This window comes from Scyliorhinus canicula, chromosome 9, assembly GCF_902713615.1.
Source record: "Scyliorhinus canicula chromosome 9, sScyCan1.1, whole genome shotgun sequence".
In the NCBI taxonomy this organism is placed as follows: Eukaryota; Metazoa; Chordata; class Chondrichthyes; order Carcharhiniformes; family Scyliorhinidae; genus Scyliorhinus; species Scyliorhinus canicula.
This window is the reverse complement of record NC_052154.1, coordinates 188,672,106-188,960,463: the sequence shown is the minus strand read 5'-3', so window position 1 is coordinate 188,960,463 and position 288,358 is coordinate 188,672,106. Positions and strand designations below refer to the sequence as shown.

General features: G+C 46.6%; 3 protein-coding genes across 7 annotated transcripts; 1 reads left to right on the top strand and 2 right to left on the bottom strand.

Moving 5' to 3' along the window:
* Nucleotides 1–49,052: 49,052 nt before the first annotated feature.
* Nucleotides 49,053–51,381, bottom strand: fancf (FA complementation group F). The gene has a single exon (XM_038808330.1). The coding sequence runs from the start codon at nucleotides 51,194–51,196 to the stop codon at nucleotides 50,093–50,095; it is 1,104 nt and encodes a 367-aa protein (XP_038664258.1). The 5' UTR covers nucleotides 51,197–51,381; the 3' UTR covers nucleotides 49,053–50,092.
* A 367-nt stretch (nucleotides 51,382–51,748) lies between these two features.
* Nucleotides 51,749–233,306, top strand: LOC119971962 (growth arrest-specific protein 2). Of its 5 annotated transcripts, XM_038808331.1 has the most exons (10): nucleotides 51,749–51,897; nucleotides 57,828–57,902; nucleotides 80,848–81,073; nucleotides 82,310–82,474; nucleotides 114,637–114,758; nucleotides 129,491–129,632; nucleotides 133,516–133,579; nucleotides 159,388–159,526; nucleotides 176,838–176,945; nucleotides 231,170–233,306. In XM_038808331.1, the coding sequence occupies exons 4-10, from the start codon at nucleotides 82,333–82,335 to the stop codon at nucleotides 231,416–231,418; spliced, it is 966 nt and encodes a 321-aa protein (XP_038664259.1). In that variant the 5' UTR covers nucleotides 51,749–51,897; nucleotides 57,828–57,902; nucleotides 80,848–81,073; nucleotides 82,310–82,332; the 3' UTR covers nucleotides 231,419–233,306. The 5 variants fall into 5 exon arrangements, with proteins under 5 accessions (XP_038664259.1, XP_038664261.1, XP_038664260.1 ...); XM_038808333.1 differs by lacking the exons at nucleotides 51,749–51,897; nucleotides 57,828–57,902 and adding an exon at nucleotides 70,534–70,559; XM_038808332.1 differs by lacking the exons at nucleotides 51,749–51,897; nucleotides 57,828–57,902 and having other exon boundaries at nucleotides 80,772–81,073.
* Nucleotides 233,307–241,941: 8,635 nt separating this feature from the next.
* Nucleotides 241,942–262,415, bottom strand: LOC119971960 (small VCP interacting protein). The gene is made up of 4 exons (XM_038808329.1): nucleotides 262,243–262,415; nucleotides 247,709–247,759; nucleotides 246,215–246,328; nucleotides 241,942–242,788 (listed from the first exon to the last, which is right to left on the bottom strand). The coding sequence occupies exons 1-4, from the start codon at nucleotides 262,330–262,332 to the stop codon at nucleotides 242,774–242,776; spliced, it is 270 nt and encodes an 89-aa protein (XP_038664257.1). The 5' UTR covers nucleotides 262,333–262,415; the 3' UTR covers nucleotides 241,942–242,773.
* Nucleotides 262,416–288,358: the final 25,943 nt, after the last annotated feature.

The following is a 288,358-nucleotide window of genomic DNA, read 5'->3' as shown; positions in this document are numbered from 1 at the left end:
TCAGTAACTATCTACATAACTGTGCACAGGCAGATCACCACACTGGTCAGAAAGAAAAGATGAAAATGAGAGAAGAGGGTAGCACGCCCATGGTTTATCCTGCATTACTTTCTCTTTTAATTGTTGGAAGGAAAATTAGACAAGTTCCATGTGGAATCCATCCTGTCTATTTTCCTCTCTGCACTCAGCATAAAAGTGGAAAACCTATCCGAACATGTGAACAGTAAATCAGCCCATGTGGTTACACCACTAACATTTACCAGGACAATGCCATTTTTTTCAGAGAGCAATGAGAAACAATGCAAACAATTCACTACAGTTTTTGTCGTTGACTTGGAAGTGCGTCTGGACTCCTTTCTGGGGACGAAATTCACCGAAGACCTTCGTGACACCCTTGACCGGCGGGCAAAAACGGCGCTGGTGACTCCGGCGTCGGGGCCCATTTATCAGCCCGAAATCTCCCGTCCCGAAAGGGCCAGCAGGGGAGTGACGCTGTACGCGTCAGTTTCACCCGCTGCGGAAGTGGCGCGTCGGTTGACATCGGGCGACATCATCAACGCCCCCCGGCGTTGGAGGGGGGTAGGGTGGGGGGAGGGGGGGGACGGGTGGGGGGGAGGGGGGTAGGGGTGGGGTGGAGGGGGGTGGGGGGAGGGGTAGGGGTGGGGGGGTGGGGGGTGGTGGGGGAGGGGGGTAGGGGTGGGGAGGAGGGTGGTAGTGGTGGGAGTGTGGGGGGAGGGGGGAGGGGTGGGTGGGAGGGGGGTAGGGGTGGGGGAGGGGGTAGGGGTGGGAGGGAGGTGGGTGGGGGGAGGGGGTAGGGGTGGGGGAGGGGTGGGGGTGTAGGGGTGGGGGGGAGGGGGAAGGGGTGGGGGGAGGGAGGTAGAACCCTTTCTGCGCTGTGAATTATAAAGGCAGAACCCAGAAACGTTGCCAAAAGTTTTTCCCTCTCTCTCCGCGCGTTTTTCCTGTTGTTGTGAAACTGACCTGAAATCGCAGAGGCTAAAGCTGAAATAGAGAAATCCAGACACATCTCCCACCCCGGGATCCCAGCATTTCCCTCTGCATTCTAACCAGGCAATATTCCTGGGTTTAGGCAGATTGCAATATACTCACCAAAGCCCTGCTCTCAGCCAGAGGATGGACGGGACTCCCTCTCTCTGTCTCTCTCTCTCTGTCTGTCCCCACAATCTCCCTCTCTCTCTCTCTCTCTCTCAAACAAAGACAAGGCAGCTGGGAGGAAGGGGAGCCTTGAGGAAGATCTGCTGATGCCCCCATCCAATGGATGCCCAGGGCCAACGCACCGTCGCCCCCCCCTGCACGCCGCTGCCCCCTACCCCATCCCCCTACTCCTACCCCCCCACCCCTACCCCCACCCCTCTACCTCTGCCCCCACCCCCCTACCTCTGCCCCCACCCCTACCCCCACCCCCCTACCTCTACCCCCACCCCTACCCCCACCCCCCCACCCCTACCCCTACCCCCTACCCCACCCCCCTACCTCTACCCCCACCCCTACCCCCACCCCCCCCCACCCCTACCCCCCTACCCCCCACCCCCCCCCCCCCCCCCTACCCCCCCCCACCCGTACCCCCCCACACTCGATGTAGGTAACTGAACGGCGTCAACCATAATCAATGGTTGACGCCGTTATAAACCTACTTTGATTTTCGCCGACGTGACCCGTGGCCACGTCGGCGGGACTTCGGCCCATCCGGGCCGGTGAATAAAAAAGCTTAAAAAAACAATGGCATCCCGCCGGCGCCAGCCGTTATCCGAGGCGGCCAGCGGGATTTGAAGAACGCTGTTTTATGGCGGGTGGGTGAATCTTTAACATGGCGGGAGCGGCAATATCGGCGCCGCCGGCCGATTCTCCGACCCTGCGTGGGGTTGGAGAATTTCGCCCCAGGAGCGGGATTTAATGCCCTCTCTCGCGGAGTGATTGGTGGACATTTTATCGAAAGGGAGGACCATGGGCGGGGACTCCTCTGCCTTCTCCCCCCCGCCCCCTACCCAAACTAAGCCTGTGGCGGGAACACCCTTGGATGGTCCACTGCCAACTGAGGCCCTTAAATGGTCAATTAATTGTGGAATCCATTAAGTAGAAATTACCCAGATGCATTTCATGGTTTCTTAAGTCCAGCAGAGAGAAGTGGCTTTCGTGGGTTACATTCAACCCCTGTTCCCCCAAATTAAGGGGCATTGTAGTAATTGACTTCACTACCTATTGCCCAGAAACAACTGTTATTTCTATGAGCTGTCAATAAATATGGAACAATATTTTAATTTTATGTGCTTCAATTGAATTAGTGCAAGACACATAAAAACTTTATATTGAGCTTGTTGAAACAATGTAAGTTCATGAAAGCAAATAAATGGTATTCAGCCATATAGATTGCAATTTGAAAATATTGATTTACTTAATGTATCAGTGGCTACATAAATGTGTTTGTGAAGATTTCCCCTGTTTTATGTTCCTAAGAAATCGTAAACATGTGTTAAAAAGAATGTTATGTGCCTATGATTTCACTACAAATAGTGGCCAGGGAAAACCTTCAGATGATACTTACAATGATGTTAGTGAAAACAACACATTGAAGGACCTGTGTGGAATTTTGTGCAACTGAAAAGGTATGAAATAGCTTTTATTTTCAAATATTTATGCAGAATTATGACATGATAGAATTCTGATGTGCTCTTTAATTGTTGACTTCACCAGGATCCATGTCCGACAGGAAAAAAGGGCATTTCACAAAGAGCAAAATTACAAAGATTGAGATGGAGCTTTTCAGTGAGTGCTGGATGAAGCATTTGTTTCCTGACATGCCGGTTAAGCTACTTTATTATTCTGATATCCCTTCAGGGCAGGCAGCACCATTCAGTTTGGTGGAGCGCAATATTGTGCTGTTAATTCCCCAGCTCCTGCAGCACATCAGGAGTAAACATTTCACTGCACTGAAAGTCCATTTCAGAGGCTGCCTGAAGAGTAATTAATGACAGATTGCTGTATTTTATATTGAAGGATCAGGACTTGATTAAAACTCAAGGAGCTGCTGTGACGAAGGCTCGCTTGTGAAAAGGGTACATGGCAGCCACGTAGCATTATTAGAAAATAAGCAGAATGTGCAGTTGTGGCCAATCGTATTTCTTTCAGCCATGAATTATGCAGCAGAAGCACACTGATACTGAGAAAAGCACCAGCTTTCTGTTAGGTAAATGTCTGGGCTAAAATGGATTCTGTGCAAGGACAGAAACCTTTGTGTATGATACCTGGGTGCAGTCATTGACACTGCCTCAATCACGTCTTTGTCTCAATAGATTGCAGACACCAAGGTTAAATATTGTTGCTGAAAGAAGGATCTCAAAGCAAAACAAAATAGCCATATTTGATTCATCCAGTGAAAGATCTTACATTGTGAATTCAATGTAGTTGGATGGATTTGTTTTAGTTTAACAATGACCTATTGAATGAATATGTGTGGAAGGATGTCGCTGGGAACGCATTACAAGGTTTCAACCAAATCAAAGAGTACAGTGATGCCAGAGTACATGAGAGCAGGCTTTTGTAATACCCAATTTATAACAATCCAAGATATTTCACTGCCTATTTCGCCTTTTGAAACACCAAACGTTGCGACTTTTGATCATAGTGTAGCTGCTGCCATAGGCTGCTACGATGGAGACAGGGCGTAAACATTTTATTTGCATGTTGGTGTTTATATAACAGAACAGTACTATCTCTGATGCACTGTGCTATCAGGCTTAACTTCTGATGTACGCCTCTATGTTTTATTCCTTGTTTACTCCACTGTGTTTACTATTGTACAGCACCTGGGTTTCTTGGTTTCTCATGTTTATCCAAGAAATTGCCTCCCAGGAATTGTGTCCCAAGGCGGGAAAATGAAAGCCCATACCCAACTGAAGGACAGGAGTTAAACTGAAGCTCCCGCTCCATTAGATTAGAATGTTAAAGGAGACAGCATTTTCCAGCTGCTCCACACAATAATAACATTTAGCTCTATCAACACTGCCTAAATAAACAAATGCTTTCTGAACTTAACGAGCCCAGAGAAGTATAAATTGAACAAAAGTAAATAGCTTCCTAAAATCTAGTCGCATTCAGATCACTGCGTGTTTCAGATCATTGTAAGATATGCTGTCGCACATTGGGAATAAATGCTGTAAGACTCGAACATTGGGAATACACGCTGGGCAGCACGGTAGCACCATGGGTTAGCACTGTTGCTTCACAGCAGGGACCCGGGCTCGATTCCCGCCTTGGGTCACTGTCTGTGCGGAGTCTGCGCGTTCTCCCCGTGTCTGCGTGGGTTTCCTCCGGGTGCTCCGGTTTCCTTCCACAAGTCATGAACGACTTAGGTAATTTAGACATTCTGAATTCCCGCTCAGTGTACCCAAACAGACGCTGGACGGTGTGGCGATGAGGGGCTTTTCACAGTAACTTCATTGCAGTGTTAATGTAAGCCTACTTGTGACAATAACGATTATTATAAAATTATTATTATTATAAAAATAATAATTATTATTATAAGACTCTCGGTGATAGCCATTGTGAGATCTCCAATCCTGTGTTTTATTCCTGATCATTGCCTCTCATTTCTTGGCTTCCTCCGAGCTTTGTTACGAGGATGGCAGAATATCTTTCTTGTTGGCGCTTTGCTTCCATCTTTAATCAAGGATCCTGGACCTTACCAGAAGCATTAATCATTGTGATAAAATGGCTCCCATCCACATGAGACCAATTTGCACATTTACTGCTTGGTGTACAAATGTGTCACTGCCTCTCTTCAAGGTATGAGTTGCTCATAGCTGCTGTTGCTATGGTGATGCATGATGCCTCCATCTGTCTGCTGACTAGGAGAATGATTCCTGTAGATTCTAATTGATCTTGTTGATCATGAATAATTAATTTCAGGGTTCAATTAGCACATAATGGGCCAGATTTAAGGTGTTTGTGCAGCAGTGTTACTGTGCCTTGGCACGAACAATGAAAAAAATGTGTTTTGCTTTGGGGCATCATTGTATACTGTTTGTTTTTAATATTGTTTTTCCAGCCAGTGTGGATGCTATGTGTTGCCCATGCAGATGCCACCTAATCATAATCATTTTCCTCAGAGGAGGGAGAGAGGGGGAGATTTGTTTGGGGCAAACCGCCACAGGAGCCATTTTAAAATGTCAACATACAAAGCAGCTTTATGGCTCGCGGAACACGCAAGCACAGCATTCCTGTCCTTGTTGGAACTAATACCTTGGTGCATCCATCAACTGGTGCACAGCGGTTATGCTTGTTTGGCAGATTCAGATTTTAAGTTTGTTTAACGAAAACTTACAAGAATGGACACATTTTCTCGATCAGACTTGTATCTTTCTTTGTATTTGAGCTTGGTAATCTCTTCCTTAAAGCTTATCTCCTGTAATCAGGTAAACAGTAGACGTCACCTCGCACGCTTCCCGCTTCTACCTGAGCAGGAAGTGGCAGGAGGAAACATTCACAAGTCACGCAGGTTGGTAAATTCTGAATGCAATACCTCAGGGGCAAAATACCAGGGGTACTTGTTGCCATGGTAAAATGTTGTTGTTTAATGCAATGCGTGCACGGTATTCGGGCCCTTTGACTGAAAAAAAACACACAACTGGCTGTGTGTGTGTTCAACATTGTACATGGCTCAGAGAATATGGGATGTATTAGTGTAAAAGACAGAAGGTTATATACTTGCTTTCCCTCCATAAATCAACTAGAAATAGAATATTCTGGCGTTCTATTTAATATCTTGCACAGAACTAAAACAATTATTCATCGAATACATCTGTTACGGACTTTTACTCAGCGAAAGGGCAAAGAAAACCTCCTCTTTTACTGGTCACAAGGAGAAGAGAGAGACTGGAAAATGTACACCCTGCGGGGAAGTGGGCCCCAGTCAGGTCCTCTTCCTGGGGTCAGTGCCGAATGATCTCCTGCTGTAGGGATTCAATGATTCCATGAACATCAGCAAGTGGATGGTAGTCCTAGCCCCTTTTTTGTGGACTTGCTTGATCAGCTGTAGTCCTCGGATGATTACCCGCATGCACAGTTGAGAAAGATAGGCCTGACAGATACCTAAATGGGTCGGAAGAACTGATCCAAGTCTTCAAAAAGGAAAATGGCCAACAGAGAATATTACCATCCTCCAGATAGCCTTCAAACACGTTTTAGCCAGCTAATAACAAATTGCATATTATGAGGCTCCATGTACCTCTTCACAACAATGTACCTCTTCACAACAATGTAGATCTCCTCAACAATGTACCTCTCCTCAACATGCCCTCTCCTCAACAATGTACCTCTCCTCAAAAATGTACCTCTCCTCAAAAATGTACCTCTTCGCAACAATGTACCTCTTCGCAACAATGTACCTCTTCACAACAATGTATCTCTCCTCAACAATATACCTTTTCACAACAATGTACCTCTCTTCAACACGCCCTCTCCTCAACAATATACCTTTTCACAACAATGTACCTCTTCACAACAATGTTCCTCTTCACAACAATGTACCTCTTCGCAACAATGTGCCTCTTCACACCAATGTACCTCTTCAGAAATTAAATGAAAATCACTTATTGTCACGAGTAGGCTTCAAATGAAGGTACTGTGAAAAGCCTCTAGTCGCCACATTCCGGCGCCTATTTGGGGAGGCTGGTACGGGAATTGAACCGTGCTGCTGGCCTGCCTTGGTCTGCTTTCAAAGCCAGCTATTTAGCCCTGGGCTAAACCAGCCCCATTACAACAATGTCCCTCTTCACAACAATGTACCTCTTCACAACTAAGTACCTGTAAACAACAATGTACTTCTTTAAAATAATGTACCTCTTCACAACAACGTACCTCTCCACTGAACTGTTTTTGCAGATGGGGTCCTGAGTTTGGAGGCAGAAGACCATGTCAGACAATGGCCGGGGTTTTGCACCCCACCCTCCCCCGCCCTCAGCGTGGCGGGGTTCCTGGAGGGGGAGGCAGCGGGAGGCAGCTCCCCATTGGCTACTGGTGGGATTTTCCGGTCCCACTGAAGTCAATGGCTGTTTGCCTTGCTCATCAGCCGCGTCGCCGGGGAACCCATGATGGCTCAGGAAGGTCCTAACAGCGGGAAGGGGATAATCCTGACTAATACATTTTCTAAATTATGTGACTGTTTATTGAGGGAACAAACATGCAATTCACTTTTGATGGTAATCGCAACATTGATAGTTCTAAAGAAAGTAAGTATAATCTTGTTTCTATTAGAGAATGCAAGGCCGCAATTTGACGGCCACAGTGTGCCTGCCGACAGTTTGTGTGGGCCGATTAGATCATGGGAATGGACAAATCAGGAACCGCTCCGTGCACTGAGCCGCTTGCGATGCAACCGACCCGCTCCCATTGGCTGGATCCGGATCCTGCCCAAACGTGGTGAGAAACCAATAATTACCAATTAAGGGCAATCTCCATCTCATTAACGAGATGGATGCCCTATCCAACGGCCTCCCGGGATCAAACCGGCTCCCCAGCGAGAGGTCACATGGGTGCCCTTTAGCGCACCTATTTAAAAACAGGAAGTTAGCACAATAGCGGCTGAAGGGTTGGGAGGAGGTGAGTAGCCATCCTTCTTTCCAGGCATGTAGCCCAGGGGTGTTGGAGCTGCTGCCCAGTCCTCGGGTGGGGGGGTGGGGGGGGTGGGGGGGGGGGGGGACCCCAGGGGATGGGCCCCAGGGGATGGGCCTGGTTGGGGAGCTGGGAGGGTAAGAGGTTCAGCGTCTGCAGGCCCTACAGGCCAACCACCAATTTGTGGATACCCATAACAGCAGAAAACTACAGCCGCTGCCTGTCTGTCCCACAAAACACTTCCAGGACTGAGCCCTGTTCGTACTAATATGTGCAGGTGACTTCAACTCCCTCTGACTGGGAGCAGCCACTGGCTGCACAGCTGAAGTCTATTGTTAATAAGGGATTGGCATTGCTAGTTATGAGTACTGCACAGCTCTTACGTTGCTTCTCATGGGTACACGTGCCATGTCTCAGACAAGGGTTATTGCCCAGCATTCCAATCAAACTGTGAGGCCTGGAGACCTAGCCTGAATCCAGGAGGCGTCAGCACCACAGAGGCAGCAACCAACAGTTAAACACGCAAGAGCTGGGCCTCACCACAGGGGATTACCCCACATGCCGAACAATAATAGGGCAGCACAGTAGCACAGTGGTTAGCCAGGGTCCCAGGTTTGATTCCCAGCTTGGGTCACTGTCTGTGCAGAGTCTGCACATTCTCCCCGTGGCTGCGTGTTTCCTCCGGGTGCTCCGGTTTCCTCCCACAAGTCTCAAAAAATGTGGTGTTAGGTAATTGGGACATTCTGAATTCTCCCTCAGTGTACCCGAACAGGCGCCAAAATGTGGCAACTAGGGGCTTTTTCACAGTAACTTCATTGCAGTGTTAATGTAAGCCTAATTGTAAGCCTACAATAAAGATTATTTTTTAAAAATTTATATTAAGTCAGTGGCGGGCAAATTAGTGGAATCAATCCTGAGAGATGGGATTAAATGTCGAATAGAAAGGCATGGCCCAGTCAGGGGTAGTCAGCATGGACTTGTTAAAGGAAGGTCTTGCCTCATAAATTTGATTGAATTATCTGAGGAAGTGACCGGAAATGTTGATGAAGGTAGTGCAGTGGATGTGGTGTACATGGATTTTCGCAAGGCGTTCGACAAAGTCCCACATTGGCAGATTGGTCAAGAAAGTGAAAGCCCATGGGATACAGGCCAATGTGGCAAACTGGATAAAAGGTTGGCTCAGTAACAGGGAACAAAGGGCAATGGTCGATGGCTGCCTTTGCAATTGGAAAGTTGTTTCAAGTGATGTTCCCCAGGGCATGGTGTTGGAACCCTTACTGTTTGTGTTATATATGTCAGGGCAGTACGGTAGCACAGTGGCTAGTACTGTAGCATCACAGCGCCAGTGTTTCAGGTTCGATTCCCCACTGGGTCACTGTCTATGCAGAGTGTACACGTTCTCCCCGTGTCTGCGTGGGTTTCCTCCGGGTGCTCCAGTTTCCTCCCACAGTCCAAAGACGTGCAGGTTAGGTGGATTGGCCATGTTAAATTGCCCTTATTTCCCAAAAGAAGGTTAGGAGGGGTTATTGGGTTACAGGGATAGTGAGGGCTTAAGTGGACTGGTGCAGAGTCAATGGGCCGATTGGCCTCCTTCTGCTTGTTGTGTCTGTGAAGAATTGGAGATGGAGGGAGACTGCCAATCAGTTATGGCTTCCACCCTGAGACCCTCAACTCTCCTATGCATTGCTAGTTATGTCAGCACTGCACAGCTCTCAAGTTGCTTCTTGCCATGAAGTTCTATATCAACGGGTTGGACATGAATGTGGGAGGCGCGATTGGGAAATTTGCAGATGACACAAAAAATTGGTTGACTGGTGGGCAGTGAAGAGGACAGCTATATAATCATAGAATCATTGAATTTAGAGTGCAGAAGGAGGCCAATCGACCCATTGTGTCTGCACCAGCCCTTGGAAAGAGCATCCTACATAAGCCCATGCCTCCACCCTATCCCTGTAACCCAGTAACCCCACCTAACCTTTTGGATACCAAGGGGCAATTTAGCATGGCCAATCCACCTAATTTACACATCTTTGGGATGTGGGAGGGTACAGGATCAACCGGAGGAAACCCACGCAGACACAGGGAGAAAGTGCAGACTGCCCACAGACAGTCACCTGAGGCCGGAATTGAACCCAGGACCCTGGAGCTGTGAGGCAGAACTGCCAACCACTGTGCCACTGTGCTGCCCAATCTCCAAAATGAGATAGGTGGGTTGGTGGAGTGTGCGGTAAAGTGGCAGATGGAATTTAACACAGAGAAGTGTGAGGTTATGCATTTAGGGACGTTAAACAGTTAGAGGGAGTACGCAATAAATGGGAATATACTAAAAGGGGTAGATGAAATGAGAAATCTAAGCCAACAAGTGCACAGATCCCTAAATGCAGCAGTTCAAGTCGATCAAGTTTGTAAATAAAGCATATGGAATGCTCTCGTTCATTGGCAGAGATATAGAATATAAAAGTAAGGATATAATGTTGGAATCGTACAAAACACTGGTGAGGCCACAACTGGAGTATTGTGTGGAGTTCTGGGTGCCATATTACAGTGAGGACGTTACTGCTCCGGAAAGAGTGCAGAGGAGGTTTACAAGAATGTAGCCAGGGCTAGTAAAAAGTAGATGCGAGGAGATATTGGATAGATTGGGGTTATTTTCCTTGGAACAACCAAGGCTGAGGGGTGACTGGATCTGCACTTTAAGTGCTGTAAGATACAGGGCTATGGACTGGGTGCAGGAAGGTGGGATTAGAAAGGGCACCTGGGTATTCTTGGGCCGAATGGCCTCCTTCTGAGCTGTAACTTTTCAATGGTTCTTCCATGGGTCTAACAGAGGGGAGTGTGTGATTGATTGGAGGGGGGAAAGAGTAACTGAGATTGGTCTCCCTAATGTTCCCGGCAGGGGTCTGTGTTCCAGGGGCTTCTAGAACACAGACCAGTTCTGTGGCCGGGGGTTGAATGTGAAGAACGGGCTCCCCCAGCACACTGGCACTCTGAGAGAAGCCAGGAAACGTAAGGGCGGGGAGGCATGGGAGAGTTGAGGGTCTCAGGGTGTAAGCCATAACTGATTGGCAGTCTCCCTCCATCTCCAATTCTTCACAGACATAACAAACTGGTGTTGTCGACCCAGCAACAGCAGCCCTCATGGTGCTGGGGGCAGCCCAGCGGGCCAGACGCTGGAGAAAGTGGCAGTAGCATCGATGCAGAGGGGAGGTGCCACCCCATGACCCCACCGCCTATCAGGCCGGAGAAAGGCCCAGAGGGGGAGACCAGCGATGGCTCAAAGTGTACAGGGGCAAAATTCTCCCCTACCCGGTGGGGCGGGGGGGTCCCGGCGTAGTGGAGTGGCGCCAACCACTCCAGCGTCGGGCCTCCCCAAAGGTGCAGAGTTCACCGCATCTTTAGGGGCTAGGCCCGTGCTGGAGTGGCTCCCGCTCCGCCGACAGGCGTCAAAACCGGCGCCAACGGCCTTTGGTGCTGCGCCGATCGGCGTCGGGGCTGGCCTAAAGGCCTTCGCCGGTCGGCGTGAGTCCGCCATGCGCCGGATCGTCAGCAGCCGCTGACGTCACCACCGGTGCATGCACAGTGGAGGGGGTCTGTTACGCCTCCACTATGGTGGAGGCCGTGGCGGCGACGGAAGAAGAAAAAGAGTGCCCCCACGGCACTGGCCCGCCCACCGGCCGGTGGGCCTCGATCGCGGGCCAGGCCACCGTGGGGGCAACCCCCGGGGTCCGATCGCCACGCGCCCCCCCCCCCAGGACCCCGGGGGCCCGCTTGCGCCACCAATCCCACCGTCACAGAGGTGGTTTAAACCATGTTGGTGGGAGAGGCCTGACAGCGGTGGGACTTCAGCCCATCGCGGGCCGGAGAATCGCCGTGGGGGGCACGCCGATCGGCGGGGGGCGATTCCCGCTCCCGCCGACTCCCAGGTGGCGGAGAATTCCGGCCACGGTAGGGGCGGGATTTACACTGGCCCCGGGCGATTCCCCGACCCTGTGGGGGGGGTCGGACAATTCCGCCTCAGGTGTCGATCGTTTGAGGAGATGACGGACAGCGTGTGCCGCAGTAGACTTTGTTTCAGCAAGGAGATGGTGCGGCAGCTGTACATCGCGGACTTGACACCCACAGAGGAGGAGGGTACGTGTTCTCGGTGGCTGTTAAGGTCTTGAAAAAAGAAACTTAACTTGCACCAGATAAGTATAAAGATGATTTCTTGAGTATGGTTTTGTCAATTGTGGCAATGCAAATATGGAGGCAAAGACCATGGGCCTCTTCGGTCCGCCAGCTGTGTGTTCCTCGACGGCGGGCCCTCGCCGGCAGCGGGATTCACTACTCCCACACGGTGCTGGGAAATCCACAGGCGGAAGGAGAATCCGCCGGCAGAGAATCCCACCTCATGTGTGTTACTTGCCCATCCATAATTGACCTTGAACTGAGTGGCTCGCTCGGCCATTCCACGGGTCATTTGAGAGTCCACCACATTGACGGAGCCTGAGTGCTAAGCTGCAATTTCAGGATTTCTACGCATGCTGAACGTCATCAAGTTGTGACGTCTCGCCGTCGAACCCCACCAGCCCCGCTGCCGCAGAATCCAGACCCACATGTTTAAGATCATTCTTTCAAAAGCGACAGTGGCAGAACCCAAGATTAAAGAGCGGATATTTTAACTGCAACCGGCCATGTGTTTCACAAGAGGGTCAGCGCACCAGTTAATACAGAATTCAGCCGAGTGTAAATATCAGAGCTGGTTGACAGACAAATCACAGAATGTGTTCATTTTCACCAATTAGCACTTGAAATTTTGTCGCAATGGCATTTCATGGGTTGGAACAAGGAGTACAATAAGATGTATCTTTCCTGACATTAAGCTGCTGATAGATGACCTTGGTGCTGCACAGCACGTTCTATGATTGATCACACACTGTTAGTCCTTGACAGTAATCAGTCGTTCCAATCTAACTCATCGACATACATTGCTAAAATAATAATTAAAAACAGATTCTGGATACACCCAGCTGCATGATGGAGAATGTCGCTCAGCATTACATGAAGCGTTAATGCCGAGTGAACGTATATATATGTTACATTTTTCTGATGACTTTAGATTTTTGATGTTGCCTTTGTCTTTGAATCAATGCCATAGGCTGGATTTAGTGGTCAGTGACAAAGCAATGACATTCACCGCTACCCACGAAGTAGGGGACTGGCAAAGAGCCAACGATATTTCTGACTCTGTTTTCCTCTTCGCCGGCGGGCGATTAAATTCGGCGCCAATTTAAGGAGATCGCCTGGGATGCAGCATCAGTGACGCCAACAAGTAAGTTTTTGGCACACGTGGCTAGCACTGTGGCTTCACAGCGCCAGGGTCCCAGGTTCGATTCCCCGCTGGGTCTCTGTCTGCGCCGAGTCTGCACGTTCTGCTTGTGTGTGCGTGGGTTTCCTCCGGGTGGTCCCGTTTCCTCCCACAGTCCAAAGACGTGCAGGTTAGGTGGATTGGCCATGCTACAAAAATTGCCCTTGGTGTCCATAAAAAAAGGTTAGAAGGGGTTATTGGGTTATGGGGACAGGGTGGAAGTGAGGGTTTAAGTGGATTGGTGCAGATTTGATGGGCCGAATGGCCTCCTTCTGCACTGTTCCATGTTCTAAGTGATCTGCCAATCATATTGGAACCGGGAAGTCAAAAGTATTAGGTATTCTTCACCCGTAATTTAAATATTCAGATAGCAATACAGTCAGGATTAGAGTTGGATAGAGACTAAAATGAAGATAAACAAACTTCTAAAAAATTAAAATGTGGAATTGTTTTCTTATTATGGAGAAATTTGATGCTCTCCAAATATAAAATTAGCCTCTCATAGAGGGAGTTTCACAGTAATTATGATGTCAGTGTCCTGTTAAAAGCCCAGGGGGTTTTAGTGTGGGTTTAACAATGTAAGAGTGGAATTTCTCATTATTCCATTATGGGAGGGCAGTGGGGTGACGGGTGGGCTGCAGGGGTCTGGCCTCGACAGAGTTCCCTCTGGAAATGTGTGGAATCACTGACAGAAACTTCTGGGTTTCTGTGTTATTCTGTGCATGTGCGGTCTCCAGGGGCTAGATTCTCCTGTCGCCAACACCGAAACCGTGTTCGGCGGTCGGCCGGAGAATCACCGTTTCCGACCAAATTGGGGGCGTCGCTGCTTTCGTGATGCTCCGCCCCCTCCAAAGCGGCGTACTCGCAGAGTATGTCGCGCGATGTATCGATGGCCTCAGGATATTGCCTGAGGCCCACCCCCCCCGATGCCCCGCCCCCGACTGGGCGAGTTCCCGACGGTGTCGGGCGCGTGTGGTCTCATCTGTTGGGAGCTCGGTGTGGGGGGCTGCGGACTCAGTCCAGCGGCGCAACAGTCGGGGGAGGGCCGATCCGCGGGCAGGGGAGACTTCATCAGGGGCTGGGGCGCTGTGGGGGAGTGGTCCGGGGCGCACAAGGCGTCCAAAAGGGGCGACTATTTCGCGGCATGCAGCACGGCGCAGCTGCTGCAGCCACCGCCATGCGCACGCACGGCCATGAATCCGGAGGTTCCCCGGTCCGTATCGGCAGCTAGAGACGGCACGGTAGCCCCCAGCCAAATGGAGGATCGGTGGCCATTTTAGGCCACTTTTTATGTCATAAAATGCCACCATTCCCATGCCGGCATGGGGACATAACTTCAAAATGGGTGAATCCAGCCCCTGGGCCGGGATTCAACCTTCCACATTCTACGTGCTCTCTCTAGTGGAGAATCAGGATTGGGTCCCGCTGGTGCCTTGAGCATCGTTGGGAGGGATTCTCATGGCTTGACGATGCAAAAATATGCACAGTACCAAACAAGCCAATTTCCCTGCAGTTCCTGGGGTGTGGCTACTATTTTGAACGGGTGTCCCAATCCCAGCATCCAGCCTCCTTCCCCACCATAACACTAATGTTGACCGCCTGACGACAAGAACACCCCCAACCCCACATCAAGGAGGGGCATCCTTCCCGCACCACAGGAATAAAGGCCCCACTCCCCATATCAAGCACGCATGAAGATGGCCCGCATGCCCACACGACCCCCAGACCCCCTCAAGTGGGAAGGTGGTGGCATAGTGGTATTGTCGCTGGATGAGTAAACCAGAGACCCAGGATAATGATCTGGGGACCCGGGTTCGATTCCCACCACGGCAGGTGATGGAATTCAAACTCAATAAAATACCTGGAATCAAAAGTCTAATTATGACCATTGTCGACTGCCGTTAAAAACCATCTGGTTTACTAATGCCCTTTACAAAAGGAAATCTGCCGTCCTTATCCGGTCTGGCCTACATATGATTCAAGACCCACAGCAATGTGGTTGACTCTTAACTGCCCCCTCAAGGGCACTTAGGGGTGGAAATAAATGCTGGCACAGCCTGCAACACCCATTTCCCTTGAATAAATCTTTAAAAATGCATCCCCTTCCCACCCAAACCCCCACTCAGACTCCTTCACTTGCTCCCCTTTAGCCACCCAGAGCCCAGCTCAATGTTTCTGGACATTCTTGTTTTGATTGATTGTTGATGACCACATCAACAATGCTTTCTGCATTTAGAAAAGAGGTAGTGAAACCACTCGGCTGCTTTGAATTGGTCAACACCTGTCAATCATAACAAGAATGTTTTGAAAACTTGCCGTGAGGATACTTCAGATGCATTCAAGCATGAAGGGAAAGATAACTAAACAAACCTCCTGGCAGCTGTGTTTAAACCATTAAGCTGTCAATCAAAGGCAAGTTAAAGATGCTGCACTGTGAAATTGAATAAATGCTCAGCATTTCAAAAGGTCGAAAGTGATTTCAAGTGTTGTTTGCTTTCTAAGAAACAGTAGCTTCAAAAGCATAGGGCTGAAGGAGCAGATGTGAGGAAAGTGAAAGTGTTCCTGGCTTAATTCTTCCCTGAAGAGTCTGATTTGTTCATCAGCTGTCAGGCAAAACAGTTCAGAATGAGAAATTCACTTCAGCGTTTAAACAGGTCAGACCAGGATGAAGATCTTGAACAGAGGGCTGTCTGAGATCATCATGCCAAGAGTGACCTTCAGCATACGCAGAGCTGGAAGGGGAAGTCCAGACATGGGACCCCCATTCCGGGAGAGGGTCTCGGTGTCAGCCCCTTGCCCACGACCCGAGACCCGCCAACCTCCAGGACCCTTGGGTGACCCTCCCTCTGCAGACTGGCAATGGGTTGACCTCCCCCCACCTTTGGGGCCTATTGCAACAGGAATACACTTGGCAATACTTACACCAAAGGCCCGCCCAATGGACTTTCCACTGTGGGAGTTGGAGCATAATTGCGGTGGGGGGGAAGGAGGGGTCGGGGGGAATGGAAGAGATTCAGGCTTCCAGCACATTCAAATTGCAGTCAAATCAATGCAAATCAGCGTTTGCATGATCCCGCAAGCACAGGAGGGTATCCCGCTACAGCCGACTGGAGGGGAGTGGCGACCTTGGGGACGGGTCTGCCGCTCGGTGCTGATCCCGTTTATGGCCCGATACAGGATCGTCCGCTCAATTGGGAGTGCCGATCTTAGTGGCAGGAACGGAGAGTCCAGCCCATCCATGTGACCTTAGTCCTTCGTTATATTTCTAGGTTGTCAACATATAATGGGGACCGGGATTCTCCATTCCCTCTGCTATGACTGGATGATGAGTGGAGTGTTGGCCAAAAAACAGGTTTGGCGCCGGGTGGCAGACCCGTCCCCAGTTTCCGCTCTCGCACCGCTGGCCACTGTGGGATACCTGCCCCGCACTGGCGGGAACATGCAAACAGCTGATTGGCAAACATTTCAATGTGACGATCGGGCTGGAAACTCAATTCTCCACCTCTCCCCATTATGCTCCACCCCTCACAGCCGGGAGTCACATGGGCATAAGTTGGTGGGAGTATTTACAAGCTGGGCCCAGGCACAATGGTTTTTGAGAGGGAGCAAGGAGGTAAGAAAACTGTTTACATTGATCAGGCTTGCTGGGGATGCAAGCCTGGAGCTTTGGGACTAGTGGGTACCGACTCAGTGGGAAAGATGTGGACTCGGAGGGGGTGTGGACTCGGGGTGTCCCCCTCAGGTTCAAGTTGGCGTGGTTGAACCTCCCAATGCAGCTGTAAAAGTATTGCGACCCACTCCATAGGTGTAACTTATAGGCTCTTGACTGTTGAGACTGTTCACGGCTGCCAGTATCCGCTCAGAGGTCTCCTGATCATGGAGAAACCCATCCAGCCACCCACTGGAGACCCTCATGTCTCAGCAGTACAATCAAGGGAATGGACATGGCCATGAACAATCATTGGATCACTAGGTGTTGGAATTCTTCATTACATTCCTGAGATGCACAGCTCCTCAGCAGAAGGAACAGGGAATAACAGAGCCAAAACCCCACACAAAGGACACATACACCACTGCTGCTGGAACCCACCCGGGCACACAAACCCTCTCAGAGTAACAGTCTCACTCGTGAGACTATCGGCTTACCCACTCCTGAGGATCAAGCGATGTCTCCACGCCCCGCAGGTCAAACGTGCCCCATTGGTATCACACGGTATGAGTCAATGCATCCCAGACCCACACAGGAAACCTGACTAGCCCCTTGTAATAACATCAAGGTACCGGAACAGGCGCCGGAGTGTGACAACTGGGGCTGGATTCTCCCCTACCCGGCGTGGCGGAGGGTCCCGGAGTAGGGGAGTGGCGCCAACCACTCCGGGGTTGGGCCTCCCCAAAGGTGGGGAATTCTCCCCACCTTTGGGGGCCAGCCCCACGCCGGAGCGGTTGGCACCAGAAGACTGGCGCAAAAAACCGGCACCCCCGGCAGCGGAGCTGGCCGAAAGGCTTTCACCGGTCAGCGCATGCGCCGATGGTGATGTCAGCGGCCAGCTGCCGCTGATGTCACCACCGGCGCATGCGCGAAGTGGGTTTCTCTTCCGCTTCCGCCATGGCGGAGGCCGTGGCGGCCGCGGAAGAGAAATAGTGCACCCAGGGCACTGGCCCGGAGTCTGAGCGGGGGGCCCCGATCGCGGGCCAGGCCACCGTGGGGGCACCCCCCAGGGTCCGATCACCCCGCGCCCCCCCCCAGGACCCCGGGGCCCGCTCGCGCCGCCGAGCCCGCCGCCACCAGAGGTGGTTCAAACCTCGGCGGCGGGAGAGGCCTCCCAGCGGCGGGACTTCGGCCCATTGTGGGCCGGAGAATCGCCGCAGGGGCCTCTCCGATCGGAGTGGCGTGATTCCTGCCGCCGCCAGGCGATTCTCCAACCCTGCTGGGGTCGGAGGATTTCGCCCCAGGTGATTTTCACAGTAACTTCATTGCAGTGTTATTGGAAGCCTACTTAGGACACTAATAAAAGATTATCATTAACTTCTGTATAAAACCCAGACTCCACATCACACTGCAGCCAAGCTCCCAGAAAAGGCTCACATCCCTTGGTTTCCCCTCATCTTTGGGAGCTGCCCCTTCACCAGTCTCATTGCATAGAGCCGCACGCCTGCACAGTATGAATGTCTCCACCACACAACCAGCTGATACCGTTCTGGTGGGAAGGCACAAGGTTCACTCAATGAGGACGCCGAAGTAGACTCCATATGGGAGAACCAGGACAGGCGCCACAGAACTCATCGCTAACAGCCACCGGTACCCCAGTTGGCAGGGATGAGAGAGTGGCACTAAGTGAATTACTCATTCGAAGAGCTAGGGCAAAATCCTCCGACCCCCAGTAGGGTCGGAGAATTGCCTGGGGCCGCCGAAAATCCGGCCCCTGCCGTGGCAGAGATTCTCCGCCACCCAGGAAGTGGCGGCGGTGGGAATCACGCCACTCCGATCGGCGAGGCCCCTGCGGCGATTCTCCGGCCCGCAATGGGCCGAAGTCCCGCCGCTGGGAGGCCTCTCCCGCCGCCGAGGTTTGAACCACCTCTGGTGGCGGCAGGATCGGCGGCGCGAGCGGGGTCCTGGGGGGGGCACGGGGCGATCGGACCCTGCGGGGTGCCCCCACGGTGGTCTGGCCCGCGATCGGGGCCCCCCGCTCAGACTCCGGGCCAGTGCCCTGGGTGCACTCTTTCTCTTCCGCGGAAGAGAAAACGACATCGCGCATGCGCCGGTTGTGACGTCAGCGGCAGCCTCTGCACAGACTGCTGCCCGCTGACGTCACCGCCGGCGCATGCGCCAACCGGCGAAAGCCTTTCGGCCAGCCCCGCTGCCGGGCGGCGGGCCTGAAAGGCCGCTGGTGCCGGTTTTTTGCGGCAGTCTTCTGGTGCCAACCGCTCGGGCGCGGAGCTAGCCCCCAAAGGTGCGGAGAATTCCCCACCTTTGGGGAGGCCCGACCCCGGAGTGGTTGGCGCCACTCCCCTACGCCGGGACCCCCCGTCACGCCGGGTAGGGGAGAATCCCGCCCCTGGTGTAAACATGATGGGCCAAACGGCATCCTTTTGTGCTTTATCAATTCTCCGATTCTGTGAAGGGGAGAATCCTGTGCTTCCAGTGGAGATATTTCTTCCCTTCTCTCCCACTCTCCGACAGTGGCTGGTACTGTGAGCAGTGGGCAGCACGGTAGCACAAGTGGATAGCACTGTGGCTTCACAGCGCCAGGATCCCAGGTTCGATTCCCGGCTGGGTCACTGTCTGTGCAGAGTTTGCACTTTCTCCCCGTGTCCGTGTGAGTTTCCTCCGGGAGCTCCAGTTTCCTCCCACAGTCCAAAGACGTGCAGGTTAGGTGAATTGGCCATGATAAATTTCCCTTCGTGACCAAAATGGTTAGGAGGGGTTATTGGGTTACGGGGAAAGGGTGGAAGTGAGGGCTTAAGTGGGTGGGTGCAGACTCGATGGGTCGAATGGCCTCCTTTTGCACTGTATGTTCTATGTACTACTCTGCCTGACCTTGTTAATTCCACCCATTCCTTGTTCAGAACAAAACCCCCATGACCGGGCATGTTGGCTCCAGGAAGGTATTACAATAAGATAGAGTGGCAGAGCACGAATGCTTTTCATCTGAATCTCCCTCACAGAATTTAGAGAATACATTTTGCAAGAATGTTGGTGACGAGTCATCAAAGTCGCCCAAAAGCCTTTTGTGGGTTTCAGAGGTATTCTTCAAAGTTCCTCCAGGAAGTGAAATGAAAAGTGAATATTCCTTTAAGTGGTGCTTGAAATCTACATCAAAGCTCTGTGTTTCCTGCTCATCAGATGGTCACTGCTAGGGAGGGTGACTTGCACTAAATGAGGGGTAGTTCATGGGGGCACAGTGGTCAGCTCTGCTGCCTCATAGCTCCAGGGTCCCAAGTTCAATATCGGCCTCAAGTGACTGTGTGGAGTTTTCACTTTCTTCCCGTGTCTGCATGGGTTTCCTCCGGATGCTCCGGTTTCCTCCCAAAGTCCAAAGATCAGCAGGTTAGGGGGATTGGCCATGATAAATTGCCTCTTAGTTTTCCCAAAGGTTTGGTGGGTTTACTGGGTTATGGGGATAGGGTGGATGGGTAGGGTGCTCTCTCCAAGGGCCGGTGCAGACCCGATGGGCCAAATGGCCTCCTTCTGCACTGTAAATTCTATCATTCTATGATCCCCAGCGTGGTCACTTTTGAGGATAATTATTGCCTCAATGTGCTGCCAGAAATCACCCCCATAATAATTTAACAAGCTTCAAATCTCCTGATTGTATATTCTGTTAACATTGTTAAAAGTCAATCGATTCAAAGGGACTTAAAACCGTGTTGTTATCTGGTTCAGAGACTTGCACGCCAATTTACCAGGTTCGGGGACTTCTGAACATCTTTGTACCTTTCATTCTAACCTGACATAAAAGCAAAGGACAACATTTCCAAATGTCCTTGTGCTGCAATGAAGTTATTAGTGAGCAGCATGACTCAGTGTCGTTCCATGGAATAATGTTTTCAGCGGGAGTATTCACTGGCAGGAACTCCCCTCGCTTTCAAGACTCTTTGATGTGGCAGCTGAATTTGTGTGCTCAGCTGTTGAATTTAGGTGGCTTGTTCTTAAATTATAAAAATGAAATCTGAAAGAGAATCGCAGTTTTAAGCAGCATCTCTGCTTCACCCAAGAATAAATTTAGATAGATTGCTCAGAACTTGCTACTCTTCTTTCTCCTACAACTAGCTTTTCAACTAGTTTTGGATAAAATATATGCTAAACAGAGTAATGTATCGTCTCTATCTATCATCGGCCTTTGTCTTGATTTATAACATTGCTCAAGATACTGAGTGAAATCCAAGCAAACAAAAACATTGGACAGCAATAGAGTGGCTGCTTCATCTATCTTATTCTGCAAAGCAGTGGTGTTTGATGCACCACATCAAGAGCCTACATAATGCCTTGGCACCATGCTTGGATCCTGGAGCGATGAGGCAGCAGGGCTGACCACTGTGCCCCCAAGGTGAAAAAAGATCATGCTTGGCACTTGAAACTAGTTCAGAAGACCACAACATTGCTCAAGCCTAACTTGGTCTCTACCGTGTGGATGACATGATATCCATCCTGGCTACATAGCCAATATAAAACACATCACCAACTGAGTGGCAGTCTGCGAGCCTTTTTTACATGATGCTGAGGGGTGTGTTAATTCCGGTAAGAATTGCATCCCAATTATTGTTCAGAAAAATGCAAGGTGGTTTCGATGGTACATGGGGACGTGAGCCTAGGTAGGGTGCCCAGTGAGGATCAGTGCATGTTCTGTTATAATATGTCCTCACACACATGAGGTAAAGACAGGCAGTAATAGACACCCAGGTTAGCCGATCAACACACAGGACAGAACACAACCAATCACTAGACAGAACACTAGAGGGGGGCTTCCTACTATAAAACACATGAGGCATCAGCACTCCGCCTCTTTCCACTGGTGACAACTGTAGTGACAGTCAGTGTGTATATATTAGTTTGCACCTACTACACGCGGCTCAGGACTAGCCTGGTCAAGTTAGTTAGAGTTAGCATACTTAGAGTAGTAGAGTGTCAACCCACAGCAAGCTGTGTGCCTTGTTACAGAAGTTCAATAAATCGTATTGAACCAACGTCTAAGTTTGGTGTCTTCTTTCCAGTCTTGCTGCATCCAGTTGCATTCCGTGTTACCCCAGGGTCAATAACACGACATACCTCCGAATGGCCTCCTTCTGCATTGTAGGGAATCTATGTGATCCTTGTACATTAACGGACAAAATTTTACTTTGACATTCAACTGGGCACTTTGAAAATATAATCAATACAAAGCCAACTGGATTTCAAAAAGAAATTCATAATAGAGCAGAGGAAACTCTTGATCTAATCACATAACTTTGTTGACTTCCTGCAGTCTCAACCAATATCTCCGGCCTGAATGCCTCCAATTCCACCACCTGCTCCACAACCAGATGAACTCTATGTCATAATATACACCAGTATATCATGGTGCAGACACACACACTGATGGACACACAGTAGGACCAATCAACAACACCGCAGCCAATCACCAGTTAGAGCACACTCACTATAAAACAGAGGGCATCAGTTTTCCCGCTCATTCGGGATGCAGCCTCTCAGAAGTACAGAGCTTACAGCTGACAGCACAGATCCTCACCATGTGCTGAGTGATTAGACTGGTTAGGATAGGCACAGGTCTTTAGTTAATCTAACATCGTGTTAACCCACAGTAAGAGTATGTTCAACAGTTTATAGTTTAATAAAATAGTGTTGTACTATTTTAAGTGTTGGTGGCCTGTATGTGTTCCATGGCTCCAGAGCACCCAACACATCACTCTACACTGTATCCAACTCCCCCATACTAAGTCCTGCTCACCCACTAACCTACCTTTGCTGATATCCAGTGGCTGCCTATTCTCCAACTCATTACTTTCAAAATCTCCATCCGTGTTTTCAAATCTCTCTGTTACAATCATGCGAGCCCGGGTCCCCTTAGGCAGCACTTGCCAAACTTACAGGATACAGAGAGGCCTAGGTAGAGTGGACATGAAGAGGATTTTTTATATGTAGGAAAAACTAGAACCTGAGGGCATAGCCTCAGACAGAAGGGACGATCCTGAAGGGGCGGAACGGTAGCACAGTGGTTATCACTGTTGCTTCACAGCATCATGTTCCCAAGTTCGATTCCCAGCTTGGGTCACTGCCTGTGCGGAGTCTGCATGTTCTCCCCGTGTCTGCGTGGGTTTTCTCCGGGTGCTCCGGTTTCCTCCCACAAGTCCCGAAAGATGGGCTGTTTGGTGAATTGAACATTCTGAATTCTCCCTCTGAGAAATGAAATGAAAATTGCTTATTGTCACAAATAGGCTTCAAATTAAGTTACTGTTAAACCCCCTAGTCGCCACATTCCGGCGCCTGTTCAGGGAGGCTGGTACGGGAATTGAACCATGCTGCTGGCCTGCCTCGGTCTGCTTTAAAAGCCAGCTCTTTAGCCCTGTGCTAAACCAGCCCCTGCGTACCCGAACAGGTGCTGGAGTGTGGCAACTAGAGGATTTTCACAGTAACTTCATTGCAGTGTTAGTGTAAGCCTACTTGTGACAATAATAAAGATTATTATTATTTTTAAAACTGAGATGTGGAGGAATTTCTCCAGCCAGAGGGTGGTGAATCTGTGGAACTCTTTGCTGCAGAAGGCTGTGGGGAACAAATCACTGAGTGTCTTTAAGACAGGGATAGATAGGTTCTTGATTAATAGGGCAATCAGAGTTTATGGGGAGAATGGGGGATGAGAAACATATCAGCCATGATTGAAAGGCTGAGAAGACCTGATGAACTAAATGACCTAATTCTGCTCCTATGTCTTGAGGTCTCATGATCTAACTCACGACCATTACCATCTATAAGGACAAGGGCAGCAGATACATGGGAACCCCACCACTTGGACGTACCCTTCCAAGTCACTCGCCGTCCTGACTTGGAAATGTATCGCCGTTCCTTCACTGTCGTTGGGTCAAAACCCTGGAAATCCCTTCATAACAGCACTGTGGGTGGACCTAACTACATGGACTGCAGTGGTTCAAGAAGGCAGCTCATCACCATCTTCTTGGGGGCAATTAGGGATGGGCAACAAATGTTGGCCTCGCCAGCGATGCCCGCATCCCGTAAAAATGAATTTTCAAAAAGCTCTGTTCTTTATTCTCTGCTCGTCCAGTTACATTTGATATTGTCCATCCATTCTTCCTCCGATGGTGACAAAGCTTGTAACCCATCACAATTATTTCCCTTTATCTTGATCAGTATCATTGTGATCGACATCCCCAAGACCTTCCCTACTCCCCCCCTCCCCACTTGGTGAAGTTATTGCGGGGCATTTCCTGTCTCAGGCAAGCCATACATTCCGATATTTCTTGCCTGTGGGGGATGGCGGACGAGTTCCAGTTTGATAGAGCTGTGACAATTCATGTGCGAGGGGCATTGTGTGGCATTGAATCGCAGCTTCATTCAGTCCACACATTGAGTTATTGATCAGCCATATGGACACAAAGAGACAGCTTGCCAGGTCCGGGCACCTCTGTGCAAGATGAAGAAGGAAGATGAGAGGTCAAAGATACTTGTGACTGCATTCGCACAACACCCATTGGCTGATTGCAGAACGACATGCAATTTGCCTGGGAGCCATTTGACAGGGGCTGTGCCCAATGTGTGAAACTAATAGATTCCTATTCTGCCTGAACTTTGGAGAATGCCGTAGCTGGACTCATTTTTTTTCTATTTTGTCCTGTTCAGCGGTATTATATGATTTTGTAAGAGAAAAAATGGTGAGGATTAAAGGCTGTTAGGTTGTATGTCAATCAATATTCCAAATTTCCAATCAAGTTAGCGTTATCTGATTGACGTAGCCTTCAGCACACAGTATCCCATCCTGTGCACGATATTCTGGGGCTTGGAAATTTGAACATTGCTTCCTGGTACGCTCATTCATTTAGGGTGAGATATTCCAGTCGCACCTGCCCTGAGACCGGAAATTCCCACCCCAGGACATTTAAACGGGCCGTCAGATTATCTGTCCCACCTGCGACGATTCCGGTGGGGGAACGGGACTGGAACATTTACCCCTCACTGTCAAAAGGCCTCCACTGTGTCTGAGGGCATGCTTGGCCACGTGATAATTGCAAGGGAGTATGGTGGCACAGTGGTAATGTCACATGGTCCCAGGCTTATACACCCGCCACAGCAGCTGGTTAAATTTAAATTCAATTCATCAATAAATCTGAATTTGAAAACTAGTCTCAGTGATGATGACCATGAAACTATCACCAGTTGTCCTTTCGGGGAGAAAATCTGCATGTCCTCACCTGGCGTAACCTAAATGCGACTCCTCAGCAAGGTGGTTGATTGCCTTGTGACATGGCCTAGAAAGCCGTTCAGTTCAAGGGCAATTAGGGATGGGCAACAGTTGTTGACCAAATCCACAGCACTAGCATTCTATGAAAGAATAAATAAAAAATGTAAATAATACCATCATATCATGATCTTTAGGGTTGCATGCTTCACAGCTCCAGGGTCCCAGTTCGATTCCCGGCTTGGGTCACTGTCTGCGTGGACTCTGCACATTCTCCCCATGTCTGCGTGGGTTTCCTTGGGCGCACCGGTTTCCTCCCACAAGTCCCGAAAGACGTGCTGTTAGGCGAATTGCACATTCTGAATTCTCCCTCTCTGTATCTGAACAGGCGCCGGAGTGTGGCGACTCGGGGCTTTTCACAGTAACTTCACTGCAGTGTTAATGTAAGCCTACTTGTGACACTAATAAAGATTATTATGATTACATGAGGACTCTCTCAAATATGCTCATGGGGATCCCCCACAATGGAGTTCCCCAGAGACACTACCCAGCACTGCCACCTGCCAGTGGGTGCAGTGCCAGAGGGAAGTGCCAATGCAGTGCCAAGGGGCAGTGCCAGGATACTGCCCATGTCCCCCCCCCCCTCCACCCAGTAGCCATGCTTACCTGTGCGCCCCTGGTAGTTTCCCTTCACCTGGTTTCCATTTTTAAAAAGTAGCTGACAAACTCGCTGACATGAAGTCACATCAATAAGGTGCAAGTTCCCCAGTCTGAGGAGGGCAGTATGGAGGGAGGGTTGCTGATTATATTCGAATGTATTGAAATAAGGTTCCTGACATTTCTGGGTGAGAACCTCGTTCTGTCACCAGTGGGGGGTTGGGGAGAAACGGAAGATTCACGTTTTCTAAGTCTTGCGATATTTTGGCACAAATAGTGACCCAAGCGGGAATCGAACCCGGGACCCTGGCGCTGTGAAGCAACAGTGCTAACCACTGTGCTACCCGTGCCGACCCAGTTGTGTCTCTGTCTATGTATGCTGTGATTGTGAACCTGCCTCCACTTCACCCAACGAAGGAGCAGCGCTCCGAAAGCTTCCGATTTCAAACAAACCTGTTGGACTTTAACCTGGTTTTGCGAGACTTCTTACCGCGCTTTGGCCAAGGTTTTGGTCACCTGTTTGAATGTCTTCTCCTCTGGGCTCACAATCGGATTTTGTTTGATAATGCTCCTGTGACCTGCCTTGGGATGTTTTACCTAAATTCAATCTCCACTGTGTAAACGCAAGTTATTGTTGTTGTTAACCGATCGTCTGCATGTTCATCCCTTTCATTGTGATTGGGCTGAGGTACAGGTGGGCAGCCAATCTGCTATTATCTGGTTACCGCCCCCCAGCCAAAAATTAACAATCCATCCCACTGGGTAAGATGCTGCTTTGCACAAACTGGGGAGGTAAAGCATCAGATTAATCAGCTGTTTAAATTGACTGGAATCACTGAGCAACACGACAAATGGGAATTGGCTGCGAAAATCAGGTCAGTTATCATGGTCATTTGGGCTGGTGGCCAAATCAATCACGATAATTGGATTCTTGTGTATTTATGCACACAGGAATATTTGTTTTAAATGGTTTTCCAAGTGCTGCAGTGCAGTACAGCAGTCAGTTTGTTGCACACTGCAGTTCTCCAATGCCATTTAAACATACATTATCAATGAAGGGCATGACTGATTTAAATGTAAAAAAAAATAAATGAAATCACTGTTTGTTTCAATTATTAAAAATGCAGAATCTTCTTAATGAATGTTTAAATGGAAGATATTATCCATGCAATCTCTCATTATAAAGAGAATTTTAATTCATTACCATTTCATGTGTGACACTTGTGGAGCTTTTTCTTTTAGTTAATTGTCGTTCTCCTTCAGAATATTCCAGAAGGACTGGAAGGCAAAGTTCATCACAGGGCCATATGAAATAGGAGCAGAAGTAGGCCATTCGGCCCCTCGAGCCTTCTCCGCAACTCAATAAGACCACGGCTGCTCTTACTTGGTGTTTCTTAGTTTGTATTTCACTTTCCCATCTGCTCCCGGTGACCTTGCCGAACAAGAATCTATGCACCTCCCATCTTAAAAATATTCAATGACCCCCCCCCCCCACCCATCGCCTCCTGAGGCAGAGAGTTCCAAAGTCACAGAACGCTCTGAGTGAAAGAATTTCTCCTCTTCTCTGTCACAGAGGAAACATTCTTTCTATTTCCACTTGTCGAGACTATTCAGGATCTTATAGACTCCGATCAAATCGCCCTGCACTCTTCCAAACTCTAGGCGAAACAAGCCCAGTCTGTCATAGGACAACCCGTTCATTCCAGGTGTTAACTTTCTCTGAATTGCCTCCAATACATTTGCACATGTGACTCAATGTTCCAAAATTATGTTTAAACAATACTTTATTTATTATTATAATATTGCATCAATATATATTTATATGACTTCAATTGTCACCTGGTATATTTCAATCCAAAGTTGTTACATTTGCATTTTAATTATTAATAATAAATTAAGTGTTTTCCAATTATTTTTCAGAAACAAAGACTAAAAAGTATTCACGTTTGACTTCCTCTATCCATTCACTCCTTTATAAAACTCCTCAAAACAAACCTCTTTGATCTCCTCTTCTGTCAACTCTCGTCTCTCTTGCTGAGCATTGTGGAAAGTGTTGTGACATTAACATTTCTGTGTAAGTGTAGAACAAAGAACAAAGAAAATTACAGCACAGGAACAGGCCCTTCGGCCCTCCCAGCCTGCGCCGATCCAGATCCTTTATCTAAACCTGTCGCCTATTTTCCAAGGATCTACTTCCCTCTGTTCCCCGCCCGTTCATATATCTGTCCAGATGCATCTTAAATGATGCTATCGTGCCTGCCTCTACCACCTCCGCTGGCAAAGCGATCCAGGCACCCACCACCCTCTGCGTAAAAAACTTTCCAAGCACATCTCCCTTAAACTTTCCCCCTCTCACCTTGAAATCATGACCCCTTGTAATTGACACCCCCACTCTTGGAAAAAGCTTGTTGCTATCCACCCTGTCCATACCTCTCAGAATTTTGTAGACCTCAATCAGGTCCCCCCTCAACCTCCGTCTTTCCAATGAAAACAATCCTAATCTACTCAACCTTTCTTCATAGCTAGCACCCTCCATACCAGGCAACATCCTGGTGAAGCTCCTCTGCACCCTCTCTAAAGCATCCACATCCTTCTGGTAATGTGACGACCAGAACTGCACGCAGTATTCCAAATGTGGCCGAACCAAAGTCCTATACAACTGTAACATGACCTGCCGACTCTTGTACTCAATACCCCGTCCGATCAAGGCAAGCATGCTGTATGCCTTCTTGACCACTCTATCGACCTGCGTTGCCATCTTCAGGGTACAATGGCCCTGAACTCCCAGATCTCTCTGTATATCAATTTTTCCCAGAACTCTTCCATTGACCATATAGTCCGCTCTTGAATTAGATCTTCCAAAATGCATCACCTCGCATTTGCCTGGATTGAACTCCATCTGCCATTTCTCTGCCCAACTCTCCAATCTATCTATATTTTGCTGTATTCTCTGACAGTCCTCCTCGCTATCTGCAACTCCACCAATCTTAGTATCATCTGCAACCTTGCTCATCAGACCACATATACCTATGTCCAGATCATTTATGCAGATCACAAACAGCAGTGGTCCGAGCACGGATCTCTCTGGAACACCACTAGTCACCTTTCTCCATTTTGAGACAATCCCTTCCACCACTACTCTCTGTCTCCTGTTGCCCAGCCAGTTCTTTATCCATCTAGCTAGTACACCCTGAACCCCATACGACTTCACTTTTTCCATCAACCTGCCAAGGGAAACTTTATCAAACGCCTTACTGAAGCCCATGTATATGACATCTACAGCCCTTCCCTCATCAATTAACTTTGTCACTTCCGCAAAGAATTCTATTAGGTTTGTAAGACATGACCAGGGGTTTCTGTTATCAACTGAAAGAAGCTGAATTTAGTAGACAGCAGCTTCCATTTCATCAAATAAAGTGGTCTACCATTGTGAAGCCTGGCCAAGTACTATATGGATAGTGCAGACGGGGTAACTTGGAATTTGCTCAATTATGTAATATGGGGGGACATTGAAACAGTCACCTGGTATGCACCTGTCCAGATTTTCATCTCCATGGATGTCAATGGACTTTAGTCGGTATCAATAGACTTCAATGGAAATTAAAATCGGGGGTTTTGGTGAAGTCAGCCTGCCCGCATTACTGTTGTTTTGAATTAAATGAAGCCTTGGCACAGGTCGAGATGAACCAGGGTCCTGTTGTGGCACAAGGTGACACTTCTTGCAGAGCACATCAAAGGGCTGCATTTGCCTCGTCTACCATCTTTTATTACTACTTTTAGCAACGTTTCCATAATTAAGGTTTGGTCTCCTTACTTGAGAAAGGACGTACTGGTGCTGGAGGGTGTGCAGAGGAGATTCACTAGGTTAATCCCAGAGCTGAAGGGGTTGGATTATGAGGAGAGGTTGAGTAGACTGGGACTGTACTCGTTGGAATTTAGAAGGATGAGGGGGGATCTTATAGAAACATTTAAAATTATGAAGGGAATAGATAGGATAGATGCGGGCAGGTTGTTTCCACTGGCGGGTGACAGCAGAACTGGGGGGCATAGCCTCAAAATAAGGGGAAGTAGATTTAGGACTGAGTTTAGGAGGAACTTCTTCACCCAAAGGGTTGTGAATCTATGGAATTCCTTGCCCAGTGAAGCAGTTGAGGCTCCTTCATTACATGTTTTTAAGGTAAAGATAGATAGTTTTTTGAAGAATAAAGGGATTAAGGGTTATGGTGTTCGGGCCGGAAAGTGGAGCTGAGTCCACAAAAGATCAGCCATGATCTCATTGAATGGCGGAGCAGGCTCGAGGGGCCAGATGGCCTACTCCTGCTCCTAGTTCTTATGTTCTTATGTTCTAAAGTCAAATTGGGAACAATATGATTAATCAGTGAGAAATAATGCTGAGAAACTTTACACTTCTCAAGTTTTTTCTTTACAGGGAGGTGTGACATTGTGATTCCCATGACATTCTTGGATTCCTATAACATTTTGGGCGCAATTTAACGGGAACAAATCAGAGTGCCGTTTTGGGTGCTTTCAGCTGATTGTTTCTCGACGCCTGCGGTACTGAGACCACCCCACTGTCAAGCGGGACTCGGCAAGGAATGCCCCATCGAGGCCGCACTTAGCTTCATTTCCTGCACTGATGAGTTCAGCTTGTCGGTGCAGGAAAGGATTGGGGTGCCATTTCTAAATGTCGCCCTGATCTCTGGACCCCCCCCCCCCCCCCCCCCCCATTAGAGACCGCAAAGAGTTGGTCCGTGCACCATTGGAAAACGTCACTGTCGGTGGCAATCCCACAGGGTATGCAAAGAAACCATATCTGCCCATCGGAAACATGAATGTGGTTCGTTTTCAGGATTCCTCAGCTGGCACGTTCTGCCAATGCCCACATTTTGCATGGAGAATGCCGATCACCTCAGCATTTGGCATGACTGGCGTCACCTGTTACACTGTCTTCATTGAGTGGTGTGGTCTGAGCAGTGTTTTGTTCAAGTGCACTGGGTCGGTACATTAGTTGACCGTGCCGTCTTTCTGTACTGCGGCCACCATTGCGGAAACACATTCCGAGGCCTCGTGTATATTACGACACCTAGTACTGTCATCCGATGTAGCTCATGAACGACTTTCTGCTTCATGGCTATTGGTACTCTTCTCGGAGCACAAACTATTGGTGGTATTGGATCATCTACTCTGTGGTATACAACTGGTAGCTTACCAATGATTTGACAGTTGAAGAGGTTTCTATATGCTGTCTTCTCTGGGGTGTGGAGTTGCAGAGTATGCACTTCTGGGCCAAGTTGAATGAGTCCCAATGCAATGCTGTCCCAAAGATCTAGTAGTGGCTTTACGGTCTGGTCAACTATACGGAACTTTAAATTTGCCTCTGTGCAGTGGAGGGTTGCTGCACACTCGATGTGGATTGTCTGTCCACCATAAAAAAAACGAGGCATCTGGATGCTGGGGTCTGTTGCTGCATATGGGTCTCTTTCCCATAACCTTTGACTGGATAGTACATTATCCTTCGCTCCAGTGACAATCTTGACTTAAAGTCCTTCACAACTGCTAATCATGTTGAGGGTGGTGAAGGTCTTACATTTTCCTGTGACGTTGTCAACACTTCACAACAGTGTTGTTGGACTCCCTGTAGCTTCACGACTTTGGGTGAACTCCAATCCGTTCACCTTACTGACGCTCCAACCCCTGGAGGATTAAACAGCTGCAATGTTGCTGAAGGCAGAGGAGAGCTGTTCCTGTCTGGATCTGCAGCATTTACCAAAGTGATTCTATTTAACACATTTGTTGCATCTTTTACCATATGTAAAACAAATTGTTTTGTTCGGGGAGTATTAGCCATTGCAGTTGGAGCAGGGTTACAAATATTTTGGTATCCCTCCTGAAATCTCTGCTTCCTTCCTCTGATTGTTTATTTAACATGCAGATATTGATGCCTGCTTATGGACTAAATAGCTTTATATTCCACAAACTACTCGATCCCTGATAAAGTCTTCAGTGAGAGTTCCAAACGCACATTTCTTTGCCAATATGTTTAGCGTGGCAGTGTAGGATTGTATTGATTCATCTGCTCTTGGGTCCTTTGAATTGAACGCATATCGATCAAGGATTATGGTTTTTTACCAGGAGACAGAAGTTCTCAAATTGTTTCAGCATAATCCCCGGTGTCTGCTTTTTCCTCCTCTACCTGGAAAACTAATGTCTTGAATTTTCGACGGCCTCAGTGTTACAATCCCAGTTCATGGTGTAACTGGATGGGAAGATCCCAGAATGGAACCAAAGATTGTGGGCGGAGTTCACCGTCCTGCCAGCGTCGTTTTCCTGCGCGCGCGCCCTCGCCGATAGCGAGATTCTTCATTCCCGCAGCCGGTCAATGGGGTTTCCCATTGTGGCTACACCACACCGTCGGGAAACACGCGGGCATGGGTGCGCTGCCGGCGAAGCTGATGATCCTGCCGATGGAGGATCCGCTGCGTAACTTCTACTTTTTAAAATAAAAATGTGCAGGGCTTCCAATTATTTTAGCAACAATGAAAAAACATTTGTTCGGCATGATAAATTGGATTATGATACAATACTCCCTTACTTACTCACCCTTAGTTTAACAATTACACGCAGATTTTTAGGTTAACATGGATTAGAAAGTACATCTTAATCGGCAATGCTCTCATTAAAACAAAGTCCCTTTTAAGCACACAAGATGGCTGTGGGCAAATACACTCTCTACTCTGAACCTCAAGTGACTGTTTGTGGATGTCTCCTTAGAATCATCCTAGATGATTGCCACGTGAGAGTTTCCAAACTCCACTCCCAAAAGCACGCTTTAAAATCTTCTCTCATAACTGTGCTTTCCCTAAACAGTTTTCATTCTCAACTCCAGACCATATTTTCCAAACGACACTCATAAACAAAGTTTCCACTCAATTTTTAGTAGCAAATCCAGTCCACGATGTCACACCAACCCCTTGAGGATTTCTTTGTCTTGAAAAACTGCAAACTGCTCATAATTGCTATAACTCGTTTCCAGGGTCCCAGGTTCAATTCCTGGCTTGGGTCACAGTCCGTGTGGAGTCTGCACTTTCCCCCTGTGTCTGTGTGGGTTTCCTCTGGTTTCTTCCCACAAGTCCCAAAAGATGTTCTGTTAGGTAATTTGGGCATTCTGAATTCTCCCTCAGTGTGCCCGAACAGGCGCCGGAATGTTGCGACGAGGGGCTTGTCACAGTAACTTCATTGCAGTGTTACTGTCAGCCTACTTGTGACAATAAAGATTATTATTATTATGTTAAAATGGCATCATACCTGAAGGCTGCTGTCCCACTTTAACTCTGGTTACTGCAATTGTATCTTTATCTCGGAACACTTTGTTTACTCTTCTTTGAATTCTTCTGAACATAAACTTGGTTTCTGCTCGCTTAACACCTGACTTCTTGGACACTTCTCTTAATTTCTCTAGTTTCCTCAACAAGCTGGACTTTAGGCTTCTGGCATCTGCTTTCTTAACAATTAGTCCATAGTATGGCTTTTCTTCTCGCAAGGCTGAGAGACCTCTCTAGTCTTCTAAACCAACTGCTTTTATCAGAGCTGTGAGAGCTGTGTTCTCTCAATACCTATCTCCAACTGGTCATAAATTCAGCTAAAACTAAAGATTTATTTTTAAAATATTTTTTATTCCTCCTTTTTCACATTTTCTCCCAAATTTACACCCAACAATAAACAATAATTAGTAGCGAATGCAATGCCAATCCCCATAGCAATAACAACGATCCCATCCTCCCACCAAACCCCAGACATTAGCCCGCATGTTAACATAAATAAATGACAAAGGAATCAGGAATCACCTATAGTCACCATTAACACATACAGTCCCTCTCCCCCCAACCCTCCCAGCTGCCCCAATAATATTTGATGTGATCAAATTCTCGAAAGTGCATAATGAATAACGCCCGTGAATTGTAGAACCCCCTCCATTCTTCCCCTCAGTTCAAATTTGACCTTTTCAAGCGTCAAGAATTCCAGCAGGTCCCCCCACCATGCCAGGGCACAGGGTGCAGAGGTTGATCTCCACCCTAACAGGATCCGCCTTCGGGCCATCAACGAGGCGAAGGCTACAACATCTGCCTCCATGCCCATTTCCAACCCCAGCTGGTCCAACACCCCAAAAATGGCCTCCTGCGGGCCTGGGTCCAGTTTTACGTGCATCACTTATAAAAACCTCCTTCCAGTAATCCTCCAGCTTTGGACAGGACCAAAACATATGAACGCAGTTTGCGCCCCCCCCCCCCCCCCCCCCCGCAACGTTCACACACATCTACACTTCTAGCCCCTCAGAGAGCCGGCTGATCCATGCCCTTGTAAGGTGTGGTCTGTACACCACCTTCAGCTGCATCAGCCCCAACCTTGCACACGAGGTGGAGATGTTCACCTTCTGGAGCACCTCACAGCAGAACCCCTCCTCCATACTCTTTCCCAACTCTTCCTCTCACCTTGCCTTGATCCCTTCCAGCGGCGTCTTCTCCTCCTGCCAAATAGCCCTGTAAACCGCTGATACTACCCCCTTCTCCAGTCCCCCTGTTGTCAGCACCTCCTCCAGCAATGTGGAAGCCGGCTCTACTGGGAAGTTCTGTATCTCCTTTCTGGCAAAGTCTCGAACCTGCATCGATCTAAATATTTCTCCCTGCTCCAGCCCATACTTCGCTCCCAGCTCCTTCAATCCCGCAAAATGACCCCCAAGAAACAAATCTTTTTGTGTCCTAATTCCTTTCTCCTCCCATCTCCGAAAATTTCCATCCCACTTCCCTGGCCCAAATCTATGGTTCCCCCAAATCGTCATTTCTCTTGAACCTGCCCCCAACCCAAAGTGCTGTCGAAACTGCCTCCAAATTCTCAACAAAGCTATTACTACCGGACACCCTGAGTAGCTTCCCGGGGTCGTCGGGAGTGGCGCGGTTGCTAGCGCCTTCAATCCTGACCCCGTACCCAAACTCTCCTCCATTCTGACCCATTGGGAGTCAACCCCTCTGACCCAGCTCCGTACCTTCTCCACATTCGCCACCCAGTAATAAATCATCAGGGTCGGGATTCTCCGCTATCCGGCGGGGCGGGCCGTATCAGCGCCGAGGAGTGGCATGAACCATTCCGGCGTCAGGCCGGCCGGAAGGTGTGGAATCCTCTGTACCTTCAGGGGCGAGGCTGGTGCCGGCGTGGTTGGTACCGTGCCAACCGGCGCTGAAGGAAAGAGCGCCTCCACAGCACAGGCCCGCCCGCAGATCGGTGGGCCCCGATCGCGGGCCAGGCCACCGTGGAGGCCCATCCGGGGCCAGATCCCCCCGCGCACCCCCGAGGACTCCGCAGGCGCCTGCAGAGCCAGGTCCAGCCGCTAAGGACCTTGTTTGATTTACGCCGGCAGGACTGGCCGAAAACGGGCAGCCACTCGGCCCATCACGGAGCAGAGAATCGCCAGGGGGACCACTGCCAACGGTCTCCGACCGGCGCGACATGATTCCCGCCCCCACCGAAAACCCGGCGCCGGAGTATCCGGCAGCCGGCGTTGGGGCGGCAGGGCACGATTCACGCCGTCCCCTGCCGATTCTCCGGCCTGGTGGGGGGTCGGAGAATCCCGCCCCAGGTTCGGAAGACCCAAACCCTCTGCCTGTCTTCCTCTCTGCAGTAAACCTTTTTAATTCTGGCCACCTTCCCTCCCCATATGAATAACGTAATCATCACTTCAATCTCTCTAAAACATGCCCTTGTCAGGAAAATCGGCAGGCATTGAAAAGTAAACAGGAATCGTGGCAGCACATTCATTTTAACCACCTGTACCCGACCCGCCAGTGACAGAGGGAGACCATCCCACCTTGCCAGATCAGCTTTCACCCTCCCCACCAAACTAGAAATGTTGTACCGACGGAGCCCCCCCCCCCAATCTCAAGCAACCTGCACTTCCAGGTATATAAAGTGAGTCCCTGCCTTACGGAATGGCAGCCCCCCCACCTCTGGCTGAGACACCACTAAATACTCACACTTGTCTAGACTTAGTTTGTACCCCGAGAAAGACCCAAACACCTGAAGCAGCTCCAGTATTCCCCCTATCGACACACTCGGTTCTTACACGTATAACAAGTCACCGGCATATAAGGACACCCTATGCCCTATACCCCCGCACTATCCCTTTCCATACCCCCGAACTTCGTAATGTGATGGCCAATGGCTCAATCACGACTCCAAATAGCAGGGGGGACATAGGACATCCGTGCCTAGTCCCACTGTGGAGAGAAAAGTATTCTGAGCTGATGGTGTTTGTGCGGACACTGGCCCTCGGCTCCTTACGTAGCAGCTTTACCCAGTCCATAAATCTGGGTCCAATTTCAAACCGTTCGAGTACTCCCATTCTACCCCGTCAAACGCTTTCTCGGCGTCCAATGCCACTACCACCTCTGTTTCCTTCCCCTCCGAAGGTGCATAACCACCCTCCTAATGTTCAAAAAGAGCTGCCTCCCTCTCACAAACCCTGATCTTCACCTATCACCTTCGGGAGGCACTCCTCCAGCCTACTTGCCCGTACTTTCACGAATATCTTTGCGTCCACGGTTAAAAGTGATATGGGCCTGTACGACCCACACTCCGTCGGATAATTATCTTTCTTAAGTAACAGGGAAATCGATGCCTGCCCCAAGGTTTGTGGTAACACCCACTTCCCTATCACCTCCTCAAACATCCCCACCACCAGCGGTACAAGCTTATTTTATTTTCTATAATATTCCAGTGGAAACCCATCCGGCCCTGCCACCTTCCCCGACTGCACCCTCCCAATCGCATCTTTTATCTCCTGCTCCACTATCACCCCCTCTAATGTAGCCCTGTCCCCCTCCCCTAACCTCGGGTACTCCAACCCATCTTGAAATTCCGGCATCTCCTGGCCTCCCCCAGGCGGCTCTGACCTGTACAACCTCTCATAGAATTTCTTAAAGACCCTGTTAATCTGATCTGGAGCTATCACCAACTTCCCTGCCCTGTCCCGCACCTGAACAATTCCCCTTGCCGCAGCATCCCTACAGAGCTGACCCGTCAACATACGTCCTTCTCTCCATGCTCGTAAACTGCCTCCCTTGCTCGCCTCAATTGACGTACCGCCTTCCTGATAGTCAAAGCTCGCCTGGAGTTTCTTCCTCTTTTCCAACTGCGCTGGGTGCCTATCTTCTGCATACCTCCTTTCTACCTCCAGCATGTCACCTATTACCCTCTGACATTTCAACCTCTCCTCTTTGTCTAGCCTAGCCTTGAACGAGATCACCTCACCCCTCACCACCACCTTTAAAGCCTCCCAGGCAACCGCCTTCAACACCTCACCCGTGCAGTTAAAACCTACATATTCCTCGATTACTTTTACAATTTTGTCACAGAACCTTCGGTCCCCCAACAGTTCCACATCTAACTTCCACCCTGGTCTCTGTACCATCCCCTTCTCCAGAGTTAAAACTAAAACTTGAAAGATTCTCTATCTTCAAAGGTCCCAGTTGCTTAGCATACATTGCAGGTTTATTAATTCTTCATGTTGTAGCCCTTTCTAAGCACAATAGAAACACAGTTGGAACTTAACCAACCCCCACACATGCAAACAGCTTTGTCCAGCATGAATCTAACTATAGGTTTTACCCCTCCAGGCACAGAAACATTAAATAAATCCCACATAAAACTATATACTATTTCTAACATTTACCAGTATATAAATCCTTTAAAACCACCTTTGCCTTCCTAACACGTGGGGCCAATGAAGTTTAATAGGGTATAAGCCTACACGTTTTTCGATTTGCCAGTGCAGTGTAAATATGCCACTGCTTCTGGATCTTTTCCCAACTATCCGCAATATTTTCATCAAAGTTAAGCGATTCAATACAGCAAAGTCCTTGTGCCGTTTATTCCTGAGCTCAAGAGCTATACACACTTGTGCTCTGCCTGTGCCCCTGGGAATAACTCCCGCATTCCCGCCACATGACCTCTTTTGTAACCATGTCATCACACTCTCATGCGACCACTCTGTCTACAATAATGATGTTCCCAATGTTGAATGATGGGAAACATGGCCTACAACTGAGGGGGGTGGGAATTATCATGGTAAGAACATAGAACATAGAAAATACAGTGCAGAAGGAGGCCATTCGGCCCATCGAGTCTGCACCGACCCACTTAAGCCCTCACTTCCACCCTATCCCCGTAACCCAATAACCCCTCCTAACCTTTTTGGTCACTAAGGGCAATTTATCACGGCCAATCCACCTAACCCGCACGTCTTTGAACTGTGTGAGGAAACTGGAACACCCGGAAGAAACCCACACAGACACGGGGTGAACGTGCAGACTCCGCACAGACAGTGCCCCAGTGAGGAACCAAACCTGGGACCCTGGCACTGTGAAGCCACAGTGCTATCCACTTGTGCTACCGTGCTGCCCCGTTGAAGTTTTCGCGTCGACGTAAAACACAACTTGACCTTCTCTCATCATTTCTGCTCTCGTCGCCAACCGCGCGATGCTCACAGGAGCGGGATATCGCAGCCTCTGTCTGAGAACATTGCTGGCGAATACCACACTGACCTTAGGTCAAGCTCACGTGCCTTCTAGCATTACTGTGTGAACAATATTGTACTCAGTCCCGCATTAACCCTGTATATACTTGACACTCCTACACCCGCCAACCAGAATCAACCCGAGGTCCATTTGCTTATTCATAGCATAAAAGATCCACACCATTATATGAAAAAGAGCAAAGTGAGTATGCTGCCCAACATTTAGCTCCCCACTAACACAGTAAGACAAATTAATTAGCCATATATCACATTGTTGGCTGGGGGAATCTTCAAAAGTAATTAATTGACTGCAAAGTACTTTTGGTCCCAAGAAGGTGGAAGGTGCTATATAAGGTGGCATAGTGGTTCGCACTGCTGCCTCACGGCACCAGGGTCCCAGGTTCAATTCCCGGCCTCGGGTGACTGTCCTTGTGGAGTTTGCACTTTGTCCCCGAGTCTGCGTGGGTTCCTCAGTGTGCTCCGGTTTCCTCCCACGGTCCAAAGATGTGCTGATTAGGTGGATCGGTCAGCTAAATTGCCTCTTAAGTGTCTAGGGATGTGTAAATTAGGTGGGGTTACGGGTTTGAGGGGATAGCATTGGGGACTGGGTCTCGGCAGGGTGCTCTTTCAGAGGGTCATTGCAGACATGATGGGCTGAATGGCCTCCTTCTTCACCATAGGGATTCTATGAAATGCTCATCTTTCTTTCCTTTAGGAAGTCGACTGAATTAGTTTAGGTGCAAAGGGCTTGATGGGCTCAACAGCCTTTCTTTTGCATGTTTCCAATGTTCTCTTCCAGCAGTCGTATTTCATGTTTCTGAACCATTTTAGTTTAGTTTGTTGTACTTGTCGCGTGACAATCAACAAAAGCACTGGTCGAAAACCAAACCTGCAAATAATGCTTTTTCTAATCTGAGATGGGCCACTTGGGGGAGACATTGAGCAAATGCACCTCACTGGGAACAGGGGACAATTGGAAGGCCACACAATCCTATTCTGAAGCGGCAAGATTTTGGCCGAGCAGTTTTTACTGCTGTTTATCGGCAGAATTACAACCCCCAGTTGCTGTCCCTTTCAGATTTTAAGAATGATTGAGGGTGTGAGGAATCTTAAATAGGTACAATTATTTTTCTTTTCCTTTTTGCGAAGAGCTATCGGGCCTAGAGTTTGCTGATAAAATCTTAAAGCCACGGTGTCACCACGACACACAGTACTCCGAGTGTGGAGAATTAACCAGCATCGCCTTGCAAGGAAGAGCAATGCGGTGAATTACAGATCGGCACAGTTGTGGGCTCACTTGCACCGCCCTGCTGTTACTTTCAAGCAACTGTCATCTCATGCTCCAACTTATGTTTCTCATGAGGTTGTCGCGTTTGCATATTCATTTCCCATTAAATTCTCCACAATTGATTAGGCTGCGTATTTAATAATGTCCCTATCCTTTTGACACGATAATTGTTAATGACTATCACAGAAAGTAAACAATTTTAAGTGCCGAGTCCCAGAGGGCAGTTAAGAATCAACCACATGGCACAGTGGTTAGCACTGATGCTTCACAGCACCAGGGTCCCAGGTTCAATTCCCGCGTGGGTCACTGTCTGTGCAGAGTCTGCACGTTCTCCCTGTGTCTGCGTGAGTTTCCTCCGGGTGCTCTGGTTTCCTCCCACAGGTCCCATAAGACGTGCTTGTTAGGTCATTTGGATATTCTGAATTCTCTCACAGTGTATCCGAACAAGCGCCGGAGTGTGGCAACCAGGGGATTTTCGCAGTAACTTAATGCAGTGTTAATGTAAGCCTACTTGTGACAATAATAAAGATTATTATTATAATTATAACATTGCTGTGGATTTTCAGTGATGCGTAGGCCAGACCACGTAGAGATGGCAGATTTCCTTCCCTGAAGTACATTAGTAAACCAGATGGGTTTTCCCAACAATCAATGATGGTTGCCATGGTCACTATTATTAAGACTAACTTTATATTCCATATTTTATTATTTTCATTTTAAATCCACAGCATTGTGGGTTTGCAGGGGCTGCAACGGTTCATGAAGCAGCTGGTGCCCTGCACAAGGGCATTTAGGGATTGGCAATAATGGCCAGCCTTGTCAGCCACACCCTATCCCTTAAAATAATATTTTTTTAAAAATTAGCCTGGCCTCTGGATTATGACTTAACATAGAACATAGAACAGCACAGCACAGAACAGGCCCTTCGGCCCTCGATGTTGTGCCGAGCAATGATCACCCTACTCAAACCCACGCATCCACCCTATACCCGTAACCCAACAACACCCCCCTTAACCTTACTTTTTAGTACACTACGGGCAATTTAGCATGGCCAATCCACCTAACCCGCACATCAATGGACTATGGGAGGAAACCGGTGCGCCCGGAGGAAACCCACACACACACGGAGAGGACGTGCAGACTCCACACAGACAGTGACCCAGCCGGGAATCGAACCTGGGACCCTGGAGCTGTGAAGCATTTATGCTAACCACCATGCTACCGTGCTGCCCAATTGAGTGACAGTAATGCTACACAACTATCTCTCCAGATGCACTGTTCCAGAGGGTGTTCCAGGATTTTGTTGCATCAAAAGTGAAGGATCAGCGAGCAGTTAGCGTGATGTGTGACTTGCAAGGAACCTGCTGGTGGTGGTCCTTGCATCTGCTGCCCTTCTGGGTGGGAAAGATCAGGGACTGGATTCTCCGCACCCCGACACCAAAATCACGGTCAGCGCTGGGGCGGAAAATCCAATTTGGCGCTCGAAATTGGGACCGGCGCCGGTTCCGATTCTCGGCGCCCCAAAAAGTGGTGTACTCCGAATGTACGCCATGCCACAAAGCACCTACTCGCGGCCATTAATGGACGCCTGCCCCGCCATTCTCTGCCCCGATGGCGTGGATCTAATATGGTCCTGCTGGCCGGGATGATACCATGGCGGCTGCGGACTCAGTCCGTGGCTGCCCTGGTCAGCGATGGGCCGATTAGAGGGCAGGGGGCGGGGTCTTGGTCGCAGCTGGGCAATGTTTGGGCGGGTGATCAAGGTCGGGCACGCGGCCGATTGGGTGGACTATTTTTAATTTCCAGCTCCGCGGTCCGAGTCTGCCAGGGAGCACGCCACAGCCGCTGGAGGGCGCCGCCGTGCACCCTCCGATCTGGATGTGAGGGGGCCGGTATCTGCAGCAAAAGCTGCTAGTTTTACGCCAGGTCCTTGCTAGCCCCCTGCAGGGCTCGGAATATGTGGCCCCTTCATGCCAGTTTTTCTGGTGTGAAAGTTCACAGTTTTTACCACAGCATGAGTACATATTCCCAAAAAGAGAGAATCCAGCCCCAGGCGTTTGGAAAGTGCTGTCAAAGGAGCCATGGCAAGTTGCTGCAGCTCATCCCTCTCTTAATCCAGTTTCTCTTTCCCTCCTTTAATTTCTCTTTCTTCACCTGATCTGACATTGAATTCACCAACTCTAACCACCTCGTCAGCCCTTCATCTGATTATTTTTCAATTTTAATTCTCATTGATTGCCATTGGTTGACTGTCCGGCAGCTTGGACCTTGGTGAACAATAGGACAATCTTAAATCTCAATAGTATTAAAAACTTGAGCTCCAGAACTTGCTGCACCGCTAGCCAAGCTGTTCCAGTTCAGCTACAACACTGGCATCCACCCTGCAAGGTGTCCTCGGTCCAATTATTTTCAGATGCTTCATCAATGCCCTTCCTTCTATCATAAGGTCAGAAGTGGGGAGGTTTGCTGATGACTTCCCAGTGTTCAGAACCATTCACGATGTCTCAGATACTGAAGGGGATCAGGGGTTATGGGGAGAAGGCAGGAGAATGGGGATGAGAAAATATCAGCCATGATTGAATGGTGAAGCAGACTCGATGGGCCGAGTGGCCTAATTCTGCTCCGATGTCTTATAGTCTTATGGAAGCAGTTCAAATCCAAATGCAGCAAGAGATGGACAATATCCAGGCCTGACAAGTGGCAAGTAATATTCATGTCACACAAGTGGCAGGCAAGGACCATCTCAAACAAGAGAGAATTTAACCAGCGCCAATGGCATTACCATCGCTGAATCCCCGCTAACCTGGCGGTTACCATTGACCAGAAACTGAACTGGGCTAATCATATAAATACCGTGACTACCAGAGCAGGTCAAAGGCAAGTAAATCACCTCCTGAGTCCCCAAAGCCTGTCCACCATCTACAAGGCACAAGTCAAGTGTGCGATGGAATACTCTCCACTTGCCTGGATGAGTGCAGCTCCAACAACACTCAAAAAGCTCGACACCATCCAGGACAAAGCAGCCCGCTTGATTGGCACCCCTTCCACAAACATTCAATTCCTCCACCACCGACGAACAGTAGCAGCCTTGTGTACCATCTACACGATGCACTGAAGGAGCGCACCAAGGTTCCGTAGACAGCACCTTCCAAACACATGACCACTACCATTTAGAAGGACAAGTGCAGCAGATACCTGGGAATCCCACCACTTGGAGATTCCCCTCCCAGTCACCACCAGCCTGACTTGGAAATATATTGTGTTCCTTCACTGTCGCTGGGTCAAAATCCTGTAACTCCCTCCCTACACCACGGCGGTTCAAGACGTCAGCTCACAACCACCTTTTCAAGGGCAACGAGGAATGGGAAATAAATGCTCACCTAGCCAGCGATGCCCAGTTTCCAGAATGAATTTTTAAACAGTGCCGTTTCTCTCAATGCACTGTGATCAACTTACACTTTGAGAAACTTTCTATGTCAAGGATTTTAAACGCTAAGCATAGACGAAGAACAAATATTATGTCCAGCAATTGCATATCATCATCTTCAGTGATCCCTCGTTAACGAGTGTGATTGTCCACCTATGAAACTCTGTGTTACTGGTCATGGGTTCTGTGGGTTCTTGCATGACTGAAGAGCCCGATCCTAGAGTTACAACTCGGACGGCACACTTGGCAGGTGGTACCAGGAGCTGGGATTGGTGCTTGGACCCGGGATCACGGGTATTCCTTTCTCAGGCTCCTTTTCCGGGTCTCCTCTCGCCGGCGGATATTTGGAAGAATTGTGCGCCTTCAATTAGGAGGTTCCTCCAAGTAGGTCTCTCCTGAGCAAGGGTCTCCCAGGTATTGACGTTTATGTTGCATTTATTGAGGTCAGCCTTCAGGGTGTCTTTGAAGAGCTTCCTTTGTCCTCCTCTTGTTCAGAAGCCTTTCTTGAGCTGGGTGAAGAATATTTGCTTTGGCAGTTGGGACTCTGACATCCTGAGCACATGGCCGGCCCAGTGGAGTTGGTTTTGGATGATCGTGGCCTTGATGCTGGTGCTCTTGGTTCCTTCAAGGACGCTGATGCCAGCATGCCTTTCCTCTCAGCTGATGCGGAGAATTCAGCTCCGACAGCATTGATGGCATCTCTCCAGGACCTTGCGATAACTTCGGTACAAAATGCAAGTTTCTGAGCCAGAAGAGTTGGGATGACAATTGCCTTGTAGACGAGGAACTTGATATCAGTACAGGCATCACGGTTTTCAAAGACTCATCCTTCAGCGTTCAAAGGCGACTTTCATGGATTGGATTTGATGTTGGATCTCCCATCAATGCCAGTCTTAGGTAAGAGTTGGCTCCCCAGGTAGAGAAAATGTTTCACATTTGGGAGGGTTTCTCCATTGATCTTACTGCCCTGCGATAGGTTATTAAAGGACTTGAATCTTCTTGAAGTTGAGGCTGAGACCAATTCTTCAGCATGCTCCCGAGAAGGTGTCACCGCAGGTCTTGTTTGCGTGGTGGGGCTGTTGGTTTTCTCCTCGGTAGTGGCTTGTGTGGGATATCTTTTAATGTGGGTACGCTGTTGCACATCGGCAGACACAAGGTCCTTGACAGAAGGTAGGTCTAGTTCCAGTGGCAAGGGTATCTTGATGACTGAGGATCTCCCTACTGCCGCAGCCTTCATCTGCCATCCCAGCCGTTGACATTGCACGTGTTTCTTCTGCTTGATCCGCTGTTGAGGACTTGTTTTGTATGCCCTTTGTCTGGTTTCTCCCGTCTCGCCTTACCACCATACGTGATCCTGCCAAGAGTTTAAGACTCCTGACGTTATCATTCTCAGGATCAACAAAACGCTCAAGCCTCTCCATCATGGCAATGTCACAATCCACAGAAGGAAAGGCATGAAATACTCGTAAATTTAAATATGGACTATGTTCCTACAGAAATTTCTAGAACTGTCTTTTATTTAAAATGGATACTGATGGACTACGAAGATGATGGCCAAGAGTCAGGTGTCCTTTGTAACTTTGTAACACTGACAACCTGAAGCTTCCGGAAAGTTCCTAATTTCATCACCTTAGTTGAGGGCCTTCCTCTGCAAGGGACATAGCAAGACGAATCTCAACTGTGGAATTCACACTTGCTATTGTTGGCCAAAACACGAGCCCAGTCTAAATGTTTCCAAGTGGGAATCCTACCAATGAGGACTGGGAAGACACCAATTCATTATGTGTAATTGTGAATAACTCATCCATTATTTCTGTTGAATAGTAATGGCTGGAATTCAGACATTTTTATCTGAAGACACAGAATGACCTGGAAAGGAATACTGCAGAAAAGGCTGCATCATCTTTGCCTTTGAAAATCTGGGAGACTGTAAAGTCTTTCGAAGCCTTCCAAACTCCAAATCCATGTGTAAAGTGATTCTACCTCCTGATACAATAACCACAAGTGCCCAGCTTGGCAACATGTTAGATATTCATCTATTCCAGGGAACCCAGGAACAATCTGGATACCTGACCAGCCATTTGAAACCATCTGAACTTCAATCCAACCGTTTTCTACCAATTGACAAGGACTGATCTTCTAAAACAAGCCTAACATTTGAACAGTTAACTTTTTTTGGTTTAATGTTTGTGCACTATCTTCTTTAATTGTATCTTTCTTGAGCGTGTGATGCGTGACTAATGTGGCATTTAGATTTTTAGGATGATTTTGTGACTGAATAATCCTTTGTTTAAACTCACGAAAGTCTGCTGCTTGTTATGAAACTGACCACATGAGAAAGGAGGTTTAGAAACACACACATCTACCATTATAAAAATAAATCACACTGATTATGGATAGCAAAAGGAGGGGTTTGGGGGGCTTCAGTTTATTTCTCCTCCTCCATCCCAAACGCAAGATGTACTGTAAACTATCGCTGCAGCTAAATCTGACCCTTTTCATGTTTGTAAAGTTAATAAGGCACTAACTTTCATGTAGAGGTCTTTATAGTGCCACAAATTATTTGCTGCCATCACTTAAAACTTGCAGTATTTATTCTTCATACAAGTATAATCCAAATGAACTCCGCAAAAGAACAGAAATAATTAAAATTGAAACCACTCCACAAGTCAGCCTTTTTGGCAATTAAAGTAAAAATGGAACACTGAGTTTTGGATTACATTAATGGTTAATTTTTAGATGATGGGAGGAGGGGGGCAGCAACCGCTGTTTGTCAGTCTAAAACACACTCCCAATTCCTTACAGATATTGAACAGTATGGACGGTTTTGGACTGGCAGAGTGTTGCTGCTGGGCAGCCAGACGCTGGAGATGGTGGCAGCAGAAGTCCCGGGGGGGGGGGGGGGGGGGGATGGCCCAGGGTGTACAGGCATCACTGGTGTGGCACCTATGTCAAGTCCTCGTGGACTTGGCACCACATGGAGGAGGACACCCGCTCTTTGTGTCCATCAAGGTCACTGCAGCTCTGATCTTTTAAGCCTGGAGATCATTCCAGGACTCGGAAGTGGTGACATGTGTGGTTCTCGCCGGGCCGCAGCCCATTGGGGCATCTGACAGGTTACAGACACCCTGTTTGCCCGGGTGGAGAACTATATGAACTTTGACAAGGACCAAACCCAACAAAATGCCCAGACAGCAGGATTCTCTGCCATCCCATGAATGGCCCACGTCCAGGGACTGATGAGACTGCACGCATGTTGCCTTGTGCTCGCCGGGCTGTCTGGGTTGCACATTAACAGGAAGGGCTTCCACTCCCTGAACATTCAGCCCATGTGTGACCACCACATGAGGAACATGCACATGTATACACGCTTCCCAGGGAGTGTGCATGACAGCTACATACCGAGGCAGTCAGACATCCCTGGCCTCCTTGAGGGCCAGCCCAGGATGGGCGGCTGGCTCTTGGGGAATAAGGGGTACCCGCTGACGGCCTGGCTAATGAGACCGGAGACCAAAGCGGCGACCCAATACGAGGCACATGCGGCCACTCGGGCAGTCTTTGAGCGGCGCATCGATCTGCTCAAAAGGCTCAATACCTCGACTGCTCCTGTGGTGCCCTGCAGGAAACAATACAAAAGAAACTGTCAAATATTAAACTACAATGCAAAAACCGTTAACAGTCAACTCATTGTTTTAAGAAGTATGCTCTGATGGAATGATGTAGCAAATTTAGTTGTTGTAATCTTCTGGAACTTGCTGTATCAGCAAAGCATATTATCCCACAATATATTGAAATATCTTATCCCCAGGCAGGAAATGAAAGAGAACCCTTTGTCTGCTTAGATAACGGAATTCAGAAGGTTTCATGAAAACTAATATATGTTACTTCCAATATACTGATGGCAGAGACCCGTTACCCACAACCATCTGGAATGTGCCTTTGCAAAGAGGATCTGAAAAGAGACACAGTAAGGTTTCTGAGCAGCTCCATAAACAGGACTCTGCTGCAAGGGCAGTTCTCACACGGATATAAACATCAATTTCTGCTGGAGAACCACCAACTCAGCAAAAGATTCTCTTTGGTCTACCCAAAACTTGCGGGTCGTTCAGTGCAAAGAAAGAGCGTTGCAGGATGAAACATTCCAAGGACCAAATCCCGTACAATAAAGTTGTGCAATAAATCTGAGTGCCTCAAACTTTATTGAAAGAAATTGATCTGTTTTGAACATTATGTAATGTTAAATTTGAACCGTTATGCAACGTACCTTTACAAATTTTATGAATAAAGTATATTTTTGGAAAAAAAGATGTGTGCAGTTGCTTGCTACAATTGCTCTCCCAAGCATAGGCATTGCTCTTCAAAAAGCAATAAATCTGTTGTGAAGATCTTTGAAATATTCTGAGGACATGTCGGAGTATGATATAAATGCAAGTTATTCGTTCTTATGGATATCACATGGCAAATGAACACATGAAATAGCTGAGAATGAGATAACCTGTTCAAAACACTAAAATTATGTTTCTAAAAATAATAGCATCGTAGAAACAGGCAACTATACAAACTATTTTCAAAATTGAGAGGTGGAAATATAATGAGGCTTTGGTCCTTATCTTTACTGGTCAAGTTTAAATTCAATTTGGCCAAATGTAAGTTAAAGCAAAAATGTATTCCATGATCGTATAGAATTTTCCAAAGCGGTGCTTGGAGACCCGAGAAGTGGTATTTGGTCTTTCAGTTAAATTACCTAGAGTGAGACGGTAATAAATGGATTATGGCTGTATTTTCATCTGAGGGGGTAGCGGGAATCAGGAAAATTAGGAATCAGGTTAAAGAGGTGTGAATTGTCTCAAACCAGCACAGTTAGATTATTTGTGGAATTCTACCAACTGTCCTGGCTTGAGACAATTCACACCTTTTTAACCTGTGATTATCCCTCTCTCCAATCGCACCATTTGGACTTAATTACCTGCAAAGACTCGCATTCAAAGTATCATCTTGCACCTTTGTCTACATATGCTGTGTTTGTGCAACCTCCCTCTTCACTCATCTGATGAAGGAGCTCAGCTCCGAAAGCTAGTGATTCCAAATAAACCTGTTGGACATTAACCTGGTGTTGTAAGACTTCTTACTGTGCCCACTGTTAAAACACAGAAAACACATTGGCAGTTCAGGCACTGCTGTCAATTTTACAAATGTGTATTTACACACTAGCTGGTTTCAAGATGTGTGGCTTTTGGGAGTGATACTTTAAAGGGTCAGGATGATTGACACTTTAATTACCTTCTGACTGAAATAACTTTCTTCTCCAAATAGTAAGAAGTTATGAATGAATTACTTTTTAACACATACTGTCACCACTGACCCATTGTATACTGTATGGAACCAATGAGCATAAGTGCCAAAGCTTGGCATGAGGCATGATGGGGGTCAGTGCAAGGGCAGAGCTTGGCACTAGAGGTAAGAGTAGCCCTGGGGGGGGGGGGGGGGGGGGGGGGCATGTGGCATACGCTTAAAGCATACGCTTTAACTTGACTCTTACAAAAAAAGGTTCCTTTATGCAGACCAGGGTTCACAACTCTGTTGGGGTTAGAAATCTTAAAAACCTGGGCTAACTGCATTAAAAATTGGAATAGGACTTGCCCACCATTGCAATGTCAGGCTAGGAGTGCCGGAGGTGCGTTTGTAACAGGAACAACTTTAAAGGCACTCTCAAAAATCAGATAACCCTGGATTGGGTTCAGAAATCCTGGGAATCAGGACCTGTCCACCATTTCCAAGAGCCCCAGAGTATTTCTGACTCTGAAAATCCAGGCCTTTGCCTCCAATCCCAAATTGAAATCCCTATAGGTAACAACACCTAAGTCTTGAACTTGGATCTAGTCAATGTGACAGAATGGATCCATTCAGTACCCAAACATATTGTAGACAAAAGCACTAAGCACAATCCCTTACATCTAACAAATAACTATTTTAGCAGGTAGATCTCTGCAGCCTTAAAATTTGAAAAGGCCTCAGATAGGTTAAAGTAATCATACGTTCACATACATATTTAAGGTTTTAGTAGGGAAAGATGACAGTATTTACATTATAGAAAGGTGTGATCAAATATTAACAGTATGAATTCTGTTCTGAACGAGCCAATCAAATTAGCTGTAAGATCTTCATTCAAACTTATTGTGTATATAATAACAATTAATGTTTTGAATAAACCCATGAGGAAAGACGAGGAGTTAAGAAAATAAAATAGACTTTATTTACATGGCACTTTTGTTGCTCTGACTCATAGCAACATCCAACAGCTGAAGCTTAATAGCTGTTTCAATATGACACCACTAAACATTAGTCTAACTATAATCAAATGAACAAACTGACTTTCAAATCACAAGTATGGATCTTTAAGTCACTAATGTTTTCTCTGCAAGTACAAATATTGCATAAACTCATACAGTTTTGTCAGAAACATTCCATACTGTATTGTACAACGCAAGGACAAGAACATCTTGAAATAATTGCCATGTACATGTAACTGACATGTACTTCAACATATTTTCGTATTTGTAAAGTACAGAATTGGTCTGTTTTTCTAGCGAGCCATTTGAAACCATTACATCTGTCAAACACTGAAGATTGAAGATCTTGAATGTTTTTGTCAGAACATTTCAGTTATATGGACATTACATGTAAAATTAACTTAGGAAATGGCTTTTTAAAGATGTAATGACGAAATCCAAGTACAAGATGAAGCACATCAGTTGAACAAAACTATATGCAACGGATTCAGGACGCTGAGCAAATAAATGTGGACAAGCACTTGTTGATGAACACTGGCACTGGAGCCTGCAAGGATAAACAAGACTGTTTCTCGTGGCATGTTTTTTGCAGAATAGTCATTTGGACAATAGTCATTGGCATCGCTTAGCAGCTGAATGGTGCACACCCCATTTCAGAATTGGAAGAACTTGCCACTCTTCATGTTCAAAATGAGTACATCTTGGCCAGTTTATAACTTAAATAAGGCAGCGTCGCCTTCTTTGCCAGCATGTTTCTGGAACCAAAGTAACTTGGCCAATGCCCGCAGTCAATGGTGGGTTCACTGAGGCGAAAATGAGAGAAGAAATTGCAGGAGGCAACCTAGGTTTCCTGGGCTGTTTTAACCTCAAATAAGTTGGACCTTGAATGGCTTCCAACTGGAAGGTACAGCATCCACCAAATTAATGTCGTCCTGTGTGAAAATGTGCCCCTGGGAGTGCCCAGGGTTGCAGGAGCAGTGCTACATCTTCAATGCCAGCAGCAGGTCTGTCCAGACGCTGATGCCCCACACCTCGAAATCGCCATCCCGCCTTTTCCAAGAGCGCAGCGCCCGCTCCGCCAGCTCCCTGGCCGGCGGGGGTCCTTGCAAGAGGGCGGTGAAGTGCTCCAAAAGCCGCTGCCAGCTCGGCCGGGGCACCCAGACCGCCCCGCTGGCATCGTAACGTAGGCCCCGGCCCCAGTCGCGCAGGCGGCCCAGGTGGCGGCGCCCGTAGGCCGGGTGGCGGGCGGCCAGGAGGGAGCGGAGCGGCGCGCGGGCCTGGTCCCCTAGCAACCGATCCCGGGCCGGCTGCGCGCGGGCCTCGTCTCCTAGCAACCCGTCCCGGGCCGGCGGCGCGCGGGCCTCGTCTCCCAGCAACCCGTCCCGGGCCGGCGGCGCGCGAGCCTCATCTCCCAGCAACCGGTCCCGGGCCTGCGGCGCGCGGGCCTCGTCCCCTAGCAACCAGCTCCGGACCAGCGGCTCCGCTTCACCGCCTCCCCCAGGGGCCGCCAACAACAACCCAGCCACGGCCTCCTCGCCGCCGTCGGAGACAGCACGATCCAGCAGCTGCTCGCAGGCCGCCCGCCGCTCCGGTAACTGCCCCGGTCCCCTCAGCCTCTCCTCCAGCCGCTGACGCAGGATCTGGGCTCCCGCCTCCCACTCGCCGCTTCCGCCGCCCGACAGCCGCAGCAGCCCGGCGGCCGCCTTGGCCCTGACCGCCAGCCCCAGCGCCGCCGGCCAGGCCGCACCCTCACCTCCTGCTCCCGCCGCCCGGCGCCAGGCGGCGGCCCGGTGGAAGGCGGCGGCCGAGGCGGCCGGGTTGCAGAGCAGGGCCTCGCTCAGGGCCTGGCCGCCCAGCTCCTCCAGCCGCCCGAGCGGCGGCCCGGGCCCCAGGCTCCGCAGGTGCCGCCCGAGGGCCTGGCGGGCGCCCGGCGCCCCCTCCAGCCGCTGGTTCAGCCGCTCCAGGTAGCCGGCCCACTGGAAGGCCCGCCCGGCCTCCGCCTCGCCCCAGCCGCCGGCCCACGGGCTCCGCGCCACCGCCAGCACCTCGGCGAAGCGGGACAGGTTGTCGAGGAGGGTCTCCATCTGCCGCTGCCGCCGCCCGCCCGCGAGGGCGCCACCCAGTGGGGGAGGACCGGGATCCTACTACCGGGGGCCACCGGGGGACTGGGCGACCATCACAAGCTGTCCATCCAAAATATTCTCCTTCAATCCCTGCCAGCAAAATCACCCAGTCAACCAGCAATTGGGCCCATGGAGACTGGTGGAGCAACCTGTCCTGGAGGGGGGGGGGGGGGGTGGGGGGGGGGTGGAGCAGGCTGACCTGGAGGAGGGGGGGTGGGGGTGGAGCAGGCTGTCCTGGAGGGGGGGTGGAGCAGGCTGTCGTGGGGGGGGGGGGGGGGGTGGAGCAGACTGTCCTGGAGGGGGGGTGGAGCAGGCTGTGGGGGGGGGGGGTGGAGCAGACTGTCCTGGAGGGGGGGTGGAGCAGGCTGTGGGGGGGGGGGGGGGGGGTGGAGCAGACTGTCCTGGAGGGGGGGTGGAGCAGGCTGTCCTGGAGGGGGGGTGGAGCAGGCTGACCTGGAGGGGGGGTGGAGCAGGCTGTCCTGGAGGGGGATGGAGCAGGCAGTGATTTAGCCCAGTGTGCTAAACCAGCCATTGCGTAGTGACTGGTGCATGTATGTAGAATCCCATGAGGTCATTTCACTATGTCAACACTTAATGCCTGCCACTACAACACAAGCAAAACTAAGAAAAGCAATCAAACTAAAATGTCAAAGTAGAAAGAGGTAATTTTAAAAATATCCATTCATACTGTTAAATGCAGGTTACTCATAATTGCAATAGATTGTCTAATTAATTATAAATACAGGTTTGTTAAGTGTTAACAATCAAAACAGAAAGTGATGCAAAAACGCAGCAGGTCCGGCAGTATCTTGTGGAAAGAGAAGCAGAATTAACGTTTCAAGTCCGATATGACTCTTCGGAATTTGAAATGTTAATTATGATTTTCTTACAGGCGCTGCTTGACCTACAGGCTCAAACTGCTGGCATCATGGCTGTGGATACCCGTGCACGCAGGTTGTCACTGGAACCGAGCAATCTGTGTCACAGCAGATTATTAGAATTACTAAGGCACTGCCTGATTGGCAATCGTCCACGGTATACGCGCCATCCTGACTTGGAACGATAATGCCATTGCTTCACTATCCCTGGGAAAATTCCCGAACTCATTAACATTACATGGGCTCCATGAAGGCGACTCATTACCGCCTTCTCAAGGGCAATTAGGAATGAGAAACAAAAGATGACGCTGCCAGTGATGCTCACATCCCATGAAAGAATGAAAACAAACTGTTTAGTGTTCGTGCTCACATCACTGCCACTCTGCGAGAACTCTAGTTGTTGCTTTTCAGTCAGCATGCGATAGGGGTGCAGTCCGAATCCAGGCCCTTCAAGGTTCAAAGCTGCTCAAATGTTTAAGGTAGCACTCCAAAAGAGTTCGAGAGCAGACAAAGCATCACAAGTCAGGTGCTAAGAGAAGGTAGAGCATGAATAGTTCACCGAAATAAAACAAAAATACTAATTATATGGGTGAATAGTTCAGTTTTTAATGCATTCCATGGAATTCCCACAGTACAGGAGGCCACCCGTCTCATCGAGTCTGCACCGACCCATTGAAAGCTCCCGACCTGACTCTCCCGCCCTATCCCCGTAACACCTTGACCCCACCAAACCTGAACATTCCTGTATATTAATGGGCTGTTTGACCATGGCCAATCCACCTAACTGCATATATTTGGACTATGAGAGGAAACACACAGACATGGGGAGAAAGTGCAAACTCCACACAGTCACTCAAGGCCAGAATTGAACCCGGGTCCCTGGCGCTGTAAGGCGGCAGTGCTAAGCACTGTGCCACATTATTGGAATGTTCTTGAATAAAGTTGTTATGGACTGGTTCTTTAATTGTGTCTTTTATTTCAGGATTATGGCCAAGAGAATGTTGTGATGGTCTGTAACAGAGGCACTATAAGGAGGGCATTGCAGAGCAGCAGTGATGTGGAAATGAAAATTCAGGGGAACCAGAGTCTTGAGTGGGCAGTAAGGAACAGCCCTCCAAATTCTCCTCATCCCTTCCTCTGGCCTCATGGTAAGGGCTGTACTTTCAGAAGAGTGAGGCTGTGCAGAATGCTGAAAACCACCACAAATTTGTAGAAATGCTACAGCGATATTGGAAGACCTCCTGCAAATGGTCCGGGCACCAATCTTAGCTCTCATTGTAGCCCATTGTCCACACATGAGAATCTTGAATTAGGTGTAGAGTGGGCACCCCTTGTCATTAAGCAGGCAGCCTCTGGATCATCTTGGTGGCATGATGGAGGAGGGTCTGGCTGAATGGTGCAGGATAGAAGGTTGCACTTGCTGACAGGATAGCAGACATTCACTTGCATGATATCCATTGTGTAGTCGCACATCGACTGTAGGTGCATGGAATGTTAGCCCATGAGGTTCCCTTCAGAATCCCTGAAAGTGTTTCTGATATACACAGAAAACTTTGAGATGTCCCTGATGTTGCTGGCCCCAGCCTGAAAGGACCCTGAACCATAGAAACTGAGGGGTTCAGTGATCTCGACAACTGCACGCAGTGCTACTCCCTCCTGTGCAGCAGTGCAGTTCTGGTTGTTCGAGGTGTCATAGCTACGTTGTCATCTCCTTGGTGAAACATCAGATACTGCTTCTGGATGAAATGGAGGTAGGAAAAGTGTCCTTTGAAGAGCTTGGTAGGTACGGCCTATTAAGAGTCTTATTCCTCTGAGCTGTCTTATTTGGGCAGCACGGTAGCACAGTGGCTAGCCTTGTGGCTTCACAGCGCCAGCTTCCCAGTTTCGATTCCCCGCTGAGTCACTGTGTGGAGTCTGCGCATTCTCCCCATGTCTGCGTGGATTTCCTCCGGGTGCTCCGGTTTCCTCCCACAGTCCAAAGATGTGCAGTTTAGGTGGATTGGCTATGCTAAATTGCCCTTAGTGTCCAAAAAGGTTAGGAAGGGTTACGGGGATAGGGTGGAAGTGAGGGCTTGAGTGGGTCGGCGCAGACTCGATGGGCCGAATGGCCTCCTGCACTGGATGTTCTATGCTCTATAAGTTCTATGTACTCTGCTCGTAGCTCACTTCTCCTGCTAATTCCACCTCCAAGTCCTGCTGCAGCTCAAGTAGTTGCAAGGTATAGTCCCCGTTACGGAAGCAGACTTTTTTCCTACTATGCCTTCCAACTCCTCCTTGGCAGAGTCTAGCACTGCTCCCTTGTTAATTCAAAAATGTTCCTAGCGCTGTCAATTGTTTCAATAGCGCTCAACACTAATTCCATAAACTCTACAGCAGCAAACAAAAGTCAAAAAGGAGCTCACCTGTAAGTCTTATGGTGATCCCTTGTAATAGTGCCAGTATGGGGTCCCTTAATCAGCTGGATACATGTTCAGCATAGAGCAGAGCTTCCTAAACCTTTCAAGCTGCGGAACCTCTAGTGAATTCCCTAGAGTATTGGGGAACCCCAAATATTTTCAGAATGTTGATGCTGCTTTTCTGCAGTGCAATAGTTGCAAACATAGAAATCAAATGTAAATAAGTCTTTTCTAGCTGTACCTTTGTATATTGGGAAGAGGCATACTATCGCAAATACATTCACCAGCTACATGGCACTCATGTTAACCCCTGGCCAAACCACCCTCCCATGGCCCCTTAGCATTAACTCCTGGAAGTAGTATTCACTTTAGGAGTGGCTTATCTAAGAATTAAAAACATTCTCCTTCCCCCTAAAAAATGCTTAACTCTTACCCTTTGTGATTTTTAATGTGAGGAATGATGGTGGAAAGCAAATTCTCATATCTGATACATGCACTTGTATCCTTCCCCCCCACTCCACCCCACCACACACACACACACTCTCAGTCACCTTTCCCTGAGGCCCAAACACTCCTGCTCCTTTCCTGAGGCTCCGCTGTCACCTGTAGGCCATGCCGAGGTCTCTCCTTGCCACTGCCGCCTCTGTTCTTCTTCTCGTCTCTCTTCTCTGCTTCGAGCCAAGTCATGTCCTGCTGGCTCCTGCCTTACCGTTGATCTTTGCTCTTGGGTGCGGGCCTTTCTGCTCGGCAACAGAGATTGAATAAATCAAATGGACTAATCAACATGGCTCTCGGAGCACTGTTCGAATTGGTGTTTGATTGTCATATACAATAATAATCTTTATTGTCACAAGTAGGCTTATATTAACACTGCAATGAAGTTACTGTGAAAAGCCCCTCGATGCCACATTCCGGCGCCTTTTCGGGGACACAGAGGGAGAATTCAGAATGTCCAATTCACCTAACAGCACATCTTTCGGGACGTGTAGGAGGAAACCGGTGCACCCGGAGGAAATCCACGCAGCCAGTGACCCAAGCCGGGTATCAAACCTGGGACCTGGTGCTGTGAAGCAACAGTGCTAACCACTATGCTGCCCATGTGACCGCAGCCAGCTTTGCGGGCTCCTGGAAACCTGACCTTGAGTGATTACAAAATGCCGTTAACATGACTTACAAGGTGCAAAGTTGGAGGTCGTACAACAAATTGGAATTAGACGCTATTTAAAAACACAATTTTCCTCCCTACATTCTTTTGACATACACGTGGCAAGCCCTTGCTCCTGTCCTTACAGTCGGTGTGCACCGTTGGCTGGAAATGGCCAGAAGTCTGGCAAACGGTTTTGAAGTTCCTGGTTTCTGAAGCACTGCCATCAGCAGCGCCACAGAGCAGAATCGTGGCTTGTGACCCTTGGGCAGAAATCCTATGACCATATGAAACAGAAACAAAGACTGCCTGTTATACCACTGGAATTCTAACCTGGGAGGGGCTGTATTTATAATCTGGTGACATGGTTTCAAATTCACCATGGCAATTGGCAAATTCAGTTAATTAAGTAAGTCTAGAATAAAAAGCTAACAGTAATGGTGACCAAGAAACTGCTAGATTGTCATTTACAAACTGACTGGTTCACTAATAGATTTTAGGCTAGAAAATCTGTTGTCCTTAGCCAGTTTAGCCTATCTGTGAGTCTAGGTGACAGAAAATGATTGATTCTTAACTATCTTCTGAAATGGCCCAGCAAGCCACTCCGTTCTATCATAAAAATTATAATCCATATGGACTGCAATGGTTCTGGAAGTCACCTCACCACCACCCTTTTAAGGTCGCTTAGAAATGGACAAGAAATACTGACCCTTGCCAGCTACATCTACATTCCATTGATGAATCATGAAATCTGGCTAAGCCTGACAGTTAGAATGCAAAATTATCCATCCAATGTCACACACATGTAAATAAAGCTGTAATTCATAGTGGTAGAATATTACGATACAGTTATAAGACTGGAAACACACAATAATGTGATTTATTTGCAGCAGTTATAATGCAATAACAGTATGTGATTGGCAATTGCACAACGTGGTACACAGCCAATAACAGTTAAGGTGTAACACAGCTCTAAATCACAACTCTGTGGTTCTCCTGTTCCAAGGCGATAAATATTTCTCGTTTTGATGTGTGGTCTGAACCGCCTGTCATTTCAAAAAATTAAAGAGATTATGCTTATCTTTATAAAGTTTGAGGAGTCCCAATAGACTGTTGAGGTGAATCTTTAATCTGGTCTGACACAATAACAAGTACTTTCAAGCCCAGTGATATGAGACTGCCTTGCTAAGGGTCTTACACTGTTGGGTGCACATTGGACCCAACTTATAGTGCCAGTTTTACATTGCTGTGTGTTTCATATCACTTTGGAATAACTTAAAGCTGGCCATGTAACTCCACTCATTAATAACCTATTAGTAGTGACCTAAATAGTCATAGTGACAAGATTTGGATTGGTAGGAGTTGAGAACAAAGAAAATTTTGTAGGCAAAGCATTTTGTTATCGGAATCATCATAAAGGGTCTTAAAATTGGATACAGTAATATTGAAATAATTTCTTTGCATTATTTCCATTAAAATCAATGAAATTGGGTTCAAAATCAAATTAATAACCATTTATCCAGTTTTTAAAATCTGCAAAGTAAAGATTTTTGCTCTTGCTCTAATTGTATTCACCTGATTTGCTTGGTGTAGTCAGTGCCATTGAAATGGAAAAAAATGAAAATGAAAATCGCTTATTGTCACGAGTAGGCTTCAAATGACGTTACGGTGAAAAGCCCCTAGTCGCCACATTCCAGCGCCTGTTCGGGGAGGCTGGTATGGGAATTGAACCGTGCTGCTGGCCTGCCCTGGTCTGCTTTAAAAGCCAGCTCTTTAGCCCTGTGCTAAACCAGCCCCTAATAATACTCGCTTATTGTCACAAGTAGGCTTCAATTAAGTTACTGCGAAAAGCCCCGAGTCGCCACGTTCCAGCGCCTGTTCGGGAGGCCGGTACGGGAATTGAACCATGCTGCTGGCCTTGTTCTGCATTACAAGCCAGCTATTTAGCCCAGTGTGCTAAACCAGCCCCTAATAATTGTATAATTTAATTGAAAAAAAAATCAGTTCATGCCCAATTGGTTCAGGATGCAATATCTTGTACATTTTGAATCCTTTCTCTCTGTCACATGCACAGATGCCCAAGTACAATGGCACTATATTGTACAGAATACAAAAGGAGTGATGCATTGTTTAGACATCAACAATTTGCACTTTTGCTTGTGCCTTTCATATAGGAAACTATTTCAGGATGGAATTTACAAAGGATACCGAGCTGGAAGTTAGAGAAAGAATGAAGGAAATAACCAAAGGTATGGTGAAAGAGAAGGCTTTTGAAGATAAATCTAGAAAAGTAGATTCACAAAGTTTTAGTAGAAAATTGAATCATATTTAATAACAATGCCATGTGGATGATGATATAGTTCATAGAATTATATACATTTACAGTATAGAGAAAGGCCATTTGGCTTGTTGAGTCCGTAAACACTTTGAATGTAGTTATGCATAGTCCCTTCCCCTCCCCGCAGTCCCCTTCCCAATCCCCATACTTTTGGACTGTAACCTTGTAACTTTCTCATTAATTTTTTTGTAACTTCCTCATTCTTAACTACCCGTCCAACTTTTAAAAATATTCATGCAAGGAGCTTCCAGCATCTTTTCAGAAGAAGAATTCTGAATCCCAACAACTCTCTCATTGAAAGCAATTTCTCACCACCTCCCCTTTTTGACCTTTGATTATTGACAAAAGGTCATAGAGCAAGTCATTGAGTTGCTGGAGATGTGGTTCAGGTGACTGGACAGATCTGGGGATACCATACCGTACCATTGCAGAGCGGAACGGAACTGCAGGAGGAGGAAAATAGCGATTATGCTACATTATCGGAGGAGGAGGAGGATGAACAACAACAGGAAGAGCAGGATGAAGAGAAACCTGATGTGGCCAGAACCCCTGCAGCATTCATTTAGCTGCCCAAGGAGCTCACAGTAGAGGCACAGGTCAGATAACGGGAATGTAATAAGCCACATGGTACATTAATGATGAACCTACTTCCCCTCTCATGGCAAATAATTATCACTGTCAAGGACCCTTCCATCTCTTTGACAAAGTTGAATTGTCTTCTTTCATTGTTATAATATTTTCCTCAACTCTGATTTCACGAGGCTTCCAGTGGCGGCTATGTAATGAGCAGCCGCACACGTGGTGGCTCCCGCCAGAGTACTTCGATTTTGGCTCTGTTTGCTGGGATTATGTGCGATGATATAGGGGATGTTTGATGGGATAGGATCCTCTCATAAAAATTGTGTCCAGTGAGTGCAATACAAGGCAGAAGTCGGGCAAGGGATCGTCGCCAGACTCAGTACTTACTCGGCCTCAGTGGGGGGGAACATGCCAGAGGCTTCAGCTGTGTCGTTGGCCTCTCCGTGGTCAACCAAGATGTTGGCAAGTTTCTTGACGGATAAATTTAAGAAGCAGCGGCAAGTGGTCACTGAGGATCTGGAGAAGGCAATGGAGGGGGCTTTGGCCCCTATTCAAATGACCTTGGGGAAGATGGACTGGTTGATAGAGGTGCAAGGTGCAGTGATACAGGAGGCTTTCAGACCATAGTGATTGGATTGGATGTGCAGGTTAGGTGGATTGGCCGTGATAATTGCCCTTAGTGTCCAAAATTGCCCTTAGTGTTGGGTGGGGTTACTGGGTTATGGGGATAGGGTGGAGGTGTTGACCGCGGTTAGGGTGCTCTTTCCAAGAGCCAGTGCAGACTTGATGGGCCGAGTGGCCTCCTTCTGCACTGTAAATTCTATGAAATGAAATTGTCTCACTGGAGGCAGAGATGGTGTTGCTGGCTGAAGAGCATTAAGCTTTCAAGGTCACAGTGAACGATCTGGACAACTGCTCCAGATGGCAAAATTTGAAAATCTTTGGGCTACCGAAGGCTTTGGAGGGCTCAAACTCTATGCACTATGGGCACGATCTACTGGCCGCATTACGCCCGAAAGGCAGTGCAGTCTGGCTGGCAGATGCCGGGAGATCCCTCTTCCCGAATCTACCCAGCTCGCCACACCTCGGAAGCTCTAACACGATCTTGCACGATTTCACGAGGTGAATGCTGGCCATTGCGGGTGAATCACTTTTTGGCAACTCTGCATATTAGAGTGGGACATCTAGTCTCACTCTAATATATACTCCCACGATCCATCCAAGGTGATGGGATATAACCCCCTTGCCTCGGGGACTTTGGGCGAGCGGCGTTCAGTGCTGGTCTCCACAAATGGAACAGGACTTGAGGGGGTCACCCAGGGATCGGAGGCCCCCAGGTGCTTGCCCTTTGGGCAGGGTGGCACTCTGGTACTACTGGTGCCACCTTGACTGATGGGCGGAGCTCCTCAGTGCAGAAAACGGGACCAAGTGCAGCCTCATTGGGTGTTTCCTGCTGAGACCCGTATCTACAATAGGGTCTTTTCTCAGGAAAAATTTGGCTGAAAGCACTCGCGACTGGACTCTGTTTCCATTCGGGTAGATTGTGCCTAATATGTCTAAGAAGTATGGAAAGTTGGTTGGGGAGGGGGATTTCCCGGCCCCTTTTGAATTTGACCGGGTCCATTGGTCGCTGAGGCAGAAGCCTAGATCTGGGGAACAATCAAGGGCGATCATCGCCAGGTTTCACAGATGCCAGGACTAGGAACAGGTCCCGAGGTAGGTGAAAGGCCTTTTATCTCGTTTTTCAGGGAACTGGTTACCATCAGCTGTCGGGGGTGGGATTTGTCTTTTTGTTCAGGTTTTGTTTTCTTTGTGGGCGGCTGAGGGGGGAGGGGGTTCGACTGGGATTTGGGTGGGTGTATTTTGTATTGTTTTGGGATTTGCTGTATTGTTCTTATTTTGTCATGAATAAAAATATTTTTTTTAAACTGATGCCATTGGGCAGGTGAATGGCAACAATGAAGATGACTGGAAAGTGAAGACTTGAAATAAAAGTTTATGCTTCATAAACATCTTGAAAAATATGAATACTGTGAAATTCCTATAAACACTTACACTTACAAGCACCCATGAAGCCTTGCAAAACTAAACCGTTTCTCTCTTCCGCTTCCTGTTATTTCTATGTGGTGCTACCCCTGTGACTTCAGCAGAAATGGAGGCAGGCTGACTAGTCCCCTGCTCCTGCAACTGAGATGCTTCTGGTAGATGCCCTTTAGGCTTTGGGACTCATGAGAATCCCATCCACTGCTCCTGCTGTGGCAGACCCAGTCAGTGGAGAAGTAAGAAGCGTGCAGAACTCTGCCTTGGGTTGGGGTGGGTTGGGTGTGGCAGGGGATGAAACATGGGAACTCCTTGCGCAGAATTCTCTCAACTCCCGGTGCCCCTTCATCTTTCCTTGCTTGGCCCATCCACATTTTGCTGCTTGCCCAAGGGCAGGAGTGCACTTTGCTGCCTGTTGACGAGATGTTGAATGGCCAAGGCTTTTCTCCATCTTATTTAAAGTGGTAAACTGAGTGTGCAGACATTTAGTAAGAGCAAACTTTCCCTCTTATTGCCTTCCACAATGAATGCTCCATGCAGGAACCCACTCATTCATGGAGATGGGTATCTGCAGTGTGATTTCTAATTCTGTCAGCAGGTCTGGGAGAACCCCATCTCCATGTTGTCAATGGCCAGGCGCTGTGCCTTTCTGCCAATCTTCATGTTCTCTTTGGGTGGATACTACAGGAGGACGATTCCGAGTTCTCTGCTTCCCTGGAGTATGGCGCTCTTTCCTCCAGAGAGGAATCATGAGTGTAAGAAATGGATTGTCTGGAGAGAATGAAAGGATGATGTTTGTGGAGGGGGACAGTGAGGGCTCTATAAATAGGGACATGGAGTACAAAACAATTATGTTCAACCTGTATAAAATATGGGTTCAGCCCTAACTGGAGTATCAAATCTAGTTCTGGTCATTATGCTTTAGGAAGGATATAAAGTTCACTAGGCTGGTTAACTTTACAGAATTATTCTAACTTGATTGTTTTTCCAGCGTTTGTTCATATATTATCCAGTATTATATTAAAGTATTAGTATCCACCTTTTAAATTGTAATGCTCTGTAATGAGTTTTGATTTGCATGCTTTCTAGATCGAGCAAGCCCAAAATATTCTAATCTGCTACCATTGGTTGGTTGTGTTTCTCCTCAAAACTTATTTGCAGCGTATATGGTAGTATCTATTTTCCCTTCTTATGTTAAAAAAATGCCCCAAGGTACAATTTTATGTTGACATTGAAAATTATGCAATTTATGCCAACCTAAAATTCTGTAACAGTTGATATGTATGGAAAATGCAGGACATTAAAAGATCTTGGGTTAGAAATGACGTGTTCGTTGTTATGTGCCAAACTGTCATGATTTCTTCAGATCTATGAACAGAAACACTGGGTCTGGTATTGATGTTTGTTTTCCGAAGGGGGGGCGAAAGAGCATGAATCAAAGTTTGAAACTGTTTGTTTAATTTAAGCTTGTGCCTATTTCAGTATCCAGCAGAATAGGTGAGGTAGAGGCTACCATGCACATTCAGCTCTTCATTATGCACCCCATAGGTTGCAACGGAATTGCTAATATTACCAGCAGAGATCTTCAGCACTATCGACCTCTGCAGAAGAAATTAAGCCAGCAGGTTTTATATGGAGCGGTGTAGAGCAGCGGATTGAGATTATGAACTCCAGTCGTAGCTGGTAGCCGTATGAGAGGAAGTAAATATGGAAGTGAGATTTTGAGAAAGAGAGAGCTAGGGGATATTTAAAGGAGGTGCTTTTTTATTTCCCACAATTTATTTTCTCATCTCTTAAAACATTGAAAGGTTGAAGAATTTGGTACGCCGCAGATACTTTAAAACAACATTGGAAAGCTTGCAAAGGTAGATCTGGTTTAAGTAGCAAATAGCTGAGCCATGTGGATTAAGAAGGTCCCAATAGCAGCAGGTACACTTCAATTATTCAGTGGCTCCTGACAAACACTCAGACTCCCTCTCCCCTCACATTCTGTCTCTTCACACTTTCTCCCCCTCACAGCCTTACTCACCCCTCACACTAGCTCTTTCCCCCACACTGTCCCCCTCCCACACTCTCTCTTTCCGCCCACACTAATTTAACGTTCACTCTCACACCCATCCTCTCATGCCCCCTCACAGTCTCTCCTCTTTCACTCTCTCCCCCCTTCATACTATCTTGCCCCAATCACACTCCCTCACATTTTTCTCCCCTCGCGCTTTCTACCCCCTCCAGTACTCCCCACCCCTCTCACAAACTTTACTCCTTTACTCTTTTCCCCCTTCACACTCTCTACTCTCCGCTCATATTCTCTACCCCCTTACACATTCTACACGTCCTCACATTCCTTTCCTCACTCTCACACTCTCTTCCCTTGCCCTCCCCACACTCTTTCGCTCATACAGTCTCCAGTGGGCCCCACTCTGTCTGTGTCGTGCTCTGCTCCAGCTTGCCTGAGCCTGGCTCTGAATGCCTGGGCCCACTTCCCCGCTCCTTAGCTCCCTGGCTCTCGGCTCCTCAGCCATTGTCTCCCCAGGCCCCAATCTCACCGCCACTGGTGTTCGCCGCTCCTCCAATCACAGGTTATTTATTTTCCACATTTGCTGCTTATGTGCTCATTCGTGTCTTTGTTTATATCTATAGATGGCCCCTCATCAATTTTAGAGTTATTGGCCAATTACCTCTGGCTTGAAAAATGTTAACATATGCGAGAATGCAATGGTGAGAAGGAGATTTCTTAATGATTGTTGAGGAACAAGTTAATTAGAATACATCAAAAGGTTCAAAAACCTATCCAACGTCCGATGTAAAGAGAGCTATTATTTTATGTTCTGTCCACTCATGAACTATAAATAATTAAAAACATATTGGCCCAGTCTGTTCAGAGAAGACCCTCAGCTTGTTTATAAAAACGTAGTGAGAAAATGCTCCTGATCTGAACTGTGAATAACAGCTTGCATTACGTATAATTATTACAGCTTTTCTATTACTTAAGCAACATAACCTCCTCCCCCCCCCCCCCCCCCCCCCCCCCCCCCCCACCCCTCCACCCCATCAGGTCTCTTTTCTGGGGGGGGGGGGAGACTTCCTTTAGGGAGGGGGTCTCTGTGGGGAAACCCCCTATTACAGGGGTTCTGTGGGGGGGGGGTCTCCTTATTACAGGGATCCCTGTGGGGGGGATCCCCTGATTAGAGGGGTCCCTGTGGGGTCCCCCCTATTATAGGGTTCCGTATGGAGGGTCTCCCTATTACAGGGGTCCCTGTGGGGAGTCTCCCTATTACAGGGGTCCAGACGCTTGATTCTCCGTTCCATCGGGGAACAAGATCCAGGTGACCCGGGACGGAGAGTCCCACTTGTGGTGACCCTCGGGTCTTAAAGTGGAGAGCAACCCATTGTCCTCTGGGATTGTGGCGGCATTTACACTTATATCTTGCCAATATATAGTTGAGGAAGAAAGTAATTGTTTGTCGATAAAAAAGGTTCACCCATCTATTTTGCTGACAAGAGTTATATTTCAGATCATAGGAGGCATAAGCCTGTGCTAAGAAATTGCTTTGTTGTCTTGAGCAAACCATGCTGGGAGAGGATCTAAATCGCTATCATAATATGAATACATTTCATTTTATGTAATGTTAGACGTTTAGCTGCTGTTGTATAAAGAGTCAAAGGTGCTGCTCCTTTTCACAAACACCTTTATTTTACTTTAACAAACTCTGCACAGAACTCTATCATCACATCACCTGACACAAAGGCCACCTGAAGCCCTTTTACATATCAGTTTCAATTATTGGATACTTAACATAAATGAGACAACTAATTAGAATGTCTCTTAACCCATTACTTAACAGTCTCCCCTTCTTTGGAGAAAAAAAAATAATTAGGTGGAAACAAAATTACAAGAAACTCAAAAAATACACATGCAATTTCCCCCCCTTTTTTTTTATTTTTGGAAGAAAAAAGTCATAGAAACAGGTGCCCTTAATTAACAATATCCAAAAGTTTCTGTGAACTAGCCCCTCTTTTTGTAAAACAGTCTGACAATTGATAGCTACTGTCGACCCATTTAAGTTTTGCTATTTCCCCTCTGTCCAACATCTGCTTCAAACTTGCGATGTCTATCCTTAACCTTTTTTCATTGACACTTTTTTGTAGAGTGCACATTTTCTCACAGAGATTTATTGTCAATGTGGCATTCGATAGATATATTACCCAAGTCCCCTAATCCCAAAAGTTCGGTCAATATCTGAGATATATAAAAGGCCATATCCACTGCCTCTACAAGGCTCAATGTCTCAGCAGCCAAGTTTGACCACTCTCCTTATTTTCTTTGTTTCCCACACAAGAGGGCAACATTTACCATTGTTCCCCGAAAGGAAAATTACAAAACCTCCTGCGCTTGAAACCCCATCACATAAATTTGTATAGGACGCATCACTGTAAACTATGAGTTTCAAGTGCCTACGGTCGCCTAAAACCAGGAACCTCAAAACACACTCCTGCATTTTTAGTTTGACTAATGCTTTATTTGCTCTTATTATGCTTTCCACTTTAGGATCATTCTTTTTTGTACTCAACTCTTAAGACATCAAAACTCATGTCCGGTCTAGTCTGTCTACCTAACCAATTCAGTTGCCCAATTAAACTTTGCAGTTGCTCTTTTTCCATCTTTGAAACCATTGCATCATTTTGTGAAACCTGGCCATGACTAATTGCCATTAGGCTGATTCTTTCCAGGGGCTAACTTACCCCTAACTTAGTCTGTCCGATTTCCAGTCCAATATATCTAAATGCACCATGAGCCTGACTTCCAACCCTGAATTCTTTCCTCAAACCAGATAGCTTCAAAATCACTAGTCCAACCCCACAAAAAATCATCGACATGCATCGGAAAGATGTCAGAAAGATTTCCTTTATGGTGCCAGTAAAACATTGCCGGATCTGCTTTCAACTGGCAACAGCCTAACTTTAACAAAACTGACCTTACCGAACAATACCAGACTTTAGACGCATCATTTAATCCATATACACATTTGTTCAACTTCCAGAGTACCCCTTCTGTGTTAGCTGCCTCTTTAGGAGGACAGAGAAAAATGTCTCTCTGGAGCTGATGCCCCTGCAAGAAGGCAGCTTTTATATCTATAGATTTGCATTCCCATGCCTTTGTGGCTAATAGAGCCACGAAGATCTTTAAAAAACCTTTCCTGCCGTAGGTAAATCTACCCATAAATCCTGATCTTCTAAGTTTTCTTCAAATCCCCTTGCCACAAGCCTGGCCTTTACCTTATAAGTTCCCTCTGGAAGAACCTTTTCCGTGCAAATCCATCTGTGGGATAGAGCTGTTTGTCCCCTATCCGGTACTTCCGTGTATACCCCAAATTCACTCCAACTATGAAGCTCTTGCTGCTTGGCATCTTTGATAACTTTTTCATCTAATTTATTGGAAGCCACCAAAATCTCACTACTCCTATTAGTATTCGTAATCTTACTGATGTTCCGAGATCTTGATAAACTGCGTCCCTTCTCCCGCCTGGTATCTAGTTCTGTACTGCTACTGCTTGATCTTTCCCTTCTGCTGTGGGATGTCCTTTCAATAGTTCTCGACCTTTTCCTGCAGATGTGTTAACTATCCGATGTACTATCTGAACTGGCACTGCGTTTCTGTGCCCTCCATTTTTGAATTTCATGTTCCCAATCCATTGTCTTGACTCCCTCGCTTGAATGCTGTACACTCAACCAATGTTTATACTTTCCAGTGGCCTTCCCTACTCTACTAATAACAGTTGTATCCTTCTGTTGACTAGACCCTTCAGGCAAGTATGTCACTTTTGTACCAACTTGTGGCAGTTGTCCTTTTGGAAAAATGACCTGTTCTAATTCATCAGAAGTGTTGTGTTCCTTTACAGAAACCCTGTCTAAATCAGTTAACTGGGCCTCATAGTTCTGTCACATGTGCGTATCAGATGACCCTGGTTCCTCGTCATGTCTGTCTGCTCTGTCTAAATTTGAAAATTTGTAATCTGTACCCATTATCCTTGATGAATGTACCCTAATAGTTTGATTGCCATGTTGCAAAATAATTGTTTTACCATCTATGCCTATGATCTTCCCTGGGCCTTTCCATTCATTAAAATTGTCTCTCTTATAGTATACTATGTCCCCTTGCTGAAAAACGGCATTTGATGGCTGTGCATTATGCCTTAAAGCTCTGCGAATTCTTTCAGAGAATTCTGCTTTCAAAAAAGCTTTTCTACTGCTATGTAATGCATTTAAATGCTCAGCAAAGGCAGAGCTAATTGTAGTCCCTTCCCAAGCTGGAGGCTAGTCATCCAAAATGGACGGAATTTTACGATTTCTACCAAACACTAATTTATAGGGACTATAGCCCCCAACCATCTGTAATAAATTATTTGCATGTACTGCCTACGTTAAAGCTGAATTTAGCTTGCAGTTTGGTCTATCTGCCAAAATTTTCCGGAGCATGTCATCTATTACCGCATGGTTTCCTTCACACACACCGTTACAAAATCGGCTTTCTGCAGCCGTATTCATAACTGTGGTATTCACATTTTCACACATATCCCTAAACTCATCATTAGCAAATTCTCCCCCATTTTCCGAAAGGAATTTTGCCAGTGGGCCCATTCCTGTTCCTATCCATTTTTCCACGATTTGATCCAGAATTACTCGCTTTTCTTTACTTCGTACAATCGTTGATTGACTAAATCTGGTTGCTAAATCTACAAAATGCAAAATAAATATATTATTGGCTTTATCCCAGATCTTAAGGGCCATGGCCACAATGTCGTTAAAATCCCTGGCCAAAGGTAGGGTTACTATCGGTCGTGCTGATGTCCTTCTGTACTTCCTACAAACTTCATAGCGATCACTAACCTGTTCTATCAGCTTAGTATAGTCTTCATCCCTTTAGAAATTTTTCAGCCTATGAGGAGACGGATACACAAATTGCCTATGTAGTTTTAATACAAGCTTTTTATCAGCTAAAGTTCCATTTTCAACTGCCATTAACACATCCTTAACAACTGTGTGCAAATTGTAAATCCACCGTCTTTCCAAAAACTGTTGCCTTATCCTGTTCCATATCCAGTTTCATGTGTGCTTTCTTCATTAACGGTCTGCTCAGAAGCAAAGGTATCTTACTTGATACAACATCCGTGCTGATGAAATGGTTAACTCCTGCAATGTTGCAAGGGATCACCACTCTTTTCAGCGACTTCAGAGTATTCAGGGGCCGCACGGTAGCATGGTGGTTAGCATAAATGCTTCACAGCTCCAGGGTCCCAGGTTCGATTCCCGGCTGGGTCACTGTCTGTGCGGAGTCTGCACGTCCTCCCCGTGTGTGCGTGGGTTTCCTCCGGGTGCTCCGGTTTCCTCCCACAGTCCAAAGATGTGCGGGTTAGGTGGATTGGCCATGCTAAATTGCCCGTAGTGTCTTAAAAAGTAAGGTTAGGGGGGGGGGGGGGTTGTTGGGTTACGGGTATAGAGTGGATACGTGGGTTTGAGTAGGGTGATCATGGCTCGGCACAACATCGAGGGCCGAAGGGCCTGTTCTGTGCTGTACTGTTCTATGTTCTATGTTCTATTATCATCTACAAACCTGAAACTTGTGGAACGTTCAGATTCCTTAACCTTGTTACGATTTTCAGCATTCAAGGGGTCCAGGTAACATTTTAACCAGTCAATTCCACACACAGTAGATGTGCAGCCACTGTCCAATACAGCACAATTGAAGAATTCTGCAACCAACACCCTCATTACCGGCGTAAAACTGCTTGTTAATAGGACAATGCCTTCTTTCTGGTCACTATCTTTTCGCGTCATGTGTCGCTTCAAACACTCTATTATAACATGTTGGACAGTTGAAAACATAATGGTATTGAGAGTCACATCGAAAACATCAATTTATCATACCCCGTGCATTTCTGGGGTTCATCTTCCTATTGTAGGTTCTAACTGGGTTTCTGTCTTCATACTTTCCGGGTCCCAATCTCCTTCTATAGTCTTGGAACCTGTTCGTGGCCGTACAATTTCACCATCCTGTTAGTAGTGTATCTTCCATATTCTGTTTCATTGCAAACTGACTTAGTTGGGTCATCAGAGCAATCGGAATCGAATGTTTCTCCAGAAACTTTTTTAAAGCTTCTGTCATATGATCGAATAAGGTATCCTTATCCACAAACTGAACTCCTGTCAAAACCAGGAGTCTATCCATGTTGCTCACTCTAGCACATTCAAGTAATTTAAAGGCCAACACAGATTGTGGAAATTCCAGGTTGTGTTTCTGCAGCCTTTTATATAGTCTGCCAAATTCCATTAGTGCCTTCAGTGGAGAAATCCTCTATTTTCCGGAACCTATCAAAATCCGACCATGCTTCATACGCACTTAACAAGTCATCATTTTTATAAATCTTATCCATATAACAATAGAGTCTCCAGACCTTCTTCTGAGTCTAACTCTTGCAATTCCAGCTCAGAGATCTCTTTGCTTCAGATTTTACTGTCATAAGGTAGAGAAAGAGCCAATGCCAAAACTTGTTTTCTCTTTCCCAAGGCAGTTACCTTAGTCCACATAACTACTGCACTTCTCCATTGGTTGTACAATCCCCTTTCAGAAAATAAGGGGGGTAGTCATATCCGGCCATCTTTATCCTAGGTTCAGCCGTATATATATTTTTTCTTCTCACTCACTCCTTGGTGTGGTCTGGAAAAGTTGTACCTTTCAACCCTTCAAATTTGCATAGCAAACATCCTCTGCTACCATTTGTTAGACGTTTAGCTGCTGTTGTATAAAGAGTCAAAGGTTCTGCTCCTTTTCACAAACATCTTTATTTTACTTTAACAAACTCTGCACAGAACTCTATCATCATATCACCTGACATCATGCTGGTCCCGGCAGCGTAGATCAAACCACCTATCTTACTGGCGGGAGCAGGCGGCGTGGGTGGGCTCCGGGGTCCTGGGGGGGGGGGAGCGCTGGGGGATCTGGCCCCGGGGGGTGCCCCCAACGGTGGCCTGGCCGGTGATCGGGGCCCACCGATCGGTGGGCGGGCCTGTGCCGTGGGGGCACTCTTTTCCTTCTGCCTTCACCATGGTATTCACCATGGCGGAAGTGGAAGTGACCCCCTCCCCAGCGCATGAGCGGGGATGAGGTCAGCAGCCGCTGACGCTCCGGCGCATGCGCGGACTTCTGCCAGCCGGCGAAGTCCCTTCGGCCCTGGCTGGCGTGGCGCCAAAGGCCTTCCACGCCAGCTGGCGGAGCGCCAACCACTCCGGCGCAGGCCTAGCCCCTCAATGTTAGGGCTTGGCCCCTAAAGGTGCGGAGGCTTCCGCACCTTTGGGACGGCCCGACGCCGGGGTGGTTTACACCACTCCAACATGCTGGGACCCCCCGCCCCACCAGGTAGGGGAGAATCCCGGCCACGATCTGATAATGATCTTCAGCTCAAAACCAGCAACATACTCTGATTGGCAGGATGTGACAAATGGTGTTCTTCAGGCATCTGTCCTCAATGTCAACTTTTTGCCATATTTAAATTGTTAATAACTAGGAAGAAAGAATTGATAGTTGGATATTAAAATTTGCTGCTGACCGTAAGGAGGCATAGTAAGTAATAATCAATAATAATAATCTTTATTATTGTCAGAAGTAGGCTTACATTAACAATGCAATGAAGTTACTGTGGAAAGTCCTTAGTCGCCACACTCCAGTTCCTTTTTGGGTACACAGCGGGAGAATGCAGAAGTGTCTAATACACCTAACAAGCACGTCTTTCAGAACTTGTGGGAGGAAACCGGAGCACCAGGAGGAAACCCACGCAGACGGGGAGAACGTGCAGACTCCACACAGTGACCCCAGCGGGAACTGAACCTGGGACCCTGATGCTGTGAAGCAACAGTGCTAACTACGATGCTACCGTGCCGCCTACCATGCTGTGTAAGTACTACAGATGGAAGTAGGAAGTTTCAAAGGAACATAGACAGTGTGCAAAATTCTATGGCGTTTTGAATTTGATGTGGGCAGTTATGGGGCCATGCACTTCGGATTTGAGAATGGCAGATAAGAATATTTCCTCAATGGCGAGGAACAAGGAGCTGTGGGCGAGCTGAGAGATTGAACAATTTATATCCACAAATCACGTACGGCTAGTGCACAGGTACAAAAATTAACCACAAAGGTGAATAGATTGTTGGCCTTTACCTTAAAGAGTTATAATTAAAAAGTGAGGTAGTTATGCATCAGTGGTAAAGATGTGGGGGCTTTCAGAGGGAGAGGCAAGCAGGGAGGTCTAGCGCTGTCAAAACTTGCTGTACTTTTACTGGGTGGCCAACGCGGAGAAGGTGTTGGGGTAGCGCGGGGATCCGGGGCTCTCTGGGTTCAGATGGAGTCTGGGTCATGTAGAGGGACAAGCTTGGGGACATTGGCAATGACGCCACTTCTGGCAAGGTCCTCGGCAAACCCACTGGTGGTGTCCACAATAAAAATATGGGGCAACTCTACCAACATTTTATGTTGGGGCAGCCTCAAGCCTGGCTTCCATTTTTGTGAATCACTTGTTAGAGCTGACAAGGCTGGATGCCACATTTAAGGCATGGAAAGAGAACGGGATGGAGAGTGTGAGGAATTTGTTCCTGGAGGGACGGTTTGCCAGCTTGGAGGAGTTAAAGGAGAAATTTGGGTTGTCAGGTGCGGACATGTTTAGGTACGGAGCTCTGTTAAGGGACTGTTCTCGAATTTCCAGGTGGTACCACCATCATCCTAATTGGAGAGAATTCTTGGGGCAGCAGGGTAGCATGGTGGTTAGCATAAATGCTTCACAGCTCCAGGGTCCCAGGTTCGATTCCCGGCTGGGTCACTGTCTGTGTGGAGTCTGCACGTCCTCCCCCTGTGTGCGTGGGTTTCCTCCGGGTGCTCCGGTTTCCTCCCACAGTCCAAAGATGTGCGGGTTAGGTGGATTGGTCATGCTAAATTGCCCGTAGTGTGCTAATAAAAGTAAGATTAATGGGGGGGTTGTTGGGTTACGGGTATAGGGTGGATACGTGGGTTTGAGTAGGGTAATCATGGCTCGGCACAACATTGAGGGCCGAAGGGCCTGTTCTGTGCTGTACTGTTCTATGTTCTATGTTCTCCTGTTCGGGACCGGAGGAGGGTAGTACGTCCAGCACGTATGAACAGATCGTGGGGGGAGAGTTGAGTTCGGTGGAAAGGTTAAAGGCGAAATAGGTGGAGGAATTGATGCCAATATTGAAGGAAGAGGAGGTATGGCGTGAGGCTCTCCGGAGGGTGAACACCACATTGCCGTGTACAAGACAGTCTGATCCAGATAAAGGTAGTGTTTTGAGTGCACGTCACTAACGCTAGGATGAGTCGTTTTTTTGAGGTGTGAAGGATAGTGTGACCGCTGATTGAGACTGTAAGACATAGGAGCAGAATTAGGCCACTGGGCCCTTTGAGTCTGCTCCACCATTCAATCATGGCCGATTTTTTCTCATCCCCATTCTCCTGCCTTCTCCCCATAACTCCTGATCCTCTTATTAATCAAGAACCTATCTACCTCTGTCTTAAAGACACTCAGTGAATTGGCCTCCACAGCCTTCCACGGCAAAGAGTTCCACAGATTCACCACCCTTTGGCTGAAGAAATTCCTCCTCATCTCTGTTTTAAAGGATCGTCCCTTTAGTCTGAGATTATGCCCTCTGGTTCTAGTCTTTCCTACTCGTGGAAACATCCTCTCCTCTCCACTCTACTCAGACCTCGCAGTAACCTGTAAGTTTCAATAAGATCCCCCCTCATCCTTTTAAACTCCCAACGAGTAGAGATCCAGAGTTCGCAATCATTCCAGGGATCATTTGTGTCAACCTCCTCTGGACCCTTTCCAAGGCCAGCACATCTTTCCTTAGATACGGGGCCCAAAACTGCTCACAATACTCCAAATGGGGTCTGACCAGAGCCTTATACAGCCTCACAAGTACATCCCTGGTCTTGTATTCTAGCCTTCTCGACATGAATGTTAACATTGCATTTGCCTTACTAATGCCGACCGAACCTGCAGGTTAACCTTAAGAAGCCCGCACAGGCTGATGACCCGGGTTGGAATCCCGACCCTGAGTCACTGTCCGTGTGAAGTTTGCACATTCTCCCCATGTTTCACCCCACAACCCAAAGATGTGTAGGTCAGGTGGATTGGCCACACTAAAATTGTCCCTTAATTTGAAAAACAAAAATAATTGGGTACTCTAAATTTATTTTTTAAAAAGAAGCCCACACAGCACATACACATGTTCTGGCCCTGTTCCAAACTAGTGGACTTTTGGAGGTCCCTATTTAGCAGCTCACTATCCCCTTCTTGTGCGCAATTAGGGATCGGTAATAAATGCAGGTCTAGATAGCCCACATGGTGTAAATGAATAAAAAATGTTGCAGCTTTCAAGATTGAGACAGGCAGATTTTTGTTACGCAAGGATACCATGAATATGAAGCAAAGGTGAGTACATGTAATCGAGCTATATCTATTTGAATGGAGAAGCTGGCTGGAGGGGTTCAATGTCCTAATCCTGATGCTGTGATCTTATGACTCGAATTGCTCTTTTTTCCTTTCTTCTACACTTTTCCTCTACACATGCACGCTTCAGACTGGCCCAATGATTTGAAAAGAAAGGCTGTTAAATAGATTAGAAATAGAATGGCAGACTGAGAATGTAAATAGCTGTCTGTTCAGAAGAAACTGCCAAATACATATTTGAACAGCTCACATGGAATGTATCTATCTGAATTAAGTGGGCTTAGCCCCACCTGACTGTTTTCCCTTCAGACAAACCATCTAATTGTTGCAAATTGCCATACCAAAATTGAGTGGATATTCCTGTTAAGCAAAGCTGTGTTTAACCCCTTACAAACCATAACAATAAATCCTGGATAAAAATGGTTGTATAATCATATGTTGTGCAGAATTTTGTGAAACTCTATTGGACCTTTAAAACCAGAAAATTATTATTTCTGTATTCATTCATGGGGTGAGGAGCTGCTGCTTCCAGGTCTTGGCACTCTGACAGTTTAATAGGGAGTGATTTGTAAAATGGCTCTTTCAGAGGCTGAGTTTTGAAGAAATTATTGAAGAAGTAATCCTGGTGGTTTACAAAAGGTGTGTAAAACAAAACTTATGCAATTGGTGGACAGGTTACGGTTGAATTTACCTGCAGAGGTGAGGACGGGAGAGGTAATTAAAGCGAGAACTCAGCATGTAAATTTTGAAAAGATGCCAGATACACAGCCAGAGTTGTAGCAAGAATCATTGGAATTAACTAAGATCTAGTTGCAAATTAAACAATTACAACATGCTAAAGAAATGAGAAAGCTTGAATTAGAAGCAAAAACCAAAGAGAGATGATGGCAGAAGGAAAAGAAAACGAGAGGGCAGAGAGAGAAAAGACGAGGGAGGCAATGGCAAGAGAAAGGAGTAAAGGGAGAGAATTTTAACTTCATGAAATAGGAGAGAAAGGTGGAAAGCCGTAGATAATATCAACTTAAAAGCTTGGAGTTAAAGGCAGAAGATGAGGGAGGTCTAGAGGGAGGAGTAACTTCTGTGCTTAACATCCCAGGCCCAAAATACAGATTCCAGGTTAAGGAGCGTTTCACTTGCTCCTCGTCCAATTTGGTCTATTGCATTCACTGCTCCCAATGTGATCTCCTCTATATCGGAGAGACCAAACGCAGACTGGGTGATTGCTTTGCTGAGCACTTTCAGTCTGTGTGCAATCAGGACCCTGACCTTCCTGTTGCTTGCCATTTTAACACAAGACCCTCCTCCCATGCCCACATATCTGTCCTTGGCCTGCTACAATGTTCCAGTGGAACTCAACGCAAATTGGAGGAACAACATCTCATCTTCCATTTCGGCACGCTACAGCCTTCTGGTCTCAACATCGATATTAACAACTTCAGATGATTAGCTCTACCCCACCTCAACCCATTTATTTTCATCCCATTTTATCTGTTTTTTACCATTTCTTTCTCTCTTGTCTTTCTTTATATATATTCACCCCCCCCCCCCCCCCATTTTATCCACCTTTCGTTACCCTTTCTCCCCTTTCCTTCCCCTTCCCCTCCCCCCAGATCTACATCTGTCACAGTTTACCCTCTGACGTTAGTTTCTCTGCAGTTTGGCCTTTCACACCTTTTGTTCTCTCCGGGGACTGCCATTAGCACTCTCTCCGCCTTGCTTTCTGTGGCTATTAGCACCCCGTTTCCCTGAGTTTCTGTGGCTATGACTCATCTTTCATTCTCACTCCACAGTATAAATATTCCCCACTTTCTCTGTTAGCTTTGACAAAGGGTAATCGGACTCGAAACGTCAGCTCTTTTCTCTCCCTACAGATAATGCCAGACCTGCTGAGATTTTCCAGCATCTTCTTTTTGGAATATAACTGTAAGATGTCCATCTGAAAGAAAGACTCTTAACCTTTTACCTACATTATTATTTGACACCCCTCTTTCCCCTCTGTTCATTTTTGTGTGTTTAGAGGGTGGAGTGAGTTAAAAGTGGTGGTTAATGATCAGATAGATAGTCAGTTGTATTCATTGCCTAATTAATTGTGGTTACTGTTAATAATAAAACATGTTGATTGAGTTTAAATTTACAAACCTGGTGACTGTAGTTATTGGGCAGCCGAAGACCTCGGGTATTTTAAAATAAAAGTTAATTACAACATGTTGTGACTCCGGGTCAAGTGGAGCTGGAATTTACCGTGGACTAGCCAAAAGTGTCGTAACAAGAGGTTGGTTGGGAAGCAGGTGTCAGATCTTTATAAAGATTTTATTTGCAAGGGGAAAGTTTATTCATCTACCAGGTGGAGTAGGTGAGGATGTTAAAATCAGAAGGGATCCAGGAGTAAGTCAATCTTTAATAATGATATATACGGAGCTATGTAATTCAGAAGTAGTATTGTCAGGAACGGTGATCAAATGTGGGACTAACGGTGAAGTGAGTAGGGTTCTCTTATGTAAGGTATATTTAGAGAGTCTGGTGAAAAGTAGTGAAGTGGTGGTAGGATGAATAGTGACATTTTTTCCAGGGGTACAATTTATCCTGGGTAATGATATGGGTGGATCATGGATTGGAGTGTTGCCTCCTGTGGTTGAAAAGCCAAGGGAATGTCAACCAACTGAGGTGTTACAACAAGCATTTCCTGGAGTGTTTCTCAATTGTGTGGTAAGAAGATCACAAAGCCATAGATTGAGACAGGAGGAGGAGAAATCAAGGAGTAAAGATACGGAGGCTGAGGTTCTGTTACTAGAAGCCAGCTTTGACCAGATTGGTGATAAAGAACAAGAGCAGGTGGAGGATGAAGGTGGTATCTTTCATTCAGGAAAACTGGAAAGTAGAATTTCAACAGAAGGATTCGGAGATAAAGGGTGGCCCAGTGATTCGCACTACTGTCTAACTGCGGCAGGGACCTGGGTTCAATTCCGTCCTTGGGTGACTGTGCGGAGTTTTCACGTTCTCCCCGTGTCTACGTGAGTTACTAATTGGTGCTCCGGTTTCCTACCATAGGCCAAAGATGTGCAGGTTAGGTGGATTAGCCATGCTAAATTGTCCCCAGATATGCAGTTAGATTATGGGGATAGGGTGGAGTACATCAAAAATACATAGTAAATAGAAGCAGGAGGAGGATATTCGAGCCTGCTCCGCCATTCTTTCTGATTATGGCTGATCATCAAGTTCAATATCCTGATCCAGCCTTCTCCCCATAACCTGATGACTGTAGTTATTGGGCAGCCGAAGACCTCGGATATTTTAAACCAGTATGGCAGGGGGGTGGGTACCGGAGCAATAGGTCAGAAGGTGAAAGCATTGAGGGAGAACCAGGGAATAGGGCCAGTATGTCTCTGAGGAAGAGCAGACAGGGAGATGTTGCTGAAAACAGCGGGACTGGTGGCCTGAAGTGCATATGTTTTAATGCAAGACGTATAACAGGGAAGGCAGATGAACTTAGAGCTTGGATTAGTACTTGGAACTATGATGTTGTTGCCATTACAGAGATATGGTTGAGGGAAGGACAGGATTGGCAGCTAAACGTTCCAGGATTTAGATGTTTCAGGCGGGATAGAGGGGGATGTAAAAGGGGCTGGAGGAGTTGCGCTACTGGTTAGGGAGAATATCGCAGCTGTATTGCGGGAGGACACTTCAGAGGGCAGGGAGGCTATATTTGTAGAGATCAGGAATAAGAAGGGTGCAGTCACAATGTAGGGGGTTTACTACAGGCCACCCAACAGCCAGCGGTAGATAGAGGAGCAGGTAGATAGACAGATTTTGGAAAGGAGTAAAAGCAATAGGGTTGTTGTGGTGGGAGACTTTAACTTCCCAATATTGACGGACTCACTTAGTGCTAGGGGCTTAGATGGGGCAAAGTTTGTAAGGAGCACCCAGGAGGGCTTCTTAAAACAATATGTAGATAGTCCAACTAGGGAAGGGGCTATACTGGACCTGATATTGGGGAATGAGCCCGGCCAGGTGGTAGAAGTTTCAATAGGGGAGCATTTCGGGAACAGTGACCATAATTCAGTAAGTTTTAACGTGCTGGTGGACAAGGATAAGAGTGGTCCTAGGGTAAATGTGCTAAATTGGGGAAAGGCTAATTATAACAATATTTGGCAGGAACTGAAGAACCTAGATTGGGGGCGGATGTTTGAGGGTAAATCAACATCTGACATGTGGAGGTTTCCAATGTCAGTTGAAAGGAATTCAGGACCGGCATGTTCCTGTGCGGAAGAAGAATAAATACGGCAAATTTCGGGAACCTTGGATAACGAGAGATATTGTGGAATATCATAGGTCATAGAAGGCAGAGAGTGGATTTTAAAACATAATTTTAATTATTAACACAGTATTAAAATCTTTAACATCAGACCCAAAAATAACTTACAATTGCCCCTTAAATAATGCTAAACACAGTGCTATCTTTATTCCCACTTTTATTTAAATTTAGAGTACCCAATTATTTTTCTCCAATTAAGGGGCAATTTAGCATGGCCAAACCACCTACCCTGCATATCCTTTTGGGTTGTGGGGCTGAGACCCACGCAGACATGGGGTGGATGTGCAAGTTTCACACAGTCACCGGGGCCGCGATCAAACCCAGGTCCTCAGCGAAGTGAGGCAGCAGTGCTAACCACTGAGCCACCATACCCCCCTTATTCCCACTTAAACAGGAAAACATACATTGCAGCTCTCAGTCCACTGTAAATATCAATGGCATGGAGCAATACTTGTTTTACAGTTATTATTTGAGAAAGTTATTTTTGCACTGATTTACATAGTTTACATAGAATTTACAGTGCAGAAGGAGGCCATTCGGCCCATCGAGTCTGCACCGGCTCTTGGAAAGAGCACCCTACCCCCTATCCAAGGTCAACACCTCCACCCTATCCCCATTACCCAGTAACCCCACCCAACACTAAGGGCAATTTTGGACACCAAGGGCAATTTATCATGGCCAATCCACCTAACCCGCACATCTTTGGACTGTGGGAGAAAACCGGAGCACCCGGAGGAAACCCACGCACACACGGGGAGGATGTGCAGACTCCGCACAGACAGTGACCCAAGCCGGAATTGAACCTGGGACCCTGGAGCTGTGAAGCGATTGTGCTATCCACAAGGCTACCGTGCTGCCCTGTCAGAAATGATCTGACTCCTGTCAGATGCATGTCTTCAAAGGCTGTTTCAAATTGGTTGTTTCCGCTTCCCCTTGTCCTCAGACAAGTCTGTACTGCTTTAAATACTGTTAATCTCTTTCAACTAACCTACAGTCAGAACAGAACTGACTCCCTTCTGGACACAGCTTCCTTCAGCTCAGAACTCAACTGAAAATGCTTTCTCAAAAAGCCTGATGCCTTAGCTCTGACATCATCTCAGCAAGGTGAACACTGGTTTGCATGATTAAAATGTAATATGATATATGTCTGATAGAGTATAAATTGTGTTTAATATCGCGAAATGCTTAGAGTTAAAAGGCTTTGAGAAAATGAAGCCATTTTTTTATATTGCTGGTTCATTTTTTTAGGGGGGAAGTGTAATGAATGTAGAAATTTCAGCTATATTGTATTATAAGTATTTTGTGAATTAAGGGTTAAAAGCCTGGGTTAGGGCGTGTTTGACTGCTGCAGTCACGTTTTTAAAATAATCTTACTTTGAGAGGCAGCAAGGCCTTTAGGAGTCTGAGATGCAATTAACCAATGTAAAAGCTTGGGCTAATGCAATTTTGTTTTGATTAAGGGAATTCCCTGGGGAGATAAGTAGTTTCCAGCTTGTTGATATGTCATTGCTAAGGCATGAGGGAATTTTGAGAAAACAATTTTCACTTTCAGTTCCTATTCTGGCTCAAGCTGAGACCAAGTAAGGCAGCTTGTTCTGTAGCTGGGTAAAAGAGATTAACTATTTAAATCAGTGCAGACTTGTCTGAGGACAAGGGGGAGTGAAAAACAAGCCAGTTGAAACAGCTTTTGAAGACATCCAGCCAGTGTTTCTGCAGGGATTCAGACCAGAGTCAGATCTATTCTGCAAAACAATGTCAAGCGATCTCTTTCTCAAAGTTAAACTTTATAAAGCAAATATTCTTCTGTGCCATTGGTATTTAGGGTGGATTGTGAGCTGACATGATCTGTTTTCTTGTTGCTTAAGTGGGAATAAGATAGCTAGTAAGGGTATTATATTCGCTGAGTATTATTGTTCAAGGGGTAATTATAAGCTATTTTCAGATGTGATGTTAAAGATTTTAATACTGTGTTAGCAATAAAGTTTTGTTTTAAAATACCGTATCCCTATTTCCTTGTGCAATCACTCCTGGAGCAAGGTATCCTTTCCTCACATCTTACAAAATTAAGATAAAATATTGGTGTTTCTGTCCAGTATCCTAGCTACAGTTGGGGTCTGGTCTGGAAGTGTAATACTACACCACAGGGACTGCAGTGGTTCATGAAAGCAGCTCACCATCACCTTCTCAAGGGCATTTCGGGTGGACAGGTCAATGCTGGCCTAGCCTGCCATACTCAGCCTATGAATGAATCAGCAAAAAGCTACTAGTGCTATTCAAATAATTACATTTGTTACTATTGTCTGATGTCTGATTTCACGTGGGAAACAAATATGAAGGGGTGTCAGCTGAATTAGTGTAACATTAATTTCTTGAACCTAAAGAACATGAACGAATGTTGCAGATTCAGTGAAAATTCAAAATGCTTAAACTGGAATTTTGTGACATTTCGAAGCACTCCATATCCAATCAACTACTTGACATATTCTTATGTCAAGAAGGAACAGACATTTTGTGCAGAAGATGATCCCATCAAGGATATTTTAATGAATAGTTAATTTGTTTTGCATTATATGTGAGGGAATGATTCCCTGCCCACCAAATTATACCAAAAGCTCTTTCATGTTCCTCTGAATCATTGGACATGGCAGGTAGCAATGCAACACAGACATGGGCAGCACGGTAGCACAAGTGGATAGATAAGTGGCTTCACAGCGCCAGGGTCCCAGGTTCGATTCCCCACTTGGTCACTGTCTGTGTAGAGTCTGCACGTTTTCCCCGTGTCTGCGTGGGTTTCCTCCGGGTGCTCCGGTTTCCTCCCACAGTCCAAAGACGTGCAGGTTAGGTGGATTGGCCATGATAAATAGCCCTTCTTGACCAAAAAGGTTAGGATGTGTTATTGGGTTACGGGGATAGGGTGGAAGTGAGGGCTTCAGTGGGTCAGTGCAGACTCGATGGGCCGAATGGCCTCCTTCTGCACTGTATGTTCTATGAGTTGTAAATACATTGCCAGTTATGTGACCTATTGTTACAAGAGAACCAAACGCTGTTAATTCTGTGCCAGCAATTTGACTCTCAGATAAATATATCTGTAAAAAATATCGGTCAGATAAAATGAGTCAGCACAAATTTGAAACGCGATCTTCAGACAGTGATAACTGGTTCATTAATAGACTTCTTGTGCACTGCCAAAATAAATTGCAGCTATTATAATGTCCCAATGTCTTGCAATCAACCTGCTAACATTATTTTACATTTTCCTACAATCAACAAAAAAAATCAACCGCATTTCGGGAAATCAATCGGGTTTTGCCAGATGCTGCTGAAGCCTGTGCATTTCAGGGGTAAATCATTGTCAGTGTTTGGTAGTGGAGAGGTATTTGGAGCCATTGACTTCCGTTCTCGTTTGACAGGGCGATGTGAACGTGAGGAAATGCGGTGTTCGCCTTCCAGCCGGCACTACTGAGATGCTTCAAACTAAGATGCACGCTTAGCGAAGTGAAGGATCCGTCATGCAAGGATTGTGGAAAGTGCTGTTCGATCTGCACGTCCTTACCAGCATCAGGTTCGATCCGCACAGACGTGTTGCATTGCAGAAGAAACTGAGTGAAATCTACAGAACGGAGCGGCTTGCAGTGGGTGAGGAGCAATGCAGTGATTAGTCTGCAGCTATGAGCTTCCCCGACACTAAGAGTAATAAAGGACGATATGGAGAGCTTAAAAAACTGTGTTGGCACATTATTAGGCTGAACACACGTTTTGAAACAGTTGTCCCATTTTAGCGCCAAGTAAATGAAAACGGATGATATATCCAAAGTCGCTGTTTTATATTATACCGTGGTGTGAATCCTTTACATGTTTAGAGCTGTTTGGTTGAATACATTAATAGTTATACACTGAGTTATCTTTCTAGTTTTAGATTTTGCGTGAAACCCCAACCCTAGTTCATCTGATTCTGAAGGGAAACTGCAAAAGCCCCAGAAGAAAGATTTTAGATTCATTAATCGACTCCTCCGAAGTTTGCAGATTATTATTTCAAATATCACGTCAATTGTAATCAAGCAGTAATTTCAGTGTCAGCATGTGTTGTCTTATAATCACCACCTAACTTTCACTGCAGAAGCTTAACTTGGGCGCGTTTTGTTTACGTCGACTTATTAGTGAAAAAGGAATGCTGAAGAAATTGCAGATGCTTCTATGATTACTCGCTCCTTTAGAACCCCAAATATCAGTTCGGTAGCTTAAATTACGGATGAAACAAAACATTGTAACACTGCTCTTTTGCTGAGAAGATGCGATGAATGCTCCACTGTGCAGGCTTATGTAAAAACCCACTGTTCATTTAGAGGGAAGTGATTATGTCCTATAGCCCAGTTGAGAAAGGAACAGACTGCTGCAAGCCATTAGGCGAACTGTAAACTGTACTAAACCAGGTCACAGTTGTTGATAACGCTGCTTGGAACTTGAGATGTTAGCTCACATTCAGGTACAAAAAGGACTTCTGAAACATGAAAAAAGTGTATAATTGGAACTTTCTTTCGCAAGCAACATTGTGTACTGGCATTTGTAGACCACTGCAGTTGTTTGAGAACACGGTAAACTTAAAATACTTTAAAAAAAGTACTTCATACTTAATGAAAGTAAATCATTTTTAAATTTGATGTAAAACTTTTTATTTCTTCAGTAACTGTTGAAGATGTTTGACCTTTTGTCATGAGTGCAGCCATTGGTGATTTCTTATTTTGAGCTTGAAGCAATCTGAACAAACTGAAATACTTCTGAACAAAAATAAAGTTTGTGCATGCTGCATCATCCATCACTTGTTGTTATTCCTTCTGTATCATCGCAGACTGTTTTATCTTATTTTTCTGTTAGATATCGCAAGTGGATAAGGAAAGATGTACAGCACATTCAGTCCTAAGGAGCCTGGGCCAAGTCTGTCCGATGTGCACCAATATAGTCAGTGGTTGACAAGCAGACATGAAGCTAGTTTATTACCAATGAAAGAAGACTTGGCTCTATGGTTGACAAATTTACTAGGTAAGATTACAATTTTAATGCTTGGTACTTGATTTGAATGATTGAGAATGATAACTATTTTAAGCCTGTCTCGGGGCTTTGGAAGTAGCTCAGCCATTGAGCAGAGTATCTTCTTATGTGGGGTACAATGTAAACATACAGAAATATTGCATAGGAAAAAAAGTTTTGAAGGTTGCTGGCCCATCTAGCCTGTCCAATAAATGGATGCTCTTTTTATAGGAATCGTGGTGTTGGTTGAATCTCTGTGTCCTTCCAGTTTGCCAGTGCATAATTACTTCCTTAATTCTGTGTGTACATATATAAAATAACACAGTTTTCAGTTGGTTTTTGTAGAATTATTTTGGTGGCAAGCCTGAACTTTTAAAGACAAGGGCAGAACCTTGTAGTTTGGATGTCTGTTAAACCAGATTGTGCACCTTATTCATTTATTTGTGGAATTCAATTTCTGTATAGCTATAAGTCTGGCATATTATTGCATAATAAGGTAACTGCGTTCTTTTTTGTCTTGAGGTATTGAGATGAGTTGTACACCTCAAGTCCTTGATAATGTACAAGAAATGCCACGGTTGATCTATTTTTTTTATTAATGTTTAGTTAATATTGCAAGTTGCTGAAGCTTATAACAATGTTGCTTCACCTTGAAGAAAGAATCATGCACCAGTCATTGATACCCTAGAATACTTTGTTTCAGTATTGGCTTGTAATAATTTTCTTAAGTTTACCAGGTATTTATTTCAGAAATATTTTTATTGAAGGCATTTTTCACAGATACAAAAATACATAAGCCAAACCTTGGGAACAGGTAACAAAACTAACAATCCACCCTCCCCATCTCTCCCCCCCCCAACCCCCGTCATTCCAAGCCTGCCTCCTTTTTTTCCGACCCCCACACCCCCCAAAACAAAATACCCAGAACTTCCCCCCCTCCCCCCGACACCTCAAACCACTTTAAGGAAGTTGATAAATGGTTTCCACCTCAGGGGTGAATCCCTCTTCCACTCCACATATGGTGAATTTAACTTTTTCCAGGTGCATAAAATCCTGCCAGGTCTTTCACCCATACCCTCGCCGTTGGTGGCTCCGAGTCCCACCAACTCAACAAAATCCATCTCCAGGCTATCAGAGAGGCAAAGGCCAACCCATGCATATTTTTCAAGGGATGTTGTTTAATCATGGGAGGATTTAAAATCCAATGAATGGAAAAGACTATAGAGTAGATTATTCTCTTCACTGTGTTGTGAATATCCAGTTCATCATTTATATTCATATTTTAGACGTAATATTTAGTTCTGGGAACATTATCGTTGTAGGGTAAGGCAATTAAAGTACCATGTTTTAGTAATTGCAAAACACATAAGGCAATGGCACTTCAAAAGGTTACCCATATTCGTTCAATAAAGCCAGAAGGCAGGGAGCTATAAAACAGCAGGAAAATTAACTTGGCCGGAGAACTGGAGACATGGGGGTAAACCTCCTGGTCCTGCCCACCGTGGGAATCGTCGCAGGCGGGAGGAAAATTTGAAGGAGCTCGAGTGGGAATTTCCAGTCTCGGGGCAGATGCAATTGGAAATTCTCACCCACGACTTGCAAAGAGGTGCAATCCAGAGAGTTGTTTATGTTTTGGGAGTTAGAACTAAATTAAGTTAAAAGTATTCAATAAACCTTGAAAGGCCATAAAATTCATTTATTTCATCAGATAACTAAAAACTGTAAATGGAGGATAATTAACTCAGGGCAGTCCAGAGCAGATTACACCATCATGGAGATGGGTGGAGTTTAGGAAGGCTCCCTGGTTTCAGTTTATTTGGGGGTTTTGTGGAAGATGTTTTCACTTACAATTTTACCTCATATGCTTTGCAGCTCACTGAAAGAAATTAGCCAGAGTAAATGAGAGCTCGACAGACCTGCATTGTGAGCAGAGTTTAACATAAACGTTGTCATTGACTGCATGGATTGCAGGTTGAGAATTAATCTTACCTTGAATCTTGTGAGGGAATAGAAGCAGTAAGAAAGCCTAGATTGAATCTAGTGGGATAATTTGCAGTCAGCTTCACAGTATCTTATTGCAAAATAAAGTAACCAGCAGAATAGCTTGAGCGTCTTGGAACAGTGACAACAACAAGGAACTGAGGCATCCATAGTCAAGAGATGTTCAATGAATAGCAGCACGGTGGTTAGCACTGCTCCCTCACAGCGCGAGGGACCCGGATTCGATTCTGACCTCGGGTGACTGTCAATGTGGAGTTTGCACATTCTCCCTGTGTCAGCATGGATTTCCTCCGGGTGCTCTGGTTTCTTCCTGTCGTCCAAAGATGTTCGGGTTGGGTGGATTGGTCAGGCTAAATTGCCCCTTAGTGTCCAAAGATGGTTGAAGGGATATTGGGCTCGGTAGGGTTTTCCGGAAGGTTGGCGCTGACTCGATTGGCTGAATGGTCTCCTGTATTGTAGGGATTCTATGATTCTGTGAAATGTTTACCTCAAAGAATAGTTGATGCTGAGGAGATTCTGCAGAGGGACTGTGACATACTTATGGGTTGCTTTTACAGATTCATCAACTTTACGATTGATGTGTCTGATAAGAAAATTCTTGGGGAAAGTAGAAAGTAATCCTGGGTCTATAACATACACTGTTATGAATCATGTTATTATATTAATAGTGCTTGTTTTGCTTAAGTCTTTTATGCACATTAAAGTTTGCTTTATTTAAAATTTTATGATGTAATTCTGTTGGTTAATCCCAAGTATTTGGATTTCTTTTTAAATATTAACGGTCTCGACCTGGACTATAACACCTGCGCCTGGGAAATTGGCATTCCCCATGATAAGTGAAGATTAGAAATGAAAAAAGATCTGTTAGGGAAGGTGATGGCGTAGTGACATTGTCACTGGACTAGTAATCCAGAGACCCAGGGTAATCCTCTGGGGACCTAGATTCCAAACTCAATAAACACATGGAATTAAAAGTCTAATGATGATTATGAAAACATTGTTGGTTGTTGTAAAAACCCAACTGGTTTAGGTAAGGCAACCTGCCCTCCTTACCTCGTCGGCCTACATGTGATTCCAGACCCACAGCCATGTAGTTGACTCTTAGATGCTCTCTGAAATGGCCTGACAAGCCACACAAAAGGAATTAAATCGGACGGACCACCCGGTACCAACCTAGGCACCTGAAATGACAATGGTAAACCCAGCCATGTCGACCCTGCAAAGTCCTCCTTACTGGCATCTTACTAACATCTCACCTGTAGGACAGACCCAACAGAGGTGGCAGCACAGCTGGGAGGGAGTTGTCCTGGGAGTACTCAACATTGACTCTGGACCCCAGGATGTCTCATGGCACCAGGTCAAACTTGGAGAAAGGGAACCTCCTGCTGATTACCACATATTGTCCCCCTTCAGCTGATGAATCAGTACTCCTCCATGTTGAACACCACTTGCAGGAAGCACTGAGAATGGCAAGGACACGGAATGTACTTTGGGTAGGGGGTTTTCAATGTCTGTCACAAAGAGTGGCTCAGTAGCACCACTACTGACCGAGCTGGCTGAGTCCTAAAGGACATAGCTGCTGGAGTGGACTGCGGTAGGTGGTGAGGGAACCAACAAGAGGGAAAAAACATACTTGTCCTCATCCTCGCAAACCTGCCTGCTGAAGATGCATCTGCCCATGACAATATCAGTAGGAGTGACGCACCCACATTCCTTATGGAGACAAAGTCCCATCTTGCTAGAACATATCTGGCAACTCAAAACTGGGCATCTATGAGGTGCTGTGGGCCTTCAGCAGCAGCAGAACTGTGCGTAACCACAATCTGTAAACTCACGGCCTAGCATAAGCCCCACTCTATAATTACCACTAAACCAGGAATCAACACTGTTTCAACGAAGAGTGCAGGAGAGTGTAAACCTGGTGAAGCTACAACACAGAACTACTTGCGTGTCAAACAGAATAAGCAGCAAGTAATAGACAGAGCTAAGCAATTCCACAAGCAAAGGATCAGATCTAAGCTCTGCAGTCCTTTCACCTCCAGCGTTGAATGATGGTGGAGCCAATTCTCAAAGATGGAGGAGCCCAGCACATCTGAGGAAAAGATCAAGCTGAAGCATTCGCAACAATCTTCAGCCAGAAGTGCCAAGTGGATGATCCATCTCGATATCCTTCAGAGGTCCCCAGCATCAGAGATGTCAATCTTAAGCCGATTGATTTACTCCACATGACGTCAAGAAATGACAAGGCATTGGATAGTGCAAAGGCTATGTGCCCTGACAATATCTCAGCAATAGTACTGAAGATTTGTGCTACGGAAGTTGGCATGCGCCCAGTCAAGCAGTTCCAGCTACAACACTGGCATCTACCCGGCAATGTGGAAAATTGCCCAGGTATGTCCTATGCACAAGAAACAAGCCAAATACAATCCAGCCAATTACCACCCTATCAGTCTACTTTCAATCATCAGCAAAGTAATGGAAGGGATCATCAACAGTTCTATCAAGTAGCATTTAAACTCAGCAATAACCAGCTGACCTTATAACAGGCTTGGTTCAAACAAGGACAAAATAGTGGAACTCCAGAGGTGATGGGCGAGTGACTACCCTTGATATCAAGGCAGCATTTGACAGAGTATAGCACCAAGGAACTCTAGTAAAACTGGAGTTAATGGGAATCAGGTATAAAACTCTCTGCTGCTTGAAGTCATACCTGGCACAAAGGAAGATGGTTGTGGTGGTTGGACGTTATTCATCTCAGTTCCAGGATATCACTGCACAAGTTCCTCAGGATAGTGTCCGAGGCCCAACCATCTTCAGCTGCTTCATCACAGAACTTCCTTCCCTCATAAGATCAGAAGTGGGGATGTTTGCAGATGACTGCACAATGTTCAGCACCATTCCTAACACTGGAACAGTTCATCCAAATGTGGAAAGATCTGGCGAATATCCAGCCTTGTTATGACAAGTTGCAAGTAACATTCACGCCACTCAAGTGCCAGGATTTGATCATCTCCAACAGGGGAGATTCCAACCCCCCCCTTGACATTCAATGGCATTGCCACCACTGAATGCTCCACTATCAAAACCCTGGGAATTACCATTGACCAGAAATGAACTGGACTAACCATCTAAATACTGTGACTACCAGAGTCGGTCAAAGGCTAGCAATCCTGTGGCGGATAACTCACCTGACACCCCAAAAACTGAAGAGTGTCCACCACCTACGAGGCACAAGTCAGGCATGTGATGGAATATTCTCCACTTGCCTGCATGAGTGCAGCTCCAATAATACTCAAGGAGCTCGACTGCATCCAGCAAAAAACAGCCGACTTGATTGCTAATCTTTCCACAAACATTCAATCCCTCCACCACTGGTGAACAGTGGCAGCCATGCGTACTGTTTACACGTTCACTGCAGGAAATTACCAAAGCCCCTTAAACAGCATCTTACAAGTCCACGACCACTTCCTTCTGGAAGGACAAGAGCAGCAGATACCTGGGGTCCTCACCAAATGGAGGTGCCACTCCAAGTCACTCACCATCCTGACTTGGAAATATATCACCGTTCCTTCACTGTCGCTGGATCAAAATCCTGGATATTCCTCCCTACTGTGGGTGTAACTGCACATCATGGACTGCAGCGGTTCAAGAAGGCGCTCAGCACCACCTTCTGAAGGGTAACTAGGGATGGGCAATAATACTGGCCTGGCCAGCGACACCCACATCCCGTAAATGAATAAAAAAAACAACCATGGGTTTTCTACCTTCAGGCTTCCTAGGATATCCTGGGCTTTCCATCATTCTTAAATTGATCTGCATCTGTAGTAGGTTCAGGCCCAGCATTGGTACTATGATGTGGGAATAATGCTTTTGGTTTCCCCTTTCACTTAGCCATGAACCACTCATTGGGCATACCAGGGTAGGGACTACCTGAAGACAGCTGGTGGAATAGGCTCTCCCAGCAGGTTGCAGTTGCAGCAAGAAATTGGGCCATTCGACCTATTAAATCTGCTGCACCATTCAATCACGGCTGATATGTTTCTCATCCCCATTTTCCTGCCTTCTCCCCATAATCCCTGATCCCCTTATTAATCAAGAATCTATCTATCTCTGTCTTAAAGACACTCAGTGATTTGGCCTCCACAGCCTTCTGCGGCAAAGAGTTCCACAGATTCACCACCCCCTGGCTGGAGAAATTTCTCCCCACCTCAGTTATAAAGGATCATCCCTTCAGTCTGAGGCTGTGCCCTCGGGTTGTATTTTCTCCTACTAGTGGAAACATGCTCCCCATGTCCACTCTATCCAGGCCCCCGCGGCGATTCTCCGCCGACAACTGGCCGAGTTCCCACCGGCATGGTTCACTCATGGTTCCATCCAGCGGGAGTTCGGAGTGGTGGCTGTGGACCCAGTCCGCGGCTGCCCTGGTGGGGGGGAGCGGGGGGGATCCGTCACCGTGGGGTGGGGGGGGGGGGTGGGCTCCAGAACGGGCAGGCTCGCGATCGGGGGCCACCGATCAGCGGGCACGCGCGATCTGGGGAGGGGGGGTGGGGCTTATATTGTTGGGGCCGCCATGTCGCGCGGACCAGCGGCCGGAAGTGCAGGGCCCCGTATCGGCAGCCGGAGCTGCGCGGAGCACTCCGGGGCCCTGCTAGCTCCCTGCAAAATGGAATATCACTCCAAACTTTCTTCAGGAAAGTTTCAGAGTGATTCGCGCCTGTTGTCTCGCTGGTGTGGGGACATAGCCCCATTATCAGAGAGTTCCGCCCTATAGGTCTATATTTTCATGTCTGTGTTGACCATGGGAACCTTTTAAAGTCCTCTGACCAAAATGACTAATGTAACCTTTCAAATTCAGTTTTTGTTTGATTTGAATCATATTTAGAGGTCAGGTAAATGTTGTAATGCTTTCTGATCTCAGAGATTGTACTCTCTGGTCATTTCTAACCTTTTGTATCAGATTAAAGAAGCTTAGGAAAGGTGATGAAATTAGAAAGATACATGGAGGAGGAAGAATTGCCCTGGCTGCTCTGTAATTGCATTCAAAACAAAAATCTTTACCATCTTTTTCAATATAACGATTAGCAATTCTGTTGTTAAGAATTGGGTAACATTAAAATTAAAAACACAGTAAATCAGTGAGATGATTCTAGACAAATGATGAGATGTGAATTCACCTGTCAGTGGAAAACAAATATTTTAGATAAGTGACCAGTGAACACAATGGAGCTTACAGATGTGATAACATCAAAGTGGAGAGTTAAGGAAATGGACATGCACATGCCAAAAGCTAACTCCACAGGGTAAATAATATCAAAGGGAAAGAAACAGTATAACTGCAGAACCCTAACTGGAGAGAGAGAGAGTATGAGGAAGACAGCTAACGCCAGAACTGAATCGAGCTGCAGATATATTCCCTGGAAAGAAGCAGCCATTTTCCGTCTTTGCTGAACCTGAAGACTATTTCCCAGACCTGGCAACCTTAACCTGGTTGTGGTAATTACTTGCTGGATTTAGCTGAGAAGGTTGCTTCAAATTAAGTGTTGTTTGGGGAAATAGATGTCTCAGAGTTCAGGTAAACGTAGACAGTTGGGGACCAAGGGATAGTTTCATGTAAAATTATGTGTGTATACTTAAGTGTCTTATGGTCCTTCTTGTCATGTGAATTTTTGTTCTAAGTTAAAAAATGCTCTTTATTGATTGTTCACATAATGACGGGACTGTTCCTTACTCGGTTGTACACCATTCCTCACATGAAGCCGAAAAAACACAAACACCACTATGAACCGGCGTTCTACATTGTCCAGTGTCCTAACCCTTACTTTATCCTTCTAGGATTTAGGATACCCTCGCATTTAGTATCAGTTTTGGTTCGTAACACTTGATTACTTAGTAAAAGCAGTCTTGCTAGGTCATATTTTCTTATGATCATACAAAAACAATTAAAGGCTCAAATCCCTAGATTGGGAGAATTCAGAGAGCTGGAACAGGTGATTTCCTTACATATGTAAAATTCTATGAACTAGTTTTTACAATATGAGATTCAGACAGTCCGGCATCACCTTATGCTTCTTCATGAAATGGTCTTCGTTTTGTCATATCTGTTGCTGTTTCCAGATATTCCCATGTCATATATGCGGCAGCAGACACCTGCGGCAGCAAAAAATTTGGTGTTCTGCCTCTGGTCTACCAGTATGTTGAAGAAGCATTTTGGAGTATAGGTTTTTATCGTACCAGGAGCAGGTGACCATTAAACTACTGCATTGGTAACAATTAATCAGGTTCACTGATATCCTCTGGGGAAAGAAATCTGTGTCCAGACCTACAGTAATGTAGTTGACTCTTAATTGCCCTCTGAAATGATGTGGCAAACTACTCAGTTGTATCTCAAGGACAATTAGGGATGGAGAATAAATGTTGACAGTGCCGCCCACATCCCATAAATTAATGGGGAAAGAAATGTTACATATTGGGGTACAAGTCTTCTGTCGCAGCAGTCTGAACAGTGCTGTGATATTCTCCAAATGGACAGGACATCCGCTATCATTCCAATGCAGGTGCCTGTGCATTTAGTATATACTCCACAGTGCACTGCAGTGCTTTGAAGCCTTTCTGCATTACTCTGCAGATGCCTCTGGTGACTCCTGCACACTAACGGTCATTTTTTGCAGGTTTCTGTGAACAAACTGAAATGACATCAGAAGACAACTGTGCTTGAAAAGTAATGATTGTTTTTTAATAAGCTGGGCCTATGATATCTAAATCTCCAGGCTCTGCAATTGATGAAAGATATGACTCTTTGGCCAGCATGTTTTCTACTCCAATTGTCACATGTTTCTTCTTTCTAATGCTGACCGATTCAGGCAGGATGTATGGACCTTAGATGTATCTCATAGGCTAAGTTTATCTGCCCTGTTGCTTGTGGCAGGTGGTCAAAGTAAGGCAATGTGTTGTCCTGCTTGGGCCACTGTGTGGTGAATGTAATATGATAATTCACACTATGTCTTTGTAAGCGCAGTAGCGTTATCCGACCACTAGGGGGAGTAGCTCTGGGACTGCTCAGGAGCTTGTACAGGGCTCCACCCTTGGCTCCGCCCATGACTCCTCCCCCTAGTGCTGCTGTATAAATACCCTTGTCCAGAGTCAGCCTGCAGTTCACTGAGAGTTCGTCAACGGGTACAGGCTGGCTCTGTAGTAAGCCGATTAAAGCCTATATTCATATCGGAAACACGTGTCTGGTGAATTGATGGTTCCATCACACTGTCTGTGCGGAGTTTGCACGTTCTCCTGGCGTCTGCATGGGTTTCCTCCGGATGCTCCAGTTTCCTCCAACAAGTCCCGAAAAACGTGCTTGTTGGGTGAATTGAACATTCTGAATTCTCCCTCTATGCACTTGAACATACGCCAGAGTGTGGCGACTAGGGGATTTTCACAGTAACTTCATTGCATTGTTAATGTAAGCCTACTTGTGACAATAATAAAAGATTATTATTATTACTAAAATCTTTGTTTCTTGAAGGCGTCTGTGTCTTCTGACTGGATCATGTAAAATACCTGTAGAAACCAAAGAAGAATACATTAGAATATTAGTTGCATGACACCATGATTATATGTAGTGTCAGTTGGATCAGTAGTAGCCTTCTTGATTTTGATTCAAAAGGTCATGGGTAGTGGGTCATAAGTTGAAGCCTAAATATAGGCACGAGCAGGCAGGTTATGCCGACCACTTGGTTAGTCGTGGGCTTGTGAAGTTACGTCATTTTAAACGTGATTTCAAGAACATGTGGCTGCTTTCCTAAATTTAACTAGGAACTTGCATATGAGCACCTTAATGTGTATCAGAAAGGGAAATATGAGTTACAGAGAGCCAACTACAATTAAAGTTTAAAATAAAAGCAAATTACTGCGAAAGCTAGAATCGGAAACAAAAACAAAAAATATTGGACAATCTCAGCAGGTCTGACAGCATCTGTGGTGAAAGAAGAGAGATAATGGGCACGATCTAACAAAACAAAACAGTCCGTTCTGGGTGGGTCTAACGGGGCCGAGTGCTCCCGACCCCGCTATCTAACGGCAGTGTTTTTTTCCAAGCCTCAGAGGGGAACGCCCTGGAGAGGCCACACTCAGTCGTTGAGTCACTGCAATGATGAGCTCTGCTTGGCAGTGCAAAATGGCACTCCAATCTCTCAACCCTCCCCCCCCTCCGTTGCGGCGTGCGGACTCCCCCAAAGCCCCAACTCACCTGTTGCAGATTCTAGATCCCCCCCCCCCCCCCCCCCCCCCCCCCTCCCTCCCACACTCCATCAAGTATAGTAGGGCACCCCCTGATCTGATCCCTTTCATGGGCAAAATGCCTCCTGGGCACATTGGCACTGCCATACCGGTGACACTGCCAGGGTGCCAAGTTGGCACTGCTTTAATGCCAGGCTGGCTGTGCCACGGTGCTTGGGTGGCACCATCAGTGACAGCGCACCACCCTGCTCAGATTCGAACCACGCAGGGGCCTCCGATTGCCTGGGAGACCCCTCCAAGTGCCGTTCTGCCCGGTCCCCGTTTGTGGGGACCAACGCTAAATGGTGTCCGGCTGGGGCCTCCTCGGCAAGGCTGGTAGATCCCAGACGTTGGTTAGATCTGGCATCGGTAAAGCTCACTTAACTATGCCCATTGTGGGTGGGATCCAGATCGTAACATCTTGCAAGATTTTGTTAGATCTTGCGTGGTCCAACGACCGTCGGGAATCCTGGAAGAAGTCTCTTGTTGGGTCTACCAGCAACGCCCCGTCCCAATTCTAGCGGCCGGTAAATCACACCCAATGTTTTGAATTGGATGACTCTTTGTCAAAGAGTTACCCAGTCATCCATCTGACAAAGAGTCATCCAGACTGTAAACTTTAGCGGCCCTCATTGCAATTAAAGTTTGCTGGTTGAGTAAAAATAATTTGTGGCGTTATTTGAAGGTATGCCAAACAGACTGTACAATTTGGGGCATATATAAAAGAATTGACAATCTAATTCCATACAGTGTCACATGATTGCTTGATAAAGCTGCAAACCACATGTATAGCATAGTTATTCCAAAATCCTCCACAGCACATACCCTGTCCCTTGCCATTTATTGTTACTTATTACACATAGATTTCCCATTCAAGCAGATAAAAATGGGAACTATATTGGGACGAAGAATGTGAGAGAATATGTGTGCCCATCTGTGGGACTCTTATTTTACCTTCTAATAAGAATTGGTAGTCCGGCCGTTGGGAGGTATCGAAAATACAACTTTATTACTGTTAATTATTCACTTGAATACTGAATAAAAACTTAGAAACTAAAAAATATCAAACAATATACAAAAAAGTAAAGCACATGGCAAAAGGCATTCAGTATAAAAATAAATCGCTTCAAACACAAATAAACAGATAGATCATTCAAGAATTCCAGAACAAAGACCTCGACCATGAGGTCCTACTTTTAAGGGAATTCTTATCTCTGTTTTAGTCCCTCATTTATTTTCATTGGCTTCTAATTCTCAGCTGAGACCTCCTGGTTTGTTCAAATGAATGTCTGTAACTTAGAGCATGATTTGTTAATCAAACATTGGACATTACTTAAGATTGACTGGTGCCTATCAAAACTAGCTTAGCATCTGCGTACGCAGTCTTAGGAAAATTATTGAATATTTGTCCCACACTTTCCATGTTATATGGCGGAGACCTTGCTTGAACTGATTAGTTGATTAGACTGAGAACAATACATTCTTAGTCCTGAATACACTGGAATACAAGGGTTAATTCAATATCTGAGACAATGACTGAATTCCCACAGCCAAGGCACTTTTAATAGTTTTACCTTCTAGCTACATGCATTCAACTAACACCTATATGAATAAAACTATGAATAAAGCTAGACTCTATCACCAACCCTGAGACTCTGGACATGCAGCCATCTTTTGTCAGTGATGTGCTTGGTGCCATATTTGGTGGGTCAAGGGACAAAGGCATTCCCATTCCCTTTTGAAAACATTATCTGTTGATGCCATATAGCTTGCCCTTCGTGCACTGTTCACCAGAAATGCATGTGATGCCCAAAGAGCAATGATAGCAGTGAGTGAGCATGCATTACTGGCCACCATGTATCTGAGTCACAGCCATTCCAGTGTTGGTAGCTTTGTGAGTGCTTGGTGATCTAGTGCTGATTAAGGAACATAAAAGTATGAAATAAGATAGACCAATCAACATAGCTCCTTGCATGTACAATTTGTGCCATTATGAACTTCTAAAATTTCCTTAAAGTCAAATGGAAGCGGATAACAATAGGGAAAACCTTTTTTATTATTAATTAATGGGGTGTGAGCATTGCTCGCTGGGCCAGCATTTGTTGCCATCCCTAATTGTCATTGTAAAAACGATATGAGCTTCCTTCTTGAACCACTGCAGTCCACAGGGTCTCCCCACAGTGCTGTTTGGGAGGGAGTTCTACTTTATGACCCGGTGACAGCGAAGGAGTGGCAACATATTTCCAAGTCAGGATGGTGAGTGGCTTGGAGGGGAACTTGCAGGTGTTGGTGTTCCCATGTGTCTGCTGCCCTTGGCCTTCTAGATTGTAGCCGTTGTGGGTTTTGGAGCCTTGTGAGTTCCTACAGTGTATCTTGTGCAAAGTCCACATTGCTGCCATTCTGCGTCGGTGGTAGAGTGATTGTATGTTTGAGCATGGGGTGCCAATCAAATGGACTGCTTTGTCCCAGATGGTGTCAAGCTTCTTGAGTGTTGTCAGAGCTGACTCATGCAGGCAAGTGGAGAGTATTGCATCACACTCTTCAATGTCATTGAATGTCAAGAGATAATGGTTAGAGATGGTCATTGCCTGGCACTTGTATGGCATGAATATTACTTGCCACTTGTCAGTCCAAGCTTGGATATTGTCCAATTCTTGCTGCTTTGGGACATGGATTGCTTAAGTACCTGAGGAGTCGTGAATGACACTGCGCATTGTGCAGTCATCAGCGAACCTTCCCGCCTCTGATCTTATGATGGAGGAAGGGCAATGTTGAAGCAGCTAAAGGTGGTTGGGCCTGGGACACTATCAGCTCTGGAGTTCAGCTCGTTTCACCATGTTAACATAGGCTGTAATGGGGTCATCAGCTGAGTGATATTGGCGGAACCCAACTGAACATCAGTGAGCAGGTTATTGCTAAGCAAGTGCAGTTTGATAGAACTGTTGTTGACCCATTCCATAATTTTACTGATGATCAAGAGTACACTGATGGACTGTTAATTGGTTAGGTTGGATTTGTCCTGCTGTTTGTGTATAGGAGATACCTGGGCAATTTTCCACATTGCTGGGTAGATGCCAGTGATATAGCTGTACTGAAACATCTTTCCTATGGATGCGGCAAGTTCTGGAGCACAATTTCCAGAATAATATCAGAGTCCATAACCTTTGCAGTGTCCAGTGCATCCAGCTGTTTCGTGGGGTGTGCATCATGGGGAGTGAATCAAGTAAGCTGAAGATTGACATCTGTGATCCTGGGGACCTCCAGAGGAGGCCGAGATGGATCATTCACTCGAGTTGTTGCTTCATGAGATTGACACCTCATTTTTAAATATGCATGGTATTGCTCCCTCCACCTCTCTTCGCTGAACCAGGGTTGATCCCTTGCTTGGTGGGGGGCCTGGGAGGTTGGCAGGGTGGGGGGGGGGGGGGGGGGCGGTATGTGGTAATCAGCGGGTGCTTTCTTTCCCCATGTTTGATCTGATGACATGAGACTTCGCGTGGGCTGGAGTCAATGTTGTGGACTCCCAGGGCAACATCCTCCTGATTGTATATCACTTGGCCGCTACCTATGCCAGGTTTGTCCTGCCGTTGGGACAATACAGACCCAGGGATGGAAATGGTGGTGTCTGGGACATTACTTGTAAGGTCTGATTCCATAAGTATGACTCTCTCAGGCTGTAGCCTGACTAGTTTGTGAGACAGCTCTCCTAACTTTGGCACATGCCACAATATGTTAATAAGCAGGAGATTGCATGGTTGACGAGGCTGAGTTTGCTGTCGTTTTCAGTGCCTAGGTTGATGTCAGGTAGTCCGTCTAATTTCATTTGTTATTGGCTTTGTGGCGGCTTGATACAACTGAGGCCATTTCAGAGTCAATCACATTGCTGTGGATCTGGAGCCACATGTTGGCCAGACCAGGTAAGGACGGCAGATTTTATTCCCAAGAGTGAACCGCATGGTTCCATGGTCATCATTAAATACTTAAATACCAGGTCCTGCAACTTCCTGAGAGTAGAATGGGTGGGTGTGGGTTGGATCAGAGGTAGGGGGCTCTGTCTGGAGGGCAGGGGTTGGGGGTCAGTCCGGGAGGGGAATCGGACCAGGAAGGATGGGGAAAGGGTTGGACTGGTGGGGGTCAGTCTGGGAGGGCTCAGCCCAGCAGGGGGTGGGGTGAGGTTGTACAAGAGGAGGATTTGAACCAGAAAGGGGGTGGTTGGGTCGGACAAGGAAGGGGTTCGGACCGGAGAGGTTGGATGGTGGGATGTGGCAGGCCGGGAAGCGAAGGGGTGGGGGGAGGATCCTGGTCAGTTTGGTGTTGGGGTGTGTGGGGGATCTGCTGGGGGAGCTGTATGTGTGCGGGTGTCCACTGCAAGACTCGGTCCAGTATTTAAAATAGTCACTCTGGAGTTGGAAGCGATTTGTTTTCCTTCCAACTCTTTCAGAGTAACTATCAAGGTAAAACTGGCAGAACCAAAGAACAAGAACAAAGAACAATTCACCACAGGAATAGGCCCTTTGGCCCTGCAAGCCTGTACCGGATACCAACTTGGCCAAAACCCTCCGAAGTTAGTGATTTTAATGGCTGCTGTTAGTTGGTTCCCAGTGCAGCACAATTATCCAGTGGAAGTTAGCGCTCCTGGACAATTGTCAGGAATTGCCCTTATGTGGGAACTTCCTAGAGCAATTCCCTAGCGCATATTTGTGGTACCCCCGAAATGCGATGCTGAGGAACCAGGAGGTTATGGGCCCAGATTCTGTTAGTATTGATTCATCGCCTGCTGTGGTTGGATTCAAAGTTGCGTCTCCCGAGCATAACCCTGGGTCTCTGGATACTTGTCCGCTATGCTCCCACCTCCAAACTTTGAGATAAAGACCCTTGAAGTTTCTCTCTGTTCCATAACGTTGTTATAATATTAACATGACAAAGTTCAATCTTAACTCCATACATTTTACAGATTATGATTTGGTGATTGAAATTTCAATGTATTATTTGAGCATTGTTGTCAATACTTATCTATGTAACTTCCCTTGCTTTTCTAAAGCAAATAGCCATTCAACACCTTTTCACAACATTAATCATCATTATCTGTTCTCATTGGAAATATATTACATCTCTTGCTGCTCTTTGGAAAATTTGTTTCAATCTTCATCCATGTTTAAGTAACAGTTTCAGTATTTCTAGTCTACACATCAAAATCTCAACTAAATATCCTTTGAATGGCAAATATCATTCACAAATTATAAATCCTGAATTTATATTGAATTTAGCTCAGAACTCAACTTCAGATTTTCCAATATTTTGACTTAAGTGATTTTCAGTCAAATGGAATAGACTTTCTATTCAGCTAATATAAATTGTTTCAATTTATAACTCAATATCCTTGGGATAAATCCCAGTAATTAATTAGACTCACTGATAACAGTATCACATTAACTGACAGCATCCGTACTGTAATTCGTTGAGATCTTTTCCAAATGCTGTCCATTTTCCCATTCTTAGTCACCTGGCCACAGTGTTTGATACCTTTAGGAAATTTTGTAGTATTATTCCAGAAGCATTTTCTGTTTCCCGTTTTAATAACTTGGAGTGTTAAGTGTTACATCATTGCAATCCTATTATTGCCAGCAGGTGGTGCAGTGGTTAGCACTGCTGCCTCACAGCGCCGAGGTCCCTGGCTCTGGGTCCCTGTCCTTGTGGAGTCTCCCCGTGTTTGTGTGGGTTTCGCCCCCACAACCCAAAGATGTGCAGGGTAGGTGGTTTGGCCACGCTAAATTGCCCTTTAAATGGGAAAATGAATTGGATACTCTAAATTTATAAAGAAAAAAAATTGCACTCCTATTATCTATGTGAGAAGTAAATATTTCTTCAGATTCCTTGAGCTGTCAATCACAAGCTGCTTGTATATTTCCCGGTCCTTCCTTCGAAAATATTCCCTTGTTAGTTTTGGTTGTTTTTTGGATAATATCCAGTCTTCATTACAGTTTGAAGCCTATTGTTTTTAAAATAATCATTCTTGGTCAATGGGCTGGATTCTCCCTCCTCCAACTGCATGTTTTTCAGCGGGCACTATTTTCTGGCAGCGGGATTCTCTGTTCCCGCCCGTGTCAATAGGATTTCCCATTGAAGACACTCCACTCCGCCGGGAGTCCTGTGGGCGGGGATGTGTTGCCAGTGGGAACACAGAATCCAACGTCCGCAGAATTCCGTCTTATAGCCAATTTTAAGTCCCTGGCAGTCCAGTGCTAATATGCACTCAAACACTTGCTTTAACGATGGACTTGTGCCCAAGTAGCTGGTGGTTTCGTGGAAGTTTCTTATTAGCTTGATCTTAACTTTCCATTTAGCCTTGGAGGTCCTCGGCGGAACTTTCCATTCCTGAGACTAAGGGCGCAAACCTCAGGCCGCATTGGGCTCTCGCTTGAGTGCAGTGCGGCCAGTGAATGCTGGGAATGCCCTCCAGCGAGGCTCCCGACAGCCTACACGCCACCCAAGATTCTCCGGAGTCCCGCGAGATGTCGGATTCGGAAACCCGCCCCAAACCTACTTATGACCCACCTGCGCGGGATCCACTGGACTCCCGCGATTCACCGGCCTCCCCAGGGAGCCGGCTGCTGATCAGTGCTAGTCCAATCAAAGGTGGAACAGGTAGAACGGCACCGGGGGGCGGTGGCGGGGGGGGGGGGGGGGGGGGGGGTTGTCTCCTGGGTCACCAGAGACCCCAGGATGGTCAGGGTAAGTGCAGAGTGTCTCCCTGCCCCCCCCCCCCCCTGAAATCTGGACACCTTGGCACTGCACAGCTGGAACCTTGGAAATGCCACCCTGGCACTGCCAAGGCGCCCAATGGCATTGCCAAGCCAGCAGGAGCACTGTCTGGGTGCCAGGGTGGCAATGTAAGCCTGTCCGAGTGCCAGGGTGGCACTGCCAAGGGCGAGGGGGGCCTTTCCCATGAAATGTGGGTGGAGGGGGGGGTTTCAAGAGTGGGAGAGTGCAGGGCAGGTAAGTAGGGGCCTCCAGGAAGTTGGGGGTTGATGGGTGGGGTTCCTGGAAGGGAGTGGGTGCTGTCAGGGGCTTGAGGTACCTGAAAAGGGGGGCCCTAGGACCCCATAGCTGGTATCCTCATTTGGGGGGTGTGTGGGGGTGGCATTGCCCATGGGTGGGGGGGTGTAGTGGACCCACAAGCTCACTTAGAGATCGGGGCACCCTTTCAACATGGCGGCCTAGTCCCCAGTGCTCAAAAAATAAGTGTGGCTAAACCGTTGAGAGACTCACCAGGGCCCAAAAAAAGTGCCTAAGTGTCATTGAATAGCAGTGGGGAACTCGCCAGCAGAGCCGGAAGGTACTCCCTGAAAAACCCACCACAAATTAACTTTTGTGCCCTAAGTGTTGACACCGGGGCAGGATTCATGGACATCATGACAGCAAACTGGCGCCACACCTGGACCGATTCAGCGACTGTTGAGGGACTAGCACCGGCGCTACGTGGAACACAATTGATTCCAATAAGAAACGGCGCAGGATTCGCTGGGTCTGTGATTGACACTCGGGAGGCTGACAAGCTGCAGCCTTGTATACACACTTCACTCCCTGCATACACCATCCCAGCTAATAAGATAGCACTGATTGTGTTGGAGCGCATCCATCCCTTCTGATGGGTTGCCTGGGGCCAGAGGGCACCTAGAGGGGTGACCTGGGGGGGACACCCATACGCCCTGTGGCCCTAAGTGCACAGTGGGCAGTTGGCGGCATGCGCAGCTGCATGGCTGCCTTGCCGGCCGCGCGGCAATGGTGTTCCGTGCCTGGCCACCCTGATCCCCCAGCCCACCTCCAGGCCACCCCCCGCTACTCAGCCCAGCCCTGGCAGAAACCCCCCCCCCGGCCAGCGGCACAACTGTCAACAAACTATGGTGATGTTGGACACTCTCTGTACCCCCCCCCCCCCCCCCCTCCCCCCCCCTCTCTTTCTCTCAGCAATCACGATGCCTGTTTCATGATTTTTAAAAGCACAAATGAACCTCATCGTCAGGAATTCACCCCAGTGAAGTCGGAGCATCGCGGAGGCCCGGAAGAATACCGGGTCAGACCCGCTATGATATGCCAATGGCGTTTACTGCACGTGCAGAGTGGAATGCATTGACGCCGCTGTCGAGGCACCGGCGAATTGCGGTTTGGCATGAAACCAGCCACGATTTTGGTGTCAAAACCGATTTGCCGTCCAGTCGCGTTTCCCGATGGAGAATCTCCCCCCCCCCCCCCCCCCCCACCCGGGTCTGGAATCCATATTTTTGCAAATAATTTATTTTGTACTCATCTGAGTGAAGGATAGTTGCGCTTGCACCTGGTAATTTTCCCCGTTGACAACAGTGAACAGTTGCATGTTAAATGTAGCTTCAACTCTGCTTAAGGGCAGCACGGTGGCACAGTGGTTAGCATTGCTGCCTACGGCGCTGAGGACCTGGGTTCGAATCCCGGCCCTGGGTCACTGTCCGTGTGGAGTTTGCACGTTCTCCCCGTGTCTGCGTGGGTTTCACCCCCACAACCCAAAGATGTGCAAGATAGGTGGATTGGCCACTCTAAATTGCCCCTTAATTGGAAAAAATCATTGGGTACTCTAAATTTATTTAAAAAAAACTCTGCTTAACACTTTGATATGATAAGATAAAGATGATAGCTCATTGCGACACGATGCTACCTCCGGAAAGAAAGTTTTTGAAATCAATGATGGGCAGCAGGAGGCACAAATTAGACCTTTAAAAAAAAGGGCAGCACGGTAGCATTGTGAATAGCACAATTGCTTTACAGCTCCAGGGTCCCAGGTTCGATTCTGGTTTGGGTCACTGTCTGTGCGGAGTCTGCACATCCTCCCCGTGTGTGTGTGGGTTTCCTCCGGGTGCTGCGGTTTCCTCCCACAGTCCAAAGATGTGCAGGTTAGGTGGATTGGCCATGATAAATTGCCCTTAGTGTCCAAAATTGCCCTTAGTGTTGGGTGGGGTTACTGGGTTATGGGGATAGAGTGGAGGTGTTGACCTTGGGTAGGGTGCTCTTTCCAAGAGCCGGTGCAGACTTGATGGGCCGAATGGCCTCCTTCTGCACTGTAAATTCTATGAAGAGTTTTTCGCTTAATTTCCCACACTGGACATTCTGCGCTGTCTCTTAACAGATTGCCAATTCAGTGTCAAATTATGGGCAATTGCGATCAAGGAGTACGAAAACTCAGAAGTGAGTTTAAATTATTCAAGACTAATTTCGGAAAGGACCCCGATAATCAGGAGGGAGAGGAAATTTTTATCCCATCACTTGGGGCAGATAAAAGGCCGAGCACTAATAGACTGTATTATCTAATCCCCAGGTTTCCAATGCAGTTTGTAACGTAACTATAATAGCTTCTCACTGTTCCATTTCATATGCATTACAGTGTTTGGTATCATAGAAACCAAATAAAAACCCTCGACATGCCTCTCATTTTAACACCTCTCAATATATAATTCCATAGAAATGTTGGAGAGTATTTATTAGATATTGTAAATACATATATTTGTATTTGGACACATTCTTGTAACCAAACCTTTCATGTGTAAAGAGGAAATGTCTTTGCATCCAAGATTTACTCCACAACCTCCACTGAATTAAAACGTCTATCTTTAACCAGCCCTCTCAGAAACTGGAAATTAATCACAATTCATTGAATGTCTTAGGAAACTGAATACCACTGAAAGTGAAAGACTTTCACTTAAGAGGAGGAAGGGGCTCGTAACTGGGGAACAGCTGTAACTAAGACAAAAAATTAGTTAATTGTCCCAATTATTTTATTCTTTATACTAAATTATTTCAAGTAAGATCACTACCAAAGTAATGTTATGAATTAAATTCCAGTCAACAATACTTAAATGCATAATCAGTTTTTGGTATTTAAATTGAACTGGCTGTTTTGTTTTCTCCTATTTGATGGTAGCATGCATTTCTGTAAAGAATGAAATTACCTTCAGCAGGAATGAAATGCAGGCAGCTGAAAGTTGACACTTTATAAATTTTTGATTGCCTGCAGATGGGATAGGCAGCAAGCCAGCTCAAGACTGTTCAGTTAAACATAGATAAATAAATATAACTTTAGTGCATTATAAAGTAACTAAAAGTAATAGATTTAAAGATAGAAGAGGTGTCTTGAAATTATTTATAAATTATAGAACAAACAAAAAGAGCTAAGCAGTAATAGATAAGCTCCTTTTAATATGAATGACACTTTAATAGGCCCAAGTATTAAAATTTATTACCACCATTTCTCGGCAATATTTATTCTGGCTTTCATCCTGAAAGAGAATCCAAAAATGTGCAATGTGGAATGCACTTATTCAGGATGAGAATTTTTATTCTTGCTGTGTAGTCTCAAGGTAGATTTTTCACAACTATAGGAAATCAATTAAGCTTTGATTTTCAGCGAAGTCCAAAAGCATAAAGCCACATCATCTGGTTTTTGATTCTTTTTTTCCAAAGGAAACTTTATCTTATTATAGTCAAGAAAAAAACTTTGAAAATAATTTCTGATACTCACGAGTTTTTTATTTCTAAGTAGTCTACATTCTAAATATATAAGGTCATTCCTTCTAGACAGAAACTGAAACATTGCGCTGGGGTGCTCTTGATTTCTGTCTCAACATAGGGACAATAAAGCTTTGCAAAGGCAAGTGAAACTATTAGATATCAGTTTTACAAAAAAAGGTTGTGGTAAATTTGGACATTGTGATATTAACATTGTGCTAACTTGAATTTCCTGTATATTAGCATCACAACATTTTGAACTGCTCAAAAGTTGAATTAATACTGCACTGACTTCAAATAACAGCGAAAAATAAACAATATATAATTTCAATACATAGATACATAGAAGATAGGAGCAGGAGGAGGCCTTTTGGCTCTTCTAGCCCGCTCCGCCATTTATCACGATCATGGCTGATCATCCAACTCAATAGCCTAATCCTGCTTTCTCCCCATAACCTTTGATCCCATTCTTCCCAAGCGATATATCTAGCCGTCTCTTGAATATATTCAATGGGCTGGATTCTCCGCAGCCCGCAGAATCAACGTTTACGCCCGAATGGGGTCCGGCGCCGCTCCCGCGATTCTCCGGTCCCCAGAGAATCGCTCACACGCGAATTGCGAGGCGCAGCTGGAGGGCCATTGCCAGAGGCCCTCCCAATAATACTCTGGTCTCGACCAGCTGAGTTCCCAATGGTGTGGTTCTAACCATGTCTGGCCGGTCGGGACTCTCGCGTGGCGGCTGCGGTCTCAGTCCGCATCCGCCCTGGTGGGGGGAGGGGGGATCAAACACCGAGGGGGGCCTTATGGGCGGCCGGGGCGGCGATCGCGTGGGTCATATGGAGGGCAGATGGGTACCTTGTTTGTTGGTCCAAGTCCGCTGGCTGAGTCCGCCATCGCGTTCGGCGTGGCCGCTGGAGGCTGCCGCCATGCGCATGCGCGGACTCGGAACTGGAAGTACGGGCGCCCGTATCCGCAGCCAAAGCTGCGTGAAGCTCCCCGGGTCCCTGTCAGCCCCCTTGCAGGTAAGTGAATTGGTCATTTTTATTTTAGGAAAGTCTGGAGTGAAACGGCAGTGTTTTTACGCCATTGTGGAGACATAGCCCCATTTTTGGAGAATCCAGCCCAATGGTTTATCATCAACTACTTCCTGTGGTAATGAATTCCACAGGCTCACGACTCTTTGGCTGAAGAAATGTCTCCTCATCTGTGTCCAAAATGGTTTACCCTGAATTCTCAGACTGTGACCTCTAGTTCTGGGGACACCCATCTTTGGGAATATCTTCCATGCATCTACCCTGTCTAATCCTGTTAGAATTTTATAACTCTCTATGAGATCCCCCCTCATTCTTCTGAACTCCAGCGAGAACAATCCCAACCTAGTCAATCTCTCCTCATGTGACAGTCCCGCCATCCCTGGAATCAGCCGAGTAAACCTTCGCTGCAAAGTACAAGCAATAGATTTATCTACTATGTGGGCCATTAGGAATGAGCAACTGAATGAGGATAAATGCTATATTATTTTTCTTTGAATTGTATAAAGAATAATTCTGCATATTCATAAGCTATGAAGAGAAAATCTAGCTTTTTAAAACATTTGGTCATGGGATGTGAGCATCACTGACAAGGCCAGCATTTATTGCCCATCATGTGATATAGGTATACCAAACAGTGCTGTTCGGGAGGGTGTTTCCTGTTTTTGATCCAGAGACAATGAAGGAAGGATGATATAGTTCTAAGTCAAGATAGTGTATGGCTTGTAGGGGAACTTGCAAGTAGTGGTATTCCCATTAGCCTGTTGCCCTTGCTCTTCAAGTTGGTAGAGATCATAGGCGGGAATCTCCGGTCACTGACGCCAAAAATCGTGTTCGCCGGTCGGTCGGAGAATCAATGTTGGTGCTGAAATTGGGGGCGGCGCCGCTTTCGCGATGCTCCGCACCCTTCAAAACACACGGCGTATCGATGGCATCAGGACATTACCTGAGGCCCACCCCCCCGATGCTCCATTCCCGACCGGCCGGGTTCCCGACTGTCGGTCGAGTGTGCTATTTTCTGTCGGGAACTCGGTGTGGCGGCCGTGGACTTAGGGGAGGGACGATCCGCGGGCAGGGGGGACTTTGGCAGGGGCTGGGGGCACTGTTGGCGGGCAGTCTGGGGGTTGCGAGCCTGGCCAAAGTGGGGTCACTATTTGGCAGGCCGGGTCCACATTCCCACACCGGCGTTAGGACATAGCCTGAAAATCGGAGAATCCAGACCCATGGGTTTGGAAGGCGCTGCCAAATGTGCCCTGGCCAGTTGGTAGAGTAAATCTTGTAGATGCTACACAATGCTGTCATTGTGCCACTGGTGGGAGGAGTGAATTTTTACGGTGGTGGATGAGGTGTCAATGGATGGTGTTGAGCTTTTTGAGCGTTGTTAGAGCTGCACTTGTCAAGGTAAATGGAGAGTATTCCTGATTTCAGCTTTGTAGATTATTGACAGCATTTGCCATGGACAAACGCATCTATGACAGATATATTGATGAGGACAACATGAAGTACGTTATCCCCTTAATCTCTTTCTAGTTGCAGGAAACCCAGTCTGGCACATATGGCCCTCAGGATTTGGTTAGCCGTGATACCACTGATCCACTATTCGGTGACAGATATGGAAGTTTCCCACTCAAGTATACATTTGTACCCTTGTTACGCTCAGTGCATGTTTTCGGAGGAGTACTGATTCATTATTTGTGGAAATATTCATTGGTAATCAACAGGAGACATAATTGCCTCTGTTTGTCTTGAAGCCATATGACTTCATGGGATCCCAAGTAATGTTGTGGACTCCCAAGGCCCATATCCCCTAACAGTATACCACTGGAGCTCTATCACCTGTGGGATTGTACTGCCAACGTGACAGGATATATCTGTGAATGGTGAAGAGACAATCTGGGATTTTGGTTGATAGATACAATTCTATGAAAATTGCTCGAGCTGTTGCTTGACTAATTTCTGGGGTTGCATTTTGAACTTTGGCACTGGTCCCTAAATTCCAATGGATTATAAACCTATCCCATCTTTGGGTGTATCTCTCAGATGATTCCCTCAACATTAGGTTGAGAAAGAGAGAGCCTAAATACACCAGATTTGTCAGAAGTACTGATCTATCCTTCCTCAAGGGAAGGGAGCCCATTTTTATACTTTACAGACAGATGAATTTTTAAATTCAGCATGTATTGCCCACCCATGAGGACATCTCACAGTCAACCACATTGCTGTTGATCTGGAGTCACATGTTGGCCAGATCAGGTAAGGATGACAGATTTCCTTCCGTGAATGTGATTTGTGCACTAGATGGGTTTTTTACTCCGACTTCCAGATTTTTATTGAATTTAAATTTCACCATCTGCCGTGGTGAGATTTGAACTTGGGTCCCCAGAGCATTACCCTGGGTTTCTGGATTATTAGTCCAGTTACAATATCACTACGCCACTGCCTCCCCCAACTTAATTACCTTAATCCCCAAGTGAAGACTAGAGTTAGAGAGATGACTCTGTCCGGGTAAGGGAGCCCCAGTAGTTATACCTTCACTTTGTGAGACGCTTGAACATATTCAGCAAATCTAAAATTCCAGTGTGTGATCATAATATTAATTGTTTTTTTGAAGTTGCATAACTAATGTTTTACACATGAGGGTGTTACCTTCATTACAATTAAATTCAGTGTCTTTATGTCCCAAATAAAGTTTGTATCATTATTAGTTTCTAGGTTGACCCGGGTCTCGTTGATTTCTAAGAGAGCTTATATAACTGTTACATGCCAGGTAAGGTCTGTCATCAATTCAAGGGAAACCAAGTCGAGAGAGCTCATGATGGTGAAATTTCCCTTAATTATCTGCCGGTGCTGGAAGATCAAAATGCAGTTTTTGGGTTGTGCTAGCTTTGTAAAGAATTCCATCGATTGAGGTTTGGGGCTATTAACATAAAATCAGCTCATCAAATACTAGACTGTGGTAGTCTTCCTGACAGTTTGCAACAAAAAATGTTCTACTCTGTGGGCGGGATTCTCCGGTCTCCCAACCCATGTTTTCCTGCCAGCAGTGTGGGGCGCCAGCAGCGGGATTCCCCGTTGCCGCCGCCAGCCAGTGGGGTTTCCCATGGTGGCCACCCCATGCCATCGGGAAACCCGCGGGCGTGGGGGCGCTGCCGTCGGACCGGAGGATCCTGGTGACAGAGAATTCCACAATGGAGCTTTGGTTGTGGATCTCCCTTAGCATGAGATATTTTATTGCACTGAGGGGATTTGACAGGGTAGATGCTGAAGGGATGTTTCCCACTATGAGAGACACTAGAACTGGGGCACACAGTATAAAATAAGGGGTCTCCAATTTAAGATGGAGATGAGAAGAATTATTTTCTCTCGGAAGGTTGTGAATCCGTGGAATTCTCTTCCCCAAAGAGCGGTGAAGGCAGGGGTGGTGATGTGCATCACTGTAAATACACAAGGGGTTAATGTAAACACACATAGACTAGATAAACACAAGAGGGAGCACCAGAGATATGACACATACATTCAACCAACAGGTCAGTAAGATAGGACACGACCAATGGGCATTCACGATACACACAGAGGTGACACTACCACAGGGGGGCATTACACCAACCCATATAAAAAGACACAGCACACATGATCTTCCTCTTTCCAGTGAAGACACTTAGTGAGAACACAGGGTTGTTTTGAAACACATCACACCCACCACCTGGAATGTAGCAGACTGGTTCGTCAGTCTGAGTAGCTATAGCAGGATTGACGGGAGAGTTGAATCCAAGTAGGAGAACTGTTAACAGTTTAATAAATGTGTTAAAGCTTTCTCCAAGTCTGAACCTTCCTTTGTCAGAGTGCACATCTAGGAAGCAGCTTATGCTACATCAAGAGCATAACAAAACAGCAGGGTCATTGAATATTTTTAAGCTTATGCTAGATAGATTCTTGACTGATTCGGGATTCAAAGAATATAGGGAATAGGTAGCCACAATCAGATCAGCCATGATCTTATCAAATGGCGGAGCAGACTCAAGGGGCTGAATGGCCTACTCCCGCTCCATATTCGTGTACATGTAAGAAGAAGCAAATCTCTGCATGCAAGCGATATCGAATTAGAAGGCATAGAATCTGTGTGGGTGGAGTTGAGGTATCGCAAAGGAAAAGGATCCTGATGGGAGTTATGTACAGGCCTCCGCGGAAGCAGCAGCCAGGATGTGGAGCAGAAAATAAATCAAGAGATAGAAAATGTGTATAAGAAAGGCAATATTACAATAATCATGGGGGACTTTAATATGCAGCTAGACTGGGAAAATCAGCTTGGTGGCAGATTCCAAGAAAAGGAATTTGTGGAATGTCTATGAGATAGTTTTTTTTGAGCAACTTGGGGTAGATCCTATTCGGGTGCAGGCAATTCTGAACTTGGTGATGTGTAATGAAGCAGACTTGTTTAGGGAACTGTTGGGCAGCATGGTAACGCAGTGGTTAGCACTGCTGCCTCACGGTGCCGCAGTCCCAGGTTCGATCCTGGCTCTGGGTCACTGCCCGTGTGGAGTTTGCACGTTCTCCCAGTGTTTGCATGGGTTTATCCTCCACCACTCAAAGATGTGAAGGGTAGGTGGATTGGTAATGCTAAAAAATTGACCCTTAATTGGAAAAAATGAATTGGGTACTCTAACTTTTAATAAAAAAAGATTTGGGAACTTAAGGTGAAGGAACCCTTGGGGGCAGTGACCACAAATTGATAGAATTTACCCTGTAGTTTGAGAGGAAGAAGCTGGAATCAGCTGTAACACTTTTACAATTGAGTAAAGGTAACTACAAAGACACGGGGCCAGAGTTGATTGGAAGGGGAACCTAGCAGGGAAGACGGTGGAACAGCAATGGCAGGGGCTTTTGGGGGTTATTCAGGAGGCACAACAGAAATTCATCCCAAGGAGGGGAAAACATACTGAGGGGAGGACAAGGCAACCATGGCTGACACAGGAAACCAAGGGCAGCATAAAAGCTAAAGAAAAAGCATACAAAGTGGTGAGGATTAGTGGGAAGCCAGAGGATTGGGAAGCCTTTAAAAGCAAACGGAGTACGACAAAACCAGCACTAAGTGGGGAGAAGATGAAATATGAAATATTTGGGGCCTCACGGTAGCATGGTGGTTAGCATCAATGCTTCACAGCTCCAGGGTCCCAGGTTCGATTCCCGGCTGGGTCACTGTCTGTGTGGAGTCTGCACGTCCTCCCTGTGTGTGCGTGGGTTTCCTCCGGGTGCTCCGGTTTCCTCCCACAGTCCAAAGATGTGCGGGTTAGGTGGATTGGCCATGCTAAATTGCCCGTAGTGTAAGGTTAATGGGGGGATTGTTGGTATACGGGTTACGTGGGTTTAAGTAGGGTGATCATTGCTCGGCACAACATCGAGGGCCGAAGGGCCTGTTCTGTGCTGTACTGTTCTATGTTCTATGTTCTATGAGTGTTAGCTAGCTAGTAATATAAAAGAAGATTGCAAGAGTCTTTTACAATATATAAAAGTTAAGAGAGAGGCAAGAATGGACATAGGACCACTGGAATATGAGGCTGGAGAAGTAGTAATGGGGAACAAAGAAAAGGCAAAGGAACTGAACAGGTTCTTTGCACCAGTCTTCACAGTGGAAGACACCAGTGGCATACCAAAACTTCAAGAGAGTCAGGGAGCAAAGGTGAATGTAGTGGCCATCACTAAGGGGAAGGTGTTGGATAAATGGAAAGGCCTGAAGGTTGATAAATCTCCTGGACCGGATGGACTGCATCCCAGGATTCTGAAGAAGATAGATGAGGAGATTGTGGAAGCATTGGTGGTGATTTTTCAGTAATCACTGGAGGCAGGGAGGGTCCCAGAGGTCTGGAAATTTGCTATTTGTGAAATTATAGGCTGGTAAGCCTGACTTCGATGTTGGTAAGATTTTAGAGTTTATTATTAAGGATGAAATTATAGAGTCTTGGAAATGCATGGTAAAATAGGACTGAGTCAGCATGGCTTTATCAAGGGGAGGTCATGCCTACCAAATCTAGTAAAATTCTTTGAGGAGGTAATGAGGAAGTTAGATACAGAACCATTTGCATTTCCCGAAGGCCTTTGACAAGGTGCTATACAGGAGGCTGCTAAATATCATAAGTGCCCATGGTGTTAGGGATAAGGTATTGGCATGGATAGAGGATTGGCTGACTGACAGAAGGCCGAGAGTGGGGATAAAGGGTCCTTTTCAGGTTGGTAGCCGGTGACCAGTGGTTTGCCGCATGGGTCAGTTTTGCGGCCACAGCTATTCACAATATACATTAACGATCTGGAAGAAGGAACTGAGGGCATTGTTGCTAAGTTTGAAGATGATACAAAGTTATGTAGAGGGACAGGTAGTGTTGAGGCAGCTGCATAAGGACTTGTACAGGCGAGGAGAGTGGGCAAAGAAGTGGCAGACCCTATTTGGAATATTATGAGCAGTTTTGGGCCCCGTATTTAAGGAAGGATGTGCTGGCCTTGGAGAGGTTCTATAGGATGTTCACAAGAAGGATGCCCAGCATGAAGGATGCTCATCTGAGGAGCGGTTGAGGACTCTGGATCTCCACTCGATGGAGTTTAGAAGGATGAGGGGGAATCTTATTGAAGCTTGCAGAACATTGCGAGGCCTGAATAGATTGGATGTGGAGAGGATGTTTCCACTTGTAGGAGAGACTAGAACCCGAGGGCACAGCCTCAGACTGAAGGCACAATCCTATAAAACTGAGATGAGGAGGAATTTTGTCAGCCAGGGTGCTAATCTGTGGAACCCTTTGCCACAGAAGCTGTGGAGGCCAAGTTACTGAGTGTCTTTAAGACAGAGATAGATAGGTTCTTGATTAATAAGGAGATATGGGGTTATGGGGAGAAGGCAGGAGAATGGGGATGAGAAACATATCAGCCATGATTGAATGGCGGAGCAGACTCGATGGGTCGAATGGCCTAAATCTCTTATATCTTATGATCATGCATTGTGAGCTGTATTCAACCTTTTAAAAGATTGAACTTTTTTTTAAGTTCTTATGTCTAGGAAAACAAAACAATTAAATTATAACCCTTAATTATGGCCAGATTTCTTTACACCGATTCCTTCACAAGGTATTAATGATAACGACTTTGCAAGGATAATTGTCCGTTGATGTCCTCTTATTCAATGTCTAGGCAGCAACCAAGTGTTATTTCTGTTATTTTTTATGGTGGGTCAATACAAATGAGTAGTTTGCTAATATACTAACATCAGTGAAAAACTGCATAGTTTTTCAAACCAAGTGTTTTCCATCCCGTTTGGCAGAGAAGAGAAACACAATATTCTGATTGTGTGGGATCCCTTTGCTGAATGCCTGCTTCATGCGTCAGTGTCTTGTGATAATATTGTAAAATCACATGTCGCTCATTTCAGCCTGAAAGCACAGCATTCGAGCATCAGAATATATTTTTACACTCCCGATCGAGTAATTTAAAAATTAGAATAACAGCTAGCAATTATTCCAGAGCTACTGAAATTAGAAAGAGGTAGCAGAAGTATAGATCTAAGCATGAAATAGATACCAAATAAAAGGAATAAGAATTGTTAGAAATGGAGACCGTCCTGCCGAGATGTTTGTTTGTGATTCAGTCCTTCCCGATATTCCTGATATTCCTGCCAAAGGTGTTCCTTTGTAAGCTGGGTAGATTACTCTTGGCATTCATATAGGCTGGCAAGACGCCGCGGATTCGTCAGGTATTTTTTACAAAGGAGGCGGTATGTGGTGTGGGCTAGCATTCCTGAATTTATTGTATTATGACTGGGCAGCGAACGCGGAGAAGGTCTGGCAGTGGAGGGGGAGGAGGAGGTCGAGTGGTGCTGGTGGAGGAAGTGTCATGTTTGGGGGTACATTTGAAGGCTCTGGCTGCGCACCGCCGCCCCCTCCCTTCCGCTTGCCCCGGGGAAAAATACAGTGAGTCCAGTGGTGGCTTTGTCCTTAAGAGTCCGGAACCAGCTGTGGCGGCATATTGGGGGGGGGGGTTATGTCTGTGCTGGCCCCTGTTTGTGGGAATCACCTGATCACTCCAGCAGGGATGGATGCAACATATAGGCGGTGGCATAGGGAAGGGGTGGAATGGGTGAGGGACTTGTTTGTGGAAGGAAGGTTTGTAAGTTTGGGCAAGTTACAGGATTGCAGAGGAGGGGGCGGGAGTTGCGGGATTTTGTGCGTAAGGAGGCGCACTCTTTTGGACAGGTTGTTGTCGCCAGTTGAGTTGAAGGATGGAAAGATTGTGGGTATTTAGGGGTGGCTGGTGTGCACAGAGATTGAGGAGGTTAAGCGGAAATGGGAGAAGAAGCTGTACATTGATAGCCACACCTTCACAACAACAATTTTGGAGAAGGGTCTGATAGAATGTGAAACCAGAAAGAATAACCTCAACATTGGGCAGGGTGGAGGTAGGAAATAATTGTAATCAATAGACCAAGCCTTAGGAAGGTCTTGAATTTCCCTGGCCCTACACTCATCCCTAGAGCATCTCGAAAACAAGGACTCCTACATCAGACTCCTATTTATTGACTACAGCTCCGCCTTCAACACCATAATCCCAGCCAAGCTCATATCAAAGCTCCAAAACCTAGGACTTGGCTCTCCACTCTGCAACTGGATCCTTGACTTTCTGACCAACAGACCACAGTCAGTAAGAATGAACACCAACACCTCCTCCACAATAGTCCTCAATACCGGTGCCCCGCAAGGCTGCGTACTTAGCCCCCTACTCTACTCTCTGTACACACACGACTGCATGGCAAAACTTGGTTCCAACTCCATCTACAAGTTTGCTGACGATACGACCATAGTGGGCCGGATCTCGAATAACGACGAGTCCGAATACAGGAGGGAGATAGAGAACCTAGTGGAGTGGTGCAGCGACAACAATCTCTCCCTTAATGCCAGCAAAACTAAAGAGCTGGTCATCGACTTCAGGAAGCAAAGTACTGTGCACACCCCTGTCAGCATCAACGGAGCCGAGGTAGTGATGGTGAGCAGTTTCAAATTCCTAGGGGTGCACATCACCAAAAATCTATCCTGGTCCACTCATGTCGACGCTATCACCAAGAAAGCACAACAGCGCCTTTACTTCCACAGGAAACTAAGGAAATTCGGCATGTCCACATTAACCCTTACCAACTTTTACAGATGCACTATAGAGAGCATCCTATCAGGCTGCATCAAAGCCTGGTATGGCAACTGCTCGGCCCAGGACCGCAAGGAACTTCAGAGAGTCGTGAATACCGCCCAGTCCATCACACGAACCTGCCTCCCATCCATTGATTCCATCTACACCTCCCGCTGCCGGGGGAAAGCAGGCAGCATAATCAAGGATCCCTCCCACCCGGCTTACTCACTTTTCCAACTTCTTCCATCGGGCAGGAGATTCAGAAGTCTGAGAACACGGACGAACAGACTCAAAAACAGCTTCTTCCCCACTGTCACCAGACTCCTAAATGACCCTCTTATGGACTGACCTCATTAACACTACACCCGTGTCTGCTTCATCCGATGCCAATGCTTATGTAGTACACTGTATATATTGTGGTGCCCTATTATGTATTCTCATGTATTTTCTTGAATTCTGTTTAATTCCCTTTTCTTCCCATGTACTGAATGATCTGTTGAGCTGCTTGCAGAAAAATACTTTTCACTGTACCTCGGTACACGTGACAATAAACAAATCCAATCCAATCCAATGTTGGATGTTCCTCTGCATTGAGATCATGAATGGTAAAGGAAACATGATTAACTCAGACAAGATATTTTGAACAGCAGCATGAAGGGAGATCATCTGGGTGAAAAAGATGATAAGGGAGAAAATGATTATTATTAAGCAAAAATATACAAACTTTTAATAACTTACAAATATCAGTCAAAAAGAACACTGGATTAAATAAACTCTACATCATTACAGGGTCGGCATTGTGATCGGGGTGACACTGGATCACTTAAATTTCAGCTTCGCCTTTTAAATTAGCATGAGTGGATACAGATCTTCAGTTGTTATTTTAGAGGTGTACGTTTTGATCATGATTTTTATCACCACATATAGATGCGTATCATAACATTGCAAAATGTACAAAAGTCAGCAAAACAGTTATGCAAAATTAAAAATAGGTTGGTGATATCTAAATTTGAAATAACAGTGTTATTGTGATGACGTAAAGTACAATTTGTTTCAGATCTGACTGAAAAAGAAAGATTTCAAGATACTTTCAACTAAATCTTACTTTTGTAGCTCTTTGCAAGACCACTGGGATGTAACAGAATAGCAGTCATCGTGTTTTATTGTGACTTTTCTTACTTCTAGGGAAGGAGATCACTGCGGAAAGTTTTATGGAAAAGCTGGATAATGGAGCCCTTCTCTGTCAGCTGGCACAAGCATTGCAAGAAAGGTTCAAAGAAAACAACAGTGAAAACAAAGCTTCCAAGGTCAGTCTGAAACCACAGTTCATAGTCAATGCTGTTTTACAAATTGTGGTGACATTTCTTTAATGTTTAACCCTCAACCATTCACAAAATGAAGTTATGATGATTTGCAGAACTAATGTTAATCTGCAAATGTCTTTCCAGACAATTTCTGCGAGGTTTCAGTTATATATCATTGTGGAAATAAACTACCATTAATATTTGTAAGTATTTTAAAGCCTTGGTGTAGATTTTTAATCAATTGGTACTTATTACCACAAAAAAGAACAAAAATGTAACATACACTTGTGATCTACAAGACATCATACCTGCAAGTGTATAACTACCAGGAATTCCAAATCTAATGCACCAAAATCACATTAGAGTTTGTTACCATTTATTCTGCATTCTTTAAAATAGGGACACTTGTAGTGCCAGGTAGGGCAAAGTCACCTATTATTTATGGGGATCGAGAGTTCCTTCCTAATTTGCCAGTATAAATTATATTTAAGGTTATTGCAAATGATGTGGGCAGCATGGTGGCACAGTGGGTAGCACTGTTGCTTCATAGGGCCATGGACCCAGGTTCGATTCCCGGCTTGGGTCATTGTCTGTGCGGAGTCTGCATGTTATCCCTGTGTCTGCGTGGGTTTCCTCCAGGTGCTCCGGTTTCCTCCCACAAGTCCCGAAAGACGTGCTGTTAGGTAATTTGGACATTCTGAATTCTCCCTCTGTGTACCCGAACAGCCGCCGGAATGTAGGATTTTCACGGTAACTTCATTGCAGTGTTCAGTGAGACAATAAAGAATATTATTATTATGTCATTGAAACACATTGCTATACATAATTGATATCAAAGTGCCTTAGTAAAACCATTTTATACCAAATCACACAAGTTTTCTCCACATCCCATCCAGAGAAATCTGCCAAAACAGAAAGGCTGCAAAGGTGCCAGGGCTGTGGATGACCGGAGATTATAAAATGGTTCTCAAGACTCTCGTGGCCACTTTCGGCATGGCCACCATGATTTACAATGTTTGTAAAGGCACTGGAGGCATGCAGAATGGGAAGCCCGTGATATTAGTCAGTGTTTGATATGTTGCCTGAACTGCCATTTAGGACTTCTCTTAAACACTCTTCACCCATTAGCGGTATTTAAAAGGATCACCATGGGACTTTCAGAAAAAGTGCTTTTGCCCTTCCTTTGCTCACTGCAGAGTGAGATGGAGGAGATTTGAAAAGTTGGTGGAGGCAGAAAGGAATGGTGCTTGACTTTTCCAAGGAGTTTTGAAGAGTTTGGAGGCTTGTTAACAGAAAGCTTTTTATTACCAATTGCAGTCGTACCCTTTTGTGCTGCAACTTCTCTTATTTTTGAGAATCCAAAATAAATAATACCAAACATTTTGCCATTGGTTTTGGTATGGGATTTGGAATTCCTGCCAGTTTAGAGACTTGCAGGTGCAATTTGCAAATCCCCTAAATCAATACAACTGGCATCTCTTGGCATCTGGAAAGGCAGATATGGAGCGTAGGCAGCAGAGAGTAGATGGAAAGACCTTTATGTTTTAGAACTGTTTAACTGTTAATTGAAAAGCAGTTTTTTTCCTTGATGTTAATGGGGTTAATCCTGTGTTAATAATCAAGTTTGCTTTAATATAAAAGTTTCCTTGTTGTCAGTGGAATCTCTGTCCTGGAGCGAAGTATCCTTTCCTCAAAGTTTACAAATTTAAAAATTGCGAGGGTCTTATCCGGTTTCCAGATATAAATTGGGGCCTGGTCCGGGTACCATAACAGACCACAAAATGAATGTACACTGGGGCGGGAAAGGTCTCAAATGGGAAGCCTGCCCGTACCCCATTTGAGGCTTTTAAGTGGCCAAAAGCCATTTGGGAGAGGGCAGCAAGGGGGATGGGGTGAGTAAGATGGTGAGGAGGATGTGAGTGGGAGGGAGTGAGGGGGTTAGGAGAGGGGCAGTGGGTGTGAGGGAGCAAGTGAGCGGGGCAGTGGGTGTGAGGGAGCAAGTGAGCTGGGCAGCGAATAGGAGGGAGCAAGGTGGTTGGGAGAAGGAAGCGGCAAGAGGGAGTTAAATAGAAAGTAGTTAGTTATAAAAGTCGTAAGCCGAAAGAGAACTTTGGGCCATTTAGGGATCAAGGCAGCCATTAGGTTTTTCATATAAAACTTACTGGTCAATAGCCCTCCCTTATTACGTGGTTTCTTATGGAACGTGATTTTTGTTTAGTTTGTTTTTATATAGAATGACAATTTGGATGGATGGACGGATTTGTTTACTGCCACGTGTAGCGAGGTACAGTGAAAAGTATTGTTCTGCATGCAGCTCAGACCCATCAATCCGTACATGAAAAGAAAATACACAATGGGCTAAACATAAAATACACAATGTAAATGCATAGACACAGGCATCAGGTGAAGCATACAGGAGAGCAGTACTACTCGGTAGAGAAGATGTGTGAAGTGATCAGATCAGTCCATAAGAGGTCCATTCAGGAGTCTGGTAACAGCGGGCAAGAAGCTGTTTTTGAGTCTGTTCGTGCGTGTTCTCAGACTTCTGTATCTCCTGCCCGATGGAAGAAGTTGGAAGAGAGAGTAACCCGGGTAGGAGGGATCCTTGATTATGCTGCCCGCTTTCCCCAGGCAGCGGGACGTGCAGACAGAATCAATGGATGGAAGGTGTGCTTGTGTGATGGACTGGTGTTCACGACTCTCTGTAGTTTCTTGCGGTCTTGGGCCGAGCAGTTGCCATGCCAGGCTGTGAGGAAGCCAGATAGGATGCTTTATTTCTTTTAACATAAATTTAGAGTACCCAATTATTTTTTCCAATTAAGGGGCAATTTAGCGTGGCCAATCCACCTAACCTGCACATCTCTGGGTTGTGGGGGTAAAACCCATGCAGACATGGGGAGCATGTGCAAATTCCACATGGACAGTGATCCAGGGCCGGGATTCAAACCTGGGTCCTCAGCGCCACAGTCCCAGTGCTAACCACTGCGCCACATGTCGCCCCCGATAGAATGCTTTCTATGGTGCACCTGTAAAAGTTGTTAATAGTCAATATGGACATGCCGAATTTCCTTAGTTTTCTGAGGAAGTATCAGCATTCGGAGTACTATATTTACTTTTTCATTTTCAGTCTTCGTATAAGAGGGAAAGAGGGAAGCAGGCAGGTGATGTAATTCATTTTTTTAAAAAAATAATTTTTCTTGACTTTTCTCATATTTATATACAGTTGTTGTGTATACATTACATTTTTCTTGCCCGCGCTAATTTACTTTATTTTGCAGAGAGGTTTGTTTTCTGATGTAATTCATGACCTCAGCAAAAAATGCCAGCTTGGAATATGACATGCAATGACCATTTTATATTTCTACATCTTCAGTGTTGACTCCTGTGAAATGTGTCAATGCAGTTGATTTTTTTTTTCTCTGACTTTCCTTTGTTCCTTTCGGGAAGTTCCTGGACGGGATTCTCCAAAATCGCATTTGTCTGTTGTTATGCTGAAATCGGGTGCGGCGCCGTCTTTCGAACGCTCCGCCCGCTCAAAAACAGCGTAATCGCTGGGTATGCCACACGCCGTTGGGACGGCCTCAGGACATCACCTGAGGCCCTCCCCCGATGCTCCGCCCCAAGGGGCCGACATCCCGACGGCGTCAGTCGCGTGTACACAAAGTTTCAGGACCCTCGCATGTCGGCTGCAGACAGTGTCCAGCGCCGCCACAGTCATCATAGATATCATAGAATGTACAGTGCAGAAGGAGGCCATTTGGCCCATCGAGTCTGCACCGGCTCTTGGAAAGAGCACCCTACCCAAGGCCAACACCTCCACCCTATCCCCATAACCCAGTAACCCCACCCAACACTAAGGGCAATTTTGGACACTAAGGGCAATTTCACATGGACAATCCACCTAACCTGCACATCTTTGGACTGTGGGAGGAAACCGGAGCACCTGGAGGAAACCCACGCACACATGGGGAGGACGTGCAGACTCCGCACAGACAGTGACCCATGCTGGAATCGAACCTGGGACCCTGGAGCTGTGAAGCAATTGTGCTATCCACAATGCTACCGTGCTGCCTTTCGTAGAGGAAGCCGTTCCGCTGGCAGGGGGGGGGGCTTCGGTTGGGGCTGGGGGGTGACTAGTGGGGGGTGGTCAGAGGGTGGCAAGGATTTACAGGGGGGCACTATCCGCATGCACGATCACGGACCCGGCCATTCTCCGTCCATATCTGCAGGTAAAGCCGCCTTTACGTGGCATGGCTGCTAGCTGCCCACCGGGTGGAGCATCGGTGCGGGTGTGCCGCCAACGTTTTGGTCGTAAGACCTGACGCTTCCTCCGGACATAGCCGCAAAATCGGAGAATCAAGCCCCCTGCTCTGCTTTGTGTCTCTCCCCAGTGGCACAGCAGAAGTTAGAAACTGACTAAGTGAGGAATGACTGAGTTAAACCTATGCTCTGGCACTCTGTGTCATTATTAAAACAATGACACATTACACCACAGTGCTGTTTCTTTGCACAATGTGTTGATAATCTGCCATCAAATTTTGTAACCATTGTTAAGCCAGCCCATTGACTTTGCTTTTAACTGTACTCTTTTAAGGCAGGCAATAACCTCCATGTGGTGAAGACATTACTGTCTCAATTTGCATACCATCTGGAGATGTAATTTTCTTACCTGGGGTAGAGAAATTCAATTCTGATCTCTGGACAATTGAAAACATAATAGCGTCAATTTGCCTTTTCCCAACAGAGTTACATATTTGTAGAAAGTTGGTTAGTAATATAATTTACATGTCGTTTTCCAGGCATGTGATGGCTACTGAATGTAGGAATGGTAATATTTAAGCTAAGTAGTGAGGTTAATTGTACAGATCAGTTGGCCCATTCCGTGTTTGGTATTGGCAAGAGATGGTGCTTGGATGGCGCAGTCAAGTGTCATTTCCTCCAACGTTTAGTCTGGAATTGATGAGGGTAAAAACATGAAAAGCTCTTATTTTAAAAAATACAACAATCTTTCTGTCACGTCAGTAATAAAAATCTTCAATGGATTTTTATTAAATCCTGTACAGATTAAAATTAAATATGTAATATGGTCAGATTAGTTTGGCAGGTCAAGTGGTGCAACGGGATGCGTCCCTTTGAACCAGACGATCTGAGTTCAAGTCCCACTCCAGACTTCATGGTCTCGGAAGGTGTATTCACAATGAAGCCAAACAGGTTGAATATTCATTTGTAAATCTTTCCACAAAGGCAAATGTCAGGCAGTAACAGCAGGAGAGATTTTTAGTCTGGAATGAAATTGGAGCCTCTGCCGTCATAATGCATAGCCTCAGGCTCCAACATGCACGTCAAGTGTAAGTTGCCACAGCAACTCCAACTCTTTGGGGGTCAGTTAGCTGGTTGACTGCTGTGGACCAGATTGGTGCCACCAGCTTGAGGTTCAATTTGCCTTCTGGCTGGGGTGGATTTGGGACCTACCTGCCACACCATGGTGGTTGCCTGCTGTGGGTTGGACCTACTTTGGGCAGAGAACTGAAGAAGAAGGTTAGTTCAGTCATGGTTTGAAAATACAGCGTTTTACTCAGTTGAATATTTGTTCTCCAAAATCAGTGATGAATAATATATTTCATAAGAAGTTACAATCAGTGGTGCAGTATTACCCAATCAGCCAGGCTGAGGGATGCGACGGCGGGACGGGGGGGGGGAATGGATAGAATGACGGACGAGACAATGTCCTATGTGAAACGGGTGAGGATACGTGTTTTCCTAGCCCTGTGGGCTTGCTGAACCCTCGCCACTGCTGTCTGTCCATCTTCCGGCTGGTTCTGCAGATCCTCCCCGGGAATACCTCCTGCCCCTCATGGTCCGGTGCCTCCTTAGCCTCCTTCTCCTCGGAGTTGGCCACATGTTCCTCCCCTTTCACCACCAATACATCACCCCGCTGTTGTGTCAGGTTGTGGAGCACACAGCAGACCACCGCAATGCGGTCAAACCTCGGGGGGAGGGGTGGGGGTGGGGGGGGGGGGGGGGGGGGGGGGGGGTTGTGGGGTGTATGGCCGTGCACCACCAGTGCAGTCGAGTCTGATGCACCACTCAATGACAGCCTGGGTGGCCACATGGGCCTCATCATATCAAGTCTGCACTTCGCTTTCTAGCCTCCTTACTGGCGTCACTAGCTAGGTCCTCAATGGGTAACCCTTATCCCCCCAAGAGCCATGGGGCCATCCTGGGATGGTCCTCAAAGAGGTTGGGGTTGTCCGACTGCCCCAGAATGTAACTGTTGTGCACACTCACTGGGAAGCATGCATACATGTGCATGCTCTTCATGTGGTGGTCGCACACAAACTGGATGTTCAGGGAGAGGAACCCCTTCCTATTGATGTAGGGCACTCCCAGATAGCCTGGTAAGGACAAGGCGTGTCATCTATTATCTGGACCTGAGACATCCCGGTGATGGTGGAGAATCCTGCTGCTCGGTATCCTGTTGAAGAAGGAACACATTTTCGAAGCACCATTTCGGAAAGTGGCATCATCGGAACAAATGCGGTGGAGGCGAAAGAGTTGAGATAAAGGAATGGACTCCTTACAGGGTATATGGTGCGAAGAGCTTTGTCCAGATAGCTGTGGGAGTCAGTGGGCTTTTAGTGGATATTAGCAGATAGCTATTGTCGGAGATGGAGACAGAAAGATCAAGGAAGTGAAGGGAAGTGTCTGAGATGGACCAGGTGAAAGTGATGGAGGTGTGGAAACTGGAAGCGAAGTTGATGAATTTTGCCAGGTCCGGACGAGAGCATGACGCGGCACCAAAATAGTCATCAAAGTACCGGTAAAGGAGTTGTGGGAGGGGACCCGGGTAGGCCTGGAACAAGGAATGTTCCACATACCCTAGAAAAATGCAAGCATAGCTAGGACCCATGCGGGTATCCATTGCTAAACCTTTGATTTGGAGAAAGTGGGATGAGTTAAAGGAGAAGTTGTTGAGTGACAGAACGAGTTCAGCCAGGTGGTGGAGAGTGGTGGTGGATGGGGATTGTCCGGGTCTCTTTTCGAGAAAGAAGCGAAGAGCTCTCTGGCCATCCTGGTGTGGGATGGAGGTGTAAAGAGATTGCACATCAATGGTGAATAGGAGGCAGTTAGGGCCCGCGAACTGGAAGCTGTCAATGTGACTCAGAGCATCCGAGGAATCCCGGATGTAGGTGGGGAGGGAATGGACCTGAGGAGTGAGGATGGAGTCAAGATAAGAGGAAATACGTTCGGTGGGGCAGGAGCATGCTGACACAATGGGCCTGCCGGGACAGTCCTTTTTGTGGTTTTTGGGAAGTAGGTAAAAGTGGGCTGTCCAGGTTTGGAAGACTATGAGGTTGAAAGCCGTAGGGGGAAGGCATCCAGAGGAAATGAGGTCGCTAACGGTGTTGGAGATAATGGCTTGATGTTCAGTGGTCTGGTCATGGTCCGGGGGGAGGTAAGAGTAAGTCTCTGAGAGTTGGCGCTCAGCCTCTGCGAGGTGGAGGTCAGTACGCCAGATGACAACAGCACCCACTTTGTCGGCAGTTTTGATGACAATGTCGGGGTTAGACTGGGTGAGGGGGGCAGAAAAATGAAGATGGCCAATGTCCCATCGACAGTTCACAATGAAAAAATCGAGGGCAGTTAATTGTCCCGGCCGGGTGGGGGGGAGGGGTGTCCATTTGGTGGCAGAATGTTGGAGGCACATGAAAGGATCAGTGGAACGGGGGGAGGATTCTTGCCCAAAGAAGTGGGCCTGGAGATGAAGGTCATGAAAGAAGAGTTCAACATCATGTCGAGCCTGGAACTCATTGATGTGGGGACGTAAGGGTACAAAGCTGAGCCCTTTGCTGAGAACAGCGCGCTCAGCCTCAGAGAGGGGAAGGTCAGAGGGTATGGTGAACACGCGGCAAGGGCTGGGGCTGGGAGAAATAGGGTACGAGGGATTGGGACTGGTGGAGGGCCCAGGATGGGCAGTGGTGTTGATACTGGGAGAAATGGGGTACGAGGGATTGGGTCTGGTGGGAGGCCTAGGTTGGGCAGTGGTGTTGATGAGTTGTTGAAGCTTGCGTTCGTTAACATTTGCAAGAAATAGGAAAAGATTCTTGTTAAGGCGTTGAATGATGCAATGGATGAAATGAAACTGGGGATAGGGACAGCTTTGAGAGAGTAAGACTGTGCTGCTGGAGGGAGATGTCGAGTGTCTTCATGTGGCGCCGCATGGCACTGAGTGTGGCTTTCAGGATACGGTGAGAGCAGTGGTTGGAAGAATGTTGTATATTCTGGAGGTACCTGTAATCCTGGAGGTAACATGCAGGGTGGAATTTAAGTTGAAATCCCCGTGGGGTAAGTCGGAGACGAAGACAGTCACTGAGGAAGGAAATATGGCTGTGAGTTTTGATAAATACCTTGTCTAACACTAAGAGTGAAATGGAAAGCAGTGATGGTGGATAGTGGGGCAGGGACATACGGAAATCCTGTCGGAGCCAAGGTTCGTAACCCTAACCCTTGCCTGAACCTGGAAGACTTGCAAAAGGACAGGGATGACCAACCCCTGAGGTCTCAAATGAACCTCTTACCCTTTTGCTCCAATTACTAGTGCATAAATAAATCTTTCTTCATTGCTTAGCATTCCCATTTATCGATAGTCAAGATTGCACTGCTGATACTGGACACCAACATGGCTGAGTACTCAAAGCAGGCATTTGTAAACTCACCACTAACCACAAGAATCCTTCAGTTGCAACAGGAGATGATTTGGTTAAAATAGTTTGGAAAGCCAACTTAAAAAGACAAAATTGTGTGAGATTATGCGAGGTGAAAGGTTAGAATTCTGCTATATTGCAGCATTCCAATAAGATTACATCTTATTTCAGACTATGAGTGTTTTTGAAAGGATTTGATCAACCTTTTGCGAGCGTGCATGTCTGTGTTTCTAGTTAACATAATGTGCTTGCTATATTAAACAATGCCAACTCAGGCAGATTTGCAACAGTCAAATGTTATCTAGAATGTGGGAGGTAATTGTCAGTGGAGATTCTCCCATGCCTCCATCACAATCTCAGAAGAGCCATCGAAACCTGAAAGGTGGCTTAAACTCCACAGAACATTCCCCCCTATAATACGTGGCTCAACCTCACCCAACCATATATCACTCAAACTTCAAATATACACTACCTGAGATCAGGAGCAATCTCACCAATCATCCTCACCTGAGTTCAGGGCAGCACCTTCACATGGACACTTATTTTGGGTCTTAGAAAGTGATCACGCCTCCCCCAAGGAGAACGACTATTAAGAGACATTGGCGTGATTTAACCAGAAAAAAATCTGTCTGGTTTTGGGTGCATTTAGCGGGGTATTTCTCGGCGGCTGTGGCAGCGCTCCTGAGCGTGGCCCAGTCACAGCGGGCCGTGGCTATGGACATCGGTGGCATTGCCGAGGAACTAGCCGACGTGGCACAGACGCAGAGGGAGATGGCCCAGTCCCAGTGGGAGATGCCACAGTCATTGGCTGATGTGGCACAGACCCAGAAGGTGGTGGCACAGTCATTGGGTGATATGGCGCAGTCGCAGACGAAGGTGTTTCACTCCATGTGTTCCATGCCTATGAGCATGCAGACCATGGTTGAGACAGCAGCGGGCCTCCAGGACTGGCAGTGCCAGGTGGTGGAGAAGACTCAGGGGTTCACCTCTGCTCGCACCCCCGTCCCATGGAGTAGCCCGGGGGCCATTGGGCACTCTGAGGGAGAAGGAGTTGATGGGGCCCGTGCGGTGACTCCCACAGGGGAGGTGCCGGAACACCGCAGCACCGAGGACTGCCCATCCTGTCCCTGGCACAGCTGGAAGGAAGTGGGCAGAACAGGGCGGCACCAAGCCACGTGGGACACCGGAGCACCAGCCTGGCCCTTCCAGGCCCGGTCACCTGAGAAGAGGCTTGCCAAAAGGGACCAAGTTCGCAGGGAGGGAATCACATCAGGCCGCCTCCGCTCCTGACGTAGCATCAGGACCCGTAAGGCCAGAATAGTAGACACCAGTTAAGTCGGCATGAATACAGGGCACAGTTTAGTGATTGGAGCTAGGGCTCGTACCTATATATCTGTTTTCACATCAAACACCTGTGCACAATGTTACAAACTCATTGCAGAGTGGATCGTCATCATCCTCTATCCCATGGACTATACCCGGTGTTAGTCTCACCCAGAGCCTGTATCCTGTAGTGCGGCAGGTAAGAATCACGGAGGGGGTAGTAGGTGGCGGGGGGGAGGGGGGGGGGGGTGCGTTGGCTGTGGTGGACCTGCAAGCACACTTAGAGATTGGGGCCCGATCTGTGGGGAGCCGGCCTGGCCAGTGAGTTGAGCTCCCCAGAAAATGATTCTAAGTGGGGGCTAAACCAGTGAGGAACTTCACAGCCTCCTCAATTATAGAACTGTGACATTTGTGCACTTTACAAGCTATTAAGAGAGATATTGAAGGATTGTTTTGTCACTGAGTTAAGATTTATTTAAGCATAACCTGGTAACAAATGTGTCACCTGTATGTCCGCTGGAGGTACCTGGAACTTATAATCCAGTACAATCTTCGGATAAATTGGGTTGGGAAGCAGGAAATAATTGCACAGAAATCTTCATTTTTAGGTCATATATTTTTGTTGCTGTATTTCAATGACAAATCATTTTGTCCTTATTTATCATAGAAGCTGCTTATGGAAACTTATCATGTTGTAGCCATACTTTCCTCCCAGTGGGGCGACTGGAGGGAGTATGTAATTACAATGTGTAATTGCAAGTTTCCGTTGCAAATATAAACAAAACAATGTATAATGGAAAAAGTTAACAGCAAATGCGTGCAAATGTAAGATATTTACTGTACTACAACAAATCTCTCGTGCAAATGCAGAGGAGGACTAAAAGCACTATTTGGGTAAAGAGGGGTGGCTGTTTAGGTTAACTGGACCTCTGTCTTAATAGGCGCAATTCTTTGGAAAGATTTCGATATAGTCGCGAGCAGGAACTGCACCGAGTTTCCCGGCGCACAGCCTAGAGTGACCGGCACTTAACAAGGCCCAAAGGGCTTCTCGCCGCGAATGAAGGCTTGCCAGCTGGTTCACCGGCACCGCATTCGCCAGCCCCTGCAAACAAGGCCGAGCAGCACTTAAGCAGCTCTTGCTCAGCCAAGCCCAGCCAGCTCCCAATAATGGCCCCCAGGAGACGGGCCCCAGGATTCGGTGATGCAGATCTGGGGAGTGTCCTAAACACCGTGGAGGCCAGGAGAGATGTCCTGTACCCCCGAGGCTCCCGGAGTGCTGCCTTGAACGAGGTGGCGGCAGCTGTCAGCTCCAGGGGTGTGACCAGGAGGACTGGCCTCCAGTGCTGGAAAAAGGTCAATGACCTACGCCGAGCAGCACAAGTTAGTAGATACCAATGCTCCCACCCAGAGATCTTTCCGTCCCCACAAGGGCATCCAGCCCCCCAACTCTCCATGCGACCCCAACTCTCCCTCCATCCCCCTCTCTCTTCAACCCCCTTCACCCCTGCTCCCTTCAACCACTGCCAAACCCTTCCTTCATATCCCCCCTCCCATCACTGTGAACCACACGTGTGGATAACAATGCCCCCTCTGTTATCCTCAGGAAAAGCTTTCCCACAATCGCCTGGAGAGGGCCCAGACTTGCGGGGGGGTGCCAGACTTAAGAATTCTCACCTCCTTTGAGGAACGAAGCCTGGAAGTGACTGGGGTGGCAAAGGACAGAGCGGTCACCAACGCGGAGGCTGGCAGAAGCCGCAGAGGTGAGGAACCACCGGGCTCCACCCGGAGGACCTGTCAAACGTGAGTTGTTATTGCCTTACTGACTGACCCATCCCTCCCACTGACCACATGTCCATTCTCCAACAGGTCGTCCAGCCGATGGGTCCAGCTCATCGCTGGTGGCCACCTCCAGCCTCCCAGGAGACCATCTCAGAGGGGAACTCCAAGGAAGACACGATCGAGGTGTCACAGTTGTCATCCCCACTTTCCACCAACGCAGATACACACACTTCGGTGGCAAATGTTTATGGTCAGGTGTCTGGGGCACAATCTGGTGAGCACCACACAGCTGTTGATGCACATCAGGTGGAGGCAGGAACCCCCGGGCGAGACGTCTGTCAGAGGTTTGCTGGATCCCAGCACCCAGCTGGGTCCCAGCCTGATGCTGACCCTGTGGAAGACGTATGCCTCGGTCTGATGGAGATGATAGGGAGTGATCAGGACATTGAGAGGGAGATGTCAGCGACACTCCAGCAGATCCATGGCCGATTGGAGGCATCCCAGAGGCTATGGGCAAGATGTTGCCGGCAATGCATGGCACCGAGGTCAACACTGCAAGGATGGCGACCGCAGTTTACAGCCTGATACACGATGTCGGCACCATTAGTGAGGGTGTCCAAGGTGTGCACGTTCACTGACGGTCATGGCTGAGAGTCTCGATAGAATGTCCACCTCGCTGGGGGATGTCACCCAGTACCAGGCTGACCTTGATGAGGTTCTGCGGGACATGACCGGCTTTCAGATGGGGATGGCCGAGGTGCTGCGGAGCTTGTCCCAGTCATGCTGCAGAGCCTGTTCCAATCACTGCGGAACATTGCCAAGGGCATCGATACGATGGTGCAGACTATGGGAAGCCGCCAGAGCTGGCAGAGCCAGATGATGCAGGGGCAGCCGGGGGTCGTAACAGTTGCCCTCTGTCCCAAGGTGAACCTCAGGGCCCTGTGGGCATCGTTCGGGAGGAGGAAGCGCTGGCTTGCAACCCGGGTAATGTCCTGCCCATGCACTCTCAGCTGCAGCAGTCTCCCCTCACCTGCCCCCCGACCCTGTACCCCTGACATCCTCTCATAATGTCACCTGGACCTAGCGCTGGTCCCCTTTATGTGGCACTCACCCACCCTCCAGCTGCGGATATGTCCCCGGAGCTGTGTCCCATCCCCTGGGTGTTTAGATGTTGGCTGCTGCGTGTGTTGTTGCTTCCTGCAGTGTCAAGCACAGTGTCCAGGCATCACGGTCTGATTGGGATGCTGGGCAATGACTCCCACATGCTACATGGCCCGCCTACCCACAGGAATCCACTTGGGACGTGTCAAGTGCTCACTTAATCACGATTGCCAATTTCCTATTAGCAGTAGCCTTCAGCCGCACGACAATAGGCCTCGGCAGTCGGTGTGGGTTATGGATGATCGATGGGGGAGTTGGGCAGGGACAACGGTTGCTGCCGGAAGGGATACACACGATCCACGGGTTGGCATGGTGGAGTTGCGCGTGCCTGCCCCCCAGTTGCCCCTCCCATGGCAGCCCACCCCTGCGAAGGATCTCCCCCCCGTCCGCCGGGGGCCGCTTACACCGCACTGAGCACTGGCGTTGCAAGCCCAGTGCCCACAGGCTCTTTGCTTGTGAGCAAAGATGGCTACTCACCTCCTTGGCTCCCCGCAGACCCTTCTGGCAGGTTCACCTTTTTAAAAAGGTGTACTGATTGGCGCCAGCGTGACCACTTGCCGGGGAGGCCGATGAATGATGGCAGGCCGTTGGATATGGGATGGCCCCCGTTAATTGTATGGAAATAGGAATTAAGTGGTGATTATTGGTTTGTGCCATGCTACGGCGAGATCCTGATTTCCCTTACGGGAGCGGGCCGGTTGCATCGCCTGGTGTGGTTCTCGTTTTCGGGCCTCTCCCGCCATTCACGATCTTGCTTTGCTCGGGCGAGAGCACCGGAGAATCATGCCCAATATATTTTTTGAAGTTCATACAACCTGAAGAAGCAAGACTAGAAGTGTAATGCTGGTTTAGCTCACTCAGCTAAATCACTGGCTTTTAAAGCAGGCCAGCAGCATGGTTCGATTCCCGTACCAGCCTCCCCGGACAGGCGCCGGAATGTGGTGACTAGGGGCTTTTCACAGTAACTTCATTGAAGCCTACTCGTGACAATAAGCGATTTTCATTTTCATTTCATTTCATATGCTGTAATTTTTCTCACTTCCTCCAGCAGGCCCAGCTTTTAAACACACACAAGTATAAAGCGGAGCGCAAGCATTTCTAATTTATTTTCTTATTTTTCAAAGATATTTGAAAATAAAATACTGGTTATAAAATTGAAGCCACCGAAGAAAAGTATTTCTTGGGCACAGCTGATTGAATGGTAGTGATACATAGTGGAAAATTAGATTGCGTAACCAGAGTTCCGCTCACAGAGTCACAGGTGTGAGCTCAATCCTCAAGCCCAAACCTCTGCTTTTAGAATGGCTCAGCCGTTCAACTGAAAGCTTTAATGAAGAGATTAAATTACACAAAGTGCAATCCAATGTACAAATTTCCCCATTGTGAAATGTGTATTATTTTTATTTTGTTTGAACCCTTATTTTGGGCATTCTAAATTCGAGTTAATAAGGAATAAAATGGTTGGCGATTTTATTTTTTCACAAAACATTTTCTGAGAACTATAGCAATTAAGGACAAGCCATTGTGCAATCAGAGCAATGAGTCTTTGAATACAAAACCCCATCATAAATTCTGACTTAAGACATGCACAAGTTGAAACACAAAGTACAACAAAAATGTGACAGTCGAACTCAAATGCTGCAGACAGGAAGTGCATGCAGATGTAATATTGAGATATATTAGATGGATAAATATGCAATTGGCCACGTACGTAATTAGCCTGAGCTATCATTTGGAATGAAATAATACTATGTTTTAATCTCACAGCATCTACTTGCAAAGAAGATTCCTTGCAAAGCCAATGCCCCTTCGGGTTCTTTCTTTGCCCGCGACAATACTGCCAACTTCCTATCCTGGTGCAGAGACGTGGGGGTAGATGATACTTGCCTTTTTGAATCTGAAGGTTTGGGTATGTAGTCAACTATGTTTACATCATAATATATCATATTGGGACCAGCTGCAATATAGGATCTCTTGAAAGTTTTATTGTGATAAATTACACAATACGTTGAGTATTTTCTGTGACTTGCATTGGTGAGGTGTATTTGAGAAGCCCTTTTTAGTTTGATGAATACATTATCTGTACTGTCTGGAGAATAAGTGAGCCTTTGTGTAACTGAAAGACCTCTTTTCTCATAAAGATAAAAGGTCACTTGACAAAAACTGACTGGAGAGCTTATCTTTCATGTAACTGATATGCTCCTTTTATGTGTTAATGGAACTGTTTTGCGCTATTGTGTTCAACTGACAGCTTGACATACTTATCACTGTCTTTTCTCTGACATAGTCTAATGAAAAATAAGGCTCTCAGTGGTCTCAAGAGAAATGGCCTCAAAGATGACTATCTGCACTTTGACACTATTGGCTCAAATATTGCTTTTTTAGGACATGCCACCAATGGAAGGAGTCTTCTTCATTGCGAGAGAAAGAAGAGCTGAAGCAGGGATTCTTCTAAAGGTCCACCTCAGTTGGTGTTGGAATGCTGTGTATTGTACCATAATTTTGTGATTGCTGTCGTAATTTCTGTCTTTTCACTGATCTTACGTATTGATTTTGTTCATCAACCATTTGCTTGCCCCAGTTTCTGTCTTTAATTCAACATCCATTATCACTTTGTTTTTCATTGAAGCATGTGAAAAGAATGTGTGTTGGCTGAGCCTCTAAACTCCACAAACAAAAGTCTTACAGGATTGCCGTTTGACTTAAAAGCTCCTGTTTGATTGGTAAAAGTGAACTTATGTTACCTCTTCACCTCTATAACTTCAAGAACTTGCTGCCTTTTAACATCAGTTCTTTGTTTGGAACAGCTCTTCAAGAATTGATTAAAAAGTTTAAACTCCTCACTTGTTGCCACCTTAGAAACAATTCAAAACCAATTCGGAATAAGGACTTCGATTAAAGTCCTTGAAAGCTCATGTTTTAAAATGTACAGGATTGTTCTGTATAATATCAGAGAACTCTGGATAGCAATCAGGAGGAGGAAAACTGGCTACATCTTTGACCCCCCTAGCCTCAGGCTTGGAGAGTTTAAAGACCATTGCAGTGTTTCGGCAACACATTTGTTTAGATAAAGCAAAGAGCTTTTGCACAATTATTAAACATTACAAAGTACAATAAGAATACACAAAATCATATTGTATGTATCATTTAAATAAATTCTCAAACAAAAATATTGTGAACTTGTTATAATTATGCCTTTGAGGAGAGTTATAACCTACACATTTCTCAGAGGGTTCAGTCATTTGGCTTCTAGAATGAACTTAGCTGGCTATATAAGTTAGCAAACTATTGAATTCATTTTGAAACAAGTATAAAATAGTTATACCGAAGTCCAATATCAGGGACTAACATCTTGCGCCAGAGGACATTTGAAAAAATGTCCCATCAGAAACTGTGCTTCTTTTGGTTAACCAAATTAACCAAATCAGCAAATTGAAGGATAAATTAAAATGCAGCTTCTTAAAGAGATACTGCATCAAAGTAACAGAATCTCAAAGAAAGCTGTATCAATGAATGTATTTTAATGGCACCAGAATGAGTTACAATAAAAATGGAAAAACTTCTCATATTGCACTTTCTTCACCATGTACCGAAGTACAGTGAAAAGTATTGTTCTGCGTACAGTCCAGGCAGATAGTTCCATACATGAAAAACATAGGACACGCAATAAATACACACGGTAAATACATAGACATAGACATCAGGTGAAGTATAAGCAGTATAATCTTATGAACTTCCCAATAATGGAATAGTGGAAAACAGGGGGGAATCTTGGCTGAAGCCTTAACTAGCACAAAGATAGGTGGTTGTAGCTGTTGGAGGCAAATAATCTAAACCCCAGGCCATCGTACAGAAGTTCCTCAAAACAGGATCACCCTCAGCTAGCTTCATCGATGACGTTCCATCACCATAAGGTCAGAAATTTTCTGGACTCATGAAAGATCATTGATCTGAAACATTGAGGTGAATTTTACAAAAGAGATGATTGCCCCCCCCCCCCCAAAGCTATTAGAATAGTCGGTTGCAAACTGTAAAAAGGCTGCACAGTAGCGATAAGGTGCTGTCTGTAAGTGGCCTTAATTAACAAGCTGAGCATGGGACTTCAGCCCCCTGGAGAGCTGCCTCCCAATCTGATTGACCAGCAGCTTTGCAGCCCCAGCAGCGCTGGAAATGATTGGTGGGCGCTGTTGGGAGTGCAAGCGGTCCCACGAAGACGACAACATGGATACTGGACTCAGGCAAATCACCAGCGTTGTATCGCTGCAGAAAGTACCATCTATAAGATGCACCTTCTTCAACAGCAACAGCATCTTCCAAACTCATGACCTCTACCAGCTGGAGGGATATGAGTGGCAGGTAGAACAAAGAACAATACAGCACAAGAACAGGCCCTTCAGCCCTCCAAGCCTGCGCCGACCATGGAACCTGCCTAAGCTAAAACTGTCTGTATTTACGGAGTCCGTATCCTTTCATTCCCTCACTGTTCCCACACCAGGGCTGCACGGTAGCATAGTGGTTAGCACAGTTGCTTCACAGCTCCAAAGTCCCAGGTTTGATTTCTGGCTTGGGTCACTGTCTGTGCGGAGTCTGTACATTCTCCCCCTGTCTGCGTGGGTTTCCTCCGGGTGCTCCGGTTTCCTCCCATAGTCCAAAGATGTGCAGGTTAGGTGGATTGCCCATGATAAATTGTCTTTAGTGTCCAAAGAGGCTAGGTGGGGCTACTGGGCTACGGGGATAGGGTGGAGGTGTGGGCTTAAGTAGGGTGCTTTTTCCAAGAGGCGGTGCCAACTCGATGGGCCCAATGGCCTCCTTCTGTAAATTCTGTGATTCATAAATTTGTCCAGATGTCCCTTAAATTCCACTATCGTACCTGCTCCCACCACCTTGCTTGGGAATATTACTCTCTTCAAGTTCCTCTCCAAGTCACACACTGTTCTGGCTTGGAACTATATCACCTTTCCAGTAATTGGGTCAAAATCCAAGAGCTCCCTGCATAACAGTACTGTGGGAGAACCTTTACCACAGAGACAGCAGTGTCCCAGGAAGGAAGTTCACCACCACTGCCTGAAGAGCAATCAGAGATAGGCAATGAATGATGGCCTTTACTAAAAATGTCCACTTCCTGTGAGTGAAATTAACTTGAATTTCCAAACTTAAAGAGCAATTTGTAAGAGAAATATGTTTAAGTACCACACTTTTCTCAGTCTTAATTGTTTATGTTAAATTCCACTTGCTTACACTGGTTTTTATATTGTGCTCTATACCAATGAGATTCTTAAGAAATGTCTTTATATGTAATGGTCATCAATGTTGACATGGATAGCAGTGTAAATTTTTGGGCTGGTGAAACTACATGGCTGTTAATTCTTGCTGGGACTCAGTTTTGTGATCTTGAAGTATGAATACTTTAAGTTTTAAAAATATTGTTTCTGTTTCGGTGTGTGGTATTAATGTCTTCTTCTGCAGTAGACCTAAATGGGAAAACAGATTTGACCCAAAATACTTTTTAATAGTTTTTATAAATGTATAAATGACAATTATGCAACTTTCTCCAAGGGACAGCGTAATTATTTAGATAAATAGACAGTTTTATAACAGAGCCTGGCAGTCACATAGTTCAAATGAACTTGCGGCCCAAATACGAATTAAAAAGAAATGATTACAAAAGTTATAAAGTGGAAAATATTATCATGAACTGTAATATAAATATTATGAAGGGATCTTACATATTGAAGCCTTGATTAATAGTTGACTTTAAGTTACTAATTGGTCTTTGTACCTTATATTTACAGTCCTTCATAAACAGCCCAGAGAAGTATGCCTGTGTTTGCTGGAACTGGGAAGAATAGCTTCCAGGTAATATTACAATTCCCTTTTATTTCATGAATATAAACATGGATAATTTTCACTCTGTTAACTATTCAGCCCAGTGCTTTGCTGACAACATATGTTGTCATCCCTGCCTGGCCCAGTAAATAGTACAAAGAGATTGTGTTCAGCAACATCCTGTGGGCAGTTCGTTCACCAGTTCTCTGGATTGAAATGTTTTGGCTTGGTGACCGTGAGCACCAGAAAGATTCACAGAATTTGCGGACCGTGTAGCAAGAGAAAACAGAAAGGATTATTTTTCTTGCTACAGGTTGAGGATCTATTTCAGCTGGAAGCTCACAATACTTAGGCTTAGGTTAAAAAATGAGCATTGATTTGTTAAGTTATGGGTGCACTCACAAATAAACAGTGAAGAGTGACGCCAATAACACTTTGAATGTCTTTCCTTCACCTATATCGCATTGAGAGGCATTTTGACCACCAAATAAAATGAATCATCAATGCGATTTAGTGATTGAAAATTATTTGGGCTTGAAAGGAGTTGTATTGGGGCTGGTTTAGCACAGTGGGCTAAACAGCTGGCTTGTAATGCAGAACAAGGCCAGCAGCGCGGGTTGAATTCCCGTACCAGCCTCCCCAAACAGGCACCGGGATGTGGCGACAAGGGGCTTTTCACAGTAACTTCATTGAAGCCTACTTGTGATAATAAGCGATTATTATATTATTATTGCCTCAGATATCTAAAATGTATTATTACTTTATCATAGCATTAGGGCATTGGAAACACAGAGGGCCCAAGTTTGATTCCTGTCTTCATCCAGCCGTTGAATTTAGCTGTTCTCTTCATGTGAATTTATGATTTTGTTAGTACAATTGAAAACCCATAGTGTAATTATGTAAATATAGTAATATGAGAATGGTTAACATGGAAACGTTTCTTTTTTCTTGATGGCTGGATGGAGGTGATGCCGATAAGACTAGGCCCGTAATTCTCCGTTTGGGAGACTACGGGCGGAATTCTCCGCTTGCCGACGCCGAAATCGCATTCGGCGATTGGGCAAAAAAAATCTCTTTTGACACCGAAATCGGGTGCGGCACCATTTTTCGGATGCTCCGTCCCCTCAAAAAAGGTGTAATTGCTGAGTACATTGCATGCTGTTGGGACGGCCTCAGGGCATCACCTGAGACCCCCGATGGGCCGACTTCCCAATGGTATCGGTCACTTGTCCTCTCAGTTTTCGGGGAGCTCGCATGGCAGCTGCAGACTGTGGGGGAGGGGGGGGGGGACTGGTGGGGGGTGGTCTGGGGTGGCGATGAGGTTACAGGGGCACAATCTGGCAGGCTGCGTTTGTGTGCGACCGGTGCCATATTGTACGGCGCGGCTGCCACAAGTCGCCGCCGTGTGCATGCACGGCCATGGACCCAGCCATTTCCGTCCATATCTGCAGGTAAAACCACTGATTTATGCATGAGTTGGGAGCGGAAATCCAGAGGTAATTCATGATCCCATACCATGTAAATTTATCCTTGGCAGGGATTGCAAGGTATTCCGTCGCAAATCCCACCATCGGGCTGCCGTACAGAGACAGTGAAAAAAAATCACTGCTTTAAAATCATCTGTGCAATACACCTGTGCTCAGGCAGAGGAAGCAGCCCTAGTAAATTTCTAGAAAGAGAAAACCACATCAACTGGGATTAAACCCCCTCAGATTTTCATCTGCAATGCTTTCATTCATATCAATACGAAATTGATTTTACTGGGCTGTGATTGACAAGTTCCACACACAGCCAGCTTTTTGGATTGTCATTTGCCTTCACGCTTGAGTGGATTTCAAGTAGTTAGCTGTCAAAATAAACACAATGTTTAGAAACATCTAGCTGTGGTTGACAGCCCTTGGGCCACATCAAAGACAGTTAAGTGCTTTCTGCAGAGAAAAAGAGGAAGTGCGAGCACTTAACTGGACATTTGAATGGCTCGCCACATTTTACAACCCGGCTCTTGCCACAACGGGGCTGTAAATATCCCCCACCCCCGTGGCGATGGCCTTTCACAATGGCATTGGTTAGAAAATTCATCAAAGACCAGGATAATTTTATATTGCAGCAGAGATAGAATGTGCATGACACTGTGTACAGGAGATTGGATAATAAAAAATACTGGAAATATGCAGGTCAGGCAACATGTGTGGAGAGAGAAACAGAGTTAACAGGACTGATTATTGCAGAGTCCACGGATCTTTAAAAATACTAGACATGACCCGATTCTTGAATTCAATCTGCCCTTCCTGGCACCTGAATTTTCACAGGATAAGGATACGGGAAGCGAGCCCATTACCTGCACTCCTGATCTGGCCAGCTCCATTGTGGTGGTAGGCATCTCCTGGCCTCTGCCACAAATTCTGTTTAGTAGGACCAGCTTCCCCATGACTTATCGTTCACGGCCCCTCTGAGGAGTTGAGCATCAGTGTCTGGATTCAGAAACTCCTTGAAAGTTAATTTTAAAAGTTTTACTCGTGCCCACATACTTCCTCCATGCCATGCCAACTCATGCCCCCCATGGACCCTTTTATCATCCATGCCACCTATATCACTTCTTTGTCACACTCAGAACAGAACCAATTAAACCTATAGTAACAGTAGTATGTGAAAAATGAAATGAAATGTGGGGAACTGCTTAAGAAATCATAATTGTCTTAAAAACCGCTGTTGCTGCACTCCTATAAAAATATCAATCAACCATACCTTTCAAGTATCAATAACAGAAGCTATGAGCACATGACATCTCTTTATCTTCTGTAAATAAACATTGAGTCACTGACAAAATAAATCTCAGAGAAAATTATTGTTATCGCATCAGAAAGCTGTCAATCATCTCCTCAGCTAAGTCAAGAAAAGATGTTAATTCTTTAATGGGAGTCTGGGCTACTGTACAAGCGGTCTTACCCATGCAGTGAAAACTCTTCATCAACACAACAATTATATGTTCTCCTGATCATAAATGGAGGAATAACACTCAAACATTTTCTTTCCACCTTGATGTGGCAGTTTCTGATGGGTTTTAATAACCAGAAAAGCAAGTGTAGTCTAAGATAATCAGACACTTTGGGCGCGATTCTCCGCAACCACGATGGGTGGGAGAATAGCGGGTTGCGCCGTTTTTTCCGACGCCAATCTGACGCGCTCCCGCTATTCTCCCCACCGGCCAAATGTCCGTGGTCGGCATGCTCGCGGAAATCCACGGAGAGTCGCCCGACGGAGGCAGAATGGCGACTCTCAAGCACCCCCGCTATTCTCCGGCCCGGATGGGCCGAGCGGCCTGCCGTCCCCGACCTGTTCACGACGGCGGCAACCACACCTGGTTGCTGCCGTTGTGAACATGGTGCGCCATGTAAGTGTGGGACCTGTGGGGGGCGGATCGGGGATCGAGCACCATGACCGTGCTCGGGAGGGGACTGGCCCACGAGCGGTGCCCACCGATTGTCGGGCCGGCGTCTCTAAGAGACGCACTCTTTCCCCTCCGCCGCCCCACAAGATCAAGCCGCCACGTCTTGCGGGGCGGCTGAGGGGAAAGACGGCAACCGCGCATGCGCGGGTTTGAGCTGTCCAACCCGCGTATGCGCGGCTGACGTCATTAGGCGTGGCCGTGGCGTCATTCTTGGTATGCCGGGCCCTGACGCCAGGGACAAGGCCCGGCGGCCGTGTTTCCCAGCATGGCCCTCCTATCCCCACCGGTAAGGGAGAATAGGGGGCGAAGAGCGGCCTCCGAGGCCGTCGAGAAACTCGTGCTTGTTCACGACGGCTTTGCCGATTTTTTCCGGTTGTGGAGAATTCCGCCCCATATTATCTACACCATTAGATCAAGTTTCCTAACCACTACTGGGATATTTGCATTATACTGTTGTGATTTGAGACTCTGGGCTGAATTCTTCCATTTGGGATACTAAAGGCTGGATTCACTGGGCGAGATTCTCCGCAAATGCGGGGAATCGTAAAGGCTGCCGTGGGACAAGCCGTGACCGACGGCAGCCTTCACGCCCATTTCCGGGGCCGATTCTCCCACCCGGGCGGGGCTAGGGGCGCGGCCCTGTGCGTCACTGCGGCGCGGCCTTGACGACGGTTGTCAAGGCCACACGGCAAGCGTCACGCCGGCTGATGCGGCCGATGGCGTCTGCCGCGCATGCGCAGGTTTGACGGGTTGGCGTCTTTTCCCTCAGCCGCCCCGCAAGACGTGGCGGCTTGATCTTGCCGGGCGGCGGAGGGGAAAGAGTGCGTCCGTTTAAGATGCAGACCCGACGACCGGTGGGCACCAATCGCGGGCCTGTCCCCTCCGGAGCACAGTCGCGGTGCTCCCCTCCCAATCGGGCCCCTGGATGCCCCAAACGGGCATCCGGCGCCCGTTTCACGAATGCAGCGACCAGGTGTGGTTGCTGCCGTGTTCAAACGGGCGTGAAGGGCCGGCCGCTTGGCCCATCGGCCTCGGAGAATCGGAGCTCGTCGTAAAAAACGACGAGCAGCGATACGTGGCGTGGGTCGGCGTGGGGGGGGGGGTGGAGAATAGCGGGAGGGCGTGAAAAATGTCGGGAGGCCCTCCTGCTATTCTCCCACCCGGCGTGGGGGGCGGAGAATCGCGCCCAAAATGCAGAGGATTCGTGGCGTTTTACATTTAAAAAATTGAGACCGACCCCTATTGATCCTGCGAGCGGTGAGGGGCTAGCAGTCGCGCCGCATAAAACTTCCGGCACCCAGGATAAAAAGGGCTGGAGAATAGCCGGGTCCATGGCCGCACATGCGCACGCTGATGACCTGCTGCGGTCGCACCGTAAAACAGGGCGCCGGCCGTGCACGGACCCGAGCTGCCAGTAGTGCCCCCTGGCCACGGCCCACCAATCCCCCCACCCCTCACGCAAGCACCCCCGGCCAGCAGCTGGACACAGTCCGCAGCCACCACACCGGGTTCCCGACCGCTGAGACCACGCATCAACTGCGCATCAGGGGAGGGCCTTCAGGTGACGCGCTAACGCCGTCCTAACGGTGACGTGATGGTGCCATTTCGGAGGGTTGGAGGATACGAGACCTGCGTCAAATAGGCGTTGCCCCCGATTTTGGTGTCAGAAGTGGTTCTCCATCTAATTGCCGATTACGAAATCGGAGTTGGGGAATGGTGAATCCCGCCCTATGTTCCCCTGCCAAAACTAAATCATGTGGAATTGGTGTTTCCGCTGGGAGCGCTGTTCATTCAAAACTCAGATTATGCAAATAGGCCAGCACTCTGCCCACGTGAAAATGCAAGCGATTCTTGGTCCCGCTGGAGTCTGAATTGCTGGTGCCGGGATTTGGGACAAGCTGAAACTGCTTATTAGCGCTCAACTCACCACATGGCTGCACGGAGACCTGCCCCCACTGATTCCGCGAGTCTGAAGTTGACCAACTGCTGGATGCCATCGAGGAGAGGAAGGACACCCTCCAGATGGGGTGGATATTGATGCCCACCCGACTGAACGCCGCCTGGGAAAAGAAGGCAGAGGCTGTCAGTGCTGCCAGTATGACCAGGAGCATCGGCACACAATGCTGCAAAACGATGAATGACCTTTGGGCAGCTCAGGTGAGTCACCATCTCTGTACCCCAGCACCACTCCCATCGTTCACTCCACACATCACATCCAATCCCCTAGAGGCCAACAAAACCCCACCTGCTTGCACCTCCCTTACAACCCACTCTGCACAAAACCCCAAAGCCTGTATTGCCCTCTTTTGCCAGGAGCCTTGCACACACAGGCCACCAGCTGGAGACCCCTCCATAGACCTCGCCACTCAGTGTCTCACTATGTCCTTTCTGTGTCCCCAAGGACATGACGGCACAGAATAAGTCAGAGTGCCAGAAGACAGGAGGGGGCACCCCAGATATTCAGATACACACCCCAGCTGACGAGAGGGTCCTCCAATATGCGGGCGAGGCCGAGGAGAGTGCAGTGGCAGTGATGGAGATTAGCATGTGGCAAACAAGTGAGAGTCCACTGCGGTGCTGATGTCGCTATGGTGAGTCACCCCTCTCCCACAAACCAGTCATTACCAGGATCTCACTTCATGTCTTTTGTCTTTCATGACCACCATCAGATCAGGCCGGACCGTTTTGATCGCTGACCCCCCCAGCCACATGCTCTTACGTGACTGCTTGGAGACAGTGGACTGGTCCATATTTAAGAACTCAGCGACTAACTTAAATGAGTATGTCACCACCGTCACAGACTTCATCAGCAAATGTGTGGATGACTGCGTGCCAAAGAAAGCAGTACGTACGTTCCCCAACCGGAAACCATGGCTCAACCGCGAGATTGACTCCCTACTGAAGGACAGATCTGAGGCGTTCAAGGCAGACGACCCTGTCCTATACAAGAAATCCAGGTACGACCTCCGCAAAGCCATCCGAGATGCCAAGAGAGAATATCAAACTAAACTAGAGTCACAGACAGACTCTCGGCGGTTGTGGCAAGGACTAAGCAACATAACGGGCTACAAAGCGAAGCCGAGCAGTATCTCTGGCAGCAGTGCACCCCTCCCCGATGAACTTAATGCATTCTATGCTCGGTTTGAGCAGGTAACCAACAATCCGCTATCGAGTGCCCCAGCAACCCATAATTCACCCATACCCACCATCACAGTTTCCGAAGTCAGATCGGCCTTCCTGAAAGTGAACCCACGGAAGGCGATGGGCCCGGACGGGATCCCCGGTCGTGCACTCAGAGCCTGCGCGGACCAGCTGGCAGAGGTATTCACAGACATCTTTAACCTATCCCTACTCCACTCCGAGGTCCCCACCTGCTTCAAGAAGACCACCATCATACCGGTACCAAAGAAGAACCAGGCAACGTGCCTCAATGACTACCGCCCGGTGGCCCTGACATCAGTTGTAATGAAGTGCTTCGAGAGGCTGATCATGAAGCGCATCACCTCCATACTCCCGGAACGCATTGACCCACTTCAATTCGCATACCGTCGCAACCGGTCCACATCAGACGCCATTTCCCCGGCCCTACACTCATCCCTAGAGCATCTCGAAAACAAGGACTCCTACATCAGACTCCTATTTATTGACTACAGCTCCGCCTTCAACACCATAATCCCAGCCAAGCTCATATCAAAGCTCCAAAACCTAGGACTTGGCTCTCCACTCTGCAACTGGATCCTTGACTTTCTGACCAACAGACCACAATCAGTAAGAATGAACACCAACACCTCCTCCACAATAGTCCTCAATACCGGTGCCCCACAAGGCTGTGTACTTAGCCCCCTACTCTACTCCCTGTACACACACGACTGCATGGCAAAACTTGGTTCCAACTCCATCTACACGTTTGCTGACGATACGACCATAGTGGGCCGGATCTCGAATAACGACGAGTCCGAATACAGGAGGGAGATAGAGAACCTAGTGGAGTGGTGCAGCGACAACAATCTCTCCCTTAATGCCAGCAAAACTAAAGAGCTGGTCATCGACTTCAGGAAGCAAAGTACTGTGCACACCCCTGTCAGCATCAACGGAGCCGAGGTAGAGATGGTGAGCAGTTTCAAATTCCTAGGGGTGCACATCACCAAAAATCTATCCTGGTCCACTCATGCCGACGCTATCACCAAGAAAGCACAACAGCGCCTTTACTTCCTCAGGAAACTAAGGAAATTCAGCATGTCCACATTAACCCTTACCAACTTTTACAGATGCACTATAGAGAGCATCCTATCGGGCTGCATCACAGCCTGGTATGGCAACTGCTCGGCCCAGGACCGCAAGGAACTTCAGAGAGTCGTGAATACTGCCCAGTCCATCACACGAACCTGCCTCCCATCCATTGATTCCATCTACACCTCCCGCTGCCGGGGGAAAGCAGGCAGCATAATCAAGGATCCCTCCCACCCGGCTTACTCACTTTTCCAACTTCTTCCATCGGGCAGGAGATTCAGAAGTCTGAGAACACGGACGAACAGACTCAAAAACAGCTTCTTCCCCACTGTCACCAGACTCCTAAATGACCCTCTTATGGACTGACCTCATTAACACTACACCCGTGTCTGCTTCATCCGATGCCAATGCTTATGTAGTACATTGTATATATTGTGTTGCCCTATTATGTATTCTCATGAATTTTCTTGAATTCTGTTTAATTCCCTTTTCTTCCCATGTACTGAATGATCTGTTGAGCTGCTTGCAGAAAAATACTTTTCACTGTACCTCGGTACACGTGACAATAAACAAATCCAATCCAATCCAATCCAATCCAATCCAATCCAATCCAGCATACTCCGGTGCAGCACTCGGGGGAAGGCACCGAAGTTCCGACACTCCTGTCACCTGCACCATCGCAGACACCATCACCTCGGTGGGCAGTGTTAGTGATGAGGCTCCTGGTCACCCTCTGGTGCGCATTACACACATACGGCAGCCCATCAGTTGGAAGCAGGGTGTGTCGGAGTGGTTGCCCGATCCCAGAAAACCGCTGTTGCCCAGGCGGGTGTTGTACTTCTGGAAAGTACACTCCTGTCACTGGTGCAGATGCAGAACAGGAATCTGCAAAATGAAAATCTTTATTAGTGTCACAAGTAGGCTTACATTAACACTGCAATGAAGTTACTGTGAAAAGCTCCTAGTCGCCACATTCCGGCTCCTGTTCGGGTACACTGAGGAAGAATTCAAAATGTCCGAATTACTTAACAGCACGTCGATCGGGACTTGTGGGAGGAAACCGGAGCACCCGGAGGAAACCCACGCAGACGGGGAGAACGTGCAGACTCCACACAGTGACCCAAGCGGGAACTGAACCTGGGACCCTGATGCTGTGAAGCAACAGTGCTAACTACGATGCTACCGTGCCGCCTACGTAAGTACTACAGATGGAAGCAGGAAGTTTCAAAGGAACAGAGACAGTGTGCAAAATTCTATGGCGTTTTGAGTTTGATGTGGGCAGTTATGGGGCCATGCACTTCGGATTTGAGGAAACTCACACAGATACGGGGAGAACGTGCAGACTCTGCACAAGCAGTGACCGAACCCGGGTCCCCGGCGCTGTGATGCAACAGTGCTAACCACTATGCTACCATATCGTCCATGATACCGTGCCGCCCATAACGGGGTGTCAGCAACTTTCCAGCGCCTGCAGGTACAGCTGGAGGAGTCCAACTGCCTTCATGCGCTGGAAAAGTTGCCACAAATGCGTGGCACCCAGACCAATATTGAAAGGGTAGCAACCGCGGTGGAAAGCATGGGGCAAGAAGTCAGAGCCATGTGTCATGACGTCTAAGGCTTGGGGCACACTGTGCTGTCAATGACTCAGGCACCGGATAAAATATCCGAGTCACAGGTGCAAATGTCCCAGGCACGAATGGACATTGCAGCGGTGCTCCAGAGCTTGGCCCAGTCACAAAGGGTCCTAGCTGAGGGCATTGTGAGCATTGACTGGGCACGAACTGACCTTATCCAATCACAGCGGTAAATGACAGAGGCAGAGAGGGACACGGCTCACTCGCTGAGGGACATGTGCCAGTCTCAGTGACCATGGCTCAGGGCATCAACAGCATGGCTCAGTCGAGGGCCGACCACCAGGACTGGCAGCCCAGGTGACGGTGGTGCCTCCGGACCTCACTCCAGCCTTCCCTCCGTCCCTTGGAATACTCCGGGGTCTAGCGGGCAACCCAAGGGAGGAGGAAGTGATGGGGCCCATGCTAGTGTCTCCCGTAGGGGAGGTGCTGGAACATCTCCATGCTTCTGAATCCCCCCCATCTGACACTGGCTCATCTCATGGACAGTGAGCAGAACAGAGTGACATGTTGTGTGACAGGTGGCGGAGCTGCCGATGGCTCAGCCTCCTGGTTGGTAAATCAGAACGTGTTGAGGTTGTCCTGTGTGCAGCGGCCCTAGATCACACGTTGGGCGGCCTGTTATGCCACTTCTAGCTCCACACCCAGATCCTGAACACTCTCATCCTCCTCGTCAGATGAGGCCTGCCATTCTTCCTCCTCATTAAGCATGTCGCCCCTCTGCTGCGTTATGTTACGAAGGACGCAGGAGGCCACCAGGATGCACGCGACCCCTTCAGGGCTAAATTGGAGCTCCCCACCAGAACCCCACCAGAGTGGTCCGGGCGTCGGAAGCACATCTTGAGTAAGCCGGTGCATCACGTGAGGACACTCCTAACGCATGAGCATCATTCTAATAATTCTCCGCCTCCATCTGGGGCCTTTCCCAATTGCCAACCTCTTACCCGAGGGAGTGCCTTGAAGGTGCCAGGAACGTCAGAGTGCACCAGGATGTATATGTTGTGCATGCTGCCTGGATCTTGGTCGTAGACAGACAGGATGTGCACTTGGTGGCTACACACCAACTGCACATTCAGGGAGTGGAGCACCTTCCTATTGATGAAGGACCAAATCGGTGTTTGGATGCCGACATGCGTGCCATCGATCACTACCTGGACCTAAGGTATGTCAGAAGTGATGGCAAATCCTGCTGCCCTGTCATCTTGTTGCACCTGGTCCAGGTTGAAGGTGATGTAGTCCGATTCCTGGACAGGTAACAGCATGGATACACCTGTGTGTGAGCGTTCGCGATATCTCTCAGGTCCCTGCTCAAGCCCTGGATGAGCCAGAGGCATAAGGTTCGGGCGGCCGACACCATGATGGCCACTGGGAATGAGTGTCCTCCTTCATGCCCTCGCAATTCCAGGTGCACTACCATCTGGCACAGGTGGTGCACGATCTCCCTGGTACCTTCATTGGTGGTACATCTGGTCCGGCAGCTCCTCCAAGGACAGGCACCAACCGTACACACGTGGCCTGATGCGGTGCCTGCTTTCCGCCTCCTCCTCAGTCTGTTGGATGGCCGGCACTTGAGCCTCACCAGCTGGCCCCAACTCTTCTGAGGCAGGTTCCTCTTGTGCAGGGTCCTCCTTGGGCTGGCCCTGGCACAACGGCAGCAGCTCCAGGTAGGTAACAAGCACAGTGGCCATAGTCCGATATCCGTGTTTCTGCGGATGGTCACTTGGTGTTGTATTACTGCCCCACCCTCATCACGTCCCGGCCCTTGTGTGAGGCTTGAGTGTGGGCAGGTCCTACAGATAAGGGTGAGCCAGGGACATGTGCGTTGCCCAGAGCTTAGCTGTGTTATGGAACCTGGGTGTTACACAAAGGATGTGACAGAGATTTGGTCAGATTTCCTGGTTGGGGGAAGGATGGGTGGGAGCAGGGGCGTGGTAGACAGGCAGCGGCGCATGTGTCCTTTGTTTGGGGTAAGCCCTGCTTCCTCTGGTGTGGGGTTGCGCTCCTGAGGAGTGGCAACACCTCGTGTGCCAGTGAGTATGAGGGTTTCCAGAGAGGCAGGCTGGGTGGGTTCCCTCATGGCTAGAAGCTCTCTGAGCATACAAAGGATACAGTGTGCAGTCAGCAGAGTGAACAGCCAGGAGCCTGCAAGTTGCAACAAAGGGGTGGATTTAAATGACAATGGGGGTCTGAGCCAGATGATCCCAATCCCAAGGGGAATACCTGGTGTGGACAGACTTGCCACCAAGTCGTTTTCCACTACTTCCTGCAGTCTAGCAGACACCCCCAGCAAGGCCGATAGGTTTTCCTGCTCTCCCTCAGTTGCCCCGCTCATAAATAATTGCACCAATTCACGCCCGTGTGACTCCCACCTGGGAGGGATGGAGCATTGTGGAGCGGTGAAGCATCCGGTGTCCAACCTGTTAATCGTGGGCAAATCGATGCAAATCATGGATTTGCCGGCGCTTGGCACGGACCTTGATGTCGCTGCCAGGGGGGCCAGAGCATCGCCTCAGAATCGGCAGCAAGAGTCAATCCTGTTTTTTGCTCGACACAACATTCTCTGCCTGATCGTGAATATCGTTGCTGGCGGCGGCCAGCGGAGAATTCCCCCCTCTCCCTCCCGGAGAATCTCCCCCAGCCGGAGAATCTCCCCCACTAGGGGAATCTCCCCCACTCGGGGAATCTCCCGCACCAGGAGAATCTCCCCCACCCGGAGAATCTCCCCTCCACCCCCACCCCCTCTATGTTAATGAAATGGTATAATTCCTCATTCATATGTGCCACAAGGTTGTTACTGTATTAAGTTTCTTGTTGATATCAGCTGTACCCTCTCAATTGTTCTTTCCGGGGGAAAAGTAGGACATTTGTACTCTCTGGTAAACATTGGGCGGGGAGGGGGGGTGGGTCCTGTGGAACAGCGGGTAGCATCCCTATTTGAAACCAATTGCTCCAGGTTTGAGTTTCATCCTAGGACTTGATGGCTATGAAAGGTGTAGTCATAACGTGTGGCAGGCAGTGAGAGCAGAGCAGCCTCCTGGTCAGCCATACTTGATATGGAATGGTGCCCCTCATGCCTCTGGCAATAGGCGAGTGACCTGTTTGAGGAGCTAACTATGGAAGCGGACTTAAGTATGTAACCAAAGAGAAAATGCTGGAAATTCTCAGCAGGTCTGGCAGTATCTGTAGGGAGAGAAGAGAGCTAACGTTTTGAGTCATAAGAACATAACTACTAGGAGCAGGAGTAGGCCATCTGGCCCCTCGAGCCTGCTCCGCCATTCAATGAGATCAGGGCTGATCTTTTGTGGACTCAGCTCCACTTTCCGGCCCGAACACCATAACTCTTAATCCTTTTATTCTTCAAAAAACTATCTATCTTTATCTTAAAAACATTTAACGAAGGAGCTCCTACTGCTTCACTGGGCAAGGAATTCCATAGATTCACAACCCTTTGGATGAAGAAGTTCCTCCTAAACTCAGTCCTAAACCTGCTTCCCCATATTTTGAGGCTATGCCCCCTTAGTTCTGTTTTCACCCGCCAGTGGAAACAACCTGCCCGCATCTATCCTATCTATTCCCTTCATAATTTTATATGTTTCTATAAGATCCCCCCCTTATCCTTCTAAATTCCAACGAGTACAGTCCCAGTCGACTCAACCTCTCCTCGTAATCCAACCCCTTCAGCTCTGGGATTAACCTCGTGAATCTCCTTGAGCGCCAGTACGTCCTTTCTCAGGCAAGGAGACCAAACTGAACATAATACTCCAGCTGTGGCCTCATAACACCTTATACAATTGCATCATAACCTCCCTAGTCTTAAACGTCATCCCTCTAGCAATGAAGGACAAAATTCCATTTGCCTTCTTAATCACCTGTTGTACCTGTAAACCAACTTTTTGCGACTCATGCACCAGCGCACCCAGGTCTCTCTGCACAGCAGCATGCTTTAATATTTTATCATTTAAATAATAATCCTGTTTGCTGTTATTCCTACCAAAATGGATAGCCTCAAATTTGTCAACATTGTATTCCATCTACCAGACCCGAGCCCATTCACTTAACCTATCCAAATCCCTCTGCAGACTTCCAATATCCACTCATCTTCAGGTCGTCTGCAAACTTGGACACATTGCCCTTGCTCCCCAACTCCAAATCATCTATGTAAATTGTGAACAATTGTGGGCCCAACACGGATCCCTGAGGGACACCCACTAGCTACTGATTGCCAACCAGAGAAGCACCCATTAATGCCCACTCTATGCTTTCTATAAGTCGGCTTTGACAAAGGGTCATCTGGGCTCAAAATGTTCGGGCTTTTATTTAGACTTCGGTGTGTGATTTGTCTTTCGCATCCGTTGCTCGGTGGAGGAAGAGAATTGCAGAACAAAGGAAAACATGGTGGTAGTGGCTGGTTTAATGCAGAAGTGTTTTAACATCCTGCAGATCTGACAAGTGTCCCCACTGGTGATGCAAAAGAAGCCGACAGTGTAAAAGGTCATTGTCGTGGTGACTTCGCCATTTAGTCTGCAGGTCCGCCCAATATTTTAGTGGCCCCACACCATCCTCGTCTCTTGGTTTGTGAGGAAAGAGCTAAGAAGAATTGAAAGACATGCAAATCTTCCATTATTATCATTTATTTGGTTAGATTTTCTGCCTGAGGAACGATGAAAATTGCCAGATTAACTAAATCAAAAGAGGAAGACTAAGCAGGGTCTTGCACGGAAGCAGACTGTTTGTGTAGTGAGTGAATGTGAAGCCAGGTATAGGAAGTGCTCCAGTGAGAATAAGAAGATTTACAACATGTCAGCCCCTCCAGACATACAGGAAAATGATATATTCAGTGTATGTAGCCACAGTGAAGCTGGCTGACTTTTCATTAAACAGGCTATGTGAGTTATTAGCCAAAAAAAGCAATCAGTTTGTAGCTAGAGTTTCATTTATGCAGAAATGGAATGCATTCGGATCAATACAATTTGAACCAGTTGCTGTTTTATCCCGATTTCCTTTGTCCCTTAGCTACCATTTACAAAGAGCCAAATGTTTTATTTTAATTTCCTAGCTGCTGTTGTACATCCCTATGATGTGAATCAATAACTATGACAAGAGACTCTGAAACCAGCCTTTTATATTCTGTGAATGTCAACACATCTCCAGCTTACTCTAACTTCCTGAAATCCACTTTATATCTGAGCCCAAATGTGAAAAGTCACTGAGAGTTGCTCCTTTTTCATTGTCTTTCCTGTTAGTACAGCTTTCATATCACAGTTAAGTTGATAGAAAATCTAACAATTAGTTTATGTTCCCAATCCAAAGTCAAAGAACAACAAACACCAGCCTGTATTCAACATTTGACAGGAAGTTTAAAGTGGAATCGAGGGCAGGATTCTCTGATCCTGAGGCTAAGCGTTTTGCGCCGTCGTAAACGCCGTCGCAGCAGGCCCCCAGGAGCAGCGATTCCAAGCCCCTCAGTAGGCCAGCACAGCACTGGAGCGACCCACGGCGCTCCAGCTGCCGATACCGGCGTCAAATGTCCGGCGCGGGTCTGCACGTGCACGCTGCGACCAACGCGGTTGCTCGCATGCGCAGTGGCTTCCTTGTCTGTGCTGACCCTGACGCAACATGGCTTAGGGCTACAATGGCCGGCGCGGAGCAAAACAGGCCCTCAGCCCGAGTGGCCAGCTTGCCGATCGGTAGGCCTCGATCGCGGGCCAGGCCACAGCGGAGACACCCCCTAGGGTCGGACTCCCCCTCTCCCCCCTCACCAGGCCGCTCCCGGAAGGATGCATGCCGAGGTCCCGCCGGGTAAGACCACACATGGACGGCGCCGGCGGGAGTCGGATTTTTTTTGCGGCCACTCGCCCCATCCTGGGCGGAGAATCACCGGCGCCAATGGTGCCGATTCTCCGCTCTCCGGAGAATCGGCGGTGGCGGGGCGCCGCCACGTGATTCGCGCCCAGCCCGGCGATTCTCCGGCCCGGCGTCGGCTGAGAGAATGCCGCCCCCTGTGTTTCAGACAGTTTAAAATAAAACCGAATCTTAGATAGATTCTGGCTTGAATAAAGCCAGAGGCAGTGCAGTGAGGAATTATTAATCTAATGCACCAATTATTATGTATTCATTGCAGTTATCAATCACATTTCTTCCCTCTGCTGCATATCAATTTTTTTGCATGCACCTACACAAGCATTGACTAATAGGGATTGGCAATAAATACCAATCATGGCATTGCATGTATGTCAAAAGAAACAAAAACAATTTACTTGTGTTTACATAGCACCTGTAACGTAACAAAAATTCTCAAGTACTGCAACCACTTGAGGATGGATAAAATGATTCTCTTATTCTCCCGCTTCAGAAGACTTATTGTCACAAGTAGGCTTACATTAACATTGCAATGACGTTCCTGTGAAAAGCCCCTAGTTGCCACATTCTGGCGCCTGTTCGGGTACACTGAGGGAGAATTCAGAATGACCAAATTGCCGAACAGCACAGCACGTCTTTCGGGACTTGTGGGAGGAAACCGGAGCGCCCGGACGAAATCCTTGCAGACACGGGGGAGTACGTGCAGACTCCGCACAGACAGTAACCAAGCCGGGAATCGAACCTGGGATCCTGGAACTGTGAAGCAACAGTGCCAACCACTGTGCTATTACGCCGCTCACGGCAACATGGTAACATGTTGACTGTAACATGTTTTTTTTGTGAACTTAGAGTGGATGTGCTTTGCCAATTCTGTAAGAATCCCACTATTTACACTTTTGGGCTGAAACAAATTAGTCAGGGAGATTTTCTTTGGTCAAACAGCAACAAGGTAGAACAAGTAAGTTATTGAAACTAATATTTCCTGAACTTAAAACAAAACTAGGTGGACCAAAACCACCATTCATATGTCACACACATTTCTCTGGGTCCGCACACCAACTCGTGCAAATGGCAGAGTAAGAGGCTTATAACATAGAACGATACAGCGCAGTACAGGCCCTTCGGCCCTCGATGTTGCACCGACATGGAAAAAAAACTAAAGGCCATCTAACCTATACTATGCCCTTATCATCCATATGCTTATCCAATAAACTTTTAAATGCCCTCAATGTTGGCGAGTTCACTACTGTTGCAGGTAGGGCATTCCACGGCCTCACCACTCTTTGCGTAAAAAACCCACCTCTGACCTCTGCCCTATATCTATTACCCCTCAATTTAAGGCTATGTCCCCTCGTGCTAGCCACCTCCGTTCGCGGGAGAAGGCTCTCGCTGTCCACCCTAACTAACCCTCTGATGATTTTGTATGCCTCTATTAAGTCACCTCTTAACCTTCTTCTCTCTAACGAAAACAACCTCAAGTCCATCAGCCTTTCCTCATAAGATTTTTCCTCCATACCAGGCAACATCCTGGTAAATCTCCTCTGCACCCGTTCCAAAGCTTCCACGTCCTTCCTATAATGAGGCGACCAGAACTGTACGCAATACTCCAAATGCGGCCGTACTAGAGTTTTGTACAACTGCAACGTGACCTCATGGCTCCGGAACTCAATCCCTCTACCAATAAAGGCCAACACACCATAGGCCTTCTTCACAACCCTATCAACCTGGGTTATAGGATTTTTACAGTTCATGGAAAATAAAAGAGAGCAATATATGGTTCGCTGTTCTTTGGCTGGTCTCAAATTGGTGAGCCCCTACAGAGACCCCCTAACTGAAGGGACCCCTCACTGAGACTTCCGAATAAAGGGATCTCCGACAGAGATTCTCTAACTAAAGCGACCCCTACAGAGAGCCCCTAACTAAAGGAATCCCCCACAAAGACCCCCGAGTAAATGGACCCCCTACAGAGATCCCTTATGGAAAAGGACCCCCCACAAAGACCCCTTACACAGGGGTCTCCGCAGACCTCCCCCCCCCCCCCCCCCCCCCTGAATAGAGACCCTTGTCTGGAAGCTAGAGAGCAGACCAGACAGGTGCAGTGAAATAAAAAATCATTGTTGTAACACTCACCTGGGCATACACCGACTAACTCAGACACAAGAAGCACCATGTGTTCATTCCTGGAAAGAGAAACGCATTAGCCTGCGCATATACCCCTCAGATCCTTTAGCTGCAAGCCATTCATTCATTTCTCTTATAGGGCCGTGATTGACAGCTTCCACAAAGACAGGTGTCAGCCTTGCTTCATTCATATTCCTTCATGGTTAGGCAACTCCAGTGCAGTAACCACGATGTTTAAAAACATCAACCACTTCAAAGAAAGTTAAGAGCTGTCAATTTCCAGCTCAGCACTTCAAAATCACTCAAGCTGGGGGGGGAGGGGGGGGGGGGGGGGCGAATACAATGCACTTAACTCTTTGATTCCCTAATCCCTAACTGTTGTATATGTACTACACTCGTGCCAACTCTATTGTCATCTACCTTTCTCATTTTACATGCTGTAATGCTCCTAGGTGTAACTCCAGAAAGAATATCAAAAGTGGAAGTGGCCTGCTGCGTGTTTCGCCCTCTGACCAGTCATGCCCTAGATTGCCGTCCTCTAGAGGGCCTGGGCCTGGATGTGTCAGCCTGTTCTGCCTGCTACCCATAAGATGTGCCAGTGTCGGTGGGGGTGGGTGGGGGGGGGGGGGGGGGGGGGAGATTCGCGAGGCTGTGCTGTTCCAGCACGTCCCTTGTGGGCGGCACCGACATTGACCCCATCACTTCCTCCTCCCTTCGGGTGCTCGCTGGCCCCCGGGCTAGTCAATGGGACAGAGGTGAGGCCGGAGCGAGCTCCAGTGCTCCACCATAACCTGCCGCTGCCAGTCCTGGAAGCCCGCCCTCGTCTGAGCCATGATCATAAAGCCCTCAGCCATGCAGCTCCAAAGGAAGCTGGTCCAATGCTCTCAATCGTTTTGACAAAGAGATGCGTGAGCTTCTCACATTTATTGTTTGGTGGAGGAGACAGGGAAAAAGAGTTTTATGAAGAACAATAAAAAGAAACAAAATTATTTTCGCATTCAGGTGCTCTGCTAAGAGGGAATAGGGTAAACCTGACAATTCCACAGATTAGCCTGATTTATGGTGAGAAATGGGCCTAACTAGCAGCTGCTCTGTGGGTGCTGTGCATGCACTTAGAGCTTCAAAACCTATCTCCCCGCTGCTGCCACCTTCTCCGGTGTCTGGCCGTCTAGCCTGCCATTACCACCACGTGCGTCGGCCCCTGTAGTACTCCCCCATGGCTGGCGCGGAGAAGACAAACCCCTGCGCATGCGGCAGAATACGCTGGCCATTCCGCGCATGCGCAAACTCACGCAGTCCCTTCGGCACTGGCTGGTGCGGCGCCAACCCCTCCGGCGTCCACCTCGCCCCGGAAGTGCGGAGAATTCTGCACTTTTGGGAGTTGTTGACACCGGAGTGGTTTGCGCCGGTTTTCCCGCCGGTGTGGGGGCTTAGTCCCGCAAAAGGAGAATCTCGCCTAATATTTTGGCTATTGTTGCTCATGATTAAAAAGAAGTCTCTAATAGCACATTCAGAATAATTTTTCTTCTCAGCCACGTTAGAAACAAGGATGATCACATTCAAACAAAAGCAAAATACTGCAGATGCTGGAATCTAAAGCAAAAACAGGAAATGCTGGGAAAAAGATATTGGCTGAAGAAGCATCATACGGACTTCAAATGTTAACTCCATTTCCTCTTTCCACAGATGCTGCTAGATCTGCTGAGTTTAGCAGAATGTTCTGTTTTTGTAATGGCCATGTTAAAACACGTTCCTCAAATCAATGGCAATATCTGTAACTGCGGTGTAGCTATGTCAATCAAACAGGTTTATTTAAAAGAGACTGTTGTTTTTCATTGAGATAACCATTTGAAACTGTAAAGTGCAGCATAATAATTAACCTTTTATCCCCAGAATGGAAATACAGCTCTTGATTCTTCAGTCAATGAGGCAAATCCGCCGAGTGTGACATTTCTTCGAATATTATTTATTCAGGGCGGGATTTTCCGGTCCACCAGCCGCTTGTTTCTCGGACGGCGCGCCACTTGCTGGCGCCGGGATTATTATCTTCCCGCTGCTTGTCAATGGGATTTTCCATTGTAACCACCCCAGACCGTTGCGAAACCCATTGGATCTGCCAGAGGGAAAAATGAATCGCAACGACTGGAGAATCCCAGACATAATTTAGTAAATTCTAGCTTTAAGTAATTGTGAACACTAAATTCATTGACATTTATGAATTGAATCATGACTTAATCCTTCAATAACTAGGAGACCTCGCTGCTAAAAGTGTTCTGAACTTTTTGGGCGGGATTCTCTGATCCCCCTGCCGGGTGGGAGAATCGCCGGGGGTCGGCGTGAATTCCGCCCCCGCCGTCCTCCTAATTCTCCCACCCCCCAAAAAGTGCCACCTGCCTCGGAGAATGGCGGGGTCCGGCGCGACTCAATGGGCCCCGGGGCTGACCGAATTCTCCGGCCCGCGATGGGCCGAAGTCCCGCCCATTCTTTGCCAGTCCCGCCGGCGTAAATTGGAGTAGGTCCCTTACTGGCGGGACCTGGCTGCGCGAGCGGGCTCCGGGGTTCTTGGGGCATCGCGGGGTGATCTGGCAGAATCCCTCTGCGCATGTGCGGGGATGATGCCAGCACGTGCTGGTGTTCCCGCGCATGCGCCGACTCGCACCGGCCGGTGGAGTCCCTTCGCCGCCGGTTGGTGTGGCGCCAAGCCCCTTTCCCGTCGGCTGGCGGGGCGCCAACCATTCCGGGGCGGGCCTAGCCCCTGAAGGTGCGGAGGATTCCACAACTTCGGGGTGGCTCGACGCCAGAGTGGTTCACGTTACTCCGTCCCGCCGGGACCCCCCACCCCGCCGGATAGGGGAGAATCCCGCCCTTTCTTTTTAAGACCACCATATATTTTCTAAAATAATCCTTCAAAATTATATTTTAAAGTTCCACATTGCAGAAACTAAATTTTTGGCAAGTAAATGAATTACTCAAGAAGGAATATTGTGTTGACATCCAGTTCTTTAATTTATAATTTCCTTGCCGTATCGGTTTTTAGGCTTTTTTCATGTTACTACGATCCAATTGGGAGCAGCATAAAAGATGTTAAAGAATGGCTCCAGACCTGTGGACAGCTGAACCCTGGGCTAAAAATTGGGATTAGGGTAGTGACCTCAATGAATAAAAGTTGATGGACTAATGCCAGGTTGGGCAGTGAGCATTTGAGTGGGTCTGTCTGACTTGGACTTACCAGGACAGGGTCGGGTAGAAAGCAGAAAATCGACCCTATCCATGGTACAGTTATAAAAAGTCTATTTCATACACTGCACAAACAGAACAAAACTGAAAGTATATTAGAAAAGTATATGGGGGTGACACAGTGATACAGTGGATAGCATTGCTGCCTCACAGCACCAGGGACCCGGGTTCAATTCCGGCCTTGGGTGACTTTGCAGTTTACACTTTCTCCCCGTGTCTGTGTGGTTTTCCCCGGGTGCTCCTGTTTCCTCCCACAGTCTGAAGATGCGCAAATGAGGTGGATTGGCCATGCTAAATTGCCCCTGAGTGTCTCCGGTTAGGTGGGGTTATGGGGATTGGATGGGTGAGTGGGCTTTGGTGGGGTGCTTTTTCGGAGGGTCAGGCAGACTCGATGGGCCAAATGGCCTCCTGCGCTGTAAGAGTTCTTTTACCAACTGAAGCAGGCCCTCAATATCCTCATCCCGATGAGATATATTTAGGAGGCACAGTTTCATAATAAGGGCTCTTATTTTCTGAAGACATAAGGAGGAATTCCTTCTCTCAGAGGGCTGCCAATCTTTTGGGATTCTCTTGCACAATGAGCAGTGGAGGCCAGGTCATTGAATACATTCAAGGCTGAGCTCGACAATTTTTGATTGACAAAGGACTCAAGGGTTAATGGGTGGCAGCTAGGAAAGTGGAGTCAAGACCACAATCAGATCAGCCACAATCTTATTAAATGGCGGTGAAGACGTATGGCCTACTCTTGCTCCTAATTCTCTACAGAATACCAGATAATGACGTTCACACATTCAGTGACATTTTAAAAATCATTATAGTAGGTGATAAATCAACAGACAAGGTCCGTTCATTCTCCCTGACCTGGAAGAGAATAAAAGGTAATGAAGATGGCGTCGTAACAGATCATTTTCAGGAGCATATGCCTTATTCCCTTATTTTTTTCTTGCCGTTTTTTCCTGAAATGCCTGGCTCCACTCTACCTAGAGGCATGGCTCAAATTAGAAATTCAGCATGAAGGAATTGCTGAGCGAAATGCATGAAGTACCAATCTGCTGTGTCTCCCTGATTCTGCCATTCTAATGGATAAGAAATAACGGTTCTAAACTTCAGCTGCTGCGAAAGTCAGAAAAGTGTTGTGTCAGCGCCACATGTCAAACCACATTTCTGTTTGCAGTCAGCAATGGAGTCAGTCATTAGACAGATGTTAAAGTTCATTTCAGAAATGGGTCGAATAATCATTTATTCAGACTGGAGAAGTGTTGAACAGGGGATGTAATAAATTGTTGCCCTAATACTGTACAAACAATGACTCGCTCTTTTCAGGTCTGCAATACCTATTCAACAACTAATGGCAGTGCTTTCACATGGATTAAAATTGCTAGATTTATTCCATTTAAGATTTTCCGTTAATCCAGCAAAATTTAGGTTTGATATTTAAATGGTTATAGTGGCATACTAAAGGAATGGCAGGTGTTTCTTCCATCATTCTCAAAACTCAGCAAAAACAGACTGGCTGAGGAATTCAGCGGCATAATGCCCAGTTTTCAGATACTAAACAGGAAAACATGGCCTGTATAATACTTAACCAACAGTCCTTAAGGAGCCTCTGATTCAACAACCGACAGGTCAGATCTAAGCTTTGTAGTCCTGTCACATCCAATCATGAATGGTGGTGGACAGTTATACAGCTCACTGGTAGGGGAGGTTCATAAATATCTCCATCCGCAATGATGGGGGAGCCCAGCAACATCACTGCAAAAGAAGCTACAGCATGTGTAACAATCGTTAACGAGTGGGATGCTCAATGTCAGCCTCCTCTGGAGATCCTCAGCATCACAAATGCCAATGTTCAACCAATTTGATTCACTCCACGTGATATCCAGAAATGTCTGTAGGCATTGGATATTTCATAGGCTATGGGCCCTGACAATATTCTCGCAACACAACTGATGACTTGTGCTCCAGAACTTTCTACGCCCCTAGCCAAGCTGTTCCATTACAGCTAAAACACTGGCATCTACTTGGCAATGTGGAAAATTGCACAGGTATGTCCTGTACACAAAAATCAGGAAAAGTTCAACCCGGCCAATTAATGCCCCATCAGTCTACTCTCCCATCATCAGTAAAGTGATCGAGTCATCAACAGTGTTATCAAGTGGAACTGACTTGGCAATAACCTGCTTACTGACGCTCAGTTTGTGTTCAGCCAAGGTCACTCAGCTCCTGACCTTATTACAGTCTTGGTTCAAAAATGGACAAAAGAGTTGAACTCCAGAGGTCAGATGAGAGTCACCGTCCTTGGCATCAAGGCAGCATTTGATCAAATGTGGCATCAGGAAGCCCAGGCACTGGAGTCAGTGGGATTCACGGGGAAGATTCCCTGCTGATTGGAGTCAAACCTGGCACAGAGGAAGATGGACGTGGTTGTTGGATGTCAAATGTCTCGGGTTGGATTCTCCAGTCGCCGACGCCGAAACGCATTCGGTGAACAGTCAGAGAATCCAAATTCTTGACAAAATCGGGGCGCAGCCACATTCGCGATGCTCCGCCCCCTCCATTGCCCCGATGCTCCGCCCCCGACCAGCCGAGTTCCTGACGGCGCGGGACACGTGTAGTCGCATCCGTCGGGAACTCGACGTGGCGGCTGCGAACTCAGTCCAGCGCCGCCACAGTCTGGGGAGGGCCAATCCTCGGGCAGGGGGGACATATTCGGGGCTGGGAGCACTGTGGTGGGGCGGTCCGGGGCGTGCGAGTCGGGATTATTTCGCGAGCCGGATTCGCGAGCGTTTTCCGCATGAAACACGGCGCAGCCATGGACCCGGCAACTCTCCAGGCTGTGTTGGCAGCTAGAGCCGGGTGCTCAACGCTGCCTCCCTGCTAGCCCCCAGCAAAACAGGGAATCGGTGGCCGTTTTGCACCAGTTTTCCTGGAATAAAACGCCACCGTTCCCATGCCGGCATGGGGACATAGCCCCAGAATTGGAGAATCCAGCCGTTCAAGTCCAGGACATCATTACGGGTAGTGTCCTTGGCCACCCAACTTCATCAGTGACTTTCCTTCGATTTTAAGACCAGAAATTGGAATGTTCTCTGATCATTGCCCACTGTTCAACACTTTGCGACTGCTCAGATACTGAAGCAGTCCATGTGCAAATGCTGCTCCTTCTCTTGGATGATCCTCGCTAACAAACTGCAACACCTGGACAATATCCAGGTTTAGGCTGACAAGTAACATTCGCATCACACAAGTGCCGGGCAATGTCCATCTCCAATAGCAGAGAATCTAACTGCTGCTTGATATTCAATTGCATTACCATCACTGAATTCCCCACTATCAATATTTTGGGGGGTTGCCAGTGACTAGTAATTGAATTGGACTAGCCATATAAATACTGTGGCTACAAGAGCAGGTAAGAGACTCAGAATCCTGCAGTAAGTAACTCACCTCGTGACTTCCCAAAGCCTGTCCATATGTACAAGCCACGGGTCAGCCTGATGGATTACTTCCCACTTGCCTGGAAGAGAGCAGCTCCAACAACACATCCAGAACAAAGAAGCCTTCTTAATCTACACGGCATGCACAAACATTCACTCCCTCCACGACCGACACACAATGACAGCCGTGTGTCCCATCTACAAGATGCATTGCAGGAACTTGACAGCACCTTCCAAACCCACGTCCGCTACCATGTAAAAGGACAAGGGCGGCAGACACCTGGGAACACCATCACCTTGAAGTCCCCTCCAAGCCACATACCATACTGACTTGGAAATGCATCACCATTCCTTAACTGTTGCTGGCTCAAAATTCTGTAACTCTCTCCCTAACATCACTGTGGGTATGCCTACACCACATGGACTCCACGGTTCAAGAAGTCAGTTCACCACCTCGCTTCCATGCGCAACTAGGGATGGGTAATAAATGCTGACCTCACCAGCAATGCCACATGAATGAATAACATAAAATGCAAGGGGAAGTTTTTAAAAAGAAGATACAGCCAGTTCGCGCAGGAAACTATCCTCCCTGGTCCCCTATTCGGCTCTTCTTCCTGATCTTCTCCACCCTCCACCTCATGATAGCCGCCCTCCCTCCTGATCACCTATCTCAATATCGGGATCATTCCTCTCCAGTCTAAGCACTCACTTCACTCCCACCTCTAGGACCAACCAGAGCACCAACTTCGGCAGTGCAGCAAATATTTAATGTGGGTGCTGAACATTAATTTATTCATCTGTACTCTGCCTGAAGGCCCCTTGTCTGCAAATGCTATATGCTGAGCCATTTTCTTGTCAGTTTACTTTTCTCAATCGTAATTTGCCACTCTTGTGTAGAATGAAAAGGCAGGTCCCAAGTCTACTTCAGCCAGAGGGGGAAACAAATCCACGCTGTTGGTGTTATTCTAAATCACGTACTAGCCATCTAGTCAACTGAGCTAATTGACCCCTGTGCAGAGTATGTTGAGCTATATATTGTAATTTTATCTCTTTAGTCATGGTGTGGAGATGCCAGCGCTGGACTGGGGTGGTGGGCACAGTAAGAAATCTCACAACACCAGGTTAAAGTCCAACAGGTTTATTTGAAATCACAAGCTTTCGGAGCGCAGCTCGTACATCAGGTGAAGGAGCAGCGCTCCAAAAGCTTGCGATTTCCAATAAGCCTGTTGGACTTTAACCTGGTGTTGTGAGACTTCTTACTGTCTCTTTCGTGGCATTAGTAAGCCTAAAGCAGAACAGATTTTCCAAAGTGCATTATTAAGCACAATACGAAGTAGAAATCTCACCTCATAGCTCAATAGTATCAAGCAGAAACGGCTAATGTCCAAGCTAATGCTGCCACTCAACCCCGAACTGGAGTGTGATTAGTGATGTTTCTGTGGGACGATTTGATGCAGCCACTGCTATATTATATGTGGTACTGAGTGGGATGCTCCTTGAGCTTATGAGTTATCTTAACCTTTCAATTGAAAAGACTGTGGTGCAATCATCATTAATCTGAAAATGAGGATTAAAATATGTGAACTATATTTTTTTCCCCAGCATGCACATTTTTGTATAATTGCTTCCATCCCTGTGGAATGCCTTTCATGTCAGTATCACTGATGTTTCAAAAGGTAATGCTAATTTTGGCCAGCATTGCACACGAGTGGAAACAATTAAATTAAAACTGTTCATTTTAGCACAGACAACTTACACCAACCCATATAATCAAATCAAGATTGAGCTAGCTTTCTAGCGAATTATTATTTTTTTCTTTGTGCATATCGGTTCATTTAACAACTCACGACATCTGAACTGCACTCCTTTGAAATCCAGGTTTGGAGTCGAACCATCAGGATTGGTCAAATTGGAAAAAGAAATTGAACAGGAAGAGTCTCACTCAGCACCTCCTCCGTCGCCATCGCCGACGAAATCTCCCGGAAAGAAAAGTGCAGGAAAGTTGCTGGATGATGCAGTAAGTAAAACAAAGCCAAAGTATCAACCAAAGTAACAAATAGGCATAAATATCTTCAATAGTTTAATTCAAAGTACGAATGGCATCCTCTCTGCTTTGGATGCTCATTCTGATATTCAAAAGTAATGAATCCCAGTCAGCTCCACATTGGGCTTGAAGACAGATGCACTATCCGAGATCAGAACATAGCAAACTGGAGATAGACTTTCCAGATCTTTATACAAGCAAGTTTTTTGCCTTGAGACTACATTTTGATTGCTAAAACTGAGACCATCTGTGGCCAAGGTGGTTATGATACAACCTCGAATGTTGAAAGTAAGTTCTGACGAGGTAAATGCCAACACACAAGGTCATAAGAAATAAGTGTTAGGATTGGACAGTAAGCTCATTAAGCAGCTCCACCATCAATAAGATCATGGCTTATCTAATTGTGGCCTCAATTCTACTCTCCTGTGTGTCCTCCATAATCCTTGACATTTTCTCAATCGAAAATCTGTCCAACATAGCCTTGAATGTATTCAATGACCCAGCCTCTCCAATACGGTATGGGGAAGTGAATTCCAAAGACTGACAACCCTCTGAGAGAAGAAATTCCTCCTCAGCTTAATCTGAAATGGGAGAACCCCTTATTTTAAGCTATACTGCTTAGTTCTAGATTCCCCCATGAGGAGAAACATCTCCTCTCACAGTCTGTCTTGTTAAGCCTTCCCAGAATCTTACATGTTTCAATAACATCAACTCTTATTCTTCAAAACTCCGGTGAGTATGGGCCTTTCCTGCTCAACCTTATCGCATAAGACATCTCCTCCATCCCAGAGATCAGAACTGCTTCCAATACAAATACATTACTCTTTAAATAGAGACCAAATCTGTGCACAGATTTCTAGGTGCGGTGTCACAAATTGCTTGTACAATTGAAGCAACACTTCCCTACTAGTATACTCCATCTGCCTTGCAATGAAGGCCAACGACCCCTCCCATACCTACTGCACCTTCCTATGCAAGCACAGGAGATGCAACACCTGCCCTTTTACCTCTTTCCTTATCACCGTCCAAGACCCCAAACACTCCTTCCAAGTGAACTAGTGATAGTATTCTGTATTCACTGCTCACACCGTGGTCTCCTCTACATAGGAGAGACTAACCACAGACTGGGTGACTGCTTTGCGGAACACCTCCATTCAGTCCACAGGCATGACTCTGAGCTTCTTGTCTCTTCTCACTTCAGTTCTCCGTCTAGTTCCCACTCCGAATTTCAAACGCAAGCTTGAGGAACAGCAACTGAGATTTCGACTCAGTATTCTATAGCCTTTTGGACTGAACATCAACCAACAATTATAGGCCATAACCTTTGGCCCCTCTTTTATTTCATGTTTTTCTTTGCTGGTTTAGTTTTTTTCTTGTTTCATTATTCATTCACACGCATCTGAACACACCTTTTGTTTCTTTACGATACCATTACCACTGAATTTGGTTTCGTACCATGAAATCTTCTGTCATTTAATTTCTCCTTCCACCCTATCACGGAGCTTCCCTGTTTGTTGTTCTTCCCCACTTTTTCTTGCTCAAAGCCGATTATATTTCTCTTTCTGATGGGCAGTCATCAACGTGAAATGTTAACTCTGTTTCTTTCCACAGATGCTACCTGACCTGCTGCGTATTTCCAGGATTTTCTGTTTTTATTTCTGATGAAGGGTTTACCTCTGAAATATGGGCAGCACGGTAGAACAGTGGTTAGCACTGCGGCTACACAGTGCCAGGGTCCCAGGTTCGATTCTCCGCTGGGTCACTGTCTGTGCGGAGTCTGCACGTTCTCCCCGTGTGTGCGTGGGTTTCCTCCGGGTGCTCCGGTTTCCTCCCACAGTCCAAAGATGTGCTGGTTAGGTGGATTGGACATGCTAAATTGTCCTTAGTGTCCAAAAAAGATTAGGAGGGGTTATGGGTTACGGGGATAGGGTAGAAGTGAGGGCTTAAGTGGGTCGGTGCAGACTCGATGGGCCGAATGGCCTCCTTCTGCGCTGTATGTTCTATATTAAGCCAGGAGCAAAAAAATGCAGATGGTGAAAATCAGCAATAAAATACATTCCACATATTTATGATAAAGTTAGACAAAGGAGGAGGAAAGGAAAAGGAGGAAACGTTAATAAACTTAGATGAAGTAGAGTGGGAAGGGGCTTGTGGCATCAACAGGTTGGGCCGAATGGCCCATTACTGTACCTTAACTTATTTGTGAAAAACATAAAATCCCCCCCCCAGCCCCCAGTGTTTTCTGATTTAATTTCTCTTTACAGATAGTGCCGGCCATGCTATTCCCTGTACAATTAAAGAGGCCACAGGCAGGGAATGCTGTTGCTCCTCCGGCTTTGCCATATTGTGATTTTAGTTGTAGCCTTGAAAACAGTTTGTCAGACGGGGCCGGGGAGTGCGACTGGAGCTGGGACACCAGCCAAGGGTAGTTGGTAAGTCCAGATGGCATGGAAGGAAATCAGGGAGGAGTGTGAGTGGTCACTGCTGATTGCCTGCCGTTGTAATATGCAGTCAGGAGGAGACAGGAGGCATCCATTCAGCCTGTCTAGTCCATATCACTCTCTGCAATAGCGGTTCAGCTAGTCTCTGACAGGGTGGAATATGGGAGAAATTAAATGACAAATTAGGTGGTGGATAGCCAAAGGGAGTGGTAATGGGGCAAGTAAAACACAAAAGATAGGTCCAGAAGAAGTGGGAATAATGGACAGCTTAATGGTTGCTTAACCGGGAACCATGGGGTGTTGGCAAGCACAAGAGTGATGGTAGTAGCTTTCAGTGGTACCTTTTGGAGACTGCTGTTTTAGCTGCTGTGCTGTGAGATAGCTGACCGCAGTATGCACCCCAGTAGGCTGTGGTTTGTCGTGAAACATTTTCAGAAAGGGGCCTGAAATAGAAGTTAAGATCCTGATTTGCAAAGGAAACAGGTTGAACACCAGTTTGAGGTTGAATGCAGGTTGTACTGAGCGCAGGACACCTTAACTAATAATGTGTACAATGCACTTCCATGATGGATTTAGTACAAGCACCCAGCACTGGATCCTTTTGTGCCAGAGAAATAAAAGTAAAGTTGCCACAAACCCAGATGACCATAGGCTGCTTTCCCCTTTGAGGGGGAGAGCTGACTGATGGTGAGGATCATCACACCTCAGGTGAGGGAATTAAGAAGACGGGGCCTTCATGAATAACCTCAGCCGACACAGAAATTGAACCCGAAATGTTGGCCTTGCTCTGCATCACGAACCAGCTGTCCAGCCAACTGAGCTAAATTCTGAAAAATAGGCCAAGTGCAAATTTTGCTGTCTTTTCCCAGTGTTTTCTCTGAAATATTAATTTCTACCTTCTCAATTCTATATAAAAATGACCTTCAATTACAAAGATTAGCATGAATCCAGATGTTTGGAAATTGTATCTGCGGTGAGAACTGTCTTTCGGCCTTCACACTCTGATCCTATCAGTTGTCTGGACAAAATCCTGCTAATGTTATCTCCAGATTTTAAACCTGAATCCTTCAATTGCACCAAGTTCTGACCTCAGTGAAACCAGAAATTAATTTTTGAAATCTTTTGAAGCCTAGCATGCGGATTCAGAATTTTAATACGTTTTACCTGTAAGTACTTACACCAAAATCTGGTTCAGATAAATCAACGATAAGTACTGGAGCTTGTTACTTATAATTGGATTCTTGCTGGTGTTCTTAGAAAAGAAATTGAATCCAAATGCTTCATACAGTTAAGTTTTCTGCACATGTGTCTGGAAATAAATGGGTCATGAAAGCCTTGATGTTATTGCCACTAACAGGGTATTAATAGTTTTTACCACTAACTAAGGGTGTCAGTGGTGTAGTGGCATTGCTACTGGACTAGTAACCTGGAGAACCAGGGTAATGGTCTGGATTCCAGGTTTGAATCCCACCATGGCAGATAGTGAATTTTCAATTCAATAAAAAAAATCTGGAATTAACCAGGAAACCATTGTCAGTTCATTAGTGTCCTTTTGGGAAAGAAATCGGACGTCCTTACCTGGTCTGACTTACCTGTGACTCCCGACCCACAGTTATGTGATTGACTCTTAAATTCCCTCTGAAATGGCCCAACAAACCACTTCAGTTCAATTGAAGTTAGTGGTGGGCAATAAATGTGGGCCCAGCCAGTGATGCACATATCCCCGAACAACAGAATGGTCGTTGTTAGAATCCTAAGTGCTGATTCAAACTGATTTAATTTACAGAATGTACACTTCAGATTGGGAATACTCAGAAGATTACTGGGTTAGCAATCCAGAGAATGTGAGTTCCAATCCCACAATTTCCCTCACCATTGTCCCCCACCCCACCCCCACTCCACTTGGGCCATCTCTTCCCTGTTTCTTGTTGTCCTTTGACACACTGCTTACATTTTTTCTCCCATTAACATATTCTGATCTCTTAATGTGCCACTGACACTTCTTAGCTGTGATCACCATTTACATTCCCTTTGTTTGTCTGTCCTCGACATCTCCACCTATCGCTGGCCCTCTATCCAGCCCGCTGCTCCATGCCTCCCCCTTTACAACAGCATAAATCTATCCTGTTTCCAGTTCTCTCTGGCTTTCACAAAGAGTGATCCAGACTCAAAACATTAGCTCCCTTCTCTCTTCACTGATGCTGTCAGATCTGCTGAGATTGTCCAGTATTTTCTGGTTTTGCCCGAATAGTGTGTTGGTGACCATGACATTGCATTGGATTGGACCATGGTACTGCAATGGTTTGCCCTTGCTTTCTGCAGTATGGCTGACCAGGAACCTCTTTAGTTCTTACACTTGCCATCAGGCATATTGACAGGCTGATGACCAACCATATTTTACATTGATGAGGTGCCGATTGAATTTTAGGTGGGGGGCTCTTTGTCCCTCTACTGCTAATAGACTCTCAGCATTAAGAAAATATTTTGACTTCTCTATTCCCAAATCTAAAGTAAATAATCTCACTTTCCCAGGCTGAACTTCACCTGTCATAGTCTTGACTGTCCCATTGCAACTTCCTGCTCTCATTCACTTATGCCTCATTAGAGTCATCTGCAAATTTACAAATGTAATTTGTGCAATGGAATTTTCTCATCCTGCCCATGGTGGGTTGAGTCGCAGGCAGGATTAGAGAATCTAGCGGCAGGCAAACATTTGGAAACCCGATGGTGGGTTAATAGCAGGTTGGTTAACTCGCTGCCTAGTGGTGTGAATACGAGTTGTTCATTTAAATGTCATGAATGCTCGCCAGAATCTCATCATGCTTTCCAACCTTATGTCACACCAAAGGGAAATTACCCGTCTGCCTCAAACCCATTTGAGAATATTTGGTGTGCACAAATCGGACCTCGGTTCGCTCGTTACTTCGAGGTGAGTGCGACATACATGGCCTACTTGCCATAGTGCTGCACCTCTCTTGTTGCGATGAATGCTGGGCCTGTAGGCTTTGTCTCCTTCTGCTCTTTGCTAAGGGTCGCGATTTTCCAGGCCCGTTCGCTGCGGCGCAGATCCTGTAATGGCCACTAAATTTCACGAGAAGCCAAAAATGAAATTTGTGCTGGAGAGAACTCTGAACGCCTTGAAGCCTGTTGTCTGTACGACACCTAAGGCCAGAATTGAATACGGGCCACTGGCACTGTGAGGCAGCAGAACTAACCACTCTGCCACCATGTTGCAATACTGATGAGTTGCTGTCATTCAATGGTATTCCTTGTGAAAGAAAGGTTGGAAACGTTTACATCACACACTTCAAATGAAAATTTAATACATCTCCCTGACTTCACGCACATGAATGTGAATCTCACAATTGGACATGACCACTGAGTGGGAGGATTGCTAAACCTTGACATAAAGGATTCTTATATACAAATTTCAATGTCTTTCAACCCAAAAGTGAAATCAAAATCTTAGACATCTGCAGCAGAGAAGGAGGCAGACTGCTGACTGCTACCTCCTGATATCTGTGATGACCTTGTCGAATATCATCATGTCGCCCAAGGCCTGGAGGTCTCTTGCCAAATAAGGGTTCCGGTTAAGGGACAGAAGCACTCTCTGCGGTCTGAGCAGCTGGAGTGGATTGGGTCACAGGGAGAAGGGAATGTAAGTGTCCTGAGAGGGAGCCGCCTGCATGTTCTGCTGCTGCTTACCTCCATCTGGGGGCCCCGCTCTGACTCCTGCAGGAAATGATGCACTTGGCGGCAGGTCAAGGTGCCTCACCCTAAGGTCTCCCGTATCTTGATGGTGCCCATCAGGGTGTGTGGCCATGGATGCAGAGCCAAATGCAAGTCCCACAAGGCCTGCTCGAAGTGCTTGCATTCTGGAGCCACAATATCAGACAGAACACGGCAGGACTCTTCCATCGCGCGCTCTGCTCTGATAATGACTGTTGAAGCTCTGCCCGATGTGCCACTGCCTCCTTTTGCATCTCCAGCAATGAGCTGGCAATCGTTTCAATAGATTCATCATCTGGCTGAGATTGAGGGGCTCGCTGGCGTCCAGGAACCGTTTGGGAGTCAGAGACCCGGGCTGTCCTTGACTCCGACTGCTGCATAGTCTTGTCAGCAAGATGTTCTCCAGAAAGTGATGATGTGGAGATGCCGGCGTTGGACTGGGGTGAGCACAGTAAGAAGTCTTACAACATCAGGTTAAAGTCCAACAGGTTTGTTTCAAACACGAGCTTTCGGAGCGCAGCTCCTTCCTCAGGTGAATGGCGAGGTATGTTCCAGAAACATTTATATAGACAAAGTCAGAGATGCTGGACAATGCTTGGAATGCGAGCATTTGCAGGTAATCAAATCATTACAGATCCAGGGAGAGGGATAATCACAGGTTAAAGAGGTGTGAATTGTCTCAAGCCAGAACAGTTGGTAGGATTTTGCAACATACCTCGCCATTCACCTGAGGAAGGAGCTGCGCTCCGAAAGCTCATGTTTGAAACAAACCTGTTGGACTTTAACCTGGTGTTGTAAGACTTCTTACTGTCCAGAAAGTGAGCCAGAGTCTAATCTAGAGCTGTGCCACACCGAGGCATGTGTCGCCGCTGGTGGAGGACGCTGGTGATCACTGTGATGGTCCTTCCAGAGCTTCCTCTTCGGACATTATCCGGGGTTCAGAATGTTCCTCAGCTGCCTAGTCGGCCTGAAAGTATTGGTGCCTGGAAAATAGAGAATAGAGTTCTGATTGATCGGCACGAGAAATATAAGGCTGCCTGTGTTTGTCAGGATTTAATGAAATGATCGATCTATGATCTGTACTAGGTTGCCGGTCTTGTGTTCTGCTTCTTCATGTAGCATAAGCTGCTTCCTTGATGTATACTCTGACAAATGAAGTTTCAGATTTGGAGATAGATTTACACATTTATTGAATAGTTAACAATTCTCCTACTTGAGTTTGACTCTCCTGCTAATCTTGCTGTAGTAACTCAGTCTAACTAACCAGTCTGCTCTAAGCCATGTGGTGGGTATGATGCTTCTGATCTGCCCCTATCTCTCTGAGTGTCGCCTGTGGAAAAGAGGAAGAGCATGGGCGGGATTCTCCTGTACCCGGCGGGGCGGGGGGTCCCGGTGGGACGGAGTGGCGTGAACCATCCGGCGTCGGGCCTCCCCAACCTTCAGGGGCTAGGCCCGCCCAGGAGTGGTTGGCGCCCCGCCGGCTGGCGGGATAGGGGCCTGGCGCCACGCCAACCGACACCGAAGGGCCGGCGCATGCGCGGGAACACCAGCACGTGCTGGCGTCATCCGCGTGCATGCACACATGGAGTCACTTCCGCACCGGGAATGGCGGATGACCACGGCCTCTGTTGCGGAAGGAATAGAATGTCCTCACGGCACAGGCCCGCCCGAGGATCGGTGGGCCCGGACCACGAGCCAGGCCTTTGTGGGGGCACCTCCCGGGGCAAGATCCCCCCGGGACCCCCCAAGAACCCTGGAGCCCGCCCACGCCACCAGGTCCCGCCAGTAAGGGACCAACTCCAATTTACGCCGGCGGGACCGGCACAGAACGGGCAGGACTTCGGCCCATCGCGGTCCAGAGATTTCGGGCAGTCCCGGGGCCCATTGAGTCGCGCCGGACCCTGCCATCCTCTGGGGCGGGCGGTGCGACTCACGCCATGCCGGTTTTTGGGGGGCGGGAGAATTGGGAGGATTCTCTTCCTGCACTAGATGGCGCTTCAGGCACAGTAACCAACCATAATCATCCTAGCTGTGAGACATTTGTATGTTTCCTGCAGCCATTCCTGGGATACAGGACATCCCTCTGCGTCTGGACTTTTCTGGTTAAAGCCGAGAAGGCCTGGTGGGTGAAGCAGGATGCTGCCATCTTCTTGCGGCTACGAGTCTTGTTCTCCTGGTTGCTAGACATCTGCGATGGTCTTCTGAAGACAGCTGGGCTGGAGAGAGTGAGATGTGTGTATTGTACTGGTGTTTAATTATGGCAGCCGGACCAATCTGCTCCCACCAGATACTTTGGCCTAATACTCAACTGCACATAATTAATGAACTTCTAAGCACTGAATCGGGCACGAGATCGCACCATTCAGGCCAGCGCCACTGAAACCACTCTTCACCGCAGTTAGTTTAATTATGAAAAATTCCATTCATTATTTCTTCACTCAAGTCATTATTCAAGAAGGGAGGAAGGGATAAATCAGTAAACTACAGGCCAGTCAGTCAGTGGTGGGGAAACTATTGGAAGCAATTTTGAGAGACCGAGTTAATCTACATTTGGAGAGGCAGTAATTTATAGAATCATAGAATTCACAGTGCAGAAAGTGCCCATCGAGTCTGCACCGGCCCTTGGAAAAAGCATCCCACTGAAGCCCGCGCCTCCACCCTATCTCCATAACCTAGGAAGCCCACCTAACCTTTTTGGACACTAAGGGCAATTTAGCATGGCCAATCCACCTAACCTGCACATCTTTGGACTGTGGGACAAAACCGGAGCACCCGGAGGAAACAGACACAGACGCGGGGAGAAGTGCAGACTCCACACAGACAGTGACTCAAGCCGGGAATCAAACCTGGCACCCTGGAGCTGTGAAGCAACTTTGCTAACCACTGTGCTACCGTGCTGCCCTCAAGAACAGTCAGCATGGTTTTGTTAAGGGGAGGTCATGCCTGACCAACTTAATGTAATTTTTCAAAGAAGTGTGTAGATGAGGAAAATGTATTTGACGTAGTCTACTTGGACTTCAGCAAGGCTTTTGATGAGGTCCCGCATAGGAGACTGATAGTGAACATAAGAGCCCACGGAATCCAAGGAAATTTGGCAAATTGGATCCAGAATTGGCTGAGTGGCAGGAAGCAGAGGGTGATGGTCGTGTGGTGTTTTTTTGACTGTGTCCAGTGGGGTCCCACAGGGATCAGTGTTGGAGCCCTTGCTGTTTTGGGTTTATATAAATGATTTAAATATGAATGTAGGAGGGTTGATCAGCAAGTTTGCAGATGATACGAAAATTAGTGGGGTGGTAAATAGTGAGGAGGATAGCCTTAGTTGACAGGATATAGACGGGCTGGACAGATGGGCTGATCAGTGGCAAATGGAATTCAGTCCGGATAAGTGTGAGGTGATGCCCTTGGGCAGGACAAACAAGGTAACAGCAGGACCCTGGGAAGCATTTAGGATCAGAGGGAACTCGATGTGCCTGTGCACTGGTCCCTTAAGGTAGCCGAGCAGGTCTATACAGTGGTTAAGAAGGCATATGGTATACTTGCCTTTATTAGCCAGGGCATAGGGTTTAAGAGCAAGGGGGTATGCTGGAACTGTATAAAACATTGGTTAGGCCGCAGCTAGAATATTGTGTGCAGTTCTGGAATCCACATTATAGGAGGGATGTGATAGTGTTAGAAAGGATGCAGAGGAGAAATACCAGGAAGTTGCCTGATCTGGGGAGTTTTAGTTATGAAGAGAGATTGGATAGTCATGGATTTTCTCCTTGGAGCAGAGGAGCCTTGGGGGGTGCATGATTCCGATGTCTAAAATTCTGAGGGGCATAGATGAAGTAGACAGGAACAAACTTTTCCCCTTGGTGGAGGGATCATGACCAGGGGGCATAGATTTAAGGTAAGGAGCAGGAGGTTTAGAGGGGATCTGAGGAAAAACATTTATACCCAAAGGATGGTGGGAGTTTGGAACTCGTTGCCTGAAAAGGTGGTGGAGGCAGAGACCCTCATAGCATTTAAGAAGTATTTAGATTTGCACTTGCGATCCCAAGGCATACAAGGCTATGGGCCAAGTGCTGGAAACTGAGATTAGAATAGTTTGATGTTTTTTGACCGGCGCAAATGCAATGGGACGAAGGGCTGTACTCCCGACTCACTCTAGTGTGGTTACTTTCATCTGCCCTTTGTACTGACCTACCAAGCCACTCATTTGCAAGAACAATTGTAAAAAGGGTTTCTTGTAGAGAATACCCCCTGGTTGCTGGTCAGCCTTAAAACTCCCCTGTTACTGAGGAGAGGAAATGTTTGGAACAACTCAATGAAACAGAATGGGTCTATTGCAGTGTGCAGCTTTGTAGGGCCTGCAGATTGTCCTTGGAGCTGTGAAAGTCAGTACCACAACAAAATCGATGGAAGTGACTCACAATCAATGCTGTCTGATCTGTACACCATTCGAAAGAGTGGGTGAGGAATAAATATGCTGTTGAGGAATAAATATTCTGCTCTCTGAAGTCCTGCCGTGATAAATATGGTCACACCTTGCTTAGTTTTGAAATCTTGCATTACAGTTCATAGATTCAGCTCATCACAGTACGGTTGGTGGAGCATCACAGAGGAAATGTGCGCAAAACTCTGGCAACTTTATAAGGCTACAGGCGCATGCCAATGAGTCTGCAGTGACTCATACAATGTGGAATGCAACAAATATGTTGCCAGAAAATAGTGCTTACGTACTCAAACTGACCATGTTGGGGTTGGTCACCTGCGTGACCATAGAATGTTCCTCAAATTCCTCATTCAAACAGGCTGCACATAATGGCCAATATTGGGATATCAACAATGGGTCAATGATAGCACACTCCTCTCTGAGTTAGAAGGATGTGGGTTCAAATTTTACTGAGACTTGACACACCCATTGCCAGAAATAATAAGGTCCTGCACTGATGGCAGAATCATCTTTCAGATGAGATGTTAAAGCAAGGTCCAGTCTGCTGTCTCAGGAGGATGTAAAAGATTTAATGGCACAAACCTGTCAACATTTCAGTACCCACCGTACTAACCTTAGCTCTAACATGTGCTCCCTTCTGAAATGAAATGAAATGAAAATTGCTTATTGTCACAAGTAGGCTTCAAATGAAGTTACTGTGAAAAGCCCCTAGTCGCCACATTCCGGCACCTGTTGGGGGAGGCTCATATGGGAATTGAACCGTGCTGCTGGCCTGCCTTGGTCTGCTTTCAAAGCCAGCGATTGATGTGCTATTGTGCATGAATGTTTCCAATGTTAATCTTTAATCTTGTGTTTGAGGAATTATTTCAATCCTCCTCCCAATATTGATGAAGCGGCAACATTCATTTTGTCAATTCTTTAAAAGTAGCTTGTGAATTCAAATGCCCTTGGCCGCCTGTTGCACTGGAAACAAACACATTAAACAGTTAATATATTTTACCAACGCTTCACTCTTGGAACTCTTTCAGATTTCTTAGTTTTTATAGGTAGGGGATTTATTTAGAAGGCTAGTAAGATAGACAAATTCCGCAGCAGTTCTGCATGCAGCAAGATCGAACTACAGCAATAAAATAAATACCCAATTAATATATTTTTACTCCTGATATTGAAGCAAGGAAACTTTTCTTGGAATAACATCATGGGTTGCTGAATAGTCACTGCAACCATGTTAATATGCACACAAGTAGGGTTGTGGTTGAATGTTTCATGAAGGACGACATCTCCAACAATGAACCATTACCTCAAAACTGCTCTCACCTGTCAACTTAGATTATAAACTCAGGCCACAGAATTTCTGACAAATCCACAAGTTCTGACTCAGTTGGGCTCATTGCCAGTTAATGACTAAGGTTTATGGGAGGGGAGGGCGGGATTTTCCATGCTCCCCCGTGGCATGGTTCTTGGCGGCGGGAGGAAGCCTGCCGTTGTTGGCCGGTGGCGGGATCTTCTGGTCCTGCCACTGTCAATGGCATTTCCCATTGAACCCACCCCCCCACCGACAGGAAACAGCCAGCAGGGGTTCACCGTTGGCCGGACTGGAAGATCGCACTGGCAAGAACGGTCCGAAAATCCCCTTCCAATATTTGACACCAACTAAAGGATAAGGAAGACAATGCCCTGGCTCTCTTTGAGCGTTTATGAGCTGCCTTTACCCTCTGAGTTCTTCATATTGCTCATTTTACCAGAATGAGCCGTAATCCCATTACTGAGTTCCTTTAAAACTCAGGATTTGATTCTTCCATTTTGAGACTAGGTGTTGCCAGAATGGTGGGATCCCGCATCAGATTCTGTGCTCAGAACCCCTTTAAATTGAGCACAGGCAAGCTAGGCTCCGAACCTGACAGGCCGGCAGTTGATTTGTCCGACTGCCGTCAGCTGGTGGACTTGAAGGTTCGGACGTCATATTTAAATACCAGTCCAGCACACTCCGATCACTCTCTCCAACCTACCTGTGTTCAGTAAACCCAGAGGGAAAAGGCGAGCAGCTTCAAGAAGAGGCCTGTTCCTCAATTCGACAACCCTTCCCCCGAGCCCATCGCCGCGAGGCACCCATGCCCCACGTGAGCCTCCACCCACCGCATCTGGAGTCTTCGTGCATACCCTTCCAGTAAAGTACATGCTATCCCTTTGACCCCTTGTTTGTAAGCTTTTCATGCAGCTTTGTCGGAGTCCAGCATCCCTCCCCTCGGTCTTCCCTCTGCCTTCCATTGTTCCACTTATGCATCCACCTCCGGAAGACCTTCACTCAGCCTGCAAGCATGACCCTAGCCTCTCTGTTGCTTGCTATTTTATCTCAGCATCTTGCTGTTATGCCCAAATGGATCTGTCCTTGACCTGCTGCAATGCTCCAGTAAAGCTGAATGTCAACTGGAGAAGCAGTATCTCACCTTCCGATTAGGCTCGTTACATCCCTCAGGATTCAACATTAAGTTCAACAACTTTAGATTGTGACCTTTCTCCTCCATCTTAACTTTTTTATATATCCCAAACATTCTTGTCCCAATGCAAAAAACCCTCCCCATCCCCCACCAGGCCACCTACCATTTGTTCATACCTTTTGTGACATCTTTTTTGCAATCTCTCCCAGCTCCCACCTTCTACTCTGTTCCACCCCCTCTTATACGGTATATAATCCAACACATTGCTCCTTCTCTTCAGCTCTGAAGAGGTGTGACATGGACCCAAAACATTAACCCTGTGTTCTCTCCCTGTAGAGAACCCTGGGGCAGCAGGGTAGCATGGTGGTTAGCATAAATGCTTCACAGCTCCAGGGTCCCAGGTTCGATTCCCAGCTGGGTCACTGTCTGTGTGGAGTCTGCACGTCCTCCCCTGTGTGCGTGGGTTTCCTCCGGGTGCTCCGGTTTCCTCCCACAGTCCAAAGATGTGCGGGTTAGGTGGATTGGCCATGCTAAATTGCCCGTAGTGTCCTAATAAAAGTAAGGTTAAGGGGGGGGGTTGTTGGGTTACGGGTATAGGGTGAGTTTAAGTAGGGTGATCATGGCTCGGCACAACATTGAGGGCCGAAGGGCCTGTTCTGTGCTGTACTGTTCTATGTTCTATGTTCTAGATGCTGCCGGACCTGTTGCGTTTTTTCAGCATTCTCTGCTCCTGTTACCTTTTAAATGAGTTGGGGATTTCTGCCTCAACCACCAATTCAGGCAATTAATTCCAGATGCCCACACCTTCCAGATAGAGAAGTGTTTCCCCATGTCCCCTCCAATTCTTCAACCAATCACCTTACAGCTATGCCCCCGGGTAATTGACCCTTCTAATATCCAAACTTTTATCAGACGGAGCTTCATTGGTTCCATTGTATGTTTTTGTTGATGTCAGTTTAGTCCCATGTGCATGTACCTCCAGAGCTAGGATTCATTTTAGTGGAAAGATTTTACCTTCCTGACATAAACAAAAAACAGCCCTGTGCCAGAAGCCCACAGATTGCATAAATGGTTTTGAAAACTTGTATACATAGCCAAATGGAGAATGACTGCTTCTCCAGGAACATACAGTGCAGAAGGAGGCCATTCCGCCCATCGAGTCTGCACCGACCCACTTAAGCCGATCCCGATCCCCGTAACCCAATAACCCCTCCTCACCTTTTTTGGTCACTAAGGGCAATTTATCATGGCCAATCCACCTAACCTGCCCGTCTTTGGACTGTGGGAGGAAACCGGAGCACCCGGAGGAAACCCACGCAGACACGGGGAGAACGTGCAGACTCCGCACAGACAATGACCCAGCAGGGAATCGAACCTGGGACCCTGGTGCTGTGAAGCCACAGTGCTAATCACTTGTGCTCCCATGCTTCCCATAAAACGATCGTGGCAGGAATTGAACCTCCAATTTTCTGATATCATTATTAGATTCACCAAAGTCAGACGCCATATCCATTAGGCCACACGGCCACTGTCTATAATTCTCTGATTTTAGCATGCGGTTTGCAAAATTGTACTGTACTGGCTGGATTATTCACTTCCCACAGAACTGGAAAATTAGATGATGTAACTTAACATTGGTTTCAATTAAATGCTTAATTATGTGACAGAATCAATTGATGACTGAGTGTTGTGATTTTTGGAATGCATTGCTTCCTCTTTTATCAACTTAAAGGCTCAAACTTCATCTGTGTCCATATTGCTTAGTCTGAAGTCAAATTGGAGTCAGAATCCAGAGTTTCATGTTGATGTTGGAATGTTTAAAATTAGCTCATTGTTCAGGATCAGTCAACATATATTGTACGGTAAAAAAATTAAAAAATGCTGCAAAATAGGTGACGTGCAGAAAGATTACTGTAATATTAGTGTTGGAAACTAAAATCCCTTAAAAGAAAACAATTGGATTGGAATGCGAGCAACTTCTTGAAAATGACTCCAATGTGACAGATAACTTACAGGCATTTACTTGTAAAATGGCCAGAATCAAGGTCCCCAGCTGGTCAGTAGCTAAATGCTTCATATGGTTTGCATTGTGTTCACTGATCTCAGGCAGGAAGCTCTTTGGCTGGTCCAAGGATCTCTGGACTAAATTGTGAAAGAAAACGTTTGACCAATATGCCTGTCTTTAGTTGCTGTTGAGTGACTTTGTACTATATAAACTCATTTAGGAGTGTTGGGTGACAACAATCAAACTACAGAAACCTTGTGGAAAATAATACACCAGTAGAACATGTGGTGTGCATAAACTCTTGATTTTCTTCTGGTGAAATTCCTTTCTGACCTAATTGGGAGAATCTGCTTTACCTCTGTAACTAATACAGGAAGGTACATGTTTAAAACATTTGATGCCTGAGAATGCAATTTTGTCTTCAATTTGTTAATTACAGATCGCTCCATATGTCTGCAGCATAATTGGAGCAGATATGTTTTATCTGAAAATTCGCATGAAGAAAAATAAAGCAATAGTCAAGATTTGGTTAATATCTTGCAACATTAAAAGACACAATATTTACTTGGGAAGGGGCAGAGAGTGGATGCAGATTATTATCTGAATGGCAATAAATTAAAAGAGGGAAATGTGCAAGGAGACCTGGGTGGCCTCGTACACCAGTCACTGAAGGTAGGCCTGCAGGTACAGCAGGCTGTAAAGAAGGCAAATGGTATGTTGTCCTTTATTGCGAGAGGATTAGAGTACAGCAGCAATTATACAGGGCCTTGGTGAGACCACACCTGGAATATTGTGTGAACTTTTGGTCTCCTTATCTGAGGAGGGAATTTCTTGCTCTTGAGGTAGTGCAGCGAAGTTTTACCAGCTTGAATTCTGGGATGGTGGGACTGACGTATGAGGAGAGATTGAGTTGGTTAGGATAATATTCGCTGGAGGTCAGAAGTATGAGGGGGGATCTCATAGAATCGATAAAAGTATAGCAAGACGAGACAGGGTAGATGCAGGATGGGTGTTCCCGATGGTGGGGGGGGTCATAAACCAAGGACACAGGGAAAACCTTTTAGAACTGAGATGAGGAGAAATTTCTTCACCCAGAGAGTGGTGAGCCTGTGGAATTCACAACCACAGGAAGTAGTTGAGGCCACAAAATGGTGGGCGTGATTCTCTGACCCCGGCAATTCACGCGACGCTGGTCCACCGATTCCTCGGCGACCGGAGAACCGGCACGGTCGGCGCAGCGCCAGTCGAGGGCCGCTCTACACGCACCCCAACACCTCTCCCCCCCCCCCCCCCCACCCCCGGCAATTCTCCCTGCGCATGGCCACTGAGTGGCCACCGAGATAGGCCGAGTCCCGCCGGCGCCGTTCACATGTGGTCCTACCCGGCAGGACCTCGCCGTTCACCCTGCGGGCGGCCTGGGGTGGGGGGGAGGGGGATCCGACCTGGGGGGGGGGGCTCCACTGTGGCCTACCAATCGGCGGGCCGGCTTCTCGTGGTGGCCTATTTTACTCCGCGCCGGGTCCCTGTAGCTGACCGCCATGTTGCATCGAGGCCAGTGCGGAGAAGGAAACTAGCGCGCATGCGCGAGTTCGCACCAGTCATAACGCACAATAGCGAGGTCGCGCTGGCCATAGCGTGCATGCGCAGATCCACGGCGCCTGATTGACGGCAGTATAGGCAGCTGGAGCTGTGTGGGTGTTGCTCCAGTGCTGTGCTGGCTCCCTGTAGGGCGCAGGATCGCTGATTCTGGGGGCCTGTTGACGCCGTCGTAAAACGCGACGGCGTTTATGACGGCATCAACACTTCGCCTCAGGATCAGAGAATCCCGCCCAGTATGTTTTCAAGAAGCGGTTAGATATAGCGCTTGGGCGATGGGGATCAAAATATATGGGGAGGGGGGGGGGCGGGATTAGGCCTTTGTGTTGGATGATCAGCCATGATGGTGATGAATGGTGGAGTGGACTCCAAGGGCTGAATTGCCTCCCCCTGCTGCTATGTTGCTATGTTTCTTTAAATGTGCTTACAAAATTCGAAACGAGGAAACATTGATCAGTGAATGACAGACCAGACATTTGTAATAAAATATTCAGGAACATTTTAATAATATATTTATTTGTAGGGGACAGGAAAGTGCTTGAGTTGGTCTAAATTTCACTATTAGGGGCAGTTATTATCTTATTAAGGATTTCTACTCTGCAAGGTATGAACTTTGATATTTTCTATGTTTCTTTTTTAGGTTAAACATATTTCAGAAGACCCCCCCTGCAAATGTCCAAACAAGTTTTCTGTGGAACGTCTCTCCCAAGGACGATATCGTGTTGGAGAAAAGATCTTATTCATTCGGGTAAAATATTTTGAAAGAATTTTGTAGGAAAAGCCACATTTACTGTACCGGTGTGTATTTGTGAGATAAAGGCAGGCGGTGTGAAAGAAAGCGATGTATTTTCAGTTTGCAAAGAATAATGGCCAGAATTAATTGTGCATCAAATATAGATGAGTCGCATTTAGGGCTGAACATTTCCTACTCTAATTGGACAATCTATCTAACCTGTGGACATGCAGGAGGTACATATTACAGCAACGTGAGCTTTACTTTACAAACTGTCTATTCTACGGTCTAATAAGGATTTACGTATTAAAATAGACCAATGCAAAGGACTGATTGATTCGTACTGACTTTTTAACCTGTGGCGCCTTGATGCTGCTTCATCTCAGACTTGAAGGATTCAAATCTTCTATGTTTGTTGATCGTTGAGGACTTTGTACGGAATAATTACTGCCATGCGCAAATCAGTTCCTAGTCAACCCCGAAATTGCTATCTTAGAGAAGTCACTGGATAATAGATTTGTAAAATGGTAAATGACGCAATAGGATGTGCCATTCTGAGGTGGAGTTTAATTTTTTTTCCATGAAGTGTAACGTGACTGGCAGAATCCACGTAAAACAGGAAAAGTTGTTCGAATTCAAGAATGAGGAAGGGAAGAGGAGCTCTCAGCTGGAGGCCGTATTCTCCCATGGGGCTCAGGCAGCAAATGTGTTTGAGTTTCAGTGACAAGCAATGTTTGAGGTACCTGTACTTCACGAAGGAGGTCAACACTGAAACCTGCTAATTCTGCAGCCTCACAGCAGTGGAAGGAGCTGTGAAGGTGACCATGTCTTTGAACTTTTGTGAGCCTGGTTCCTGCCTGGCTAATGCTGGAGATATTAGAATATCTCACCATTTCCATAAGATGCCAGGCCAGGGGGGTGAGGTGGAGTGGTTACTGAGATTTTCTATTCAAAGATAATTTAATTGCATTATTGACTGCATGCACATTGCTTTGGTGGTGCCATATGTCAACTTTACCATGTGTCATAACCAAACGAAATTCAATGCCTCAATGTGTAGCTGGTGTACGAGCATAGAAATGCACCATACAGATCAGTATCCAGTAGAAATGCGCCATACAGATCAGCATCCAGTAGAAATGCGCCATACAGATCAGTATCCAGTAGAAATGCACCACACAGATTAGTATCCAGATGAAATGCACCATACAGATCAATATCCAGTAGAAATGCACCATGCAGATCAATATCCAGTAGAAATGCACCATGTGGATCAATATCCAGTAGAAATGCACCATGCAGATCAATATCCAGTATGCAGGCAGCAGTCATTCTGCTTTAGTTCACTTCAGCAACTGTAATTCAACCATCAGAACGAACCAAAGGGTAGCTACTTGGCAACAATGGCTATATATTGACAACAGGGCTCATGGGCCCATCATGTAATCCATCCACATTATGCAATATCCGTGCACAGAAACCTGAGGCTCCCTTGTGATGGGCTTGGTGGCCAGGGTTACCAGGATGGGCACCCTGCCACCCTCCCCGATTAAGTACGTGGCAGAAAGGACAGAAGACAGTCTTCCTGCCCCAGCACCAATTGAGGCCCTTAAGTGGGCAACTAATGTCCACGTAAGGCGCTCATCCTGCCTCATCATGGGCAGGGGCTCACCAAGTGGGGAGGACAACCAGCAAACCCTGATGTGGAGATGCCGGCGTTGGACTGGGGTGAGCACAGTAAGAAATCTTACAACACCAGGTTAAAGTCCAACAGGTTTGTTTCGAATCACTAACTTTCGGAGCACAGCTCCTTCCTCAGGCATGTTTACTTGTGGGCTTCTGAGGTATTCAAAGGTACTCAGTGCCTGATGGAGACATCCGGCACAGGGAAGGGGGCAGGTGCTACTGAAACTATCCACTGCCCTTGCTGCCACCCCCATCGCATCTCCCCCACCACCCCACCTTGCGATTCACCCCTCCTGCCGGCACTCAGCTGTGTCTTCGTCCATCCTGAAGCCGTGCCATCAGGTGGGTGCAGTACCGCCAGCAGCCACCACCTCCCCAGTCGAATTGCTGAGTACAGAAGAGAGGCTGACAGCTCTTGAAGGGCGGGACCTCTGCCAGTGGGGCGCATTAATTCCAGGGAAAGGCCCGTTGGTAGGTTGTTATGAAATGAAATGAAATGAAAATCGCTTATTGTCACAAGTAGGCTTCAAATGAAGTTACTGTGAAAAGCCCCTAGTCGCCACATTCTGGCACCTGTTTGGGGAGGCTGATACAGGAATCGAACCGTGCTGCTGGTCTGCCCTGCTCTGCTTTCAAAACCAGCGATTTAACCCAGTGTGCTAAACAGCCCCTGTGTCTGAATGGTGCAAGATGCGGTGGGCCTTTCCATAAGTTGGAAACTTGCAAAGCTGAGACAAGAAGAATTGATTCAGCTCTATGTTCTCCTCCACTCCAAAGCTCCATTGGTCAGAACTTCCGGACATCTAGTGGGACCAGCAGCCCTTCTTCACATGAGGGAGCTCCAGATTGACAGCATCGAACCTCTGTGAACTTTGCCCTTTTCTCATAAAGTTCTCTTCGAACCACCCACATCTGCAGAGACTAGTTCTGTGTCCTTTGTTTGTCTGTATGTATGCTGGAGAATTTTTAAGAAGTAATAGGCCGTTGTACTTTCATATTACAATGTGTGTAAACCAGTTCTTGCAACTCGTTAAAAACAAGTTTTGTTTTGTAATAAACCAATCATTCTGAGTTTATTGAAAGAAGCCTAGTTAAATTCTCTTTTAGCCTGGGCACCAGTATGAAGGTAAACGATTGGCAATTTTGGTGAGTAAATTAAACTTTAAAACCAATGGCATGACCTGTGTGGGAGGGGGCTAGATAATTCGCGCACTGTTCTAATACCGGTCATGAAATGTTGAAAGATATATAAATGAGGCTGTAGCCACTTTCTACCTGGACTGTATGTGAGGAACTAGTTCAAGTGTGATACCAGTTATGTCAACCCGAATCCTCCATTGACCGGCAGTGCAACACTCCTTGCCTTTCCTCTGTCAGTCACCATCACATTGTCCTCATAATACAAAAGTAAAAGCTATCACAATATACATATTCCAAACTAAATTTGTGAACTCAATCATGTCATATTGCGTACAATCAGAAACTAATCACCCTTGTGCATTCCTTTAGTGCCTGTCTTCCATGTGCATTTGTCTGCCCTACTGTTCCTCCAGAGTATTGCCCCTGAAGCCTGCCCAGAGGAAGGCTGCCGAATTTCAGTGGAAGAAACTGCAGCTGGCCTTGGAAGATGACTTTGAGCAGCTCTGCATCGATAAGGCTGAGCTGTGGACTGAAGCATCCCGGTATGCAGCGCAGCAGTCTGGATGATGGCAAGGGTACTGGTGGAGTGGCAGGAGTGGGGCTCCAAATATTATCATTCCTGAGAGCTTCATGATCCATGGAACACTGCCCTTGGGCGTGCCTCAGCAAACTTAGTTAACTATTGAATCATAGACGTTACAGTGCAGAAGGAGGCCATTCGGCCCATCGAGTGTGCACCGGCTCCTGGAAAGAGCACCCTACCCAAGCCCACACCTCCACCCTATCCCCATAACCCAGTAACCCCACCTAACACTAAGGGCAATTTTGGACACTAAGGGCAATTTAGCATGGCCAATCCACCTAACCTGCACATCTTTGGACTATGGGAGGAAATCAGAGCACCCGGAGGAAACCCACGCAGACACGGGGAAAACATGCAGACTCCGCACAGGCAGTGACCCAAGCTGGGAATCGAACCTGGGACCCTGGAGCTGTAAAGCAATTGTGCTAACCACTATGCTACTGTGCTGCCCATTGGGGGACAGGATACTGGATACGGTGACATCCTGCAGGCACCTTGGATCACTAATGTCCACAATCATGATAATAAAAAAAAGGTTAGGAGGGGTTATTTGGTTCTGGGGATAGGGTGGAAGTGAGGGCTTAATGTGGGTCGGTGCAGACTCGATGGGCCGAATGGCCTCCTTCTGCACTGTATGTTCTATGTAATCTATGTAATAGCAAGTTGTCTTGTGTGACATCAATCTGAGCTTGCGCTGCAGCACTCAACCTTTTGGTGGAAGTTACCTGTGACACAATAAGAACTTAGATATTGATTATCAGATCCTGCATCATGCTTGAGTCCACAAATATGTTGATTGAATTGGCCACCAGTTCTATACTAAAATGAGGGAGCTTTAAACTTCACGTAAAGTCATGCACTAAGTTGATGCTGGACTCCTCCATGTTCCTTGCTATTGAACACAAGCTTTCTGCCCAATGTACCCAGCATGGGGCTGGTTTAGCTCACTCAGCTAAATCGCTGGCTTTTAAAGCAGACTAAGCAGGCCAGCAGCACAGTTCAATTCCCGTACCAGCCTCCCCGGACAGATGCCGGAATGTGGTGACTAGGGGCTTTTCACAGTAACTTCATTGAAGCCTACTCGTGACAATAAGTGATTTTCATTTCATTTTATGGTAGAGAGCCTATCAACAGCAAACACAGGAAAGAAATAGCCAGTGACTGGAGGACCAGCTCCATGCAGAATACTCTATTCAAATATATCTGTTTGAAAGCTGTCTAAAGGGGCTTCGCCGGCCACATCCGACCCATGGGCTATACATTTGACAAAGTCCGGTGTAGACCCATCGGCTTTCTTCTGTAATGTCTCAAAGGCTTCAGCTGAGGTTTCTGGAGCAGGACTTGTGCTACACTGTTCTGGCTGCAGGTTGTTTGTGTCTGGTGTCTCACCATGTGAAAACAACGACACCGTCTAAGATAAGCAATGTATCAGTGTCTGACTTGGTGACTGCAAGTGTGAAAAAATGTGATGGTGCTCCGCCTTTATTATCACTCTCTTCTTAGTCTTCCTCCACTACCTGCACAGTTTTGGGTAACTTTGTGGTGAGGGAAGAGAGGAAAGTAAGAATTGTGGGCTAGATTCTCTCAGCCCGAGGACGGGCCGAAGAATCCCCACGCCCTGCGCGAATCGCGCCATGCCGCCCCGACGTCGGCACGCGACTCTCCGCTCTGTGGCTGCTGTGGTTGGCGCGGTGCAGGTGCCGGTGGGAATTCGGCGTGGACAGGTTGGGGGGGCGGCCTGGGGGAGGGGGGGGTCCAACCCCGGGGGGGGGGGGGGGGGGGCTCCGATATGGCCTGGCCCGCGATTGGGACGCACCGATCGGCAGGCCCGCCTCTCTGGCTGCAGGCCTCCTTCTGCACCGGCCCTTGTAACCCTGCGCCATGTTGCGTCGGGGCCGGCGCTTTGAAGAAAGCCACTGCGCATGTGCGCGTTGGCGCCGGTGCCACTGCGCATGCACGGATCCCGCGGCGCCCAGTTGACACAGGGATCAGCACTGGAGCAGCGTGAACCGCTCTAGTGCCGTGCTGACCCCACTGTAGGGGCCAGAATTGCTGATCCTGAGGCTGTGTTTACGCCGTCGAGAAACACGATGGCGTTTCCGACGGCGTCAACATTTAGCCTCAGGAACACAGAATCCCGCAGTGTAGTTTTACATAATGCAGTTAGCAGGTAATGACATTGGGCCCCATGCTGAGTACCAGCAGCAATCATAATGATCAGGCAGCATGAAGATGACATGCTGCCTGCAATATATTGAATAAACACAGGGTAATCGGACATCATACCCCTGCAGCCATTTGTAGGACTATCCCGCTTAATCTCCAATACATTAGCCAGGATGTACAATGGCTTGAAGGTAGATTCTAGGTTTATTCTATAGTTTAACCCCTCTCCCAATGCTTTCCTATCCAGTGGCAGAGTTAAGATCAAGACCTTTATTTCAAATGCAGTAATATATTGAGACTCTGCCCTTTTATTTTTCAAAATTTCATTTTTCAACTTCTAAACAACTGAAAATTTTGCAACTTTAAATGAGACAGAGCTATCTGCTTAAAAATGCAGCACCACATTCCCGAGGGCAGCAGAGCGGAGCCGCTGAATGGCTGTTGCGGGGAAAATTTGCATCAGTGCATTGCGGTCACTGTATCCAGAAGGTGTACCTAAGCAAGACACCCTTCGTGTTCAAGTAAAGCAAACATCCAGCAGAGGGCAGCAAAACAGAGCCGCTGATTGGCTATTGCGGGGAAAATCTGCATCAGTGCATTGTGCTCACTGTATCCAGAAGGTGCAGCTGAGCAAGACACCCTCCGTGTTGAAGTGAAGGAAAGCATCCAGCAGAGGGCAGCAGAGCGGAGCCGCTGATTGGCTGTTGCGGGAAAAATTTGCATCAGTGCATTGTGCTCACTGTATCCAGAAGGTGGTTTGTGGAGGAGCTGTTGTCAAGTGACAGAGATGGCTCACCAGGGGAAGGGAGCAGTAGCCAGGTTCATGGCACCGTGGCTGGCTCTGCTGTACAGAAGGGAGGGGAAAAGAGTGGAAGGGCTATAGTCATAGGGGATTCAATTGTAAGGGGAGTAGATAGGCGGTTCCGTGGTCGAAAACGAGACTCCCGAATGGTATGTTGCCTCCCAGGTGCACGGGTCAGGGATGTCTCAGATCGGCTGCAGAACATTCTGAAGGGGGAGGGTGAACAGCCAGTTGTCGTGGTGCAGATAGGTACCAATGATATAGGTAAAAACGGGATGAGGTCCTACAAGCTGAATTTAGGGAGTTAAGAGATAAGTTAAAAAGTCAGACCTCAGAGGTAGTAATCTCAGAATTGCTACCAGTGCCACGTGGTAGTCAGAGTAGAAATGAAAGAATAGGCAGGATGAATGCGTGGCTTGAGAGATGGTGCAGGAGGGAGGGGTTCACAATTTTGGGACATTGGGACCGGTTCTGGGGGAAGTGGGACTACTATAAATTGGATGGTCCACACCTGGGCCAGACTGGAACCAATATCCTTGGCGGTTCTTTTGCTAACGCTGTTGGGGAGGTTTAAACTAATGTGGCAGGGGGGTGGGAACCAAATGAGGAGATTAGTGGACAGTAAAGAGGTAGTAACTAAAGCCTGTAAGGAACTAGATCATGAAGTCAGCGTGACTAAGGAGAAGAGTAGGCAGGGGGCAGATGATGAACGCAAAGGGACTGGTGGTCTGAGGTGCATTTGTTTTATTACAACAAGTGTAGTAGGTAAGGCAGATGAATTTAGGGCTTGGATTAGTACCTGGGAGTATGATGTTATTGCTATTACTGAGACTTGGTTGAGGGAAGGCATGATTGGCAACTAAATATCCCAGGATATCGATGCTTCAGGCGGGATAGAGAGGGAGGTAAAAGGGGTAGAGGAGTTGCATTACTGATCAGAGAGGATATCACAGCTGTGCTGAAGGAGGGCAATATGGAGGACTCGAGCAGTGAGGCAATATCGGCAGAGCTCAGAAATAGGAAGGGTGCGGTAACAATGTTGGGGCTGTACTACAGACCTCCCAACAGCGAGCGTGAGATAGAGGTACAAATATGTAAACAGATTGAAAGTCAGAAAGATCTAGGTGTTCAGGTCTACAAGTCACTGAAAGGGGCAACATAGGTGGAGAATGTAGTCAAGAAGGCATACGGCATGCTTGCCTTCATTGGCCTGGGCATTGAGGATAAGGATTGGCAAGTCATGTTGCAGCTGTATAGAACCTTAGTTAGGCCACATTTGGAGTATAGTGTTCAATTCTGGTCGCCACACTACCAGAAGAATGTGGAGGCTTTAGAGAGGTTGCAGAAGAGATTTACCAGGATGTTGCCTGGTATGAAGGGCATTAGCTATGATGAGCGGTTGAATAAACTCGGTTTGTTCTCCCTGGAACAACGGAGGTTGAGGGGCGACCTGATAGAGGTCTACAAAATTATGAGCGGTATAGACAGAGTGGATAGTCAGAGGTTTTTCGCCAGGGTAGAGGGGTCAATTACTAGGGGGCATAGGTTTAAGGTGCGTGGGGCAAGGTTTAGAGGAGATATACGAGGCAAGTCTTTTACACAGAGGGTAGTGGGTGCCTGGAACCCACTGCCGGAGGAGGTGGTGGAAGCAGGGACGACAGTGACATTTAAGGGGCATCTTGACAAATACATGAATAGGATGGGAATTGAGGGATACGGATCCAGGAAGTGTAGAAGATTTTAGTTCAGACGGGCAGCATGGTCGGCACGGGCTTGGAGGGCTGAAGGGCCTGTTCCTGTGCTGTACTTTTCTTTGTTCTTTGTTTGTTCTATTATGGAAAGATGTAGGAGCAACAGTGTGGTGGCAATAGGAGATTTGAATTTTCCCAACATTGACTGGAATACACTTAGTGTTAGAGGTCTAGATGGAGCAGAATTTGTAAGGAGCATCCAGGAGGGTTTTCTAGAGCAGTATGTAAATAGTCCAACTCGGGAAGGGGCCATACTGGACCTGGTGTTGGGGAATGAGCGCGGCCAGGTCGTTGAAGTTTCAGTCGGGGATTACTTTGGGAATAGTGATCACAATTTCGTAAGTTTTAGAATACTCATGGACAAAGACGAGAGTGGTCCTAAAGGAAGAGACCTAACTTGAGGGAAGGCCAACTATACCAAAATTCAGCAGGAGCTGGGGAATATGGATTAGGAGCAGCTGTTTGAAGGTAAATCCACATTTGATATGTGGGAGGCTTTTAAAGAGAGGTTGATAGAGTGCAGGACAGACATGTCCCTGTGAAAATGAGGGATAGAAATGGCAAGATTAGGGAACCATGGATGACAGGTGAAATTGTGAGACTAGCTAAGAGGAAAAAGGAAACATACATAAGGTCTCAGCGACTGAAGACAGACGAAGCTTTGGAAGAATATCGGGAATCAAGAGGGCTAAAAGGGATCATGAAATATCTTTAGCAAACAGGGTTAAGGAAAATCCCAAAGCCTTTTATTCATATATAAGGAGCAAGAGGGTAGCCAGAGAAAGGGTTGGCCCACTCAAGGACAAAGGAGGAAAGTTATGCGTGGAGTCAGAGAAAATGGGCATTGGTATTCACCGAGGAGAGTGACATGACGAATGTTGAGGTTAGGGATAGATGTTTGATTACTCTAGGTCAAGTCGGCATAAGGAGGGAGGATGTGTTGGATATTCTAAAAGGCATTAAGGTGGACAAGTCCCCAGGTCCGGATGGGATCTATCTCAGGTTACTGAAGGAAGTGAGAGAGGAAATAGCTGGAGCTTTAAGAGATATCTTTGCAGTATCCTTGAACACGGGTGAGGTACCAGAGGATTGGAGAATTGCTAATGTTGTCCCCTTGTTTAAGAAGGGTAACAGAGATAATCCAGGTAATTATAGACCAGTGAGCCTGACGTCAGTGGTAGGGAAGCTGCTGGAGAAGATACTGAGGGATAGGATCTATTCCCATTTGGAAGAAAATGGGCATATCAGTGATAGGCAACATGGTTTTGTGCAGGGAAGGTCATGTCTTACCAACTTAATAAAATTCTTTGAGGAAGTGACAAAGTTAATTGATGAGGGACGGGCTGTAGATGCCATATACATGGACTTCAGTAAGGCATTTGATAAGGTTCCTCATGGTAGGCTGATGGAGAAAGTGAAGTCTCATGGAGTCCAGGGTGTACTAGCAAGATGGATAAAGAACTGGCTGGGCAACAGGAGACAGACAGTAGTAGTGGAAGGGAGTTTCTCAAAATAGAGAACTGTGACCAATGATGTTCCACAGGGATCTGTCCTGGGATCACTGTTGTTTGTGATATACATAAATTATCTGGAGGAAGGTATAGGTGGTCTGATTAGCAAGTTTGCAGATGCCACTAAGATTGGTAGAGTAGCAGATAGTGAAGGGGACTGTCAGAGAATACAGCAGAATATAGATAGATTGGAGAGTTGGGCGGAGAAATGGCAGATGGAGTTCAATCCAGGCAAATGCGAGGTGATGCATTTTGGAAGATCCAATTCAAGAGCGAACTATATGGTAAATGAAAAAGTCCTGTGGAAAATTGATGTACAGAGAGATCTGGGTGTTCAGGTCCATTGTACCCTGAAGGGAGTACCCTATGGAGTTAAGAAGCGCTACAGGGAAAATAGCATTTGTAGGGGTGGTATTCAGATCAGAAAACTGCAGTGGTTATGTTGAGAATAGCATTCGACAGGAAATTAGAGCTGCATGTGAAAAATTAACATCTATGGTTATGGGTGACTTTAATCTGCATATGGATTGGGTGAGTCAATTAGTCACAGTACACAGATGGCACGGTGGTACAGTAGTTAGCACTGCTGCCTCACAGTGCCAGGGACCCAGGTTCAATTTTGACCTTGGGTGACTGTGTGGTGTTTATACGATTTCCCCATGCCTGTGTGGGCTTCCTCCCGGTGCTCCGGTTTCCTCCCGCAGTCCAAAGATGTATAGATTAGGTGGATTGGCTAAATTGACCCTTAGTATCCAGAGATGTGCAGGTTAGGTTATGGGGTTACGGGGATAAGGGGGAATCAGCATGGATAGAGTGCTCATTCGAAGGATCGGTGCAGACTTGATGGGCCAACTGGCCTCCTTCTGCATTGTGAGGATTCTCTGGTTTTACAATAGAGGTTGGTTTGCTGGGCCAATACGTTGAGGAACCAACAAGGGAACAGGCCATCTTGGACTGGATCTTGTGCAATGAGGAAGAATTAGTTGGCATTCTAGTTATGAGAGAAACCTTGGGATGAGTGACCATAATATTGTCAAGGTGGATAGTGAGGTAGCTAATTCCGTAATGAGGGTCCTGAACCATGAGTTGGCTATGATGGACTGAGAAACATTACTGAAAGCTGGTCTCATTAATAAGTTTGCGGATGACACCAATGTTGATGGAGTGGCAGATAGTGTTTAGGATTGTCAGAGGATACAGCAGGACATAGATAGGTCAGAGACTTGGGCAGAGAAATGAAAATTAAGTTTAATCCAGACAAATGTGAGGTAATGCATTTTGGTAGGTCTAACAAAGAGGGGAAATATATCGTAAATGGCAAAACTCTTAGGAATATAGAAAGTCAGAGAGATCTGGGTGTGCAGGTCCACAGATCTTTGAAAGTGGAAACACAAGTGGACAAGGTAGTCAAGAAAGCATACGGAATGCTTGCCTTCATTGGACGGGGGATCGAGTATAAAAACTGGCAAGTCGTGCTGCAGTTGCATAGAACCTTGATAAGGCCGCACTTGGAATATTGCGCACAATTCTGGTCGCCACACAATCAGAGGGATGTGGAGGCTTTGGAGCGGGCGCAGAGGAGTTCTACCAGGATGGTGCCTGGTCCGGAGGGTGTTAGCTATGTGGAGAGTCTGAATAGACTCGGACTGTTTTCATTAGAAAGACGGAGGTTGAGGGGTGACCTGATAGAGCTCTAAAAGATTATGAGGGGCATTGATAGACTGGATGGGCAGGCACTCTTTGCCAGGGTGGAGGGGTCAGTCACCAGGGGGCATAGGTTTAAGGACCATGGAGCAAAGTTTAAAGGAGACTTTTTTTTACATAAAAGAGTTACATTATCTAAATCTTTAGTTTACATTCCCTTAGCGAATTGAAAGTCACTTTCATTGGCTTCAAACAGCAGAGACAAATACCACTGAGTGGCAAGTTATTAGTATGTTTTGTTAAATAGCCGCATATGTTAGTTTTTTAGACGATTTGGATACGTGCAAAGAAGGAAAGACCTTTACAATGAGACCTCAAATAAAATGCGAGCAAATATACTTATTCAAAATATCTCCACAGCATCCAGTAGCCAGCTTTGAATACTCAGGTCAGCATATATATTTTAATGCATTTTTTTGTTTTAAACCAAACAATGATCTGAATTTCAGCAACACTAGTTAGTCACAATTAACCCTCACTTACATTCTCCTTAATGAACAGTTTACTGCAGAAAAATGGACTGTACATCGACAGTTGAAACTTTCTGCAGCTTTATAGAAATGCTGCATAGTATTTCTGGTAGATTCGATATTGATTCTGCGAGGCTTAATTGTTTCTATTAGTTTTACAAGTACTGACCCATAAGGAACAGCTGAATTTGTCATTAATTTTGACAGTAAGAAGAACCTGATGATTTAATAATCTGGCAACAACCAAAGTCCAGCTATATGCAAAATTCAACATTTCCCTGTGGGGAGTTGCATCAATTCTGCCACTCTTGGTTATATCACTATTAAACCTAAACACCCTAGACATAATTTAAAACAGAAGGATTGATGCATTTTCAACTTCTTTGGTTAGATAGCAACGTCTTTTAATCTTTTGTTTTGTGTCTGGGATAACACAGACATGACTCACGATGAGTCAGCAGTGCAAGGACCAACGGGGTGCTTGCAGGAATGGTAAAACTATCAAATGTTAATGTATGTAACATTCACTCTGATATAGCTTAAATTTGCTGAAACTGTTTTTCCTGTTACAAACTCCAGTTCAGAGAGCCAGACATAGTGTTTCATTGTCCTTCTAAAGACAGCTGCCAACACTTGGATGAACCACAAAAGAATCGACTGATCGTTTTGATACTATATATTTAAATCTAAATAAAAATACGTTCGCCAATTCTGAAATGGGTTCAGTCTGATTTTGTTTCATCCCAAGCTGAATTAATTTTGTACACAGTAATAGCTTGTGCATTTCAGAGCCCCATAGGTACAGAAGTTCGGGATTGCTGGCTTGATTATGAAATTCAGAGAAATTTCAGAGAAATTGAAATTTAGAGGTTAAATGTGCTTTCCCAGTCTTGGGTTCTACCCCATTTTTTCCTATTCATTCTTGGGATTGTTCAAAAGGCCACAACTTGCTTTCATCCCTAATTTCCTTGAGAGGGTGGTGTTGGAACATCTTCCTGAACCAGTGTAGGATGTGTCGTGAAGTACTCCACAGTGCTGTTAGCTAAGGAAGTCCAGGTATTTGACAGTGACAATGAAAGGACAGCAATGTATGCTGGAGCCAGAATAATGTGTGACTTAGAGGGGAAATTGGAAGCAATGGTGTTTCAATGCTGCCCTAGTCCTTCTTGGTGGCGAAATTCACAGGTTTGGGAGACGTTGTTGAAGAAGTTTGGCAACCTGCTGTTGATAAAATTGTATCTAAAGTACGCTGTGGAGAAAGTGAATGTTTTAAGTTAGTGGATGGTATTGACAGTCGTGTGAATTGCTTTGTCCAGGATGGTGTTGGACTTCTTGAATATTGTTACAACTGCTCCAATCCAGGTAAGTGAAAAGTATTCCTTCTGAGGATTTAACCATTGTCACCCTGTCCTGACTAGTAGCTCATTTGTAGACTGTTGATTTTTCATGGGACACGTTTATTACATAGGCTCCTTGAAGCGAGGGAGAGTCAGTGAAATTTATTAATTTATTCTATCTACGTGGTTTAGCCCTGTTGCCTCACGGCGCCGAGGTCCCAGTTTTAATCCCGACTCTGGGTCTGGGGTTTGCACATTCTCCCCGTGTTTGAGTGGGTTTCGTCCCCACAGCCCAAAGATGTGCAGGCAAGGTGGGTTGGCCATGCTAAATTGCCCCTTAATCGGAAAAAATTGATTGGGTACTCTAAATGTATTTATTTTTTAAATTATTCTATCTACAATGATTTTTAGGAACCTTTGATAAATTTCAAAGGTTGTCTCTGACGTTCTGGAACTTTATGTACTTTATGGAACAATTGAAACCTGTTCAAATGAGGAACCTTGGGCGAAATTCTCCGACCCCCAGCAGGGTCGGAGAATCGCCTGGGGCTGCCTTAAATCCTGCCCCCGCCGTGTCAGAGATTCTCCGCCACCCGGGAAGTGGCGGCGGCGGGAATCACGCCACTCCAATCGGCGAGGCCACTGCGGCGATTCTCTGGCCCGGATGGGCCGATGTCCCGCCGCTGGGAGGCCTCTCCCGCCACCGAGGTTTGAACCACCTCTGGTGGCGACGGGATCGGCGGTGCGACCGGGGTCCTGGGGGAGCGCGGGACGATAGGACCCCGGGGGGTGCCCCCACGGTGGCCAGGCCCGCGATCGGGGCCCGCCGCTCAGACTCCGGGCCAGTGCCCTGGGTGCACTCTTTCTCTACCACCACGGCCTCCGCCATGCTGAAAGCGGAAGAGAAACCCACATCGCGCATGCACCGGTGGTGACGTCAGCGGCTGCGGAGAATTCCCCACCTTTGGGGCGGCCCGACCCCGGAGTGGTTGGCGCCACTCCCCTACGCTGGGACCCCCCATCACGCCGGGTAGGGGAGAATCCCGCCTCTTATTCATTCAGTATCAAAATCAAGATGTTTCATGACTTACATTAGAACAAGACATCTGGTTTCCTATTCAAACGATAAACTTGTACATAATGGTCTGCACCTCATTTATCATCTTTGTTGCCTCGCAATTGTCAAAAGATAATATAAGAAAAATAAAACCACATAACCTTATGGCACAGAAGGAACAGCTCATTGTACTTTAAAAGAGCTGACTATTTTGGCACTATTGCCAAGCTTTTCCCATAACCCTGTGAATTAGTTCTCTTCAAGTGTAAAGTCACCATAGTCCCAAATAATCATAGGCTGCATTCCCCATTTGAGGTATGGAGCTGACTGATGATGATTCAATGTGAGGATCACCACACCTCAGGTGAGGGACAAGGTTGAAAAGGCTGGTACAGGAATTGAACTTCTGCTGTTGGCCTTGCTCTGCTTCACTAACCAGCTGTCTAGCCAAGTGAGCTAAATTGGCCCCCCATTTCAAGTACGGTAGCATTGTGGATAGCACAAACGCTTCACAGCTCCAGGGTCCCAGGTTCGATTCTGGCTTGGGCCACTGTCTGTGCGGAGTCTGCACATCCTCCCCGTGTGTGCGTGGGTTTCCTCCGGGTGCTCCGGTTTCCTCCCACAGTCCAAAGATGTGCAGGTTAGGTGGATTGGCCATGATAAATTGCCCTTAGTGTTCAAAATTGCCCTTAGTGTTGGGTGGGGTTGCTGGGTTATGGGGATGGGGTGGAGGTGTTGACCTTGGGTAGGGTGCTCTTTGCAAGAGCCAGTGCAGACTCGATGGGCCGAATGGCCTCCTTCTGCACTGTAAATTCTATGAAAGTATGGGACCAATTGACTTTTGAAAGCCCCTGTGGAATCAGACAGCACTACCCTTCTAGATAACATGGCCGCGATTCCCCGCTCCCCACGCCAGGGAGGAGAATCACGGGAGGGCCGGGCGAATCACGCCACACCGCCCTGGCACCCCCCGCGATTCTCCCACGCCCCAAAAAATGGAGTTTTTCCATTTTCCCCGGCGACCAGCGATTCTCCGGCCCGGATGGGCTGAGCGGCCTGACGACCCTGACCGGTTCATGCCGGCTGACGTCATTTAGACGCCGCCGGCCGCGTCATTCTCGGCGCGCCGCTTTGACGCAAGCGTCAAGGCCCTGCGCCCGAGATTCGTGCAATGCTGTTCCTAGCCCCCCCGGGGGGGGGGGGGAGAATAGGGGACGAGGAGCGGCCTCCAACACCGGAGTGAAACACTCCGGGTTTCACTCCGGCGTCAGCTGTTTCTCTCCGTTTCAGAGTATCGCGCCCCATGTTCCAGATATTACCACCATCTGTCTGAAAAAAACATCTAATTTCTCCTCTACTTCTTTTGATGATTATTTAAAATCTATGACCTATGCTTACCAACTCACCTACCCGAAAATATTTTACAGTGGTTTTACAGGTGGCGGCGGGGGGTGTTAAATTCCCAGATCTGTGACCCATCCACGATATTACAATGGAAGGGTGAGACCTAGAGCAGACAGTGCAGCCTCAGTTCATTTGAGGCCATTAAATGGATAATTGATGGCCATGTAAGGCCTGCTCCCCACCACAGCCTCAATTTTGGTGCCAATTGGATTCATTCAGGGATGGGAGGAAGTCTGGCAGTAAATCCTGCTCTGGCCTTGGGCAGGGGCGTAGGCGGATGCGGCTCCCTTTCAATATCGGGCACCCCACTCCAAGGTCTGGACCACCCATGATCTCTCTACCTTCGTGGCCTTCAAAGCACAACTCTCCAGCCCCCTCAATACCCTCCTTTCCCAACCGCTGTGAGACCCTGCAACCTCCATCTTGGGTGGGACTGCATGTAGTCCCAACATCAACCAGCAGCTCTCTGAGTTGGGACTTCCAGCTGAATAATAGGCAGAAAGCCAGCTTCCAGTTAATTAACAGTCCTTGAAGCTCCAGAGTACTCCTGATCAGTGGGAATGCAATCCCTGCTGACTTATTTTTTTTAAATATTTTTATTCGGAACATTCCCCATTTTTCAATTTACAAAATATTCATTCAACTTTATACAATTTTCATAATAAACAACCGACCCTCCATCCCATTCCATGTGCCCCTTTATTTTTGAACCCCCCCCCCCACCTTCTACCGCCCCCCCCCGCTCCACTTGCTGACAACATCCAATTCTTAAAGAAGGAGATAAGCAGCCTCCACCTCGATTATAACCCCTCCTTCGACCCCCTAACTGCACACTTAATTTTCTCCAGATGCAGAAACCCCGACAGATCTCCCACCCACACTGTCACCTTAGGTGGCTCCGGAGCCTGTCACTCGAGGAGAATCCGGGCCATCGGGGAGGCAAAGGCCAATCCACCATCCTTTCTCGCCTCCCGCGCTCCCGGCTCATCCGATAAACCAAATATCGTCACCCATGGGCCCGGCGTCAACTTTACTCCCAAAATCTCTGACACTGGTGCCCTGCACATCAGTGGTGGAGGGAGTGATTGTTGATGGTGACGGATGGGGTGTCAATCAAGCGGGCTGCTTTGTCCAAGATGATGTAAAGCTTTTTTATGAAGCTGTAATCAGCCAGACACATGGAGAATATTCCATCGCACTCCAGGGTTGAGCCTTGTAGATGGTGCGCAGGCTTTGGAGAAACGGGAGGTGACTTACTTGCATACTCTCCACAGAATTCCCAGCCTCTGACCCCCAGGATGCAGGATGTTGACAGTGGAGGACTGTCCTGGGCCAATGGTTACAGTCTCTCTTGTTGGAGAAAGCCATTGCTTCGCACTTGTCTGACGCAAATGTGACTTGTTAGTTTGAAACAAAGTCTGACTATTGTCCAGGTTTTTCAGCACATGGACACGGACTGTTCCTGCATCTGAGGATTCACAAATTGTGCCGAACATTGTGCAATCACTTACAAATATCTCTACTTCTGACCAAATGATGGAATGAAGGTTATTGCTGAAACAACTGAAGTGGTTGAGCCGTGGACACGGCCCGAAGGGGCTCCTGTATCCATGTGCCCGGGCCTGTGATGATTGACCTCCAACAACCACAAACATCTTCCTTTGTGCTGGATATGAGACTCCAACCAGTGGAGAGCTTTCCGCCTGATTCCCATTGAGTTCAGTTTTTCTAGAGCTCCACACTCAGTCAACAGTTGCCTTGGCGTCATGGGCATCTCACTTTTTATGTTCAGCTCTTTTGGCCACATTTGGACCAAGGCTGTAATGAGGTCAGGAGCTGAATGGCCCTGGCAGGACCCAAACTGAGTGTTTCCCGGCAGCATGGAGTGGCTTCAATGGGAAATCCCATTGAAAGGGGCGGGAAGAGAGAATCCCGCTGCCAGTGAATGGTGCGTCGGCAAGAAACAGGCAGCTGGGGGATCGGAGAATCCAGCCCTACATGTTGAGCTCAGAACCTGTGAAATCCTTTAAGTATTGGAACAGAAGCAAGTTAAATGTACCATGTAGCGACATTTGTTCTGACTCAACCATAGAAATGGTTGATTATTAATAAAATAAGAATTGATATCAGGAAGCTGTTTACATTTAACGGCCCGATTCCGTAAATGTTTACAATGTGAATATATTTGGTCTTTCAGTCTTTATTGGCAATTATGCTACCCATTGAAAATTCTGCACATTGCCCTTCTTATGATTGCATCTCGAAATCCTCGCAACAACCCGAGCCTTAATGAAGTAATTCTCATTGTAATGGTAAGATCAGAGCTGTGGCATTATGGTACGTTGTCTTGTGTCAAATTCCTAGCATTTGATTTTCGCACCAGCCATGTTTCCTACATCACACAATTGTCATGAGTAAGTGGTGTAAAACCATTGCCATGGCAACAATGCTGAGGATCAGTCTGGGACCAGCTAGCTAGGATGATGTGAAAATCTCAGGAATTCCAATTTTTCTTGCTGTAAAATAATTGATTAAGTCAACATGATTCATCTTGAGGCCGGTCTGAACAACGCTTGTGATGCATAAATAAATATTCAAAACTCGTTCCAATTTAGGACTTGTGAAATTGCATTCAGAGGATGATTTCAGGCAGGTCAGGTAGATACAGCATGTGAAAAAATGTAGCAGATAAAGAAACAAGAGCACTTAATCAGTTCCATGTCTTAGCTGATCTGTTTCGATGCATTCAGTACACCAACGGAACAACACTGCTGCATGGCGGACAGAAATAGGAAGATACCCGGGAGAAATGGGCTGCAGTGGGTTTTTCAATGTATCCTCACACAGTGGTTAATGCTATGGATATCCATTGTCACTTTCTAAATTTTGGACCTGTGGGCTGACTGTTGCTGGGCTGATTTGATTAGAGCAGCATAGTGGCACAATGTATGATGTCCAAGGCGTTACCGGCCGGTCACCCCTCCCCCCACACAACTGGGCGCCACCCTGCTAGCGGGGCATCATGCGGCCCACCCAAGGTGGACAGCCACAGTAGACGCCAGAGCAGGGCGCAGGACAGGGGCCGCAGAGACTGGGTTGCACCAACCACCGGTGCCGGCGTCAGAGTGCCCCCACCTCCCACCTCCCCGATGCCCGGCACCAAAGGGGCCAGGGTTGCAATGTGAAGGGAAAAGCATCAGGAGGAACGGCTGGGGGTGGGAATGGCGGTGGGGGGGGGGGGGGGGGGGGGGGGGAGAGGCATGCAGTGGCAAAGGCTGAAATACACACAGGAGCCATTGTATAGCCCACTGGACCTGGTTGGGCACGGAGGTACCCACGATGCTAACATGTCTGCCGTTCACCCCTGCGGACTGGTTTTCCGTATCCAACCAGGAGTGGTTCGCATTTGCTTGGCTGCTGCAGCCCTGGCGGACACAGTGAGTCTGTATGAGCCGGAGCTGCTCGAGGAGGGCCCTGCAGCAATAGAGCCTGCCCCAGAGGAACAGGAACCAGACAATCAGCACGGAGAGCCTGCCGCCTAGAGGTGGGAAGGCGGCGCCACATCAGGCCTCGTGTGTACCGGCAGCGCTGTCATTCAAGGACCTGCTGGACCAGGTGTGTCGTCGAAGAGTCCGGCCGACCAGGAACGTGTGGCATATCTGTGGCATCACGGCACATCTGGAACAGCAGGGGTATGGAGGAGGACACGCGTTCCTGGTGGCCATCAAGGTGATGGTCGACCTGAACTTTTATGCCACTGGGTCCTTCCAGGTGTCGATGGGGACCTCTCGGGGTCTCAGAGACCTCAGTGCACAGGTGCATCCGAGCCGTCACGAAGGCCCTGTATGCCTGGCCAATGCAATATTTCCGTCTGAACATGGACCGAGCCCACCAGGTTGCCTGGGCAGCTGGATTCACCGCCGTCGCTGGGATGCCCTAGGTCTAGGGATCGATGGGACGCATGTTCCCCTATGAGCACCCCCCATGAGGTGGCGCATTCACGAACCGCAGGGGGTTCCACTCAATGTGCAGTTGGTGTGTGACGGCAGGCTTCACATCACGCACGCCTTCGCCCTATATCCAGGCACCGTGCACAACGCCTTCATCCTTCCGTACTTAACGGTACCCGACACCTTCGAGGCACTCTCCCGGGTGACGGGTTGGCTTCTGGCAAGGGCTATCCATTGCGGTCATAGCTGATAACGCCTACTTGGAGGCCGCAGACTGGAGGAGGTTGTGCAGCTTCTTCCTGCACTGCTTGCCAGTCCTGGTGGTGGGACCCATGGCGCCGACAGCCTCTGCCACCTGCGCCCAGGCATGGTTGACATCTGTGGGTGGCAGCCACCTTACCACCTCGGGGAAGAGGGTGTCCCACCTCCACTCCAAGACATCCAGCAGTGTTGAGCTGGGCATCAGCGAACCTCGGTGCCACTCTTCAGGATGGCATCTCCTTGGCTGGAATGAGAGTGTACGCGGAGTGGAGAGCTTATATGCATCTCCTGCTTGTCAGGCTCTCAAGTGCCAACCCCGACCCAAGCGAATGACACGCCAGCATTCATTGTAATTGCACTCATTCCATATGGTGCCGGTGCTAGCCCATTAGTATGTCCTGAAACCTGTGGGACTGGCGCGCTTTCGGGGCAAGTCGAACTCGCGAATCAGTCCCAACATCAGCACAGTCTCTGAAACAAAAATCCCGTCCAATATGTTTCCAATAAAATTGACAAAATTGCAGAGCTATTGAGAAAGGACAGATTGAGGGTGAAGGCAATTGGGACCAATCAGATAACGCTTTAAAGATTTAACAGCAGGTCGATGGGCCAAACAGTTTCCTCCTGTGCTGTATTATTCTAACTCTGCAGGGTTATTTTAACACTGCCTGCTTTGTTTACTGTTATTGTTATTGAAGAACTGCGTGGCTTGCTCAGTCATTTCAGAGGGCATTCATGATTCAACCACATTACTGTGGATCTGGAGTCACATGGAGGCATGGATGGCAGATAGAACCATAAAATTCCTACAGTGCAGAAGGAAGCCATTCAGCCTATCGAGTCTGCATTGACCTTCTAAAAGAGCACCCCACCTAGCCCCATCCCCCTTTCCTATCCCCACAGCCCCACCTAACCTGCATATCTTTGGACCGTGGGAGGAAACCCACGCAGACACGGGGAGAACGTGCAAACTCCGCACACAGTAACCCTAGGCTGGAATTGAACCCCGGTCTCTGGCGGAATGAGGCAACAGTGCTAACCACTGTGACGCCGTGCCGACGCAGGGATTTCCTTCCCTAGAGGGCATTAGTGAACCAGATGGGATTTTATATCCATCGACAATAGCCGACATTGGATTTTTAATTCCAGACGTTTTAATTCGATTCAAATTTCACCATCTGCGGGTCTGCAGATCATTACCCTGGGTCTCTGGATTACTAGTCCGTTGACAATACCACTATACCACCACCTTACCCGAATGACAGGTAAGCTTATTCTAGGGTAGGAGGCAAGTATTTTCCTTTGTGATACGTCCTTTCCTTTCATATTTCTCCATTTAGAAATCAGATCGAAAAATGACAAAAAAACACTTTGTTGATGAGTTTGGAGAGCAGTTACATTTGAAGCTATGAGCAAATGCTGAGAAGGGGTTGGGACTAATTGAATAACTTTCAAAAGATCAAGCACAGACGCAAGAGGCCGAATGACTTCCTTCAGTGCTGAATTATTCGACTACGATTGTCCTCAGTTAACTTTCCAACTGGGATTCATTACTGAAGGAATATGGTGACTCGATTAAGTGAAGCATCAGTTGATAGTATTGAATGTCTACCACTTATAATGCACCCCAGCTGATCAGTAGTTTTAAATGTCAATATTCTTTTAACCTGTCTTTGATGCCAGAACTAAAAAGAAAAGAACAATCAAGATAAAGTTTATTGCATTTCGTAAATTGTAGCCAAAATAACTTACAACCTGTGCATAAAATAGTGGCCTCTCTATTCCAGTGAAGTAATGATTTCTGATAAAGTTTAAAAAAAAATTGTTTTATTTATTTATTTCTCAACTGTTATACGCTGATTGTTTGCTGCAAGTAATCTCCTCACTCAAAGAGGACCTTATCCACAAATATTATTCTAATCATTATCAGGGAGAGTTGAGTGCTCTCAATTCTTTTTCAAGTCTTAGTGTATTGAACGTTGTTCATCTTTGCAGTTCTTACTCCAGAATTTTAGATGACTACTGATCATTTCTCTTTCCAAGAAAAAAAATTATTTCAATTCACCGAGTTGTGATGCAACATTCAGCCACTATTCTATTCAGTGTTCTTGTTTGAAGTAATCTTCCAATAGCATATTCAAAACCAACGGGGCTGGTTTAGCTCACTCAGCTAAATCGCTGGCTTTTAAAGCAGACCGAACAGGCCAGCAGCATGGTTCGATTCCCGTACCAGCCTCCCCGGACAGGTGCCGTAATGTGGCGACTAGGGGCTTTTCACAGTAACTTCATTGAAGCCTACTCGTGACAATAAGTGATTTTCATTTCCATTTCATTTCAAAAGTAGCTTAATATTGACTTAGTAAAGTATAAACTTTTCTATTTCCTTCATAAAGGCATTAGTATTTTCCATTATGTTCATACTATATGCTAGGATGTTTACATGTTCTTATAGTAATATATACCAAGTGCTGACTCTGATTCTTGGGTGGGATTCTCCAACCCCCCTGCCGGGTGGGAGAATCGTCGGGGGTCGGCGTGAATCTCGCCCCCGCCGTCCTCCCAATTCTCCCACCCCCCAAAAACCGTCCCAGTGTGAATCGCGCCGCCCGCCTCGGAGAATGGCTGGGTCCGGCGCGACTCAATGGGCGCCGGGGCCGCCCGAATTCTCCGGCCTGCAATGGCCCGAAGTCCCGCCCGTCTGTAGCCAGTCCTGCCGGTGTAAATCAGAGTAGGTCCCTTACCAGCGGGACCTGGCGGTGTGGGCGGGCTCCGGGGTTCATGGGGGCCGCGGGGCATCTGGCCCCGGAGGTGCCCCCACGGTGGCCTGGCCCACGGTCGGAGCCCACCAATCCGCGGGCGGGCCTGTGCCGTGGGGGCACTCTATTTCTCCGCATCGGTCGCTGTGGTCCTCCACGATGGCCGATGGGGAGACAAACCCTCCCGCACATGCGCGGGGATGACGCAAACATGCGCTGGCGCTCCCGCGCATGCGCCCACTCACGCCGGCCGGCGGAGGCCCTTCAGCGCCTGTTGGCGTGGCGCCAAGCCCCTCTCCCGCCGGCCGGCGGGGTGCCAACCACTCCGGGGCAGGCCTAGCCCCTGAAGGTGCGGAGGATTCAGCACCTTTGGACCGGCCCGACGCCGGAATGGTTCACGCCACTCCATCCTGCCGGGACCCCCCGCCCCGCCGGGTACGGGAGAATCCTGCCCGAGGAAAGAGGCACCGAAACAGTTAAAGCACAGACCCCCCCCCCCAGTCAGTGAATTTAATTTTATTGTTGGCTTTTATAACCTGATTCTTATGTCTACACATGTGGGGGGAGAAACAATGACAGTATTGATCATGTTCATCTTACATACTTGTTTGCTCCACAAGTATGATCAAGACATTATAAAACTATTTAAGTGCCACACGTTGTTATTAAATTCATGGTCATGTCCAAGTATATTACGGATTGAATTAGTATCAATTAAAAAATTAAAGATGTTAGCAATCTTTTAACTGGGATAACATATATTTTGAGATAGTGTTGTATTAGAATTGAATCTTATTCTTTCAGCTTCTCTGATTTAACATGGAGTTGCCACAATGCTGGTTGATCCATCTCCTCCCATCAGTCATCCATTCTGCTTCCAATCCCGCTGCGTTTAAGTTTCTCACCACCGCATCCTTTCATTAGTCTCTGGCCTTGCTCTTCTTCTCCTTGGCAGTCCCATCTCCATCTCCAAATGATGGTGGTGTTAGAATTGAATAAAACTGTATTTAGGTATGGCAAAATCTGCTTTGCCACGTCTGCTGATTTTATGCCACAAATGGTGAGTACATTCGAAGCCAGAGTTTCATGGGTGAGATCAACGTCAGTACATAGACTTGCACTTGGCCATAGGCTTTATACAGCGAGTTTGTCAGCTAAACTTACAAATATTACAGTGATCTTTACAGGGCATCTGGTCCCTGTGTGAACAGGGCAAGTAACTGCATGGCTCCTTAACCAATGAGATTAAAGGATCATTAATGAGCAGTACATAATGTGAACTGGGAAGAGAAAGTTAGAATAGTTAACTCAATGTCAAATCCGGCACAGACTGTAAAATAAAGACAAGGAAAGAAATATTGGATTGAAAGGAGAAAAAAGAGACAGAAAGTAAAAGAAAAATAATTAATAAGTTTTGTTTGAAACCCCAGCAATAATTAATAATGGCTATAATGAGACTCTATAAGATTTATGGGTTTAACTAAGATTACAATAACCCCATCTATAATAAATCACATCAGGTTTCAGTAACATAACCATACGGTAAGAGAGAGCACTTTAAATGATGAATTCAGAAAGTTTATTAACCATTAAAAAAGTAACAAGTCAGACAAAGAGCAAAGTATCAATTAGCAGGAATTGATAACAAGAGGAGAAAGCTTAACTAAAGCAATCGAACAGACATCTCACCACCCTGGGCACAAAGTAACAACTCCAAAAACATTGAAGACAGTTCCCAGCACTTCTCCATAAACATCATTCTCTTCTACTCTCTGCCTGTCCTAAGCCCCTGAAGTGGTTTCTCAGGACACTTTTTTAATACCTTAAACTATTGAACATTCAGCTTAGCCCAGTGTTTTTCACCCCCCCCCCCCCCCCCCCCCCCCCCCCCAATGCCACAGGTGGCCTGCTTGGTCCTCACAATCTCACTTGCCTTGTCAGTCAATGTTACATTTCTGCGAGGTCTTCAGCTGATGATTTAAGTGCACGCTGCATCCTTTGAAAATGTCAAGAGGTTTGTCCTCAAACTCACCATGCTTAGTCTTCAAATGCCTTTGAAGTTTTGAGGGTTTTAGCTTTCATTTGCCAATACTTCCCTGCATATAGCGCACATGGGTTTTGCATCCTGAATTGCATTGACACAATTAACAAAACCATAGCTCAATAAACCATCTTTATACTGCTTGTTGTGTTATGCTGCTTTGGATAACACAGGCTGCTACTTGATGCAGTCTTAACTAAAGGATGCTCCAGACTCTGAAATGAGTTCAACGTGTTTATTGAACTATTAACACAGTTCTCAAATGAGTTTGACTCTCTGCTAATCTAACTGTAGTAACTCAGTCTAACTGTACCAGCTTGCTCTAAGCCACGTGCTGGGCTGTGATGCTGCTGATCAACCCTGTCTAACTCTCTAGATGTCTGTCTGTGGAAAGAGGCAGGGTGTGAGTGCCTCATCCCTTTTATGGTGTTTATGTCATGCCCCCTAGTGGTGATGCCACCTCTGAGTGTCCTGACTGCCCATTGGTTGTGTCCTATTCTGAGTGTTCATTGGTTGCATGTTTGCATATCATGACACTGCTTTGTTTCCAATTTCAGTTTTTCTTTGTCTGAAACGATCCACCTTCAGTTCTTCACAGTCCTGTTGCCTTTCTCACTCGCAGCTAGAAAATGGAGGAATCTCTCCTCTGCGATTTTGTGCCGAAAGTACAGACATACAGAGCGTGTGATGTCAGTGTACGTGCCAGGCGCATGACCTACTCTCTGCCGCTGCTTCTGGCCGGGAGATTGCGTCGTTCCATTTAAAAGTCGGTCACGACTGGCATTCCCAATTTAAAAGACAGTCGCTGTCATTGGGTGCTTCTCCCGCAATCAAGAACGCTGTGACCGTTTGCTCCACGATCGTTCCGACACCCACCCATGGGTCGTGACCTTCAGTTTTAAAATCTCCGTCTTAGCTAACTAATGGAAGAATAGAAAATTGATCTACAGAATCCATTGAAACCCTGCAGTGCAGAAAGAGGCTATTCAGCCCATAGGGTCTGCAGCAACCCTCCATAACCCCACCTAACCTGCACACCTTTGAGCACTAAGGAGCAATTTAGCGTTGCCAATCCACCTAATGTACACATCTTTGGACTGTGGGAGGAAACCGGAGCAAACCCACGCAGTCACGGGCAGAACGTGCAAATTCCACACAGTTACCCAAGGCCAGAATTGAACCCGGGTCCCTGGTGCTGTGAAGCAGCAGTGCTAACCACTGTGTCACCCTATAACTTGTCAAATTAATAAAATAAGAATTAGCCTTTTGTTTTAGCCAATTATACATATTGCCTTAGTTTTAAGATAATGCTTATTCTGGGCAGAATTTTACCAGAAAATGATAAAGTGTCAGTTCCAGTGGGAAAAACGGTGCACGCCGGCAGGATTTCTCACAGAATTTCAAGCCCCCTTGCCAAATAAAAATTGTATTTTAATATATTTTTTACAGTGCTGTTTATAATTCTATTTAAACTAGCACATTTATGAGGGCAGCACAGTGGCGCAGTGGTTATTACTGCTGCTTCCTGGCGCTGAGGACCCAGGTTCAATCCCAGCCCCGGGTCATGTCCATGAGGAGTTTGCACATTCTCCCCGTGTCTGCGTGGGTTTCGTCCCCACAACCCAAAGATGTGCAGGATAGGTGGATTGGCCACGCTAAATTGCCGCTTTATTGGAAAAAAAATTGGGGACTCTAAATTTATATTAAAAAAAACACATTTATTGTAATATTAATTTTAAACTAAAGTGCTTCAATTTGATTATCATTAACTGATGGATCTCCACAGAGGCTCTCAAAATTGCTATAACTTAGATAGAGAAACCATAAAATTACTGTCTTTGATTGGGAGAAATGCCACAGAAACTGAACCCAAAATTATTTCTGCATGTTTTTCCAATGGATACCGTATTTTCTGGGATCAAATTAGTTCAGAACTGTTAATAAAATAATTGATTTTTGCAAAGTATCATTTGGTATGTAGCCCATAATTCTGATGAACCTAGACAATGAACCTGCTGTTTGTTATTCAGTAACTGAGAATAACTTTTAGTCCAGAATCCTAACCGTAAATTCCTTGAATGCAATGAAAACAGGACTCGTAATAAATTGAATCTGAATGTGGTATAAATTCCTGACATTTAATCTGTACATTTATTTTTGTGGCACAGATCTGCAGTAATTTGAAAGGTAAGAGCAGAATGCCAGCTGTGTTCTCAAGACATCACAGCCTTATGTGTATATTTATGCTAACAATTCATATCATATCATTGCACCCTTTCTGTGTGTTTACTTTTAGTGTATTGTGTTGCTCATTCCTCCTGTTACCCAATTCTGCTAATTGTTGGCAACCATGAGTAACTCATTCCCTATTGATAATTCAGCATGAGAGTAGAATGGAGAACATTGGTTCATGTCAAACCCTTGTAAAGACACCAAAGCAATTTTCACAGATTACTTGTCACAGTGTCTACTGTGACAATAGAACCTGTTAACTGAAACAGAATCCTATGAAACAGTTAGGACCTGATTTGCCTGATCCATTTGTGGCTGGCTATCACACCCTTGTTATTTCTGCTGTGGTTGTCATAGCCTAAAGTTTGAGGAGAATGGCCACTTCCACTGCCACTAGTAAAGCAGAACTGCCAGACCAATGATTTTTCTCAAGGAGGTTGTCAGGGTCCTGTCTAACATCCTTGACATCTGCAGCCTCCCAAAGTACAACTCCTCAGACAGGATAAAGCTGTCGAAACACCTGTGAAGATGTAAGGCCTTCTGCAAGCATTTCCCCTGCCATTGCTGGCTTCTCTAATGTCCACATGCAATCCATGCAGGCGTGGTTTAGCACAGTGGGCTAAGACAGCTGGCTTGTAATGCAAACCAAGATCAGCAGCGCGGGTTCAATTCCTGTTCCAGGCGCCGAAATGTGGTGACTAGGGGCTTGTCACAGTAACTTTATCATAGATTATCGTAGAATTTACAGTGCAGAAGGAGGCCATTCGGCCCATCGAGTCTGCACCGGCTCTTGGAAAGAGCACCCTACCCAAGGTCAACACCTCCACCCTATCCCCATAACCCAGTAACCCCACCCAACACAAAGGGCAATTCTGGACACTAAGGGCAATTTATCATGGCCAATCCACCTAATCTGCACATCTTTGGACTGTGGGAGGAAACCGGAGCACCCGGAGGAAACCCACGCAAACACGGGGCGGATGTGCAAACTTCGCACAGACAGTGACCCAAGCCGGAATCGAACCTGGGACCCTGGAGCTGTCAAGCAATTGTGCTATCCACAATGCTACCATGTGCCCACTTATTAAAGCCTACTTGTTGCAATGAGCTATTATTATTATTCCTTTCTCTTGTACCTCCTTGTTGTTGGTTCTTCTTTACCCATTCTTCTTCTCCCCAATATGTTCCATTAGAACATCAATCGTTATCAAACTATCCTTCTTCAGAGAGTCAGCACCAATATCAAACGGCCACCACAAAAACAAAACTCCTCTGTGTAGCTTTAATCAGATCAGGCCTCCATTACTTTCACATATAATCTACACAGATTTTGCGAGATAAAATCAGAAACTCTGGCAGCATCTGTGAAGAGAGAACCAGAGTTAACGTTTCAAATCCATTTGACTCTACTACAGAACGGGGGCGAAATTCTGCGCCCCCCAGCAGGGTCGGAGAATCGCCTGGGGCCGCCGAAAATCCCGCCCCCGCCGTGGCAGCGATTCTCCGCCACCTGGGAAGTGGCGGGGGCAGGAATCTCGCCACTCCGATCGGCGAGGCCCCTGTGGTGATTCTCCGGTCCGGATGGGCCGAAGTCCCGCCGCTGGGAGGCCTCTCCCGCCGCCGAGGTTTGAATCACCTCTGTAATGGCGGGATCAGTGGCGCTAGCGGGCCCCCGGGGTCCTGGGGGGGGGGGGCGATCAAACCCCGGGGGGTGCCCCCACGGTGGCCTGGCCCGCGATCTGGGCCCCACGCTCAGACTCCGGGCCAGTGCCCTGGGTGCACTCTTTCTCCTTCCGCGGCCGCCACGGCCTCCACCATGGCGGAAGCGGAAGAGAAACCCACATCACGCATGCGCCGGTGGTGACGTCAGCGGCTCACTGCCGGCGCATGTGCCGACCGCCGAAAGCCTTTCGGCCAGTCCCGCTGCCGGGGGCGCCGTTTTTTTGCGCCAGTCTTCTGGTGCCAACCGCTCCGGCGCGGGGCTGGCCCCCAAAGGTGGGGAGAATTCCCCACCTTTGGGGAGGCCCGACCCCTGAGTGGTTGGCGGCACTCCCCTACGCCGGGACCCTCCGTCACGCTGGGTAGGGGAGAATCCAGCCCATGAAGAGGGATAGAAATGTATTCAATTGTATAGATGACGAGCGGGGTGGAGGAGGACGAGTAGAATAGAAGGTCAGAGCTAAGGAGAGATTGACAAAACAGTCATGGACGTATTGCAAAGAGAGTGTTGATGGTGGGATTAAGGACTAAAGAAGATGCTGATAGAGGTAAAATAGCAGAAAGTGTTATTAGGAGAATCAGGTGAAATCAAAACCAAAACATTTGCATTTAATTGCACATGTACTGTGTAGTTCATTATTCTATGGACTCATACGGACTCGAACCTTAACTTTGGTTCCCCTTTAGACAGATGCTGCCTGATCGGCTGCGTTAATCCAACATTTTTTGTTTTTATTTCAGATTTCCAACTTCTGCAGTATTTTGCATTTACTTCATTACTTTCAGTCCACTTACCAAGGTGCATCCAATTCTGTCAAGATTTCTCTGGCAACATTGCATCATAGGACCCAAATGTACCTATATCCACATACCTCCTTTCTCAACATAGCCCACCGTTCTCTTGCCTATTGGTAAGAGATGGTTGGGGAGAAGCAGGAAGGAGGCACAAAGACCACTCACTGGAAACCACTGCGGCCCTTCTTTAAATTATACAGATTTGGCTCCAATCACATCATTGAGACCTAACTGCTATTTCACACAGTAGGTTTAGTGGGCAATTCAGGCTAACAGGACGAAGAGGAAAGTTTTACTTTTTAAAAATTCCTTTGTGGGGCCAGGAACAGCGTTCGTGGTACTCATGTGGTCCCCACAAAGAATGTAGCGGCCTTGCTGGGCCTCCCTAAAATCCCCTTCTAATTAGTCTAAATGCCCAGAACCATTCCTTCATCCAGTAGCCTCGTGCCACTTAATATGACAATTCTGCCTGCCTGCCTGCCAGCCAGCAGTTACCTCCCAATTTCGGGTGGGCAACCGACCAAAGTTATGGAAATAAGGCTCTAAATTGCCGAGGCCTCATGCTACAAAAGGTGGAGGTGTGTCATTTGGCACTTGCCTTTATCCCTTTCCAGGTGATTCCTTTACTGAGTTAAAATCAGCATTCGAGTATTGATTCAGCTCCGAAGAACCAATTGACTTAACGACCTGCTTACAGATGAACAAAACAGAACAAATCGATGCAGGCAAACCGTACAGCATCTGCACATTTTCTGCATTAATAAAATTTGTATCATGTTGAGCCATGAGAGGTTAAAATGCAATAGATCAACAAGGACTTTTTGAACGAAATAGAATAAAGCTACTCTGGAATAAAGTATCGATTTAAGCAATTAGTGGAAAGAATGGAGGACGGTCCAGTAATAGGAATTTCAATCACTGTTCCCCTGGTAATTGCTATAATTATCTTTTGCAACGCAAACAATTACGAAGTGATGTAATTGATGTGGAAAAACGGTCTCAGCCACACTTTCATTAACTTTTAATGTAAAGTCAGCACTGGAGCCAATTTGGGGTTGGATACATTTTCAGTTCATTCGGAATAGCAGCTGTCTTGTTAACTGGCTGGAAGCTGATGGGACAGCATAATAAAATGCAGCAACTCCATTTGCAGAAAAAAACAGCAAATTGTAAAAGTTGAAGGTGCTGATAGAAAATGTCTGCCGAAAATGACACCCCTAGGTCTCCCAGATCATTATTGATTTGGCAAGTGAATACACAAACAGATCAATTTATAGAAGCACATGTATACAAATGTTCAGCACCAAAATGTTTTATTTGCGGGACCAGAAGATCCTGGGCTGGATTTTTCACACGCGCCCGCCGCAAGATCACCACGGACGGGACGGGGACCATGTAAAGGCCCGTTGACCTTGGGCGGGAATTTCCAGTCGCCGGGCGGACGCAGCTGAAAAATTCTGCCCCCTGCTGGAGGCCAAAGGCGAGCCACCTCTCCTGCCAGAAAACACACGGTGGAGAGAAGGCGTGGAAAGACCCGCCCTTTGTATTTAAATGTGTCCTAGTGATAAGATTATTGCTATTTTACCACAGAAAGGAAGACTTTCCTCATCGTAGGCCCAGAAATTTTTAAAGTGCTTGATACACAACAACTTGTGTTAAAATGTAGCCAGTTTTGTCATGTCGGCCACATCAGTAAGATTCCATAAACAGCTGTGAGATAAATGGCCTTGTTCTGTTTTATATGGTGTTGGTTGAAGGAGAGGCATTGGCCATGACTTCAGGAAAATACTTTGGCATGAGATCTTTAACAGTCAGTTCACTGCTAGATCATGCAGGCAGATCCTCAGACTATCATTGACGGGGCGGCTTGTCCAGTAATGCAACACACTAATGTGGTGGAATGTTACCCGATATTACTGTACTGCCCCAACCGTTACTGCTGTCTGTAGCCATTCTCATTTCATTACAGACTCTTTCTGGTTTTTTCAGCCCTTTTACTTTATCTTTATATATCAGCCCATTTGCTATCCAGCAGCTTTCATTCTTAAGCATTTCCCCAAAATGAACAGTTCAACTATTAATTGTAGGTTGATAAACTCCAACAATTATAACCTTTGCTCAAGAGTGGGGTCACCTTAGGATCTCTAAATTAATTATAAAAATGTGGTTAGAGAAACAATCATTGCTACACAGAATCAAGTTAAGAGGCTTTTCAACACTTGATGTATCCGCGTCGTCAAGGAGGCCCTATATGCCCAGGCGGATCAATACATCCATTTCAATGTGGAGCGAGCCCACCAGGATGCCCGGGCAGCGTGTTCGCTGCCATCAATAGGATGCCCCGAGTCCAGGGGGTGATCGACAGGATGCATGTCCCCTACAAGCAACTGCAGATGACAGGCCGCTCCACACATACCAAAAGAGGTTCCACTCAATGAATGTGCAGCTGATATGTAACCATCAGCTGCGCATCATTCACCTCTGCGCCCGATACCCGGGCAGTGTACACGATGCCTTCACCTGACACACTCGATGATTTCAGACATGTTCGAGATGCCCCCCCCCCCCGGCAGCTGGTGGGCTGGCTCCTGGGTGACAGGGGTTATCCACTGCGGTCGTGGCCGATGACACCTATCCGAGAACACAAACTGACGCCGAGTCCCGCCATAACGACGCCCATACAGCATCCAGGAACATGATCGAGCAGTGCTTCGGCCTCTTGAAGATGCAGTTCAGGTGCCTTGACTGCTCTGGAGGGGCCCTCCAGCACAATGCTGAGAGGATTGCCCACATCGTGGCGGCCTGCTGCATCCTCCACAACATTGTGCAGCAGAGGGACAACGTTCTGGAGGAGGAGGAGGACACCAGGCCTCATTCAAGAGGAGGATGTGGGGAGGTAATGATGAACGGGACATGGGGCCCAGGCAGGCATGGGAGGCCGCACAGCGTGTACATCAGGGGCAATGCACACAGGACGCTCTGATCACCTCCAGTTTCCCCTAATGTATTGGACTTTTGCACTTTGTTTCTGGGAAACAGACAGTGCTTAGATCTGTCAGTAATAAATTACACTGCAGGTATTGTATATCCAAGACTGATTAGCTGTAATGGGTTGAAAACCTTGTCAAAGGGCAGACAACTTAAAATGTTTTTACTTTGCTCATTGTAGACCTCGTTATGCATTCTTGACTGAGAGCCCAGACATTTAGTAGTCTGTTGAAACAGCTGTACCAAGAAAACTTGATTGACAACTTTCGCTGTTAGATTTATTTCCCAGTTGCTGAATGTTTATTGACAAAAGGTAAAGATTTTTTTTTCTTTTTTAAAAATAAATTTAGAGTACCCAATTAATTTTTTCCAATTAAGGGGCACATCTTTGGGTCATGGGGGCAAAACCCACGCAGACATGGGGAGAATATGCAAACTTCACACGGACAGTGAACCAGGGCTGGGATCGAACCTGGGACCTCAGCGACATGAGGCAGCAGTGCTAACCACTACGCCACCATGCTGCCCGATAAAGGTGTTTTAGTGCTTGCAGTTTGGGCAATTGATACTTTAAAGGGCTGGTTGTTCGACAGTTTTATAGAACAAAGAGAACAAAGAAAAGTACACCACAGGAACAGGCCCTTCAGCCCTCCAAGCCCATGCTGCCCGTCTAAACTAAAATTGTCTGCACTTCCTGGGTCCGTATCCCTCTATTCCCATCCTATTCATGTATTTGTCCTGTAATAAAATGAATTTTTAATACATTTGACAGTCTACAGAACCAATGACCCCTATAGCAACAAAGTAAATACTGGTAGATTTGCATTGAAGTGCTATTGATTGTCATGATGGTTATGAATGACCACTGAGCAGGAGAGGAGAGCCATTGATTGGCATGAGAGGCATGGGCAAGACCTTTTGAACTTATCTTTCAAAAGATTCCCTCATCCAGACTCATGACACCTCTGAGGGGCCATCGGAACATAGGAACAGGAATAGGCCACTCAGCCCCTCAAACCTGCTCCGCCATTCAATAAGATCGTGGCTGGTCTGTGATCTAACTCCACATACCTGCCTTTGGCCATAGCCTTTAATACGTTTGCTTAACAAAAATATATCTATCTCAGATTTAAGGCGCGATTCAGCGATTTAGGGGCAGATCCGGGCAGAACTGGTGAATCACGTTCAAGCCCTAAATCGGGCTCCGCGTCAGGCAAGATCCAGATCTGCCTGTTTACATTAGCTTTACAGCTCATTTAAGTGCCCGGATTCCGGATTCACCCTGTGCCTGGGATTCACCGCCTGTGCCTGCGAGACCTCGCCAGGGCAACGATTAGTACTGATCCGCGCAAACGTGGCCAGGCATAACAGCACCATGGGTGGCGGGGAGGGGGGGGGGGTCCCAGGCATTGGAGAGCCCCCCCCCCCAGTGGTTGGCTACAGGGCAGGATGGCACCCTGGCACTTCCCCGGCACCTGGACACTGCCATCTTGACACCCAAACAGTGCCACTCTGGGATGCTATCAGGGTGCCAAGCTGGCAGTTCCAGGTGCCAGGCATCGAGCCTGGGGGGGTGAGGGGTGGGGTGAAAAAGCGAGTCGAGGGCTGTAAGCGTGGGGGTGGGGGAGAGATCACTCTAAGTACGACGTCAGCGAAGAGAATCTCCCCGAGGCCGAAGAAACGGTGTGGATGTTTAGCGGGATGTTTCGCAGAGCTGCAACCACCAAGAAACACCTCGCTACATGCGCTGTTCAACCTACCTTTCCACTGAATCGAGCCTTTAAAATGAACAACTAATCTAGCATCAGTTGCCACTTGGGGAAGAGAGTTCCACACGTCTCGCACCCTTTGTGTGTAGAAGTGCTTCCTAACACCTTTCCTGAATGGTCTGACCGCGAACGGGAAAATCCAGCACGTACTGTATTTCTATCCTGCTCAGCGGCTGGTACAGGTTTGTTGGCCACAAGGTTTGGCTGCTGTCGCTTTTGGAAATTATGAGAAAGCTGGCTGTTTCTTTTTGGCCCGTAACATTCCTCAATTCTTTTAAAATCCGAAACAGTGTGTGAATTTGAGGTATTTTAACTGTAATTTAACTAACATTTTATTAAATATAAATTAAAGCAGATTTTTCTTTTGCTGTTTTGACATTTGGAAAGTAAAGTCACCTTTGCCAGTCACCGACAAGGATTTCTTTTTAAAGATTAGCTTTTGTAATAAAGTAAAACATTAAACAATGATTGCTGTTTTGAAAAAAGTAATTGCCTGCTAGAGGCCCTTTTGTACTTCACTTTTTTAAGTGACATTTATCCTTCAGATTTTCTCTGAAGTTATTGAAAATTGTCAGTATTCTGTCGTGAGTGACTTGATTGAAAAAAAGTACCAGATACAATTATTTTATCATTCAGGAGTTCAGGGATTAGTCCCCTGGCAGAACAGCGACCAGTAAGATTTTTTTTGATGGATTTTCCTCCAGCATGTTAATGAAACTTACATTGTATCATACTTCAGCAATGGAGTTATTGCTTAATCTTTTTCCCTTCTGCATGTGACAGCACATAACTCTCAGTTTGAAATAAAGCGCTCACTCAGCATAAATCATAACCTTCCAAGAACGTGTTTCCTATTAAATTAAAAATATTGGCAATGAATAATAAGAATGTAATTTTGCGAACAAGATCAACACAATCATTATTGTCCAGCTTGGGTTGTATTCTAAACAGGATCTTCAGGCTCTGTTCTCCCCTTGAGGGAAACTAATGCAGGTTTCAAAAGTAATGGAAATAGTGACGCATTTGGACAAGTACATACTGCTTTTTTCGAACATGGCCGAATTCTACTCTCGTCTAGGTCAACAGACAAGAAGCTTTGTTTTGTAATTCTAAACTAGGGGCTGGATTCTCCCTTTGGGAGACTAAGGGCGGGGTTCTTTGTTGCCCGACGCAATATCATAATCGCCGATCGGACGGAGAATCGACTCCGACGCCCAAATCGGGTCCGGCGCCGGTTTGTCGCCGATTAGCCATGCTCCGGCCCCCCCTTCAAAAATGGCTTTGCGTGCCATTGCAATGTCATTGGCGCATCATCAGCCAGCCCTCCCGCGATGCTCCGCCCCCGATGGGCCGAGTATTCGACGGCGCGGGACCACGTGTGGGTTCAGCCATCCGGGAACCAGGCGCGCCTGCTGCGGACTGTGTTCAGTGCCGCCACAATCGGCCGGGATCCGTGCCGCTGGCCGGGGATTAATTTTGTGAGAGCTTGGGGGACTGTTGTGGGGTGGCCAGGGGGTGGGCTGTGGGGTCGCGGATAACGGGTCGGGTCCGCGCACGGCCGGTACCATGTTATACAGCGCGACCACTGCAGGTCATCAGCCATGCGCATGCGTGGCCACAAACCCAATCGTTCTCCGGCCGTTCTCAGCACGGGAGCCAGGAGTTTTAGCGCTGCTAGCCCCTCACCGGTCCCAGAATCGGTGATGGTTTCAGGCAGAAATTATGGTCGTAAAAAACCGCACATGCTCCGTAGGCGTCAACACTTACCGCTGAAACGGAGAATCCAGCCCCACATTTTCCCACCGAAAGTGAATCGAGTAGAATTGGTGCTCCCACAGGGAGCGCCGTGCATTTCAAATTCAGGTGATGCAATAGGACCAGCACTGTGCTCACGTGAAATGCAAGCGAATCCGCGCCCCGCTGGTGTCTGATTCATTGGGGCTGCATATAAGTGCTCCACTCATCACACACGCCCGTTCCAACCAAGAAGAAGATGGCTGCCCCCCCTCCCGCAACCAGATCCCCAGGATACCCCGGAGCACCACTCCAGGGAAGATACCAAAGTATCGACGATGCTGCACCATCCAGCATCGCAGAGAGTGTTACCTCGGTGGGAATTATTAGTTATCAGGCTGCTTGGTCAACCTTTGGTGCCCGCACACATGCTGCAGCACATCAAGTGGAGGCAGGGACTCCCAAGGGAGCGGACAGTCAGAGAGCTGCCCCCTCTCAGGGAACTTGTCGTCTAGGCAGGTGTTGTGCTTTTGGAAAGTATCATCCCATCACTTGTACAGATGGAGACACCGAGCCAGAATTTACAGGACAGGCCATCCAAAACTTTCCAGCACCTGCAGGTACAGCTGGAGGAGTCCAACTGCCTTCAGGCACAGGAGATGGTGCCAACAATGCATGGCACCAGGTCAACACTGAAAGGATAGCATCTGCGGTGGAAGGTCTGGGGCAAACCATGAACGATATGTCAGGACGTCCAAGGCTTGGGGTATACTATGCTATCGATGGCTGAGGCATAGTCTCAATGCACCATGAGTGAGGGTGCTAAGACCATAGCTGATACGAGGGGGGTCCTCCAGGACTAACAGCGCCGGGTAACAATGGCGTCTCCAGATCTCACTCTGGCCACACCTCCATCCCAAGGTAACAGGCCATCTTGGACTGACTGTTGTGCAATGAGAAAGGATTATTTGGCAATCTAGTTGTGAGAGAACCCTTGGGGATGCGTGACCATAATGCGGTAGAATTCTTTATCAAGGTGGATAATGAGACTCGGGTCCTGCATCTCAATCAAGGTAACTATGATGATATGAGGCATGAGCTGGCTCAGATGGACTGGGAAACATTACTGAAAGGAAGGACAGTAGACAGGGAAAGGGAGGCATTCAAGGAATGAATAGGTAAACTCCAAAAGTTGTTTATTCCTATTTGGTGCAATAATAAAAAGGGGATTGTGGCCAAACCATGACTTACAAGGGAAATTAGAGATAGTATTAGATTCAAAGAAGAGGCAAACAAATTAGCAAGAAAAAGCAATAGACCTGAGGATTGGAATGAGTTTAAAATTTAGCAAAAGCAGACTAAGGGATTGATTAAGAAAGGGAAAATGCAATATAAACGTAAGCTAGCAGGGAACCGAAAAACTGACTAAACATTTCTATAGGTTTGTAAAGAGAAAAAGATTGATAGAAACTAATGTCGCCACTTACAATCAGAATTGGGAGAATTCATAACGGGAACAAATAAATGGCGGAGGAACTAAATTCGTACTTTGCTTCTGTCTTCACAAAGGAAGACATGAATAATGTGCCGGAAGTTCTGAGAAACACAAGTTTCAGTGAAGGAAATTAGTATGAATAAAGAAATGGGGCTGGATCCTCTGTTTTTGGGACTATGTCCCCACACCGTCGTAAAAACTATGGCCTTTCACGCCAGAAAACCTGAATCTAGCAGCTTTAGCTGCAGATACGGGCAACCGCACTTCTGGGTCAGAGGCCGCGCATGCGAACAGAGGCAGTCTCCAGCGGCCCCGCTGTGCTCCATGGCAGACTCCGACCGCGGAGCTGGACCTCCTAAATAGTACCTCCGATCGGCCACGCGCCCGACCGCCTACTCAAAAATAGCCCAGTCCCGTATGAGGCCCCCCTGCCCTCTGATCGGCTCGCCCCCGACCATGCTCGCAAGTATCCCAATGGCAGAACCAGATTAGATCCACGCCGTCAGGACTTCGGCCGGTCGGGGGCAGAGAATAGCGGGGCGGACCTCCAGCAATGGCCGTTGGTAGGGGATATGCATCGCGACGCACTTCCCGGGTATGCTGATTTTCGGGACCCGGAGAATCGGTGAACCAACGCCGGTCCCGATTCCATGTGCGAAAGTGGATTCTCCGCCCCGGCGCCGGACACATTTTCGGCGTCGGGATGCAGAGAATCCAGCCCATGGTTTTGGGAAAATTTATGGGATTGAAGGCGGATATATCTCCAGGGCCTGTTAATCTTCACCCCCGAGTACTTGAGGAAGTGGCACTAGAAATAGTATTTACATTGGTGGCCATTTTCCAAAATTTGGACTCTGGAATAGTTCCTGCAGATTGGAGGGTAGCTAATATAACTCCACTGTTCAAAAATGGAGCTTCAGAGAAAACAGGGAACTATAGACCTGTGAGTCTAACGGCAGTAGTGGGGAAGTTGCGAGAGTATTATCAAGGACTTCATAGCCCAGCATTTGGAAAGCAGTGGCATAATCAGACAAAGCCAGCATGGATTTATGAAAGAGAAATAATGCTTGACAAATCTACTGGAATTCTTTGAAGATGCAATTAGTAGCAAGGCCTCCTCCTGCTTCTATTTTCTATTTATGCTTCTTTGTATGGCGTATCCCGTGGGCCAGCGAGCAGCCCGAGGGAGGACGAAGTGATGGGGCCCATGGCGTGTCTGTCAATGGAAAACCTCAGCCTTTCTGAATCCACCCCCCCCCACCTGACACTGGTTCATTTCATGGGCAGCGGGCAGAACTGGGTGGCACGCAGTCGCCTTTGACACCTGGAAGTCAGTTGGGTATATCCAGGTCCAGGATTTCCAGAGAAGGGTCGCCAGGGGCAGAGGGAGAGACATGCAACATGCTGCCTCCACTTCTGATGTGCTGTCTGGGGTAACACCGAGATGTAGCGGTGGACCACGTAAGAAAAGGAAGATGGGTGACACTTAAGTTGTCACAGGTACAGTAGATAGAAGATAGTTAAGAATTAATTGAATCATAGAAGCCCTACCATGCAGAAGCAGGCCAGTCGCCCCATCGAGTCTGCACCAACCCTCCGAAAGTTCAGGGTGACCATCACCTTGACAGCCATCGGAAGGGGGTGTCCTCCTCCAAACACCCGCTGTGCCAGGTAAACCACCATCTGGCACGGTGCACGGTCTCCCCTGTGGTCGGTGTCAGCACGTACAGCCCAGAAGCTCCTCAATGGACAGGTGCCAACGATATACACGTGGCCCAATGTGGTCCTCCTTCGCATCCTCTCCTTGGCTTGTTGGACAGCCGGCATTTGAGCTGGACTTGCTGGTCCCTGCTCTAATGGGTAGGCTCCATTTGTGTAGGATCCTCCCTGGGCTGGTCCTGGTACTCTAGCCTTCATGCATCCACAATGGCAGGTAAATAGCAAGCACAGCTGGTTGCAGTCCGACTTCCATTTATCTGTGGGTAGAGGACGGAGAGACGGAAAATGTTAGCAAGATGAGGATTCCCTTAACTGCTATATCAGTGGTATGTAAATTATTGGAGAGGATTCTTCAAGACAGGATTAGCTCCCATTTGGAAACAAATGGACGTATTAGCGAGAGGCAGCATAGTTTTGTGAAGGGGAGGTTGTGTTTCATTAACTTGATTGAGTTTTTCGAGGAAGTGACGAAGATGATTAATGAAAGAACGCAGTGGATTTTGTCTACATGGACTTCAGTATGGCCTTGGACAAGGTTGCTCATGGCAGACTGGTACAGAAGGTGAAGTCGCACAGGATCAGAGATGAGCTGGCAAGCTGGATACAGAACTGGCTCTGTCATAAAAGCCAGAGGATAGCAGTGGAAGGGTGCTTTTCTGAATGGAGGGATGTGACTTGTGGTGTTCTGCAGGGATCAGTGCTGGAAACTTTGCTGTTTAGTCATAGAGTCATACAGGTTTACAGCATGAAAACAGGCCTTTCAGCCTAACTTGTTCATGTCGCTTTTTTTAACCACTGAGCTAGTCCCAATTGCCCGCATTTGGCCCAAATCTCTCTATACCCAGCTTTCCCATAGAACTGTCTAAATGCTTTTTAAAAGACAAAATTGTACCCACCTCTACTACTGCCCGCCAGCTCGTTCCAGACACTCACCACCCTCTGTGTGAAACAATTTCCCCTCTGGACCCTTTTACACCTCTCCCCTCTCACGGTAAACCTATGCCCTCTAGTTTTAGACTCTCCTATCTTTGGGAAAAGATGTTGACTATCTACCTTATCGATGCTCCTCCTTATTTTATAAGACCTCATAAGCTCACCCCTAAGCCTCCTACGCCCCAGGGAAAAAAGACCCAGTCTATCCAGCCTCTTCTTATAACTCAAACCATCAAGTCCCAGTAGCATCCTAGTAAATCCTTTCTGCACTCTGTCTAGTTTAATAATATCCTTTCTATAATGGGGTGACAAGAGCAGTACACAGTAGGCCAGTTTTGTACCTAATTGGCTACCTCACCCTGGATCCCGTGAGATTTAGCCTTATGCAACAACCTACCATGCGGCACCTTGTCAAAGGCCTTGCTAAAGTCCATGTAGGCAACGATGACTGTACTGCCCGCATCTACCTTCTTGGTTACCTTTCAAAAAACTCAATCAAATTCGCTGAGCCATGCTGACTGTCCCTAATCAGACCTTGCCTCCCTAAATATCTGTAGATCCTGTCTCTCAGAATACCTCCTGACAACTTAGCCACAGATGTTAGGCTCACTGGTCTGTCGTTCCCAGGCTTTTCCCTGTAGCCCTTCTTGAACAAAGACGCAACATTTGCTACCCTCCAAACTTCAGGCATTTCACCTGTGGCTGTCGATGATTAAATATCTCTGCGAGGGGACCCACAATTTGCTCCCTAACCTCCCACAACGTCCTGGGATACATTCCATCATGTCCCAGGGATTTATCTACCTTGTTGCATGCGCTTTAAGACTTCCAGCACCTCCTTCTCTATAATGTGTACACTCCTCAAGACATCACTATTTATTTCCCCAAGTTCCCTAACATCCATGCCTTTCTCAACAATAAATACCAATGAGAGATATTCATTTAGGATCACATCCACCTTTTGTGAATCCCACATAGATGACCTGTAGATCCTTAAGAGGTCCTACGCTCTCCCTCGTTACTCTTTTGCCCTTTATGTATTTGTAGAAGCTCTTTGGATTCTCCTTTGCCTTATCTGCCAAAGCAATCTCATGTCCCCTTTTTGCCCTCCTGATTTCTCTCTTAACTCTATCTGACAACCTCTATACTCTTCAAGGGATTCATTTGATCCCAGCTGCCGATGCATGTCATATGCCTCCTTCTTCTTTTTGACCAGGGCCTCAATACCCCGAGTTATCCAGGGTTCCCTACTTCTACCAGCCTTGCCCTTCACTCTAAAAGGAATGTTCTTACCCTGAACCCTGGTTAACACACTTTTGAAAGCCTCCCACTTAACAGCCGTCCCTTTGCTGTCAACAGACTCCTCCAATCAGCTTTTGAAAGTTCCTGTCTAATACCATCAAAATTGGCTTGGCCCCAATTTAGAATTTAAAATTCCCAACTGCGTGGGGCTGCCCCGCGGTGGGAAACCCCATTGACCAGCCGGCATAACGGAGCATCCCGCCGGCGGGGTAAAACAGAAATGTGGCGGAGCGGAGAATTCAGCCTCTTATTTCCCAAGAGGAGGTCAAGTTTTGCCCCCTCTCTGGTCGGGCCATCCACATACTGAATTAAAAATTCCTTCTGAATTCACTCAACAAATTTCTCTCCATCCAAGCCCCTAATGCTATGGCTGTCCCAGTCAATGTGTACAAACGATTTGGAGGAAAATGTAACTAGTTTGATTAGTAAGTTTGTGAAAGACACAAAAGTTGGTGGAATAACGGATAGTGATGAGGACTGTCAGAGGATACAGCAGGATGTAGATCGATTGGAGACTTGCGTGGAGAGATGGCAGATGGAGTTTAATTCGGACAAATGTGAGGTAACGCATTTTGGAAGGTCTAATACAGATGGGAAATATACAGTAAATGGCAGAACCCTTAAGGGTATTGATAGGCAGAGGGATCTGGGTGTACAGATCCACAGGTCACTGAAAGTGGCCATGCAGGTGGAGAAGGTAGTCAAGGCATACTGCATGCTTGCTTTCATCGGCTGGGGCACTGAATATAAAAATCGGCAAGTCATGTTGCAGCTCTATAGAACCTTAGTTGGGGCACACTTGGAATATAGTGTTCAATTCTGGTTGCCACACTACCAGAAGATGTGGAGGCTTTAGAGAGGGTGCAGAAGAGGTTTATCAGGATGTTGCCTGGTATGGAGGGCATTAGCTATGAGGAGAGGTTGGATAAGCTCAGTTTGTTCTCACTGGAACGATGGACTTCGCGGAGCGATCTAACAGAAGTCTACAAAGTATGAGGGCATGGACAGAGTGGATAGTCAGAGGGAAAGATTCGCTGTTTCTGAAACTAAGTGTTGACGCCGGTGCAGAATTTGTGGACTTTCACAACAGCAAAACTGCTGCTGAACCTGGACCAATTCAGCGACTGTGGAGGGGTTAGTACTGTGGCCGCATAGAACACAATTGATTCCACTGAAAAACGGTGCGGGACGCGTGTCCGTAATTGACACTCGGGAGGCTGACAGGCTGCAGTCCATATACACATTACACTCCCCACATACACTGATCTCAGCCAACAAGATGACATTGCTCGTGCTGTACCTCACCCATACAGCTGATGGGCTGGCTTGGGCCAGAGGGCACCTCGGGGGGTAGCCTGGGGTGGGGGGAGGGGGAACACCTATACGATCCCTGGCCCTAAGTTCACATGGGCTGTCAGCGGCGTGCGACGCTGCATGGCTGCATTTCTGGCTACAGCAATGGTGTTCCGTGCCCATCCACCCCAACCCCACAGACAACCTCCTGGCCACTCCCTGCTAATCCCACCCCCAGCCCTGGCAGAAGTCCCACGGCCAGCAGCACAACTGTCAGCATGCTCTGGCGATGTTGGACACTTTCCTTCTCTCTCCCTCAGCAGCCATAACACTGGTTTCACGTCTTTTTCCGATGGGAACTCGGCCCATCAGAGTCGGAGAAACGCGGAGGCCCCAGAGAATACCGGATCAGGCCCGCTAATGAAATGCAAACGGTCTTTACTGTAGTCCGCATTGACGCTGCTGTCGAGTGAGAGAATTGCGATTTGCCGTCAAATCAACGCCCTCCGCAATTTTGGCGTCGGAATCTATTCTCCGCCAATTGCCTTTCCCAATTTTGGCGTCAGCCAGCAGAGAATCCCACCCAGAAGCATTTCCCAGGATGGAAGAGTCAATTACAAGGGGACATAGGTCTAAGGTGCGAGAGGCAAAGTTTAGAGGAATGTTCGAGGAAAGTTTTTTACACAGGGTAGTGGGTGCCTTAAGCTCGCTGCCAGAGGAGCTGGTGGATGCAGATACGATAGTGACATTTAAGGGGCTTATTGACAGATACATGAATAGGATGGTAATAGAGGGATATGGACCCCAGCTGTGTAGAGGGTTATAGGTTCGACAGGCAGCATGGTCGGCACAGGCTTGGAGGGCCAAAGGGCCTGTTCCTGTGCTGTTCTTTTCTTTGTTCTTTGTTTGTTCTTTGAGGTTCCATCTGCTGAACATATTAACCCCATTAGATGAGATATTCACTAAGGGTCCACTGTGCTGCAATCCCCAAACAAGCTTCCTGAGAAGATGAGTGTGGTAGTCACCACTGATGTGTATACTGTATATATGGGTTTTACGGTAAGGCCCCTGTACTACAGGTACGGGGGTAGATCCCTGCCTGCTGGCTCCGCCCAGTAGGTGGAGTATAAATATGTGTGCTCTCCGTACAGCAGCCATTTCATCAGCTGCTGTAGGAGGCCACACATCTCTGTGTAATAATATCCTAGATTACATTCTACTCTCATCTTGTCATAATTGATAGTGCATCAATGAGGTCCTCAAACACAGCTAGTCAGACTTACAAATCAACAACAATCGAGAGGAAATTTGGCAGCTGATAAGAAATTCACTAAAAGGCTATTATCGCACACTTGCATGACAAGTGGATGAAAATGAAATAAATGAAAATAGCTTATTGTCACGAGTGGGCTTCAATGAAGTTACTGTGAAAAGCCCCTAGTCGCCACATTCCGGCGCCTGTTTGGGGAGGCTGATAAGGGAATCGAACCATGCTGCTGGTCTGCCCTTGTCTGCTTTCAAAGCCAGCGATTTAGCCCTGTGAGCTAAACCAGCCCCTATGCTGCCACCTCTTGTTTTAACTGTGCAACGAGCAAAGAAATCAATCGTGCAACTAAAAATCATGAACAATGGGTTTCTTAATTGGCTCTTAATTGTCGGTGGGTGCGGACCTGATTTCCGTGCTGACCTAATATTGTATGCAGCAAAATAATGTCGAGACGCACCCTTGACATAATTCCCCAGAATCTTACACACCCGACCTCAGAATGTAAAATTCAGGCCATGGATTGCTTTACGTAACCTGAATTTGATAAAAATGCATTGCACGGTAGCACAGTGGTTAGCACTGTTGCTTCACAATGCCAGGGACTCGGGTTCGATTCCCGGCTTGGGTCACTGTCTGCGCGGAGTCTGCACATTCTTCCCGTGCCTGCGTGAGTTTCCTCCGGGTGCTCCGGTTTCCTCCCACAGTCCTGAAAGACGTGCTGTTAGGTGAATTGTACATTCTGGATTCTCCCTCAGTGTACCCGAACAGGCGCCGGAGTGTGGCGACTATGGGCTTTTCACAGTAACTTCATTGCAGTGTTCATGTAAGTCGACTTGTGACACTAATAAAGATTATTATTATTAAACACTCCGCTATTTGTGCAGAAATTGTCATGTTTCCAACATTGCAGCCGTGAACATACTTAAAAAGCACTTCATTGGCTGTAAATACTTTGAGATGTTCTGTGGTCATGAATAAATATACGTCTCGCTCTTTATATTACACTATGAGCTGAGTCATACCATTGATTTTGAACAGGGGAAGATAGAAAACAGAGTTGCTGGCTAGCATTGTTTTAATGATATATTTACCAAATGTGGCAGCTTTTGATTGAAGTAAGTTGGTGGGTCCTCATTCCAGTATTTCTGGTGGGACAATTGGAGTCTTTCCAAACACAGTGATTGCCAACTGTTCACCATGATTAACGCTTCCATAACGCGACAATTTATTTATTTTGTGAGAACGGGTCTGCGATTCCAGGTATGATAAAACCTCCAGCGATCATTCTTCAACCTGAATTGTGCTGATTTGATCCACAATTTCCTCTCCCCAGTAAAACAAAAATGGCAGCAAGAGAGGCACCGATTTCTTGGTGGTCCTCTGGGGGGGTTTCTTGGGTACACTAACCTCGTTGAGCACAATGCCTGCAGTCAAGCCGTGCTTGTACTCAGATAGCAACCCTTCTGCAGACAGGCGTTAATACAGAGCTCTGGCGTATGTACAATTTGGAAGATTTTCCAAAATAGAATTTCATTAATAATTTAAGCAAACCTCCTGCCTTACGCAAAAACAAATGGGGCAATATTTAATATGGATTAAAGCAGCCACATCACACGTTTCCATGTGAGAACTTTTATGATAGTACAACTTACTGAACAGATATGTATTTACATTTTATTTTTTTCTGGGATGTGCATGTCACTGGAAGAGCCAGCATTGGTTTCCCATCCTTAATTGCACTTCAGAAGCTGAGGGTGAGCTCTACCTTCTCAGCCATTTTAGCCCATCTGTCACAGGGGCAACCCTCTCAGGAAGGGAACTTGAAGGGGATAGTAAAAATAAAATTGCAACTGTGAAGCATGAGACAGTTTGAAAGTTACTGAGTGGAAACCGAAAATAGTCAACCAGGAGCGGTAGTCAAGTGAGATTATCTCTGAATTGCCTCCATATCTGTCAGTGATATGTGCTTCACAAGCACCTGCATGCCATGCAGTGTCAGTGGATCGCAATGAAGCTTCCATATGGGGCTGTTTCGCACACAGCTAAATCGCTGGCTTTGAAAGCAGGCCAGCAGCATGGTTCGATTCCCGTAACAGCCTCCCCGAACAGGCGCCGGAATGTGGCGACTAGGGGCTTTTCACAGTTATTTCATTTGAAGCCTATTCGTGACAATAAGCGATTTTCATTTCATTTCATTTCATATGCACAACGATGACTGTAAATTTCACTATTAAAGTTGCTACATATTCTGATGAATTTAGTTTCAAGTTTGTTTCACAACATTGGAGATTGATATTTCCGTCTTCTAACAGGACTATATTTTCACTAAATGTAACTTCTGATTATGTTTGGAATATAGTGCCAATGACATCATGTTCCAAGAATTAATCTTGGGCCTCTGACACCCAAGGATATTAGTGTAGACCCATGAAATAATTAACAGAATGACAGATAGGGTGTAGGGGATGCAGAGAAAGTAATTACCGAATGTTAAAAACATAGAACAATTCCCCTAATACAAGCTTCTCGAAGTCAAGGTTTTAAAAAAACATATCCTATGTTCTTAGGTTGGTTACTTGATTTATACCTTACAGGTTACTGCCATGCAATAATGTGAAATAAAATGAAAAAAATCTCTGATTCAAGTGATCCTGCTTACACAAGGCCTCATATCATTTAGGTCACAAATTAAGTTTCTGTATAGTTAAAAAAATATATATGGTGCATGTGAAGTGCCTTGCAGCGTTTCCTCTGCTAAATTGCTATATCAATGAAAACAGTTACTGAAATTATGCTCAGCAACTATGAAATATTAAGCAGGCTGCTGATTAAAAACCACATCACCGAGAATTTTCAGCTGCTGGCCTCGTACACATAAGGCGAAGAGAAATATACACATACAAATGTTCCTGGGTCAAAACTGTGGGTTAACATGCCTTTGGCATACTCCATTTATCACACCAGACATCCCAATAGTTGGAAATGTGTAGCTTTCTGGTTAACAACAAAACACATGGTAAATAGTCACACTGACAGTTGTTGGGTCATTATCATTAATGGTATTATAAAGCAGCTTATTTTAATACTGGCGTCATGCCATCAAGATAACTGATTTAGTGAAGGGTAATTGAGCTGGAGGACATGCTGTCAAGGAAAGTGATGACAGACCCACCGTCTCTCAGGACTCGAGGCCTATTGGGGATGTAAGGAATAAAACACAAGCATCATTTTAAAGTATTGCCATGGCAACACGGCAGCACTAGTGTCATCTAATATTTTAGCCCAGCAAGCTTTGTGTGCCTTGAAAACCATTGAAAAATCAAAAGAACAATATTTTACAAATTTACCAATTCTAACCAATTTTCCTGAGTACAGTGTAGAGTGCAATATTTATGGTGCTTTTAAAATGATCCAGGTCTATAACTGACTATAAAGCCATTTTCGCAATCTTGAGTTCCCTGTGAAATACATAGCTCGGAACTAAAAAAGCTCATTTTGAATTGTTACCTAGAGGCTGTGGTAATGTTAATCTTCATAATGATATACAGGACCATGCTTTGTTTCCATGGCAATAAATCCTTTGAGATTGGAAACACACAGGCTCATATTTGAGTTGGGCCGTTTGTTTAAATACATCAAACCTTCTTTTGATAATTTATTCGTTTGAAATATTAGGCCCGTATAGAACCAAACACCATTTTCTGCCTTATTTTCAAATAATTTCAAAATAACTAGGTTCGAAACAATGGTACGCTGTCGGCTTACTAAGTTATAAAATGGAAGATAGTTTAAAGAAAAATATAAATAAGTTTGAATTTATTAACGTGTGCAGCCTGGCTGATGGGAGTTCTGGGTCGGTGAAGAGAGAATGAAAAGAAGGCGTATTAATATTTTGATTTCTTGACTATAAAAGAAACATGAAAGAAAATTCATAGGGTAAATTTAGCAGTTAGGGAATGCGTGGTAAAGCATGATTCTAGATGACGACCATTCTGCATGAGAGCTGACTCAGTCACATCTGACAGGAGATATCATCTTCCACATTGCACCCGGAGAACCTGGTGCACTGAGACAGTAAAGATGTGTGCAGTTGGGACAGTCCAGCTGGGACCAAGATTCTTATGAAAAATAATAACTGGCACTTCATCAGGCTTTAAACTAATAATGTTGGGGGAGGGATTCGGAACAGGCAGGTGACTGATAGAAAGCTAACAATAAAAGAATCAGGAAAAGCGAGTAAATATAAACCAATTCAAGAAATCAGGATACCATGAAATCTAAAATAACCTAAACCAGAGAGAAGAGTAGGAAGTGAAGACCATCAATACAGCCACGCATATTCTATTCAGAACAAAATGGATGAACCGCAGCCAATTATTTGCAGACAGAATCCAATATAGTAGGGATAATTTGAATGATGTTTACACAGAGAAGGCAATTGGTAATTAAATAGTGCAGCATAGAAGGAAAGGGAAGGAGGGATGGAGTGTTTTACAAGTTAAAGCTAACAATGGCAATATGGAAAATATATGATTAGCAGTATAATGGAATCCATATGGATTGAATTCAAAGGTAGGAAGGGATTCATCACCATAATGGGAGCATTCTACAGACCAAATAGGGAATTGGGGGAAGATGGATGCCTGAAAATATATATGGTCAGTGGTGGATGGAGAGAAAATATTATGGGTGACTTTGGCTACGCCCAAATAAACTGCCAGGAAGTAATAGTAAGGGATAAAGGGAATTGAGTTTTCATTCTGTATACGGGAGTCCTTCCTCATTCAATATATAAGAAAATCAACGAAAAGTATCACTCCCCTGTAATCATAGAATCACAATCAGTCATTGCTGGAAAGGAGAGAAACATTAAGGTATGGAATATATACTTCACCCCAGTTTTTACTAAAGATAATGAAACTTGACAAGTGGATGAGCTTTATCTAATAATAATCTTTATTAGTGTCACAAGTAGGCTTACATTAACACTGCAATGAAGTTACTGTGAAAATCCCCTAGTCGCCACACTCCGGCGCCTGTTCGGGTGCACGGAGGGAGAATTCAGAATGTCCAATTCACCTAACAGCACGTCTTTCGGGACTTGTGGGAGGAAACCGGAGCACCCGGAGGAAACCCACGCAAACACGGGGAGAACGTGCAGACTCCGCACAGACAGTGATCCAAGTGGGAATCGAACCTGGGACCCTGGCGCTGTGAAGCAACAGTGCTAACCTCTGTGCTACTGTGCCACCCAGACATAGATAGAATAGAAATGGAGAAAATAATTGACAGGAGGATAAAACTGCAGGTTTTCACACATGCTCAGTTGGCTAGATGGCTAGAGTGTAATGCAGAATAATATCAACGAAGAAGGCCCAATCTCCCTATCAGCTGTGGAATTTCAAGGGGCCTTGCCTCGCATTTGCGCAGTGGCGCTCCTCAAGTGAGGAGTGGCCAAAAATTCTCCATCTAATGGAGACAGGTGTCCATTGTCCTTCGGGACTATGGCTAGAAGATGATGACATAAATGATCTGCATTCAGAAATAAGTTGTAGCAAAACTTGCAGATATCAGATGGGGTACAGCTAATGCCACGAAGGAATGCAAGATCATCAATGATGTTCTTTAAAACAGGTTTAATTGACAGAGGAAATAGAATAAATCACGACAGTAATGACAACAACTTGCATGCATTCATGATTATCACACGGCCAAGGAGATTGCAAGGCAATGACAGAACGAAGAGTTGGAGAAAGAACTGGGCAATTACCAGGACAAAATTAAGAGATCACAAGGGCTCAACAAGAGACAAGGAGAAACAGAGCAAGTATCAAGGTAGAACCTGGAAATATCAGGAGTTAGGTCACAGATAGGAAGCATGGATTGTGAAATGCTGGAGATAGAGGAAGGTAATAGGCAAAGGCATGACTTTACAGGAATGGAGCTATGTGATGAAATGTAGCTGAGAATTTGGGAATCTCCACTGATTGCCATAAATCTCTCCTCCCAATGAGCATAAATTGGCAATTTGACCATGAAGACCTGTGAAACAGAAATATTGTGTACGTTTTGTGGGTAAGACACTAGTAAACATTTAACAGGTTTCAAAGACAACACAAGGTTTTTTAGAGGTATAAAAATTACCAGTTCCGGTGCAAATTTAATGTTTTCTAACTCTTACCCCAAGCATGCATTTTTCTCATAAAAAATGTAAAGATTGTAGTTGTGTTGGATTTACTGAGAGCCAGAGGGTTCTTAAAGATGTCTATGCCTTTCAAAAATATGGGATGGGATTCTCCGTTGGCTGAAGCCGGAATTGGGAAACGCGATTGGGCAGAGAATCGTTTCTGATGCTGAAATTGTGGCGGGCGCTGGTTTCACGCTTTTGTGAGGGCCACGAAGAATCCAGCACGAGTTTTCAGGATACAAAGAAATAACATTTATTTACAATAACATATATATGCAACAGCAGCAACTTCCCTTGCTGTTCACTCCTCTCTGCTGGTTCCAAACTGGCCAGCTCTGTTTATGCAGGGAGTCTGCTAATGATTTCTCCGCCCCCCCCCCCCCCCCCCCCCCTCATTGAGGAAGCTCATACTCCCACAGGATTGTGGGATTGTCATTAGTCCCCAACCAATGGTAAGCAGGCAGGTTATAACACATGCCAAATTGCAATTCTCCGTCACCTTGACAGCAGCGTCAATGCATTCCAGAACGCACGTATAGTAAACACCGTTGGCATATCTGGCCCAACCACATGGGGCCTCCGCAATTCTCCACCTCCACTGGGGCAAAAACTTGTGCTTTTAAAACATCATGAAACTGGCGCCATGGCTGCTGAGGGAGAGAGAGGAGGTAGGACACGGTGAGGCCCACTGCTCTGCCGTGGTGAGGGGCCGCAAGTCCAGTGGTCCTCCCCCAGTTTTCTCCCGCACCCTGCGGTTATGGGTCTTATCCTGGGAGAGGGGGGGCGGACAGGTAACATAAAATGTTAGATAGTCCGATGCACGCAGCCCAAGGGGTGCATAACTGGTGGCTTCAGTGCCAGGGTATCTGGCCATGGTGGTTGGTATTGGTGCCGGCAGGTGGTGTAGGATGGGGATTCAGCCACCCTCCAGGTTGGGGGGGGCAGAGTTTGTGGGACCGAGGTTGGTGCCAAGGGCACAGTGCTGCCTGTTCACCCTGGCCTCCCTGAGGTGGTTGTGCAGTTTCTTCCGGCACTTCAGGCTGTTCCGGACGGTGTTTCTGGTGGCACTGACGGTCTTTGCTACCTGTGCCCAGACATGGCACAAGGCGGGTTCAATTCCAACCTTGGGCGACAGTGTGGAGTTTGCACGTTCTCCCCGTATCTGCGTGGGTTTCCTCCGGGTGCTCCGGTTTCCCCCCACAGTCCAAAGATGTGCAGGTTAGGTGGTTGGTCACTTTTGTCTCCAAAGATGTGTGGGTCTCGGTAGGTTGCACTTTCAGAGGGTTGGTGCAGACTCGATGGGCCGAATGGCCACCTCCTGCTATGTTGGAATTCTACGGGATGGGACATAAAGTTTAATATCCTTTTGAATAATTAAAATTTTGATAATGGCACTTTCCTCTGAAAGTAATCCAAATAGATGTAATAATTTGCAGTAAGTATGAGAGATAGATTTGTGATCCATTGATATTTGAATCTTTCTACAGATCATCCATTGCAATAGCAGTTTGCATCATTTTTCTGACTCCAAAGGCCTCCATAGCCAATTCATAATCAAACAAGTGACATAAATCATAGCTATATATTTCAGCTATTCTGGTCCACCAATGATTTTATGCTCAAATACTCACCCCGGGGGTTGAACTTTGCAAATAGACTTTCATTTCAATACAATCTGATTCTTCATTGTTTTTTTGATATGAAGCTGTTATTGCTTTCCACAGCTTGATTTATTCCTTGGATTACATGTAAAAATATCAAGTTAGCTGATGCTGTATTCAAACATTCCGCTGCTTTTAAACTCACATGAGGAGACTGGTCCATTGCCCTTGAGATTGTTTCCCTAATCATTTTAGGTGTTGGGTGAACTTGGAAAGGACAATATTAAAGAGTGCAACTTTGGTTAATGGAGTTCAAGTTAAATTGCCAGAGTCAGGTGGTGCAGCAGTCCATTACCAGTCACCTTGGAAATTGTCGAATTGAGATCCAGTGATGGTAAACATTGCAGATTTCCCATGAGAATATATATGCAAACGATTTGATCAGGTTAAATAGGAATTATTTGTGAAATAGTTGTGTTGAAAGTTGAAGTCTCCCTCACTTCAGTCTGCTGAAAACAAAGGGCTGGATTCTCCGCAGCAGGGGGCAGAGAATCTACTTTGATGCCCGAATCGGGCCAGCACCGCTCCCATGATTCTCTGGTCCCGAAGAATCACTCGCGCGCGATTTACGCAGCGCGGCTGGGGGGGGGCCATTGCCAGAAGCCCTCTCAGTGATGCTCCGGTCCCGACCAGCCGAATTCCCAACGGCGTGGTTCTAACCACGTCAGGCCGGTTGGGACTCACGCGCGGCGGCTGCGGACTCAGTCCGCGGCCTCCCTGATGAGGGGCGGGGGAATCAAGTACCGGGAGGGGGGGCCCTTATGGGCGGCCGGGGTGGCGATCGGGCGGATTACATGTAGCGGCACGGGGCCGATTGCTGGGACCTTTTTTGTTGGTCCAGGTCCGCCGGCTGAGTCCACCATCACTTTCAGCTCGGCCACTGACGGCTGCCGTCGTGCGCATGCGCGGACTTGGCACCGGAAGTGCGGGGGCCTGTATCCGCAGCTAAAGCTGCGAGAAGCACTCTGGGACCCCCCCCCCCCCCCCCCCCAGCCCCCTGCAGGTAGGCGAATACCTCTTGAATTTTTTACGGAAAGTCTGGTGTGAAACCCCACCGTTTTTACGCCGGCGTGGGGACATAGCCCCATTTTTGGAGAATCCAGCCCAAAATATCTGAATGCGCGCATGTTGTTTGACTGTTTCCAAATCTTCACAAATTTTAGTTTAAGCTGTTACGAGAATTCCGGATTTTAGCTCGCACATGTAAATGTTACATTTTTTAAAAAATGTGTTGTTCTGCCTTGTAGGTTTATTGAATCAGGCACCAAATACTCCTGCAGTAATAATTTCTTAAGGCACAGATCAGCTATCTCCGCGACATAGCATCAAATATTATTCAAGACTCTTCTTTTTGTTTCTTTAGCTGTCTCTGGTAAAATGTATTGTGTTTTCAGGAAATCCATCAGGTTCCCATTATACAATGAAATAAAATAAGCAAAATATTACATATCTAAGGGAATATGGGTACTTAACAGCACTCAGCAATATTAAAATTCTGCAATTTCATCCAACATTGGGTGACCAAGTCGTGTGGAACATAAAAATAATCTTCATTTGACAAGTTAAAAGTTGCTTTGCAGGAATCTTGAACAAGTTTAAATTTGATAGAAGACGAATAGAAATCAAACACATCTTCGCTGTAGCCCGACACCGAGATCGGGATCTACGATCGGGCGGAGAATGGCTTCCAACGCCGGAATCTGGGCGGGCGGCGGTTTGATGCCAGTTCGCAATGCTCTGCCCCTCCAAATTGCCGCCATCGGGATCGGCGCAACTCCGCCTCCGATGGGCCGAATTCCTGACGGCGCAGGCCACGTGTGGTCCCAGCCGTGGGAGCCTGGCGTACCGACTGCGGACAATGTCTAGCACCACCACACGGCCAAGATCCATGCCGCTGGCCGGGGGGGCTTCTGCTAGGGCTGGGGGGAGAGGTGGAGGGTGGCAAGGGGGTGGGCTGTGGGGCTGGGGTGGATGCAGCCGGGCGCATGCACGGCCCGGACCTGCCGATTCCCGGCCGTTCTCCACGCGGTCCATGGATGTTCCACGCAGAGCCGGTGTTCGCCCCTCACTTGTACCAGAATCGGTGAGGGATGTGCGCCGATTTTCCCGTCGTGGGGAACCATGGATTCTCCATTGGTGCCAGCACTTAGCCTCAGAAACAGTGAATCCAGCTATATTCGAGGATTAGTACTGGAAGCTCATTCTGATTTATCTCTGTGGTAACAGGGTGTACTGACATGATCTATTGGAATATGAAATCAATAAATACGGCTTATGATTGTAAGTGGAAATAGCAACTGACTATAAAAATTCAAATCATCACCAGAGTCTTGATTGCCCAGACAAAATTAGCAAGGATGTTTGTGTTTTTATGTTTAATATATGCTCATTATGTTTGCCTGTCATTCTTCCACATCTAAGTAGAAATTAGTCATGGCTTTCTAATCTTTATTGAATTCACTTCTGTTGTACAGCCCATCCTGTAACCTTCCATTGATTTTATTAAACAATTATTCTGCATTGCAGATGCTGCATAACAAACATGTGATGGTGCGTGTTGGAGGGGGATGGGAGACATTCGAAGGCTACCTGCTGAAGCATGACCCTTGCCGGATGCTGCAGATTTCCAGAGTGGACGGCAAGACTTCTCCAGTCCCCAACAAGACCAGGACTATCAAAGACCTGAGCCCTGATAGTTACCTTGTGGTAGCTGCCCATTACAGGGGCAGACGGGAGAGTGCAAGTAACAATGGTGGTAACTGGGGAGCAAAGTGATTGCGCAGTATTTGCTCGGCATCTGTGGCCACTCTCCTATTTGATCCAATAGACCAAAAAAAAAATAACCACTTTGGCCTTTTCAAACCAAGCTGGCCAATAATAATGTAATTCAGTCATTCCAAAATCTTTGGGACTTCTGTACAAGTCTTAGTGAATCCAAAAAGGGGCCAGAAAATAACTGTAGCCTGTTACCAGATTGAGGCAAGAGGTGATGGCAGTGCTGAAAGCAGGTAGTCTTTAGAGAAAGTGATTGGGATAATAATATTCATGAACAGGTAAAGCCACGAGTCAATTTAAGTCTCACGTTCAGAACATTCCGTGATTGGAAGTTGGTAACATTGCCTATTTCGATTACAGATGTTCTCCATGTTGCTTGGTTCTCCCACCTCCTACTTTCCTTGTACTCTTGCTTTTCAGCAGGCAAGCATTAGAAACAATATTGGTGGTACACCAGTGACAGAGTACCCAACAGTAAGGACTAGGTACTCTACAATTATTGCCGTACAGCAGTGTGAATATTTACAAATTGCCACAGAGACTCGGGGGCACCATCGTTCTGTCATCCATATTATAGTGTTTGAGTTTGGACTGCCTCCCAGCTTGGAACATTCTAAGGTCAGTTGACTGACCTTTCCCGCCAAGCAACTGAACTTGATGCTTGGCACGATTTGATTATCTCAGGCTGAATGGTAGTCTTAACGTTACCATCATACTTGGATCAGATTTCTTCCCCTTCCCATCAATCAATAGTAGATTCTGGACGCTACAGAATGATTCCAATTTCTCTGAACATCTTTGAAAACAACAGAAATGCAGAAGGAACCATTTGCGACCAATTGGAACAATGAACAGTTGGCTCTAAATGGTCTTGGTAGCCATTGTTCTTACCAGACTTTCTTTCAACAAACATTCTGAAATCAATGCCCCAATTGTTGCATAGCTTTTAATCTAAATACTAACTTCGACAGAAAACATTGACCAGAACTACAAAGCCAGGTTGTGGCAGGAACGAAAGGCGCGATACTTTCCCCTTTTCAGAATCCCATATATTGAATGATTGCTTGATCTGCTTTCTCCATTTCCTGTGGCTACATCAAAGGCCAGAGGGTGTGCCTGTACTCGTTGGCCAGAGCTGCTGACACTTTAGGGTATCAAATTTCTTAATGCGCCTGCAAGGACACATTCGATGTAATGTGTCAAATTTATGATCAAGGGAGACTTTGCCTTACTCTTACCAGGACACTTATATATTTAGACATTTAGTTATAACTGGGCAGGAAGAGCAGCAAAACATTAGATACACAACCATTTCTCAGCATTAAATCAAAGGGTCATTAATATTTCCCTCAGCAATGAACTGGATTCCCAAATAAATTAAAGTTATGCATCAGGTGCTATGAACATAGTGAAGACAGCCAATGCTTCTGGCTGAGCAGCAGCTATTAATACATTATCTCTTTATCCCTCAGAGATTTCATTTAATTTAAATTGCATGCATCAGCAGCATCACGCAGAATGTAACTAATCCAATTATGAAATGTTTTCCTTTCACGGGTTACCATAATTACAACCTCCCCCCGCCCCCCTTCTTAAACCCATCTAACAATGTAACCAGGGTGGAATGACATGCAGCTTCTTTGATGCTGAAGATGGAAAAGTCCAATGTGATTGGGTTAAAAGCCTTTGATTTTTTTTCCATAGGATTACATGCACCGCCCGCCTCCCCAGACCATGTTTGTTGCCACATCCAAAAATAAATTAGAAATAAAATACTGCAGAAGCTGCAAACTAAAAAAAGGAACCTGAAAATGCTGGAAAACATTCAACAGATCAAGCAGCATCTTTCTTTCTTTTTTTTTTAACAGTACAGCACAGAACAGGCCCTTCGGCCCTCGATGTTGCGCCGAGCAATGATCACCCCACTCAAACCCACGTATCCACCCTATACCCGTAACCCAACAAACCCCCACCCCCAACCTTACTTTTAAGGACACTACGGACAATTTAGCATGGCCAATCCACCTAACCCGCACATCTTTGGACTGTGGGAGGAAACCGGAGCACCCGGAGGAAACCCACGCACACACGGGGAAGACGTGCAGACTCCACACAGACAGTGACCCAGCCGTTAACCGAACCTGGGACCCTGGAGCTGTGAAGCATTTATGCTAACCACCATGCTACCGTGCTGCCTCTGTGAAAATAAATCGCTTTAAAAGGTAGTTTTCTCTACTCTGTGAAGTCCACTAGATCTCTCTGCACGGCAGTAGGGTGCTTTAGTTTTGTTTACTCAAAATTATCCCAAATCACAAACTCAAAAAAAAAATTTTAGTTAGCATTTAATAACAGGAATAAGCGGAGTAGGTCATTCACCTGATGTCATCGGAGAAAAGACAAAAAAGGTATTTTTCTCCAAATCACTTAAATGATAGTGTTTGATAGTGAACAGCTACAAATATGTATCGATAACTAACTGTGAATTCCCGGATACTGTGTGTAAGGAATACAAGACTGGGAAACAAATAGACTTGACACGTACTGCACAACAGCGGGCTTGTACAACGTTATTTGAGAATAAAGACGAGGCTGCAAGGAGCACAAGCTTAATGCGCAACAAGAAACTATGGTTGAATTTTTTTTAAATTAGTGGCTATATATTTATTCAACCTTTGCCAAACTGAACAAAATTGCTTACAGTGCACCGTGTCGAACTTTAGAATTTGACAACTTAACCCCAAACACCAAGGTACGCCGAATACGAGAGGCCGCGTCAAAACTTTGCAGCAACATTTTCTTTCAAAGTTGCGGCATGTCAGTATTTAGAATTTAATTTTAGAAAGTAGGCCGAACAGAATTTAATGGCTGTGGCATTTTGCGTTTAAAGTGCACTTTGAGCAGCAACAGCGCTTGACCACTGCGCCATCATCCGAAATATTCCCTGGCAGGAATACAGAGAGGGAGAAGAGCAGAACCTCAGCTCAGGAACCTTACCACAGGTTGCCATTGATGGCGCACACAAAAGAAACAACACGACAATTGTATTGATTGACACAAGGGATACGGCAAGTTATTTTTTTTAAACAACTTTTATTCTGTCCAACCAAAGCACAGGATAAAGTGAAAATAAAATCTGTGAAAGCCTGCGAGCTATCAATTAGTTCGGATTTTGTTTTGGGCTTTTCCCCTCTACCACCCCCCCCCCCCCCCCCCCCCCAACACACATTAAGCCATATTACAACATACAATAGATAGATATAATAGACATGTTGGCTTCACTCCAGACTCCACTAAATGCTGTTTCATATAAATGCACTGGCCGGGATTGTCCTGTCGCTGACGGTGAAATCGCGTTGGGCGATCGCCCGGAGAATCTGGCGAGGCTGGTTACGGGTAGGGCAGATTTTGGGTAGGGGGGCTTTGCGCTGCGTGGCTGCTAGCCCCCTAACGGACGGAGCATCGGTGCAGCTTTTGCACCCTTTTTCCTGGCGTAAGATGTCACTATTCCCACGCCGGCGTCAGCACTTAGTCTGCAAATCGGAGATTCTAGCCCAATGTTTTTCAATTAAAAAACAAATTTAAAGGTGACTTATTGAGACATATTCATATCGGTTCTCAACAGAACTATCACCATGGTGCAGAACCGGCTACAATTGTCACAAGCTGTAAATCACAAAAAAGCCACAAAGCCAGCTCATGGGCCACTGGCAAAATGGGAGGGAACTTGGGGCCCTTCTGCTTCAACATGTAGCATCAATGACAGGTTGGAGAGAATTAGAACAGCAATAGGCCAGTCAGTGTTGCAAACCTATTTGAGCAGTTATGTATGAATAATTGTCTGCCCCAATGTTTCCAAGCCAATTTCACATTATTCAGCTAATCAACATTTTGGGCTGGATTCAACGCTCCCCTTCCGGCAGAATTGAAGGTGTCTTGTTGAATCTGGTGGACCCTGCGTGCCACTGGCCCACCCACATCAGTCAATAGGCAGGTTGAGGCCTAGAGGGCAATATATGTCCATTAAAATTTACATCCAACCACCAGAAGAATTTAACAGAGGCGGGAGAGACCCATGCCAAGCATTTGAGGGTCTTGTTCCACCCCCCCCCCCCTCCCACCTCAGGTTTTATCCCAAACTTCCAAGGCTGCCCTCCTCCTAAAGTGTGTCAAACCCCAGCCCCCTCCCCCCAAACCCCTTTCCCCAGCCTGGTACCCAAGACTGCAAACATGCCGAAGCGATCTAGTGCCACCCGCCCAAAGTGCTGTAAAGCTCCTGGCCTCTGATCGATCCTTAAATGTTGTGTTTTCAACAGTAGGGTCCATCCACCCACCGGCCTTTTTAGCAGGGGATGGGGGTTAGAGCAATGGTGGAGAGTATCGCACCTTGCATAATTCACTCCATTATGTTTGATTATGGCCTGTCCTGTCTCACCCTGTAAGCAGAAAGGCATTGTAGATGTTTAAATACCACTTTTCATCCCCAGTTATTGGTTTATGGTAAACCAATAAATTATAGAATAGCCCAACCCAACACCCAACCATGACCTGCTGGTCTAATTTACTCATCTTAATAGTGCTAATCCCGCAGCTCCTGTAGCAGATTCTTGTATACCTAAGGCAGGTTAGTTTTAAAGTTTTAGACCTTTGCCATGTGCCTCCATTGTAAATAATGCTCCTATGCAATCTCCCACCTCTTGTCCTTTATTTGAAAGAGTCAGAATATTCTGCTTTGCAATAAATTGTACAGAGCTGTGCCATATTATTTTCTATAAATTCAAAGGGTAGATATTGGGTGTAGCTTTAAACTTTGCCAAGTACCATACTTCTTCTAAAAGGGGTGTCTAAAGCATTAAGCCAAACCTATCTAAATAGTATTGCTCAAAAGTATTGTAAAATTAAGCAGTAAGATATGTAACAGCAATGCACTAAACACTGACAATCATAGTTACGTTTATTATGCCAAAGAGGCCTACATGACGGGTGACAAAACATCCTGACATGGTAAGCTAATGCCTGAAAACCTCTGGTGTTAGATAGACTTGGTATTTATAATCAGTGTGTAATTATGTTTCATAATGTAGTCCTCCCTTCAATAATGGGATTAGGAGTAAGCAATTGATTACTAACTAGAAAACCAAAGGACTGACGGATGGAAAATCTGACTCTCTTTAAAAAGTAATTTACCAGGAAACTTTGAACAATTACTCTCACTTCAGTTATGGGTGAAGCACCGATATGCAGTGAAATAATAACGAGGATTTTTTAAAAATTATTTAGAGGCATAAAATTGCTCGCTTTTGAGAACAGCAAGAAGGTATCATTGAACCGTGGCTTTGGAGAAATTGTGTACAGTTTTAGGCACTCTATTCTACAAGATTATAAAAGCAAAAGTTGTTAATCGATTAAATAGCAATAGCTTATTGTCACTCACCAACAAGATGCAAGGGGGCACAGAGTCAAGATGAAAAAATACTCACATGGAGGCTAGTTAGGATTGCTAATGCTTTACCACAAACTGCTTCAAGCAATCCATAATTTCTTAGAAAAAGGATTAGCTGCTTGAAAAGTATTAAAACTCGTCTGGGTAAAGAGATTAGTATTAGAATCTGGCTGGCGAAAGAAGCAGCCACACGCCTGATTTCTGTGCTTTTATATTCTACGATTTAATGGGTGTTGCTACTGTCAGATTTGATCTTAAGTATGTTGAAATGATCATATGCACTATTTTGCAGGACATTATAAGAATTGTGTCCCTTGCATTCTTAGAAGCGTTATAATTTTTCACAAGATCATTACAAATTTGTTAACTTTCAAGATTTTTTGTGCGTTCATGAGGATATTCAGATACTTTCTGAATTGCAGATACTTCGAACAGAAACCGAAAGTCGATGTGTTGTATTTTACCGTAAATTCCAGAGTAAAGGAATACCGAGACAAGGTTATCAAATGAAAATAAATGGGCAGTGCTCCAATCCTGTGCCAGCGTGGTTATTTCCATTCAGCAAGCAGCCAGAGAGCAGAGCGAGTCAACTTTTACTCCAATCTTTTTGCTGAGAAAATAGATATGCAAATTACTTAAAAGTATCAACTGTCAGGGATTGGCAAGTCAATGTGTAAGTTCTCATCGAATTGCATTTTAGGAATTTTGTTTTTATGCATTAATGTCGTGAAAGAAATGAAGGAACTTGGATGCTACGCAGAACTTTTAGGTCTAATATCAAACTGTAGCCTTGTAATGGGGTGGGGTTCAGGAGAAGGAATGCTCAACATTGTTAGAGTCAAGTGTCATCATGATGACAACTATGTCTTTGCAATTCAAATGTAACATGTTAATACAGAAATTAAGAATTTCCAACTACTTTACAGGGGATATGACTGGACACAAGCTCATGTTGCAAAAATGCTTTGCTTTAGAACACTAATAAAATGTTTCCTTCATAATTGTTTCATGTGTGTTTTGAAAATGCAGAATGAATTCACAACTCCAGTTGTAAACCACAATATCGCAATGTAAATACTGCCCTCATGTGGCAAGTCTGTCAAACTGTATCTACACAAATTTCAGCATATATAATCACAGCACTGTACATTGCAAGCATTTCTGGAAATTTGTGCAGATCCTGCATTTTGTGAGAAGCAACCTGGAAGAAATTCACATTAACCATTGGGTTGGATTCTCCATCGTCGGGATTCTCCGTTTTGCCGGCAACCCGGGGGTTTCCCAGCGGCGTGGGGCACAATGGGAAACCCCATTGACCAGCCAGCGAAACGGAGAATCCCCACGGCAACCAGAAATCTGGTGTGGCGGGACGGAGAAACCCGCCCATTATCTTTGTATTTTAAAATATGTAAATCTCTGCTGCTTGTCCTGTTTACCTATCACACCCCGTGTTTACCAATCACACCCCGTGTTTACCAATCACACCCCGTGTTTACCAATCACACCCCGTGTTTACCAATCACACCCCGGTGTTTACCAATCACACCCCGTGTTTACCAATCACACCCCGTGTTTACCAATCACACCCCGTGTTTACCAATCACACCCCGGTGTTTACCAATCACACCCCGTGTTTACCAATCACACCCCGGTGTTTACCAATCACACCCCGTGTTTACCAATCACACCCCGTGTTTACCAATCACACCCCGTGTTTACCTATCACACCCCGTGTTTACCAATCACACCCCGGTGTTTACCAATCACACCCCGTGTTTACCAATCACACCCCGGTGTTTACCAATCACACCCCGTGTTTACCAATCACACCCCGTGTTTACCAATCACACCCCGTGTTTACCAATCACACCCCGTGTTTACCAATCACACCCCGTGTTTACCAATCACACCCCGTGTTTACCAATCACACCCCGTGTTTATTAACCTCCTTTGTCTCCTGGTCCAGTAAACTCTCACGCTGGCTACAAATCTCTCCTTAGCCTTACACTTCCCCATCGCTGTAAATTCCTCCAGTTCCTCAACAATCAGCGGTCCCTACTCTCCTCCAATTCAGGCGTCTTGAACACCCCCGATTTTAACCATTCCACCATTGACATTTGCTCATGTCCCAAAGTCTGGAATTCCTTCCCTAAATCTCTTCCCTCCTTTCTCTCTCTTTAAGACGGTCATTTAGACCGCTCTGCTGTCCTGGGCCTCTTGCTGTCATTTTTTTTAAAACCGTGGAACATCTTGGGGTAGTTCACTACATTAAAGGCACAGATTGAATGTAAGCTTTCGCTGTTGTCTTGGAAGTGATTATCTGAGCAGCCCACAAGTCTTCCGACTTTCACTCCCCTTGTTAAATTCTCACAATTGCCATTCTCATATTAGGCCAAAGGTGACAAACGTGCCTGGCTCACAATAGGCATGGCTGTTCTCACCTTAAGCAATACGGCTTCTCACTTCGCAATGCTCCATGATCCAACTTCAGTTTACGCTGTGGGACAAGGATAAGCCAACTGTTATTCTCTCAGCACGGTAGCATTGTGGATAGCACAATTGCTTCACAGCTCCAGGGTCTCAGGTTCGATTCCGGCTTGGGTCACTGTCTGTGCGGAGTCTGCACATCCTCCCCGTGTGTGTGTGGGTTTCCTCCGGGTGCTCCGGTTTCCTCCCACAGTCCAAAGATGTGCAGGTTGGGTGGATTGGCCATGATAAATTGCCCTTAGTGTCCAAAATTGCCCTTAGTGTTGGGAGGGGTTACTGGGTTATGGGGATAGGGTGGAGGTGTTGACCTTGGGTAGGGTGCTCTTTCCAAGAGCCGGTGCAGACTCGATGGGCCGAATGGCCTCCTTCTGCACTGTAAATTCTATGATCTTTTGTCCGAAGGCAATTTTACACTTCTCGAGTAAGGATAACAATTAGTTCTGTAGTCTTTCCCCAGATTCTTGTTGACTCCAGTTTTGCCAAGGATCGCTGATGCCAAAGAGTAATGAATGTCTTAGTCTGCCCTTCTCAACATTTATTTTGTTTTTTCAGGACTGAATCATCTTGTCCATTCCATGGGTCTTATCTTTTAATTGAAGAATCAGAAACTGTAGCAAGCTGGAAACAGATCTTGAACAGCACCTTCCTAACCTGCGACTTGTTTGTTCCCGGAATGTCACATTTCCGATTGCTGAGCGGCCGCACACACGTGCAACTCAGAGAGACCATTAATCCTGATTTAGAAATAGATCGCTGTTCCTTCATTGTTGCTGGGCCACCCACGCAGCTGAGAGAGAACATTAATCCTGAACTAGAAGTAGATCACTGTTCCTTCGCTGTCACTGGATCCAAATCTGAAACTCCCTATCTAACAACACTGTGGTGGGGGTGGCACAGTGGTTAGCACTGCTGCCTCAGTGCCAGGGACCGGGTTCGTTTCCAGCCTTGGGTGACTGTGTGTGTGTGGAGTTTGCACATTATCCCCGTGTCTGCGTGGGCTTTCTCTCCAGTTTCCTTCCACAGTCCAAAGATATGGAAGTTAGGAGGGGTCACGGGGATACGTTGGGGGAGTGGGCCGAGGTAGGGTGTCCTTTCAGAGAGTCGGTCAGACCCGATAGGCCAAATGACCTCCTTCTGCACTGCAGGGATTCTATGTGTGTGCAACGACATCACCCAAACTTCAGCAGTATAAGAGAGCAGCTTGTCACCAACTTAGCGAGGGCAATCAGGGAATGCGCAGTAAAGTGTTTGTTCTACACACCTCGCTCACATCCCACAAATGAAAAAAAAAAGTGATAAAGATGCAACAGTACATCCTATCACACTTCTTTAAGGGATCTCAACAAAGGGATTCCAATAAAACAATAAACCATCATTTATTATGACAAAGGTTTTGAATTTCTTGAGGTAATTCCATATGAAGTTGAACAACTATGCCAGTTTCTCAATGGGGCTATTCGATCCTATTCAAATCATTGCTCTGAAGCGACAAGATTTGATTCACAGCATTAAAAAAATTAATTTATGGGATGTGGGCATCGCTGGTGAGGCCAGCATTTATTGCCCATCCCTAGTGGCCTTTCAGAACGTGGTGGTGAGTTGCCTTCTTGAACCTCTGCAGTCCTTGAGGTGTAGGTATACCCACTGTGCTGTTAGGGAGGGAGTTCCAGGATTTTGTCCCAGTGCCAGTGAAGGAACAGCGATATATTTCCAAGTCAGGGCAGTGAGTGACTTGGAGGAGAACCTCCAGATGGTGGGGTTCCCTGGTAGTTATGGCTCTTGTCCTAGATGGTAGTGGTCATGGGTTTGGAAGGTGCTGTCTAAGGAGCCTTGGTGAATTACTCCAGTGCATCTTGTAGATTGTACACACAACTGCTACTGTTCGTCGCTGGTGGAAGGATTGGATGTTTGTGGAAGGGGTAACAATCAAGCGGGCTGTTTCGTCCTGGAATGTGTTCGGCTTCTCGAGTGTTGTTGGAGCTGCACTAATCCAGGCAAGTGGGGAGTATTCCATCACATTCCTGACTTGTGCCTTGTAGATGGTGGACAGGCTTTGTGGGGGGTATCAGGAGGTGAGTTACTCGCTGCAGGATTCTTAGCCTTTGACCTGCTCTTGTAGCCACAGTATTTATATGGCTGGTCCAGTTCAGTTTCGGATCAATGGTGGTAACACCCTGGAAGTTGATTGTCGGGAATTCAGTGATGGCAATGTCACTGAACGTCAAGGGGTGAGGATTGGACCCTCTCTTGTTGGACAGCTGGCACAATGTTGTGACACAAATGTTACTCGCTATTTGTTAGCTCAAGCCTAGATATTGTCCAGGTCTTGCTGCATTTGGACATGGACCGCTTCAGTATCTGAGGAGTCACGAATGGTGCTGAACACTCTGCGTACCACATGCAGAAATTTGCCTCAGTAGCAATGAGGACCATCCAAAAGGGCAAAGATGGCATCAGAACCTACATACCTTGGGAGATACTGTATGTATTACACAATAAAGAGGACCACAGCAAGTACACTCCTTTTGCCACGAGGGGCTATTACAGTCAGTGACAAACACAGAGACCCGTAGTCGAATCACTTAATGACAAACAATTATTTGGGGGTTTGTTTTACTCATGCAAAGAATAACAAATATTTGTACATAATTAGTATCATTTCCAAAGTATAATAAGCTAAGAACATGTAATCAATGCTACAAAAAGAGTTTTATTAGTCCTAAAATAAACCCTGTAGTTTTCCTACATGAACGGAGTACATTTATTTAGAGGTAGTTGAATGCAGAGGTCTGGCCCAATAGGTTAAACAATTTCAGCAGCTAAAAACATTCGTACAATAAATTAAAACAAGCCCCAAAAAGGATGCTAAATATTTTAATAAACAGAAGCTAAAGCATTAAAAGAAAGCAAATGGTCACACACCGCCTCACACGATATCCAAGGCACAAAGGTTTAGAAAATTAAGTGTTTAGAAATCTAGAAAACCTTGCCTAGTAAAGCTGCAGCTGAATTATCTACAAAGATCCACCATAGGTAGCTATATTGCTTTATAAATAATGTCAATGCATAGAAAGTAAACATCTAGCAACACAATCGCTGGTTAAAGCAGAAGCAAAAAGGACCCTTTGGAACAGCAACATCCAAGCCATGAGCAGTTCCCACTGTTTCTCAGACATGACTGAATTGGTGTGGTGTTTTAAACATTAGCGCATGGGTTGTTAAATTACGAGAAGAAACATTGTACACTTCTGTTGGAATACAGAGAGCCTTTGTACAGAACATTCAATGCGAAGGATCGCACATTTCTGGATCTTCCTAACCAAACACCAAAAGCGACGCAGAGAACATGAACCTCTCAGTAACACAGGCCAGCAAGGTCAATGCTACATTGGCAATATTGAAGGTCTTCTCCCAGTTCTTCAGCTTCTTTAACCAACTTGCCACTGGAATTAAAAAATAAATAATGAATGTGATGGTTTCAGCAATTTACAAAACAGGGTCTGTCACCCTGTTGCAACTCATGGCACTACATTTTTGGTTGCTCAAATACAGATCTCAAGTTTTTTTCAGATATTAAACATGAGCAATTAAGGTGCATCGCATTACTTTCCACAGTCAATACCACAAATAAACAATGAAAGTGAGGGTGGGTCAGGCGGGTGAAAGGCGATTAAGCAATAGCTAAGCTTTATGTTGGGGGCAGACAGCTTATGCACGATGCACAAGGTCATCAACTGGGAATCGGCCAAGGAAACGGCTAAATATACAGCCAAGATCAGTTACGTTAACAAGCTGGTTTTGTTTTCTTTTACTTCCAAAAGTAAAACCCATCGCACATTGGGCTTTTCAGCAGCTGAAATCTCTGCAGTTACTTTAATCACACCAAACAGCAGATTGGTAACAGGAAAGTACAATCTCCCGAGTTCAGCAAGAATGATGGAAAAAACATCATCATCGGGATAATTTCACGTCAGGGAAGCTCATTGAGGAAATACTGTTCTTTGCAGATGTTAAAAGTTGGAGTGGTGAGAAGCACAAAAGCCCTACTCGTCATCCTCAGACAGAAACAGGAATTTCTGCTGCATTTCCTTCATAAAAGGTTATCATTTGTAATTTTCAAACTCAGGAACAGTTGTGCCACAAACATCAGCAGCTCAATAAATAAAAATCCATGAGAGAAAGTTCGAGAGAAGAAGAATCCATCATTAGTAACAGGAGCAGCATACTTAATTCTACGTTGGCAAGATTCCATCTCTCCATTCTCTAGGGACTTGGTTACAAAAGTAGGCTCAAGGAATTCTGCTTTGCTGCGAGAAAAGACCAAGGGATCCGGTCACTTGTCTACACCCCACCAATCAAGCCTCCTCTCCCAACACCCAGAATATCGACCCAGGATCTTTACAAAAGGAAAGTCACAAGGTTGAAGTAACCTAGCTATTTAACCGTTGTCAGTCACCAAACGACCATAGGATAAGAATCCAAAGTACAAAAATTCTCAAACCTCAAATAATGTTAGAAATTAGAAAGAAAATTACCCCCACCCACAGGATAATGAACTCGGGAGACAGATTTCCCGGTAAAGAGTTGAATTAGTTGCAACACATCTCAATTGCGTGCAGATTTGGTCCCAGTAGCTGATAATGGTGGGTGTGGGGGTTTTTTAAAATAAAAATTTTATTAAAGTTTGATGGTGGGTATGTGTTAAGGGAGCACGATTGCCAGAACTGGCATTTAGTTCATTGAAACTTTAAGAGGGTTTTTTGAAAAGCAGAACAGAGGTGTCCAGCAGAGACATTATGGCACGATATTATGGCATTATTTGATGTTTTTCCCGAGGTGACCCATCTGAAGGAACTTGGCATTCTTTTTTAAAAATAAATTTAAGAGTACACAATTCATTTTTTCCAATTTAAGGGACAATTTAGCGTGGTCAATCCACCTAACCTGCACACCTTTGGGTTGTGGGGGCAAAACCCACGCAAACACGGGGAGAATGTGCAAACTGCTCACGGTCAGTGACCCAGAGCCGGGATCGAACCAGTGACCTCGGCGCCGTGAGGCAGCAGTGCTAACCACTGTGCCACCGTGCTGCCCTGGCATTCTTAAAGCAAAGGATCAACAGGCTGAGGGCCACTGGCAGAAAGGAGAGTCCCTTATAGAATTGTCACCTACTTACTCTGGATGGAGTGAGTTTGGGTTAGCAGATGGCCTATACTATTCTGCACTTTATATTCTAATGAACAACACTGCACATGGCTGCCTTGTGACTTCAGTTTAATTTGAAGGATTAGAAGGTTGTGCCCATGTTAAATACCACACCTCACCCAGCTTAATCAGTTTTCAGTCTCTACTGTTTAATTCAATAAAAGACACTGTTGATATTTCAAATAAAATACACAATGTCACAACCTGTCTGGAATATATATTTCACACAAGACAACCTGATCATCCTTTTCTTTCCAAATAATCTTCAAAATGTTCTCCCAGATCTGTATGCTACTTTTCTGCAACACAATATTGATGTATTATCTCTCTTCCTCCCCTGCAGCTTTCCAAGCGCAGCCATACTATCCTTCTCCAAAAGCTCTCGCCAACCTCCAGTTTAGTCGCATTACCTCGTTTAGTTCCAGAGTTATATCCATCCGTATCTTGGCTCTCTTCCCGGCTCGTCTACATGGTGCCCTTTGGCAAAATCATCCGCAAACATGGGGGCCAATTATATACCGCAAGCGATGTAAAACTGTCATTGCCCCAGTGCTATCAGAATACTTGTCAGTCTTGGATGAGCAAGACTTTCTTCCATCCAAGCATTGGAAGCCTGAAGCTATTGTTGCCAGCCGCTTTGCCACTTTCCACGTGCTCCAAGTCTCACCATCGATATCACCCCTCAGCCGGTAACTATCTCAAGGTGAGCCATGCTGTTCACAATCTCCATGTCCTACTCAAGCCCAAGCTAAAATTCAAACCCCACATCCTTACCAGCAAAGACACCATATTCTCCATCCATAACAGAGTCCATTTGCTCTTGAAATCCTCATTCAAACCATTGGCATCACTTTTCCAATAATTTCTTAAGCATTTTTCCATTCTCCACTCTCGGTAAACTTCAGTCCATCCAAAACTCTTTCTTCGCTTGCATGAAGTCCGGTACACCTAACCCCTCTTCACGCACGAGGGACAATGCTGGAAAATCTCAGCAGGTCTGGCAGCATCTGTAGGGAGAGAAAAGAGCTAACGTTTCGAGTCCGATGACTCGTTGTCAAAGCTTTGACAGTCATCGGACTCAAAACGTTAGCTCTTTTCTCTCCCTACAGATGCTGCCAGACCTGCTGAGATTTTCCAGCATTTTCTCTTTCGTTTCAGATTCCAGCATCCGCAGTAATTTGCTTTTATCCCTCCTCACGCACTGACAGGCTCACTTGCAGCTTTGAAATCCATCAAATTTAACATTCTCATCCTTATCGCTAAATCTTTCCCTATCCATAAAGCTTACTGCAGCCGCCCTCCTCCCTGTATGTTTCGGATTCTTTGCACTCCATTCCTTACTCCCCAAGAGACAAAGGTAAAGATTAATTTCTATTGTAAAATGTGACACGTTTAAAATCTCCAACAATTAAAACCGGAAGGAATGAGACTTCAAATTTGTAATAGTAATTTCAGATCTTGGTTGGCAATAATTAACACTTGTCAAAAGTTAAACGGGCATTTAGAATGAAATGACTTGGTTTCCTGTGGTAATATATTTTTTAAACTAAGCCTGTTTCCAGAGTAAGAACTTAAACCTATACCCCCCTCACCAGTTAGGTAATAAACTACTGAATTCCCATTCATTATGAGGCAGCGATGCCTCACTGTGAATAATCTCTCACCCTGAGGCCACCACCTCCTGCAGATGCGGAATTCATCTCTTGCTTTTCCAAAGCCTCCAGCTTCTTCTTCTTCCGTTCCACAGACTCGGGATTCTTCACGCCCCTGTGAACATTCTTTCCAAAAGAGTGGGAGAAATTTTCAAACTTTAAATGCACCACTGAAGATATTACTTCACTCTAAAACAAATCTCTTGGGGAAACGCCACTTTTGAGAAGGAAAACTACATTTTTCAGAGTAACAATGGCTGCATGTGTTGGACAATAGGGACCTCACCAGCTGTCAACGCATCATAAAAGGAAGAGCAGCACGCTTACAATTTCTACACAGATTAGTGGCAGACATGGATTCCTGTCACAGATTTGTTAATTATATTGTTTACATTGTTAGGATACACAGATGAAGGGCATTGTTTGATCACATATAGATAGGAAAGAAGCCTGCTCCTGGGCCAGTTAACAGATGTAGGCAGCGGACAGTTGAGGGGGTTGTTCAACTCGACTGCCTGTCCCTCTACCGCGCATACATTTACGGCCAAGTGTCTTTGGTTAGGGAACATGGGCTGTCCACAGGCACGCTTCAAGTCTTACGTGACCAGTGGGCACCATGAGACCGGGCGGGGGGTTATCCCAGAGATAAACAGTTGAAGGCCCGGCTGCCAATGCTGGGGCAGAGGGCTGCAGGGGTCTGAATCAAGAACAGATGATTATGGGATGCATTTATGACATGAGCTTGAAAAGTGATGAACCGCCATTATTTTCCTTTGTCAAGCCCGAATCTTCTGGTTAGTGGAAATGCGCGCGAATGTTTTTCCGACCCAACACTACTGGTCATTTCTTCCAGGATCTTCCAATCCCAGCTGAAGGAGAAATTGGTTACACAACGTCTCACGGGGAACTCCAGTGGATTGTAGCAGAGTCAGAGGAAGAGAGAATGACAAATACCTATCAGAGTACGGCAGCTAAAAATGGTCTAGTCTTTTAATGTACGAGCGAGAGGGTGGGCGAATGTATCTTTCTGGGGGTTAGTCGGGTGGTCGGGGTAAGGTTAGTCGGGTGATGATTGGGGAGGGTCAGTTGTGCAGTTATCCAAGTTATAAACCGACTGACGTTTTCTGGATAACTATCAAGATTAAGCCGCACGGATCGGTCATATGTCTCCAACTCTACCTCAGACCTGGAGACATTTGCCCAGGTTCCTGGCCAATTTCCATCTAGGTCTGCGTGTCAGGACTTGTCACAGGACCCTGACGCACATCTTCCATCGCCGGTCTGGTCCCCGAACATCCGGGAGACTGGAATATTTAGGCCATTGTCAGAGTATAAACTGGAAACTGAAAAATAAACTCTCCTAAAATTGCTTAAGATCACGCCTAACACAAGTATAAATTTATTAATAAAGTTCAGACATATTCCCTCCTATCAATAGACTGCTAACCATACGGCAAAAGTTGTTAACATATTGCAGGAAAACAGAATATTAATTAATATTTCTACCTCTTTCTGTCGCTTCTCAGCCGCTTCAGCTAGTTGCCTTCTTCTGGTATCCTAGGTAGATAAAAATGAATACAAAATTCAGCAGCTTGTAGATTTAGAGAATAAAAAGATGTTCAACTTTGTGAAGCTGTTTCTTATCATTTTAATTTTTTATGTTTTTATAAATTTAGAGTACCCAATTCATTTTTTCCAATTAAGGTGCACTTTAGCGTGGTCAATCCACCTACCCTGCACTTCTTTGGGTTGTGGGGGTGAAACCCGCGCAAACACGGGGAGAATGTGCATACTCCAGACGGACAGTGACCCACAGCCAGGATCGAACCTGGAACTTCGGCGCCATGAGGCAGCAGTGCTAACCCACTGTGCCGCCGTGTTGCCCTCATCAATCTAATTTTGTTGGTTTTGATTTCAGATCACAATTAGCAACTAATCTTGGTTTATTATGTCCACCTTCCCCCCAAACTTTTCATAATGGAACCAAGTTCATCTTTTCTCAAGGTGGAGTTGTGTCGAATAGACAGCTCAGAAACCGGCCATTTGGCTCAAACAGCTCATGCCAGTGTTCGTTTCCTCAAGCCTCTCTCATCCGCCCTCATCCATCAGCATCATTCCCTTCCCCATCACATGCTCATCTAGATTCCCCTTAAAAGCATCTATACCATGCACTTCATCTACTCCCGTGGTCGTAAATTCCACATTTTCATCACTCTGGGTACAGATGTTTATTCTGAATTCCCCATTTGATTTCGTAGTGATTGTCTTGTCTTCATGGTCTCCAGTTTGGCTGTTCCCCAGAAGTGGAAACATTCTTTCTCTCTATCAAAATCATGCACAGGTTTTAAAGACCACAGTATTGGGATTACTGGACCAGACCTCAGCATTTGTTACGAGACGGAGCAGACCCCACCATTTATTAGGATACCAGACCAGACCCCCAACATTTGGTAGGACACCGGAGCAGATCCCAGCATTTATTGGGATACCGGAGCAGACTCCAGCATTTATTGGGATACCGGATCAGACCACAGCATTTATTGGGATACCGGAGCAGACCCCAGCATTTATTGGGACACCGGAGCAGACCCCAGCATTCATTGGGATACCGGAGCAGACCCCAGCATTTATTGGGATACCGGAGCAGACCCCAGCATTTATTGGGATACCGGATCAGACCACAGCATTTATTGGGATACCGGATCAGACCCCAGCATTTATTGGGATACCGGATCAGACCCCAGCATTTATTGGGATACCGGATCAGACCCCAGCATTTATTGGGATACCGGATCAGACCCCAGCATTTATTGAGATACCAGATCAGACCCCAGCATTTATTGGGATACCGGACAAGAACCCCAAACAATTTTCTTTTGTAAAACTGTTGAGGAAAGGATACTTCATGCCAGGAGTGATGGCTCTGACCAACACGTATCTTTTATGTTACAACAAAGTTTAATTTATAGACATAACTAACCACATCATCAAAAAATAGCTTAACAATCAGTTAAACAGTTCTTAAACATAAACTTAATTTACTATCTATACCCGCTACTAGTCCAAATTAAGCAACCCAATACAGTTCAAATGCACTTGCAAAACATTAACAGATTACTTGCTTAGTTGTGTATACTTTTGGAGAGACCCTTTCAGGAGCAGAACCAGTATATTTATGCTCAACCGAGCAGCATTTGACAAAACTGCTGTCCAACTTAAAACCCTTCTGTCTTATGGTCTTATGGTCTTGTCAGGCACAAATCCTATGGCAAACTGCAAAACTACAGACAGACTTGAAACGAAAGAGAAAATGCTGGAAAATCTCAGCAGGTCTGGCAGCATCGGTAGGGAGAGAAAAGAGCTGACGTTTCGAGTCCGATGATTCTGTCAAAGTTAACGGACAGAGAAAGTGGGAAATATTTATACTGTGGAGTGAGAATGAACCATGAGTCATAGCGACAGAAACGCAGGGAAACCGGGTGCTAATGGCCAGATACCAAGGGGAAAGAGCGCAATCAGCAGTCCCCAGAGAGAACAAAAGATGTGAAAGGTCAAACAGCAGGGAAACTGACATCAGAGGATGAACTGTAGATGTGGGGGGGGGGGGGGGGGGAGGGGAAGGAGGAAGCAAAGAGGAGAAAGGTTAAGGAAAGGTAGATAAGATTGGGGGGAATTAAATATATATTAAGAAAGAATGAAATGGTAAAAGACAGTTAAAATGAAATGGGATGAAAACAAATGGGTCGAGGTGGGGTAGAGCTGATCATCTGAAGTTGTTGAATTCGACGTCGAGACCGGAAGGCTGTAGTCTGCCTAACCGGAAGATGAGATGTTGTTCCTTCAGTTTGCATTGAGCTTCACTGGAACATTGCAGCAGGCCAAGAACAGACATGTGGGCATGGGAGCAGGGTCTTTTGGTTAAAATGGCAAGTAGCGGGACGGTCAGGGTCCTGAATGCGCACAAACCGAAGATGCTTAGCAAAGCGATCACCTAGCCTGCGTTTGGTCTCTCCGATGGAGAGGAGACCACATTGGGAGCAGCGAATTCAGTAGACCAAATTGGAAGAGATGCAGATGAAATGCTGCTTAACCTGGAATGAGTGTTTTGGGCCTGGGATGTTAAGCAAGGAAGAGGTAAAGGGGCAGGTGTTACACCTTCTGCAATTGCATGGGAAGGTGTCATGGGTGATGGAAGAGGTACTAGGTATGGTGGAGTGGACTAGATATTTCGGAGGGAACAGTCTCTGCGGAATTCTGACAGAAGGAGTGAATGGTTCCCCTCTTATGTGTACAGTAGTAAATGGTCGGAATCAATCATGACCACACCTTTTACAACTCCTTAATTCCAGATTTAGCAGAAACAGTCTGGATATCTTAACCTAGATTATTTCATAAAAGTACTACAACAAATATATACCTTAACTCAGGCTTTTAAAACATTATTGCCACAGATATAAAATATAAAAGATAACAATTTCTAAATCCATCATGATGTGGAGATGCCGGCGTTGGACTGGGGTGAGCACAGTAAGAAGTCTTACAACACCAGGTTAAAGTCCAACAGGTTTGTTTCAAACACGAGCTTTCGGAGCACGGCTCCTTCTTCAGGTGACTGAAGGCTCACCTGAAGAAGGAGCCGTGCTCCGAAAGCTCGTGTTTGAAACAAACCTGTTGGACTTTAACCTGGTGTTGTAAGACTTCTTACTAAATCCATCATAACAGCCTTTTCATCCTTTCTTCACAGATCTGGTACCATCATTGCAAATGCTTTGTACACCCATTCCAATGTCTCTAAATATTGTGACTACAAATACACTCAATTCCCCAACGAGTCTACATAATTTCCCAACTTTTCAATTCTATCCCTGTAGAAGTAAATCTTAGTACTCAAAGTTCGGAGAAGAACTTTGTTGTGACCCATAAATTTAGAAATTGGTGCTTTTGATTCCAAAGTGTAAATCATAAATATAAATTGTAAACAGCACATGATCCTTGGGGGCTTCACTTTCCACCATTTGCGACTCTGAATTTCCCTAATCTCTACTTTCTGTTCTGCAGCCTGCTCTCGATTCTGCAAATCATCCCGACTCGGTATGCTGCAACCTTAATCATTAGTGTATTCTGCGGTACGAGACTGAAAACCTTTTGGAAATCCAGATTTATTACTGTATTAGTTCTGTCTCCTCTTTGAAGAATTCAACGAGAATGGTCAAGCAATAAGCAAGACTTTGATAGCCAGGTTGATGGCAACGTTTTCAGTTTAGAAATGTTTTCCCACTTCTCAATGAGGAATGCCATTGTTTATTGCAGTGATGTTAACTTGATTGGTCTACATCTGTCTCGTTTCGCAAATGTGCGCGCAATCCGGCAGTCCGCAGGCTCAACGTTTTCCAAAAAATATATAGGTTAATGTATGATAGCGCCGACCCTTTCCTTCCGTAATGTGCATATAATCCACATGGAGCCTGTGTGTTTGATTAATTTACTTAAATGTTTCTGTTTATTTTAATGCGGTTGTAACATTTCAGATCTTATTTCACAAGGTATGGCTACCAGATTAGATTCCCTGGTACATTGTGATTCAATTTAATACTTCTGCCATTTTGCTGTGATTTTAAACCTGCCCAACATCCTGCACATTCCCATTCCAAATTGCCTTTACATGTCTGCAGAACGTTTTACCCAGTCACTATTGTCCAGATAGATGATATCCATTAATTTTTAAACTCCTTACAATATGCTGCCTTTTCCCTCTGCAAAGCCCTTAAACCCATTGACACGTCCCAAACGTGCTTCCATCTTTTCCACAGACCCATGCTTGAATGTTTCCAACCAGCTTTATGCCCTGCCACGGTACTGGCACAATTTCTGTCAGTGACAAATGGCATTCATTGTGTCTGCGGTAAAGGGAAACTTTCCCTCCTCATCCTTCTTGATCTACCTCCAGCCTCTTGACACAGTTGTCCACACCATCTTCTTCCGATGTTTCTTCACGGTTGTCCAGCTTGGTGGGATTTCCCTTAACTCATTTGATTCTCATCTATCACCATAGCCACAACCTCTGTTCCTGCACCATTACCTTTGGTACCTTCCAAAGATATATCTTTGGCCTCCTCCTATTTCTCATCTACATGCTGTCTATATTGAGATCATCCAAAAGCAGTGTTCGCTTTCTTAGATACACTGACAACACCTAACTACACCTCCCCTCTCGATCCCTCCACTTTTAATTTATTTTACAACATCAGGTTAAAGTCCAACAGGTTTGTTTCAAATCACTAGCTTTCAGAGCACTGCTACTTCCTCAGGTGAATGAAGAGGTAGGTTCCAGAAACATTTATATAGACAAAGTCAAGGATGCAAGATGATACATTGAATGCAAGCATTTGCAGGGATTTAAGTCATTACAGAGCCAGAGAGAGAGGGGTAACTCCAGGTTAAAGAGGTGTGAATTGTCACATTACATTCACCCCCCACCATCTGGCCTGGGTTTGCGAAATCCTACCAATTGTCCTGGCTTGAGACCTCTTACTGTGCTCACCGCAGTCCAACGCCGGTATCTTCACATCCTGGTTAATTTATCTGACTGCTTACCGGACATCCAGTACTGAATAATTAGAAATATCATCCAGTTAAATGAAATTTGCCATCATCCCAGAGGACCATAGGCTGCTCTCCCCTTTCAGAGCTGACTGGTGGTGGTTTAACCCGAGGATCACCACACCTCAGGCGAGGGACAAGGTTGAGAAGGCTTCATTGTCACCTCAGCTGGTACGAGGACTGAGCACGTGTTGTTGGCGTCGCTCTGCATCACGAACCAGCCATCCTGCCAACTGAGCTAACCGACATTCCCCACCAGTTTAATATTGTGAAGACTAAGGTCATTGTTTTCAATCCCCATTCCCAAGCAACTGGCTCCATTCCCTCTCTCTGGCAACAGTCTGCGACTAAACCACCTGTTCATAACCCTAGTGTCATTTGACCTAGTCAAGCTCCCACTACAGTTATGCCAACACGTAGACCGCAATCTTCACCTCTGTACCAGTTCATGTGCTGATGAAACCCTCATTCATTCCGATGTACCTCAGTCTTGACTATTCCATGGTATTCCTTTCTGACCTGCAACATTCTACCCTCCATGAACCAGACATCATCCAAAACTCAGTGCTGTCTCCGTACCTCACACCAAAATCACATTCTCTTATCATCCCTGTGCTCACCGATCTGCACTGACTTCTGATTAAACAACATCTGTTTCAAACTCCTTTAAGACAGACCTCAAAACTGAACTTTGACCAAGTTTTTGGTCATCTGGCCCAATAGCTCCTCACGTGGTTCTGTCATTTTCTGTTTTATAACATCTGAGAAGCATGCGGGGATATTTGATTACGTTAAGCATGCTATGCAGTTATTGGAATATCGCTTTCCTGAACTCTTTGGAATGGTTCCTTCCCACTGCTGTTCTGTATCATTCACCAACATGGCGACTAGGGGCTTTTCACAGTAACTTCATTGAAGCCTCCTTGTGACAATAAGCGATTATTATTATTATAACACCCTGTACAATGCTTCGCTCGAGAGTTCTCACCCTATGTAAAACCCTGGGTCATACTCCTATTTTTCCCTGGTCACATCCAGTGGTGAACATGACCTTCCCAGTAGTCGCCCATGCAGATCCCTGCAGTTTCCCCTCCCTAGAATGTCAGTAGGTCCTCAACTAGCAATTGTTGTGGTGGTCATGGGTATGCCTTTGTTTCCCTACGCAAGATGTCTTTGAGTTGCATATACCTAAATTCGTTTCCCTCAGTCAGTTGGAACCTCTCGATTAGCCCCTCTAGTGTTGTCAGTCTGTCATCTGTGTAGAAATCCCTAACTACCAACGCCCCCCCGGTTCTGTCTCCACATCCATTTTGGCTGCGGCAAACCTGTGCGTGTTGCAGATGGGGGCCTTAATGGACACCTCAGAGCGAAGCGTTGCCGCAACTGATTCCACGACCGAAGTGTGGCTATATAATAATAATAATCATCTTTATTAGTGTCACAAGTAGGCTTAAATTAACACTGCAATGAAGTTACTGTGAAAATCCCCTAGTCGCCACACTCTGACACCACGGAGGGAGAATTCAGAATGTCCAATTCACCAAACAAGCACGTCCTTTGGAACTTATGGGAGGAAACTGGAGCGCCTGGAGGAAACCCACGCAGACACGGGGAGAACGTGCAGACTCTGCACACAGTGACCCAAGCCGGGAATTGAACCCGGGTCCCTGTGTGAAGCAACGGTACTAACCATTGTGCTACCGTGCCATCCTATCACCAGTGGGCTAGTTGAGTGTCTAGCCAGTGGCCAGGGCCCGGATGGAGGCCTCCTTCATTCTTTCTATTCCCAGCTCCATAAAATCAGCTTTTCGCTAATCTACTATCCTGACCTTTGTCATGCTTCTCTCCTTCTCAGTTATCTTACTGTGGTCACTATTGCCGAGATGTTCTTCTAACTTTGTTTCTCTTATCTGCTCAGGTTTACTACCCATTACCAGTTTGTATACCAAATCCTCCCTTGTTCAGTTTTTTTACAGACCGGATTGGAAAGGAGTCCAGTAAACATTGTAGAAGCACCTTCCCTTATCCCCTTTTGGCTGATTCATTTCATGATAGAATAATAATCATGGGAGATTTTAACCATATTCGTTATTCATTTCGGACGGAACAGTGGCACAGTGCTTAGTACTGCTGTCTCGCAGCATCAGGAACCCGGGTTTGGTTCCAGGCTTGAGTGACTGTCCGTGGGGTTTGTACGTTCTCAGTGTCTGCATAGGTTTTCTCCCACAGACCAAAAATGTGCTGGTTAGGTGGACTGGTCATGATAAATTCCCCCTCAGTATCACAGGGTGTGTAAGTTAGGTTATGGGGATAGGGCAGGGTGGATGGCGGAGTGGAACTGGGTAGAGTGCTCTTTTGGGAGGTTGGTGCAGATTCAATGGGCCAAATGGCCTCCTTCTGCACTGTAGGGATTCAATGATTTCCCTAATTAATATAAAGGGTCTGATTTAGCACACTGGGCTAAATCGCTGGCTTTTAAAGCAAACCAAGGCAGGCCAGCAGCACGGTTCAATTCCCGTACCAACCTCCCCGAACAGGTGCCGGAATGTGGCGACTAGGGGCTTTTCACAGTAACTTCATTTGAAGCCTACTTGCGACAATAAGCGATTTTCATTTCATGTAGACTACTGACTGATCCATTTTTATGTCTTGTCTCTTGTCCACAAGGATTCTACTTCTGGCTTACTGATAACTGCATTACTTTTAACACTGCCATTATGTTATCTCGGCCAATGATTAGCTCCCTGGTAAACTCAAAGGGATGGGACAAGCTGTAGAACTGTAACTAAGAGGGCTGGCATTCTTCCCATGCAGTTCTAGTTAACCCTGTAAAGCAAAGCCATCATTAAACAACCTGCAGCAAACTCATTAATGCTCTATGACCTACTGTGAATGCACACCATATTGTTAAACAGCAGCAAAAACTCTGCACACTTCAGTCCCTAAGTTTTGACTCAAAATGGCTTTGACCTTGTTGGGAGGAACTTCATTTCAAGTAAGCTGAAATTTACTTTCTCTGCAGAGATATAAAACATGGTCATGGTACCAAACACCCAGCTGCACAAGACAAAGGTTGTCGCCCATCCACAATACAACATGGCCCCATTCCAGTCCTGTACATACTGACTTCAAATAGGTATTTGAATGTTATAATGCCCTCTGCATAGCTTTCTTCATCTAGATTGCATTACTCTCTGGCAAACGCCGACATAACTTTTTTTCTAACATGGGGAGGTAGGAAATTGAAGTTAGAATTCTAAATCTGGTCAGTTTTCAAAAAGCACTTTTAAAATATATTAGTATGCAGCACTTTCTTTTTAGACAAAGGAAAGATGGAGGTGGAGTGGAATGATACTACAGTTAATCCACAAGTACTTTTGCTGTTGTAAACTGGCCACATCATTTAAGTGCTGGGAACATTTCCAAGCAAGCCACGAAAGAGATAACATTTAATAAGCTGCATTCTTAAATTTACCATTCCACAAGGTTAATCATTTATTACAGGCAAAGTTTAATGCAGCACAAAATGGAAACTACAGATGAGGCCAAGTCATAATTGTTTGGGGGAAAATAACAGATCTGCATTGTTCATATTAACTGCACAACAGTTTACCATTGATAGAATAAAATGAACAAGAGAGGCAGCCACGTGTCCAGTGTGTCTGTGCTCGCTGAAAGAGCTACCAATTCATCCCATAATCCTACAGCCTTTCCAAAGCAGGGGAATGTTTCTTCTTTCAATACTCAGAACTCACTTTTGAAATTACTTTTGAATCTGCTTCCACCATCATTTCAAGCAGTGCATTCCAGGTCACTGCAACACATGGGGTAAGGAACATTTTCCCCACTCAGGTCACCTGTTTGTCAATGATCTGAAATCTGTGTCCTTCTGACCTTTCTTTCACTGGAAACAGCTCCTCCTTATTTACTCTCATCAAAATCCTTCCTGATGTTCAATTCCTCCTTGCTGTAAGGAGAGTAATCCCCGTCATTCCATGTTATTGAAGCTTTACATTCCTAATACGATTCTCGGAAAACTTGCCTGCACCCTCCCCAAGGCCACGCTTTCCTAAACTCTGGTGCCCCGAATTGTCAACCAAACGTCAGCTGGGCGCTAATGTCATGAACCACACTGTTGTTACCTGTGAGGGTACCCCAGTGGTTCGTTTTTGGAATGGTGTGAGGAGTCAAGTGAAACCCCAGGGAGAATGAGCAGTCCAGTAACAATTATTAAAGACTAATTATTAAATTAAATACACACTCAGAACATGACTACAGTATTCCAAGACAATTAAGTACATGAATCACTAAACACACACGGATTATGTAGAACATACCCCTTGTTCCAAATACCTGAACTCCTTAAGACTTCCCAGCCACCCCAAACAACATCCAGATTAAATAGATCTAGAAGTTAAATCCAGTTTATAATCACCACACAATACGGGGCTGATGATCAAGTCTGGGAAACGCCTTTTCCTGATCCAGGAAAGATATTTAAACTCCCTTCACAAAGGTTTCGGCACAGCCTTAGCTCAAAGACTTGGAGGCTGTCAGATGTAAAACTTTGCGACGGGCTGCGAGGTGGAAAGTGGCTTGTCTGCTTCGGAGGCTGCGAGATTGTTAACTGGCCTGCCTTCCTTCGGATGGTCCTGTTAATTATATCTTTTTTCCCCTTTGATTCTGCCTTGTGTGTGTGCCTGTCTGCCCCCCCCCCCCCCCCCCCCTCTCAAACCCCTTGACTCTATAAATTAGCATGCGTATGCTTCACTAATCTCCCAGTCTTCTGGATAAACTGTTTCCAATCCCCTATCTGCTAATCACTTTACTGGGAAATAAAATTTTTATCCTGTCTTTTGTAGGCAGGGCCATTGCTGGGAAGATTTCTACCCTTTGCTGGGAATATCGCATCCTATTCTGTCTTGTTAAATTCATGTTACTGCTGTTACTGGGCCAATCCATGACACTAATCAGTGTTTTATAAAGGTTTAGTAAAACGTACTTGCTTTTGCACTCAATTAACCTATTAGAAAGCCAAGGATTCTTTTTCAAAACCTTCTCAACTTGGTCTACATCCTTCAAAGATTTGTGTACATACACCCTTAGATTGTTCCTTTCAAAATTGTACCATCATAACCAGCAAGATATCCATTTTTATTCTGTGATCAACTTCCTTAGCCATCCCTTCTTTAACGCATTTACTGCTATCTATCAAAATAAACTATATCAATTTATAAAATTCCCCACTTATCTCTATTCCTTAATAGTTCGCCCAACAGTAATTCCAATGTCCAGGATGAATGGGCTGAAGCTATTTGAATACAGAATGAACACGTAATGCAATGGATAAACAAAGAATGTACATGTTTATTGCGCTATGTCAGATTAGATTGGAAACACAACACAAGCTTAAAAACATTGCTTGCCTAATGAGCAGTCACATGTAAACAGGTACATCTGCTTCAGTAAAAATGGCCACGTCGTCACTTACTAACAACTGCCAAGAAATACACTTCAAACAATAGCCATTGTGCTCCCCCGCTCGCACACTGTTCACATTCCAGTTTTAATTTCAGCTTCTACAAACTTGTTTATTCCTCAGTGACACTGTTGGGGTGACTTGCCAATTAACAAGGTAGGAACAATTAAACATTTGGGTGTAGATATTTGCCAGAAATGTAACTCAATGAACATTTGAATAAACCTCCAATACAATAAGCCTTTCTGAGAATCAGAACGGAGCACTGGTTGTATTACATTGGTTTAAAAGCTTTCACAAAACAAGCCTTTGCCCTTCCTTCAGCGAGAGTAATAATCTAAACTTTAGATTTTTTTCAGAAACCCACGTCTAGCCTGATCACGTTATAATTTATTTCCAATCGACACATCTATTGCTCACAGTTGACTTAAACAACAACTAAAAGTTTGCTGATAAAATAGGTATTCACGTTGGGAAAATATGGCACACAATTGTCTCTAAAATACTGAGCACGATTAACGGTGTTCAGATTGCATCATACACCATGAAAGCTCAGAACTAACCATTTGTTTGACTCTTTTTCCTGGCACCAAACCAATTCACTACAAAAGGCTGGTCATGTGATGCATATCTGCAGGCTATTTGTCAGTCATTATTACATACGGTTAATTGCCTCGAATACTCCAATCTCCACTCAGGATAAATGTACTGAGGCAAGGAAATAGAATTTCCAATGCAACACACAGAAAATATCTGAGAGGGAATTAAACAATGTAATCTGATCTCAGGATCATGGCGGCCATGGTGGCACAGGGGTTAAAATAGCTGCCTCACAGTGCCAGGGACCCGGGGTTCAATTTGAGCCTCAGGTGCCTGTCTGTCTGGAGTTTGCACTTTCTCCCTGTGTCTGCGTGGGTTTCCTCCGGGTGCTCCGGTTTCCTCCCACAGTCCAATGATGTGCAGGTTAGGTGGATTGGCCATACTGAACTGTTCCTTAGTGTCCAGGGTTAGTTGGGGTTACGGGGATAGGGCAGGGAAGTGGGTCTGGATGGGGTGCTCTTTCAGAGAGTCGGTGCACACGGGATGGGCTGAATGGCTTCCTTCTGCACTGTATGGATTCTCCTAGGATCAGGTGATATTTTAAACTCTGCTTTGACAATCCATAGGTACTGCAACAGAATACCAGGAATATTCACCATTGTGATTGATCTGCAACAGTTTACAGTTTACTCACTACACTTAAAATGTCAGTCTGAGCAGCTTAGCTAAACCATTAAGAGTTAAACAAAGCACATGGTATGACGAGGAGAATCATACGTTTGATTCATTGAATGTTAATTTAGCCATTTGGTGTTATTTACACTGATGCAAATGACTTTCACAGCTTGCTCCAAGCTTTATTTTGCCTTCAGTGTTCCCAGAATGTAGGATTCAAGGGACAACGGAAGGAAGCGAAGGGCAATTATGAGATGCACAAATTCAATAAAACCGAGAGTACAAATCATGATATAATTTGGGGTTTCCAAACACCATAAGTGAAGTGACAGGATCCACAATTTGGTGCCTATAAAAAAGGTTAACCGTTACACTGACGGAAATGAATAGTATACTCAATCTTGGCCTCCTTCTCTCCATCTGACCATTTTCTATTTCACCTAATCCAGTCAGTTCATCAAGTTCACCGGATGTTGCAGCAACCCACAAACAAGAACAGAAAGAATACCGTGCAATAATGCTGAAAACTCAAAATAAAAACAAGAGAATGCTGGAAACATTCAGCAGGTCAGGGAGCACCTGTGGAGAGAGAAACATAAGAGTTCATGTCTTGAGTTGATAGGCCATGAGCCTGAAACACTGATGCTGGGCCTGGCTCAGTATTTCCAGCATTTTCTGCTCTTTAATGCTGTAATACTGTATTCTGCAATAATGTCAACACGTTTGCTATGCGATGCAAAAATATTTGCCCTGTGGGGAGATAGGCATTAGTATGTGTGCATATGCTTTTGCAGAATGATCCAAATTTGCAACTACTGCAAAACAGTGAAAAGTGGGGTGAGTTCAGGTCTGAAAACTTATATCAGTATCAACCCTTTGGAATAAATGATTCACCTGCAAAAATGGGCTCAGAATTTTGAAGAAAGGGGGAGGTCAATACGTAAATATATTAAAATTAAACGCAAGTAATTAAATTAACAAATTAAATTTTGTAGCAAAGCAAACAATCACTGCCACAACAGTGCAGCAACAAAATTATAACATTATCAATACTATTCCAATTAAAACCTTTCCCACTGTCTTGAATAGATTAAGGGAAGTTTTTTTTAATGTAAATATTATTTTATTTATTCGGTCACCACCCAGTGCAATACATGGCCACAATGTGTGGGAAAGGGAGAGGGGAGGCTCTGTCCACTCTCTGGATCAGCGGAATCGCCCCGGATTAATTAACAGTCCGATGCAGAGTGATGCTGGATTCGAAATGTTGACTCTGCTTCTCGATCCACACAAGCGAATGTGTTTTTTCAGAATTTTCTCTTTGTGTTTCAGATTTCCAGCACGTTGTATTTTGCTCTTATTTATTTGATTCGGCCACCAGGCTCAGCCCCTGTCCCAACACCTGGCACCCCCAAAACCCCTCACTCCACATACACTCAGCCTACCTGTTCCCCAACCGGCCCCACACTTCACCCCCAGCTCTCTCCAGCCCCTCGCTCACCACCAGCCGATCACACCACTCAACACTCCATACTCCTCCCCATCTCCAGCCATTGCCATCCTCACCATCCCTCCACTCCGCTGAAGCCCATCCCTCCACTCCGCTGAAGCCCCTCCCTCCTGTCTCCAGCCCCTCCCTTACTTCATCCCCTACCCTCCACCCCCTCCCCACCCCATTCCCAGTGCCCCCCACGCTCAGACCCACCCTCCTTCCCCACCCTCACCCTCCTTCCCCACCCCCACCCTCACCCTCCTTCCCCACCCCCGCCCCCTTCCCCACCCTCGCCCTCCTTCCCCACCCCCACCCCCTTCCCCACCCCCGCCCTCCTTCCCCACCCTACCCCACCCCCGCCCTCCTTCCCCACCCCCCTTCCCCACCCTACCCTCCTTCCCCACCCCCCTTCCCCACCCCCACCCTCCTTCCCCACCCTCCCCCTCCACCCTCCTTCCTCCCCTCTCCTCCCCCCCTCCCTCTCCTCCCCCCCTCCCTCTCCTCCCCCCCTCCCTCTCCTCCCTCTCCTCCCCCCCCCTCTCCTCCCCCCCCTCCCTCTCCTCCCCCCCCTCCCTCTCCTCCCCCCCTCCCCCTCCCTCTCCTCCCCCCCTCTCCTCCCCCTCCCCTCCCCCTCCCTCCCCACCCCCTCCCTCCCCACCCTCCTTCCCCACCCCCCACCCTCCTTCCCCACCCTCCTTCCCCACCCCCCACCCTCCTTCCCCACCCCCCACCCTCCTTCCCCACCCCCACCCCCCTTCCCCCTTCCCCACCCCCCTTCCCCACCCCCCACCCCCACCCCCCTTCCCCACCCCCCACCCCCACCCCCCTTCCCCACCCCCCACCCCCCACCCCCCTTCCCCACCCCCCACCCCCACCCCCTTCCCCCTTCCCCACCCCCCTTCCCCCTTCCCCACCCCCCTTCCCCACCCCCCACCCTCCTTCCCCACCCCCCACCCTCCTTCCCCACCCCCCTTCCCCACCCCCACCCTCCTTCCCCACCCCCCACCCTCCTTCCCCACCCCCCACCCTCCTTCCCCACCCCCCACCCCCCTTCCCCACCCCCCACCCCCCTTCCCCACCCCCCACCCCCCTTCCCCACCCCCCACCCCCATTCCCCACCCCCCACCCCCATTCCCCACCCCCCACCCCCCTTCCCCACCCCCCACCCCCCTTCCCCACCCCCCATCCCCACCCCCCACCCTCCTTCCCCACCCCCCATCCCCACCCCCACACTCTTTCCCTCCGGCTGCTTACCGGATCGGGCGTCTCCACCACCTCCTCGGTGGCTCCCCCCAGGCACGGCAGACACAGGCCCATCACCGCAGCACTGAAAGGCTCGGGCATGGAGGCCCACCCTAAGCGGCTGGCGTGGGAGCAGACTGACCGGCTCCAGCCCCGCCCCCTGACGCCGTGCGTCCGCCCTGCGCCATGGCAACCCGCCCAGCGCCTACAACTGACAAGGAGGCGGCAGCTGGAGCAGGAGGGTCCCTCACCTCAAACACCGGTCTCCTCCTCCGAGGGCTCCCCTCACTGGGCGCCCAGAGGAAGCTCACGCAAAAACTCAGATTTCTGGAATTTTATTCATAGAACAGAGAACAGTACAGCACACTTCCTGATTAAATATTTCCCACATTCTCTGACTGTCAGCTTTGACACGAGTCATTGGACTCGAAATGTTAGCTCTTTTCTCTCCCTGCAGCTGCTGCCAGACCTGCTGAGATTTTCCAGCATTTTCTCCTTTGTTTCAGATTCCAGCATCCGCAGTAATTTGTTTTTAATCTACCCTGAATAAGATTGCAGATGGAATATTATAAACAAACTTGAAAGATAAATTGTATCATTTAACTAAAATCCATGGGCTATTTTATCGTCTTAGAGAAACCCAACATTCCACAGAAATAAAATCATCTTTTCGGAGCCAGAGGGGTTGTTCCGAGGTAATTATAATTTAATATGTGTTAGAGAGAATGGAAAAAAACAACAGGCTTGCAGATGCAGAGACACTCTGTTGGTGCAGATGAGGGTTGCTAGCTGAAGCTGTCATAGAATTTACAGGGCAGAATTAGGCCATTCGGCCCACCGAGTCTGCACTGGCCCTTGGAAAGATCACCCCATCTAAGCCCACGCTTCCAACCTATCCCCATAAACCCACCTTACCTTTTTGGACATTCAGGGCAATTTAGCATGGCCAATCCACCTAACCAGGACATCTTTGGGCTGTTCCGTATAGCAACAGCTAAGCTCAAAGTAGGATAGGAGGTTCACTGGTTAGTTGCATGGGAGAAGGGTGCACTCCTAGGAAGATGTTTGTGAACTTGCACTTAGATATCGATTCCATCTTGGGAAGGACAAAACTCTTTACTGAAAAATCTCGCACTCAGGTATATGACCTTAACAGAGTAAGAACAGGTGAATCCACAGCGAACCCCCCCCCCCCCCCCCCCCCACCCCCCACCCCCTTCATCCCCAGTCCATAGAACCGATGGATAATTGACTAGGTACCTTTTAGATAAACACAGAAAAAACAGAAATCAAAATGAAAATTATGAATGGGATTCATAATGGAACCCTGAAGAACACCAGGAATAGTGGACATGACACAGAAAGCTACAGTGTGATAAATGTAAGAAATTGGTATAAATAGATTGTATTTTATATCTGTTGCAGTAATGTTTTTAAAAGCCTGAATTCAGGTATATTTATCTGTTTCACGATATTAAAGAGTCTAGGTTAAGGTATTCAGACTCTGTGGCTGCAAAAGATGTAATTAAGATGTCATAAATGTAAGATAATTGTCATTCCAACCATGTATGTGTTTACCCACATAAGGCCAATTGGAATTTGGTTATGGTTGTTGGAGGCACGGGAGCACAGTGGTTATCACTGTTGCTTCACAGCACCAGAGTCCCAGGTTGGATTCCCGGCTTGGCTCACTGTCTCTGCGGAGTCTGCATGTTCTTCCTGTGTCTGCGTGTGTTTCCTCCTGGTGCGCCAGTTTCCTCTCACAAGTCCCGAAAGACCTGCTGTCAGGTAATTTGGACATTCTGAATTCTCCCTCTGTGTACCCAAAAAGGCATTGGAATGTGGCGACTAGGGGCTTTTCACAGTAACTTCATTGCAGTGTTAATGCAAGGCTATTTGTGACAATAAAGATGTTTTAAAAAATGATACACTGAAGAATAGATAATTTAAGACACTCAGTTTAGTCTTAGGCAAGCAGGTAAGGGGAGATGACTGGGATAAAAGGTGATGTAATTCATGGGCGGAGCAGGCAGTTTAGTTTAGGAGTCTGCTGGCAGATTTACGCTGAGCAGCAGCTTTTGCCAAAAACTTTCAGATTAAGCAATAGTCTGACACAGAGAGAAGGACCTGCAAGCTCTTTCTTGACAGCATCTCTCTTTCTTTCTTCAAGCAGTTTTTGCAAGAAATCTCTATGCAAGTGTATGGGAAGTAACCCTGTGTTTGCTAACTTTATTTATAAGTGGCTTTTGACCTGTGATGGGCTTTGCTTGATTGGAGATAAAGAAGGTATAGGTTAGTAGCAAAAAGGGTTTCCTTTTATGTTCAGAATTGTTTAATTGTTAATTATAAGCTGTTTTCTGTGATTTTAATGTAGTTTAATCCTGTTTTCATAATAAAGGTGGTTTTAATATAAAAGATTCCTATTGGTCAGTTGAATCACTCCTGAAGTGAAGTATCCTTTCCTCACAGTTTTACAAATTAAAAAAAGTGTTTGGGGTTCTTGTCCTGCATCCTAACAAGTGTTGGGATAGGAGCTTAACAATAGTAACATTGTGCCTCAATCACACGGAGGTGTGTGAGATGCTAAACACAAGCAAGCGACAGGCAGAAAAGGAAAAATAAGTTTGAGGTTCCCAAGCGGGTAACCTGCGGAGGCATCCACAGCCGTGGACAACGATACTGACGTGTACTGGGGACATTTATAGGAATAGGCGGCAAGGTACGGTCATACGGACAGCTGGATGACCACTGATTTATAACGTCTCAGTGCCTCCTCTCTATATCACCCACTCTCCAACTGTGATTCAAAGTGGATGCCCTCTATCGTGTATGGGGTGATACCTCTGAGAGGAAACCAATCACTACAGAGACAGTAGAAACTTTCAAACAATTCACCGCTAGGGAGACATAGGATGCTACTCAAGGAGGCGCTGAAGCTAAATCATGGGAATACTGGAAGCACTTGGGAGGAATGACAGAGATCTATAACAAGCAGAGTAAGAATATCCTGCCCTGGTCCAGGCCAAATGCCTGTACACTGCCTGGGCAGATTTGGCCCTGAATATTTGGGATTGATAGTTAACAGGAGACCCCTGCCTAAAGGTGGTACACATGGCAGCCGTGTGTACCATCTACAAGATGCACTGCAGTAACTCACCAAGATTCCTGAGACAGCACCTTCCAACCCCACGACCACTACCATCTAGGAGGACAAGAGCAGCAGATACCTGGGAACCCCACCACCTGGAGGTTCCCCCTCCAAAGTCACTCACCACCCTGACTTGGAAATATATCACCGCTCCTTCACTGTCCCTGGGGCAACATCCTGGAACTCCCTCCCTAACAGCACAGTTGGTGTACCTACACCTGAAGGACTCCAGCTGTTCAAGAGGGCAGCTCACCACCACTTTCCGAAGGGTAACTAGGGATGGGCAATAAATGCTGTTCCAACCAGCGACGCCCAAATACCAGAAATTAATTTTAAAAAAGAAAGCTGGCAGAGTGGCGAATGGGCAAGACAATTGGGGAGCTGTGCCAGGTATTCGGCAAAGGAAGGAGAAACCGCCATGGAATACGTGGAACACAAGTTCACGACTTATGAAGAGTTTTCAGGAATGCTGAACCCAGCTAGGGGTGTTCCTTAGATGTTATAGAAAGGAACAGGTCCCAAACATCAGGAAGCCCTGGACCTGGGATTACCGGGATTACCATTACAATGCAATGGGCCACTGAGATGGAGACAACGGGAGGAGATGATAAGACAGTGAAGTGAGTGCCGCCATAGTGGTGACTGGTAATGAGATGGAAATGGGACCACAGTTTTCACAGGGTTTGGAGACACAGACTGAGCATGCAGGAGGAAGGGAAAAGCGGGAATCACATGTTTTGTGGGTGGCAACAAGAGATAATTCCAAATGCCGGGCTGGCACAGGAGACAAAACCTCAGACTCCAAGGCGCGAGAATAACTCTTACCCCACTTCCAGAACAGATTTTGGAGATGGTTAACTGTACCTCCAAGAAATAGGTAACAGAGGTCCCCTTACAGGACGGAAACAAATATCCAAATATATTTACCAACACATCATTAGCAATTCAGAGGAGACACATATTCAGGGCAGAATGAGGTGCAGAATGTTGGTGGATATTGTGGCTTTGGTCTCCATTACCAATTAACCATTACCTGTTATAGAACTCACAATCTTGATCGCTGAGTTGGGGGAAAATCACGGCACACAGCACATATCGATATGGAATCTTAGAAATAGGGACCCTGGAGATATCAGTGTGCTTTTGGATATGCTCAAACCTGGAGGGTACCATTTTGGGAAGGGATGTACTTGACGTGCATTTGTAGATCTGGGAAAGAAAAGGATAAAGAGGAGAAAGAGGTTATTGTATGTACATTATTCATACAGAAGACAACCTACTTTTGGACCTGACAGATGAACTGTGCTACCTTACCTTGAACTGGAACCAAGTGCGGCGAACTGATTAGTGCTTGTAGGAGGAAACAATGTTTTATATGGTAATGTGCACCAGGAACTGGTAGCCGTAGTCCTAAATATATCAGATAAAGATTTATCCCTGCGGTGCTTTGCTAAGATCTGACCATTGGGCATGGCCTTGTTATTGTGCTCAAACAAGCAGCACAGTACAACAGCAGAAATGCCATCGCCCCCAATTCTCGGGAGGGCCAGGGAAACGCAATTTAGTAAATTATGCCATTACACTATTTAATACAGGGACCTCAGTGGTAAACTCGATTGATTTGTCCTGGGTGGACTATAAAATCCGTAAATTAAGGCCAACTTTGGAAAATAGTAATTTGTTTAAGTACATTGCAGTCCCCCACCTCGCTGATTTCTATGGCTACATTGTCCTTCTCCATAATGAACACAGATGCAAAGTACTCATTTGAAACCTCCTGTATGCCTTCTGGCTCCACACACAGATTGCCACGTTGGTCCTTAACTGGCCCTACTCTTCCTCTTGCCCTTAATGCCCTCCTCTGAATTACACTCGGCCAATTTGCAATAGAGATCAGCATGATTTAGTAATTGTTGCCCTGCAGTTTCCTGGTCTGCAAAGTGTTGACCGTTTACTAATATTCCTTGCTTTCATTCACCTTCAACATGAGTATTTCTGTATTGTTTGTGTGCTACGTATGTGCTTCATTTTTCTTCTGAAATGCCCCTGTTAGCTACCAATCGCTGCGTGTAGAGTTGCACAGGAATTGTGTTTTTATTTTCAGAGGTCACCACCAAATCAGTAGCTGTTAAAACACCCTCTTCCATCACGGATAAAGAGTCTGCGTGACCCATTTTCCAATGACTTCACTCCGCCTGTCAGAGCTACCCTTTCACTGGCCAATACTGCAAATACGTTTGATCTGATTTATCATGAATCCACTGAAGCGGCAATGGTTGATCGATTTCAGTGAGAGGGAAATCAGTCGATGACTCCGCTTTGTGTTTCAGTCGATTTGTGTTGAACTGTCCTTTGAGTTTTCTGACTGTATTTCGAACACTTCTTTTTTTGCTTTTGTTATTAGTTTTGTGTTCCGCTCTGAGGGGGAAATTTGTCTCTTTGGGTTTGACTTTTGGATGCAGAAGACACATCAGATCATAGAATCATAAAATCCCTACAGTGCAGAAGGAGGCCATTCAGCCCATCAAGTCTACGCTGACCATTTGAAAGACCACCCGACACAGGCCCAATCCCTGCCCTATTCCTGCAACTCCACCTAACCTTTTTGGACACTAAGGGGCAATTTAGCATTGGCCAATCCACCTAACCTTGGGAGGAAACCGGAGCACCTGGAAGAAACCCACGTAGACACGGGGAGAATGTGCAAACTCCACACAGACAGTCACCCGAGGGTGGAATCGAACCTAGGTCCCTGGCGCTGTGCCACCCCTTTCTGATTGTGACCTCCCATGACACTTACCCTGGAAACCAATCAGGTAGTTTTCACTATACTAATCAGCCGAACATCTGATTTCTGATGGGGCTTCAGTTTCCGAATGGCGCTGGGAAAGCACATGGGCGGAATTCTCTGCTCCCGGGAAGGCCGTCATGAACTTGGCCGAGTTTCACGACGGCCTCGGAGGCCGCTCCTCTCACAGTATTCACCCCCACCCGGGGGGCTAGGAGCGGCGCTCCATTATCCTCGGCGGCCGGGCCTTGACGCTTGCGGCAAGGCGGCGCGCCGAGAATGACGCGGCCGGCGCACCTAAGTGACGTCAGCCACGCATGCGCAGGTTGGCCGGCTCCAACCTGCGCATGCGCGGCTGACGTCACAACGGCTGACGGGTCAAACCCGCGCATGCGAGCAGGGCCGGTTTTAAGCCTATTTGACCAATTTTATCAAATTGGGCCCCGCACCTTAAGGGGGCCCCGCGCCAGCGGCGACAGAGTTACCGTTTGAAGCCTTTTCTGTATTCTAAGAGGAATAAACCACTACTGAAAACGTGAAATGAAGAATGAGAAATTCTTATTCCTCACATTATTAATTTATTATGCATACTATATTAACAGAAAATTGTCGTCATGTCACTTCTATCAACAACCAAAAGGTTATGTCTTTCAACCAAAAGGGTACCAAAAGATAGAGTTCGTCTGTGTTTAGGTTACTCTACGATAAAAACACGTTTTCTCTCATTTTTTGTAAGTGTCGTACTTTAAGTTCCTTGTATATTGTGTAAAGACTCTGTTTTCTTCGCGTGTGTATCATTGCTCTTTGGATATATTGTGTTTTGTTACATATTTAAGGATATATTGTGCTGTAACAACATAATTTTACAAAACATTAATGTATAGAAAAAAACAAAACAGAAAGAGTGGGCTAATTAGGCATATAAATGACATATAACAGTGTGAATATTGTGCATCTCCGAAGACGAAATAATGGTTGGCGAGTGATCAGCTGGTTCAGAATATACCGATTATTTATCGTGTCGGTGTTCCCTGGATATTTATATATATTTAGTGCATGAAAATGATATGACAGTGTTAGAGAGTGTTTGGGATATCATACAGAAAGACTACATAAGAACAGTACGAAATTAGCCATGGAAATGGAAGTATGTCTAGCCTACGATCAGCTGTCATGAATGTAAACAATGCATCAAAAATGGCTTGTGGGTGGAACAGCTGATTCTGAATATATTGATTATTTTTCGTGTTCCATGGATACTTATATAGGGTAGTTTTTACTTTTGGGGAACGCACCGCATTACCGTCGACAAATCCTTCAGCCCTGCGCCGCCAAATCCTTCTGCCCGGGTAAGTAGATCCGCGACATGTGGCCTAAATTAATGTTATATTATGAAAAGTGCAATCGCTAGGTTAGGTTAGATTAGGTTAGGTTAGGTTTGGTTTGGTTTGGTTTCGTTAGATGACTCAAAATTCATCTAGCGGTAGATGAATTGTCATTGTTTGTCTTTTCTAAAAAAGATGATATAAAAAGGCCTTACATCATGGCAAGCACAAGCAGAGATCGAGACAAAGGGCGGCCGCGTAAATATTTAAGTGGCAACCAGAAACGAGCACTGGCCAAGGCTAAGGTAGCTGAAAATGAAAAACATAGAGGTGCTATCAAAAAATTCCTTGTCACTCCATCTTTGAAGCGCCCATGTATTGAGGATGAAGAAAACAAAAACTATTTAGAAAATGACGATATAGTATAGCCTTGAGTCCAATTACAGTTGATAAATACAATGATGACATTGATAACAAATTAGAAAAGGATGACGCAGCTGTGAATCAAATTGAAGACGATCTCAATGCACCAGAAGACAGTGCCAAAGCAGAAAGCTTACTTATGACCGGAAAAAACAAGCCCAAACATCATGCAATGATAGATCATCCATGAGTACAGTTGTAATTAACATGTATGATGACCCGACCAGTTGGCCAGCAGATATAAATAAAAATGTAAGAGACTATTTAACAATGAAAGGTCCTCCTAATATTCCAGTGAACAGCTTTCCAAGAAATGAAAAGGGATTGTGTTTTTCAAAGTTTCACTGTAAGAGGAAACTTCCAAATGGGGAGAGTGTTGAAAGACCTTGGATTATATACTCTCAGTCTGCTGATATAATTTATTGCTTTTATTGCAAACTTTTTAGTAAGAACACAACCAGTGCATTATCAACAAGTGGATTCAACAACTGGTCTAATCTTCATACAAGGTTATGTGAGCATGAATATTCAAAGAACCATTTGGAAGCCACGTGGAGTTTCTGGGATTTACACCAAAGACTTTGTAGTGGACAGACAATTGACAAAGAACGTGAAAAAATCGTCAATGAACATGCAAAGCACTGGCAGCAAGTATTCAAAAGGTTAGTAGCAATAGTGCAGTTTCTTGCTGGGAGAAATTTAGCATTTAGAGGAACAGAAGAAAATGTTGGTAATGAGAGTGTGCAGAATGGAAACTTTTTAGGTCTTGTGGAGCTGCTTGGAAAGTTTGACCCTGTTCTTGATACACATTTGCGAAAAATCAAAACCCACAAAATTCATAATCACTATTTAGGAAAAGATACTCAGAATGAACTACTAAACATCATGGCTACAGCTGTTTTGAATGAGATACTGAAACGTGTAAAAGCAGCTAAGTACTACGCCATTATTTTAGACTGCACACCTGCTATGAGTCACCAAGAACAAATGTCTCTAACGATCAGGTATGTGTCTGATGGTAACTTGGCTCCTTCAGGTGTTTATGAACATTTCATAAAGTTTATACAAGTTGAAAGTAGCACAGGAGAAGATTTATATAAAACATTATTAAACACACTGAAGGAATTAAATTTAGAAGTGCAAGACATTCGAGGCCAAGGCTATGACAATGGTAGCAACATGAAAGGTCACACATCTGGAGTACAAGCACGACTGTTGAAGGATAATTCAAGAGCATTTTTTGTACCCTGTGCATGTCACAATTATAACCTTTTACTCGGAGATGTAGCCAAGTGTTGTCCAGATGCTATAACATTTTTTGGGATTCTGCAAACGATCTACATATTGTTCTCAGCATCAACAAAAAGGTGGGCAGTTTTTAAAAAACATGTGCCCGGGTTATCAGTTAAACCCTACAAGGTGGGAGTGTCGGATTGATAGTGTTAAAGCTATTCGTTATCAGGTTGGAGAAGTATATGATGCACTTGTGGAAATATCAGAGATAACAGATGAGCCCAAGGTAAAAGCAGAAGCTGCATCTTTAGCAAACCAGCTAAAAGACTACAAATGTTTAGTTTCTTTGATATTTTGGTATGAAGTACTTTTTAAAGTTAACTATGTAAGCAAGGAACTACAAGGTGAAACAAAGGACATTGATGAAGGCATGGAGTCATTTGAAAAACTATTATCATGGCTAAGAATTTATAGAGAGGAAGGTTTTAATGATGTTCTAGTAGGTGTAAATGAATTGGCTGAAGCTGTTGAATTACCATTGGAGTTTAGACAATTTCAAGAAAAAAAACTACGTAGAAGGAAGAGAATGTTTTCATATGAGACAAAAGATCAACCTTTAGATGATCCAAAAGAAGCATATAGAGTTCAGTGCTTCAACTTAGTACAAGACCAAGCTATTCAGTCCATGGAGTGTAGATTTGAACAACTTAAAAGCCATGTAAAATTATTTGGATTTCTAAATAACTTTCAAAGTATACAGAAGGCGGAAATAAGGAAACACACAGCAGACCTTGAAGCAGCTTTAACAGACACCACAATAAAACAGAGCACTGATGGAGAGGTAGTTACTGAAAAAACTAAAGACGTTGATGGCTATCTGTTGGCTGAAGAACTTGAAGCTCTGAAAACTTTTCTTCCCTCCAGTATCATTAAGCCTCATGCTCTGTTTGAATACCTGGTAGTAAACAATCGATTTACAGCATTTCCTAATGTTTTTATTGCTTTGAGGATTTACTTAACAATGCCTGTAACAGTCGCATCAGGTGAAAGGAGTTTTTCAAAACTAAAACTGATTAAAACATACTTACGGTCAACAATTTCACAAGAGAGACTAAACAATTTGGCAATGCTATCTATAGAAAATGACATTGCTAAAACCATTGACCTTGAAAATATTTTGAGAGACTTTGCAAATAAAAAAGCCAGAAAAGTATTTTTCTAAAATCCCTGTGTATAAGCAGTATGTCTGTAATTGCCTTACTTTGTATTAAAAAAAATAAAACTTTCATATTGTCTTTCAAAAGTTTAGTATATCAAGCATTTAATGTTTTTTTTTGGTTAAAGACGAGCATACTACACGAAATATAAACATACATAAATTTTTACTTTTGTAGAGTAGGGGCCCCGCCATCACTTTTCTAATTGGGCCCGCAATTCCTAGCACCGGCCCTGCATGCGCGGTGGCCGTCTTCCCCTCCGCTGCCCCACAAGACGTGGCGGCTTGATCTTGTGGGGCGGCAGAGGGGAAAGAGCGCGTCGCTTTGAGACGCCGGCCTGACGATCGGTGGGCACCGATCGCGGGCCAGTCCCCTCCCGAGCACGGCCGTGGTGCTCACTCCCCTCTCCGCCCCCCAGAAGCTTCAAACGGGCCTTTGGCGCCCATGTTCACAACGGCAGTGACCAGGTGTGGTTGCCGCCGTCGTGAAACGGTCGCGAACGGCAGGCCGCTCGGCCCATCCGGACGGAGAATCGCCAGTCGCCGTGAAAAACGGCGAGCGGCGATTCTTCCGAGCGGGGGTGGGTGAATCGCGGGGGGCGCCAGGGGGGCGTGAAATGAGTCACCCGGCCCTCCCGCGATTCTCCCACCCGGCATGGGGAGCAGAGAATCGCGCCCCATGTCTTTAAAGACGTTACAGAGAGTGCAACCATGATTACTTCACATAATTTCAACATATTTTGATTACCAAAGAAACTTTACAGCAAATTTTTAAAAAAAAATCAATATTAGATCATGTTTCTCTAAACATGCAAAAAATACAATGGGAAATGTGAATGGTTGGAAAATATCTGTCGACTTTATTCAATTAAACTTGAGCAGATACAATGGAGGTCTTCATGAGAAGTCCGGGCAGTGTCGAATGAGAAACTGTTCCCATTCTTGGAGGGTTGTTGGTAGTTTCAAGAATCACCAGTTTCAGTGTGACTATCATTTTGTAGTTTGGATTAATATGTTCTCAAGCATGTTCTAATGGAAGCCATTTTAATAAAATTAAATCAGTATTATTGGAAACCAGACAGATTTGTTCAGTAGTCAGCCTGAATTGTGAGACACTTTAATGTTTTTTCATGAAAGTTTGGAAATTAATTTCTTTCCAATTAAGGGGCAATTTAGCACGGCCAATCCACCTACCCTGCACATCTTTGGGTTGTGGGGGTGAAACCCAAACACGGGGAGAATATGCAAACCCCACACGGAAAGTGACCCAGAGCCGGGATCGAACCTGGGACCTCGGCACCGTAAGGCAGCAGAGCTAACCACTGCACCACCATGCTGCCCTATGAGACAATGAAATAATAAGTAATTCATTAATAGATATTTTAGAAAGGCTGCAAATATGACTTGGAACACAAATTTTTATAACTTACAAGCCTTTTGATGCTCGATCAATAACACCAGAAGTGAGATTGGACGACAGTTGAAGGCTTTAATGTACTAGATGTTTCCCCCAGCAGCGCAGGTACAGAATGCAGCTGCTGGAGAGACACGGGCTCTTATACTCCGCCTTACTGGGCGGAACCAGCAGGCAGGCTTCACCAATGATATAGCAGTCTCAGGTACCTCCCACACCAATGGTCTTACAGCATTGTCTAGGGTACCGAAATATCCCTAATACCGACTACCACACCTATTATTAACATTTGAGTATTTATGCAGACTTTTAAAGTGCTGTGGGGATAAGATAAGTACCTCTCAGGGCATTGAATAAAGAGATACTTGAATGTTAACCTTGAACAGGAGAACTGAATTGTGTTGAGGGACCTCAACTCCAAATGACAGATCGCTATGATGATAAATTATTGGTCAACACTCGGGCCTATCTCAAGATGAGAGATACAGTTTGAGAAGAAGCATTATCTTAAAGCTGCAAACTGTGATTCATTAGCTCAAAACAAGTGGACTGATTCTGATTTGATTATTGAAAAGTTAGAGACCAATTGGCTGTCTTCCAACAGCTGGCTAAGGTGGGCTTCCAATTTGTACAGTCCAGAAAAGGTATCTCGAGACACCATTTTGGGTAAGGACGGACAGAGAGGAAGAGAAGGGCAGAGGCAGAAGCAGAGTGAGAGATGTGAAGAGAGATGTAAAAGGGAAGATGTGGGTAGCCAGGAGGAGAGAAAAATATTTATGAGAGGCAGATAAGAAAAAAGGTGGGAAGAGAGTGACATTTAAGGAGAGGTGCTGAGAACTGACGTTGATATTCTTCGGAGTTGCCACTTCACAACTTGGTCTGAGGAGGGTGGTGAGAAGTCTGTTCAATTGTTAAAGTTAAGCTTTCCCCTCTTACTGTTAATTACTGTGATGTGGAGATGCCGGCGTTGGACTGGGGGAGCACACTAAGAAGTCTTACAACACCAGGTTAAAGTTCAACGGGTTTATTTGGAATCACTAGCTTTTGGAGCGCCGCTCCTTCATCAGGTGATTCCAAATAAACCTGTTGGACTTTAACCTGGTGTAAGACTTCTGTCATGTGAGAGTACCTTTAAGAAATGGATGTTTAAGCAATGTACCTTTAAGAAATAAAGCAGCTCATATTACTGAAGTGATGTTAGAGGGGGAGCTGAGCTGAGATCACTTCTGTTTCTTCTGCTTTTAGTTTCAGTTTTGAGGAAAAGAGCTTGTGTTTGCAGTGAGCTGGATCTGCTGTGATCTCTGCCAGGAAAGAATATCTCTGAATCATTTGGGAGATTTAAACTCATAATAGTAATGTCTTTAACCTGATGTGTTTCTGTTGTTAAAGGCGTTAAGTCTTTTGGAGGTTTGAAGGAACATTTTGAGGGATTATTTAGTGTTGTATTATTTTCGGGGTTATCTTTGAAGTAAGGGGTGGTAAGGAATAAACATTGTTTTGTGTTTAAAAACCCACGTGTCCATAATGGTAATACCACACCTGGAGAACAAGCCGTGTGCTTCAAAAGCAACAATACATTAAAAGGAGAGTTTGGTTGAACTCCATGATACATTTTGGGGTTCTGAAAACGCCGCTCCCATAACTGTTAATTACTGCTAATTGCTGTTAATTGATAACTTTGCTTTTTATTTTTCTGAAGTGTTACCTTTTAAAAGATTAATAAACTTTCTGAATTCATCATATAACCTTTCTGTCTTGCTATTTGGTTACGTCTCGAGAACCTTATCTGATTTATGATTGTGGGGGCTATTGCAAACAAGTGAACGCCATAAATCTTGGTTCACAGATTAAAACAAAAACAACTTATAGGGTCGAGAAGCAGTGGACAACAACACAGGTTGCATGGCAGACAGCCCAACACAGAAAAATAATTTTATGCAATGAACAGTAAGGATCCAGAAAGCATTAGTAGCTCACTGGGCTAAATCGCTGGCTTTTAAAGCAGACCAAGCAGGCCAGCAGCACGGTTTGATTCCCGTACCAGCCTCCCCGGACAGGCGTCGGAATGTGGCGACTAGGGGCTTTTCACAATAACTTTATTGAAGCCTACTCGTGACAATAAGCTATTTTCTTTCTTTCTTTCTTTCATTGCCTGAGAGCAGAGTGGAGGCAGATTCACTCATGGCTTCCAAAAGGCAATTGGATAAACAGCTAAAGAGGAAACGATTGCAATGTTATAGGAAAAGGTCGGGAGAGTGGAACTAGCTCATGTCATCTGCACTGCACCCCTGCCCTCATCAGTGACTGGTACCTGCCTGCAATGTGGGGACCCTCTATCCGCACCACCCATCCCTGCCAGCAGGGGCACCAGTAGCTGCCCATGTTGTCAATATGCCCTCTGGATCCTGTTTCTCCCAGTAGGGTTGACTGTGGGGTCTCCTCATTGGGTGAGCTGCACATTAACCTGCGGGCCTCTGGCTTGCTTCCGTTGCCAGGTGCGAGCGAGTATAGAAATAGGAGGTTAGTCCAGATGAATGCATGGCTGGAGAGATGGTGCAGGAGGGAGAGCTTTGGATTTCTGGGACATTGGGACCCTTTTTGGGGATGGTGGGTCCTGTACCAGGCGGACAGTTTGTACCTGAACGGAAATGGGACCAGTGTCCTTGCAGGGAGGTTTGCTCGTGCTGTTGGGGAGGGTTTAAACTAACTTGGCAGGGGCTGCTATCTTTTTTATAAATGTTTTTTATTGAGTTTTCATATTTTAGATCCAACAAATTACAAATTATTAGAGAGAGAAAAAGAAAAAAAAAAAGAAAAGAAAAAATATGCAAAAATTAACATGTATATTTACAGGTAAGCATCTTCATAATAACAACTGTGGCCGCCCCCTTTAACCGGCATACATATTTTACATTCCCCAATATGGCCGAGGCACATGTTTATAGGCATTTATTTACAGTTTGGTTTTGGGCCTTAGCTAGCCATCAAACCCCCATAACGAACCCGTAGCCCCCCCCCCCCCCCCCCCCGGCTACCTTCCCCCGATTCCCGTCCATTTTCCCCTGATTCTTGGCCACCCGACTATTCTTCCTCTTGTACGTTGGCCACAAACAGGTCCCGGAACAATTGCATGAATGGCTCCCACGTTCTGTGGAAGCCGTTGTCCGACTCTCGGATGGTGAATTAGATTTTGTCCATTTGGAGAGATTCCGAGAGGTCGGACAGCCAGTCTGCAGCTCTGGGGGGTGCTGCTGACCGCCAGCCAAACAGGATTCTGCGGCGGGCGATCAGGGAGGCAAAGGCAAGGGCGTCCGCCCTCCTCCCCAGGAATAGATCTGGCTGGTCTGAAACCCCGAAGACCGCCACTATCGGGCATGGCTCCACCCTCACCCCCACCACTTTGGACATAGCCTCGAAGAAGGCTGTCCAGTACTCCACAAGTCTGGGGCAAGACCAGAACATGTGGGCGTGGTTGGCCGGGCCTCTTTGGCACCGTTCACATCTGTCCTCCACCTCTGGGAAGAACCTACTCATACGGTTTCTCGTTAAGTGGGCTCTATGTACCACTTTTAGTTGCGTCAGGCTGAGCCTTGCGCACGTGGAGGTGGAGTTGACCCTATGTAGTGCTTCGCTCCAGAGTCCCCACCCTATCTCAATCCCCAGGTCGTCCTCCCATTTCATTCTTGTTGCGTCCAGTACGGTGTCGTCCCTTTCTACAAGTCGGTCATACATGTCGCTACAGTTCCCCTTCTCTAGGATACTTGCGTCCAGTAGGTCTTCCAGTAGTGTCTGTCGTGGCGGTTGTGGGTACGTCCTTGTCTCCTTTCGTAAGGTAGTTTTTGAGCTGCAGGTACCGTAGCTCGTTCCCCCCGGCTAGCCGAAATTTCTCTGTCTGTTCGTCCAGTGTTGCGATCCTGTCGTCCGTGAATAGGTCCCTGACTGTCAGTGTCCCCCCGTCCTGCCTCCACCTTTTGAAGGTGGCGTCAGTCAGTGCTGGTGTGAACCTATGGTTGTTGCAGATGGGAGCCTTGTCCGACATTTTGGTCAGGCCAAATTGCTGCCGCAGTTGGTTCCAGGATTGGAGGGTGGCTGTCGCCACTGGGCTGCTGGAGTGTTTTTTGGGTGGGGATGGGAGTGCTGCCGTGGCGAGGGCCCGGAGGGAGGTCCCCATGCAGGAGGCCTCCTCCGCACGCACCCACTCGGCTTCTGGCTCCTGGATCCATCCCCTTACTCGCTCGGCTGTTGCCGCCCAGTGGTAGAATTGTAGATTCGGGAGGGCTAGCCCCCCCCGGATTTTGTTTTTTGTAGGACCTTCTTTGGGATCCTAGCATTTTTACCCCCCCATACGAACGCCATGATAAGTTTGTCCAGTACTTTGAAAAAGGCCTTGGGGATGTAGATCGGAATGGATCTAAACAGGAAGAGGAACCTGGGCAGTACGTTCATTTTGATCGTCTGGGCTCTCCCCGCGAGGGAGAGTGGGAGTGTGTTCCATCTTTGCAGGTCCTTTTTTACTTCCTCCGTCAGGCTGGTGAGGTTCCATTTGTGGATCCCTTTCCAGTCATGGGCTATTTGGATCCCCAGGTAGCAGAATTTGTGTCGGGTTTGTTTGAACGGCAGCCCCTTTAGTGCTGCCCACCCCCCCCCCCCCCCCCCCCCCCCCCCCTCCCCCTCCCACCCCCCCTTGCTGGTGTACAGGGAAGATCTCGCTTTTGCTCATGTTGAGTTTGTAGCCCGAGAAGGCTCCAAACTCTTTCAGGAGCGCGATGATTCCGTCCATGCTGCTTTGTGGGTCCGAGATGTAGAGGAGCAGATCATCTGCATAGAGTGAGACTCTGTGCTCTCTGCCTCCCCTTCGGATCCCCCTCCAATTTTTTGCTGCCCTGAGCGCGATTGCTAACGGTTCGATTGCTAGTGCGAACAGTAGCGGGGACAGTGGGCATCCTTGTTTGGTGCCCCTGTGCAGCTGGAAGTATTGGGAGTTGGTATTGTTGGTCCGTACACTCGCCATAGGGGCTTTGTATAGGAGCTTTACCCAAGCGGTGAACCCTGTTCCAAGCCCGAACCGCTCCAGTACCTCTATGAGGTATTTCCATTCGACTCTGTCGAAGGCCTTTTCTGCGTCTAGGGAGACGATCACCTCTTGTGTTCTCTCCCCGGAGGGGGTAAGGGGCTGCTATCTTGAGATAGCAGGATTATACCACTGCTTTCCAAATGCTGTACTATGAAATCCTTGATTATGGACTCTCGCAACTTCCCTACTACCACTGAGCTGCTCTGTCAGAGGGCCAGTACAGACACAGCAGGCTGAATGGCCTTCTTCCAAGCTGCAGCAACTCTATGAATCTACTGAGATCTGTTTCACCAAGGCTCTTGCCAACCTGCTTTCTGGTCTGAGGTAAGTAAGGTGCGTCTCGCGGAAGAGATTGTGCAATCCACATAAGACGCACAGAAGCTCTATTTGTGTGACTCTCTCAGAAGGGTTGCACGTCAAAAATCGAGCGATCAAAAAAAACTTCGATGCAAACTATTTAAAACGCCCTACAATAAAAATGGGCTACAAAATTGACAATGTCGGGTGGCAGGCACAGGGATGGCAATCCACAATTATCACACACACATGGAAAGGATGCTGGCAGCACACAAACTCTTGTTCTTGCTGCTCATTCTCATGATTGTAACATGCAGGCCATGACTAAAGGAGTTGCAGCGTGCTATATGCCCAGCAGGGGGCCCAGCCTCGCATGAAGTTGTAATCTGAGGGACTGACACACTTTGGGTTAACATGGGATTGGGTTCAGTACCATCCACACAGTGATGTAAGGGAGCACATGACTCCTACCCAGGGCCAGTGAGGTGATTGACAGAGCCGTGTGTACCAGCAAGCACGGAGGCAACTCCGAGATTGTACCCTTTATTGTATATTTGAAAATAGTTCTAAGAGTCAATGAAGACTTACAGTTAACATGTGTATGACTAGAAAGACTTCTTCAGACCTATTGTAGTGTAACCAACACCCTACAAGATGGTGGCAGCTTGTGGAAAAATCCAAAACGCCGCAGAAAAAGTACTATTATGCTTAAAGGTTGAGAAAGATTCAGCGAAGCAGTCTGACATTAAAACAAGCTCCAATTGCAGAGATGCAGTGGTGCTCCAAAGAAATGCTTGGCAGCTGAAGGTATCTCAAAGGGGGTGATGCCGCATTACAACTCAGGGTGACCATATAACCTGCTGACTTTGGAAGGTTAAGGGAATTGCCATCTTGCTAACATTCTCTGTTAATCTCTCCTCTACCACAAATAAATGGATGTCGGACTGCAGGGGTTAACCAAGAACAGTCAACACGGTTTTGTTAAGGGGAGGTCATGTCTGACCAACCTGATTTATTTTTTGGAATACTTGACCAGGTATGACCAGGCAAGTTTTTACACAGAGGGTGGTAAATATATGGAATGTGTTACCTGTGGGAGCTGGTACGATAGCGACATTTAAGGGGTATCTAGACAAACATATGAATAGGGTGGGAATGGAAGGATACAGACTCCGTAAGTGCATATAGTTTTAGTTCAGGCAGGTACCATGGTCGGCGCAGGCTTGGAGGGCCGAATGGCCTGTTCCTGGGCTGTATTGTTCGTCGTTTTACCCTCTATACCCAGCTTTCCCATATAACTTTCTGAATGCATTTTAAAAGACAAAATTGTATCCGCCTCTACCACTGCCTCTGACAGCTCGTTCCAAACACTCACCACCCTCTGTGTGAAAAAGCTGCCCCTCTGGACCCGTTTGTATCTCTCCCCCTCACCTTAAACCTATGCCCTCTAGTTTTAGATTCCCCTACCTTTGGGAAAAGATGTTGACTAACTACCTCATCTGTGCCCCTCATTATTTTATAGACCTCTATAAGATCACCCCCAAGCCTCCTACGCTCCAGGGAAAAAAATCCCTGTCTATCCAGCCTCTCCTTGTAACTCAAAAAATCAAGTCCCAGTAGCATCCTAGTAAATCCTTTCTGCATTCTGTCTAGTTTAATAATATCCTTTCCGTAATAGGGAGACAAGAGCAGTACACAGTATTCCAAGTGTGGTCTTACCCATGTCTTGTACAACTTCATCATGACGTCCAAACTCCTGTATTCAATATTCTGACCAACGAAATCAGGTATGCTGAATGCCTTCTTCACCACCCTGTCCCCCTGTCACTCCACTTTCAAGGAGAATCTGTATTCCTAGATCTCTTTGTTCTTTAACTCTCCTCAACACCCTACCATTAACTGAGTAGGTCCTGCCCCAATTAGATATTCCAAAATGCATCACCTCACATTTACCTAAATAAACTCCATCTACAATTCATCGGCCCAATTGGTCAAGATCCCGTTGCAATCCTAGATAACCTTCTTCACTGGCCACTGTGCCACCTATCTTGGTGTCATCTGTAAATTTACTAACCATGCCTCCTAAATTATCATCCAAATCATAAAATATATACAAGTAACAGTGGACCCAGCACCGATCGCTGAGGCACACCGCTGGTCACAGGCCTCCAGTTTGAAAAACAACCCTCTACAACCACCTTCTGTCTTCAAGCCAATTATGTATCCAATTGGCTACCTCACCCTGGATTCTGTGAGATTTAGCCTTATGCAACAACCTACCGTGCGGTACCTTGCCAAAGGCCTTGCTAAAGTCCATGTGGACAACGCCGACCGCACTGCCCTCATCTACATTCTTGGTAACCCCTTCAAAAAACTCAAATCAAATTCGTGAGACACGATTGTCCACTCACTGGGCCATACCGACTGTCCCTAATCAGACCTTGCCTCTCTAAATGTCTGTAGATCCTGTCTCTCGGAATACCTTCTAACAACTTACCCACCACAGACGTTAGGCCCACAGGTCTGTAGTTCCCAAACTTTTCCCTGCGGCCCTTCTTAAACAAAGTCTAAGTTGCAGAAAGGTGAGGGTGAGAGGAGAAGGGTGTTTTTCTAGCCTGATTCCAGTGGGGTCCTGCAGGGATCAGTGTTGGGGCCTTTGCTGTTTGTGTTTATATAAATGATTTAGATATGAATGTAGATGGTTTGATCAGTAAGCTTGCGGATGATACGAAAATTGGTGGGGTGGGGTGGTGAGGATAGCCTTAGATTATTGGAGGATATAGATGGGCTGGTCAGATTGTCTGATCAGTGGCAAATGGAATTCAATTTAGGTAAGTGTGAGGTGATGCCCTTGGGCAGGACAAACAAGGCAAGGGGAATACATGATAACGGCAAACCTCTGGAAAGCATTGAGGTACAGAGGGTATTTGATGTGCATGTACACAGTTTGCTTAAGTTAGCCAGGCACGTAGATGCAGTGGTTAAGAAGGCATATGGTATACTTGCCTTTGTTAACAGAGTCATAGAGTTTGAGAACAGGGAGGTTATGCGGGAACTGTATAAAACGTTGGTTAGACCACAGCTAGAGTATTGTGTGCAGTTCTGAAATCCACATGATAGGAGGGATGTGATAGCACTGGATAGGGTGCAGAGGAGATTTACCAGGATGTTGCCTGGGCTGGAGAGTGTTAAGATATGAAGAGAGATTGGATAGACTGGGGTTGTTTTCCTTGGAGCAGAGGAGACTGAGGGGAGACATGTTTGAGATGTAAAGATTATGAGGGTCATTGATAGAGTAGACAGCAAGACACTTTTCTCCTTGGTGGAGGGATCAATGACCGGGGGGATAGATTTAAGGTAAGGGGCAGGAGGTTTAGAGGGGATCTGAGGAAAAACCTTTTCACCCAGAGGGTGGTGGGAGTGTGGAACTCGCTCCCTGAAAGTGTGGTGGAGCAGAGATGCTCAGAACATTTAACAAGTATTTTGATGTGCACTTGTAATGCCAAAGCATACAAGGTTATAGGCCAAGAGCTGGATAATGGGACTAGAATGGTTAGGTGGTTGTCTTTGACCAGAGCAGGCGTGATGGGCCGAAGGGCCTTTTCTGTGCTGTATGACTCCATGGCTGAGGTACCATCTGGTTGAACATGATGCAGCAAATCATTTCTTGGGTTTATGCCATGTTTGAGGGACCACATTTGAAATGTCTGCAAAAGTGAGGCTCACAACGTATCCTCGGTGGACACTCCAGTACTGAGCAGTACTGAGGGACTGCTGCACTGTCAGGAGATTATTATTGTGTACCTGAACAGCCGGAGTGAGGTGACTAGGGAATTTTCACAGTAACTTCATTGCAGTAAGCCTACTTAGAATCATAGAATTTACAGTGCAGAAGGAGGCCATTCAACCCATCGAGTCTGCACCAGTTTTTGGAAAGAGCACCCTACCCAAGGTCCATACCTCCACCCTATCCCCATAACCCAGTAACCCCACCCAACACTGAGGGCAATTTTGGACACTAAGGGCAATTTAGCATGGCCAATCCACCTAACTTGCACATCTTTGGACTGTGGGAGGAAACCGGAGCACCCGGAGGAAACCCACCCACACACGGGGAGAATGTGCAGACTCCCCACAGACAGTGACCCAAGCCAGGAATCAAACCTGGGACCCTGGAGCTGTGAAGCAATTGTGCTAACCACAATGCTACTGTGCTGCCCTTACTTGTGACACCAATGAAGATTATCAGTATGTTTTTCAATGTATTGATCTATTAATTTTAAATCGATTATATGAAACATAAGAGAAATTCAAATCGCTACAATATTCACTGAATCAAAACAAGCTTTAGTTTCAAAGTTTTGGAATTACAATTCATCATTATCGCCTTAAAGTATCTTCATGCTGGCCAACAAACATTCTGGTGTCTTTCTGTTCAACGTTTATTGAATCTCTGGCATGAACCTTTATTTTATAACTGCAGATGGAGCTCTTTTACTGTGAAATGGAAACATTCAGGGCCAAAAGCAATTGAGAGGAAGAACATGACAAGCGTTGGGTCTCATTCGTTGCACTTCTGGTTTAGTTTCCATTCCTAACTTACTTGAACAAATCCACAGCCTCATTAAAACTGTATTTCATCCAATTTGACTGTGTTTGAGGAGCGATTAACTAGATTTCTTCAGAATTAAATTGTGTGCCCGAAATTCAAGTATTATTTATTGATTTATTTATTTATTGAAAGATTTGACCAGCCTTAGCTAAGAACACAAATGCGCTTGCTGCTACTGTACCAGTGGAGGGGGTGTTTCAAACAATACTCAAGCGTGGAGGGCTCCTGATGTTGGGAAACATAATTTTCACCCGGGTTGTACTTCACAAAAACCCAATTGCAACCTACTTCTAAATAATGTTTGAGTCCAGAAGTCAGAACCAGATGTGGTCCCTGAGCCCATATGGGTGGATACGGGACCACAGGGGCGATTGTATTGGTGGCAATCAATTAAGAGATCACCATTAGAACTTCTACCCATTAAAGACAGTGGTTGTCTCTCTGAGCTGTAGCCTTCCCTGCACTGCCAATACGGACAGCCACGACTGAGACTATACGGCGAAGGGGAGGATGCCTCCATACTGAGGGGTCCCCAAAGGATCAGCAGAATAAATGGTGACAGGTCAGAGCCTGTAAGGCAGGCCTCGGTCATTCGAGGGGTAGACCCTCCAGTGATGGTGTTGAGGGTTGTGAGGGCAGCCATTGCCCACCCGTGGATCATGGAGGCTTCCCCACAAAGCCACCGATGAAGCTGGCAAACTGCACAACTTGATTTTGTTCAACAACCAAAAAAATGGGGTCATAAAATGGGCATCAGTAGGACAATTGGCCACCCACTGGGTGGGCAGACATGCCTCTGATTTTCCAGCCTTTAGAAAAATCACAATGCCTTCCCTATTCATTTTACCACGCCTCCCCTCTCAGTCCAAAATCCAAGTTAATGGACGGAACCTTCCATTTTTTTCCCTCAGTGTTGGTGCAGGCACGGAAAGCGACAAACATCACGTCGGCTGCACTGTTGGCTTTTCTCACCAAATTTTACAGCACTTCGAAAAAAAAATCCTGCAGGCGCGTCCCACTCTGTCATACTGGTGGGGCAACTCCTTCAGAGACCACTCTGCTGAATTCCATTACTAACAATCGAAACATAGAACCCCCCCCCCCCCTCCATGCATATGTTGAACCCCCACCATGAGCACCATGTGCTGTAAACGTGCCTCAATGACTACCGCCCGGTGGCCCTGACGTCAGTTGTAATGAAGTGCTTTGAGAGGCTGATCATGAAGCGCATCACCTCCATACTCCCGGAACGCCTTGACCCACTTCAATTCGCATACCGTCGCAACCGGTCCACATCAGACGCCATTTCCCTGGCCCTACACTCATCCCTAGAGCATCTCGAAAACAAGGACTCCTACATCAGACTCTTATTTATTGACTACAGCTCCGCCTTCAACACCATAATCCCAGCCAAGCTCATATCAAAGCTCCAAAACCTAGGACTTGGCTCTCCGCTCTGCAACTGGATCCTTGACTTTCTGACCAACAGACCACAGTCAGTAAGAATGAACACCAACACCTCCTCCACAATAGTCCTCAACACCGGTGCCCCGCAAGGCTGCGTACTTAGCCCCCTACTCTACTCCCTGTACACACACGACTGCATGGCAAAACTTGGTCCCAACTCCATCTACAAGTTTGCTGACGATACGACCATAGTGGGCCGGATCTCGAACAACGACGAGTCTGAATACAGGAGGGAGATAGAGAACTTAGTGGAGTGGTGCAACGACAACAATCTCTCCCTTAATGCCAGCAAAACTAAAGAGCTGGTCATCGACTTCAGGAAGCATAGTACTGTACACACCCCTGTCAGCATCAACGGAGCCGAGGTAGAGATGGTGAGCAGTTTCAAATTCCTAGGGGTGCACATCACCAAAAATCTATCCTGGTCCACTCATGTCGACGCTATCACCAAGAAGCACAACAGCGCCTTTACTTCCTCAGGAAACTAAGGAAATTTGGCATGTCCACATTAACTCTTACCAACTTTTACAGATGCACTATAGAGAGCATCCTCTCGGGCTGCATCACAGCCTGGTATGGCAACTGCTCGGCCCAGGACCGCAAGGAACTTCAGAGAGTCGTGAATACCGCCCAGTCCATCACACGAACCTGCCTCCCATCCATTGATTCCATCTACACCTCCCGCTGCCAGGGGAAAGCAGGCAGCATAATCAAGGATCCCTCCCACCCGGCTTACTCACTTTTCCAACTTCTTCCATCGGGCAGGAGATTCAGAAGTCTGAGAACACGCACGAACAGACTCAAAAACAGCTTCTTCCCCACTGTCACCAGACTCCTAAATGACCCTTTTATGGACTGTCCTCATTAACACTACACCCTGTCTGCTTCATCCGATGCCAATGCTTATGTAGTTACATTGTATATCTTGTGTTGCCCTATTATGTATTCTCATGTATTTTCTTGAATTCTGTTCAATTCCCTTTTCTTCCCATATACTGAATGATCTGTTGAGCTGCTTGCAGAAAAATACTTTTCACTGTACCTCGGTACACGTGACAATAAACAAATCCAATCCAATCCAATCCAATGGACTCAGGGAACGCACCCACATCGAGCTCCCAGCAGAAGTCCCCATGGTATTGCCCCTTGACACTGTCCCTTGGCACTGACCCTTGACAGTGCAAGGCATGTCCTTCTACCCCCTCCCCCCCACCAGCAGCTGTACATACCTGTGCTCCCCAATTGGGTCTCTTCACACGGTTCACGTTGCCCCAGAGCTGTTGTAAAATTTGCCAATGTGAAGTTATGTCGACGATATAACTTGGGGCAGCAGGGTAGCATGGTGGTTAGCATAAATGCTTCACAGCTCCAGGGTCCCAGGTTCGATTCCCGGCTGGGTCACTGTCTGTGTGGAGTCTGCACGTCCTCCCCCTGTGTGCGTGGGTTTCCTCCGGGTGCTCCGGTTTCCTCCCACAGTCCAAAGATGTGCGGGTTAGGTGGATTGGCCATGATAAATTGCCCGTAGTGTCCTAATAATAAGTAAGGTTGGGGGGGGGTTGTTGGGTTACGGGTATAGGGTGGATACGTGGGTTTGAGTAGGGTGATCATGGCTCGGCACAACATTGAGGGCCGAAGGGCCTGTTCTGTGCTGTACTGTTCTATGTTCTATGATAGGACAAATCCCAATGTGGGGGGACAATACAGGGGGAAGCCCGCTAATGACATTTAAATGTATTTAAATGATGATCCTGACAATCCTGGGTGGGCACCTCATTATGTCAATGGCAGGGTGCGGGTAACTGAACAAATTAATTGGCAGAATCATGCCACAATTTGGCAAAGTGTTAGGCTCAGACTGAAAACTGCTGTTTCACTCTCTGTGACACAGCTACAGATCTTGAGCCTCTTTAAAGAAAAAGCAATGAGTGGTTGTGCTTTTTATCATCACTCTGGGCAGCAGGGCCTATTAGAGCCAGCAACCGGCTCCACAGAGATCGGGAATCCATCGTTAAAGGGTGCCCCGATCAGTTCTGAAATGGACCAGCCTCCAGAGATGTATCCGGAGCTCTTCCCCAATCTCTGACCATCATCGCAGGTATTCCCCTCCCCACCACCAGATAATCAGTGACGGCATTCCTCTCCCCCTCACCAGTAATGAACCACTGGCCCTGTGTACATATTAATGTAAATGGCCCTGCAAACATATTTGTGTAAATGGACCCGCGCACATATTCATGTAAATGGCCCTGCGAACATATTCATGTAAATGGCCCTGCGTACATATTCATGTAAATGGCCCTGCGTACATATTCATGTAAATGGCCCTGCGTACATATTCATGTAAATGGCCCTGCGTACATATTCATGTAAATGGCCCTGCGTACATATTCTTGTAAATGGCCCTGTGTACATATTTTGTAAATGGCCCTGTGAACATATTCATGTAAATGGCCCTGCGTACATATTCATGTAAATGGCCCTGCGTACATATTCATGTAAATGGCCCTGCGTACATATTCATGTAAATGGCCCTGCGTACATATTCATGTAAATGGCCCTGCGTACATATTCATGTAAATGGCCCTGCGCACATATTCATGCAAATGGCCCTGCGTACATATTAATGTAAATGGCCCTGCGTACATATTCATGTAAATGGCCCCGCGTACATATTCTTGTACATGGCCCTGCGTACATGTTCATGTAAATGGCCCTGCGTACATATTCATGTAAATGGCCCTGCGTACATATTCATGTAAATGGCCCTGCGTACATATTCATGTAAATGGCCCTGCGTACATATTCGTGTAAATGGCCCTGCGTACATATTCATGTAAATGGCCCTGCGTACATATTCATGTAAATGGCCCTGCGTACATATTCATGTAAATGGCCCTGCGTACATATTCATGTAAATGGCCCTGTGAACATATTCATGTAAATGGCCCTGCGCACATATTCTTGTAAATGGCCCTGCGTACATATTCATGTAAATGGCCCTGCGTACATATTCATGTAAATGGCCCTGCGTACATATTCATGTAAATGGCCCTGTGAACATATTCTTGTAAATGGCCCTGTGAACATATTCATGTAAATGGCCCTGTGAACATATTCATGTAAATGGCCCT

Coding starts and splice junctions, on each gene's coding strand:
- fancf (XM_038808330.1), bottom strand. CDS start 51,196: ATGGAGACCCTCCTCGACAACCTGTCCCGCTTCGCCGAGGTGCTGGCG.
- LOC119971962 (XM_038808331.1), top strand. CDS start 82,333: ATGTACAGCACATTCAGTCCTAAGGAGCCTGGGCCAAGTCTGTCCGAT. Junction 129,633..133,515: donor TTTTGAATCTGAAGGTTTGG/GTATGTAGTCAA, acceptor TTATATTTACAG/TCCTTCATAAACAGCCCAGA. Junction 133,580..159,387: donor CTGGGAAGAATAGCTTCCAG/GTAATATTACAA, acceptor TTTGAAATCCAG/GTTTGGAGTCGAACCATCAG.
- LOC119971960 (XM_038808329.1), bottom strand. CDS start 262,332: ATGCCCGAGCCTTTCAGTGCTGCGGTGATGGGCCTGTGTCTGCCGTGC. Junction 247,760..262,242: donor TGGTGGAGACGCCCGATCCG/GTAAGCAGCCGG, acceptor TTATCTACCTAG/GATACCAGAAGAAGGCAACT. Junction 246,329..247,708: donor CTGAGAAGCGACAGAAAGAG/GTAGAAATATTA, acceptor TCTTTTGGAAAG/AATGTTCACAGGGGCGTGAA.